Below are 288358 nucleotides of genomic sequence, written 5' to 3' on the forward strand. Positions count from 1 at the left end.
GAGGTCAATGGAGGTGAATCAGGTGGAGGCAACGCCACCACACTTCCATCGTCTGGCGCCGACATTCTGGCGCGCCCCTCGGTTTTCACTCAATATTCCTCTCGATGCTGTGGCCCTCTGGGAACTTCCGGTTCCGGCCTCACACGCAGGACGAAGGGCGGGGCTTCTGCTTTGCGCGCTTTCTGGGGAAGATGGTGTTTTATGCGCGAAAAGATGGCGGAATTGGCAGGAACAGGATCTTGACGTGCAGTTTTGGTTTTCAAGGCACATGTCACCCAGGTATGTGGGTCCTGCTCGTATCGTGTTCGTGACGCCAGGTAATTTGGAGGCGTGCCGCCCCCGCGTCAGCAGCCGGACTGCTCGGATCCAGATTCGCGGTTGCTCGACGGGCATCCCGACCAGGGGTCGTGCGGCCACTCCAGTTAAGGGGATATTTACAGGGGACAGTATATTTACAGTTCGTGACGCCACCTGTGGTGTGTGGTAAGGTGGAGTACCACCGCTGCAGCTGGGGAGTATCCGGTGGCGATGTAGTGGGCAGCCAGGTGTTTAATCCCTCAACCAAAGTTCTGGACACCGCTGCTGCTGAGGGGGAGCATGTTTGGGTCCCGTTTCTGCTTGTGTTGCCTATTGATCTGTGACCTTTCCCTTGGCACCTTGTTTCTCACTGGTTGGTCCCTGTAGCTTGAAACTAATCGGGTCCCGCTCCCCAGTATGGCTAACTGAGGGAGCTTGCTCTCAGGGTTTACGCTTGGGATTTTCTGGACCGTTTGTGTGGAAAGTCCTATCCCCCTCGTTGCGCTAGTACCCCGATTTTGGAGCGGGTGGAGAACGGATCTTGATGGCTCCGTTCTTATTGGGTAAATTGTCAGGTTTCCTGAAGCTACTCCCTAACCTAGGGTCCACGTACCCCGTCGTGCCCTGGTCCCAGCCCGGTGATGGTACAGGGCCGCCGGCTGTCCTCCACGATAATGCCGTGCCCCTTGTCATGCATGGTTGTATGCATGCACTGGCCATGTCCCGCTCAGCTGCTGATGGGCCATGTATGCACGCACCGGCCATGTCCCGCTCAGCTGCTGATGGGCCATGTATGCACGCACCGGCTATGTCCCGCTCAGCTGCTGATGAGCCATGTATGCACGCACCGGCCATGTCCCGCTCAGCTGCTGATGGGTCATGTATGCACGCACCGGCCATGTCCCGCTCAGCTGCTGATGGGCCATGTATGCACGCACCGGCCATGTCCCCGCTCAGCTGCTGATGGGCCATGTATGCACGCACCGGCCATGTCCCGCTCAGCTGCTAATGGGCCATGTATGCACGCACTGGCCATGTCCCGCTCAGCTGCTGATGGGTCATGTATGCACGCACCGGCCATGTCCCGCTCAGCTGCTGATGGGCCATGTATGCACGCACCGGCCATGTCCTGCTCAGCTGCTGATGGGCCATGTATGCACGCACCGGCCATGTCCCGCTCAGCTGCTAATGGGCCATGTATGCACGCACTGGCCATGTCCCGCTCAGCTGCTGATGGGCCATGTATGCACGCACCGGCCATGTCCCGCTCAGCTGCTGATGGGCCATGTATGCACGCACCGGCCATGTCCCGCTCAGCTGCTGATGGGCCATGTATGCACGCACTGGCCATGTCCCGCTCAGCTGCTGATGGGCCATGTATGCACGCACCGGCCATGTCCCGCTCAGCTGCTGATGGGCCATGTATGCACGCACCGGCCATGTCCCGCTCAGCTGCTGATGGGCCATGTATGCACGCACCGGCCATGTCCCGCTCAGCTGCTTATGGGTCATGTATGCACACACCGGCCATGTCCCGCTCAGCTGCTGATGGGTCATGTCATGTATGCACGCACCGGCCATGTCCTGCTCAGCTGCTGATAGGTCATGTATGCACGCACCGGACATGTCCCACTCAGCTGCTGATGGGCATGTATGCACGCACCAGCCATGTCCCGCTCAGCTACTGATGGGTCATGTATGCACGCACCGGCCATGTCCCGTTCAGCTGCTGATGGGCCATGTATGCACGCACCGGCCATGTCCCGCTCAGCTGCTGATGGGCCATGTATGCACGCACCGGCCATGTCCCGCTCAGCTGCTGATGGGCCATGTATGCACGCACCGGCCATGTCCCGCTCAGCTGCTGATGGGTCAAGTATGCACGCACCGGCCATGTCCCGCTCAGCTGCTGATGGGCTATGTATGCACGCACCGGCCATGTCCCGCTCAGCTGCTGATGGGCCATGTATGCATGCACCGGCCATGTCCCCGCTCAGCTGCTGATGGGCCATGTATGCACGCACCGGCCATGTCCCCGCTCAGCTGCTGATGGGCCATGTATGCACGCACCGGCCATTTCCCGCTCAGCTGCTGATGGGTCATGTATGCACGCACCGGCCATGTCCCGCTCAGCTGCTGATGGGCCATGTATGCACGCAACGGCCATGTCCCGCTCAGCTGCTGATGGGTCATGTATGCACACACCGGCCATGTCCCGCTCAGCTGCTGATGGGCCATGTATGCACGCACCGGCCATGTCCCGCTCAGCTGCTGATGGGCCATGTATGCACGCACCGGCCATGTCCCGCTCAGCTGCTGATGGGCCATGTATGCACGCACTGGCCATGTCCCGCTCAGCTGCTGATGGGCCATGTCGTCACAGAACAACACCAACACACCCCACATCCCGGTCAGGCACACCGAAGCCAAACACAAAATCCTTGTTGCCTTCCTCCAGGGGCTGATGTCCACACCAGGAGGTGGGCCAGGCGGTTGGTCACGCCCACCGAGGAGTTCACAGTCCTAGAGGCGGGAAAAGGAAGGAGATCAGATAGAGTTTGAAGTGGAAGTGAGAGGAAGTAAAGTGGTAGTGGAGCAGTCTGAAGGCGGTCCGGGTGTGTGGCCCGGACGGAACAGCAAGGTTGGCAGATGGTGGTGACCGTCTGCAGGAGAGGCTAATTGGAGCAAACCGTATGGACCGTGGACGAGCGGTGGCCCGGCGGTACCGGATCGGAGAGTAAAGAGAAGCCAGCACGATCCGGCAGGGCTTACGGACCCCGACAAGGCTAGGAGTCGCCGTTAAATTTGTCAAGTCCGTTAGTGAAGGGAACCTCCGGGGTTTCCCAGCAGTCAAGACCCGATTGAAGGCAACCGCTCAAATCGTAGAGGGAAACACAGTCACCGCCAAGGCTACAGTTCCCAGGGCCAGAGCCTGCGGGCAAAAGGGGCTCCCTCAGCCTCCATCCAAGCTGGGGAGCGGGTTACCGGTGGGAAGCCATTGGAACCGTAACACAACACAGGTGCAGGGAAAGGCAGTCACCATCAACCTGCCTGGAGGAGAAACGCCGCAGCTGTCTGTGGGACCCGTCCATCCAGCCGTTTGTTTTACCGGAGACTTTGCATTCGTCATTGGCTGAGTGAGTACTGCCCCCGCGACCCTGCACCTCACCAGGCACCGTAACCCGCCTGTCATCCATCCCTACCTCCCTCACCGGGCCCGGGACAACCAACCCCACGGAGGGGAGAACCAACATCCAAGCTGCTCCCTGTCATCGCTCCCGGGATCCCCGTCCAGAGCAGCGGTGGTGTCACCAATCTCACCACAACCGTGGGTGGCGTCACGGACAATATCCCTAAACCCAAACCACCCCCCTTTTCACTCATGGGCGAGGAACGCCGCTTGAGTCCCCGGGATCCGGCCCACCGCTCGAGCCACCACCGAGCAGCAGCCGGACCCGAGCAGTGGGTGAGCGCAGCGTCCCCTCCTCCGCCCGCGACAACTTGGCGTCACGAACAGGATCTTACCGCTCTCCCGTCTGGTAGAGGTGCGCCTTGTGACCGAGGTGTCCGGCCGAAAATTTGGAGAAGCCGCCATTTTGGGCGCGAAAAGTCCCCACTCGAGCGTCTCCTCGAGCAGTGGAGGCACAAAAATCAAAACCCCGCCCCTGTAGAGGAGGAGCCGGAAAAAGACTAAGGGGGACGGAAACAAGATGTCTGCGCCCGACGAAGCCGCTGGAGGAGCGGCGGTCGCAGTGGCACCCGCGGATGGGAATGGGCCCGCCCAGGTCCCAGCCGCACTGGCGGGAGGTGCCGTGGCCCCATCTCTCGCTCAGGTGATGTCGTTCTCCTTGCCCTATGTGCCCAGAGCTACCTGGCTGCCGCAGTACGATGGGAAACCTGATGCGTTGAAGGTCTTCCGGAAGAAGCTTAGCCCGCTACTGGAATTGTACCCCCTAACTGATAACCAACGTGCAGCGGTAGTGCTGGGGCATCTCACCGGCGCGGCTGAGCAGGAGGCGGAGACCTGGGCCGAGGGGGACCGGTCCTCTGTAGCCACCATCTTTGAGAAGCTACAGACTGCCTTTGAGACCCGTACCGAAGCCGATGCAGTTTTACCAATGCCGGCAACGGCCCGCGGATAGCATTCGGGACTACGCCTTGTGTCTGCAAACCGCCCTCCGCACACTGAAGCGGGTAGACCCCATCAACGATGCGGACAGCAACAAAATGCTAGTGGAACAGTTTGTACAGGGGATGAGGTCCTTGGAGGACCGCAAACAACTTCGGCTCTGGGCCCTGGAACACCCAGATGTGGGCTTTGCCGTGTTAAAGGAACGGGCCATTAAAGCTCTGCAGCCTCCAGCGTCAGACGTCCCGGAGGCAGCCCCATGGCCGGCTGAGACGGCTCCCGTCGTGGTGGCCCCTGTCCTCCCAACACCTCCGATACCTGCAACCCCAAGCGGCATGATGGAGGAACTGGCTGCCCAAGTCCGCCGCATGGATGGGGACTGTGACGACATGGACTCTCATGGGTTAAAAGTTTCTTAGAATTCAGCCAGACAGGATGATAGATTGCTTATAGATGGGGGAGAAGTCCCTCATTGTTTTTACAAGACTCTTGTTGACTCAATGTAATTGTGTTGGCCACTGAAAGCCAGACGTATTCTTCTCCAGACTTTTTCAGTAATCATTGTATTGTAGTTGTGAATTGATAATGTAATTACCTTAGTAGCCATTGTCTAGTCGGTGACTTGCTGACTCCATGTTGTCACGCTCCCCGGGTCCTTGGCTCCCCTCCCCGGGTCCTCTCCTCCGCTCCCCGGGTCCTCAGCCCCGCTCCCCGGCTCACCTGCCACGCTCCCCGGGTCCTTGGCTCCGGTGCCCGTCCTTCCCAGGCCCCCTGGTCTCCGATCGCGCCGCCCGACGGCTTCCCAGGCCCTGGCCGGCTCCCCTGCGTCCTCTTCTCAGCCTCCTTCCCTGGCTTCTGGCACCCGGGCTGCGCGCATGCGCATTAGGGCGCGCGCGCGGTCACTGACCCTTTCTTAAAGGGCCAGCGTCCATTAACAGGAAATGAGGCTAAACAGGTACAGGGTATAAAGGGGTGTATTGTCCAAGAGGGCGGGGCCTGATCTTCGTGTTTTCCAAGCTAGGAGTCAGGTCTCCTTGTGTCTTCGTGCCATACTCACGTATCTCTCTTCTAGAGCTGATCCTGCCTCGCCATCCGGTCCTGCTGAATCCCGAACCCCGCACGCTGTCCGTCTGCCATCTGACAGTCCGTACCATCTCGGATCCCTGCGGTGACCCGTCATCTCGCTCCAAAGGTTCCGGACCCCGCCTGACATCACCTCGGCTTCCGAACCTGAGCTACGTCACCCGGACTACCATCTGTGACTCCGTGGTCCCAGGGACTTCTTCGTTACACTCACTGGCACGGACTGTTCTACTGCCCATAGTGCTTCAGCTACCGGACTCCTTACCACCATCTTAGAGTTCGGCCCAGTGGATCCACCTCCTGGGTCTGCCCGACCGCCTGGCCCTGACAGTAAGATCAGGCCATGGATCCCGCTGCAGCACTAGCAGCCTTGCAAGAGGAACTCCAACGCCAGCGTGAAGTCCAGACCCGCATGCTGAACTTTATGACTTCCGTGGACACCCGCCTGACCACGCTACAAGCGGCAGTCACGTCTTCGACATCCCAAGCCGCCACTAGTCAAGCCACGTCCCCCGCTCCCGTGGCTGCTTCTTCGGATGCTTCCAGACTGCGTTTGGCCTCACCACCCCGGTACGCCGGAGATCCCAAGTCCTGCAGGGGGTTTATAAACCAATGCTCCCTCCATTTCACGCAGCTGCCACATCTGTTTGCCTCCGACCAAGCCAAGGTCGCCTTCATCATGTCTCACCTGGAGGGCGAGGCACTGGCGTGGATGAACCCGTTGTGGGAGAAGGAGGACCCTATGACCAAGGATCTTCAAGAGTTCCTGCAGGCCTTTCGCAGCACCTTTGACGAGCCGGGACGCGCCTCTGCGTCTGCTTCATCCCTCCTCCGCTTACGTCAAGGAACACTGACGGTGGGCCAATACGCCATCCGTTTCCGCACTTTGGCTTCAGAACTCGGGTGGAATAATGAGGCCCTAACAGCCGCCTTCTGGGAAGGACTCTCGAGTCGCATCAAAGATGAGTTGGCGGGTCGTGACGTGCCCTCCACCCTAGATGCCCTGATTGCCCTAGCAACTCGAGAGGACATTCGTTTTCAGGAGCGCTCCAAAGAGCTGTCTCGTGAGAGACGTCCGGTACGGCATTCCTCTCCTCCACAGAAGCCCTCCGTATCTCAGTCATCAACAGCTGGGATTCCCGTCCACGAGCCCATGCAGATCGACCGAGTACGACAGTCTGAACAACGTCGAGCAGAGCGGCTCGCCAAGGGTCTCTGCTTTTACTGCGGAGAGGACACACACCTCCTACGCTCCTGTCCGGAAAGGCCGGGAAACTCCAAAGCCTAGGGTTGGTAGGAGAGGCCACCCTAGGTGCTGGGACTCTCTCAGACCCGGTTATGTGGACTGTGCAAGTGTCAACGGGAGAGACGCGCTTCACGGCTGAGGCATACCTCGACTCTGGAGCAGCAGGCAATTTCATCCAGCAGGCCACGGTGGACAAGTACCAGCTGCCTGTTACTCCACTCGAGAAGCCCCTAGTGATTGCCTCTGTGGATGGGAGACCCCTCTCTGATACCATCTCCTGGGTCACCAGTCCGGTCGAACTGCGTATCGGTGCCCTGCACACCGAGAACATCGCTCTCTACGTCCTTCCACACATGTCCCATCAAATCCTGCTGGGACTTCCCTGGTTGCGGACACACGAACCATCAGTCAGCTGGGGTACTGGCGAAATCACCCGATGGGGTCCTGCTTGTCATGAGAAGTGTCTGAAGTCCATACAACCCATCCGACGACCTCCGGTTCCAGAGAACCTACCGGAACTGCCTTCGGCCTATTGGTCCTTCGCAGACGTTTTTGACAAGAAGGAGTCTGAGGTACTTCCGCCACACCGTCCCTACGATTGTGCCATCGACCTGCTCCCAGGAACAACACCGCCTCGAGGACGGATATATCCGTTGTCTCCAGCCGAAACCAGGGCCATGTCTACCTACATCACAGAAAGCCTGGCAAAGGGATTCATCCGGAGATCCTCCTCGCCTGCGGGAGCAGGCTTCTTCTTCGTTAAGAAGAAAGAGGGTGACCTACGCCCATGCATCGACTACCGGGGTCTGAATCAGATCACCGTAAAAAACAAGTACCCTCTGCCGCTCATCCCCGAATTGTTCGACCGGCTCAGAGGAGCCCGTGTGTTCACCAAGCTGGATCTTCGGGGTGCCTACAACCTAGTTCGTATCCGCTCTGGGGACGAATGGAAGACCGCGTTTAATACTCGCGATGGGCATTATGAATACTGCGTGATGCCCTTCGGCCTGTGTAACGCACCAGCAGTCTTCCAAGAATTGGTGAACGACATATTCCGGGACCTCCTCTACATCTGTGTAGTAGTTTATCTGGATGACATCCTTATCTTCTCTCCGGACCTCCAGACCCACAGAGAGAACGTACAGCTGGTTCTACAAAGACTGAGAGAGAATCGTCTCTACGCCAAATACGAGAAGTGTGTCTTTGAGCAGTCTTCTCTCCCTTTCCTGGGATACATCATCTCGGGCACTGGACTGCAGATGGATCCAAAGAAGGTCTCCTCCATACTCAACTGGCCTCCCCCTTCTGGACTGAAGGCAATCCAACGGTTCCTGGGATTCGCCAACTACTACCGCCAGTTTATCCCTCACTTCTCTGCCCTGACTGCTCCTCTCTCCGCTTTGACCAAAAAGGAGGCTAATCCAAAGGACTGGTCACCTGCGGCCGACGCCGCGTTTTGCTCACTGAAGCGAGCATTTGCCTCCGCTCCTGTACTCCACCGTCCGGAGTTAAACCGCCAGTTCACCTTGGAGGTGGATGCCTCCTCCTCGGGAGCCGGAGCAGTGCTCATGCAGAAGTCCTCCTCCGGCAAGATGGTGACGTGCGGTTTCTTCTCCAAGAGCTTCTCAGCGCCTGAACGTAATTACACCATCGGTGACCGAGAACTATTGGCGGTCAAACTGGCTCTGGAGGAGTGGCGCTACCTCCTGGAAGGAGCAGTGTACCCCGTGATTATCTACACGGACCACAAGAACCTGGAATACCTGCGGTCCGCTCAGCGACTGAACCCACGGCAAGCCAGGTGGTCCCTATTCTTTGCCAGGTTTGACTTCCAGCTCCATTTCCGACCCGCGGACAAGAATGTACGCGCTGATGCCTTGTCTAGGTCTTTCATGCCCATGGAGCAGGAGGAAGAGACTACCCAACCCATCATCTCTCCTAGCAAGATCATTTCGGTGGCCCCTGTCACCCTGGCCCAGATACCGCCCGGGAAGACCTATGTCTCTGAGACTGACAGGCAAAAAGTGTTACACTGGGGTCATGCCTCAAAAACAGCCGGTCATGCAGGCCAGAAGAGAACATGGGGTGCGATTGTACGCCATTACTGGTGGCCATCCCTTCGCACGGACGTCGCTGCTTTTGTCTCTGCCTGCTCCTCTTGTGCCAGAAACAAGACGCCCAAACACCTGCCCTATGGCCGTCTTCTGCCTCTGCCTATACCCTCAGTTCCGTGGCAACACATAGCGATGGATTTTATTACGGACTTGCCATTATCCTCTGGACACACAGTCATATGGGTCGTGGTGGACCGGTTCTCCAAAATGGCTCACTTCATCCCCATGGCTGGACTGCCCTCTGCTCAGGAACTCGCGGAAGCCTATATACATCACATCTTCCGCTTGCATGGCTTTCCATCCCACATCGTGTCCGACAGAGGAACTCAGTTCACCTCCCGCTTCTGGAGGGCGCTCTGCAAACATCTGGGAGTAACTCTGGACTTTTCTTCCGCATACCATCCTCAGTCTAATGGCCAAGTGGAGAGGGTCAATCAAATCTTGACATCCTTCTTACGTCACTATGTCAACGCCCATCACGACGACTGGTCCACGCTTCTGCCTTGGGCTGAATTCTCACATAACCACCACATCAGTGAGTCGTCCTCCAAATCTCCCTTCCATGTCGTTTACGGACTTCAGCCCTCCGTTCCATTGCCTATATCCCCTTCTTCGGATGTCCCTGCGGCTGATACTGTAGCCCGTGACTTCGCTACCATTTGGGACTCTGTCAAGGCGTCCCTTGGACGCGCTTCCCGGCGGATGAAGAAACACGCTGACAAGAGGCGTCTGGACCCTCCGTGTTTCTCTCCTGGTGACCTGGTCTGGCTTGCTTCCCAGTACATCCGATTGAAGATACCTTCCTACAAGCTGGGCCCTCGCTACATCGGGCCGTTTAAGGTCCTCTGCAAGATCAATGAGGTCTCCTACAAGCTACAGCTCCCGGCCACGATGAGGATACCCAACTCATTCCACGTCTCCCTGCTCAAGCCGGTTGTCCTTGGTCCCTTCTCCGCTGCTGCCAGTCCGGCTCCTCCACCTATTGCCGATGACGACATCTATGCGGTAAGGGATATCGTGGCCATGAAGACCGTACGAGGTCGACAGTTCTTCCTGGTGGACTGGGAGGGGTATGGTCCTGAGGATAGGTCCTGGGAGCCCAGGGAGAACGTGGGCACTCCTCTGATCCGTGCCTTCATGTCCCGGTTGCGGGGAGGGGGGCGTGGGGGGGGGGGTACTGTCACGCTCCCCGGGTCCTTGGCTCCCCTCCCCGGGTCCTCTCCTCCGCTCCCCGGGTCCTCAGCCCCGCTCCCCGGCTCACCTGCCACGCTCCCCGGGTCCTTGGCTCCGGTGCCCGTCCTTCCCAGGCCCCCTGGTCTCCGATCGCGCTGCCCGACGGCTTCCCAGGCCCTGGCCGGCTCCCCTGCGTCCTCTTCTCAGCCTCCTTCCCTGGCTTCTGGCACCCGGGCTGCGCGCATGCGCATTAGGGCGCGCGCGCGGTCACTGACCCTTTCTTAAAGGGCCAGCGTCCATTAACAGGAAATGAGGCTAAACAGGTACAGGGTATAAAGGGGTGTATTGTCCAAGAGGGCGGGGCCTGATCTTCGCGTTTTCCAAGCTAGGAGTCAGGTCTCCTTGTGTCTTCGTGCCATACTCACGTATCTCTCTTCTAGAGCTGATCCTGCCTCGCCATCCGGTCCTGCTGAATCCCGAACCCCGCACGCTGTCCGTCTGCCATCTGACAGTCCGTACCATCTCGGATCCCTGCGGTGACCCGTCATCTCGCTCCAAAGGTTCCGGACCCCGCCTGACATCACCTCGGCTTCCGAACCTGAGCTACGTCACCCGGACTACCATCTGTGACTCCGTGGTCCCAGGGACTTCTTCGTTACACTCACTGGCACGGACTGTTCTACTGCCCATAGTGCTTCAGCTACCGGACTCCTTACCACCATCTTAGAGTTCGGCCCAGTGGATCCACCTCCTGGGTCTGCCCGACCGCCTGGCCCTGATACATGTAGATATACTGAGTCTTTCTATGCACATCATTTAAATGAACATTATCCATGCAGCTTGAAATTCATCCAATGGGAGAAGCAATCTTGTCCAACCAATCGATGAGGACACAGTGTATCCTAAGGGAAAGTTATGGCTATAAAAGGGACTTCTTTAAGCCACCAGGGTTGATGAAGGTTGATGGATGCTGATGGATCCAGTCTAAGCTCTTTGGAGCTGACTAGAGGATCAGGATATCTTATGGCTTCAATCTAGGGATTCCGTTTCCGGTTGGAGACCATATCCACAGCCTAGGGATTTCGACTCCGGCTGCCAGGATTGTAACATCATACCAGGACTACCTAAGGAGGACACTCAGGTTGGGACAGTTCAGTCACCTGTTACAGACTTTGCAGACCTCAGACAGCTTCCTAAATCTGGCATTATTCCTTTCTCGGTGGGTGCCCGCCAAAAGCGGGGTGCTGCTGGATTGGAGTGAATAGCCCTGGAACCTGTGAGGCATGGACATTCTAAATCCCTGGTGAGCCAGCGGAAGGGTGAGACTCTGTTGCCTGTTAAATTTGTGTTTTTTTCTGGTTATGTTATGTGCCGTTAATTGTTTGGGGATCCAATAAAGTCTAATTATTGTGGTTCCCTCACCCTGTGTTGTCTGAGTAGTGTTACGCCCACGGTTAAGGAGGCCGGCGTTCAGTTGGGATGAGCCCTGAGCCACGCTGTCTTTCTAAAGGCGGTGGGTTTTAGTGGCGAGAGCACCCACTGAGCCCCGTGTCTCCACAATTGGTGGCAGCAGTGGGATACTACTCAGCCTGGTTTACCCAGGGAAGCTGCAGCGGACTGGTGTTTTCGGACACCGTCCAGGGCTCAACAACCAGGGAGGCACATAAGCATACCCAGCAGGCCATAGGGGAGGCATTCAGGTTTCGGACGCTGCCATGTCCAACCCTACCAGCTCAGCCATGGGACAAGGACAAGAGAGGAGTTACGACCGCAGTAAATGGATGCTACAGGATTACAGGATCTGTGCCAGAGGCGAAAGATTATCTACTGGAACGCTGAGACTCGGTCAGCCTTGATCCAGAAATTAGTCCGTTGGGATGCCCAGAATGATGCAGAGGACGATGAGGATCCCGCCGATATTGACCCAGAGGATTTAAACTATGTGCCACATCATGGATCTAGTGACAATCGGGAATCAACTTTGTCCAAAATGGCCCAAGCCACAGCGTTGTTGGATGCATTGGGGCCTAGATCCTCAAGAGAAGAGAGGGCTTATGTTCTGGAATATGTTTATGGGTTTCCAGCTGCAGTACTGCTAACACCAGCCGGTCGAGAAGGATGGTCCCGCTACCCAGCAGAAGCTGCGCCAAAACAAAGGACTACAAACAGGGCCTGTGACTCGCCCAATCTATGGCGCTGTTATACATGTGGGCGCAATGGACATATAGATAAAGATTGTCTCCAAAACCGAGGCCGCATGCTTGGAGCCCGTCTGCCACTCCAACCAGTCAACATATGCTGAGATGAACCAACGAGACCTGAGGAATGCTACTCCCAAGAAACACCAATAGCTGAGGAAGTGGTTTATCCAGTCCACACCCTACGGCAGGCCGGACACCGTACACCAGCCAACCTACATCCCCACATCCAGACGGTCAAGGTCGGTGATATACAGGCTCAAGGACTTCGAGACATTGGATCTTCCGTCACTCTGGTAAGCCCAGTTATTGTTTCTCCAGAAGACCCTGCACCGGATTCCCAATTATCCATCTCCCTGGCTGAGGGCCAGCGCTCAGACGTCCCTCTGGCATGTGTGCAGTTGGACCTAAAAACCGACCAGGGAGAGGTCGAGGTGGAGCTTGTGGATAGCCTCCCCACACCTGGTATTTTGGGGACCATCCAGGAAGTGATCGATGTGGGGATTGTGAACAGCCTCCCCATACCTGTCATTGTGGAGACTAATCAGAGCAAGGCTGATGTGGAGCTTATGGACACCGTCCCCACACCAGTTACTTTGGGGTCTGACCAGGAAGAGGTCCATATGGAGTTTATGGACAGCCTCCCCACACCTGTTGTTTCGGGGACTAGCCAGGATGAAGTTGAAGTGGAGTTCATAGATGGCCCCACCAAGCCTGTTGTTTCGGATACCACTCAAAGGGAAGTGAAAGTGGGGCTTGTGAATTACCTGCTCACACCAGTCATTTTGGAGAATGACCTAGGACAATTACTATCCAGTCAGTTTGAAGAAGCCATCACCCACCTCCAAGCCAAGCAGGACCCTGATGTGGATCTTTCTAACATCTTTTCCAGGGATGGTTTGCATTCCCGGTCTCCATCATCCACTTCTGAGCCAAGAACCGTGAGTAAGGGCGGCTTTGCACGTTGCGACATTGCACGTGCGATGTCGATGGGGTAAAATCGAAAGTGACGCACATCCGGCGTCGCAGTCGATATCGCAACGTGTAAATCCATTTTGATACGATGAACGAGCGCAAAAGTGTCGTTATCGTATCATCGCTGCAGCCTCCGACATTTCCATAATGCCGATGGTGCGACAGGTACGATGTTGTTCCTCGCTCCTGCGGCAGCGCACATCGCTGTGTGTAAAGCCGCAGGAGCGAGGAACATCACCTTACCTGCCTCCCGGCTGCAATGAGAGGGACGGAGGTGGGCGGGATGTTTACATCCTGCTCATCTCCGCCCCTCCACTTCAATTGGCCGCCTGCCGTGTGACGTCGCTGTGACGCCGCATGACCCGCCCCCTTAGGAAGGAGGCGGGTCGCCGGCCAGAGGGACGTCGCACGGCAGGTATGTGCGTGTGAAACTGCCGTAGCGATAATAATCGCTACGGCAGCTTTCACTAGCTATTGCACGTGCGATGGGGGCGGGACTATCACTGCAGCATCGGTAACACATTGTTACCGATGTCGCAGCGTGCAAAGCCCGCCTAAGCCTAACCACACTGTGGCTATTGACTGGGGCAGGATTGATAGTGGGAGATTTGTGCAGGCCCAACTCATGGACCCCACCTTAGTGCTTGTCCACAATATGGCTGCTCAACTTGGGGGAGGTAATCAGGGGGAGGTGTATAGATGCAAGCCTCTGTTGCTGACCTCACCATTAAAAAGGACAATGCCGTCAAGAGGAGAAGGGTGATCGGAAACCTATCATGTCTGGCTAATATTAAGAAGGGGGAGGAATGTGACGACATGGACTCTCATGGGTTAAAGTTTCTTAAAATTCAGCCAGACAGGATGATAGATTGCTTATAGACGGGGGAGAAGTCCCTCATTGTTTTTACAAGACTCTTGTTGACTCAATGTAATTGTGTTGGCCACTGAAAGCCAGACGTATTGTTCTCCAGACTTTTTCAGTAATCATTGTATTGTAGTTGTGAATTGATAATGTAATTACCTTAGTAGCCATTGTCTAGTCGGTGACTTGCCGACTCCATGTAGATATACTGAGTCTTTCTATGCACATCATTTAAATGAACATTATCCATGCAGCTTGAAATTCATCCAATGGGAGAAGCAATCTTATCCAACCAATCGATGAGGACGCAGTGTATCCTAAGGGAAAGTTATGGCTATAAAAGGGACTTCTTTAAGCCACCAGGGTTGATGAAGGTTGATGGATGCTGATGGATCCAGTCTAAGCTCTTTGGAGCTGACTAGAGGATCAGGATATCTTATGGCTTCAATCTAGGGATTCCGGTTCCGGTTGGAGACCATATCCACAGCCTAGGGATTTCGACTCTGGCTGCCAGGATTGTAACATCATACCAGGACTACCTAAGGAGGACACTCAGGTTGGGACAGTTCAGTCACCTGTTACCGACTTTGCAGACCTCACACAGCTTCCTAAATCTGGCATTATTCCTTTCTCGGTGGGTGCCCGCCAAAAGCGGGGTGCTCCTGGATTGGAGTGAATAGCCCTGGAACCTGTGAGGCATGGACATTCTAAATCCCTGGTGAGCCAGCGGAAGGGTGAGACTCTGTTGCCTGTTACATTTGTGTGTTTTGCTGGTTATGTGTTATGTGCCGTTAATTGTTTGGGGATCCAATAAAGTCTAATTATTGTGGTTCCCTCACCCTGTGTTGTCTGAGTAGTGTTACGCCCACGGTTAAGGAGGCCGGCGTTCAGTTGGGATGAGCCTTGAGCCACGCTGTCTTTCTAAAGGCGGTGGGTTTTAGTGGACGAGAGCACCCACTGAGCCCCGTGTCTCCACAGGGACCTTGCCAAGTTCATAGTATCATAGTATCATAGTTTTTAAGGTTGAAGGGAGACTCTAAGTCCATCTAGTTCAACCCGTAGCCTAACATGTTGATCCAGAGGAAGGCAAAAAAACCCCAATGTGGCAAACAAGTTCCAATGGGGAAAAAATTTCCTTCCTGACTCCACATCCGGCAATCAGACCAGTTCCCTGGATCAATACCCTGTCATAACATCTAATATACATAACTGGTAATATTACATTTTTCAAGAAAGGCGTCCAGGCTCTGCTTAAATGTTAGTAGTGAATCACTCATTACAACATCATGCGGCAGAGAGTTCCATAGTCTCACTGCTCGTACAGTAAAGAATCCTCGTCTGTGATTATGATTAAACCTTTTTTCCTCAAGACGTAGCGGATGCCCCCGTGTTCCAGTCGCAGGCCTAGGTGTAAAAAGATCTTTGGAAAGGTCTCTGTACTGTCCCCTCATATATTTATACATTGTGATTAGATCCCCCCTAAGCCTTCGTTTTTCCTGTCTTGGTATTGCAGCCCCCCCATTCCTCTAATAATCTTGGTGGTCTTCTCTGCACCCTCTCCAGTTCAGCTATGTCCTTCTTATATATCGGTGAGCAGAATTGTACACAGTATATAAGTGCGGTCGCACTAGTGACTTGTACAGAGGTAGAACTATATTTTTTCATGAACACTTCTACCTCTTTTAATACATCCCATTATTTTATTAGCCCTGGCAGCAGCTGCCTGACACTGGCCACTAAAGTGAAGTTTACCATCCACCCATACACCCAAGTCTTCTCTGTGTCTGTTTTACCCAGTGTTCTACAATTAAGTACATAATCATAAATGTTATTTCCTCTACCCAAATGCATGACCTTACATTTATCTACATTACACTTCAATTGCCACTTCTCAGCCCAATCCTCCAATTTACATAAATCTCCCTGTAATATAAAATTATCCTCCTCTGTATTGATTACCCTGCAGAGTTTAGTATCATCTGCAAATATTGAAATTCTACTCCGCATGCCCCCAACAAGGTCATTTATAAATATGTTTAAAAGAAGCGGGCCCAATACTGACCCCTGTGGTAGCCCACTATGAACTGAGACCCAGTCCGAGTACGTACCATTAATAACCACCCTTTGTTTCCTATCACTTAGCCAGTTTTTAACCCAGTTACACATTTTCCCCTATCCCCATTATTCTCATTTTATGTAGCAACCTTTTGTGTGGCACCGTATCAAAAGCTTTTGAAAAGTCCATATACACAACATCCACTGCATTTCCCTGCTCCAGGCTTGAACTTACCTATTCATAGAAGCTGATCAGTTTGACAGGATCGATCCCTCATAAACCCATGTTGATCTCTGTCATAAGGTTATTTTTCTTGAGATACTCCAGTATAGCATCTCTCAAGAAACCCTCAAGGATTTTACCAACCGTAGAGGTTAAACTTACCGGCCTATAATTTCCTGGCTCAGTTTTTATCCCCTTTTTGAATATTGGCACCACATTTGCTATGCGCCAGTCCTGCGGTACCGACCCTGTTATTAAGGAATCTGAGAAGATTAAAAATAATGGTCTATCTATCACAGAACTCAGTTCCTGTAGTACTCTGGGGTGTAGCCATCCGGGCCCGGAGATTTGTCGACCTTAGTGATTTCGAGGCGGCGGCGTACTTCCTGCTGGGTTAAGCAGGTAATATTCAAGGGTGAATTTATGGCATCACTGGTCATGTCATCTGCCATGGCATTTTCTTGTATAAAAACCGTAGAAAAAAAGTCATTCAGCAGGTTGGCTTTACCCTCATCCCCTTCCACCATTTCACCAAGGCTATTTTTAAGGGGGCCAACACTATCGCTTTTCAGTTTTTTACTGTTTATGTAGTTAAAGAATATTTTAGGATTATTTTTACTTTCTCTCGCAATGAGTCTCTCTGTCTCAAACTTAGCTAACTTAATTTGCTTTTTACATATTTTATTTAATTTTCTATAATTATATAATGCCTCATCACTACCTACCCTCTTTAATTCTTTTAAGGCTTTCTGTTTTTCTTTTATTGCTTCCCTTACAGCTCTATTTAGCCATAGGGGTTTCCTCCTATTTCTAGAATGTTTGTTCCCATATGGTATATTTTCTGCACAAGCCCTATTCAGGATGCTCATAAAAGTCTCCCATTTGCTTTGTGTACTTTTATTACTTAGTACATCATCCCAGTTTATTGCACTAAGATCATCTCTCAACCGTTTAAAATTTGCTTTCCTGAAGTTTAGTGTCCTTGTAGCCCCTCTACTATACATCTTACTAAAGAATACATGAAAACTTATTATTTTGTGATCACTATTCCCCAAGTAACCCCCAACTTGTATATTTGATATGCGGTCTGGCTTATTGGTTAGTACAAGGTCTAGTAGTGCTCCCCCTCTTGTTCCTTGATCCTTGCCGCACTCCAGCCTCCGACCAGGTCCCAGCCCCCGGCGAAGATGCAGCTCGCCGACAGCTCCGAGGACGTTCCCTGGATGCAGCGGAGAAGGGCCAATGACCCACGGTATGGACCCCCGATTTGTTACAGGTGCAGCAAGCCCGGCCACTACTCCTGACGGTGTCCGTTAAACGAGCAACCCCTGGGGCCACGGGCCAATCCTCAGGAGTAGAACCCCATTGCCCCCCAGACTGGCGGGACCGGTACATCGGAGCCCGACCCATCATCCCCGTGGCAGTGTACGGTATCCCGCTGATGGCTCTCCTGGACACTGGATCACAGGTAACCACCATACCATACACACTGTATCAACGGTATTGGGGAAAAGACGAACTAGCCCCCCCAGACGCCAGTATGACACTGATTGCCGCTGATGGACTCCCATTGACCCAGGTAAGGTACAAACAAGTGGCCATGACCGTGGGATGAGCTGAACTGCAGCACCAGGGAATGATTGTGATAATGAATGAATCCAGTGAGCATAACCCGAAGATAGTGCTAGGGACCAATGTTAGTGTCCAATGACCAATGTTAGGGACCACTGCTAGGGAGTATGCATGAGTGACGTGCTGACCCTATTGCAGCAGCTGTCCGCCACAGCGGCGGGGAGCCGACAGAGAGCTGTGCAGCGTGAGATCTGGGCCCTGATGTATCGCCAGCATGTGAACTTGACAGGAGGGGAGATTGGAGGAGTGAGTGATGGATGCAGCCCCTTTGATTGTGCCTCCCAGGAGTGAGATGATGATTTGGTGTAGGGCAGCGGTAGGGCCCTAGGGGCGTGACTACCCCGCCATGATAGAGCCCATGCCCTCCGAACACTGGCCCACAGTAATGGCCGCCCGAGGGGTGGTAGACGTAAAGAAGGGGAGAGTGCCCGTGAGGGTGCTGAACTGCGGGGAAGAAGAGGTCAGGCTTCCCCGGTATGCTACCCTTGCCAAGTTGCTCACTCTAGATCCCCACACCATCCACGAGGCCGTTTCCCCAATCTCACCGCCTACTGCCAGCACTCACCCAGCCCAGGGGAAGTTAGACGAGTGGTGCCGAGAGCTACACGTGGGCACTGACGATACCCCTACACATCACAAAGAAGGGGTATACCGGGTGGTACAGGAGTATGAGCGAGTTTTTAGCAAACATCCTCTATATTTTGGGCAGTTTAAAGGGGTCCAACACCACATCCCCGCCAGCGAACACCCCCCTGTTAAAGAAAGGTACAGGCCTATTCCCCCTGCACGCTACCAATGTGCCAAGGTCATGTTGAGGAACATGAAGGAGGCAGGGGTTATTAGGGACAGTTGTAGTCCCTGGGCCGCCCCGTTGGTGCTGGTTAAGAAGGACGGCACCATGCGGATGTGTGTGGATTACCGGAAGATTAACCAGATAACGCACAAGGACGCTTACCCTCTGCCCCGCATTGAAGAGTCCCTGGCTGCGTTGAGAACCGCTAATTACTTTTCCACCCTCGACCTCACCAGCGGGTACTGGCAGGTGGCTGTGGCCCCAGAAGACCGAGAGAAGACTGCATTCGCCACTCCTATGGGACTCTGCGAGTTCAACAGCATGCCGTTCGGGCTGTGCAATGCCCCCGGGACCTTCCAACGGCTGATGGAATGCTGTCTGGGACACCTAAATTTCGAGACCGTCTTGCTGTACTTGGATGATGTGATTGTGTACTCACAAACATATGAAGCCCACCTGGAGCACCTAGCCGAGGTGTTCGCGTCCCTTGCTAAGTATGGGATGAATTTGAAGCCCTCCAAGTGTCATCTGCTGAAGCCCAAAGTGCAGTACCTTGGACACGTGGTGGGTGCGGAGGGTGTCGCCCCTGACCCCGAGAAAATCACCGCCATCCAGGACTGGCCGAGGCCGACCACGGTGAGGGAAGTGAGGCAGTTCCTGGGCCTGGTGGGGTACTACCGCCGCTTCATTAAGGGGTACACGAAGATGGCTGCCCCCATGCAAGACCTCCTCGTGGGACAGACCAAAGGTGGTAGACCCCTAGGAGCCCCACTGATTTGGGAAGAAAGGCATGAGGAATCCTTCCACCAGCTGAGAGCAGCCCTGACCAGAGAGGAAATCCTAGCGTACCCTGATTACAGCCACCCCTTCATCCTCTACACCGATGCCAGCAATGTAGGCTTGGGGGCAGTCCTATCCCAGGTCCAAGACGGGAAGGAGAAGGTGATTGCTTATGCTAGCCGAAAGCTCCGACCGACTGAGAGGAACCCTGAGAACTACAGCTCTTTCAAGCTTGAGTTCCTGGCACTGGTGTGGGCTATCACCGAGCGGTTTCGCCATTACTTAGAAGCGGCTAAATTCACCGCTTTCACGGACAATAACCTGCTGACCCACCTGGACACAGCCAAGCTGGGCGCGTTGGAGCAGCGGTGGGTGGCCAGGCTAGCCAACTACGATTTCACCATCAAGTACAGGGCCGGCCGTGCCAACGTTAATGCCGATGCACTCTCTCAGATGCCCCACCTGTCGGAAGAGGGGCCCGATGATGATGACCTCGAAGAGATTGAGTTACCTGCATTTCACCGGCCGTCCACCGAGAAGGTGCATGTCCATCAACAACGGGTGAACCTGGACCCGCTGCCCAGTGAGGAGTGGCAGGAAGCTCAGGACCAGGCACCCGTTGTCCGCCTGGTCAAGACCCTGGTGGAACAGGGCGCTGCTGGGATAGACCCTGCCGCCCCTGCCGAAGCCCAACGCCTGTGGCGAGAACGGACCCGGCTGTATCTACACCAGGGGAAGTTGTATCATGAGCTGATTAATCCGAAGACCCATGAGCAGATCCGCCAGCTGGTGATTCCCGAAAGCTAACGTGCCCACCGTCCTGCAAGCGTACCATGATGGTGCTGGACACTTCGGATGGAAGAAGCTGGAGATGCTGTTGAGAGAGCGGTTCTATTGGAGTGGGATGCAGGAGTCTGTGGAGGCCTGGTGCCGAGAATGTGGCCCTTGCGCGCTGAGAAGGAAAGACGAGGCCAGCCAGAAGGCACCCCTACACCCGATCATAACGCATCAGCCGCTGGTGCTGGTTGCCCTGGACCATGTAAAGCTCACCCCCAGCCGAAGTGGGTACACCTACGCTCTAACCATTGTGGACCACTACTCAAGGTTCATGGTGGTTGTCCCAGTCAAAGACCTAACTGGCCGTACCGCCGCTAGAGCGTTCCAGGCTTATTTCTGCTGACCACATGGGTACCCTGAGAAGGTGCTTACCGATCAAAGTCCGGCCTTTGAAGCGGAGGTATTCCAAGAATTCTGCCAGTTGTACGACTGCAAGAAAATCCGGACCACGGCTTACCATGCCCAAACCAACGGCATGTGTGAAAAGATGAACCACCTGGTCCTGGGCCTCCTTAAGACGTTGCCGCTGGAAGAGCGGAACCTGTGGCCGGAGAAGCTACCTGACTTGGTCGATATGTATAACAACATCCCTTCCAGCTTGACGAAATGCACTCCAGCATACCTGATGATGACTCGCCCCGGCAGGCTACCAGTGGATTTAGAAATGGGGTTGGAAGCCCCGGAAGCGCTCCCTTCGACAGCTGAATGGGACACTCGGTGGAGGGTGCAGTACCGACAGATCCAGGAATATGTTGAAAAGAACTTGTGTCGGAGTCGGGGACAACAGGAGCAGCGCTTCAACAAGAAGGCGTCTGCTGGTCCCTTCCAGCCTGGAGATGTAGTGCTGAAGCGAAAAAGGAGGACCCACAAGCTGGATGATCAATGGGAACAAACCCCGTATGTAATACAGCCCACAGGATGGGAGAATGGGAAGGCTTACCAGATCAGCCGTGACCAAGGAGGAACTCTGGCCACGGTTTCCCGGGACCATCTAAAGAGGTGCCCCCCCGCGTTGAGGGTAGCGGCTGAAACTCCAGTTCCCAGACCGGCGGAGAAAGAAAATGAGGTGATCCATACTATGCTGGGTGATTTCCCGGCAGACTGGCCTACGCAGAACGGTGCGGTGATTCTTCCAGTGATACTGTTCCCACAACCCGTGGATGAGGAAGTAATGGAAGTGATCAACCATGAGCCAGTGCCCAGGGATGAACCTGTACCCAGCTCCCCTACGCCTCCGCCTGTCCCATATGATAGCAGGGAGGAGGAACTGGTTGTTCCCCCTGCCCCATCGCCTGTTACCACTGATACCGGGCCCCGAAGGTCCACTCGTCCCAACCTAGGTAGACCCCCACTTAGATACAGGGAAACTACTCTTTAGAGGGGGGGCTTTGTGTGTTGAGAGTACCGTTTGGAAGTTTGAGAATGATAAGTGCAAATGATCAACCGAAAGTTTACCTGATTAACAACCGTGATTGAACCGGTCGTTGCCGGCAACTGTTGTCCCCGTGGGGACTGTCTGCAATCCTTGCGTAAGGAACTGCTTACGGACAAGCCCGAGAACTTGCAGGGCAACCACGAACTAGTGGAATGTAAATAAAAATGTTGTTGGCTTGAAACCGTGACTGCCTCCGGAGAGGCTGATTTGGAGGATGGGCCTGGAGGAAAGTGATGGCCCAGGCCCGCCACTACCGTAACCGGTGGCGATCCTCCGGGGGTTCAGGGGTCCCCATGGACGCGGGTCCCCTGAAAGGGACAGAACCCGCTCGGGCAACTTGGTGCTGGACTGGGGTCAAGGTGTGCTGCCCATTTGCTTAGGGGCAGCATCAGGGCCAGGTTGCTTGGGTGGGAGAAGAGCGGAAGCCGTAACCTTATTTATTAAACATGTTGGTAACGTTTAAGAAATGTGCCTCCCGATGTGGGAAGATTGAAAAATGCTTGTTTTACATGTTTACCGTTTTTTACTCTTTTGCAGTTAAAATAAAACCGGTGATGGACGGGCAGCCCGCGGACGGTCTGCATTTTACTAAGGGGGAATGTGATGTGGCGCCCTGGACAAGCCAGGTCGTCACAGAACTACACCAACACACCGCACATTCCGGTTAGGCACACCGAAGCCAAACACAAAATCCTTGTTGCCTTCCTCCAGGGGCTGATGTCCACACCAGGAGGTGGGCCAGGCGGTTGGTCACGCCCACCGAGGAGTTCACAGTCCTAGAGGCGGGAAAAGGAAGGAGATCAGATAGAGTTTGAAGTGGAAGTGAGAGGAATTAAAGTGGTAGTGGAGCAGTCTGAAGGCGGTCCGGGTGTGTGGCCCGGACGGAACAGCAAGGTTGGCAGACGGTGGTGACCGTCTGCAGGAGAGGCTAATTGGAGCAAACCGTATGGACCGTGGACGGGCGGTGGCCCGGCGGTACCGGATCGGAGAGTAAAGAGAAGCCAGCACGATCCGGCAGGGCTTACGGACCCCGACAAGGCTAAGAGTCGCCATTAAATTTGTCAAGTCCGTTAGCGAAGGGAACCTCCGGGGTTTCCCAGCAGTCAAGACCCGATTGAAGGCAACCGCTCAAACCGTAGAGGGAAACACAGTCACCACCAAGGCTACAGTTCCCAGGGCCAGAGCCTGCGGGCAAAAGGGGCTCCCTCAGCCTCCATCCAAGCTGGGGAGCGGGTTACCGGTGGGAAGCCATTGGAACCGTAACACAACACAGGTGCAGGGAAAGGCAGTCACCATCAACCTGCCGGGAGGAGAAACACCGCAGCCGTCTGTGGGACCCGTCAAAGAAGCCGTTTGTTTTACCGGAGACTTTGCATTCATCATTGGCTGAGTGAGTACCACCGTGCCGTGCGGCACAGCGCTGCCCCCGCGACCCTGCACCTCACCAGGCCCCGTAACCCGCCTGTCATCCATCCCTACCTCCCTCACCGGGCCCGGGACAACCAACGCCCTACCCACGGAGGGGAGAACCAAGCTGCTCCCTGTCATCGCTCCCGGGATCCCCGTCCAGAGCAGCGGTGGTGTCACCAATCTCACCACAACCGTGGGTGGTGTCACGGACAATATCCCTAAACCCAAACCACCCCCCATTCACTCATGGGCGAGGAACGCCGCTCGAGTCCCCGGGATCCGGCCCACCGCTCGAGCCACCACCGAGCAGCAGCCGCAGCAGTCGGACCCGAGCAGTGGGTGAGCGCAGCGTCCCCTCCTCCGCCCGCGACATATGCACGCACTGGCCATGTCCTGCTCAGCTGCTGATGGGCCATGTATGCACGCACCGGCCATGTCCCGCTCAGCTGCTGATGGGCCATGTATGCACGCACCGGCCATGTCCCGCTCAGCTGCTGATGGGCCATGCATGCACGCACCGGCCATGTCCCGCTCAGCTGCTGATGGGCCATGTATGCACGCACCGGCCATGTCCCGCTCAGCTGCTGATGGGCCATGTATGCACGCACCGGTCATGTCCCGCTCAGCTGCTGATGGGCTATGTATGCACGCACCGGCCATGTCCCGCTCAGCTGCTGATGGGCCATGTATGCACACACCGGCCATGTCCCGCTCAGCTGCTGATGGGCCATGTATGTACGCACCGGCCATGTCCCGCTCAGCTGCTGATGGGCCATGTATGCACGCACCGGCCATGTCCCGCTCAGTTGCTGATGGGCTATGTATGCACGCACCGGCCATGTCCCGCTCAGCTGCTGATGGGCCATGTATGCACGCATCGGCCATGTCCCGCTCAGCTGCTGATGGGCCATGTATGCACGCACCGGCCATGTCCCGCTCAGCTGCTGATGGGCCATGTATGCACGCACCGGCCATGTCCCGCTCAGCTGCTGATGGGCCATGTATGCACGCACCGGCCATGTCCCACTCAGCTGCTGATGGGCCATGTATGCACGCACCGGCCATGTCCCGCTCAGCTGCTGATGGGCCATGTATGCACGCACCGGCCATGTCCCGCTCAGCTGCTGATGGGCCATGTATGCACGCACCGGCCGTGTCCCGCCCAGCTGCTGATGGGCAATGTATGCACGCACCGGCCGTGTCCCGCTCAGCTGCTGATGGGCCATGTATGCACGCACCGGCCATGTCCCGCTCAGCTGCTGATGGGCCATGTATGCACGCACCGGCCATGTCCCGCTCAGCTGCTGATGGGCCATGTATGCACGCACCGGTCATGTCCCGCTCAGCTGCTGATGGGCCATGTATGCACGCACCGGCCATGTCCCGCCCAGCTGCTGATGGGCCATGTATGCACGCACCGGTCATGTCCCCATATGACGCCACCAGCGCCATGATCCCGCCTGGACCCCTCACATAGTTTGTTCTCAGAAAATCCCAACGGATCGATTTCCAGGATCATTTTCCTTCTTCCATTGAAAAAGGGAAAAAAATAACCAACCAACCATACCGTCACCAAAATTTGTCATTTTATTTCAGTCCAAGATCCCAAAAACAGAAGAAAATGAAAAAAAAGAAAAAAAAAAAAGTGCCAGTAGTTAACCAATTCAGCGCCAGGACCTAGAAAGGCAATAAGGCATCTCCTGTGCCTTCATGTCATGTATATTTACACACGTACGCTGATATGCGGCCGTGTGCGCCATTGTACCCGCTCACTGTACAATGCCACAGACGGCGATATCCAGAGACACGTATATATAGCGTGTGTCCATATACACATGCTGTGCAGATATACTTTATTGATATTTATAGACTCCATATGTCCCTTATATAACAATCTATATGATATAAATCTTCCGGTCAGTGGGGGTAGGGGCTTCTCTGGTGCGCCGTTCCGGACAGCAGCCTCATACATTGTCTTCTCCTCAGCCTTCTGCCTCCATGGCTGGAGCTTACAGCAGGATTCCTACAGGTTACAGCAGCCCCCCGCCACACCGGGACCCCCGGATACTCATCATTTCTCCTCTGAAACCATCACTGCAGAGAACATGGTGGTCAATGGTGACGGACAAGTATGGAGGACCATCCGCCGGCCACGAGCACACACCGGCTGAATCCATGTCACTCCTCGGGTATTAACACCCGGGGTCATTGGATAAGATGATGGGGATTTTATATGGTGGAAATCTATGAAGACCATGGGACTTCTGTCAGTCAGGAGTGAAGGAGGATGGAGGAATCGAGCCCTAAACAAATAGGTGTAATGGCTGCACTGTCAGGATCTCAGTGAGTCCCACCAAGACGTCTCCGGGCAACTGCTCCTCTTACATCAGGTCCACGTCCTCTCTTAATGGGATATGTATTACAATGGCCCAGAGACCTGCCGTAAATATCCGGACCCGGCCACACACAACTGATGGGATTGGGCTACCTGAGTGTGGCGGCTCCTGCCTCTCTCCTTACGGCCTGATCCCATCGGACATAACCTGTTGCCATAGCAGCATAATAAGAATTCTATAGCTCCTTTACAGCTTATTCCACCATCTCCACAAAACACGCCCAACGGAGCAGAGCATGCAAGTGTTTAGAGGGGTCACCAGTAATAGAATGATGCCACCCCTTCACCCCCAAAAAGTTTGTATGTCTAATATGTGTATGGGCAACTAATTAGAATATTATCCAAATGGGAGAGGGATTCCCGAACTTATCATTTATGCCCAATGCACACTGGATAGCTATCGATCAGCCAACAGCTATGTCTTCAGACTCGTACACAGGAAGACTCGGCTTTACCGACTGCTCTTCTGTTCTGCTTCAGAGCTTTGGCCAGACACCTCTGTCCCCCTGTCTCTTCTGACCACTCAAGACTCCTCTGTGCCCTCCAGACTCTTCTGCCTCCTCTTTTCTGCCCCTTTCTGTCTCCTCTATCCCCTCCTGACTCATCTGTCCTCCTCTGCTCTCTCCTGTCTTATCTGTCCTCTTCTTGTCTCCTTTGATCTCTCCTGTCTCCTGTTCTCTTGTTTCCTCTGCTCTCTCCTGTCTCCGCTGTCCTCTTGTTCCTCTGCTCTCTCCTGTCTCTTGTTTCTTCTGTCCACTCCTATCTCCTCCCTCCTCCCCTTGTTTCCTCTGCCGTCTCCTGTCTCCTCTGTCCTCCTCTTGTCTCTTCTATCCCCTCCTGTCTCCTCTGTCCTCCTCTTGTCTCTTCTATCCCCTCATGTCTCCTCTGTTTCCGCCTGTCTTTGATTCTCCTCTGTTCTGCCCCTTGCTATCTCCTCTGATCCCTCCTGTCTCCACTGTCCTCCTCTTGTCTACTTTGATCTCTCCTGTTCTCCTCGTCTCCTCTGCCCTCTCCTGTCTCCTTTGTCCTCATCTATCTGTCTCATCTATCCCCTCCTTTCTCCTCTGTCCTTCTCTTGTCTCCTCTGCCCTCTCTTGTCTCCTCTGCCCTCTCCTGTCTCCTCTGTCCTCATCTTGTCTCATCTATCCCCTCCTGTCTCCTCTGTCTTCCTTTTGTTTCCTCTGCCATCTCCTGTCTCCTCTGGTCTCATCTATCCCCTCCTGTCTCCTCTGTCCTCCTCTTGTCTCATATATCCCGTCCTTTCTCCTCTGTCCTTCTCTTGTCTCCTCTGCCCTCTCTTGTCTCCTCTGCCCTCTCCTATCTTCTCTGTCCTCATCTTGTCTCAACTATCCCCTCCTGTCTCCTCTGTCTTCCTTTTGTTTCCTCTGCCATCTCCTGTCTCCTCTGGTCTCATCTATCCCCTCCTGTCTCCTCTGTCCTCCTCTTGTCTCATATATCCCGTCCTTTCTCCTCTGTTCTTCTCTTGTCTCCTCTGCCCTCTCCTGTCTCCTCTGTCTTCCTTTTGTTTCCTCTGCCATCTCCTGTCTCCTCTGGTCTCATCTATCCCCTCCTGTCTCCTCTGTCCTCCTCTTGTCTCATATATCCCGTCCTTTCTCCTCTGTCCTTCTCTTGTCTCCTCTGCCCTCTCCTGTCTCCTCTGCCCTCTCCTTGTCTCATATATCCCCTCCTGTCTCCTCTGTCCTCCTCTAGTCTAATCTATCCCCTCTTGTCTCCTCTGCCCTCCCCTGGTGAAGGTTTATCTCTCGGAGAACACATTGATCACACATCAGATATCCGCCATGCTAGATCCTTCTTTCTCCCAGCATTATCTGTCGGGGAGATGCAGGAAGCCCCCATTAGCTTGTCGGCCCACCATGGCTATATTGACGGATTTGGCTGCTGTGGTCTCATCTGATGAGCTGCTGATGCTGTAACTTGTAGGAATCCTGGGGATCTCTTCTTCAAGGCAAAGGCATCTGACAATTTCATTTACAGAAATCTTTCTATGACCCTGCAGCTACCAACAGTGGATCACAGGATCACTCTGAATCTCGTCCTCTAGGATCTTCTGATCACTGCCTGCCGCCATCTCCCATCTCGGCTTCGTACTCATCATGTCAGACCCTCATCCCCAAAGGGAACGTTAGATCTCAATGTGCTTCTGGTAACAAACCTGTAGATGTGGAGGAAGAACGGGTGGAGAGGAGGACGGAGAGGATCAGGGGCTGCAGCTTGTCAAGGAAGATTGAAAATTAAAGAAGGGAGTGATCAGAGAGAAATCTGAGCAAAGAACTGTAGACGATCATGAGAAATATCCCATCAGAATAAAAGAGAAGGAATGGTCGCATGAGAACCCCTCTCTTATTTTGGCACTCACAATACCCTTCCCCTCTTGTTTCTACCCAGGCACCTGGGACTATGGCAGTGGAGAGGCAGAAGAGTTCGAAACCTTTGAGACATCCCCAATTACTGACGAGCCGGCCCACCCAGTCTGAGAGGAGGAAGGGATCATTGGCACTGTGTGTTTTTAGGAGGAAGGGGCTTCAGTTTAGGCTGTCATGCATTCACCCCTCCCGGATACATTCACCCCTGCCCTCTTCTCTTCTGGATGGTGATTTCGGCTGTTGGGGAGCAGTTTAGTCCTTGAAGATTCGGTGCATTAAACACACCAGACTACGGGATCTGCGATGCCCAAACCCAGAGCAGCGTCCCCATCAGATGAACGTCGTCCTGGAATAAAAACAATAAAGCCGGAGTAGAAGCGAGTCACTGGAGGGTGCAGGCCTAATCACGTAGACCGCCGATCCCTCCGTAGCCGATCCCCCCATCCCTTTCTAAAAAGAGAAGCGGGGGGTATAATTTATTTGATGAAAACACTTTTATCTTCCCCTACAATCCCATTAAATATCTGCCCCTTTGTTTGACCCTGTTTCCCCCATGACGTTGGCAGAGATTCCAGTTCAGGCTTCATGGACCTGATGCTTGATCACTGGGAGCAGTTTTTATAGCCTGAGGTGGGCAAAGAGGGGCATGGGGAGCGTGGGTAGTTCGCTTTAGCTCCCTCGTTATAAACAAGTCATTGTATCTACCCCATCCCCTGCCATAAGGCAAAATCCAGCTCAGGCTTAGTAGGCCCAGAAAGCCAGTGTAGCTGTTCAAGAAGGGGCGATGGGGCAGCGTGTGGGTGGAGGAGAAACGCCTAGCACCACTATACCCTTGTGGTCGAATGCGGGTGAGGAAGGGTATTGTTGTGGGCAGTGGTGGGGAATGTATTGAAAGGGTGTAATGAGGGTAGCCCTGAAATGGTACTTGGAGCCATAACAGAGGCTGGAGGTGGAGGTGGTGGAGGGAGTGGAGCGTCCTCAGGGGCTCTTCTCAGTGCCAGCGTATAGTCGGGAGGACACGCTGGCCGCAGTATATCATGTGGCCTTAGTGGTTCCAGATCTGGAGCCCCACCAGCTCTTTTGATCTGGAGGGACATAAGCTCTTCTTCTGGTCCGTGGTGTGCCAGGTCATTGCCAGGGGCACCTCCTCGCCCAGGACTGTGTCTCCGCTGCCGCAGTTCATGGCGTCTATCTCTTTTGTAGTAAAGAGCAGCAAATGCCAGGATGTTGAGAAACAGAAGTGAAGCCCCCACAGCTACTGTCACGCTGAGCTCTGTGGAGTAGTCACGGGAGTCGCCGGGGAAGGGAGAATATCGAGGCCGTTCCACCATCTCATCATCATCCCCATCGGGAGGAAGCGTGGAGTGTGGGCGTCGTGTGGTACTGCCGCTGTTGGTCCTGGTGCCCGGTGTCCAGCGGGGGCTATATGGGGGTAATCTGGTGGTGGTAGACGGGTGCTGCACTGTATTGAGGTTGTGCAGGTGAGGGACTAATTCCAACCAGAAGGCCACCTTGTTGGCACGATAGTTGTCCTTCACGCGAGGCTTCAGACCAATATGTAGATACTGCTTCTCCTTCGGGTTAAACTTGGTCCATACAACCTCTTCAAACCGGTTGGGCTTGGTGTGAATGAACTTGGTATCTTGGGGAACGGGCTGGTTCGGATCCCTACAAGGAAAATGCAGATGTTAAAAAAGGATAAGAAAGTGGCAATAGTTATAAACATCCAGACGTAACTTGGTAATGGTCTGATATCTGATGGGACCATCAAGAGTCAAAGCACAACCACTATAGGTGACTATTCAGACAGGTTATCCTGCCATAGAAAAGCGCCAAAAGGTGGAGGACAAAGGCAATGGTGGAGGACAAAGGCAATGTTGGCATACACCACATGCATGGTAGAGGCATAATGACATGACGGTATTAAACCATAGGTACACTAGATTACACAGATGTGAAGGGACAGATGAATTGCTGTTGATGCCCGACTAGAAGGTTCCAGAGTAGCAGATAAAGGAATGGAGGAATTGTAAATCTCACCCAGTTTTAGCAAAGTTGGTCCAGTAGGTCATGACCACAGCACTCAGCATCACATCATTTTTAGAGAAATTGCACGGAAAAAGGTCAGTGGCTCCCACCATGGGAACACCAAATACATAGGGCACTTCATCTCCATGGGCTGCCTCTCCCCATTCAGGTCTTCCTTCAGCCTGGCATCGGTGGTAGAAGGCATAGAAGTAAACGGGCGACTCGTACTCTGCATGGAATCGAGCCGTTGCCACAGCTGGTGCCACCCATTGATGGTCCGTAAACAAAGCCAGCAGGGTCTTTCTTCTCATGTCACCATTATCCCGGTCTGCCCAGTCTGTGTACATGAACTTGATGGTCTCACGTAGAACATCTTTTCCTTCTGGATAGCCATAGAGATTGTCCACAAAATTGGACACGGTAAAATCAAAGTAGCTGGCGGATATGCCATCCTCACTTTCCAGAGTGTCTTCCACAAACTTCAGACCCTCGCCCTGGTTCACCCCCATCAAGATGTCATAGTTCAGGAACTCGCCCTGTTCCATTAGAATCTCTGGGTCATCGGGGACCACGTCGCCATCCACGACAGGTCCAAAAGCGATGTGGTATCTGGCAGGCTGGATATCCTGGTCCACCAGGTCTCGGTGGGGCTTTCTTCGAAGGCAGCTCACCATCTCTGCGTTGTCGGTGTAATCACAGCCCACTTTGGCAGCCAGAAGACGGGTGTACTTCAGAGGCTCGTAGTTCACAGACCAGCTCGAGATTGCAGTCCCACTTTGTGCAATGGCTTTCTGGAAAAGTCCTGAAGGAAGGACAAAAAGAAAATTAATGTGACAGACAGAGGACAATGCCTATGAGGTGCTAGAGAATGGACATGTCCTGGGACGGGTGGGAAGGAATACATCAGGAATATGGGGAATCAAAGTCACAACCTTCACTACTGAAGTCCGATATCGATAGGGATGTGGCCTGGGATTTTTTTTTTTTTACCACCAATGAGCGACCGTTTGTCGGCCCACCTCTATCCTACATGTCTGGGGGCCTTTAGCCCGACCTTAGGGACCTTAGTGGTGGCCATTAAGTGACAGATGAACAAATACATGGAAGCTGATCAGTTTAGAGAGGTCGATGGCACTGTGCGATTGTCAGTAGCCGTCCTGTGCGCGAGGCTCGTCAGTGTCCTCCCCAGCGTGCGTCCTGCCTATGTGAGCGTTTCGCTGCTTGTTCAGGTGTTTAGGGGCTTTATTACACAGGACTATACTGAGTGATTCCAGTGTATAGCACCAGCGATCTGATGTGGTCTAAAAAATACAAGTAAATAATAAAAAAGTCTAATGGTGTCGTAACTAGTGATGGGTGATCCCGAACTGTAAAGATCAGAGATCGTACCGATCACATAGTGATCGTGTACACGATCCCGATCACGAGCTTTCCTGGGAAGCTCATGTTACAGATCGGGTCCAGGGGGTGTACAAAAAGCACATTAATAATAATAATAATAATAATGTTTATTTCTATAGCGCCAACATATTCCGCAGCGCTTTACAATTATTAAAAAACATTATGATCATACTTACAGGTCCTGCGACGCGTCCTGCAGACTTTGTCTCCCGAGCGCTTCTGCTTCTGTGTCCGATCATTGCTGTGCCCCCTAGTAAGCACCACTGCTTAAAGGACCTTCCATGACGTCATAGCCATGTGACCAGTCAGGTGTGAATGTTGTACAGACATTGGCTTACAGACTGGTCACATGACTATGACATCATCGAAGGTCCTGTTAACTAAACCTTGACTGTCACTGTGCGAGTGTCGCATCGCATCACGGCGCACAATTTCCCCACAGGAGTGGGTCGGCTGCATGTATTTCCATGTAGCTGATGCGCTCCTGTCCTGAGAGCGTTAGGCCGTGCGGGGTGATGCAATGTGAAACACAAGTACACTCATCCCCTCACTGTCACACTGCTTCTTGCTTTGTATGGAGCGATGTAGCAGAGCTCACAATGCTCTCTCTGCTTCTCACTGTTCATAGACTGTGTCGGTGCACAGTGATGAAGTAGAGTTGACATTGCTCTCCCTGTGAATTACGTCGGACTACGGATTGTTTTTATAACAAAAATGGAGTCTCTAAATTTTTTTTTGGTTTTATTTCTCATAAAAGTTTTTTTCTATGTGTTGTGTTTTTTTACTGTTTACCAGAAATTCATGGTGGCCATGGCTAATTTGGCGTGACACCATGAATTTCGGGCTTAGTACCATCTGAGAATACAAAGCTCGTATTAACCCCTTTATTACCCAGCGTGCCATTGCCACCAGAGCCACTGGTCGAGCCGGGTAAAACGCCTGGAAATGGCGCTAATAAACAATGCGCCATTTCCAGGGGCTGCTGCGGGCTGCCGAGAATCCCAGCCCCCAGCTGCCTGGCTATACCTGACTGGCCATCAAAATACGGCGGGAGCACACACATTTTTTTGTAATTATTTTTTAAAATAATTAAAAAAAATAATAATGGGCTTCCCTGTATTTTGATTGTCAGCCAAGGTAAAGCCAGGCAGATGAGGGTGGCAGCCTGTAGCCGTCCACTTTATATGCGCTGATAATACCACTGAGCGCTACGTCATTTTTTAAAATTATTTATTTTTATACAACAATATATTCTGTACATTATGTATACATATATATGTGTATTGTAACGTTGCGCCCTGCAACGTGGGGGTTTCACTCGCTTGCAGCGGTGTGAGGTAGCTTCAGCAACACACGTACACAGTCTCTTCATAGAAATTCTGGCAGTTTATTTAAAACACTCAGCATAAACTGCCCTCAAACATAAACAATAAGTCCATAATGGAAGTTTAGCAACTTCCCCACTCTCTGGCTCCTGCCAGCGTACAACTCTAGCCAAGGTTCCTTCCAGCACCCAGGGCCCTCTGCAGACCCCTGTCTGTCTCTCCTCCTGGAGAGATTCGGCACTACAGCCCTGGCCTGGCTGCACTCACCTCAGACTCAATATCAGAGCCTTGTGTTCAGCCTCCATGCAGGCTGAAACACCCAAAGCTCTTGGCTCTGCTCTCACTTGTTTCCAGCACACACACTGGACATCTAGAGCCAGTCTCTCTCTAGACTGCCCTAGACACACTTCTTCCAGGTTCAGAGACAGGATTGCTTTAACCCCTGGAGCCACACCCACAGGTGGTAAGGAGTGTGTAATCAGCATCACACACCCTTCCATGGCTCTGCATGTAATGCAATCCTGTGGAACCACAGGTCCCAGCCAGCTTCACATTGCAGAGCACCCACGCTTCTGCAAAACATACCGGCCCTTTGTAATACAGCCGGTTGATACCTCACATACCCTCCCCCTCTGTTCAAACCCGTAGGGGAGAACACTTGCCAATGACCTGGGGCCGCGAGACAGGGCATCCCCGCTGCCATGCCCCACCAGTTGAGAGGGCCGTCCAAGAGCAGTAGTCCCTGAGGCATCGCCCGACACTGTCACCAAACCCTGTCTGGTCAACCTAGGGTTAAAGGACGTCCCATTTCCAGACCGTTCTCTCCCTGACCCCCTCCCAGGGTCACCGTAGTAGAGAGACATGTCCCCAGTCAAACCTACAGTCTTGTCCGAACCTAGGCTTTCTCGAGTACCCCCAAGGCTACTGTCGGGAACTCTAAGCTCATAGCGGCCACTATCTACAGTACATCGTAGGTTACCACTCTGTCGGCGATTCCTTTTATCGCGCGTCTGAACTACTGGACCGACACGCCATCTTCGCCTTCTTTCCCCTGAACAACGGGTGGAAGACGGCTGCTGTCCCCCACACAGTTGGCGAAGCTGCTCCTTAATTTTCAGGTTGTCTTGCCACAACCGCTCCATGTCACGTACATGGTGTACCCGATATTCAATAAGGCTTCGAATGTTTCCAAGACTCTCTACAGTCCCGACACAGACGAACGGAACCATACCAGCTACCCTGGGTATCTTGCTCTCATTAGCAGCAGGGATTCTTAATCTCACCAATCCCGACTTATTCACCATGTCTTGCATGACTCGTCCGTTTTTTCCAATGACTCTCCCCACCAGAGCCTGGGGTACTTGGACGATATCTTTCGCCAGACTCTGCGCTTTCCTTTTATACTCTAGCTGTCTAGTGGCTTCTTCCTTTTGCAGTTGGACCTGCCTCTTCATACGAACACATCTGAAGTGCATGTCCTTTAGAATAGCCACCCGCTGCCCAGTAATTTCACTGGTGGACAATATCACTAACTGTTCAGCCTCTGGGGTACAGTAGACCTCACACGCTTCCACAGATCTCTTAAATTCGTCATGCATGCACTCGGTGGCACACGCTTCTCTTAAGTCCTTAGGTATATCCACCATGCACTTGACTACAGAAGTCTCATTCATCCCTGCCACATGCTTGTCAAGTTTAGCTTCCAGAGTCAGCTCTCTTTGGGCCTCCCCTGCTTCAACATGTTTGGTCAGGATTGACACTCGCTGCTCCATCTGCTCCAAGGCTCCCTGGGACTTGGACTGGTACTCTGCCAAGCGACTTCGGAGCTCAGCCACTTCTTTCTCCAGCTCCCTTACTCGACTCTCAGTAGCCTGCCTAAGAAGTATCTCTTGTTGCAGATGGTCTTTGCTCATCCTCTTGAATGAGTCTTCACTTGCGGACCTCTCTGGTCTACGACACACTATTTCTGAGGCTTCTTCCATCTCAGCTTCAGAACGTTTAGGTTTCAGGCTCTTAGCTGAGCCAATCTTCTTGTCTGCGATCTTGGTCTTACCCACTGAGTCAGTCAGGCTCTCAGCTTCTGATGAGACCTCATGTCCAGACTTCACCTCTTCCTCAGAGGCTCTTTCCGCTTTTATAGCACCTGCTGTGTCTTGGGACTTCACTGCATTCCCTCCAACTTCCACTTGGGTCTCTGCAGTGTCACCCTCTGCCTTCTCTTGGGCATTTACAGCATCGCCTTCTACCAGGGTGTTACGCCCTTCAGCACGGTACTCTGTTCTTCTTAGAACCTTGGCACCATTTATCACTTCACCACTGGGTAGCTTACCAGTCTGCTCAGCATGACCTTTGTGGATTTGTACTCCACCAACACTGCCCTGGATTCCTTCTCCTATATTGTTCTGTAGGATGTCATCTCGTACAGCGCTATCATCCAACAGACCTCCAGCTTCATGCATGGAAATTATAGGAGACACCGCCATTACGTCTTTGGTCAGTTCCTCCCCTGCAATTTCACCCTGCTGGTTTCTGTCGTGACAATGTGTCAGTTCAGTCTTTGATTCCTCTTTCTTTTGCAGGATATCACTGTCTGACTCTTCCGTAGCAGGTGTTACTAGCACCATGTTTTCATTAACCAGGCATATCACTTTCTCTGCACCCTCAGACGGCCTACACTGTGCCCCCTCACGGCGCTTATTACGTCTTCGGGAGGAAGTTTTGCCCTTCTCGCCCATCTGTACCACACTGTACTCGTTTGTCACCTTACTAGAGTCAGTGTCTTTACTGGAGTCATCATCACTCCCCCTGGCATCCTGGACTATCATGTCCCCACTTAACCAGATATCTGCCTCCCTTTCTGGAGCTACCCCGTTTTTAACGGTCACACTATCGGTTATTCCCTTAGTCCTTATGACACTAAGTTGGGTCCGTCCATCATTTTCTTTGGTCACCCCTAACTTAGGACAGTCAATTTTAGGAGGTGCTATCTCCTCCTTACCACACATAACTGCACAACAAGGACCCCTTTTCACCTCCCAATGTGGTGGGGTTTCCTTTGGGCTGTTCCGGCTCTTACACAAGCAACCGTATACGTCCCCCTGCTTCCACAAGTGCACAAATAATTTAGAGTCCCAACCTATAATAATTGGGTGCAGTAAATCTGAGACTACAGCAACATCATGAGAACCACTGTCCCAGGCTGTCTTAATGACCACTCTGGAGACCGGGTATTCTGTCTCATTACTGTGGGTGCAGCCGACGTGGATCTTCCTTCCAGGAATCAAGTGGACATCAGAGGTGGCCCTCACCAGGGTCACCAAGCTCCTTGAGTCTACGACTCCTGTTACAGATTCCCCATCCACTTCCACGGAACACAGACGTGGCTTCTCGTCGGATGGGTGGTCTATATTGCAAACAGGACACTTAAGGCATGAACACTGTTGTCCCTGGCTACAGTCCATCTGCACCACTTCACCCTTGGATTTGGGATGCTCCGCTCTCTTTTGGGGGACCACCGCTTTCTGGGACTCCACCCCCTTATGGGCAACCACCCCTTTATGGGACTCCACCCCCTTATGGGCAACCACCCCTTTATGGGCCTCCACCCCCTTATGGGCAACTATTCCCTTCTGGGACTCCGCCCCCTTTTGCGGTTTCCATGCAATGTCCTTAGCCCCCAGTTCACACCGTTTGCCCTTGTCTCCCTGGGCACCCAGTGTCCATACTGGCCCCTGAAGGGAACGCTCAAACTGGTCCATGGCTGTGACATCGCTACACACCGACAGCTCCTGCTGTCCCCGGACCAGGAACTGGTACAGCTCCTCCACAATGTCCGCAGGGACCATTCCCTCTTTTTGGCTTTCAGCCCCCACTGCTGTCACTGGACCTCCAGGCACATGCTGTTGGTGCTGCTGGCTCTGCAGCAGCTGGTTCAGGAGCTCCTCCATGCTGTAACGAAAAAGAGGCACAGGAGGGGCGCTCCAATGGGTAATACCCGGTGGTCAAAGACAGGGGGGGTTAGAGAACCACTAACCTTTCCGGGTTGTACCGCCCGTACAACCAGGATCTCCAGCCTGTGGTGTATCACTGCTCACCAAGCAGGGCCTTGCAATTCGGGCTGGCCTGGAACCTCCAGTCGCTGGACTCTCGCCACTGCAGCACGGGTCCCCAACGACCTGCTGATTCACCACCAGGTGCTTGAGAGCGCTGTCCCTGTTCGTGGACACGCCGATCCACCGCCAGCTGCTTGAGTGCGCAGACAATTTTCGTGGACCCGCCGATCCACCGCAAACCGCTTCAAAAAATTTTCGTGGACCCGCCGATCCACCGCAAGCAGTCCGTATCCACAGGAATATGTCCTAGGCCGTTGCCCCTAGCAACCAGGCTGCGTTGCCCCTAGCAACCAGACCGCATGCCCGCATTCTCCACCATATGTAACGTTGCGCCCTGCAACGTGGGGGTTTCACTCGCTTGCAGCGGTGTGAGGTAGCTTCAGCAACACACGTACACAGTCTCTTCATAGAAATTCTGGCAGTTTATTTAAAACACTCAGCATAAACTGCCCTCAAACATAAACAATAAGTCCATAATGGAAGTTTAGCAACTTCCCCACTCTCTGGCTCCTGCCAGCATACAACTCTAGCCAAGGTTCCTTCCAGCACCCAGGGCCCTCTGCAGACCCCTGTCTGTCTCTCCTCCTGGAGAGATTCGGCCCTACAGCCCTGGCCTGGCCGCACTCACCTCAGACTCAATATCAGAGCCTTGTGTTCAGCCTCCGCACAGGCTGATACACCCAGAGCTCCCGGCTCTGCTCTCACTTGTTTCCAGCACACACACTGGACATCTAGAGCCAGTCTCTCTCTAGACTGCCCTAGACACACTTCTTCCAGGTTCAGAGACAGGATTGCTTTAACCCCTGGAGCCGCACCCACAGGTGGTAAGGAGTGTGTAATCAGCATCACACACCCTTCCATGGCTCTGCATGTAATGCAATCCTGTGGAACCACAGGTCCCAGCCAGCTTCACATTGCAGAGCACCCACGCTTCTGCAAAACATACCGGCCCTTTGTAATACAGCCGGTTGATACCTCACAGTATATATACAGTATATATACACATATATATCATATATATATATATATATATGTACATATATACATATCTCTGGTAAAATAAAAAATAAATACAACATTTTTTGCTTGGAAATTCGGAGACGTTGTCAGTAGTTTATAGCATAAAATAACTATTATATTGTGTACATTATATATATATATATATATATATATATATATATATATATAGTGCACAATATATAGTTGTATAAAAAATGTAAAAAAATTACATCGCGCTCCACAGTATTTTTGATTCTCAGCCCAGATAAAGCGGACGGCGACGGGCTGCCACCCCTATCTGCCTGGCTTTACCTTGGCTGGCAATCAAAATACAGGGAAGCCCATTTTTTTTTTTAATTATTTAAAAAAATAATTAAAAAAAAAATGTGTGGGCTCCCGCCGTATTTTAATCGCCAGTCAGGTAATGCCAGGCAGCTGGGGGCTGGGATTCTCGGCAGCCCACAGCAGCCCCTGGAAATGGCGAATTGTTTCTTAGCACCATTTTCAGGCGCTTTACCCGGCTCGTCCAGGTGGCTCTGGCACACGGGTTAATACCAATTTTGTATTCTCAGCTGGTACTAAGCTCAAAATTCATGGTGTCACACCAAATTAGACATGGCCATCATGAATTTCTAATAAACAGTAAAAAAAACCCACAGCACATAGAATTTTTTTTTATTAGAAATAAAACAAAAAAAAATGTAGAGACTCCATCTGTATTAGAAAAAAATCCTTAGTCCGACGTAATCCACAGGGAGAGCAATGTCAGCTCTGCTTTATCTCTCTGTACAGAGCGAGAAACAGGCTGACAGTGAGGAGATGATTCAGTTAACAGGATCTTCGATGTCATAGCCATGTGACCAGTCTGTAAGCCAATGTCTGTACAACAGTCACACCAGACTGGTCACAGGGCTATGACGTCACGGAAGGTCCTTCTAACCTGGGGCCACAGCAATGATCGGAGGCGGAAGCAGAAGCAGCGGAAGACAGAGTCTGCAAGAAATGTCGCGGGACATGTAAGTATAATGACAATGTTCTTTATTTTACAGCCCCCCCACCCCATCCCATAACTGTAAAGCACGAGTTTGGTGACCGGACGCAAGTTCGCGTTATCTCGATCCCGATCTTTACAAAACGATCGGGCGAGGCACCCGATCCCGACCATCGGGGGGATCACCCATCACTAGTCATAACACCTGGAGAATCGCTGTCAAGTTATTATTAACATGCAATGAACACTGGAAAAACGAAACCTGAAAACTATGGCGTCAACGCGTTCTTCAGCGTTTCATCACACTGGGATCTATTTTCCAATTTTATAGGCGATTATATGATAAAATGAATGATGCAATATAAAACAGCAAATAAAATCCCTGGTATGGCGATAAATATCACGTATGGAAGAAGAAGAGGAAAGACACTAATGCGCTCTCCAGTCCTCAGACGCCTCTGGAGAGAATAAGACCATTGTCCATTTCAATGTATTATGCCAGATTCTCCTCTACCCAACAAGATCCATCAGAGGAGGCGGTGGACACATAGACTGCCGTCCTCTCCACCGATGGCTGTGACTGCGGCTTTACTACTCAAGTATGGTGGCTTCAATCCGTAAGCACAAACTCAATACAGGCCCCATACAGGCCCCATACAGGCTCCATACAGGCAACATACAGGCTCCATACAGGCTCCATACAAGTTCCATAAAGGCCCCATACAGGCTCCATACAGGCCCCATACAGGCTCCATACAGGCTCTATACAGGCCCCATACAAGCTCCATACAGGCTCCATACAAGTTCCATAAAGGCCCCATACAGGCTCCATACAGACCCCATACAGGCTCCATACAGGCCCCATACAGGCTCCATACAGGCCCCATACAAGCTCCATACAGGCTCCATACAGGCCCCATACAGGCGCCATACAGGCTCCATACAAGTTCCATACAGGCTCCATACAGGCCCCATACAGGCTCCATACAGGCTCCATACAGGCCCCATACAGGCTCCATACAGGCTCCATACAGGCCCCATACAGGCTCCATACAGGCTCCATACAGGCCCCATACAGGCTCCATACAGGCCCCATACAGGCCCCATACAGGCCCCATACAGGCTCCATGCAGGCCCCATGCAGGCCCCATACAGGCCCCATACAGGCTCCATACAAGTTCCATACAGGCCCCATACAGGCTACATACAAGCTCCATACAGACCCCATACAGGCTCCATACAGGCTCCATACAGGCCCCATACAGGCTCCATACAGGCCCCATACAGGCCCCATACAGGCTCCATACAGGCTCCATACAGGCTCCATACAGGCCCCATACAGGCTCCATACAGGCCCCATACAGGCTCCATACAGGCCCCATACAGGCCCCATGCAGGCCCCATACAGGCCACATACAGGCTCCATACAAGTTCCATACAGGCCCCATACAGGCTCCATACAAGCCCCATACAGGCTCCATACAGGCCCCATACAGGCTCCATACAAGCCCCATACAGGCTCCATACAAGTTCCATACAGGCTCCATACAAGCTCCATACAGACGCCATACAGGCTTCATACAGGCCCCATATAGGCTCCATACAGGCTCCATACAGGCCCCATACAGGCTCCATACAGGCTCCATACAGGCTCCATACAGGCTCCATACAGGCCCCATACAGGCCCCATACAGGCTCCATACAGGCCCCATACAGGCTCCATACAAGCCCCATACAGGCTCCATACAGGCCCCATACAGGCTCCATACAAGCCCCATACAGGCTCCATACAGGCCCCGTACAGGCTCCATACAGGCTCCATACAGGCTCCATACAGACTCCATACAAGCCCCATACAGGCTCCATACAGGCTCCATACAGGCCTCATACAGGCCCCATACAAGCTCCATACAGGCTCCATACAGACCCCATACAGGCCCCATACAATCTCCATACAGGCCCGATACAGGCCCCATATAGGCTCCATACAGGCTCCATACAGGCCCCATACAGTCTCCATACAGGCTCCATATAGACCTCATACAGGCTCCATACAGGCTCCATACAAGCCCCATACAGGCCCCATACAGGCTCCATACAAGCCCCATACAGGCTCCATACAGTCTCCATACAGGCTCCATACAGGCCCCATACAGGCTCCATACAGGCTCCATACAGACTCCATACAGGCTCCATACACACTCCATACAGGCTCCATACAAGCCCCATACAGGCTCCATACAGGCCCCATACAGGCTCCATACAGGCTCAATACAGACTCCATACAGGCCCCATACAGGATCCATACAGGCTTCATACAGGCTCGATACAGGCTCCATACAGGCCCCATACAGACTCCATACAAGCCCCATACAGGCTCCATACAGACTCCATACAGACTCCATACAGGCTCAATACAGGCCCCATACAGGCCCCATACAGGCCCCATACAGGCTCCATACAGGCCCCATACAGGCCCCATACAGGCTCCATACAAGCCCCATACAGGCTCCATACAAGCCCCATACAGGCTCCATACAGGCCCCATACAGGCCCCATACAGGCCCAATACAGGCCCCATACAGACTCCATACAGACTCCATACAGGCTCAATACAGGCCCCATACAGGCCCCATACAGGCTCCATACAGGCCTCATACAGGCTCCATACAAGCCCCATACAGGCTCCATACAAGCCCCATACAGGCTCCATACAAGCCCCATACAGGCTCCATACAGGCCCCGTACAGGCTCCATACAGGCCCCATACAGGCTCCATACAAGCTCCATACAGGCTCCATACAGGCCTCATACAGGCCCCATACAAGCTCCATAAAGACCCCATACAGGCACCATACAGGCCCCATACAGGCCCCATACAGTCTCCATACAGGCTCCATACAGGCCCGATACAGGCCCCATATAGGCTCCATACAGGCTCCATACAAGCCCCATACAGGCTCCATATAGACCTCATACAGGCCCCATACAGGCTCCATACAGACCCCCCATACAGGCTCCATACAGGCTCCATACAAGCCCCATACAGGCTCCATACAGGCCCCATACAGGCCCCATACAGGCTCCATACAAGCCCCATACAGGCTCCATACAGACTCCATACAGACTCAATACACACTCGATACAAGCTCCATACAGGCTCCATACAGACTCCATACAGGCTCCATACACACTCGATACAGGCTCCATACAGGCTCCATACAGGCTCCATACAGACTCCATACAGGCTCCATACACACTCCATACAGGCTCCATACAAGCCCCATACAGGCTCCATACAGGCCCCATACAGGCTCCATACAGACTCCATACAGGCTCCATACAGGATCCATACAGGATCCATACAGGCTTCATACAGGCTCCATACAGGCCCCATACAGGCTCAATACAGGCCCCATACAGGCCCCATATAGGCCCCATACAGGCTCCATACAGGCCCCATACAGGCCCCATACAGGCTCCATACAAGCCCCATACAGGCTCCAAACAAGCCCCATACAGGCTCCATACAGACCCCATACAGGCTCCATACAAGCCCCGTACAGGCTCCATACAGGCCCCGTACAGGCTCCATACAGGCCCCATACAGGAACCATACAAGCCCCATACAGGCTCCATACAGGCTCCATACAGGCCTCATACAGGCCCCATACAAGCTCCATACAGACCCCATACAGGCTCCATACAGGCCCCATACAGGCCCCATCCAGTCTCCATACAGGCTCCATACAGGCCCCATATAGTCTCCATACAGGCTCCATACAGGCCCGATACAGGCCCCATCCAGGCTCCATACAAGCCCCATACAGTCTCCATACAGGCTCCATATAGACCTCATACAGGCTCCATACAGGCCCCATACAGGCCCCATACAGACACCATACAGACCCCATACAGGTTCCATACAGGCTCCATACAAGCCCCATACAGGCTCCATACAGGCCCCATACAGGCTCCATACAGGCCCCATACAGGCTCCATACAGGCTCCATACAGGCTCCATACACACTCGATACAGGCTCCATACAGGCTCCATACAGGCCCCATACAGGCTCCATACAGACTCCATACAGGCTCCATACACACTCCATACAGGCTCCATACAAGCCCCATACAGGCTCCATACAGGCCCCATACAGGCTCCATACAGGCTCAATACAGACTCCATACAGGCCCCATACAGGCTCCATACAGGCCCCAAACAGGATCCATACAGGCTTCATACAGGCTCGATACAGGCTCCATACAGGCCCCATACAGACTCCATACAAGCCCCATACAGGCTCCATACAGACTCCATACAGGCTCCATACAGGCTCCATACAGGCCCCATACAGGATCCATACAGGCTCCATACAGACTCCATATAGGCTGCATACAGGCTTCATACAGGCTCCATACAGACTCCATACAGGCTCCATGCAGGCCCCATACAGGCTCCATACAGAATTCATACAGGCTCCATACAGGCTTCATACAGGCTTCATAAAGGCCCCATACAGGCTCCATACAGGCTCCATACAGACCCCATACAGGCTCCATACAGGCCCCATACAGGCTCCATACAGGCCCCATACAGGCCCCATACAGGCTCCATACAGGCTCCATACAAGCCCCACACAGGCTCCATACAGACCCCATACAGGCCCCATACAGGCTCCATACAGGCTCCATACAGGCCCCATACAGGCTCCATACAGGCCCCATACAGGCTCCATACAGGCTCCATACAGGCTCCATACAGGCCCCATACAGGATCCATACAGGCTCCATACAGACTTCATATAGGCTGCATACAGGCTTCATACAGGCTCCATACAGGCTCCATACAGGCCCCATACAGACCCCATACAGGCTCCATACAGGCCCCATACAGGCTCCATACAGGCCCCATACAGGCCCCATACAGGCTCCATACAGGCTCCATACAAGCCCCACACAGGCTCCATACAGACCCCATACAGGCCCCATACAGGCTCCATACAGGCTCCATACAGGCCCCATACAGGCTCCATACAGGCCCCATACAGGCTCCATACAGGCCCCATACAGGCTCCAAACAGGCCCCATACAGGCTCCATACAGGCCCCATACAGGCTCCATACAGGCCCCATACAGGCCCCATACAGGCCCCATACAGGCTCCATACAGGCTCCATACAGGCTCCATACAGGCCCCATACAGGCCCCATACAGGCCCCATACAGGCCCCATACAGGCTCCATACAAGCCCCATACAGGCTCCATACAGGCCCCATACAGGCTCCATACAAGCCCCATACAGGCTCCATACAGGCCCCATACAGTCTCCATACAGGCTCCATACAGGCCCGATACAGGCCCCATACAGGCCCCATACAGGCCCCATACAGGCTCCATACAAGCCCCATACAGGCTCCATACAGGCCCCATACAGGCTCCATACAAGCCCCATACAAGCTCCATACAGTCCCCATACAGTCTCCATACAGGCTCCATACAGGCCCGATACAGGCCCCATAGAGGCTCCATACAGGCTCCATACAGGCCTCATACAGGCTCCATACAGGCCCCATACAAGCTCCATACAGGCCCCATACAGACCCCATACAGGCCCCATACAGGCCCCATACAGGCCCCATACATGCCCCATACAGTCTCCATACAGGTTCCATATAGACCTCATACAGGCCCCATACAGGCCACATACAGGCTCCATACAGACCCCACACAGGCTCCATACAGGCCCCATACAGTCTCCATACAGGCTCCATACAGGCCCGATACAGGCCCATATAAACTCCATACAGGCTCCATACAAGCCCCATAAAGTCTCCATACAGGCTCCATATAGACCTCATACAGGCCCCATACAAGCCCCATACAGTCTCCATACAGGCTCCATATAGACCTCATACAGGCTCCATACAGGCTCTATACAGGCCCCATACAGGCCCCATACAAGCCCCCATACAGGCTCCATACAGACTCCATACAGACTCCATACAGGCTCCATACAGGCCCCATACAGGCTCAATACAGGCTCCATACAAACTCCATACAGGCTTCATACACACTCCATACAGGCTCCATACAGACTCCATACAGGCTCCATACACACTCCATACAGGCTCCATACAAGCCCCATACAGGCTCCATACAAACTCCATACAGGCTCCATACAGGCTCTATACAGGCCCCATACAGGCTCCATACAAGCCCCATACAGGCTCCATACAAGCCCCATACAGGCTCCATACAGGATCCATACAGGCCCCATACAGGCTCCATACAGGCTCCATACAGGCCTCATACAGGCCCCATACAAGCTCCATACAGGCTCCCTACAGACCCCATACAGTCTCCATACAGGCTCCATACAGGCCCGATACAGGCCCCATATAAGCTCCATACAGGCCACATACAGGCTCCATACAAGCCCCATACAGTCTCCATACAGGCTCCATATAGACCTCATACAGGCCCCATACAGGCTCCATACAGACCCCATACAGGCTCCATGCAGGCTCCATACAAGCCCCATACAGGCTCCATACAGGCCCCATACAGGCCCCATACAAGCCCCATACAGGCTCTATACAGACTCCATACAGACTCCATACACACTCGATACAGGCTCCATACAGGCTCCATAAAGGCCCCATACAGGCTCCATACAGGCTCCATACAGGCCCCATACAGGCTCCATACAGGCTCCATACAGGCCCCATACAGGCTCCATACAGGCTCCATACAGGCTCCATACAGGCCCCATACAGGCTCCATACAGGCTCCATACACACACCATACAGGCTCCATACAAGCCCCATACAGGCTCCATACAGGCCCCATACAGGCTCCATACAGGCTCAATACAGACTCCATACAGGCCCCATACAGGCTCCATACAGGCCCCATACAGGATCCATACAGGCTTCATGCAGGCTCCATACAGGCCCCATACAGACTCCATACAAGCCCCATACAGGCTCCATACAGGCCCCATACAGGCTCCATACAGGCCCCATACAGGCCCCATACAGGCCCCATACAGGCTCCATACAGGCCCCATACAGGCCCCATACAGGCTCCATACAAGCCCAATACAGGCTCCATACAAGCCCCATACAAGCTCCATACAGGCCCCATACAGGCTCCATACAGGCCCCATACAGGCTCCATACAAGCCCCATACAGGCTCCATACAAGCCCCGTACAGCCTCCATACAGGCCCCATACAGGCTCCATACAAGCCCCATACAGGCTCCATACAGGCTCCATAAAGGCCTCATACAGGCTCAATACAGACTCCATACAGGCCCCATACAGGCTCCATACAGGCCCCAAACAGGATCCATACAGGCTTCATACAGGCTCGATACAGGCTCCATACAGGCCCCATACAGACTCCATACAAGCCCCATACAGGCTCCATACAGACTCCATACAGGCTCCATACAGGCTCCATACAGGCCCCATACAGGATCCATACAGGCTCCATACAGACTCCATATAGGCTGCATACAGGCTTCATACAGGCTCCATACAGACTCCATACAGGCTCCATGCAGGCCCCATACAGGCTCCATACAGAATTCATACAGGCTCCATACAGGCTTCATACAGGCTTCATAAAGGCCCCATACAGGCTCCATACAGGCTCCATACAGACCCCATACAGGCTCCATACAGGCCCCATACAGGCTCCATACAGGCCCCATACAGGCCCCATACAGGCTCCATACAGGCTCCATACAAGCCCCACACAGGCTCCATACAGACCCCATACAGGCCCCATACAGGCTCCATACAGGCTCCATACAGGCCCCATACAGGCTCCATACAGGCCCCATACAGGCTCCATACAGGCTCCATACAGGCTCCATACAGGCCCCATACAGGATCCATACAGGCTCCATACAGACTTCATATAGGCTGCATACAGGCTTCATACAGGCTCCATACAGGCTCCATACAGGCCCCATACAGACCCCATACAGGCTCCATACAGGCCCCATACAGGCTCCATACAGGCCCCATACAGGCCCCATACAGGCTCCATACAGGCTCCATACAAGCCCCACACAGGCTCCATACAGACCCCATACAGGCCCCATACAGGCTCCATACAGGCTCCATACAGGCCCCATACAGGCTCCATACAGGCCCCATACAGGCTCCATACAGGCCCCATACAGGCTCCAAACAGGCCCCATACAGGCTCCATACAGGCCCCATACAGGCTCCATACAGGCCCCATACAGGCCCCATACAGGCCCCATACAGGCTCCATACAGGCTCCATACAGGCTCCATACAGGCCCCATACAGGCCCCATACAGGCCCCATACAGGCCCCATACAGGCTCCATACAAGCCCCATACAGGCTCCATACAGGCCCCATACAGGCTCCATACAAGCCCCATACAGGCTCCATACAGGCCCCATACAGTCTCCATACAGGCTCCATACAGGCCCGATACAGGCCCCATACAGGCCCCATACAGGCCCCATACAGGCTCCATACAAGCCCCATACAGGCTCCATACAGGCCCCATACAGGCTCCATACAAGCCCCATACAAGCTCCATACAGTCCCCATACAGTCTCCATACAGGCTCCATACAGGCCCGATACAGGCCCCATAGAGGCTCCATACAGGCTCCATACAGGCCTCATACAGGCTCCATACAGGCCCCATACAAGCTCCATACAGGCCCCATACAGACCCCATACAGGCCCCATACAGGCCCCATACAGGCCCCATACATGCCCCATACAGTCTCCATACAGGTTCCATATAGACCTCATACAGGCCCCATACAGGCCACATACAGGCTCCATACAGACCCCACACAGGCTCCATACAGGCCCCATACAGTCTCCATACAGGCTCCATACAGGCCCGATACAGGCCCATATAAACTCCATACAGGCTCCATACAAGCCCCATAAAGTCTCCATACAGGCTCCATATAGACCTCATACAGGCCCCATACAAGCCCCATACAGTCTCCATACAGGCTCCATATAGACCTCATACAGGCTCCATACAGGCTCTATACAGGCCCCATACAGGCCCCATACAAGCCCCCATACAGGCTCCATACAGACTCCATACAGACTCCATACAGGCTCCATACAGGCCCCATACAGGCTCAATACAGGCTCCATACAAACTCCATACAGGCTTCATACACACTCCATACAGGCTCCATACAGACTCCATACAGGCTCCATACACACTCCATACAGGCTCCATACAAGCCCCATACAGGCTCCATACAAACTCCATACAGGCTCCATACAGGCTCTATACAGGCCCCATACAGGCTCCATACAAGCCCCATACAGGCTCCATACAAGCCCCATACAGGCTCCATACAGGATCCATACAGGCCCCATACAGGCTCCATACAGGCTCCATACAGGCCTCATACAGGCCCCATACAAGCTCCATACAGGCTCCCTACAGACCCCATACAGTCTCCATACAGGCTCCATACAGGCCCGATACAGGCCCCATATAAGCTCCATACAGGCCACATACAGGCTCCATACAAGCCCCATACAGTCTCCATACAGGCTCCATATAGACCTCATACAGGCCCCATACAGGCTCCATACAGACCCCATACAGGCTCCATGCAGGCTCCATACAAGCCCCATACAGGCTCCATACAGGCCCCATACAGGCCCCATACAAGCCCCATACAGGCTCTATACAGACTCCATACAGACTCCATACACACTCGATACAGGCTCCATACAGGCTCCATAAAGGCCCCATACAGGCTCCATACAGGCTCCATACAGGCCCCATACAGGCTCCATACAGGCTCCATACAGGCCCCATACAGGCTCCATACAGGCTCCATACAGGCTCCATACAGGCCCCATACAGGCTCCATACAGGCTCCATACACACACCATACAGGCTCCATACAAGCCCCATACAGGCTCCATACAGGCCCCATACAGGCTCCATACAGGCTCAATACAGACTCCATACAGGCCCCATACAGGCTCCATACAGGCCCCATACAGGATCCATACAGGCTTCATGCAGGCTCCATACAGGCCCCATACAGACTCCATACAAGCCCCATACAGGCTCCATACAGGCCCCATACAGGCTCCATACAGGCCCCATACAGGCCCCATACAGGCCCCATACAGGCTCCATACAGGCCCCATACAGGCCCCATACAGGCTCCATACAAGCCCAATACAGGCTCCATACAAGCCCCATACAAGCTCCATACAGGCCCCATACAGGCTCCATACAGGCCCCATACAGGCTCCATACAAGCCCCATACAGGCTCCATACAAGCCCCGTACAGCCTCCATACAGGCCCCATACAGGCTCCATACAAGCCCCATACAGGCTCCATACAGGCTCCATAAAGGCCTCATACAGGCCCCATACAAGCTCCATACAGGCTCCATACAGACCCCATACAGGCTCCATACAGGCCCCATACAGGCCCCGTACAGGCTCCATACAGGCCCCATACAGGCTCCATACAAGCCCCATAAAGGCTCCATACAGGCTCCATACAGGCCTCATACAGACCCCATAGAAGCTCCATACAGGCTCCATACAGACCCCACACAGGCCCCATACAGTCTCCATACAGGCTCCATACAGGCCCGATACAGGCCCCATATAAGCTCCATACAGGCCCCATACAGGCTCCATACAAGCCCCATACAGTCTCCATACAGGCTCTATATAGAACTCATAAAGGCCCCATACAGGCCACATACAGGCTCCATACAGACCCCATAAAGGCTCCATACAAGCCCCATACAGGCTCCATACAGGCCCCATATAGGCTCCATACAAGCCCCATACAGGCTCCATACAGAATCCATACAGACTCCATACAGGCTCCATACAGGCCCCATACAGACTCCATACAGGCTCCATACACACTCGATACAGGCTCCATACAGGCCCCATACAGGCTCCATACAGGCGCCATACAGGCTCCATACAAGCTCCATACAGACCCCATACAGGCTCCATACAGGCCCCATACAGGCTCCATACAGGCCCCATACAGGCTCCATACAGGCCCCATACAGGCCCCATACAGGCTCCATACAGGCCCCATACAGGCTCCATACAGGCTCCATACAGGCTCCATACAGGCCCCATACAGGCTCCATACAGGCCCCATACAGGCCCCATACAGGCCCCATACAGGCTCCATACAGGCCCCATGCAGGCCCCATACAGGCCCCATACAGGCTCCATACAAGTTCCATACAGGCCCCATACAGGCTACATACAAGCTCCATACAGACCCCATACAGGCTCCATACAGGCTCCATACAGGCCCCATACAGGCTCCATACAGGCCCCATACAGGCCCCATACAGGCTCCATACAGGCTCCATACAGGCTCCATACAGGCCCCATACAGGCTCCATACAGGCCCCATACAGGCTCCATACAGGCCCCATACAGGCCCCATGCAGGCCCCATACAGGCCACATACAGGCTCCATACAAGTTCCATACAGGCCCCATACAGGCTCCATACAAGCCCCATACAGGCTCCATACAGGCCCCATACAGGCTCCATACAAGCCCCATACAGGCTCCATACAAGTTCCATACAGGCTCCATACAAGCTCCATACAGACGCCATACAGGCTCCATACAGGCCCCATACAGGCTTCATACAGGCCCCATATAGGCTCCATACAGGCTCCATACAGGCTCCATACAGGCCCCATACAGGCTCCATACAGGCTCCATACAGGCTCCATACAGGCCCCATACAGGCCCCATACAGGCTCCATACAGGCCCCATACAGGCTCCATACAAGCCCCATACAGGCTCCATACAGGCCCCATACAGGCTCCATACAAGCCCCATACAGGCTCCATACAGGCCCCGTACAGGCTCCATACAGGCTCCATACAGGCTCCATACAGACTCCATACAAGCCCCATACAGGCTCCATACAGGCTCCATACAGGCCTCATACAGGCCCCATACAAGCTCCATACAGGCTCCATACAGACCCCATACAGGCCCCATACAATCTCCATACAGGCCCGATACAGGCCCCATATAGGCTCCATACAGGCTCCATACAGGCCCCATACAGTCTCCATACAGGCTCCATATAGACCTCATACAGGCCCCATACAGGCTCCATACAGACCCCATACAGGCTCCATACAGGCTCCATACAAGCCCCATACAGGCCCCATACAAGCCCCATACAGGCTCCATACAGACTCCATACAGGCTCCATACAGGCCCCATACAGGCTCCATACAGGCTCCATACAGACTCCATACAGGCTCCATACACACTCGATACAGGCTCCATACAGTCTCCATACAGGCCCCATACAGGCTCCATACAGACTCCATACAGACTCCATACAGGCTCCATACACACTCCATACAGGCTCCATACAAGCCCCATACAGGCTCCATACAGGCCCCATACAGGCTCCATACAGGCTCAATACAGACTCCATACAGGCCCCATACAGGCCCCATACAGGATCCACACAGGCTTCATACAGGTTCGATACAGGCTCCATACAGGCCCCATACAGGCTCCATACAGGCTCCATACAGACTCCATACAGGCTCAATACAGGCCCCATACAGGCCCCATACAGGCCCCATACAGGCTCCATACAGGCCCCATACAGGCCCCATACAGGCTCCATACAAGCCCCATACAGGCTTCATACAAGCCCCATACAGGCTCCATACAGGCCCCATACAGGCCCCATACAGGCCCAATACAGGCCTCATACAGACTCCATACAGACTCCATACAGACTCCATACAGGCTCAATACAGGCCCCATACAGGCCCCATACAGGCTCCATACAGGCCTCATACAGGCTCCATACAAGCCCCATACAGGCTCCATACAAGCCCCATACAGGCTCCATACAGGCCCCGTACAGGCTCCATACAGGCCCCATTCAGGCTCCATACAAGCTCCATACAGGCTCCATACAGGCCTCATACAGGCCCCATACAAGCTCCATACAGACCCCATACAGGCACCATACAGGCCCCATACAGGCCCCATACAGTCTCCATACAGGCTCCATACAGGCCCCATACAGGCTCCATACAAGCCCCATACAGGCTCCATACAGACTCCATACAGACTCAATACACACTCGATACAAGCTCCATACAGGCTCCATACAGACTCCATACAGGCTCCATACACACTCGATACAGGCTCCATACAGGCCCCATACAGGCCCCATACAGGATCCATACAGGCTTCATACAGGCTCGATACAGGCTCCATACAGGCCCCATACAGACTCCATACAAGCCCCATACAGGCTCCATACAGACTCCATACAGACTCCATACAGGCTCAATACAGGCCCCATACAGGCCCCATACAGGCCCCATACAGGCTCCATACAGGCCCCATACAGGCTCCATACAAGCCCCATACAGGCTCCATACAAGCCCCATACAGGCTCCATACAGGCCCCATACAGGCCCCATACAGGCCCAATACAGGCCCCATACAGACTCCATACAGACTCCATACAGACTCCATACAGGCTCAATACAGGCCCCATACAGGCCCCATACAGGCTCCATACAGGCCTCATACAGGCTCCATACAAGCCCCATACAGGCTCCATACAAGCCCCATACAGGCTCCATACAGGCCCCATACAGGCTCCATACAGGCTCAATACAGACTCCATACAGGCCCCATACAGGCCCCATACAGGATCCATACAGGCTTCATACAGGCTCGATACAGGCTCCATACAGGCCCCATACAGACTCCATACAAGCCCCATACAGGCTCCATACAGACTCCATACAGACTCCATACAGGCTCAATACAGGCCCCATACAGGCCCCATACAGGCCCCATACAGGCTCCATACAGGCCCCATACAGGCCCCATACAGGCTCCATACAAGCCCCATACAGGCTCCATACAAGCCCCATACAGGCTCCATACAGGCCCCATACAGGCCCCATACAGGCCCAATACAGGCCCCATACAGACTCCATACAGACTCCATACAGGCTCCATACAAGCCCCATACAGGCTCCATACAAGCCCCATACAGGCTCCATACAGGCCCCGTACAGGCTCCATACAGGCCCCATACAGGCTCCATACAAGCCCCATACAGGCTCCATACAGGCCCCATACAGGCCCCATACAGGCCCCATACAGGCCCCATACAGGCTCCATACAGGCCTCATACAGGCTCCATACAAGCCCCATACAGGCTCCATACAAGCCCCATACAGGCTCCATACAGGCCCCGTACAGGCTCCATACAGGCCCCATACAGGCTCCATACAAGCTCCATACAGGCTCCATACAGGCCTCATACAGGCCCCATACAAGCTCCATACAGACCCCATACAGGCACCATACAGGCCCCATACAGGCCCCATACAGTCTCCATACAGGCTCCATACAGGCCCCATACAGGCTCCATACAAGCCCCATACAGGCTCCATACAGACTCCATACAGACTCAATACACACTCGATACAAGCTCCATACAGGCTCCATACAGACTCCATACAGGCTCCATACACACTCGATACAGGCTCCATACAGGCTCCATACAGGCTCCATACAGACTCCATACAGGCTCCATACACACTCCATACAGGCTCCATACAAGCCCCATACAGGCTCCATACAGGCCCCATACAGGCTCCATACAGACTCCATACAGGCTCCATACAGGATCCATACAGGATCCATACAGGCTTCATACAGGCTCCATACAGGCCCCATACAGGCTCAATACAGGCCCCATACAGGCCCCATATAGGCCCCATACAGGCTCCATACAGGCCCCATACAGGCCCCATACAGGCTCCATACAAGCCCCATACAGGCTCCAAACAAGCCCCATACAGGCTCCATACAGACCCCATACAGGCTCCATACAAGCCCCGTACAGGCTCCATACAGGCCCCGTACAGGCTCCATACAGGCCCCATACAGGCTCCATACAAGCCCCATACAGGCTCCATACAGGCCTCATACAGGCCCCATACAAGCTCCATACAGACCCCATACAGGCTCCATACAGGCCCCATACAGGCCCCATCCAGTCTCCATACAGGCTCCATACAGGCCCCATATAGTCTCCATACAGGCTCCATACAGGCCCGATACAGGCCCCATCCAGGCTCCATACAAGCCCCATACAGTCTCCATACAGGCTCCATATAGACCTCATACAGGCTCCATACAGGCCCCATACAGGCCCCATACAGACACCATACAGACCCCATACAGGTTCCATACAGGCTCCATACAAGCCCCATACAGGCTCCATACAGGCCCCATACAGGCTCCATACAGGCTCCATACAGGCTCCATACACACTCGATACAGGCTCCATACAGGCTCCATACAGGCCCCATACAGGCTCCATACAGACTCCATACAGGCTCCATACACACTCCATACAGGCTCCATACAAGCCCCATACAGGCTCCATACAGGCCCCATACAGGCTCCATACAGGCCCCAAACAGGATCCATACAGGCTTCATACAGGCTCGATACAGGCTCCATACAGGCCCCATACAGACTCCATACAAGCCCCATACAGGCTCCATACAGACTCCATACAGGCTCCATACAGGCTCCATACAGGCCCCATACAGGATCCATACAGGCTCCATACAGACTCCATATAGGCTGCATACAGGCTTCATACAGGCTCCATACAGACTCCATACAGGCTCCATGCAGGCCCCATACAGGCTCCATACAGAATTCATACAGGCTCCATACAGGCTTCATACAGGCTTCATAAAGGCCCCATACAGGCTCCATACAGGCTCCATACAGACCCCATACAGGCTCCATACAGGCCCCATACAGGCTCCATACAGGCCCCATACAAGCCCCATACAGGCTCCATACAGGCTCCATACAAGCCCCACACAGGCTCCATACAGACCCCATACAGGCTCCATACAGGCCCCATACAGGCTCCATACAGGCCCCATACAGGCTCCATACAGGCTCCATACAGGCCCCATACAGGATCCATACAGGCTCCATACAGACTCCATATAGGCTGCATACAGGCTTCATACAGGCTCCATACAGGCTCCATACAGGCCCCATACAGACCCCATACAGGCTCCATACAGGCCCCATACAGGCTCCATACAGGCCCCATACAGGCCCCATACAGGCTCCATACAGGCTCCATACAAGCCCCACACAGGCTCCATACAGACCCCATACAGGCTCCATACAGGCTCCATACAGGCTCCATACAGGCCCCATACAGGCTCCATACAGGCCCCATACAGGCTCCATACAGGCCCCATACAGGCTCCAAACAGGCCCCATACAGGCTCCATACAGGCCCCATACAGGCTCCATACAGGCCCCATACAGGCCCCATACAGGCCCCATACAGGCCCCATACAGGCTCCATACAGGCTCCATACAGGCCCCATACAGGCCCCATACAGGCCCCATACAGGCTCCATACAAGCCCCATACAGGCTCCATACAGGCCCCATACAGGCTCCATACAAGCCCCATACAGGCTCCATACAGGCCCCATACAGGCTCCATACAGGCTCCATACAAGCCCCATACAGGCTCCATACAGGCTCCATACAGGCCTCATACAGGCCCCATACAAGCCCCATACAAGCTCCATACAGTCCCCATACAGTCTCCATACAGGCTCCATACAGGCCCGATACAGGCCCCATAGAGGCTCCATACAGGCTCCATACAGGCCCCATACAAGCTCCATACAGGCCCCATACAGACCCCATACAGGCCCCATACAGGCCCCATACAGGCCCCATACATGCCCCATACAGTCTCCATACAGGTTCCATATAGACCTCATACAGGCCCCATACAGGCCACATACAGGCTCCATACAGACCCCACACAGGCTCCATACAGGCCCCATACAGTCTCCATACAGGCTCCATACAGGCCCGATACAGGCCCATATAAACTCCATACAGGCTCCATACAAGCCCCATACAGTCTCCATACAGGCTCCATATAGACCTCATACAGGCCCCATACAAGCCCCATACAGTCTCCATACAGGCTTCATATAGACCTCATACAGGCTCCATACAGGCTCCATACAGGCCCCATACAGGCCCCATACAAGCGCCCATACAGGCTCCATACAGACTCCATACAGACTCCATACAGGCTCCATACAGGCCCCATACAGGCTCAATACAGGCTCCATACAAACTCCATAGAGGCTTCATACACACTCCATACAGGCTCCATACAGACTCCATACAGGCTCCATACACACTCCATACAGGCTCCATACAAGCCCCATACAGGCTCCATACAAACTCCATACAGGCTCCATACAGGCTCCATACAGGCCCCATACAGGCTCCATACAAGCCCCATACAGGCTCCATACAAGCCCCATACAGGCTCCATACAGGCTCCATACAAGCCCCATACATGCTCCATACAGGCCCCGTACAGGCTCCATACAGGCCCCATACAGGATCCATACAAGCCCCATACAGGCTCCATACAGGCTCCATACAGGCCTCATACAGGCCCCATACAAGCTACATACAGGCTCCCTACAGACCCCATACAGTCTCCATACAGGCTCCATACAGGCCCGATACAGGCCCCATATAAGCTCCATACAGGCCACATACAGGCTCCATACAAGCCCCATACAGTCTCCATACAGGCTCCATATAGACCTCATACAGGCCCCATACAGGCTCCATACAGACCCCATACAGGCTCCATGCAGGCTCCATACAAGCCCCATACAGGCTCCATACAGGCCCCATACAGGCCCCATACAAGCCCCATACAGGCTCTATACAGACTCCATACAGACTCCATACACACTCGATACAGGCTCCATACAGGCTCCATAAAGGCCCCATACAGGCTCCATACAGGCTCCATACAGGCCCCATACAGGCTCCATACAGGCTACATACAGGCCCCATACAGGCTCCATACAGGCTCCATACAGGCTCCATACAGGCCCCATACAGGCTCCATACAGACTCCATACAGGCTCCATACACACACCATACAGGCTCCATACAAGCCCCATACAGGCTCCATACAGGCCCCATAAAGGCTCCATACAGGCTCAATACAGACTCCATACAGGCCCCATACAGGCTCCATACAGGCCCCATACAGGATCCATACAGGCTTCATGCAGGCTCCATACAGGCCCCATACAGACTCCATACAAGCCCCATACAGGCTCCATACAGGCTCCATACAGGCTCCATACAGGCCCCATACAGGCCCCATACAGGCCCCATACAGGCCCAATACAGGCTCCATACAGGCCCCATACAGGCCCCATACAGGCTCCATACAAGCCCCATACAGGCTCCATACAAGCCCCATACAAGCTCCATACAGGCCCCATACAGGCTCCATACAGGCCCCATACAGGCTCCATACAAGCCCCATACAGGCTCCATACAGGCCCCGTACAGCCTCCATACAGGCCCCATACAGGCTCCATACAAGCCCCATACAGGCTCCATACAGGCTCCATACAGGCCTCATACAGGCCCCATACAAGCTCCATACAGGCTCCATACAGACCCCATACAGGCTCCATACAGGCCCCATACAGGCCCCGTACAGGCTCCATACAGGCCCCATACAGGCTCCATACAAGCCCCATAAAGGCTCCATACAGGCTCCATACAGGCCTCATACAGACCCCATAGAAGCTCCATACAGGCTCCATACAGACCCCACACAGGCCCCATACAGTCTCCATACAGGCTCCATACAGGCCCGATACAGGCCCCATATAAGCTCCATACAGGCCCCATACAGGCTCCATACAAGCCCCATACAGTCTCCATACAGGCTCTATATAGAACTCATAAAGGCCCCATACAGGCCACATACAGGCTCCATACAGACCCCATAAAGGCTCCATACAAGCCCCATACAGGCTCCATACAGGCCCCATATAGGCTCCATACAAGCCCCATACAGGCTCCATACAGAATCCATACAGACTCCATACAGGCTCCATACAGGCCCCATACAGACTCCATACAGGCTCCATACACACTCGATACAGGCTCCATACAGGCTCCATACAGGCTCCATACAGGCTCCATAAAGGCTCCATACACACTCCATACAGGCTCCATACAAGCCCCATACAGGCTCAATACAGGCCCCATACAGGCTCCATACAGGCTCAATACAGACTCCATACAGGCCCCATACAGGCTCCATACAGGCCGCATACAGGATCCATACAGGCTTCATACAGGCTCGATACAGGCTCCATACAGGCCCCATACAGGCTCCATACAGACTCCATACAGGCTCCATACAGGCCCCATACAGGTTCCATACAGACCCCATACAGGCCCCATACACGCCCCATACAGGCTCCATACAGGCCCCATACAGGCCCCAAACAGGCTCCATACAAGCCCCATACAGGCTCCATACAAGCCCCATACAGGCTCCATACAGGCTCCATATAAGCCCCGTACAGGCTCCATACAGGCCCCGTACAGGCTCCATACAGGCCCCATACAGGCTCCATACAGGCCCCATACAGGCTCCATACAGGCTCCATACAGGCCTCATACAGGCCCCATACAAGCTCCATACAGGCTCCATACAGACCCCATACCGGCTCCATACAGGCCCCATACAGGCTCCATACAGGCCCCATACAGGCCCCATATAGGCTCCATACAGGCTCCATACAGGCCCGATACAGGCCTCATATAGGCTCCATACAGGCTCCATACAGGCTCCATACAAGCCCCATACAGTCTCCATACAGGCTCCATATAGACCTCATACAGGCCCCATACAGGCCCCATACAGGCTCCATACAGACTCCATACAGGCTCCATACAAGCCCCATACATGCTCCATACAGGCCCCAAACAGGCCCAATACAGGCTCCAAACAGGCCCCATACAGGCTCCATACAGGCCCCGTACAGGCTCCATACAGGCCCCATACAGGCTCCATACAAGCCCCATACAGGCTCCATACAGGCTCCATACAGGCCTCATACAGGCCCCATACAGGCCCCATACAGTCTCCATACAGGCTCCATACAGGCCCGATACAGGCCCCATACAAGCCCCATACAGTCTCCATACAGGCTCCATATAGACCTCATACAGGCCCCATACAGGCCCCATACAAGCCCCATACAGTCTCCATACAGGCTCCATACAGACCCCATGCAGGCTCCATACAGGCCCCATACAGGACCCATACAGTCTCCATACAAGCTCCATACAGGCCCGATACAGGCCCCATATAGGCTCCATACAGGCTCCATACAGGCCCGATACAGGCCCCATATAGGCTCCATACAGGCTCCATACATGCCCCATACAGTCTCCATACAGGCTCCATATAGACCTCATACAGGCCCCATACAGGCCCCATACAGGCTCCATACAGACCCCATACAGGCTCCATACAGGCTCCATACAGGCTCCATACAAGCCCCATACAGGCTCCATACAGGCCCCATACAGGCCGCATACAGGCTCCATACAAGCCCCATACAGGCTCCATACAGACTCCATACAGGCTCCATACAGGCCCCATACAGGCTCCATACAGGCTCCATACAGACTCCATACAGGCTCTATACACACTCGATACAGGCTCCATACAGGCCCCATACAGGCCCCATACAGGATCCATACAAGCCCCATACAGGCTCCATACAGACTCCATACAGACTCCATACAGACTCCATACAGGCTCCATACAGGCCCCATACAGGCTCCATACAGGCTCCATACAGACTCCATACAGGCTCCATACACACTCGATACAGGCTCCATACAGGCTCCATACAGGCCCCATACAGGCTCCATACAGACTCCATACAGGCTCCATACAGGCTCCATACAGGCTCCATACACACTCCATACAGGCTCCATACAAGCCCCATACAGGTTCCATACAGGCCCCATACAGGCTCAATACAGACTCCATACAGGCTCCATACAGGCCCCATACAGGCTCCATACAGACCCCATACAGGCCCCATACACGCCCCATACAGGCTCCATACAGGCCCCATACAGGCCCCAAACAGGCTCCATACAAGCCCCATACAGGCTCCATACAAGCCCCATACAGGCTCCATACAGGCTCCATATAAGCCCCGTACAGGCTCCATACAGGCCCCGTACAGGCTCCATACAGGCCCCATACAGGCTCCATACAGGCCCCATACAGGCTCCATACAGGCTCCATACAGGCCTCATACAGGCCCCATACAAGCTCCATACAGGCTCCATACAGACCCCATACCGGCTCCATACAGGCCCCATACAGGCTCCATACAGGCCCCATACAGGCCCCATATAGGCTCCATACAGGCTCCATACAGGCCCGATACAGGCCTCATATAGGCTCCATACAGGCTCCATACAGGCTCCATACAAGCCCCATACAGTCTCCATACAGGCTCCATATAGACCTCATACAGGCCCCATACAGGCCCCATACAGGCTCCATACAGACCCCATACAGGCTCCATACAAGCCCCATACATGCTCCATACAGGCCCCAAACAGGCCCCATACAGGCTCCAAACAGGCCCCATACAGGCTCCATACAGGCCCCGTACAGGCTCCATACAGGCCCCATACAGGCTCCATACAAGCCCCATACAGGCTCCATACAGGCTCCATACAGGCCTCATACAGGCCCCATACAAGCTCCATACAGGCTCCATACAGACCCCATACAGGCTCCATACAGGCCCCATACAGTCTCCATACAGGCTCCATACAGGCCCGATACAGGCCCCATACAAGCCCCATACAGTCTCCATACAGGCTCCATATAGACCTCATACAGGCCCCATACAGGCCCCATACAAGCCCCATACAGTCTCCATACAGGCTCCATACAGACCCCATGCAGGCTCCATACAGGCCCCATACAGGACCCATACAGTCTCCATACAAGCTCCATACAGGCCCGATACAGGCCCCATATAGGCTCCATACAGGCTCCATACAGGCCCGATACAGGCCCCATATAGGCTCCATACAGGCTCCATACATGCCCCATACAGTCTCCATACAGGCTCCATATAGACCTCATACAGGCCCCATACAGGCCCCATACAGGCTCCATACAGACCCCATACAGGCTCCATACAGGCTCCATACAGGCTCCATACAAGCCCCATACAGGCTCCATACAGGCCCCATACAGGCCGCATACAGGCTCCATACAAGCCCCATACAGGCTCCATACAGACTCCATACAGGCTCCATACAGGCCCCATACAGGCTCCATACAGGCTCCATAGAGACTCCATACAGGCTCTATACACACTCGATACAGGCTCCATACAGGCCCCATACAGGCCCCATACAGGATCCATACAAGCCCCATACAGGCTCCATACAGACTCCATACAGACTCCATACAGACTCCATACAGGCTCCATACAGGCCCCATACAGGCTCCATACAGGCTCCATACAGACTCCATACAGGCTCCATACACACTCGATACAGGCTCCATACAGGCTCCATACAGGCCCCATACAGGCTCCATACAGACTCCATACAGGCTCCATACAGGCTCCATACACACTCCATACAGGCTCCATACAAGCCCCATACAGGCTCCATACAGGCCCCATACAGGCTCAATACAGACTCCATACAGGCCCCATACAGGCCCCATACAGGATCCATACAGGCTTCATACAAGCCCCATACAGGCTCCATACAGGCCCCATACAGGCTCCATACAAGCCCCATACAGGTTCCATACAGGCCCCGTACAGGCTCCATACAGGCCCCATACAGGCTCCATACAAGCCCCATACAGGCCCCATACAGGCTCCATACAGGCCTCATACAGGCCCCATATAAGCTCCATACAGGCTCCATACAGACCCCATACAGGCTCCATACAGGCCCCATACAGTCTCCATACAGGCCCGATACAGGCCCCATATAGGCTCCATACAGGCTCCATACAGGCCCCATACAGGCTCCATACAAGCCCCACACAGTCTCCATATAGACCTCATACAGGCCCCATACAGGCCCCATACAGGCTCCATACAGACCCCAAACAGGCTCCATACAGGCTCCATACAAGCCCCATACAGGCTCCATACAGGCCCCATACAGGCTCCATACAAGCCCCATACAGGCTCCATACAGACTCCATACAGACTCCATACAGACTCCATACAGGCTCCATACAGGCCCCATACAGGCTCCATACAGGCTCCATACAGACTCCATACAGGCTCCATACACACTCGATACAGGCTCCATACAGGCTCCATACAGGCCCCATACAGGCTCCATACAGACTCCATACACGCTCCATACACACTCCATACAGGCTCCATACAAGCCCCGTACAGGCTCCATACAGGCCCCATACAGGCTCCATACAGGCCCCATACAGGATCCATACAGGCTTCATACAGGCTCGATACAGGCTCCATACAGGCCCCATACAGACTCCATACAAGCCCCATACAGGCTCCATACAGACTCCTTATAGGCTCCATACAGGCCCCATACAGGTTCCATACAGGCCCCATACAGGCTCCATACAGGCCCCATACAGGCCCCATACAGGCTCCACACAAGCCCCATACAGGCTCCATACAAGCCCCATACAGGCTCCATACAGGCCCCATACAGGCTCCATACAAGCCCCATACAGGCTCCATACAGGCTCCGTACAGGCTCCATACACGCCCCATACAGGCTCCATACAAGCCCCATACAGGCTCCATACAGGCTCCATACAGGCCTCATACAGGCCCCATACAAGCTCCATACAGGCTCCATACAGACCCCATGCAGGCTCCATACAGGCCCCATACAGGCCCCATACAGTCTCCATACAAGCTCCATACAGGCCCGATACAGGCCCCATATAGGCTCCATACAGGCTCCATACATGCCCCATACAAGCCCCATACAGGCTCCATACAGGCCCAATACAGGCCCCATACAGGCTCCATACAAGCCCCATACAGGCTCCATACAGACTCCATACAGGCTCCATACAGGCCCCATACAGGTTCCATACAGGCTCCATACAGGCTCCATACAGGCCTCATACAGGCCCCATACAAGCTCCATACAGGCTCCATACAGACCCCATGCAGGCTCCATACAGGCCCCATACAGGCCCCATACAGTCTCCATACAAGCTCCATACAGGCCCCATACAGGCTCCATACAGACCCCATACAGGCTCCATACAGGCTCCATACAAGCCCCATACAGGCTCCATACAGGCCCAATACAGGCCCCATACAGGCTCCATACAAGCCCCATACAGGCTCCATACAGACTCCATACAGGCTCCATACAGGCCCCATACAGGTTCCATACAGGCTCCATACAGACTCCATACAGGCTCCATACACACTCGATACAGGCTCCATACAGGCTCCATACAGGCTCCATACAGGCCCCATACAGGCTCCATACAGACTCCATACAGGCTCCATACACACTCCATACAGGCTCCATACAAGCCCCATACAGGCTCCATACAGGCCCCATACAGGCTCCATACAGGCTCAATACAGACTCCATACAGGCCCCATACAGGCTCCATATAGGCCCCATACAGGATCCATACAGGCTTCATACAGGCTCGATACAGGCTCCATACAGGCCCCATACAGACTCCATACAAGCCCCATACAGGCTCCATACAGGCTCCATACAGGCCCCATACAGGCTCCATACAGGCCCCATACAGGCTCCATACAGACTCCATACAGGCTTCATACAGGCTTCATACAGGCTCCATACAGACTCCATACAGGCTCCATACAGGCCCCATACAGGCCCCATACAGGCTCCATACAAGCCCCATACAGGCTCCATACAGGCTCCATACAGGCTCCATATAAGCCCCGTACTGGCTCCATACAGGCCCCGTACAGGTTCCATACAGGCCCCATACAGGCTCCATACAAGCCCCATACAGGCTCCATACAGGCCTCATACAGGCCCCATACAAGCTCCATACAGGCTCCATACAGACCCCATACCGGCTCCATACAGGCCCCATACAGGCTCCATACAGGCCCCATACAGGCCCGATACAGGCCCCATATAGGCTCCATACAGGCTCCATACAGGCCCGATACAGGCCCCATATAGGCTCCATACAGGCTCCATACAAGCCCCATACAGTCTCCATACAGGCTCCATATAGACCTCATACAGGCCCCATACAGTCCCCATACAGGCTCCATACAGACCCCATACAGGCTCCATACAAGCCCAATACAGGCTCCATACAGGCCCCAAAAAGGCCCCATACAGGCTCCATACAGGCCCCATACAGGCTCCATACAGGCCCCGTACAGGCTCCATACATGCCCCATACAGGCTCCATACAAGCCCCATACAGGCTCCATACAGGCTCCATAAAGGCCTCATACAGGCCCCATACAAGCTCCATACAGGCCCCATATAGTCTCCATACAGGCTCCATATAGACCTCATACAGGCCCCATACAGGCCCCATACAAGCCCCATACAGTCTCCATACAGGCTCCATATAGACCTCATACAAGCTCCATACAGGCTCCATACAGGCCCCATAACGGCCCCATACAGGCTCCATACAAGCCCCATACAGGCTCCATACAGACTCCATACAGACTCCATACAGACTCCATACAGGCTCCATACAGGCCCCATACAGGCTCCATACAGGCTCCATACAGACTCCATACAGGCTCCATACACACTCGATGCAGGCTCCATACAGGCTCCATACAGGCCCCATACAGGCTCCATACAGACTCCATATAGGCTCCATACAGGCTCCATACACACTCCATACAGGCTCCATACAAGCCCCATACAGGCTCCATACAGGCCCCATACAGGCTCAATACAGACTCCATACAGGCCCCATACAGGCTCCATACAGGCCCCATACAGGCTCCATACAGGCCCCATACAGGCTCAATACAGACTCCATACAGGCCCCATACAGGCTCCATACAGGCCCCATACAGGCTCCATACAGTCCCCATACAGGCTCCATACAAGCCCCATACAGGTTCCATACAGGTCCCGTACAGGCTCCATACAGGCCCCATACAGGCTCCATACAAGCCCCATACAGGCTCCATACAGGCTCCATACAGGCCTCATACAGGCCCCATATAAGCTCCATACAGGCTCCATACAGACCCCATACAGGCTCCATACAGGCCCCATACAGTCTCCATACAGGCCCGATACAGGCCCCATATAGGCTCCATACAGGGTCCATACAGGCCCCATACAGGCTCCATACAAGCCCCATACAGTCTCCATATAGACCTCATACAGGCCCCATACAGGCTCCATACAGACCCCATACAGGCTCCATACAGGCTCCATACAAGCCCCATACAGGCTCAATACAGGCCCCATACAGGCTCCATACAAGCCCCATACAGGCTCCATACAGACTCCATACAGACTCCATACAGGCTCCATATTGGCCCCATACAGGCTCCATACAGGCTCCATACAGACTCCATACAGGCTCCATACACACTCGATACAGGCTCCATACAGGCTCCATACAGGCCCCATACAGGCTCCATACAGGCTCCATACACACTCCATACAGGCTCCATACAAGCCCCGTACAGGCTCCATACAGGCCCCATACAGGCTCCATACAGGCCCCATACAGGATCCATACAGGCTTCATACAGGCTCAATACAGCCTCCATACAGGCCCCATACAGACTCCATACAAGCCCCATACAGGCTCCATACAGACTCCATATAGGCTCCATACAGGCCCCATACAGGCTCCGTACAGGCCCCATACAGGCCCCATACAGGCCCCATACAGGCTCCATACAGACCCCATACAGGCTCCATACAGTCTCCATACAGGCTCCATACAAGCCCCATACAGGCTCCATACAGGCCCCATACAGGCCGCATACAGGCTCCATACAAGCCCCATACAGGCTCCATACAGACTCCATACAGGCTCCATATAGACCTCATACAGGCCCCATACAGGCCCCATACAAGCCCCATACAGTCTCCATACAGGCTCCATATAGACCTCATACAAGCTCCATACAGGCTCCATACAGGCCCCATAACGGCCCCATACAGGCTCCATACAAGCCCCATACAGGCTCCATACAGACTCCATACAGACTCCATACAGGCTCCATACAGGCCCCATACAGGCTCCATACAGGCCCCGTACAGGCTCCATACATGCCCCATACAGGCTCCATACAAGCCCCATACAGGCTCCATACAGGCTCCATAAAGGCCTCATACAGGCCCCATACAAGCTCCATACAGGCCCCATATAGTCTCCATACAGGCTCCATATAGACCTCATACAGGCCCCATACAGGCCCCATACAAGCCCCATACAGTCTCCATACAGGCTCCATATAGACCTCATACAAGCTCCATACAGGCTCCATACAGGCCCCATAACGGCCCCATACAGGCTCCATACAAGCCCCATACAGGCTCCATACAGACTCCATACAGACTCCATACAGACTCCATACAGGCTCCATACAGGCCCCATACAGGCTCCATACAGGCTCCATACAGACTCCATACAGGCTCCATACACACTCGATGCAGGCTCCATACAGGCTCCATACAGGCCCCATACAGGCTCCATACAGACTCCATATAGGCTCCATACAGGCTCCATACACACTCCATACAGGCTCCATACAAGCCCCATACAGGCTCCATACAGGCCCCATACAGGCTCAATACAGACTCCATACAGGCCCCATACAGGCTCCATACAGGCCCCATACAGGCTCCATACAGGCCCCATACAGGCTCAATACAGACTCCATACAGGCCCCATACAGGCTCCATACAGGCCCCATACAGGCTCCATACAGTCCCCATACAGGCTCCATACAAGCCCCATACAGGTTCCATACAGGTCCCGTACAGGCTCCATACAGGCCCCATACAGGCTCCATACAAGCCCCATACAGGCTCCATACAGGCTCCATACAGGCCTCATACAGGCCCCATATAAGCTCCATACAGGCTCCATACAGACCCCATACAGGCTCCATACAGGCCCCATACAGTCTCCATACAGGCCCGATACAGGCCCCATATAGGCTCCATACAGGGTCCATACAGGCCCCATACAGGCTCCATACAAGCCCCATACAGTCTCCATATAGACCTCATACAGGCCCCATACAGGCTCCATACAGACCCCATACAGGCTCCATACAGGCTCCATACAAGCCCCATACAGGCTCAATACAGGCCCCATACAGGCTCCATACAAGCCCCATACAGGCTCCATACAGACTCCATACAGACTCCATACAGGCTCCATATTGGCCCCATACAGGCTCCATACAGGCTCCATACAGACTCCATACAGGCTCCATACACACTCGATACAGGCTCCATACAGGCTCCATACAGGCCCCATACAGGCTCCATACAGGCTCCATACACACTCCATACAGGCTCCATACAAGCCCCGTACAGGCTCCATACAGGCCCCATACAGGCTCCATACAGGCCCCATACAGGATCCATACAGGCTTCATACAGGCTCAATACAGCCTCCATACAGGCCCCATACAGACTCCATACAAGCCCCATACAGGCTCCATACAGACTCCATATAGGCTCCATACAGGCCCCATACAGGCTCCGTACAGGCCCCATACAGGCCCCATACAGGCCCCATACAGGCTCCATACAGACCCCATACAGGCTCCATACAGTCTCCATACAGGCTCCATACAAGCCCCATACAGGCTCCATACAGGCCCCATACAGGCCGCATACAGGCTCCATACAAGCCCCATACAGGCTCCATACAGACTCCATACAGGCTCCATACAGGCCCCATACAGGCTCCATACAGGCTCCATACAGACTCCATACAGGCTCTATACACACTCGATACAGGCTCCATACAGGCCCCATACAGGCCCCATACAGGATCCATACAAGCCCCATACAGGCTCCATACAGACTCCATACAGACTCCATACAGACTCCATACAGGCTCCATACAGGCCCCATACAGGCTCCATACAGGCTCCATACAGACTCCATACAGGCTCCATACACACTCGATACAGGCTCCATACAGGCTCCATACAGGCCCCATACAGGCTCCATACAGACTCCATACAGGCCCCATACAGGCCCCATACAGGATCCATACAGGCTTCATACAAGCCCCATACAGGCTCCATACAGGCCCCATACAGGCTCCATACAAGCCCCATACAGGTTCCATACAGGCCCCGTACAGGCTCCATACAGGCCCCATACAGGCTCCATACAAGCCCCATACAGGCCCCATACAGGCTCCATACAGGCCTCATACAGGCCCCATATAAGCTCCATACAGGCTCCATACAGACCCCATACAGGCTCCATACAGGCCCCATACAGTCTCCATACAGGCCCGATACAGGCCCCATATAGGCTCCATACAGGCTCCATACAGGCCCCATACAGGCTCCATACAAGCCCCACACAGTCTCCATATAGACCTCATACAGGCCCCATACAGGCCCCATACAGGCTCCATACAGACCCCATACAGGCTCCATACAGGCTCCATACAAGCCCCATACAGGCTCCATACAGGCCCCATACAGGCTCCATACAAGCCCCATACAGGCTCCATACAGACTCCATACAGACTCCATACAGGCTCCATACAGGCCCCATACAGGCTCCATACAGGCCCCATACAGACTCCATACAGGCTCCATACACACTCGATACAGGCTCCATACAGGCTCCATACAGGCCCCATACAGGCTCCATACAGACTCCATACAGGCTCCATACACACTCCATACAGGCTCCATACAAGCCCCGTACAGGCTCCATACAGGCCCCATACAGGCTCCATACAGGCCCCATACAGGATCCATACAGGCTTCATACAGGCTCGATACAGGCTCCATACAGGCCCCATACAGACTCCATACAAGCCCCATACAGGCTCCATACAGACTCCATATAGGCTCCATACAGGCCCCATACAGGTTCCATACAGGCCCCACACAGGCTCCATACAGGCCCCATACAGGCCCCATACAGGCTCCACACAAGCCCCATACAGGCTCCATACAAGCCCCATACAGGCTCTATACAGGCCCCATACAGGCTCCATACAAGCCCCATACAGGCTCCATACAGGCTCCGTACAGGCTCCATACACGCCCCATACAGGCTCCATACAAGCCCCATACAGGCTCCATACAGGCTCCATACAGGCCTCATACAGGTCCCATACAAGCTCCATACAGGCTCCATACAGACCCCATGCAGGCTCCATACAGGCCCCATACAGGCCCCATACAGTCTCCATACAAGCTCCATACAGGCCCGATACAGGCCCCATATAGGCTCCATACAGGCTCCATACATGCCCCATACAGTCTCCATACAGGCTCCATAGAGAACTCATACAGGCCCCATACAGGCCCCATACAGGCTCCATACAGACCCCATACAGGCTCCATACAGGCTCCATACAAGCCCCATACAGGCTCCATACAGGCCCCATATAGGCTCCATACAAGCCCCATACAGGCTCCATACAGACTCCATACAGGCTCCATACAGGCCCCATACAGGTTCCATACAGGCTCCATACAGACTCCATACAGGCTCCATACACACTCGATACAGGCTCCATACAGGCTCCATACAGGCTCCATACAGGCCCCATACAGGCTCCATACAGACTCCATACAGGCTCCATACACACTCCATACAGGCTCCATACAAGCCCCATACAGGCTCCATACAGGCCCCATACAGGCTCCATACAGGCTCAATACAGACTCCATACAGGCCCCATACAGGCTCCATATAGGCCCCATACAGGATCCATACAGGCTTCATACAGGCTCGATACAGGCTCCATACAGGCCCCATACAGACTCCATACAAGCCCCATACAGGCTCCATACAGGCTCCATACAGGCTCCATACAGGCCCCATACAGGCTCCATACAGGCCCCATACAGGCTCCATACAGACTCCATACAGGCTTCATACAGGCTTCATACAGGCTCCATACAGACTCCATACAGGCTCCATACAGGCCCCATACAGGCCCCATACAGGCTCCATACAAGCCCCATACAGGCTCCATACAGGCTCCATACAGGCTCCATATAAGCCCCGTACTGGCTCCATACAGGCCCCGTACAGGTTCCATACAGGCCCCATACAGGCTCCATACAAGCCCCATACAGGCTCCATACAGGCCTCATACAGGCCCCATACAAGCTCCATACAGGCTCCATACAGACCCCATACCGGCTCCATACAGGCCCCATACAGGCTCCATACAGGCCCCATACAGGCCCGATACAGGCCCCATATAGGCTCCATACAGGCTCCATACAGGCCCGATACAGGCCCCATATAGGCTCCATACAGGCTCCATACAAGCCCCATACAGTCTCCATACAGGCTCCATATAGACCTCATACAGGCCCCATACAGTCCCCATACAGGCTCCATACAGACCCCATACAGGCTCCATACAAGCCCCATACAGGCTCCATACAGGCCCCAAACAGGCCCCATACAGGCTCCATACAGGCCCCATACAGGCTCCATACAGGCCCCGTACAGGCTCCATACATGCCCCATACAGGCTCCATACAAGCCCCATACAGGCTCCATACAGGCTCCATACAGGCCTCATACAGGCCCCATACAAGCTCCATACAGGCTCCATACAGACCCCATACAGGCTCCATACAGGCCCCATACAGGCCCCATACAGGCCCGATACAGGCCCCATACAAGCCCCATATAGTCTCCATACAGGCTCCATATAGACCTCATACAGGCCCCATACAGGCCCCATACAAGCCCCATACAGTCTCCATACAGGCTCCATATAGACCTCATACAAGCTCCATACAGGCTCCATACAGGCCCCATAACGGCCCCATACAGGCTCCATACAAGCCCCATACAGGCTCCATACAGACTCCATACAGACTCCATACAGACTCCATACAGGCTCCATACAGGCCCCATACAGGCTCCATACAGGCTCCATACAGACTCCATACAGGCTCCATACACACTCGATGCAGGCTCCATACAGGCTCCATACAGGCCCCATACAGGCTCCATACAGACTCCATATAGGCTCCATACAGGCTCCATACACACTCCATACAGGCTCCATACAAGCCCCATACAGGCTCCATACAGGCCCCATACAGGCTCAATACAGACTCCATACAGGCCCCATACAGGCTCCATACAGGCCCCATACAGGCTCCATACAGGCCCCATACAGGCTCAATACAGACTCCATACAGGCCCCATACAGGCTCCATACAGGCCCCATACAGGCTCCATATAGTCCCCATACAGGCTCCATACAAGCCCCATACAGGTTCCATACAGGTCCCGTACAGGCTCCATACAGGCCCCATACAGGCTCCATACAAGCCCCATACAGGCTCCATACAGGCTCCATACAGGCCTCATACAGGCCCCATATAAGCTCCATACAGGCTCCATACAGACCCCATACAGGCTCCATACAGGCCCCATACAGTCTCCATACAGGCCCGATACAGGCCCCATATAGGCTCCATACAGGGTCCATACAGGCCCCATACAGGCTCCATACAAGACCCATACAGTCTCCATATAGACCTCATACAGGCCCCATACAGGCTCCATACAGACCCCATACAGGCTCCATACAGGCTCCATACAAGCCCCATACAGGCTCCATACAGGCCCCATACAGGCTCCATACAAGCCCCATACAGGCTCCATACAGACTCCATACAGACTCCATACAGGCTCCATATTGGCCCCATACAGGCTCCATACAGGCTCCATACAGACTCCATACAGGCTCCATACACACTCGATACAGGCTCCATACAGGCTCCATACAGGCCCCATACAGGCTCCATACAGGCTCCATACAGACTCCATACACACTCCATACAGGCTCCATACAAGCCCCGTACAGGCTCCATACAGGCCCCATACAGGCTCCATACAGGCCCCATACAGGATCCATACAGGCTTCATACAGGCTCAATACAGCCTCCATACAGGCCCCATACAGACTCCATACAAGCCCCATACAGGCTCCATACAGACTCCATATAGGCTCCATACAGGCCCCATACAGGCTCCGTACAGGACCCATACAGGCCCCATACAGGCTCCACACAAGCCCCATTCAGGCTCCATACAAGCCCCATACAGGCTCCATACAGGCCCCATACAGGCTCCATACAAGGCCCATACAGGCTCCATACAGGCCCCGTACAGGCTCCATACAGGCCCCATACAGGCTCCATACAAGCCCCATACAGGCTCCATACAGGCTCCATACAGGCCTCATACAGGCCCCATACAAGCTCCATACAGGCTCCATACAGACCCCATGCAGGCTCCATACAGGCCCCATACAGTCTCCATACAAGCTCCATACAGGCCCGATACAGGCCCCATATAGGCTCCATACAGGCTCCATACAGGCCCGATACAGGCCCCATATAGGCTCCATACAGGCTCCATACATGCCCCATACAGTCTCCATACAGGCTCCATATAGACCTCATACAGGCCCCATACAGGCCCCATACAGGCTCCATACAGACCCCATAAAGGCTCCATACAGGCTCCATACAGGCTCCATACAAGCCCCATACAGGCTCCATACAGGCCCCATACAGGCCGCATACAGGCTCCATACAAGCCCCATACAGGCTCCATACAGACTCCATACAGGCTCCATACAGGCCCCATACAGGCTCCATACAGGCGCCATACAGACTCCATACAGGCTCTATACACACTCGATACAGGCTCCATACAGGCTCCATACAGGCCCCATACAGGCTCCATACAGGCTCCATACAGGCTCCATACACACTCCATACAGGCTCCATACAAGCCCCATACAGGCTCCATACAGGCCCCATACAGGCTCCATAAAGGCTCAATACAGACTCCATACAGGCCCCATACAGGCCCCATACAGGATCCATACAGGCTTCATACAGGCTCGATACAGGCTCCATACAGGCCCCATACAGACTCCATACAAGCCCCATACAGGCTCCATACAGGCTCCATACAGGCTCCATACAGGCCCCATACAGGCTCCATACAGGCCCCATACAGGCTCCATACAGACTCCATACAGGCTCCACACAGGCCCCATACAGGCCCCATACAGGCTCCATACAGGCTTCATACAGGCCCCATACAGGCTCCATACAAGCTCCATACAGGCTCCATACAGGCCCCATACAGGCTCCATACAAGCCCCATACAGGCTCCATACAGGCCCCATACAGGCTCCATACAAGCCCCATACAGGCTCCATACAAGCTCCATACAGGCTCCATACAGACCCCATACAGGCTCCATACAGGCCCCATACAGGACCAATACAGTCTCCATACAGGCTCCATACAGGCCCGATACAGGCTCCATACAAGCCCCATACAGGCTCCATACAGGCTCCATACAGGCCTCATACAGGCTCCATACAGGCCCCATACAAGCTCCATACAGGCCCCATACAGGAACCATGCAGTCTCCATACAAGCTGCATACAGGCCCGATACAGTCCCCATATAGGCTCCATACAGGCCTCATACAGGCTCCATACAGGCCCCATACAAGCTCCATACAGGCCCCATACAGGCCCCATACAGACCCCATACAGGCCCCATACAGACCCCATACAGGCCCCATACAGGCCCCATATAGGCTCCATACAGGCCCCATACAAGGTCCATACAGGCCCCATACAGGCCCCATACAGGCCTCATAGAGTCTCCATACAGGCTCCATACAGGCCTGATACAGGCCCCATATAGGCTCCATACAGGCTCCATACAGGCCCCATACAGGCTCCATACAGGCCCCATACAAGCTCCATACAGGCCCCATACAGGCCCCATACAGACCCCATACAGGCCCCATACAGACCCCATACAGGCCCCATACAGGCCCCATACAGTCTCCATACAGACTCCATAGAGGCTCCATACAGGCCCCATACAGGCTCCATACAGGCCCCATACAGGCTCCATACAAGCCCCATACAAGCCCCATACAGGCTCCATACAGGCTCCATATAGGCCTCATACAGGCCCCATACAAGCTCCATACAGGCTCCATACAGACCCCATAAAGGCTCCATACAGGACCCATACAGTCTCCATACAGGCTCCATACAGGCCCGATACAGGCTCCATACAAGCCCCATACAGGCTCCATACAGGCCTCATACAGGCCCCATACAAGCTCCATACAGGCCCCATACAGGCTCCATACAGGCCCCATACAGGCCCCTTACAGGCTCCATACAGGCCTCATACAGGCCCCATACAGGCTCCATACAGGCTCCATACAGGCCCCTTACAGGCTCCATACAGGCCCCATACAGGCTCCATACAGGCCCCATACAGGCCCCATACAGGCTCCAAACAGGCTCCATACAGACTCCATACAGGCCCCATACAGGCTCCATACAGGCTCCATACAGGCCCCATACAGGCTCCATAGAGGCTCCATATAGGCTCCATACAGGCTCCATACAGGCCCCATACAGGCTCCATACAGGCCCCATACAGGCCCCATACAGGCCCCAAACAGGCCCCATACAGGCCCCATAAAGGCCCCATACAGGCTCCATACAGGCCCCATACAGGCCCCATACAGGCTCCATACAAGCCCCATACAGGCCCCATACATGCTCCATACAGGCTCCATACAGGCTCCATACAGGCCTCATACAAGCCCCATACAGGCTCCATACAGGCTCCATACAGACTCCATACAGGCACCATACAGGCTCCATACAAGCCCCATACAGTCTCCATACAGGCTCTATACAGGCCCCATATAGGCTTCATACAGGCCCCATACAAGCTCCATACAGGCCCCATACAGGCCCCATACAGACCCCATACAGGCCCCATACAGGCCCCATACAGGCCCCATACAGACCCCATACAGGCCCCATACAAGCTCCATACAGGCCCTATACAGGCCCCATACAGTCTCCATACAGGCCCTATACAGGCCCCATATAGGCTCCATACAGGCCCCATACAAGCTCCATACAGGCCCCATACAGGCCCCATACAGGCTCCATACAGGCCCCATACAGGCCCCATACAGGCTCCAAACAGGCTCCATACAGGCCCCATACAGGCTCCATACAGGCCCCATACAGGCCCCATACAGGCTCCATACAGGCCCCATACAGGCTCCATACAGGCCCCATACAGGCTCCATACAGGCCCGATACAAACTCCATACAGGCCCCATACAGGCTTCATACAGGCCCCATACAGGCTCCATACAGACTCCATACAGGCCCCATACAGGCTCCATACAGGCTCTATACAGGCTCCATACAGGCCCCATACAGGCTCCATACAGGCCCGATACAGGCCCCATACAGGCCCCATACAGGCTCCATACAGGCCCCATACAGGCCCCATACAGGCTCCATACAGACTCCATGCAGGCTCCATACAGGCCCCATACAGGCTCCATACAGGCTCCATACAAGCTCCATACAGGCTCCATACAGGCTCCATACAGGCCCCATACAGGCTCCATACAGGCTCCATACAGGCTCCATACAGGCCCCATACAGGCTCCATACAGGCCCCATACAGGCCCCATACAGGCTCCATACAGGCTCCATACAGGCTCCATACAGGCTTCATACAGGCCCCATACAGGCTCCATACAGGCTCCATACAGGCCCCATACAGTCTCCATACAAGCCCCATACAGGCTCCATACAGGCCTCATACAGGCCTCATACAGGCCCCATACAAGCTCCATACAGGCTCCATACAGACTCCATACAGGCTCCATACAGGCTTAATAAAGGCCCCATACAGGCCCCATACAGGCCCCATACAGGCTCCATACAGGCTCTATACAGGCTCTATACAGGCTCCATACAGGCCCCATACAGGCCCCATACAGGCTCCATACAGGCCCCATACAGGCCCCATACAGGCCCCATACAGGCTCCATACAAGCTCCATACAGGCCCGATACAGGCCCCATACAGGCCCCATACAGGCTCCATACAGGCTCCATACAGGCTTCATACAGGCTTCATACAGGCTCCATACAGGCTCCATACAGGCTCCATACAGGCCCCATACAGGCTCCATACAGGTTCCATACAGGCTCCATACAAGCTTCATACAGGCCCCATACAGGCTCCATACAGGCTTCATACAGGCCCCATACAGGCTCCATACAGGCCCCATACAGGCTTCATACAGGCTTCATACAGGCTCCATACAGACTCCATACAAGCCCCATACAGGCTTCATACAGGCTCCATACAGGCCCCATACAGGCTTCATACAGGCTCCATACAGGCTTCATACAGGCCCTATACAGGCTCCATACAGGCTCCATACAGGCCCCATACAGGCTCCATACAGGCCCCATACAAGCCCCATACAGGCCTCATACAGGCTCCATACAGACCCCATACAGGCTCCATACAGGCTCCATACAGGCTCCATACAGGCTCCATACAGACTCCATACAAGCCCCATACAGGCTCCATACAAACTCCATACAAGCCCCATACAGACTCCATACAGGCTCCATACAGGCTCCATACAGGCTCCATACAGACTCCATACAAGCCCCATACAGGCTTCACACAGGCTCCATACAGACTCCATACAAGCCCCATACAGGCTTCATACAGGCTTCATACAGGCTCCATACAAGCCCCATACAGACTCCATACAAGCCCCATACACGCTCCATACAGGCTTCATACAGGCTTCATACAGGCTCCATACAGACTCCATACAAGCTCCATACAGACTCCATACAAGCCCCATACAAGCCCCATACAGGCTCCATACAGACTCCATACAAGCACCATACAGGCTCCATACAGGCTCCATACAGACTCCATACAAGCCCCGTACAGGCTCCATACAGGTTCCATACAGGCTCCATACAGACTCCATACAAGCCCCATACAGGCTTCATACTGGCTTCATACAGGCTTCATACAGGCTCCATACAGACTCCATACAAGCCCCATACAGACTCCATACAAGCCCCATACACGCTCCATACAGGCTTCATACAGGCTTCATACAGGCTCCATACAGACTCCATACAAGCTCCATACAGACTCCATACAAGCCCCATACAGGCTCCATACAGACTCCATACAAGCCCCATACAGGCTCCATACAGACTCCATACAGGCCCCATACAGGATCCATACAGGCTTCATACAAGCCCCATACAGGCTCCATACAGGCCCCATACAGGCTCCATACAAGCCCCATACAGGTTCCATACAGGTCCCGTACAGGCTCCATACAGGCCCCATACAGGCTCAATACAAGCCCCATACAGGCTCCATACAGGCCTCATACAGGCCCCATATAAGCTCCATACAGGCTCCATACAGACCCCATACAGGCTCCATACAGGCCCCATACAGTCTCCATACAGGCCCGATACAGGCCCCATATAGGCTCCATACAGGCTCCATACAGGCCTCATACAGGCCCCATATAAGCTCCATACAGGCTCCATACAGACCCCATACAGGCTCCATACAGGCCCCATACAGGCTCCATACAAGCCCCATACAGTCTCCATATAGACCTCATACAGGCCCCATACATGCCCCATACAGGCTCCATACAGACCCCATACAGGCTCCATACAGGCTCCATACAAGCCCCATACAGGCTCCATACAGGCCCCATACAGGCCCCATACAGGCTCCATACAAGCCCCATACAGGCTCCATACAGACTCCATACAGACTCCATACAGGCTCCATATTGGCCCCATACAGGCTCCATACAGGCTCCATACAGACTCCATACAGGCTCCATACACACTCGATACAGGCTCCATACAGGCTCCATACAGGCCCCATACAGGCTCCATACAGGCCCCATACAGGCCCCATACAGGCCCCATACAGGCTCCACACAAGCCCCATACAGGCTCCACACAAGCCCCATACAGGCTCCATACAAGCCCCATACAGGCTCCATACAGGCCCCATACAGGCTCCATACAAGGCCCATACAGGCTCCATACAGGCCCCGTACAGGCTCCATACAGGCCCCATACAGGCCCCATACAGTCTCCATACAAGCTCCATACAGGCCCGATACAGGCCCCATATAGGCTCCATACAGGCTCCATACAGGCCCGATACAGGCCCCATATAGGCTCCATACAGGCTCCATACATGCCCCATACAGGCTCCATATAGACCTCATACAGGCCCCATACAGGCTCCATACAGACCCCATACAGGCTCCATACAGGCTCCATACAAGCCCCATACAGGCTCCATACAGGCCCCATACAGGCCGCATACAGGCTCCATACAAGCCCCATACAGGCTCCATACAGACTCCATACAGGCTCCATACAGGCCCCATACAGGCTCCATACAGGCTCCATACAGACTCCATACAGGCTCTATACACACTCGATACAGGCTCCATACAGGCTCCATACAGGCCCCATACAGGCTCCATACAGGCTCCATACAGGCTCCATACACACTCCATACAGGCTCCATACAAGTTCCATACAGGCTCCATACAGGCCCCATACAGGCTCCATACAGGCTCAATACAGACTCCATACAGGCCCCATACAGGCTCCATACAGGCCCCATACAGGATCCATACAGGCTTCATACAGGCTCGATACAGGCTCCATACAGGCCCCATACAGACTCCATACAAGCCCCATACAGGCTCCATACAGACTCCATACAGGCTCCATACAGGCTCCATACAGGCCCCATACAGGCTCCATACAGGCCCCATACAGACTCCATACAGGCTCCACACAGGCCCCATACAGGCCCCATACAGGCTCCATACAGGCGTCATACAGGCCCCATACAGGCTCCATACAAGCTCCATACAGGCTCCATACAGGCCCCATACAAGCTCCATACAAGCCCCATACAGGCTCCATACAGGCCCCATACAGGCTCCATACAAGCCCCATACAGGCTCCATACAAGCTCCATACAGGCTCCATACAGACCCCATACAGGCTCCATACAGGCCCCATACAGGACCCATACAGTCTCCATACAGGCTCCATACAGGCCCGATACAGGCTCCATACAAGCCCCATACAGGCTCCATACAGGCTCCATACAGGCCTCATACAGGCCCCAAACAGGCCCCATACAAGCTCCATACAGGCCCCATACAGGCCCCATGCAGTCTCCATACAAGCTGCATACAGGCCCGATACAGGCCCCATATAGGCTCCATACAGGCTCCATACAGGCCCCATACAAGCTCCATACAGGCCCCATACAGGCCCCATACAGACCCCATACAGGCCCCATACAGACCCCATACAGGCCCCATACAGGCTCCATACAGGCCCTATACAGGCCCCATATAGGCTCCATACAGGCCCCATACAAGGTCCATACAGGCCCCATACAGGCCCCATACAGGCCTCATAGAGTATCCATACAGGCTCCATACAGGCCTGATACAGGCCCCATATAGGCTCCATACAGGCTCCATACAGGCCCCATACAGGCTCCATACAGGCCCCATACAATCTCCATACAGGCCCCATACAGACCCCATACAGGCCCCATACAGACCCCATACAGGCCCCATACAGTCTCCATACAGGCTCCATAGAGGCTCCATACAGGCCCCATACAGGCTCCATACAGGCCCCATACAGGCTCCATACAAGCCCCATACAGGCTCCATACAGGCTCCATACAGGCCTCATACAGGCCCCATACAAGCTCCATACAGGCTCCATACAGACCCCATAAAGGCTCCATACAGGCCCCATACAGGACCCATACAGTCTCCATACAGGCCCGATACAGGCTCCATACAAGCCCCATACAGGCTCCATACAGGCCTCATACAGGCCCCATACAGGCCCCATACAAGCTCCATACAGGCCCCATACAGGCTCCATACAGGCCCCATACAGGCCCCTTACAGGCTCCATACAGGCCTCATACAGGCCCCATACAGGCTCCATACAGGCTCCATACAGGCCCCTTACAGGCTCCATACAGGCCCCATACAGGCTCCATACAGGCTCCATACAGGCCCCATACAGGCCCCATACAGGCCCCATACAGGCTCCAAACAGGCTCCATACAGGTTCCAAACAGGGTCCATACAGGCTCCATACAGGCCCTATACAGGCCCCATACAGGCTCCATACAGGCCCCATACAGGCTCCATACAGGCCCCATACAGGCTCCATACAGGCTCCATACAGGCCCCATACAGGCTCCATACAGGCCCCATACAGGCTCCATACAGGCCCCATACAGGCCCCATACAGGCTCCAAACAGGCTCCATACAGGCCCCATACAGGCCGCATATAGGCCCCATACAGGCTCCATACAGGCTCCATACAGGCCCCATACAGGCTCCATACAGGCCCCATAAAGGCTCCATACAGGCCCCATACAGGCTCCAAACAGGCCCCATACAGGCTCCATACAGGCCCCATACAGGCCCCATACAGGCTCCATACAGGCCCCATACAGGCTCCATACAGGCCCAATACAGGCTCCATACAGGCCCCATACAGGCCCCATACAGGCTCCATACAGGCTCCATACAGGCGCCATACAGGCTCCATACAGGCCCCATACAGGCCCCATACAGGCTCCATACAGGCCCCATACAGGCTCCATACAGGATCCATATAGGCTCCATACAGGCTCCATACAGGCCCCATACAGGCTCCATACAGGCCCCATACAGGCCCCATACAGGCTCCATACAAGCCCCATACAGGCCCCATACAGGCTCCATACAGGCTCCATACAGGCCTCATACAGGCCCCATACAGGCTCCATACAGGCTCCATACAGACTCCATACAGGCACCATACAGGCTCCATACAAGCCCCATACAGGCCCCATACAGTCTCCATACAGGCTCTATACAGGCCCCATATAGGCTTCATACAGGCCCCATACAAGCTCCATACAGGCCCCATACAGGCCCCATACAGACCCCATAGAGGCCCCATACAGACCCCATACAGGCCCCATGCAGGCCCCATACAGACCCCATACAGGCCCCATACAAGACCTATACAGGCCCCATACAGTCTCCATACAGGCCTTATACAGGCCCCATATAGGCTCCATACAGGCCCCATACAAGCTCCATACAGGCCCCATACAGGCCCCATACAGGCTCCATACAGGCTCCAAACAGGCTCCATACAGGCCCCATACAGGCTCCATACAGGCCCCATACAGGCTCCATACAGGCCCCATACAGGCCCCATACAGGCTCCATACAGGCCCGATACAGGCTCCATACAGGCCCCATAAAGGCTTCATACAGGCCCCATACAGGCTCCATACAGACTCCATACAGGCCCCATACAGGCTCCATACAGGCTCCATACAGGCTCTATACAGGCTCCATACAGGCCCCATACAGGCTCCATACAGGCCCCATAAGGCTCCATACAGGCCCGATACAGGCCCCATACAGGCTCCATACAGGCCCCATACAGGCCCCATACAGGCTCCATACAGACTCCATGCAGGCTCCATACAGGCCCCATACAGGCTCCATACAGGCTCCATACAGGCTCCATACAGGCCCCATACAGGCTCCATACAGGCTCCATACATGGCCCATACAGTCTCCATACAGGCTCCATATAGACCTCATACAGGCCCCATACAGGCCCCATACAGGCTCCATACAGACCCCATACAGGCTCCATACAGGCTCCATACAAGCCCCATACAGGCTCCATACAGGCCCCATACAGGCCGCATACAGGCTCCATACAAGCCCCATACAGGCTCCATACAGACTCCATACAGGCTCCATACAGGCCCCATACAGGCTCCATACAGGCTCCATACAGACTCCATACAGGCTCTATACACACTCGATACAGGCTCCATACAGGCTCCATACAGGCCCCATAAAGGCTCCATACAGACTCCATACAGGCTCCATACACACTCCATACAGGCTCCATACAAGCCCCATACAGGCTCCTTACAGGCCCCATACAGGCTCCATACAGGCTCCATACAGGCTCCATACAGGCCCCATACAGGCTCAATACAGACTCCATACAGGCCCCATACAGGCTCCATACAGGCCCCATACAGGATCCATACAGGCTTCATACAGGCTCGATACAGGCTCCATACAGGCTCCATACAAGCTCCATACAGGCTCAATACAGACTCCATACAGGCCCCATACAGGCTCCATACAGGCCCCATACAGGATCCATACAGGCTTCATACAGGCTCGATACAGGCTCCATACAGGCCCCATACAGACTCCATACAAGCCCCATACAGGCTCCATACAGACTCCATACAGGCTCCATACAGGCTCCATACAGGCCCCATACAGGCTCCATACAGGCCCCATACAGACTCCATACAGGCTCCACACAGGCCCCATACAGGCCCCATACAGGCTCCATACAGGCTTCATACAGGCCCCATACAGGCTCCATACAAGCTCCATACAGGCTCCATACAGGCCCCATACAAGCTCCATACAGGCTCCATACAAGCCCCATACATGCCCCATACAGGCCCCATACAGGCTCCATACAAGCCCCATACAGGCTCCATACAAGCTCCATACAGGCTCCATACAGACCCCATACAGGCTCCATACAGGCCCCATACAGGACCCATACAGTCTCCATACAGGCTCCATACAGGCCCGATACAGGCTCCATACAAGCCCCATACAGGCTCCATACAGGCTCCATACAGGCCTCATACAGGCCCCAAACAGGCCCCATACAAGCTCCATACAGGCCCCATACAGGCCCCATGCAGTCTCCATACAAGCTGCATACAGGCCCGATACAGGCCCCATATAGGCTCCATACAGGCTCCATACAGGCCCCATACAAGCTCCATACAGGCCCCATACAGGCCCCATACAAACCCCATACAGGCCCCATACAGACCCCATACAGGCCCCATACAGGCTCCATACAGGCCCTATACAGGCCCCATATAGGCTCCATACAGGCCCCATACAAGGTCCATACAGGCCCCATACAGGCCTCATAGAGTCTCCATACAGGCTCCATACAGGCCTGATACAGGCCCCATATAGGCTCCATACAGGCTCCATACAGGCCCCATACAGGCTCCATACAGGCCCCATACAATCTCCATACAGGCCCCATACAGGCCCCATACAGACCCCATACAGGCCCCATACAGACCCCATACAGGCCCCATACAGGCCCCATACAGGCCCCATACAGTCTCCATACAGGCTCCATAGAGGCTCCATACAGGTCCCATACAGGCTCCATACAGGCCCCATACAGGCTCCATACAAGCCCCATACAGGCTCCATACAGGCTCCATACAGGCCTCATACAGGCCCCATACAAGCTCCATACAGGCTCCATACAGACCCCATAAAGGCTCCATACAGGCCCCATACAGGACCCATACAGTCTCCATACAGGCCCGATACAGGCTCCATACAAGCCCCATACAGGCTCCATACAGGCCTCATACAGGCCCCATACAGGCCCCATACAAGCTCCATACAGGCCCCATACAGGCTCCATACAGGCCCCATACAGGCCCCTTAAAGGCTCCATACAGGCCTCATACAGGCCCCATACAGGCTCCATACAGGCTCCATACAGGCCCCTTACAGGCTCCATACAGGCCCCATACAGGCTCCATACAGGCCCCATACAGGCTCCAAACAGGCTCCATACAGGTTCCAAACAGGCTCCATACAGGCTCCATACAGGCCCTATACAGGCCCCATACAGGCTCCATACAGGCCCCATACAGGCTCCATACAGGCCCCATACAGGCTCCATACAGGCTCCATACAGGCCCCATACAGGCTCCATACAGGCCCCATACAGGCTCCATACAGGCCCCATACAGGCCCCATACAGGCTCCAAACAGGCTCCATACAGGCCCCATACAGGCCGCATATAGGCCCCATACAGGCTCCATACAGGCCCCATACAGGCTCCATACAGGCCCCATAAAGGCTCCATACAGGCCCCATACAGGCTCCAAACAGGCCCCATACAGGCTCCATACAGGCCCCATACAGGCCCCATACAGGCCCCATACAGGCTCCATACAGGCCCCATACAGGCTCCATACAGGCCCAATACAGGCTCCATACAGGCCCCATACAGGCCCCATACAGGCTCCATACAGGCCCCATACAGGCTCCATACAGGCTCCATACAGGCGCCATACAGGCTCCATACAGGCCCCATACAGGCTCCATACAGGCCCCATACAGGCTCCATACAGGCCCCATACAGGCTCCATACAGGCTCCATATAGGCTCCATACAGGCTCCATACAGGCCCCATACAGGCTCCATACAGGCCCCATACAGGCCCCATACAGGCCCCATACAGGCCCCATACAGGCTCCATACAAGCCCCATACAGGCCCCATACAGGCTCCATACAGGCTCCATACAGGCCTCATACAGGCCCCATACAGGCTCCATACAGGCTCCATACAGACTCCATACAGGCACTATACAGGCTCCATACAAGCCCCATACAGGCCCCATACAGTCTCCATACAGGCTCTATACAGGCCCCATATAGGCTTCATACAGGCCCCATACAAGCTCCATACAGGCCCCATACAGACCCCATAGAGGCCCCATACAGACCCCATACAGGCCCCATACAGGCCCCATACAGACCCCATACAGGCCCCATACAAGCTCCATACAGGCCCTATACAGGCCCCATAGAGTCTCCATACAGGCCTTATACAGGCCCCATATAGGCTCCATACAGGCCCCATACAAGCTCCATACAGGCCCCATACAGGCTCCATACAGGCTCCAAACAGGCTCCATACAGGCCCCATACAGGCTCCATACAGGCCCCATACAGGCCCCATACAGGCTCCATACAGGCCCGATACAGGCTCCATACAGGCCCCATAAAGGCTTCATACAGGCCCCATACAGGCTCCATACAGACTCCATACAGGCCCCATACAGGCTCCATACAGGCTCCATACAGGCTCTATACAGGCTCCATACAGGCCCCATACAGGCTCCATACAGGCCCCATAAGGCTCCATACAGGCCCGATACAGGCCCCATACAGGCTCCATACAGGCCCCATACAGGCCCCATACAGGCTCCATACAGACTCCATGCAGGCTCCATACAGGCCCCATACAGGCTCCATACAGGCTCCATACAGGCTCCATACAGGCTCCATACAGGCCCCATACAGGCTCCATACAGGCTCCATACAGGCCCCATACAGGCTCCATACAGGCCCCATACAGGCCCCATACAGGCTCCATACAGGCTCCATACAGGCTCCATACAGGCTTCATACAGGCCCCATACAGGCTCCATACAGGCTCCATACAGGCCCCATACAGTCTCCATACAAGCCCCATACAGGCTCCATACAGGCCTCATACAGGCCTCATACAGGCCCCATACAAGCTCCATACAGGCTCCATACAGACCCCATACAGGCTCCATACAGGCTCCATACAGGCCTCATACAGGCTCCATACAGGCTCCATACAGGCTTCATACAGGCCCCATACAGGCTCCATACAGGCCCCATACAGGCTCCATACAGACTCCATACAGGCTTCATACAGGCCCCATACAGGCCCCATACAGGCCCCATACAGGCCCCATACAGGCTCCATACAGGCTCCATACAGGCTCTATACAGGCTCCATACAGGCTCCATACAGGCCCCATACAGGCTCCATAAAGGCCCCATACAGGCTCCATACAGGCCCCATACAGGCTCCATACAAGCTCCATACAGGCCCGATACAGGCCCCATACAGGCCCCATACAGGCTCCATACAGGCTCCATACAGGCTTCATACAGGCTTCATACAGGCCCCATACAGGCTCCATACAGGCCCCATACAGGCTTCATACAGGCTTCATACAGGCTCCATACAGACTCCATACAAGCCCCATACAGGCTTCATACAGGCTCCATACAGGCTCCATACAGGCTTCATACAGGCCCTATACAGGCTCCATACAGGCTCCATACAGGCCCCATACAGGCTCCATACAGGCTCCATACAAGCCCCATACAGGCCTCATACAGGCTCCATACAGACCCCATACAGGCTCCATACAGGCTCCATACAGGCTCCATACAGACTCCATACAAGCCCCATACAGGCTCCATACAGACTCCATACAAGCCCCATACAGACTCCATACAGGCTCCATACAGGCTCCATACAGACTCCATACAAGCCCCATACAGGCTTCATACAGGCTTCATACAGGCTCCATACAGACTCCATACAAGCCCCATACAGGCTTCATACTGGCTTCATACAGGCTTCATACAGGCTCCATACAGACTCCATACAAGCCCCATACAGACTCCATACAAGCCCCATACACGCTCCATACAGGCTTCATACAGGCTTCATACAGGCTCCATACAGACTCCATACAAGCTCCATACAGACTCCATACAAGCCCCATACAAGCCCCATACAGGCTCCATACAGACTCCATACAAGCCCCATACAGGCTCCATACAGGCTCCATACAGACTCCATACAAGCCCCATACAGGCTCCATACAGGTTCCATACAGGCTCCATACAGACTCCATACAAGCCCCATACACGCTCCATACAGGCTTCATACAGGCTTCATACAGGCTCCATACAGACTCCATACAAGCTCCATACAGACTCCATACAAGCCCCATACAAGCCCCATACAGGCTCCATACAGGCCCCATACAAGCCCCATACAAGCCCCATACAGGCTCCATACAGGCCCCATACAGACTCCATACAAGCCCCATACAAGCCCCATACAAGCTCCATACAGACTCCATACAAGCCCCATACAAGCCCCATACAGGCTCCATACAGGCTCCATAGAAGCCCCATACAGGCTTCATACAGGCTTCATACAGGCTCCATACAGACTCCATACAAGCCCCATACAGGCTTCATACTGGCTTCATACAGGCTTCATACAGGCTCCATACAGACTCCATACAAGCCCCATACAGACTCCATACAAGCCCCATACACGCTCCATACAGGCTTCATACAGGCTTCATACAGGCTCCATACAGACTCCATACAAGCTCCATACAGACTCCATACAAGCCCCATACAAGCTCCATACAGGCTCCATACAGACTCCATACAAGCCCCATACAGGCTCCATACAGGCTCCATACAGACTCTATACAAGCCCCATACAGGCTTCATACAGGCTTCATACAGACTCCATACAAGCCCCATACAAGCCCCATACAGGCTCCATACAGGCTCCATACAAGCCCCATACAGGCTTCATACAGGCTTCATACAGGCTCCATACAGACTCCATACAAGCCCCATACAGGCTTCATACAGGCTTCATACAGGCTTCATACAGGCTCCATACAGACTCCATACAAGCTCCATACAGACTCCATACAAGCCCCATACAAGCCCCATACAGGCTCCATACAGACTCCATACAAGCCCCATACAGGCTCCATACAGGCTCCATACAGACTCCATACAAGCCCCATACAGGCTTCATACAGGCTCCATACAGACTCCATACAAGCTCCATACAGACTCCATACAAGCCCCATACAAGCCCCATACAGGCTCCATACAGACTCCATACAAGCCCCATACAGGCTCCATACAGGCTCCATACAGACTCCATACAAGCCCCATACAGGCTCCATACAGGTTCCATACAGGCTCCATACAGACTCCATACAAGCCCCATACACGCTCCATACAGGCTTCATACAGGCTTCATACAGGCTCCATACAGGCCCCATACAAGCTCCATACAAGCTCCATACAGACTCCATACAAGCCCCATACAAGCTCCATACAGACTCCATACAAGCCCCATACAAGCCCCATACAGGCTCCATACAGGCCCCATACAAGCCCCATACAAGCCCCATACAGGCTCCATACAGGCCCCATACAGACTCCATACAAGCCCCATACAAGCCCCATACAAGCTCCATACAGACTCCATACAAGCCCCATACAAGCCCCATACAGGCTCCATACAGGCTCCATACAAGCCCCATACAAGCCCCATACAAGCTCCATACAGACTCCATACAAGCCCCATACAAGCCCCATACAGGCTCCATACAGGCTCCATACAGACTCCATTCAAGCTCCATACAGGCTCCATACAGACTCCATACAGACTCCATTCAAGCCCCATACAGGCTTCATACAGGCTTCATACAGGCTCCATACAGACTCTATGAGGAAAACAGTGCCTTGCAAAAGTATTCGCCCCCTTAAATTTTTCAACCTTTTCCCACATTTCAGGCTTCAAACATAAAGATAAAATGTTAATGTTCTGGTGAAGAATCTACAACAAGTGACACAATTGTGAAGATGAAGGAAATTTATTGCTTATTTTAAACTTTTGTAAAAAATAAATAACTGAAAATTGGGGCGTGCAATATTATTCATCCCCTGTAAGTGAATCCTTTGTAGCGCCCCCTTTTGCTGCGATTACAGCTGCAGTCTCTTGGGGTATGTGTCTATCAGTTTTGCACATGGAGAGGTGAAATTCTCGCCCGTTCTTCCTTTGTAAACAGCTGGAGCTGAGTGAGGTTGGGTGGAGGCGTTTGTGAACAGCAGTTTTCAGCTCTTTCCACAGGTTCTCGATTGGGTTCAGGTCTGGGCTGTGACTTGGCCATTCTAACACCTGGATATGGTTATTTGTGAACCATTCCATTGTAGATTTTGCTTTATGTTTGGGATCATTGTCTTGTTGGAAGACAAATCTCCGTCCCAGTCTCAGGTCTTTTGCAGACTCCAACAGATTTTCTTCAAGAATGGTCCTGTATTTGGCTCCATCCATCTTCCCATCAATTTTACCATCTTCCCTGTCCCTGCTGAAGAAAAGCAGGCCCAAACCATGATGCTGCTACCACCATGTTTGACAGTGGGGATGGTGTGATCAAGGTGATGAGCTGTGTTGCTTTTATCGTTTGGCATTGTGCCCAAATAGTGTGATTTTGGTTTCATCTGAGCAGAGCCCCTTCTTCCACATGTTTGGTGTCTCCAGGCGGCTTGTGGGAAACTTTAAACAACATTTTTTATTGATATCTGTGAGAAATGGCTTTCTTCTTGCCACTCTTCCATAAAGGCCAGATTTGTGCAATGTACGGCTGATTGTTGTGCTATGGACAGACTCTCCGACCTCAGCTGTAGATCTCTGCAGATCATCCAGAGGGATCCTGGGCCTCTTGGCTGCGTCTCTGATCAGTCTTCTCCTTGTGTGAGATGATAGTTTGGATGGAGGCCGGGTCTTGGTAGATTTGCAGGGGTATGATCCTCCTACCATTACAATATGATCGCTTGCACGGGGCTTCTTGAGATGTTTAAACTTGTGGAAATCTTTTTGTAACTAAATCCGGCTTTACACTTCTCCACAACAGTATCCCGGACCTGCCTGTTGTGTTCCTTGGTCTTCATGATGCTCTCTGCGCTTTACACAGAACATGAGCCTATCACAGAGCAGGGGCATTATACGGAGACTTGTTACACACAGGGGCTTATATTTATCATCATCAGTCATTTAGGACAACATTGCATCATTCACAGACCCTCAATCAACTTCTGGAGGGAGTTTCTGCACTGACAGTAAAGGGGGTGAATAATATTGCACGCCCCAATTTACAGTTATTCTTTTTTATGAAAGTTTAAAATAAGCAATAAATTTCCTTCCTCTTCACAATTGTGTCACTTGTTGTTGATTCTTCACCAGAACATTAACATTTTATCTTTATGTTTGAAGCCTGAAATGTGGGAAAAGGTTGAAAAATCCAAGGGGCTGAATACTTTCACAAGGCACTGTATGGTATATCCATAGATGCCAGTCCACCTGTCAATCATACATATTTCCACACCTCCTGACCTGCAGCAAGACTAGGTCAACCTATTCAGGATAGAAATCCAAACTCCCCATTCTGGAACAAATAGTAAGGGGGGAAATTTAATCTTTGGGAGGTAGAAGTCTCTGAGTAGAACAAGACCCACTGGTGACAAAAGTAATTCAGCTAGGGAAGTGGGTGGGTGATTGCTAGCACCAGAGAAGCCTCAAAGGGGACCTGCAGACTGACAGACACCCGGGTAAAAATGATATAGTTAGGGTGCGCGTAGCTCCCACAAATATGGCAGGTATATTTTCAGCCTCAGGATAGCGGGACGCACGTAACACATATTTGCGTTAATTATGGGATGTGCGTATCAGCCCATAATTAACACCTTCACCCTGGGCATTTTTGCGTTTTCCGTTTTTTTTTTACCCTTTCTTCCAAGAGCCATAACTTTTTTATTTTTCCGTTAATCTTACCATATGAGGGATTGTTTTTTGCGGGACGAGTTGTACTTTTAAATTCAACCATAATTTTTACCATATAGTGTACTGAAAAATAGAAAATAAATTTCAAGTGTGGAAAAACTGAAAAAAAATGCGCTTGCACAATAGTTTTTGGAATATTTTATTGACTGTGTTCACTATATGGTAAAACTGATTTGTCGCTGTGATGCCTGAGGTCGGTGCGAGTTTGTAGACACCAAAGATGTATAGGTATACTTATATCCAAGGGGTTAAAAAAATTCAGAAGCTTGTCCAAAAAAAGTGGTGCACATTTTGCACCATATTCCGAAACCTGTAGTATTCTCATTTTTCGGGATCTATGGCTCAGTGATGGCTTATTGTTTGCGTCTTGAGCTGATGTTTTTAATGGAACCATTTTTGCGCAGATGCTACGTTTTGATCGCCTGTTATTGCATTTTGTGCAAAATTTGCGGCGACGAAAAAACGTAATTTTGGCGTTTGGAATTTGTTTTGCCGCTAAGCTGTTTACCGATCAGAATAATTGATTTTATATTTTGATAGATTGGGCGTTTCTGAACACGGTGATACCAAATATGTGAATTTTTTTTAACCCTTTAATTTTCAATGGGGCAAATGGGGGGTGATTTGAACTTTTAGGTTTTTTTTTTATTTTTTAAAACTTGTATTTTAACTTTTTTTTATTCCGGCATTGAGAGAAAGTGACTCATATTAGCTACAGGCATCATCACATGACCCTGTGCTACCATGGCAACCACTGAAAGTCACGTGATCATGTCACGTGACATCCAATGCGGGCGGGTAAGTTATCGTTATGGCCGCATGCATAAACATCTCGCTGCCAGATTTTCGCTCAGAGATGTAAGGGGTTAATAGTTGCTGGTGGATCTAGTAGCAGGCACACATGTCAGCTGTTGAAATCAGCTGATATGTGTGCAGATCGCTGCAGACTACCCACAGCAGCCCGCAGGCATTAACCTCACACGATCTATGACGTGCCCAATACGTCATGGGTCGGGAAGGAGTTAATAACTAGCTGCTGGAAGGCAATAGACACATCATGTTTCCTAGCTATGGATAGATAAAATCATAATAGGAAACATGATGGTAATTTCTTCCGCATGGGAGGCTGTTGTGAATTCGTTTTCCAGTTTGGGGCTCTCTCTTGTGGTCAGTGCTGGTGGTGCAGTTGATGTGTGGAATGGAAGCGACACACCTGCAGAGGACTGGCAATCAGGGTCAGATTGAGCTATTTAACTTAGTAGCCTTCTCTTGTTTCTTGCCGGTGGTTAATTGCTCCTGTGTGTTAAGGACATTCTGTAACCAGCTCTGCTCACTTCCAGAACTCTCAGATAAATAGTCTTTGTACCTCTGCTGTTTGTTTTCCAGCTTGTGTTTTATTTCTGCTTTGATACTATGCATGATTCCTATTTTGTCTGTGTGGAGTTCATGGTGGAATGGGATCATTCCCTGCTGGGAGTGTCTGTATACTTAGCTCCATCATTCTGCAAGGTATTGTGTTTGTCATGCTTGGTATTATTCAGTCCCTCATCTGTATTAGTGTTTTTGGATCCCAGTAACATCTGAGTGCTGATACAGTGGGGGAGAGGTTGTGTGACATCAGGATTTTTCCATATCTGTAGTGCTGGTATTTATTAGGGTTTTTACGGCTGCAGATAGTTGCTCCTTCCTATCCTTTCCTGTAAAGATAGTTTAGGCCTCATCTTTGCTGAATCTGTCTTTTCTGGCTTTGTATTGTGTTTTTCTATATCACCGTTGCCTTTACATGTGGGGGCTATCTATCTATCTTTGGGGACTGCTCCGAGGCAGATTAGTTTTCTTATATTTCTATCTGTGAGATTATTTAGTTCTCCGGCTGTGTTGAGGCGTCCAGGTCATCGTAGGCTCGTCCCACGGCTACTGTTAGTTGTGTGTCAGGATTAGGTCTGCAGTCCGTTAAGGTTCCAGCCAATCTGTTACCTTTTGGGATTCCGCATTTTTTGATCCTCCTCGGTCCCTAAATCTGCAATTCCAGTATTTTCTTGAACCTGAAGACACATCCCATGTACAGCCCTGTCATAGGATACCAGGTGGGCCGTATGTGGGTGGTACATGGGTTATTAAAAACCAAAGTGGACATTTTGGAGGGGTTCTTCTCAGGAGAGGTCACGTCCAGTAAATGTGTGGGGAGTACCAAGGAAACCATTAGCTTCACAGCGCTTTCCCTGTGCCGATCCAGCACCAGGTCTAATCATAATGAAAAAGGTAATTGATTCATATGTACATCTGCTTGCACCTATATCTTACTTGTATCTGCATTTCTGACCAATATATCTGTACATGTCTTGTGTATATAGTGTATTATCTAGTGTGCCCTTAAGGTGATTAAATATATAATTTAATCTTGGGCTATTTCTTTTATCTCGATCCACGAATCTCATATCTGTGGACTCGGTTAGTATTACACGCTACCTGGGCTGGTTTCTGGCCCGATATGATCCTGATAACGGACCAGGCCTATATCTAACGAGGAACTGGTCGCAGTACTACCAAGCTGGCAGGGCCCTGCTTCATTGGGGCTAGTGAAAAGGGTCTGTCGGCCGGTCGAGGTTGTGAGTTAGTGGGGTGTTATGCCGGAGGTTGCGTGGACCACTCTGTCTCCCTCCTTGTGCCCCCTGTGCCCACGTGGACAGGGGATGTCAGTGTAACACTGCACCAAGTGGATCTTATGTACCCCTGGGGGCGTGGAGCGTCACGTGTTGGTGGAAGTGACGAGGCCAGATCGCTTGGCTGTGACGTATTAGAGACGTCATTGTGGGGCCGCGAGGTACGGTTTCGTGACAGATTGAGGAGCAGTGAGTTGATGTCTGCGTGACCCCCTGGCTGGTCATCACTGGCTCCATACAAACACCGGATAGGTTCCATACAGGCTCCGTGAAGACTCCATAAAAACTCCATGCAAGCTCCATACAGGCGCCATACAGGCTTCATATAGGCTCCATACAGGCCCCATACAGGCTCCATACAGGCCCCATACAGGCTCCATACAGGCCCCATACAGGCCCCATACAGGCCCCATACAGGCTCCATACAGGCTCCATACAGGCCCCATACAGGCTCCATACAGGCCACATACAGGCCCCATACAGGCTCCATACAGGCCCCATACAGGCCCCATACAGGCTCCATACAGGCCCCATACAGGCCCCATACAGGCCCCATACAGGCTCCATACAGGCCCCATACAGGCCCCATACAGGCTCCATACAGGCCCCATACAGGCTCCATACAGGCCCCATACAGGCCCCATACAGGCTCCATACAGGCTCCATACAGGCCCCATACAGGCTCCATACAAGCTCCATACAGGCCCCATACAGGCTCCATACAGGCTCCGTGAAGACTCCATAAAAACTCCATGCAAGCTCCATACAGGCTCCATACAGGCTCCATACAGGCCCCATACAGGCTCCATACAGGCCCCATACAGGCCCCATACAGGCTCCATACAGGCTCCATACAGGCCCCATACAGGCTCCATACAGGCCCCATACAGGCCCCATACAGGCACCATACAGGCCCCATACAGGCTCCATACAGGCTCCATACAGGCCCCATACAGGCCCCATACAGGCCCCATACAGGCTCCATACAGGCCCCATACAGGCCCCATACAGACTCCATACAGGCCCCATACAGGCCCCATACAGGCCCCATACAAGCCCCATACAGGCCCCATACAGGCTCCATACAGGCCCCATACAGGCCCCATACAGACTCCATACAGGCTCCATACAGGCTCCATACAGGCCCCATACAGGCCCCATACAGGCCCCATACAAGCCCCATACAGGCTCCATACAGGCTCCATACAGGCCCCATACAGGCCCCATACAGGCCCCATACAAGCCCCATACAGGCCCCATACAGGCTCCATACAGGCCCCATACAGGCCCCATACAGACTCCATACAGGCTCCATACAGGCTCCATACAGGCCCCATACAGGCCCCATACAGGCCCCATACATATGGAACCTCTCCATATTGAGTGGAAGAAGAACTGGTGATTTAGGGGTCCAGATTTCATATAGTTCATATAAAGTTGAAACCAGAAGTTTCCCTCCGCTCTCTATACAGACACATCTGCAGGTTTTCCCTCCGCTCTCTATACAGACACATCTGCAGGTTTTTCCCTGCACTCTCTATACAGACAGATCTGCAGGTTTTCCCCTCCGCTCTCTATACAGACAGATCTGCAGGTTTTTCCCTCCGCTTTCTATACAGACAGATCTGCAGGTTTTTCCCTCCGCTCTCTATACAGACACATCTGCAGGTTTTCCCCTCCATTCTCTATACAGACACATCTGCAGGTTTTTCCCTGTGCTCTCTATACAGACACATCTGCAGGTTTTCCCCTCCGCTCTCTATACAGACAGATCTGCAGGTTTTTCCCTCCGCTCTCTATACAGACACATCTGCAGGTTTTCCCTCCGCTCTCTATACAGACACATCTGCAGATTTTTTCCCTCCACTCTCTATACAGACACATCTGCAGGTTTTTCCCTCCGCTCTCTATACAGACACATCTGCAGGTTTTTCCCTCCGCTCTATATACAGACACATCTGCAGATTTTTCCCTCCGCTCTCTATACAGACACATCTACAGGTTTTTCCCTCCGCTCTCTATACAGACACATCTACAGGTTTTTCCTTCGCTCTCTATACAGACACATCTGCAGGTTTTCCCCTCCGCTCTCTATACAGACACATCTGCAGGTTTTCCCCTCCGCTCTCTATACAGACACATCTGCAGGTTTTTCCCTCCGCTCTCTATACAGACACATCTACAGGTTTTTCCTTCGCTCTCTATACAGACACATCTGCAGGTTTTCCCCTCCACTCTCTATACAGACACATCTGCATGTTTTCTCACCGCTCTCTATACAGACACATCTGCAGGTTTTCCCTGCGCTCTCTATACAGACAGATCTGCAGGTTTTTCCCTCCGCTCTCTATACAGACACATCTGTAGGTTTTTCCCTCCGCTCTCTATACAGACACATCTGCAGGTTTTTCCCTCCGCTCTCTATACAGACAGATCTGCAGGTTTTTCCCTCCGCTCTCTATACAGACACATGTGCAGGTTTTTCCCTGCACTCTCTATACAGACACATCTGCAGGTTTTTCCCTCCGCTCTCTATACAGGCACATCTGCAGGTTTTTCTCTCCGCTCTCTATACAGACATATCTGCAGGTTTTTCCCTCCGCTCTCTATACAGACACATCTGCAGGTTTTTCCCTCCGCTCTCTATACAGACAGATCTGCAGGTTTTTCCCTCCGCTCTCTATACAGACACATCTGCAGGTTTTCCCTCCGCTCTCTATACAGACACATCTGCAGGTTTTTCCCTCCGCTCTCTATACAGACAGATCTGCAGGTTTTTCCCTCCGCTCTCTATACAGACACATGTGCAGGTTTTTCCCTGCACTCTCTATACAGACACATCTGCAGGTTTTTCCCTCCGCTCTCTATACAGGCACATCTGCAGGTTTTTCTCTCCGCTCTCTATACAGACATATCTGCAGGTTTTTCCCTCCGCTCTCTATACAGACACATCTGCAGGTTTTTCCCTCCGCTCTCTATACAGACAGATCTGCAGGTTTTTCCCTCCGCTCTCTATACAGACACATCTGCAGGTTTTCCCTCCGTTCTCTATACAGACACATCTGCAGGTTTTCCCCTCCACTCTCTATACAGACACATCTGCAGTTTTTTTCCCTCCGCTCTCTATACAGACACATCTGCAGGTTTTTCCCTGCGCTCTCTATACAGACAGATCTGCAGGTTTTTCCCTGCGCTCTCTATACAGACACATCTGCAGGTTTTTCCCTCCGCTCTCTATACAGACACATCTGCAGGTTTTCCCTCCGTTCTCTATACAGACACATCTGCAGGTTTTCCCCTCCACTCTCTATACAGACACATCTGCAGGTTTTCCCTCCGCTCTCTATACAGACACATCTGCAGATTTTTTCCCTCCACTCTCTATACAGACACATCTGCAGGTTTTTCCCTCCGCTCTCTATACAGACACATCTGCAGGTTTTTCCCTCCGCTCTATATACAGACACATCTGCAGATTTTTCCCTCCGCTCTCTATACAGACACATCTGCAGGTTTTTCCCTCTGCTCTCTATACAGACACATCTACAGGTTTTCCTCCGCTCTCTATACAGACACATCTGCAGGTTTTCCCCTCCACTCTCTATACAGACACATCTGCAGGTTTCTCCCTCCGCTCTCTATACAGACACATCTGCAGGTTTTTCCCTCCGCTCTCTATACAGACAGATCTGCAGGTTTTTCCCTCCGCTCTCTATACAGACACATGTGCAGGTTTTTCCCTGCACTCTCTATACAGACACATCTGCAGGTTTTTCTCTCCGCTCTCTATACAGACATATCTGCAGGTTTTTCCCTCCGCTCTCTATACAGACAGATCTGCAGGTTTTTCCCTCTGCTCTCTATACAGACACATCTGCAGGTTTTCCCTCCGTTCTCTATACAGACACATCTGCAGGTTTTCCCCTCCACTCTCTATACAGACACATCTGCATGTTTTCCCTCCGCTCTCTATACAGACACATCTGCAGTTTTTTCCCTCCGCTCTCTATACAGACACATCTGCAGGTTTTTCCCTGCGCTCTCTATACAGACAGATCTGCAGGTTTTTCCCTCCGCTCTCTATACAGACACATCTGCAGGTTTTTCCCTCCGCTCTCTATACAGACACATCTGCAGGTTTTTCCCTGCACTCTCTATACAGACACATCTGCAGGTTTTTCCCTGCACTCTCTATACAGACACATCTGCAGGTTTTTCCCTCCGCTCTCTATACAGACACATCTGCAGGTTTTTCCCTCCGTTCTCTATACAGACACATCTGCAGATTTTTCCCTCCGCTCTCTATACAGACACATCTGCAGGTTTTTCCCTCCGCTCTCTATACAGACACATCTACATGTTTTTCCTCCGCTCTCTATACAGACACATCTGCAGGTTTTCCCCTCCACTCTCTATACAGACACATCTGCATGTTTTCTCTCCTCTCTCTATACAGACACATGTGCAGGTTTTTCCCTGCACTCTCTATACAGACACATCTGCAGGTTTTTCCCTCCGCTCTCTATACAGACACATCTGCAGGTTTTTCCCTCCGCTCTCTATACAGACAGATCTGCAGGTTTTTCCCTCCGCTCTCTATACAGACACATCTGCAGGTTTTTCCCTTTGCTCTCTATACAGACACATCTGCAGGTTTTTCTCTTTACTCACTATAAAGTCACATCTGCAGATCTGTCTGTATAGAGAGCAGAGGGAAAAACCTGCAGATGTGTCTATATACAGAGTAGATTGAAACTTCTGGTGTTGCTGCATTTGATGTCCATGTGCTATAGAGGTTGGGGGTGTCCGCACTGTTGGGGTGCGGAGTAGTCGGCATGCTGCAGCTCATCGTCACTGATCACTTTGTCAGCTGGTGGAGCAGACCGCCATCGAGGGTGCTTGGCCGCTTATTGAAATGACAATAGGATCAGACAAATCAGTGATCTTCTAATATTACCCATGTGTCCTCCTCCTGCTGGAATGGTGCCAGACCCAGACTTGGGTTTCGCCGCTAGCCTTCATCAGGGGGCGTCACACCTGATAAATGGTCCACCAGCCAATCAGTGAATAGGAAATAATTACACCCATTCGGACAGAATATGTAAATCATGTGAGCACATGGAATTGACATTAGGTGGTGGACAAATGCAGTGGCGTGAATAAGTGTTTGCCCCCTCGTGATTTCTTATTGTTTTGTTTCTCGCACTTATATGTTTCAGATCATAAAATAAGTGTAAATATTACACAGATAACACAAGTAACACAAGATGCAGATTATAAATGAAGGACTTTATTATTAAGGGAAAATAAACCCAAACCTCCGGGCCCCGAGTGAAGGTGATTTCCCTATAACTGCTGGGGCCGCTCTTAGCAGCAACAACTGCAATCCAGCGTTAGCGATAACCGGCAATGAGTCTTTTAGCTCTGGAGGAATTTTGGCCGCTCATCTTTGCAGAATTGTTGTAATTCAGCCCCTTGGGAGGGTTTCCGCCTTCTTAAGGTCCGTTCACGGCATCTCAATCGGATTAAGGTCAGGACTTTGACCAGGCCACTCCAAAGTCTCCATTTTGTCTTTCTTAAGCCATTCAGTGGTGGACACACATCAAGTCTTCCAGGTCCTGAAGCAGCAAAACAGCCCCCGACCTTCACACTGCCACCACCATACTTTACTGTGGGTATGAAATGCTGTTACTTCTACACGGATGTAATGGGATATTCACCTTCCATAAAGTTTAGCTTTTGTCTCCTCAGTCCAAAGAGTATTCTCCAAAAAGTCTTGGGGAACATCAAGATGTTTTCTGGCAAAACTGAGACGATCCTTTATGTTCTTTTTGCTCAGTGGTTTTCGTCATGGAGCTCTGCCATGTCGGCCATTTTTGCCCGTCTCTTTTTTATGGTGGAGTCATGACCACTGACCTTAGCTGAGGCAAGCGAGGCCTTCGGTTCTTTGGATGTTGTTGTGGGGTATTTTGTGACCTCTTTGATGAGTTGTTGCTGCACTCTTGGGGTAATTTTGGTTGGTCGGCCACTGCTGGGAAGGGTCACCTCTCTTCCATGTTTTTATCATTTGTGGATAATGGCCCTCACTGTGGTTCGCTGGATGTGAAAGCTTTAGAAATGACTTTAGAACCATTTCCAAACAATAGATCTCAATTGCTTTGCATCTAATTTGCTCCTGAATCTCCGTGAATCGCGGCATAATGTTTAGCTTTTGAGGATCTTTTGGTCTACACCACTTTGTCAGGCAGGTCCTATTTAAGTGATTTCTTGATTGAGAACAGATGTGGCAGTAATCAGGCCGGGGTGCGGCAAAGGGAAATTGAACTCAGTTAATATATGTTTTAAGGGCAGGGGGGCAATCACTTTTGCACACAGGGCCCTGATTTTGTTTTTCCCTTAATATTAAAGACCTTCATTTATAAACTGAATATTTTTGTGTTATTTTATTTACATTTATTTGATGATCTGAAATAGTTAAGTGTGAGACACATAGAAAAGCATAAGAAATCACGAAGGGGGCAAACACTTTTTCACACCATTGTATATAAAGCATATACAATCAGTGTGTATATATGGCTATTTATGTTAATATCTGCACAATAATAAATATAAAATACATAAGTAAAAAATATTAAATAATAAATGAAGAAATAAATGATGAGGGTGATGAATTATTAAACATGTGACATGTTCATATGTAGGTCGATGTGTGACGGAAGAACAGGAGAAACATTATCAATAGTGATGGGTGATCCCGACCTGTAAAGATCGGTGATTGTACCGGTCACATAGTGATCATGTACACGATCCTGATCATGAGCTTTCCTGAGAAGCTCATGTTACAGATCGGGTCAGGGGCTGTAAAAAAAGCGATGTAGCAGAGCTGCAGTGGCTCTCTCTGCTCTTTACTACTGTGTCTGTACAGAGCGATGTAGCAGAGCTGCAGTGGCTCTCTCTCTGCTTTTCACTACTGTGTCTGTACAGAGCGATGTAGCAGAGCTGCAGTGGCTCTCTCTGCTTTTCACTACTGTGTCTGTACAGAGCGATGTAGCAGAGCTGCAGTGGCTCTCTCTGCTTTTCACTACTGTGTCTGTACAGAGCGATGAAGCAGAGCTGACATTACTGTAACTGTGGATTACGTTGGACTAAGGATTTTTTAAAATAAAGATGGAGTCCCTAAATGTTTTTTTTGTTTTATTTCTAATAAAAAAAAATTTCTCTGTGTTGTGTTTTTTTTTACTGTTTACTAGAAATTCATGGTGGCCATATCTAATTTGGCGTGACACCCTGAATTTCGGGCTTAGTACCATCTGAGAGTACAAAGCTGGTATTAACCCCTTTATTACCCAGCGTGCCACCGCCACCAGGGCCACTGAATGAGCCAGGTAAAGCATCTGGAAATGGTGCTAAAAAACAATGCGGAGAATCCCAGCCCCCAGCTGCCTGGCTTTACCTTGGCTGGCAATCAAAATACAGGGAAGCCCATTCATTTTTTTTTATTTTAAAAAAAATGAAAAAAAAAATGCGTGGGCTTCCGCTATATTTTGATCACCAGTCAGGTATAGCCAGGCAGCTGGGGGCTGGGATTCTCGGCAGCCCGCAGCAGCCCCTGGAAATGGCACATTTTTTCTTAGCACCATTTCTAAGCACTTTACCCGTCTCAACCAGTGGCTCTGGTGACGATGGCACGCTGGGTAATAAAGGGGTTAATACCAGCCTTGTATTCTCAGAGGATACTAAGCCCGAAATTCATGGTGTCACGCCAAATTAGACATGGCCACCATGAATTTATAGTAAACAATAAAAAAACACAGAGACATTTTTTTTTTTATTAGAAATAAAAAAAAACAAAAACATTTACAGACTCCATCTTTATTATAAAAACAATCCTTAGTCCGACATAATTCACAGTTACAGTAATGTCAGCTCTGCTTCATCACTCTGTGCACAGACAGTCTATACAAAGTGAGAGTCAGAGAGCATTGTCAGCTCTGCTACATCGCTCTGTACAGAGCGAGAAGCAGGCTGACAGAGACGGTATGACTTGAGATGTCTCGCATTGCATCACCCCGCACGGCCTGACAATCTCCGGACAGGAGTGCCTCAGCTGCATGGAAATATATGCAGCTGACCCGCTCCTGTGGGGAAATTGTGCGCCGTAATGCGACATTTGCACAGTGACAGTCAAAGTTCAGTTAAAAGGACCTTCGATGACGTCATAGTCATGTGACCAGTCTGTAAGCCAATGTCTGTACAACATTCACACCAGACTGGTCACATGGCTATGACGTCATTGAAGGTCCTGTAAGTTAGTGCTGGTTACCGGCGGCACAGCAATGATCGGACTCAGAAGCAGAAGCGGCTGGGAGACAGAGTCTGCAGGACGCGTCGTGGGACATGTAAGTATAATGATAATGTTTATTATTAACTATATTCTTCATTTTACAGCTCCCCCGCCCCATCCCATAACAGTAAAGCCCGAGATTGGTGATCGGACACAAGATCATGTTATCTCGATTCCAATCTCGATCTTTACAAAATGATCGGGCGAGGCTCCCGATCCCGAACATCGAGGGGATCGCCCTCTACTAATTATCAACAATTAGATCCCAAGTATAAGGTGGATATATGTATATTATAGTACAAGCACAGTCCGGGTAACACATAGAGGTATCCATTAATGCATGAGTTATCAAGGAGGACGCTTATGGTGGCTCCCGGAAAAGCTCGGTGAACAGTGAATATTGTATATATATTTAGAATTAGGTGTATTGGAATCGGAAAGGAATAGGTCCCTCTCCCACAGCTCCTGGAATAGGTTAGAGTACGAGGGGCACAAGAGAACGGATCATCTTACCTACAAGACACCTATTACATAAAATGTATGGCCTACACATAGAGGAAAATACGCTACTTGTAACTATGCAGAGTCACTATTCACAAACATAAAGCTTCAGACTTTGGGCTACCTCATTTTTTTGCATGAACAACGGTGACACAAATCATGTGGAGTTAATTTTACAACTATTGCAGTTTGTAATGTCACACAACTTTTTTGGAGTCAATGGATCCTTCTATGTGTAATTCCGGGGTACCGCAATGGGGACGGCATCTACCCCTTCTTACGCCTTACGCCAACCTGTTCCTGGAGCAAGGGGCGAGGGATCTATTCCTTTGCAATTCCAATGCGTTAATGGACTGTGTGATATATTTGGGCATTTTCTTCATTTGGCAAGGCACTCCACATGTGCTCAAGTCTTTCAGTGATTATCCTGAATGTGAATGGTTTCAACATTTATCTCACATTCAGATACAAGCTTTTTTGGATGTAACTATGAAGCGTGATTCCTCTCATTGTCTACAGACGGACATGTATAGTAAGGAGAGCACGGTGAATTAATTTTACATGCCTTTACGCGCCATTATACATTTTGCACCATCTTCAAAGGTTTCCATCAATACCTATGGGACAATTTCTGCTCATGAGAAGAATCTGCTCCACTGATGCCGATTCTGAGAAACGGGCTGGTGAGTTAAGCAAATGCTTTCACGACCATGGATACAGCTATAGGGCCATTAATAAAGCTTACTACAGTGCAGTTAATGTGAATCGCTGGCAGTTACTATATTCCACCACCAAGTGCTGCTAAAACAACAAGGAGAGATGTACTACCATCAGCCATGCACATGTATAAGATACAGGGAGCAGGAGGAGACCTGGTCAGGAGAAGGTCCGAGGTCAGAAGCCAGGAGGTAACGACAAAGTCAGGGGGGGCGGGCAGAGCAGAGCCAACTACAGTCCAGGGTCGAGACGCCAAGATCAGATAACTGTACACAAACGGGAGCCAAGAGCACTTACTGTGGAACCAGGAAATACGACTGGCGATGTCTCTATTCCTGCAGCCTCTGTCGCTCTGTTTGTGGACCAGGTTTTATATTTTTTCTCCTTATGGATCGGTATGTATTCCCTGTGTACATTTACCTCTTCAGTATATATGTGACCAGTTCCCTTCTCTGTAATTCACGCACTGATACACCAAATTGTGGATATAACCAATATGAACGGTTCACCGCAATTCTCCGGGAGCCACCATGAGTGTCCGCCTTCTCGGTGACGCGAGCGTTAATGGATAGCCTCTGTGTGTTATCCGGACTGTGCTTGTACTATACATATATCCATCGTATACTTGGGATCATGGTGGATAACGGTTCTCCTGTTCTTCCGTCACACGATACACAATCACTTACACATATTAACACGTCACGTAATCCGTCACCATCGTTATTCATTTCATCTTCATTTATTATTTACTTATGTATTTTATATTTATTATCGTGCATATAGTAACACAATTACCATATACACTGACATTTTCACATAATGTATACATTAGTTTTTGGTGAAAGCTATATATGTTTGTCTACCATCATAATTAAAATATATGTATATTGCATGTGTTCACATGATGTATATATTGTCAGAATGGGTGTAATTATTTCCTTTTCACCAATTGGCTGGTAGACCATTTATCAGGTGTGACGCCCCCAGATGAAGGCTAGTGGCGAAACCTGAGTCTGGCTCTAGCCCTTTTCCGGCAGGAGTAGGACAACATGGATAACATTAGAAAATCAATTGTTTTGTCTGATCCTATTGTCATTCTTTTGTTGTTCTCCCTTGTTCAGTGCCTCATGTGAATGGTTTTCTTTTGCTATGCCTCTAGGCTGGAGAGTTTTGGTCAGTTTTTGTGCTTTCAGTGATTTATATCATTGTATTCTGTGTCCCTACACATGTCCTGCTATCGCCTCCTTGTCACATCCCCACCAGAGTCCGCTCCAGCGATTTCTGCTTCGGTCACCAGGCGCCACCGTATTCCCACCATGGACTGTGCTGGTGATAGGAGTCAGTGCCAGTGCCTCAGGTGGGCGCAGGCTCCGCTCATCCACTAAGTTGGGTTTCCCTGCGATCTACAGTACCACTGGCTGACTGTAGGTGGCGTATGTCTTCCAGCTGAAGTTACCATCATTCAGCTACAACCAATGGGAAGACACCACTCCCTTCATATTCCCCCTCCTGTCTGCTGACCACTGACAGCGATAGTTTTGTATTCTTGCTTTCTGGTTCCCGCTCTGTTCTGAATAGTGATCCCTGTGTTTTGACCTCTGCCTGTTCTCTGACTATCCTCCTGCTGCCGTATTTGTACTTTGCTAACAGTTCCGGTTTTGACCTCTGCCTGGTTTCCTGACTACGTCCTTGTCTGCCGATTTTGTCCCTGTTCTGTATCTCTTGGTTTGACCCTGCCTGACTACTACTCTCCTCTGGACTGCAGTCTTCCACAGGTAGCGATCTCCGGGGCCCTGTGTAATTCCAAATTCTTGTATAGGGGGTAAAAGGTTTCAAGGTTCTGGGGGTCCTGCTTTGTGAGCGGCTTTCCTCTGGCCTGTCTGTGACAGCCCGTCTGAGTCTGTGGATCCAGGCAGGAGTTACACTAGAATGGTAAATAGGATGAATCTATAAGGCCACATGGCTTCATCATAACTTGGGAAGGGAAAAAGAGCTAGCACTCTAAACTGCATCTGCCCACTGTTCAGCTACGATGGGTTATCTGATGGAGAGCAGACAGAGTCTGAACAAAAGGCTCGGAGGTGACACTTTCACCCCTGTGTGGAGAACTCTTCTCCTGTTCAAAAGACCCATAGTAGACAGGAGGGCACCGGATTCCAGATGTAAATATTTGGGTTTTGTGTAACAGGCGTAGGTCCTGTAGTTATGAGAGACACATTTTCAACATCATGATCCTGAGGGGAATGAAATTCATATTCTTGAATGTCAGTGCGATGTGCACATCAGTCCCGAATATTGGCCAGATGGATGACATTGTATATGCCGTATTTTCAATCAATTGAAAGCTAAAATCATGATAGGAAATATGGCATTCATTTCTTCCTTCTGGGACCTTCAGGGGAGCAGATATCTTGAATATTGGGGATTCCATAATTTTTGAGAGCCGCATCCTATGACCAGCTCCATCTGAGGTCACCAAGGGGAGGTATGTGTGAGTGACTGATAACTAATAAGTGCAGATTCTGCATTATAATGATCGCTCAGTGCTGGAATATGCAGCTCACAGTAGGATTGTTCTATTTTTTCCAATTGGAGAGATTAACTCATTACAACATTAGTGTACTTTTGTTTTGTTTATTCCTTTTATGTTATTGTATATACTGTATTGTTTTATCCACTTTGTTATATTTTAGAATATTTTTGCAAGCACTGCCTACTTTTCATATTAAACATATAATATTTAATAGCTTTGTTCCTCTTGCTCTAAAAAACGCATCTCTGAAGCCTTGTGAGGCCAAACGTTACCAGTAATGCGCATCCAATTGGCCTGCATGAACAACTAGTGGTGGCAGCTGGTTTTCTTGGGTTACTGTGGAGCCTGGCCGTGACCGTACCGAAGTGCATATATACTGTATATATATTCCATACATTGGAATCGGGTGTATATACTATACACTCACTGTGAGTTCAACAGTATTTGGCCCAGCAGCCAACGCCTCGTCCTTCAGTCGTCAATCAATTGTGTTTTGTCCTGACGATATGAGGTAGCAGAGTGCAATTTGTGGCAAGTTCGTGGCATCGGTGGGATATCTGTGTGATCCGGTGAGATATCTATGTGATCTCCTTGGCTAGACTCTGACAAATTGGTGGGAGAGGAGAGATCTCTGCGTGATCTCCCCAGCTGTCCCCTGACAATTGGTGGCAGTGGCTGGATGCCACTGACTGTCCCCTGACACTGCACCACCTCCACTGCATGGATGGACTGAAACCCTGTGCGTGCGCAGAACATCCTTTCTTTGGGCATTGGCCTGAGCGATGTTCTGCACTGGAATGTGTCGATCGACGCCTGCGCAGAGGAGCCAGCGCAGTCCTTCAATGCAGTGAGCGGCAGAGTCGGGGTATTGCTGACACAAATGACAATGTTACACTTTTGAGGCTAGTGCTGACCTTCAGAGTGGTGGGAGAGGATGAGAAGGCTGACACACGAGGCTCCAGCTCCTGACCCAAAGATGGTGATTCTCTCAGGATCTCCTCCAAAATGGCCAATGTTTTCCTCCAGCCACCGCAAGGCCTGAATCTGGTCCAGAAGGCCGTAATTACCTTTGGCTGCCGGGTCTCCTGTACTTAAAAAGCCTAAGAGATAACGAAGAGATCAGAGTAAGTCATCACCCCCTTACATGCACCGGTCACATTAATCATTGGGGCTGAAAGGGTCTACATTCTGCAGGAAATGGTCCTGATAGCGAGAGGGGGCGACACTGCTCCCAGGTATTGCCCAGAGGATGGGGCACAAGGGGACCTAAGAGGAAGCAGAAGCTGTGCCATATCTCCATCACTGGGCTCCCACCCAGACACACGGCACGATGGTGCTAGGACAAGAAGGTGAACACCAGAGAAGTAGACCCCGAATATGGAAGAATCGGGAAGACCTCCAGAACAGTGACGTACCGAGAACTCCCAGTCTGTAGTTCATAGTGACCACAATCACATTGCCGTAGGCGGCAAGGACACTACCGTCAAACATGTTCCCCGTCCCCTCCATGTAGGATCCGCCATGGATGAACATCATTACCGGCTTCTTCCCACTGTCCCGAATATCTGCAAAGTACAGACAAAAAGAGGTCAAAAGGTGGTCAGCAAGTCAGCATCAGTCTAACTCCATGGTAATCTGCTAATCCCTACACAGAGATCCATAGAAATCGACTAATCCCATACAGAGATCCATAGTAATCTACTAATCCCATACAGAGATCTATAAGAATCTACTATCCCTACACAGAGAACCATAGTAATGTACTATTCCTACACAGAGATCCATAGTAATCTACTAATCCCATACAGAGATCCATAGTAATCTACTAATCCCTACACAGATATCCATAGTAAACTACTAAACCCATAGAGAGATTCATAGTAATCTACTAATCCTTACACAGAGATCCATAGTAATCTATTAATCCCTACACAGAGTGGATCTCTGTTTAGAGTTTAGTATATTACTATGGATCCCTAAGTGCGGGTAGTAGATTACAATGGATTAGTAATCTACTATCCATGCACAGCCTTTGGTCTGCCTCTGGGGTTTTTTCCCCTATGTTCTAGCTGTGGAGCCTTTTCCCCATGGTCTTTCTGTAGGGCCTCTCCCTCTTGTTCTAACTGTAAGGCCTTTCCCCCCATGTTCTAGCTCTTGGGCCTATTCTCCCATGGTCTGCCTGTATGCACTTTCGCCCCATGTTCTATCTGTCGGACCTTTATCCCTATGTTCTAGCAGTGGATCCTTTTCCCCATGGTCTGTTGGGTCTTTTCCTCTATGTTTTAGCTGTGCGGCTTTTTCTCCCATGATCTTCCTGTAGGGCGTTTTTCCCCATGTTCTAGCTGTAGGGCCTTTCCTCATGTTCTAGCTGTGGGGCCTTTTCCGCTATGGTTTGGCTGTAGTATCGTTTCTCCATGATTTGGCTGTTGGGCTTGTTCTCCTATGGACTGTCTGTAGGGCCTTTTCCCCATGGTCTGGCTGTAGGACCTTTTCCCCTATGTTCTAGCAGTGGATCCTTTTCCCCATGGTCTGTTGGGCCTTTTCCCCTATGTTTTAGCTGTGCGGCTTTTTCTCCCATGATCTTCCTGTAGGGCCTTTTCCTCATGTTCTAGCTGTAGGGCCTTTTCCTCATGTTCTAGCTGTGGGGCCTTTTCTGCTATGGTTTGGCTGTAGTATCATTTCTCCATGATTTGGCTGTTGGGCTTTTTCTCCTATGGACTGTCTGTAAGGCCTTTTCCCCATGGTCTGGCTGTAGGACCTTTTCCCCTATGTTCTAGCTGTGGGGCCTTTTTTCTATGGTTTGGCTATGGGCGCCTGTTCTTGTTTTTGTTTTTTTCTAGCTGTAGGGCTTTTTCCTTATGTTTTATGGATCCTTTTCCCCTATAGTATGGCTGTAGTATCTTTTCTCCATGGTTTGGCTCTTGGGCCTTTTCACCAATGGTCTGGCTGTGCAGCCTTTTTCCCTGTGGTCTGGTAGTTGGACCTTTTACCTCATGGTTTGGCTCTAGGGCATTTTACCCCATGGTTTGGCTGTAAGGCTTTTTCTCTAATGTTCTAGCGGTGGGTCCTTTTCCCATGGTCTCGCTATATGGCATTTTTCCTATGGTCTGGCTGTAGGGCTTTTTCCTCTATGGTCCTGCTGTAGGGCCTTTTCCTCCAAGGTGTGGCTGTAGGGCCTTCTCCCCTATGTTCCAGCTATAGGGCCTATGGACTAGCTATGGGGTCATTCCTCTGATGGTCTGCTGTAGGGCCTTTTCCCCACTGGTTTGCTTTAGGGCCTTTTCTCCACGTTTTAACTGTGGGGCCTTTTCCCCGATGATCTGGATCTAAGGCCTTATTTTCCCTATTTTCTGGCTGAGGGGTATTTTACCCATGTTCTAGCTGTAGGGCCTTTTCCCCTATGTTTTAACCGGTGGGCCTTTTCTCTCTATGTTCTACCTGTGGGGCTTATGCCCCATGGTGTCCTTGGCCTTTTTCCCTATCTGTTCTGGCTGTAAAGCCTTTTCCCCAATGATCCAGCTGTAGGCCTTTTACCCCATGTTCTAGCTGCCTGGCCTTTTATCCTATGTTCTGGCTGCAAAGCCTTTTCTCTTATGGTCTGGCTGTAGGGCCTTCCCCCTTATGTTCTAGCTGTGGGGTCTTTTGCCCATGTTTTTGGGCCTTTTCCCCATGGTCTGTCTGTGGGGCCTTTTCCCCATGGTCTGTCTGTGGAGCCTTTTCCCTTATATTTTAGCTGTGAGGTTTCCCCTATAGTCTGTCTGTAGGGCCTTTTCCCTTTGGTTTGGCTGCAGGGCCTTTGCCCCATGTTCTAGCTGTGGGGCATTTTCCCCATGATATTCTTGCTTTTGGGCCTTTCTTCCCTATAGTCTGGCTGTAGGCCTTTTTCATCATGATCTGGCTACAGATCTTATAGCTGTAGGGCCTTTTTCCCCATGTTCTAGATGTTTTCTCCTATGGTCTGGCTGCAGGGCCTTTTCCCCTTGGCCTGGCTTCAGGGCCTTTTCCCCTTGGTCTGGCTTTAGGTCCTTTCTCCCATGGTCTTCCTGTAGGGCCTTTTCCCCATGGTCTGCCTGTAGGGCCTTTTCCCCATGGTCTGGCTGCAGGGCCTTTTCTCCATGGTCTGACTGCAGGGCCTTTTCCCCATGGTCCTGCTGTAGGGCCTTTTCCCTTATGTTCTAGCTGTAGGGCTGTCATCCTATGTTCTAGCTTTAGGGACTTTTTCCTCTTGTTCTAGCTGTAAGGCCTTTCCCCCCATGTACTAACTGTGGAGGCTTTCCCTTTGGTCTTTCTGTAGGGCCTTTTCCCCATGTTCTAGTTGTAGGCCCTTTTCTCCTATGGTCTGGTTGTAGAGCCTTTTTCACTTGGTCTTTCTGTAGGGCCTTTTCCCCCATGTTCAAGCTGTAGGGCCCTTTCCTCCATTGTCTGATTGTAGGGTCTTTCCCCATTAGTCTTTCTGTAGGACCTTTTCCCTTATGTTCTAGTTGTAGGGCCTTTCCCCCTATGTTCTAGCTGTAGGGCCTTTTCCCTCTTGTTCTAGCTGTAGGGCCTTTTCCCCCTTGTTCTAGCTGTAGGGCCTTTTCCCCCATGTACTAGCTGTGGAGACTTTTCCCTTTGGTCTTTCTGCAGGGCCTTTTCCCCATGTTCTAGTTGTAGGGCATTTTCTCCTATGCTCTGGTTGCAGAGCCTTTTTCCCTTGGTCTTTCAGTAGGGCCTTTTCCCCTATGGTCTGGTTGTGGGGCCTTTTACCCTTGGTCTGGCTGTAGAGCCTTTTCCCCATGGTCTAGCTGTAGGGCCTTTTCCCCATGGTCTAGCTGCATGGCCTTTCCCCCTTGTTCTAGTTGTAGAGCCTTCCCACCCTGTCTGATTGTAGGGCCTTTTTCCCTTGGTCTTTCTGTAGGGCCTTTTGCCCCTTGATCTAGTTGTAGGACCTTTTCCCCCACTGTCTGATTGTAGTGCCTTTTTCTCCTATGGTCTGGTTGTAGGGCCTTTTCCCCCATGTTCTAGGTGTCGGGCCTTTCCCCCCCCATGTTCTAGCTGTAGGGCCTTTTCACCCATTGTCTGGTTGTAGGGCCTTTTCCCCTTGGTCTTTCTGTAGGGCCTTTTCCCTTATGTTCTAGCTGTAGGGACTTTTCCCTCTTGTTCTAGCTGTAGGGCCTTTCCCCCTATGTTCTAGCTGTAGGGACTTTTCCCTCTTGTTCTAGCTGTAGGGCCTTTTCCCCCTTGTTCTAGCTGTAGGGCCTTTCCGCCCATGTACAAACTGTGGAGGCTTTCCCTTTGGTCTTTCTGTAGGGCCTTTTCCTCATGTTCTAGCTGTAGGGCCTTTTCCCCCTTGTTCTAGCTGTAGGACCTTTCCGCCCATGTACTAACTGTGGAGGCTTTCCCTTTTGTCTTTCTGTAGGGCCTTTTCCTCATGTTCTAGCTGTAGGGCCTTTTCCTCCATTGTCTGATTGTAGGACCTTTTTCCCTTGGTCTTTCTGTAGGACCTTTTCCATTATGTTCTAGTTGTAGGGCCTTTCCTCCTATGTTCTAGCTGTAGGGCATTTCCCCCCTTGTTTTAGCTGTGGAGACTTTTCCCTTTGGTCTTTCTGTAGGGCTTTTCCCCATGTTCTAGTTGTAGGGCCTTTTCTCCTATGCTCTGGTTGTAGAGCCTTTTTCCCTTGGTCTTTCAGTAGGGCCTTTTCCCCATGTTCTAGTTGTAGGGCCTTTTCTTCTATGGTCTGATTGTAGGGCCTTTCCTCCTATGTTCTAGCTGTAGGGCCTTTTCCCCCATGTACTAGCTGTGGAGACTTTTCCCTTTGGTCTTTCTGTAGGGCCTTTTCCCCATGTTCTAGCTGTAGGGCCTTTTCCTCCATTGTCTGATTGTAGGGCCTTTTTTCTTTGGTCTTTCTGTAGGACCTTTTCCCTTATGTTCTAGTTGTAGGGCTTTTCCCCCATGTACTAGCTGTGGAGACTTTTCCCTTTGGTCTTTCTGTAGGGCCTTTTCCCCATGTTCTAGCTGTAGGGCCTTTTCCTCAATTGTCTGATTGTAGGGCCTTTTTCCTTTGGTCTTTCTGTAGGACCTTTTCCCTTATGTTCTAGCTGTAGGGCCTTTTCCCCCATGTACTAGCTGTGGAGACTTTTCCCTTTGGTCTTTCTGTAGGGCCTTTTCCCCATGTTCTAGCTGTAGGGCCTTTTCCTCAATTCTCTGATTGTAGGGCCTTTTTCCTTTGGTCTTTCTGTAGGACCTTTTCCCTTATGTTCTAGCTGTAGGGCCTTTTCCTCAATTGTCTGATTGTAGGGCCTTTTTCCTTTGGTCTTTCTGTAGGACCTTTTCCCCTATGTTCTAGCTGTAGGGCCTGTTCCCTCTTGTTCTAGCTGTAGGGCCTTTTCCCCCTTTTTCTAGCTGTGGGGCCTTTCCCCTCATGTACTACCTGTGGAGACTTTTCCCTTTGGTCTTTCTGTAGGGCCTTTTCCCCATGTTCTAGTTCTAGGGCCTTTTCTCCTATGGCCTGGTTGTAAGGGCCTTTTCCCCATGGTCTAGCTGTGGGGTATTTTCCCCCCTTTCTGATTGTAAGGCCTTTTTCACTTGGTCTATCTGTAGGGCCTTTTCTCCCATGTTCTAGCTGTAGGGCTTTTCCCCCCATTGTCTGATTGTAGGGCCTTTTTCCCTTGGTGTTTCTGTAGGGCCTTTTCTCAAATGTTCTAGCTGTAGGGCCTTTTCCCCCACTGTCTGGTTGTAAGGCCTTTTTCCCTTGGTCTATCTGTAGGGTCTTTTTCTCCTGGTTCTAGCTATAGGGCCTTTTCTCCCATGTTCTATCTGTAGGGCCTTTTCCCCCATTGTCTGATTGTAGGGCCTTTTTCCCTTGGTGTTTCTGTAGGGCCTTTTCTCCCAACACTCCCATGTCATAGCTGTAGGGCCTTTTCCCTCACTGTCTGATTGTAGGACTATTTTCCTTTGGTTTTTCTGTAGGGCCTTTTCTCCCATGTTCTAGCTGTAGGGCCTTTTCCCCCACTGTCTGATTGTAGGACCATTTTCCCTTGGTCTTTCTGTAGGGCCTTTTCCTCCATGTTCTAGCTGTAGGGCCTTTCCCCTCATGTTCTAGCTGTGGGACATTTTAGCCTATGGTCTGGCTGTAGCTCTGGTCATCTGGTCTTCACCTTCTGTGGTTGAGCCTTCATTGACCATCATCGCAGTGGACTGCACAGGTGTTTGAAACGTTCCAGTTCCCTTATTATCATGGCTTGCATATCTCCATATTGCCTCCATTTTCTGCAGAGCATGCCTCTGTGTTCAGCCTTCTCTCACCCAATGTAATGCAGTGTGTTGCTTCTTACAGCTCCGCCTGAAGAGCATTTCTCTGGGCTTGAAAGAGAATGAGAAGCGGAAGATGTTCTTTTAACCCATTCTCAGCCATCGGCCTGAAATGTTCTGCTCCTTTTTCCATGGTAACTGAGGTCTAATTAATCATGCTGTAATTTGAGAGGATTAATTAGTCAGAAGCCTTAACGAGGAAGGGGGGGGGGCAGCAGCTGTCACTCCTGCAAGCCTCACTCCTCATTATCATCATCATCACAGTCTTCTCCACTTTCTCTTCCTTCCTTTTCACTCTCTTTAATCCCATCGCTTTTATCTTATTTCTTATGTGTCATTGTGTCTGTCGCTCAAAGCACAGCTCCAGGTCTGACCACCTTCTGTCCAGAAAAGTCTCCCATTAAAAAGTCACTGGCTCTGATCTGCTCCATATTTATCTTTAAAGTGTGGATCTCAGAATTCTTCTCCAAGACCACAGTGAGGAACAACACCAACGACAAGTAGTCGACACTCAAGGGCAAATACGTTGTGTCCTAGCATCTGATGATAGTTCTGCTCCATCACCGAAATCAGGCGTCTCCTTTCATATCGAACCATTGTCCCAGTTGTGGAGCAACAAAATGAAACATGAATGATTTCCATTGCGGAGTAGGACACCACAGGACAGGGCACGGAACATTCATGGATATCTGGGAGTGTTGAGATATCGGGAAACCAGAGATCATCAAGGTCACTTACACCAAGTACAATCCATGAGAATCCAGGAGTGACGCAAAATGAGGGTCGGTAATAAGATCCATTGTCGTCTACCAGACCATCCGCAGGATCCGACCCATTGTCCTAATACGGCCGACCGTCACTGGACACCTCCTTCTGTGGATACAGCTGACCCAAGAGTGTCCTACAACGGGACCAAGTGTCTCCACTGTGAGCTGCAGCTCCTGCTCGGCACTGACCTCACCATACATCTCAGAGAGCTTGTGACTCCATACTCCATTGGTTCAGGATGTTCTCCATCCGGCCATACTGTCAGATTTGCTCCAAGGTTTTCTCCTTGCCGAACTTCAACCAATAATATTAGTCTTAGTCCCAAAGCTGTTTTTTATTTCTTCACCTCAAATTAGAACTGCTCACTGTTCGTACTCCGCTCTTCAGCCACTGAAGACGTCCATTGTCTACACACACATCCTATGTCATAATGCGGAATCTCATAGCTCCACACTTCAAGGCGTCCACCACTCACCTACTACAACTCCACCACTAATCTGCCTCAGCTCCACCACCCACCTATCCCAACTCCACCACACCTGCCTGAGCTCCACCACTCACCTACTACAACTCCACCACTTACCTACCTCAGCTCCACCACTCACCTATCTCAGCTCCACAACTCACCTACTACAACTCCATCACTCACCTAGCTCAGCTGCACCACTCATCTATCTCAGCTCCTCAACTACTACAACTCCATCACTCACCTACCTCAGCTGCACCACTCACATACCTAGGTTCCACCCCTCACCGACGTCAGCTCTATCACTCACCTAAGTTCCACCACTCACCGACGTTAGCTCTAACACTCACCTAAGACAACTCCACCACTCACCTACTTTAGCTCCACCACTCACCTACCTCAGCTCCTCCACTCACCTACCTCAGCTACACCACTAACCTACCACAACTCCCCCACTCGGTTACCTCAGCTGCAATACCGCTCTGCCATTCATCGAGCTCAGCTCCTCTATTCATCTGCCTGAGATTCTGCAGTCTTCTATCTCATCTCCCCAACATCTTCTGACACCTCACCTCAGCTCCACCACCCACCTACCATAACTCCACCATTTATGTCCCTATATCAGAGCTGCTTTTGATCTCACACTACCGCTCCGCCATCATGGAGCTCAGCTGCTCTGTTTATCTAAATGAGCTTCTGTCCCCCCACCTCAGCTCCACCACTCACCTACCATAACGCTATTCATCTCCCCATATCAAAGCTATTTTTGATCTCACTCCACCACTCCTCTATTCATCGAGTTCAGCTCCTCTGCTTATCTGCCTGAGCTTCTCCAGTCTTCTATGTCATCTTTCCAACGTCTTCTGCGCCCACACCTCACCAAAACTCCACCACTCACGTATATAAGCTCCACCATTCATCTCCCTATATCAGAGCTATTTTTGAGCTCACACCACCGTTCCACCATCATTGAGCTCAGCTTATGTATTTATGAGCCTCTGCAGCTTTCTATCTCATCTCCCCAACATCTTCTGTCCCCCCACCTCAGCTCCACCATTCACCTTCCTCAGCTCCACCATTCACCTTCCTCAGCTCCACCATTCACCTTCCTCAGCTCCACCACTCACCTACCACAACTATTCATCTCCCCATATCAAAGCTATTTTTATCTCACATCACCACTCCTCCATTCATCAAGTTTAGCTCCTCTGCTTATCTACCTGAGCTTCTCCAGTCTCCTATGTCATCTCCCAACATATTCTGCCCCCCACCTCAGCTCCACCACTCACATACCTAAACTCCACTATTCACCTTCCACAACTCCACCACTCACTTACCTCAGTTCCACCACTCACCTACTATAACTCATTTATCTCCTTACATCAAAGCTTTTTTCTATCTCACACCACCGTTGCGCCATTCATTGAGCTCAGCTCCTCTGCTCATCTACCTGAGCTTCTTCAGTCTTCTATCTCATCTTACCAATGTCTTCTGCCTCCCCACTTCAGCTCCAACAGTCCCATACCTAAGCTCCACCATTCATCTCCATATATCAGAGCTATTTTTCATCTCACACCACCGCTTTGCCATTCATTGAGCTTTGCTCTTTTGCTCATCTACCTGAGTTTCTGCAGTCTTCTATCTCATCTTCTCAATGTCTTCTGCTCCCCACCTCAGCTACACCACTCACTAACTTCAGCTCCACCGCTCACCTTCCTGAGCTCCACCACTCACCTACCACAATGCCACCATTCATCTCCCTATATCAGAGCTATTTTTGGTCTCACACCACCGCTCTGCCATTTATCGAGCTCAGCTTCTCTGCTCATCTACCTGAGCTTCTCCAGCGTTCTGTCTCATCTCCCCAATGTCTTCTGGCCCCCTACCTCAGTTCCAGCAGTCACATACCTAAGCTCCACTATTCATCTCCATATATCAGAGCTATTTTTGATCTCACACCACCGCTCCACCATTCATTGAGCTTCGCTCCTCTGCTGATCTGCCTGAGCTTCTCCAGTCTTCTGTCTCATCTCCCCAATGTCTTCTGCCCCCCCCCACCTCAGCTCCAACATTCACCAGCCTTCTCTCAAGCCTATCCCTTGCTCTTTGCCCCTCATGCACCTGCTATTGATTGTCCTATAAGTTGGTTCATTTTTTTGACATATAGAAGTTCGTTGGTGTGAACCAGCTCACCTTAATGTAGCTCTGACAAAGAATGTCTGCGAGGGTTTGAATCATGCTGCTTGGGATCACAATATGGATTCATTGTTTTAACCATTTTTGGATAAAAGTGGAATTTTAAGGAGCTGGAAACTTTTACATTTTTCTGTCTTCATATCCTGAAGTCTACAGCAGGTCGATCGTAGACTCGTCGCTCCACACAGGCCGTGCCTAGCAAAGCTTGAGAGGGATCAGCCGTAAAACGTATCCTGTGTGGTCACATACCTCATGGTTAAAGAACATGAAAACTGTAGGTGGAAGATCGATGGTCAATTGGAGATGACCGTGTAATGGAATTGTAAGGAGCGCTGATCGGCAGGTCTTCTACCATGGATCGGCGCTCAGTAATCTGTAGGACAGAACCATATAAGAGGTCTTCTAATCGTCCACCAACCCTGAACGTCCCGCACTGCTCCTCCACCTGATCTCATCTACCTTCTGCAGTGACCCTGTGGTGTAACCTCCAGGAGAAGTGGCCGCCATCCTCTGTCTCCTTTGTCGGGCTGGCTCGGCTTCTGTACTCTCCATAACCACATCACTTCTGCTCCCTAATGGAGCTGCACTCAGGCTTTATTCGCACCTGAATTTCAGTGACTGGCGGATGATACCCGGAAGATGTCTTAAATTATGGTGATAGTGAATAGTCTTGAGGTTAATGGAAAGCTCCACACACCGCTGTCCGGTTATATGACGATACTCAGTACAGTCTGGCTCAGACCAGCGACATAACTGAGGCTCGTCCCACGGAGTTGCCGGATTTTGGCGGGGTTGTTGGAGACTTTAGGCAATGGATGGACTTAAGCAGTCGCACTCTGCAGCCGACGCGTTCGGACCTCATAGGAGGATGAGTCAACTCATGAGCAAATAAGAGACATTTGTGCATAGAACGTTAACCCCTCTCTCCCCGCTCACACGTACACAGCACGGCACAGCATCCTCCAGCAATACACAGACAGAGGCTAATTCATCAAGAAAAGTGAAACAACATGCAAAATGCCCCAAAAAAAGAAGGAAGAAAAATTGAATCAAGAAAAGACTGTGAGATCTACCTTCATCTGCAGTGTGCTGAGACTTTCTGGAGTCCTCCCGAGATTTGGAAAGGGGACCTGGAGGTCAAGGCGAAAAAAATATATATATAAAAAAAGAAAAAAAAAAGAAAAAATATAATAAGAAAAAAAGAAAAGAAAAAAAGATGAAAAAAAAGAAAAAGATAAAAAAATAACCGAGGGAGAGAGAGAAAGGGGGAAAGAGAGAAAGAAAAAAAATAGGTTCAAGAAAAGATCACCAAAAACATTTCTTTTCAACATCTGCTCTAATTACCAAAAACAAAAAGCAAGTGTATAGGGTACAATGACAGCGGGAGGGGAAGCTGAGGGGCGACGTCCTGGAGAAGCTGAGGGGGCGACGTCCTGGAGAAGCTAAGGGCCAACCAAAACGCAAAAAACCTCAGTCACTGAGGAGATCAGAAAAAGAGCAAAGACGTCACAAACACGAGTCTGTGCCCTCACGTCCCCCACCACTCCGGCTCACTGTCTGGAAGAACTCCTCCCACTACTGTGCAGAACTCCTCCTACTTCTGTGCTGAACTCCTCCCACTACTGTGCAAAACTCCTCCCACTACTGTGCAGAACTCCTCCCACTACTGTGCAGAACTCCTCCCACTGCTGTGCAGAACTCCTCCCACTGCTGTGCAGAACTCCTCCTACTACTGTGCAGAACTCCTCCCACTGCTGTGCAGAACTCCTCCTACTACTGTGCAGAACTCCTCCTACTTCTGTGCAGAAATCCTCCCACTGCTGTGCAGAACTCCTCCTAATTCTGTGCTGAACTCCTCCCACTACTGTGCTGAACTCCTCCCACTACTGTGCAGAACTCCTCCTACTTCTGTGCTGAACTCCTCCTACTACTGTGCTGAACTCCTCCCACTACTGTGCTGAACTCCTCCTACTTCTGTGCTGAACTCCTCCCACTACTGTGCAGAACTCCTCCCACTACTGTGAAAAACTCCTCCTCCTACTGTGCAGAACTCCTACTACTACTATACCCAGCTCCTCCTACTACTGTGCTGAACTCCTCCTACTACTGTGCAGAACTCCTCCTACTACTGTGCAGAACTCCTCCCACTTCTGTGCTGGACTCCTCCCACTACTGTGCAGAACTCCTACTTCTGTGCCGAACTGCTCATACTACTATCCACAACTCCTCCCACTACTGTGCAGAACTCCTCCCACAACTGTGCACAATTCCTACTACTAATGAGCACAGCTCCTCCTACTGTGCAGTACTCTTACTACTACTGTGCTGAACTCCTCTCACTACTGTGCATCCTCCTACTACTGTGCAGAACTCCTCCCACTGCTGTGCAGAACTCCTCCTACTACTGTGCAGAACTCCTACTACTACTGTGCTGAACTCCTCCCCCTACTGTGCAGAACTCCTCCCACTACTGTGCACAACTCCTCCCACTGCTGTGCAGAACTCCTCCTACTTCTCTGCTGAACTCCTCCCACTGCTGTGCAGAACTCCTCCTACTACTGTGTAGAATTCCTCCTACTACTGTGCACAACTCCTCCCACTACTGTGCAGAACTCCTCCCACTACTATGCACAACTCCTCCCACTACTGTGCAGAACTCCTCCCACTGCTGTGCAGAACTTCTCCTACTTCTCTGCTGAACTCCTCCCACTACTGTGCTTAACTCCTCCCACTACTGTGCTAAACTCCTCCCACTACTGTGCTAAACTCCTCCCACTACTGTGCTGAACTCCTCCCACTACTGTGCAGAATTCCTCCTACTACTGTGGAAAACTCCTCCTACTACTGTGCAGAACTCCTCCTACTTCTGTGCTGATCTCCTCCCACTACTGTGCTGAACTCCTACGACTACTGTGCTGAACTCCTCCCACTACTGTGCTGAACTCCTCCCACTACTGTGCAGAATTCCTCCTACTACTGTGCAGAACTCCTACTACTGTGCAGAACTCCTCCCACTGCTGTGCATAACTCCTCCTACTACTGTGCAGAACTCCTCCTACTACTGTGCAGAATTCCTCCTACTACTGTGCAGAACTCCTCCTACTACTGTGCAGAATTCCTTCTACTACTGTGCAGAACTCCTCCTACTACTGTGCAGAACTCCTCCTACTACTGTGCAGAATTCCTCCTACTACTGTGCAGAACTCCTCCTACTACTGTGCAGAATTCCTCCTACTACTGTGCAGAACTCCTCCTACTTCTGTGCTGATCTCCTCCCACTGCTGTGCTGAACTCCTCCCACTACTGTGCTAAACTCCTCCCACTACTGTGCAGAATTCCTCCTACTACTGTGCAGAACTTCTCCTACTACTGTGCAGAATTCCTTCTACTACTGTGCAGAATTCCTCCTACTACTGTGCACAATTCCTCCTACTACTGAGCACAGCTCCTCCTACTACTGTGCAGTACTCTTACTACTACTGTGCTGAACTCCTCTCACTACTGTGCACAACTCCTCCTACTACTGTGCAGAACTCCTCCCACTGCTGTGCAGAACTCCTCCTACTTCTCTTCTGAACTCCTCCCACTGCTGTACACAACTCCTACTACTGTGCAGAATTCCTCTTACTACTGTGCACAACTCCTCCCACTACTGTGCACAACTCCTCCCACTACTATGCACAACTCCTCCCACTGCTGCAGAACTCCTACTTCTCTGCTGAACTCCTCCCACTACTGTGCTGAACTCCTCCCACTACTGTGCTGAACTCCTCCCACTACTGTGCAGAATTCCTCCCACTACTGTGCATAACTCCTCCCATTACTGTGCAGAACTCCTCCCGTTACTGTTCAGAACTCCTCCCATTACTGTGCAGAACTCCTCCCATTACTGTGCAGAACTCCTCCCATTACTGTTCAGAACTCCTCCCATTACTGTGCAGAACTCCTCCCATTACTGTGCAGAACTCATCCCACTACTATGCACAACTCCTCCCACTACTGTGCAGAACTCCTCCCACTGCTGTGCAGAACTCCTCCCACTGCTGTGCAGAACTCCTCCCACTACTGTGCTGAACTCCTCCCACTACTGTGCTGAACTCCTCCCACTACTGTGCTGAACTCCTCCCACTACTGTGCAGAATTCCTCCTACTACTGTGCAGAACTCCTACTACTGTGCAGAACTCCTACTACTGTGCAGAACTCCTCCTACTTCTGTGCTGATCTCCTCCCACTACTGTGCTGAACTCCTCCCACTACTGTGCTCAACTCCTCCCCCTACTGTGCTGAACTCCTCCCACTACTGTGCAGAATTCCTCCTACTGTGCAGAACTCCTCCTACTACTGTGCAGAACTCCTCCCACTACTGTACAGAACTCCTCCTACTACTGTGCAGAACTTCTCCCACTACTGAGAACTCCTCCCACTACTGTGCAGAACTCCTCCTATTACTGTGCAGAACTCCTCCTACTACTGTGCAGAATTCCTCCTACTACTGTGCAGAACTCCTCCTACTTCTGTGCTGATCTCCTTTCACTACTGTGCTGAACTCCTCCCACTACTGTGCTGAACTCCTCCCATTACTGTGCAGAATTCCTCCTACTACTGTGCAGAACTCCTCCTACTACTGTGCAGAATTCCTCCTACTACTGTGCAGAATTCCTCCTACTACTGTGCAGAACTCCTCCTACTTCTGTGCTGATCTCCTTCCACTGCTGTGCAGAATTCCTCCTACTACTGTGCAGAACTCCTCCCACTGCTGTACAGAACTCCTCCTACTACTGTGCAGAACTCCTACTACTACTGTGCTGAACTCCTCCCACTACTGTGCAGCACTCCTCCCACTACTGTGCACAACTCCTCCCACTGCTGTGCAGAACTGCTCCTACTTCTCTGCTGAACTCCTCCCACTGCTGTGCAGAACTCCTCTTACTACTGTGCAGAATTCCTCCTACTACTGTGCACAACTCCTCCCACTACTGTGCACAACCCCTCCCACTACTGTGCAGAACCCCTCCCACTGCTGTGCAGAACTCTTCCCACTACTGTGCTGAAATCCTCCCACTACTGTGCTGAACTCCTCCCACTACTGTGCTGAACTCCTCCCACTACTGAGCAGAATTCCTCCTACTACTATGCAGAACTCCTCCTACTTCTGTGCTGATCTCCTCCCACTACTGTGCAGAACTCCTCCTACTTCTGTGCTGATCTACTCCCACTACTGTGCAGAACTCCTCCTACTTCTGTGCTGAACTCCTCCCACTACTGTGCAGAATTCCTACTACTACTGTGCTGAACTCCTCCCACTACTGTGCAGCACTCCTCCCACTACTGTGCACAACTCCTCCCACTGCTGTACAGAACTCCTCCTACTACTGTGCAGAACTCCTACTACTACTGTGCTGAACTCCTCCCACTACTGTGCAGCACTCCTCCCACTACTGTGCACAACTCCTCCCACTGCTGTGCAGAACTGCTCCTACTTCTCTGCTGAACTCCTCCCACTGCTGTGCAGAACTCCTCTTACTACTGTGCAGAATTCCTCCTACTACTGTGCACAACTCCTCCCACTACTGTGCACAACCCCTCCCACTACTGTGCAGAACCCCTCCCACTGCTGTGCAGAACTCTTCCCACTACTGTGCTGAAATCCTCCCACTACTGTGCTGAACTCCTCCCACTACTGTGCTGAACTCCTTCCACTACTGGGCAGAATTCCTCCTACTACTATGCAGAACTCCTCCTACTTCTGTGCTGATCTCCTCCCACTACTGTGCAGAACTCCTCCTACTTCTGTGCTGATCTACTCCCACTACTGTGCAGAACTCCTCCTACTTCTGTGCTGAACTCCTCCCACTACTGTGCAGAATTCCTCCTACTAGTGTGCAGAACTCCTACTACTGTGCTGAACTCCTCCCACTACTGTGCAGAACTCCTCCCACTACTGTGCACAACTCCTCCCACTGCTGTGCAGAACTCCTCCTACTACTGTGCAGAACTTCTCCCACTACTGTGCAGAATTCCTCCTACTACTGTTCAGAACTCCTCCCACTGCTGTGCAGAACTCCTCCTACTACTGTGCAGAACTTCTCCCACTACTGTGCAGAATTCCTCCTACTACTGTGCAGAACTCCTCCTACTACTGTGTAGAATTCCTCCTATTACTGTGCAGAACTCCTCCTACTTCTGTGCTGATCTCCTCCCACTACTGTGCTGAACTCCTCCCACTACTGTGCTGAACTCCTCCCACTACTGTTCAGAATTCCTCCTACTACTGTGCAGAATTTTTACTACTGTGCAGAACTCCTCCCACTGCTGTGCAGAACTTCTCCCACTACTGAGAACTCCTCCCACTACTGTGCAGAATTCCTCCTACTACTGTGCAGAACTCCTCCTACTACTGTGCAGAACTCCTCCCACTGCTGTGCAGAACTTCTCCCACTACTGAGAAGAACTCCTACTACTACTCTGCAGAACTCCTCCTACTACTGTGAAGAACTCCTCCCACTGCTGTGCAGAACTCCCACTACTTAGAAGAACTCCTACTACTACTGTGCAGAATTCCTCCTACTACTGTGTAGAACTCCTCCCATTACTGTGCAGAACTCCTCCCACTACTGTGCAGAACTCCTCCCATTACTGTGAAAAACTCCTCTCATTACTGTGCAGAACTCCTCCCATTACTGTGCAGAACTCCTCCCATTACTGTTCAGAACTCCTTCCATTACTGTGCAGAACTCCTGCCATTACTGTGCAGAACTCCTCCCATTACTGTGCAGAACTCCTCCCATTACTGTTCAGAACTCCTCCCATTACTGTGCAGATTTCCTTTCATTACTGTGCAGAACTCCTCCCATTACTGTGCAGAACTCCTCCCATTACTGTGCAGACCTCCTCCTCTTACAGCAAAAAGCTCCTCCCACTACTATCCATAACTACTCCTACAACTGTCCATAACCCCACTCATTACTGTGCAGAACTCCTACTACTACAGCTCATAACTCCTCCCATTAGTGTGAAGAACTCCCCCTACTATAGTCCATAACTCCTCCTATTAATCTGTATATCCCCTCACATAACTCCTCCTATTACTCTATCTAACCCCTCCCATAACTCCTCCTATTATTCTATGTAACCCCTCCCATAACTGCACCCATTGTTCCATATTACTCCTCCTACAACGCCGCCCATTATTCTATGTAACCCCCCTTCCATAACTCTTGCTATTATACTATATAACCCCCTCTCATAAGTCATACCATTATACTATGTAACCCTCTTCCATAACTCCGCCCATTATACTATGTAACCCCTACCATAACTCCGGCTATTATTCTATGTAACCAATCCCATAACTCAGCTCGTTATTCTATGTAACCCCTCTCATTACTCCCCCCATTGTTCTATGTAACCCCTCTCATTACCCCACCTATTATTTTATGTAACCCCCTCCCATAACTCTGGCCATTACACTATGTAACCCCTCACATAACTCCACCCATTATACCATGTAACCCCTCCCATTACCACACCCATTATTCTATGTGACCCCTTCTATAACGCCGCCCATTATTCTATGAAACCCCTCTCATTACTCCACCCATTATTCTGTGTAACCCCTCCCATAACTCTGTCCATTACACTATGTAACCCCTCACATAACTCCACCTATTATACCATGTAACCCCTCCCATTACCGAACCCATTATTCTATGTGACCCCTCCTATAACTCCGCCCATTATTCTATGTAACCCCTCTCATTACCCCACCTATTATTTTATGTAACCCCTCCCATAACTCTGTCCATTACACTATGTAACCCCTCACATAACTCCACCCATTATACCATGTAACCCCTCCCATTACCACACCCATTATTCTATGTGACCCCTTCTATAACGCCGCCCATTATTCTATGTAACCCCTCTCATTACCCCACCTATTATTTTATGTAACCCCTCCCATAACTCTGTCCATTACACTATGTAACCCCTCACATAACTCCACCTATTATACCATGTAACCCCTCCCATTACCGAACCCATTATTCTATGTGACCCCTCCTATAACTCCGCCCATTATTCTATGAAACCCCTCTCATTACTCCACCCATTATTCTGTGTAACCCCTTCCATAACTCTGCCCATTACACTATGTACGGTAACCCCTCCCATTACTCCACCCATTATTCTATGTAACCCTCCCATAACTCCGCCCATGATAATATGTAACCCCTCCCATTACTCCGCCCATTATACTATGTAACCCCCTCCCATAACTCCACCCATTATTCTATGTAACCCCCTCCCATAACTCCACCCATAATACTATGTAACCCTTCCCATTACTCCGCCCATTATTCTATGTAACCCCCTCCCATAACTCAACCCATTATACTATGTAACCCCTCCCATTACTCCGCCTATTATTCTATGTAACCCCCTCCCATAACTCCTGATATCTCCGCCTTATGACCCTATGTAACTTCTTGCTTATGTTCGGTCACTCCCCCTATAGCTCTATAGGTCACATGTCGGGTGCAGACGTGGACGTTGTATTTTGGGCAGGTACGGTTTGTGTTACCACCTGTATCTAGGCCATATTTATGAAATACTGCTTTTTGGCGCCGGTCACTTCTGGCAGAGTTCCTGACGCGTGGGCCTGATTTCTACTCCCGGGGATGGCCGGCCTCCCGCATCAGGTCAGAGCGGTTGCACCTGTTGAGTGGTTGTGTTCGGTGTAGCACCTGAACCATTAGTGTCTGTGCGACATATTGCGCCATTTCTAATGTGACATTTGTGATCTGCATCATCAGGGGACCTGAGCACGGATCATTGACTGAACCGTCATTCTTCCCAGGGTATTCTGGGATCTGAGATGTGGGGTCCACGTCCGCACTTACCTTCACCTGTTCTCTGGACCTTTAGTCTTCCTCCACCTACCACCTGTCTCCATCTTACACCAGATTCTGGCCTGAACTCCGACATCTCCCCTCTGCCCCCTCATCCCTGATGTCCACCATACTCAACGTCTCCCTGACTCTCTGAGTTACGTCATCCACTCGGGTACTGCTCTTCACGTCCTCGGTCCTGTGTCTAACTATGTCACCCACCCTGATCATTCCTCGCGTCCCTTAACAGTCTCATCAGATCCATTCTCCTTCTGACACCCTTTGCACCAGACGTTTCACCTTTCTTCCTGCACTTGTCTCCTATCCTTGATTTTGGCAGACACTTGAGTCGTACCTCTAGGATGTAAGATTGTTCTTCATCAGAATACAAGAATCCCATAAATCTCTCAGATGCTGTCTCGTAGAGGCCTCACAAGGAGTGACTGGCTCTTGGCCAGGACCAGGGATAATACCCAAGTCAGGACCTCAGGTACATGTTTGTGGGTGTTTGCCCCTTATAGTACAGTGCTTGACTTCATAGTCTCAGCACCACTCTTTGCCTATGAGTGTCCATCATGAAGCTCTCTACCCTCTACACTTCTCAGCCTCGTCAAGAAAACGGCTACATCTTGGCATTTCTCTCATATTTCTTAACTTTGAGCCCCTTCCAAGCCATCATCTTAGCAGTGCATTTATTTGTCCTCCCCAAGAAGTTCGAGATTAAGCCCAAAGCATGGTCAGGAGGATACATCAATGGCCTTCATCATTACTACTCATACTTCTTCAATACAACTCCACTTTTGCCAAACAGTTTTAGTGTAAAACAGCCCAGATAAGGGAATTGTCCTGCCTGGTGACTGGTGCTGAGGATGAGGGGCACTGACTATGTGGCACATTCATTATGTATGATCTCCTGCCCCTGCCTACCAAAATGTGAAATTCCGAAGAAAAGAGCAATGTAAATCCCCTCAGTATTCAATGACTGCCGTCTCATCCATCCTCCGTATTCGGTGACTGCCGTCTCATCCATCCTCCGTATTCGGTGACTGCCCATCGCCTCCATCCTCAGTATTCGGTGATAGCGCATTACTCCATCCTCAGTATTCAGTGACCGCCCATCCTCTTCATCCTTAGTATTCGGTGAACGCCTGTTGCCTCCAATCTCAATATTTGGTGACTGCTCTTTGTCTCTTTCCTCAATATTCGCTGATTGCTTGTTGCCCCATCACTTCTTATTGTCACTTGTATGCAGATTATAGATGAGCTAGGCAGGAGGTTGTTCCAAACATCTTGGAGAACTGACCCCAGATCTTCTGGATATGAGGCTTGTGTGATGATCACGGTTCTGTGGGGTCAAAGCAGGCAGATGCTTATCCACCATGTGATACCATCAGAAGGTGTCAGATTGGCTTTGAATTTGTTTTGCAGCAGGACGACCTCCAACATCCAGCCAATGTCATTAAGAACAAGAAGTCCTGGAGGTTATGACTTGGCCACAAAGAGCCCTATTCTCATATCATCCCGTCTGTCTATGATCAACAGACAGGAGAATCCGCACAATCTTCATACACAGAAGTTCTGGGGTCAATTTTCCAAGATGTTTGTAACAACCTCCAGCCGAGCTTCTCCATAACCTGGGTAAGAGTGATGGAGGTGATAGGTGATCACCAAATACTGAGAATGGGTGGTCACAAATGTTAAGGAGGGAGGTGAAGGGCGGTCACTGAATACTGAGGATGGAGTCGACGAGTGGTCACCGAATAGTAAAGATGGATGTGAAGGGCGGTTAACGATTACTGGGGATGCAGGTGACGGGAGGTCACTGATTTCAGAGGACGTCGCCAACGAGCGATCACTGAATACTGAGGACAGAGGCAAAGGGCGTATACTGAGGATGGAGGTGACGAATGGTCACCAAATACTGAGGATGGAGGTGGCGGGCAGTTACCAAATACTGAGGACAGATGCGAAGGGTGGTCACTGGATACTGAGCAAGAGGAGACGGCGATCACCGAATACCAAGGACAGACACAACGAGCAGTCACCGAATACTGAGAACAGAGGCGACAGGCGTTCACCTGATGCTGAGGACAAAGACGATGGGTGGTCACCAAATACTGAGGACAGCAGATGTTTGGAACAACCTCCAGCCAAGCTCTTCCATAAGCTGGGTATAAGTGATGTAGGGGACAAGAGGTCACCAAGTACTAAGGAAGGAGGAGATGTATGGTCACCGAATAGTGAGGATGGAGGTGACAGGTGGTCACAAAATATGGAGGATGGAGGCAAAGAGCGATTATTGAATACTGAGGATGGAGGAGATAGGTGATCACCAAATACTAAAGATAGAGGCGATGGGTGGTCACCAAATACTGAGGATGGAGGCGAAGGGTGGTCAAAGAATATTGAAGGTAGAGGCGATGGGTGGTCACCAAATACTGAAGATAGAGGCGATGGGTGGTCACAGAATACTGAGGACGGAGGAGATGGGCCGTCACTGAATCCTGAGAGGATTTACACTTCTCTTTTCTTTAATCACTTTGCATTTTGTTAACTAATACAATATAAACTGATTACTGTTTGTTTTTCTTACTTTGCAGTATTATTTCCACTCCTGCCTAAAACTTTTGCACAGTGGTATATGTCCACATTTGACATTTGCATCCCAGCTCAAAAACTGTAAGCTGCTGTGTAAAATGTGCAGAAAAACTGAATGTGATGATCTGGGAACCTCTTCTCACCGTATTATTCCCACAGAACAGATCGGACATTGGCCATTTTTTCCTTTTCGTTCAATAAATAACCTAATTTAGAAAGTGATGGTGGGGACACATCTCAGAAGAGTTGGGATGGCATTAAGAAATGGCTATAAGTGGTACTAATGAAAACCAGCTGGAGTATTATAGTTCAATTAAGTCACAAAACTGTATAGGGAGCATGTTAGAGAGGCAGAGTCTCTAAAGCAAATATGGTCAGAGGTCATCGATGTGTGAACAACTGCAGCTAAAAATTGGTGTGAGAGTTTCAGAAAAGTGTTCCTGATCATAAAATTGCAAAGATTTTATCTATCCACCATCTACAAGACATATCATAATCAATATTCAGAGATTCTGGAGAAATCCATGTGCACAAGGGCCAAGGCTGGTGGTTAGTATTGGATGCTCAAGATCTCCGGCCCTCAGACGGTGCTGCAGTAATAACAGACACACATCACTGCAAGGGCTCAGTAATAATTCAGAGATCACTGACCATGATCAAAGGTCACTGAGCAGTCTGCAAATGTAAGAAAAAGCTCCATCATGAAATAGAAGAAGATCAGCACAATCCTGAAACACTGTCTTCTTAGGGACAAAGATCATTTATAAGGGACGGAGGCAAAATGGAAAACTATTCTGTGGTTCGATAAATTAGATTGTGACTTTCTTTAATGAAACCCAAAATGATGCGGACTATGGAGGTGAGGGACCATCCAGCTTGTTATCGAGGAGATGGACCATCCAGCCTGTTATTAAGGAGAGGGACCATCCAGCTTGTTATCGAGGAGATGGACCATCCAGCCTGTTATCATGGAGAAGGACCATCCAACCTGTTATTAAGGAGAGGGACCATCCAGCTTGTTATCTAGGAGGGGGACCATCCAGCCTGTTATTAAGGAGAAGGACCATCTAGCTTGCAATCTAGGAAAGGGACTATCCAGAAAAGGGACCATGCAGTTCTGTATCTCTTCTCATAAGGGGGGGTATTAGTTGTTATGGTAGGGGCTGGTTACACATGAAGATGCCATTAATGCTCAGCGTTATATGGAGGGGTTAGAATAACATATGCTCCAGCAACACAATGTCTATTTCACCAAAGTCTATGTATATTTCAGCAGGACACTAGTAAATTCCATATTGCATCCACCCCACAGCATGGGGCCATAGAAGAAGAGTTTGGGGCATAAACAGGGGCCTGCAGTCTGGATCTTTACTAATAGAAAATATTTGGTGCATTATGAAATGAAAAATCTGGCAAAACATACCCCAAACTGTAGAGCAGTGAAAATCCAACATCACACAAGAAGGGAGCAATGTTCCTGTTCCAAAACTCCTGCAATTGTCTCCTCACCTCTCCAACATTAGCAGACTGTTTTTAAATGAAGAGAATCGTTGCACAATAGAGGACATGGCCATGGCAAAATATTGATGAAGGCCCCTGCACAATGAAGGATATGGCAGGGCACAGTGGCGGACACGGCCAGGGCACAATAATGGACACAGCCCCAGCACAATGAAAGATACGGCCTGGGCACGATTGTGGACACTTCCCAGCATAATGCTGGACACGGCCTGGGCACAATGGTGGACAATTCCCAGCATAACGGTGGACACGGCCTGGGCACAATGGTGGACAATTCCCAGCATAACGGTGGACACAGCCTGGGCACAATGGTGGACAATTCCCAGCATAATGGTGGACACGGCCTCATCACAATATTGGACACGGCACCGGCACAATGGTGGATATGAACCCAGCATAACTCTTCTGAGATGTGTCGCCGCCATCAATTTCGAAATAAGGCAATTTAACAAATGAAACAGAAAAATGTCCGACATTCACCTTCAGATCTGTTCTCCGTTCTGCTGCAGATAAAATATGGCGGGAAGAGGTTTCGAAATCATTGCATTCTGGTTTGCTCTACATCTGAAAAAAAACACCTATATATCTACATTGACAACTGTCCACATTAATATCTACGTCCACACTGACATCTAGACAATCACTGGCATCAATTTCTACCTTGACATCTACATTGTCCATCACATCCAGGGTTACATCGATATTGGCATCTATGTCAACACTGACATTTAGACAATCACTGGCATCAATTTCTACCTTGACATCTACATTGTCCATCACACCCAGGGTTACATCGATATTGGCATCTATGTCCACACTGACATCTAGACCATCACTGGCATCAATTTCTACCTTGACATCTACATTGTCCATCACATCCAGGGTTACATTGATATTGGCATCTATGTCAACACTGACATCTAGACCATCACTGGCATCAATTTCTACCTTGACATCTACATTGTCCATCACATCCAGGGTTACATCGATATTGGCATCTATGTCCACACTGACATCTAGACAATCACTGGCATCAATTTCTACCTTGACATCTACATTGTCCATCACATCCAGGGTTACATCGATATTGGCATCTATGTCAACACTGACATCTAGACCATCACTGGCATCAATTTCTACCTTGACATCTACATTGTCCATCACATCCAGGGTTACATCGATATTGGCATCTATGTCCACATTGACATCTAGACCATCACTGGCATCAATTTCTACCTTGACATCTACATTGTCCATCACATCCAGAGTTACATCGATATTGGCATCTATGTCCACACTGACATCTAGACAATCACTGGCATCAATTTCTACCTTGACATCTACATTGTCCATCACATCCAGGGTTACATCGATATTGCCATCTATGTCCACACTGACATCTAGACAATCACTGGCATCAATTTCTACCTTGACATCTACATTGTCCATCACATCCAGGGTTACATCGATATTGGCATCTATGTCTACACTGACATGTAGACAATCACTGGCATCAATTTCTACCTTGACATCTACATTGTCCATCACATCCAGGGTTACATCGATATTGGCATCTATGTCCACACTGACATCTAGACCATCACTGGCATCAATTTCTACTTTGACATCTACATTGTCCATCACATCCAGGGTTACATCGATATTGGCATCTTTGTCCACACTGACATCTAGACAGACAGTGACAATTACTGATTGATAACTACGACTACATCTACTTTCTCTTCTACATCTACACTCACATCGCATGGAGATCATGCCAACATCTACACGTACAACCGTCAGGCAGCACAAGGCCGGGATGTGTAATAATGGGGGGATGACCACTGCTCATCCGCAGTCACGTTCACCTCTAGTTACATGAACAGAATTCCTACAACTCTGGTGTTCCCTATAAGACTTTTATTTTAGTGTCTCACACCCATACTCTCCACGAAGAATAGGAGATGTCACCCCTGGAATAACATTGCTACCGTCACAGCATTCTGCAATGTCTGATGAAAGGTTCTGACCCAAAACGATACCAACAACTAATACAGATATATAGGGAGTTTTATACTGATCTGAAATATAAAACGTGTGAGGCAAAACCAGAATTGTTGGAGCGCTGTTCATTCTACAAGAAAACTACGTAGACATCTGTATTGACACTGACAAAAAAGACTACACTGACAGCGCTATTTACAATGTCTTCCAGAGTTACATTATGTCTACATCTAAATACACATCTATATCAAAATGATCATCTACATGCACACTGAAATCTTCAATGCTGAGATCTACATCCACATGGACACCTTCATCTACAATCACATCTACGTCCACATGGACACCTTCATCTACAATCACATCTACATCCACATGGACACCTTCATCTACAATCACATCTACGTCCACATGGACACCTTCATCTACAATCACATCTACGTCCACATGGACACCTTCATCTACAATCACATCTACGTCCACATGGACACCTTCATCTACAATCACATCTACATCCACATGGACACCTTCATCTACAATCACATCTACCTCCACATGGACACCTTCATCTACAATCACATCTACGTCCACATGGACACCTTCATCTACAATCACATCTACATCCACATGGACACCTTCATCTACAATCACATCTACGTCCACATGGACACCTTCATCTACAATCACATCTACGTCCACATGGACACCTTCATCTACAATCACATCTACGTCCACATGGACACCTTCATCTACAATCACATCTACATCCACATGGACACCTTCATCTACAATCACATCTACCTCCACATGGACACCTTCATCTACAATCACATCTACGTCCACATGGACACCTTCATCTACAATCACATCTACATCCACATGGACACCTTCATCTACAATCACATCTACGTCCACATGGACACCTTCATCTACAATCACATCTACGTCCACATGGACACCTTCATCTACAATCACATCTACGTCCACATGGACACCTTCATCTACAATCACATCTACCTCCACATGGACATCTTCATCTACAATCACATCTACATCCACATGGACATCTTCATCTACAATCACATCTACATCCACATGGACACCTTCATCTACAATCACATCTACATCCACATGGACACCTTCATCTACAATCACATGTACGTCCACATGGACACCTTCATCTACAATCACATGTACGTCCACATGGACACCTTCATCTACAATCACATCTACATCCACATGGACACCTTCATCTACAATCACATCTACATCCACATGGACACCTTCATCTACAATCACATGTACGTCCACATGGACACCTTCATCTACAATCACATCTACATCCACATGGACATCTTCATCTACAATCACATCTACATCCACATGGACATCTTCATCTACAATCACATCTACATCCACATGGACACCTTCATCTACAATCACATCTACATCCACATGGACACCTTCATCTACAATCACATGTACGTCCACATGGACACCTTCATCTACAATCACATCTACATCCACATGGACACCTTCATCTACATCACATCTACGTCCACATGGACACCTTCATCTACAATCACATCTACGTCCACATGGACATCTTCATCTACAATCACATCTACATCCACATGGACATCTTCATCTACAATCACATCTACGTCCACATGGACACCTTCATCTACATCACATCTACGTCCACATGGACATCTTCATCTACAATCACATCTACATCCACATGGACATCTTCATCTACAATCACATCTACTTCCACATGGACATCTTCATCTACATCACATCTAAGTCCACATGGACATCTTCATCTACAATCACATCTACATCCACATGGACACCTTCATCTACAATCATATCTACATCCACATGGACACCTTCATCTACAATCACATCTACATCCACATGGACACCTTCATCTACAATCACATCTACATCCACATGGACACCTTCATCTACAATCACATCTACATCCACATGGACATCTTCATCTACAATCACATCTACATCCACATGGACACCTTCATCTACAATCACATCTACATCCACATGGACATCTTCATCTACAATCACATCTACATCCACATGGACATCTTCATCTACAATCACATCTACATCCACATGGACACCTTCATCTACAATCACATCTACGTCCACATGGACACCTTCATCTACAATCACATCTACGTCCACATGGACATCTTCATCTACAATCACATCTACATCCACATGGACATCTTCATCTACAATCACATCTACATCCACATGGACACCTTCATCTACATCACATCTACGTCCACATGGACATCTTCATCTACAATCACATCTACATCCACATGGACATCTTCATCTACAATCACATCTACATCCACATGGACACCTTCATCTACAATCACATCTACATCCACATGGACACCTTCATCTACAATCACATCTACATCCACATGGACACCTTCATCTACATCACATCTACGTCCACATGGACATCTTCATCTACAATCACATCTACATCCACATGGACACCTTCATCTACAATCACATCTACATCCACATGTACACCTTCATCTACAATCACATGTACGTCCACATGGACGCCTTCATCTACAATCACATCTACATCCACATGGACATCTTCATCTACAATCACATCTACATCCACATGGACACCTTCATCTACAATCACATCTACGTCCACATGGACACCTTCATCTACAATCACATCTACGTCCACATGGACATCTTCATCTACAATCACATCTACATCCACATGGACATCTTCATCTACAATCACATCTACATCCACATGGACACCTTCATCTTCATCACATCTACGTCCACATGGACATCTTCATCTACAATCACATCTACATCCACATGGACATCTTCATCTACAATCACATCTACATCCACATGGACATCTTCATCTACATCACATCTACGTCCACATGGACATCTTCATCTACAATCACATCTACATCCACATGGACACCTTCATCTACAATCATATCTACATCCACATGGACACCTTCATCTACAATCACATCTACATCCACATGGACACCTTCATCTACAATCACATCTACATCCACATGGACACCTTCATCTACAATCACATCTACATCCACATGGACATCTTCATCTACAATCACATCTACATCCACATGGACACCTTCATCTACAATCACATCTACATCCACATGGACATCTTCATCTACAATCACATCTACATCCACATGGACATCTTCATCTACAATCACATCTACATCCACATGGACACCTTCATCTACAATCACATCTACATCCACATGGACATCTTCATCTACAATCACATCTACGTCCACATGGACACCTTCATCTACAATCACATCTACGTCCACATGGACATCTTCATCTACAATCACATCTACATCCACATGGACATCTTCATCTACAATCACATCTACATCCACATGGACACCTTCATCTACATCACATCTACGTCCACATGGACATCTTCATCTACAATCACATCTACATCCACATGGACATCTTCATCTACAATCACATCTACATCCACATGGACACCTTCATCTACATCACATCTACGTCCACATGGACATCTTCATCTACAATCACATCTACATCCACATGGACACCTTCATCTACAATCACATCTACATCCACATGGACACCTTCATCTACAATCACATCTACATCCACATGGACACCTTCATCTACAATCACATCTACATCCACATGGACATCTTCATCTACAATCACATCTACATCCACATGGACATCTTCATCTACAATCACATCTACATCCACATGGACACCTTCATCTACATCATATCTACGTCCACATGGACATCTTCATCTACAATCACATCTATATCCACATGGACATCTTCATCTACAATCACATCTACATCCACATGGACACCTTCATCTACATCACATCTACATCCACATGGACACCTTCATCTACATCACATCTACGTCCACATGGACATCTTCATCTACAATCACATCTACATCCACATGGACATCTTCATCTACAATCACATCTACATCCACATGGACACCTTCATCTACATCACATCTACGTCCACATGGACATCTTCATCTACAATCACATCTACATCCACATGGACACCTTCATCTACAATCACATCTACATCCACATGGACACCTTCATCTACAATCACATCTACGTCCACATGGACACCTTCATCTACAATCACATCTACGTCCACATGGACATCTTCATCTACAATCACATCTACATCCACATGGACATCTTCATCTACAATCACATCTACATCCACATGGACACCTTCATCTACATCACATCTACGTCCACATGGACATCTTCATCTACAATCACATCTACATCCACATGGACATCTTCATCTACAATCACATCTACATCCACATGGACACCTTCATCTACATCACATCTACGTCCACATGGACACCTTCATCTACAATCGCATCTACATCCACATGGACACCTTCATCTACAATCACATCTACATCCACATGGACACCTTCATCTACAATCACATCTACGTTCACATGGACACCTTCATCCACAATCACATCTATACCCACATGGACACCTTCATCTACAATCACATCTACATCCATATGGACACCTTCATCTACAATCACATCTACATCCACATGGACACCTTCATCTACAATCACATCTACATCCACATGGACACCTTCATCTACAATCACATCTACATCCACATGGACACCTTCATCTACAATCACATCTACGTCCACATGAACATCACAATCTACTGTAACTTTTACGTTCACATGGACATCTCCATCTACGATCAAATCCACATGAACATCTTCATCTACAATCTCATCTATGTCCACAGGCACATCGCCAGCTCTGATTACATCTGCGCCCACTTGGACTCTTCATCTACAATCACATACAGTCATATGATAAAGTTTGTGCACCCCTATTAATGTTAACCTTTTTTCTTTATAACAACTTGGGTTTTTGGTATTTCAGTGTCATATATCTAATAACTGATGGACTGAGTAATATTTCTGGATTGAAATGAGGTTTATTGCACTAACAGTAAATGTGCAATCCGCATTTAAACAAAATTTGACCGGTGCAAAAGTATGGGCACCCCAACATAAAAGTGACATTAATATTTTGTAGATCCTCCTTTTGCAGAAATCACAGTCTCTAGTGGCTTCCTGTAGCTTTTAATGAGTTCCTGGATCCTGGATGAAGGTAGATTTGACCATTCCTGTTTACAAAACAATTCCAGTTCAGTTAAGTTTGATGGTCGCCGAGCATGGACAGCCCGCTTCAAATCATCCCACAGATGTTCAATGATATCCAGGTCTGGGGACTGGGATGGCCATTCCAGAACATTGTAGTTGTTCCTCTGCATGAATGCCTGAGTAGATTTGTAGCGGTGTTTTGGATCATTGTCCTGCTGAAATATCCATCCCGTGTAACTTCAACTTCGTCACTGATTCTTGCACATTATTGTCAAGAATCTGCTGATACTGAGTTGAATCCATGCGACCCTCAACTTTAACAAGATTCCCGGTGCCGGCATTGGCCACACAGCCCCAAAGCATGATGGAACCTCCACCAAATTTTACTGTGGGTAGCAAGTGCTTTTCTTGGAATGCCGTGTTTTTTCCCTCCATGCATAACGCCTTTTTGTATGACCAAACAACTCAATCTTTGTTTCATCAGTCCACAGGACCTTCTTCCAAAATGTAACTGGCTTGTCCAAATGTGCTTTTGCATACCTCAGGCGACTCTGTTTGTGGCATTAGGGTTAGACTTGACTGTTCTCACCATTCTTCTTCTCTGCCTTTCTGATATTTTTCTTGGCCTGCCGTTTCTGGGCTTAACAAGAACTGTACGTGTGTTCTTCCATTTCCTTACTATGTTCCTCACAGTGGAAATTGACAGGTTAAATCTCTGAGACAACTTTTTGTACCTTCCCCTGAACAACTATGCTGAATAATCTTTGTTTTCAGATCATTTGAGAGTTGTTTTGAGGATCCCATGATGCCACTCTTCATAGGAGATTCAAATAGGAGAACAACTTGCAAGTGGCCAGCTTAAATACCTTTTCTCATGATTGGATACACCTGCCTATGAAGTTCAAAGCTCAATGAGGTTACAAAACCAATTTAGTGCTTCAGTAAGTCAGTAACAAGTAGTTAGGAGGGTTCAAATCAAGAAATTGATAAGGGTGCCCATACTTTTGCACCGGTCAAATTTAGTTTAAATGCAGATTGCACATTTTCTGTTAGTACAATAAACCTTATTTCAATCCAGAAATATTACTCAGTCCATCAGTTATTAGATATATGACACTGAAATAGCAAAAACCCAAATTGTTATAAAGAAAAAAGGTTAACATTAATAGGGGTGCCGAAACTTTTTCATATGACTGTATACATCCACATGGACATCTTCATCTGGAATTACGTTTACATTCACATGGGCATCTTCATCTAAAATCACATCTATACTCACAGGGACATCTCTATCTCTAATCACATATAATTCCACAAGGGCATCTTCATCTACAAAAACATTTATGTCCACATGGACATCTCGATCTCTGAACACATATACATCCATATGGACACCTTCATCTACGATCACATCTATAGCCACATGGACACCTTCATCTACAATCACATCTATACCCACATGGACATCTTAATCTACAATCACATCTATGTCCACACAGACATCAGTATTTACAATCACATCTTCGTCTACATGGACATCTCAACCTACAATCACAACTATGTCCACATGAACATCTTCTAATACAATAAAATGCACATCCATATGAACATCTTCATCTACAGTCACATTTACGTCCACATGTACGTCTCAACCTAAAATCACATCTACGTCCACATGGACATCTTCATCTACAACACATCTATGTCCACATGGATATCTTCATTTAAAATCACATCTGTGTCCACATGGACATCTCCCTCTACAATTACATCTACATCCACATGAATATCTCCATCTACAAACACATCTACGTCCACATGGACACCTTCATCAACAATCACATCTACGTCAACATGTACATCTTCATTTACAAGGACATCTAGGATCACATGGACATTTATATCTACAATGATATCTACATCCACATGGACATCTTCATCAACAATCACATTTACGTCCACAGAGACATCTCCCTCTACAAACACATCTATGATCTTCATCTATAATCTCATTTATGTCCACATGGATATGTTGATCGACAATCACATCTATACCCACATGGACATCTCCATCTCTGATCACATATACATCCATATGGACATCTTCATCTACGATCACTTCTACGACGTCCACATGGATATCTTTATCTACAATCACATCTACATCCACATGGACACCTTCATCTACATCACATCTACATCCACATGGACACCTTCATCTACAATCACATCTACATCTACATGTACATTACTTCTTTATTAACAAATACATCTACGTCCACATGGACATCTCCTTCGACATTCACATCTATGTCCATATGGATCTCTTCATCTACTGTCAGATCAACATGAACATCTTTGTCTATGATTATATCCAGGTCCACATGGACATCTCCATACACAATCATATCTACGTCCACATGGACATCTTCATCACATCTGCATGGACATCTCCATATACAATCATATCTACGTCCACATGGACATCTTCATCACATCTGCATGGACATCTCCATATACAATCATATCTACGTCCACATGGACAGCTCTATCTATAATCACATCAACGTTTACATGGACAACTTCATCTATGATCACATCTAGGTCCACATGGACATCTCCATATACAATCACATCTAGGTCCACATGGACATCTTGATCACATCTGCATCTACATGGACATCGCCATATACAATAATATCTACGTCCACATGGACAGCTCCATCTATAATCACATCTACGTTTCATGGACATCTTCATCTATGATCACATCTACGTCCACATGGACATCTTCATTTAAAAGCACATCTACGTTCATATGGACATCTCCATTTATGATCACAACTTTGTCAAAATACATTTGTATCTACAATCACATCTACAAGCACATGATCATCTTTGTTAACAATGACATCTAAGTTCACATGCACATCTTCATCTATGATTCCATCTATGTCCACATGGACATCTTCATCTACAATCACAACTACATGCATATGGACATCTTCATGAACAATCACATCTACGTCTACATGGACATCTCCAATTACGTCTACATGAACATTTTACACCCTATTGTTTATTTGTTATGTATTTCACCATAAAGATTATATGTTTTACCTCCAATCTTGGTTCATATTTCTGTGAATTGGTCTTAGCTACAATTACATGTACATCCACATGGACATCTCAACCTACATTCACATCACATGGACATCTCCATCTATAATCACATCTACGACCACATGGACATCTCCACTTACATTCTCGTCTACATCCAGATGAACATCTTCATCACCAATCATATCTACATGCACATAGACATCTTCATATACAATCTCATAGTCCACATGGACATCTGCATCTACAATTACATCTATGCCCACATGGACATCTTTATCTAGAATCAAATCCCCATCCACCTTGACATTTTCATGTGCAATCACATCTACATCCATATGAACATCTGCATCTGCAATCGCATCTACGCCCACATGGACATCTTCATCCACATGGACATCTCGACCTACAATAACATCTTCGTCCACAAGGACATGTCCATTGACTTTCAAATCTATGTATATATGGACATCTCCATCTACAATCAGATCTACATCCACATGGACATCTTCATTAACAATCACACCTACGTTCATGTACATCTACAACATCTACATGGAGATTCCAACTTACTTTCACATCTACATCCACATGAACATCTTAATCTACACACAACTACGTCCACATGAGCAGCTCCATATACGATCACATCTATGAACACATGGACATCTTCTTCTATAATAACATCTATGTCAAGTTGGATAGCTCCATCTAAGATCATCCACATTGACATCTTCATCTACACACAACGACGTCTACATGGGCACCTCCATCCACGATCACACGTATGAACACATGGACATCTTCTTCTATAATAACATCTATGTCAAGTTGGATAGCTCCATCTAAGATCATCCACATTGACATCTTCATCTACACACAACTACGTCTACATGGGCACCTCCATCCACGATCACACGTATGAACACAGGACATCTTCTTCTATAATAACATCTATGTCAAGTTGGATAGCTCCATCTAAGATCATCCACATTGACATCTTCATCTACACACAACTACGTCTACATGGGCACCTCCATCCACGATCACACGTATGAACACAGGACATCTTCTTCTATAATAACATCTATGTCAAGTTGGATAGCACCATCTAAGATCATCCACATTGACATCTTCATCTACTATTACATCTACATCCATTTAGACATCCTCATCTACAATTACATCTATGTTCACATGGACATCCTCATTTACAATCAAATGTACATCCCCATGAACATCTCCATCTACCATTACATCTACGTCGACATGGACTTTCTTCGTCTACAATAACATCTAGAATCACAAGGACATCTTCATCTATGATCACTAATATGTCTACATGGGAATTTTTTCATCTGTGATCAAATCTACATCCATATAGACATCTCCATTTGCTATCTCATCTATGTGCACATGGTCAACTCCATCTACGAATACATTTATGTCTATATGGACATTTTCATCTATAATCACATCTACATCCACATGAACATCTCCATCTACCATTACATCTGAGTCAACATGGACTTTCTTCATCTACAATCACATCTAAGTCAATATGGACATCTTCATCCATGATCACATCTATACAGTCATATGAAAAAGTTTGTGCACCCCTATTAATGTTAACCTTATTTCTTTATAACAATTTGGGTTTTTGCTATTTCAGTTTCATGTATCTAATAACTGATGGACTGAGTAATATTTCTGGATTGAAATGAGGTTTATTGTACTAACAGTAAATGTGCAATCCGCATTTAAACAAAATTTGACTGGTGCAAAAGTATGGGCACCTCAACATAAAAGTGACATTAATATTTTGTAGATCCTCCTTTTGCAGAAATCACAGCCTCTAGTCGCTTCCTGTAGCTTTTAATGAGTTCCTGGATCCTGGATGAAGGTAGATTTGACCATTCCTGTTTACAAAACAATTCCAGTTCAGTTAAGTTTGATGGTCGCCGAGCATGGACAGCCGCTTCACATCATCCCACAGATGTTCAATGATATTCAGGTCTGGGGACTGGGATGGCCATTCCAGAACATTGTAATTGTTCCTCTGCATGAATGCCTGAGTAGATTTGGAGCGGTGTTTTGGATCATTGTCTTGCTGAAATATCCATCCCCTGCGTAACTTCAACTTCGTCACTGATTCTTGCACATTATTGTCAAGAATCTGCTGATACTGAGTTGAATCCATGCGACCCTCAACTTTAACAAGATTCCCGGTGCCGGCATTGGCCACACAGCCCCAAAGCATGATGGAACCTCCACCAAATGTTACTGTGGGTAGCAAGTGCTTTTCTTGGAATGCCGTGTTTTTTTGCCTCCATGCATAACGCCTTTTTGTATGACCAAACAACTCAATCTTTGTTTCATCAGTCCACAGGACCTTCTTCCAAAATGTAACTGGCTTGTCCAAATGTGCTTTTGCATACCTCAGGCGACTCTGTTTGTGGCGTGCTTGCAGAAACGGCTTCTTTCGCATCACTCTCCCATACAGCTGCTCCTTGTGCAACGTGCGCTGTATTGTTGACCGATGCACAGTGACACCATCTGCAGCAAGATGATGCTGCAGGTCTTTGGAGGTGGTCTGTGGATTGTCCTTGACTCTTCTCACCATTCTTCTTCTCTGCCTTTCTGATATTTTTCTTGGCCTGCCACTTCTGGGCTTCACAAGAACTGTACCTGTGTTCTTCCATTTCCTTACTATGTTCCTCACAGTGGAAACTGACAGTTTAAATCTCTGAGACAACTCTTTGTATCCTTCCCCTGAACAACTATGTTGAATAATCTTTGTTTTCAGATCATTTGAGAGTTGTTTTGAGGAGCCCATGATGCCACTCTTCATAGGAGATTCAAATAGGAGAACAACTTGCAAGTGGCCACCTTAAATACCTTTTCTCATGATTGGATACACCTGCCTATGAAGTTCAAAGCTCAATGAGGCTACAAAACCAATTTAGTGCTTCTGTAAGTCAGTAAAAAGTAGTTAGGAGTGTTCAAATCAAGAAATTGATAAGGGTGCCCATACTTTTGCACCGGTCACATTTAGTTTAAATGCGGATTGCACATTTTCTGTTAGTACAATAAACCTCATTTCAATCCAGAAATATTACTCAGTCCATCAGTTATTAGATATATGAAACTGAAATAGCAAAAACCCAAATTGTTATACAGAAAAAAGGTTAACATTAATAGGGGTGCCCAAACTTTTTCATATGACTGTATATGCAGTGGGTATGGAAAGTATTCAGACCCCTTTACATTTTTCCCTCTTTGTTTCATTGCAGCCATTTGATACATTTGTCCTCATTAATGTACACTCCACACCCCCTCCCCCATCTTGACAGAAAAAAAACAGAAATCTAGAAATTTTTGCTAATTTTTTAAACAAGAAAAACTGAGATATTACATGGTCATAAGTATTCAGCCCCTTTGCTCAGTATATCCCATGGTCATAAGTATTCACACCCCTTTGCTCAGTATTGAGTAGAGGCACCCTCTCTTTTGAGCTAGTGCAGCCATGAGTCTTCTTGGGATCCTGGATTTGGGGATCCTCGGCCATTCTTCCTTGCAGATGCTCTCCAGTTCCTTCAGGTTGGTGAACGTTGGTGGACGCCATTTTCAGGTCTCTCCAGAGATGCTCAATTGGATTTAGGTCAGGGCTCTGGCTGGGCCGGTCAAGAATGGTCACAGAGTTGTTCTGAAGCCGCTCCTTTGTTATTTTAGCTGTGTGCTTAGGGTCATTCTCTTGTTGGAAGGGGAACCTTCGGCCAAGTCTGAGGTCCAGAGCATCTGGAAGAGGTTTTCTTCCAGGATCTCTCTGTACTTAGCCGCATTCATCTTTTCTTCAATTGCAGCCAGTCGTCCTGCCCCTGTCCCCATAGCATGATGCTGCCACCACCATGTTTCACTGTGGGGATTGTATTGGGCAGGTGATGAGCAGTGCCTGGTTTTCTCCACACATACCGCTTACAATTATCACCAGAAAGTTCTGTCTTCGTCTCATCAGACCAGAGAATCTTATTTCTCATAGTCTGGGAGTCCTTCATGTGTTTTTTTGCAAACTCTATGTGGCTTTCATATGTCTTGCACTGAGGAGAGGCTTCCGTCGAGTCACTCTGTTATAAAGGCTGGACTGGTGGAGGCTGCAGTGATAGGTGACTTTGTGGTCTTTCTCCCATCTCCCTACTGCATCTCTGGAGCTCAGCCGCAGTGATCTTGGGGTTCTTCTTTACCTCTCACCAAGGCTCTTCTCCCACGATTGCTCAGTTTGGCTGGACGACTAGGTCTAGGAAGACTTCTGGTGGTCCAACACTTCTTCCATTTAAGGATTATGGAGGCCACTGCGCTCTTAGGAACCTTGAGGACTGCAGAAATTCTCTTGTAACCCTGGCTAGATCTGTGCCTTGCCACAATTCTGTCTCTGAGCTCCTTGGGCAGTTCCTTTGACCTCATGATCCTCATTTGGTGTGACCTGCAGTGTGAGCTGTGAGGTCTTATATAGACAGGTGTGCGCCTTTCCAAATCACGTCCTATCAGTGTAATTACACACAGCTGGACTCCAATGAAGGAGGAGGAAATGGCCAGCATGGGACTTACATATGAGTGTCTGAGCAAAGGGGCTGAATACTTATGACCATGTGTTATACTAGGCAAAGGGACTGAATACTTATCACCATGTGTTATACTGAGCAAAGGGGCTGAATACTTATGACCATGTGTTATACTGAGCAAAGGGACTGAATACTTATCACCATGTGTTATACTGAGCAAAGGGACTGAATACTTATCACTATGTGTTATACTGAGCAAAGGGGCTGAATACTTATGACCATGTGTTATACTGAGCAAAGGGGCTGAATACTTATCACCATAGGATATTTCAGTTTTTCTTGTTTAATAAATTAGCAAAAATTTCTACTTTTCTGTTAAGATGGGGGATGGGTGCAGAGTGCACATTAATGAGAATCTACCAAATGGCTTCAATTAAACAAACAGTGAAAAATGTAAAGGGGTCTGAATACTTTACGTACCCACTGTACATGGACATGTACATGGTGTACAGTCATATCAACATCAACGTGGAAATCTGATTGACGATCACATCTACATCCACTTGGGCATCTCCATCTACGATTACTTCTATGTCCACATGGACATCTTCATTTAAGTCCACATGGCCATCTACAAACACATCTACATCCACATGGACATCTCCATCTGAAAACTCATGTATATTCATATCGACATCTTCATCTACGATCACTTCTATATGTCCACATGATCATACCTACGATATGGACATCTCCCTTCACGATCACATCTATATGTACATGAACGTCTCCATCGACAGTCACATTTACATGGAAATCTTGATACACAATCACATCTACATCCACATGGACATCTCCATCTATAATCACATCTACGTCCACATGGACATCTCCATCTATAATCACATCTACATCCACATGGACATCTCCATCTATAATCACATCTAAATCCACATGGACATCTCCATCTATAATCACATCTACGCCCACATGGACACCTTCATCTACAATCACATCTACATCCACATGGACATCTCCATCTATAATCACATCTACATCCACATGGACATCTCCATCTATAATCACATCTACATCCACATGGACACCTTCATCTACAATCACATCTACATCCACATGGACATCTCCATCTATAATCACATCTAAATCCACATGGACATCTCCATCTATAATCACATCTACGTCCACATGGACACCTTCATCTACAATCACATCTACATCCACATGGACATCTCCATCTATAATCACATCTACATCCACATGGACATCTCCATCTATAATCACATCTACATCCACATGGACACCTTCATCTACAATCACATCTACATCCACATGGACATCTCCATCTATAATCACATCTACATCCACATGGACATCTCCATCTATAATCACATCTACATCCACATGGACATGTTCATCTATAATCACATCTACGTCCACATGGACATCTCCATCTATAATCACATCTACATCCACATGGACATGTTCATCTATAATCACATCTACGTCCACATGGACATGTTCATTTACAATCACATATACACCCACATGAACATCATCTACGATTACATCTATGTCCACATGGACATCTTCATCTACAATCACATCTATGTCCACATGGACTTTGGTCACCTACAATCACATCTAGATTCACGTGGGCATCTTTATCTATAATTACTTTTACATCCAGATGGACATTTTTTCATCTATGATCTACATTAATTTGGACATTTTTATCCACTTTCACATCTACATCTATATGGACATTTCCATCCACAATCATATCTACATCCATGAGGAGCCACATTGGTATCTCCCTTTACAATGAGATCTATGTCCACTTGAACATCTTCATCTTCATCTACAATCATGTCTACGTCCACTTGAACATCTTCATCTACAATCATGTCTACGTCCACTTGAACATCTTCATCTACAATCATGTCTACGTCCATTTGAACATCTTCATCTACAATCATGTCTACGTCCATTTGGACATCTTCATCTACAATCATGTCTACGTCCATTTGGACATCTTCATCTACAATCATGTTTACGTCCACTTGGACATCTTCATCTACAATCATGTCTACGGCCCTTGGACATCTTCATCTATAATCATGTCTACGTCCACATGCACATCTTCATCTACAATCATGTCTACGTCCACATGCACATCTTCATCTACAATCATGTCTACGTCCATTTGGACATCTTCATCTATAATCATGTCTACGGGCACATGCACATCTTCATCTACAATCATGTCTACGTCCACATAGACATTTCCATCTATGATCATATCTGTGTTCAAATGGACATTTCTATCGATAATTACATCTATGTCCACGAGGACATCTTCAGCTGCAATTACATCTACATTCAGATAGACATCTTCATCTACATTCACATCCACGTATACATGGACATCTTCATCTACTGTGACATATACGTCTATTTTGACATCTCCAATTACATCTATATGGACATCTGTGTATACAATTATATCTACGTCCACATGGCCATCAGCACTCTTGACTTTTGGTTCCAGAGGTAGATACCTTTTGTAGAAGTCGTCTGTGTGTCTATAACTGATGTGAACACCCCTCTGGTAAATAGAGCCTCATGTACTGTTATCTGTACCTCTGTGTAGTCCCACCAGATATATACTGTATATGTCTATAAGAACGCTCTAAGCTTTATATGGTCTTAGTTTGGCCTTTTTAACCTTGCACTTCAGTTTTAATCTTCTTCCACCTTTCATTTACCAGGTGCATGAGTACTGGTCTTCACCTCTTATGTTTTATGTCTATCCACTATCCACCCAGGACCCTATAGATCTATTTGAGACCGGTATTGTGACAATCAAACAATATCTGGTCCACAACAAGTGTATGGTGTGCACTGGAGGAGGGGATATTGTTGTCTTGTGGTGGACCATGTCCTTTACCTTTGGAGATACCACCCTTCCTGCCATCGGTCAGATAAATACAGAATGTGAGATGCTCAGCCTGGACCCCTGGAGAGAAGCTTGGCCTTAATCTAGGCCCCTTCGCCTTTCGGCACGGTGTCTGGTGCGGCCATTGGCACTTCCTGGAGGAGAAGGACCACTTTCTCAATAAGTCAACATTTGGGAGCACCGGTAGTAGGTAAGTTCTCCTGTGTGACCGCGTGATCAGTGAAATTACTGTAAGACTTCAGTACACAAACTCCACAAATGAAAACAAAAAAGTATGAAAAAAAGGAAGAAGACATGAATCCCCTCTCTCTCTCCCTTCGTAAGAGAATTTACTTCCAACTGAAAACTAAATGAACCACCAAAAATGGGCAGAAAAAAAGTCATGAATCAGGAAGAAAAAAATGTAAAGACAATAAGAAAAAAAGTGTTTTAGAGGAAAAAGAAAAAATATTCTACTTTCCTCGAAGATTAAATAAAAAAAAGAGAAAAACAAAAGCAAAAGGAGATAAAAAAATATAAAATTTAATGATGTGAAGGCAAAAAAAAGTGCTTCACAAACAAAGAAGGGGCGCTCTAGGGGCCTCAGCCATCGTCATGGCCAATACCTCTGCTACCAGTGCATGAGCGAAGGACGGAGGAGCACAGGAGAGGAGTCGTGTGCCGGAGGCAGCGGAGCAGTCGTGGGCGCGTCGTTACCTCTGTCATGTGAGCACATGTGTATGTGGCTCTTGGAACAGGTCTTGGTCCTAAGGTTCCACTCGTTCAGCCTCTCCCCTCCGTCAGTCACGCAAACTCAGCTGACAGTGGCGGGTTTATATATTTAGACTGTGAAAACGTCATAATAATGTAGGGTGTGAGGAACCAAGACCGGGTGTTAATTGGGAAGAACGTGCTAATTATCTAGAGAAAGCTTAACCCTCTGGAGACTTGAATGTTCCTAGTTGTGTCCCCGATCCTGACCGGATATCTTCCTGGAGGAGAAGTCATCTACCTGGCCCCAAATAAACATCACCAGACAGAGAGGGTCAGTTTAGCGATTTACCCCCCGGAGAGTGTGTCTCAGGACCGATTCCTGTAAGCACCAATACATGGCAAATCATTGCCCATAATGGGCTCAGGAGAAGATGGGAAGTATGGGCAGATGTCTGGAGACATCACCTGGGCAGGAGATGACGCCGCCCGTCACTAGCACTGGATCCCTGGATAATCGGACACAGGGTACACGTCAACCCCCTGCAGGGTCTGATAATAACGCAAAATTTCAGGTCAATTAAAGTCGGACCAGTAATGAGCAGATGACATGGACTAAATCCTTCAGCCGTGGTCAGAAGATGTCGTGGGTCGTGTTTAACCCTCTATTCTGAGTTCACGTGGTAACACTTAGTAATGGGCGCCATAAGGACATGTTCACACACGATGCGCACCAGACATATTTACTGCAGTGTCAGCCTGGGACGTCTGTCGTGGATGTGCATTCACAACGCCGAGCCCACCCCATGTGCTAACAAACCCTCACAATGGATTTCCCACAGCACAAGCACAGAATGAGAACGGTCATACCGAAAAATCCTGACCGCGTGAATGCTACCTGAGAACACCAAGATGGCCAATAAATCTGCTTATCCTGCAAGGTACATACCCTGCTGCTGCCCTCCACTGCCGCTCCAGGTACATACCCTGCTGCTGCCCTCCACTGCCACTCCAGGTACATACCCTGCTGCTGCCCTCCACTGCCGCTCCAGGTACATACCCTGCTGCTGCCCTCCACTGCCGCTACAAGTACATACCCTGCTGCTGCCCTCCACTGCTGCTACAAGTACATACCCTGCTGCTGCCCTCCACTGCCGCTCCAGGTACATACCCTGCTGCTGCCCTCCACTGCCGCTCCAGGTACATACCCTGCTGCTGCCCTCCACTGCCACTCCAGGTACATACCCTGCTGCTGCCCTCCACTGCCGCTCCAGGTACATACGCTACTGCTGCCCTCCACTGCCGCTCCAGGTACATACCCTGCTGCTGCCCTCCACTGCTGCTACAAGTACATACCCTGCTGCTGCCCTCCACTGCCGCTCCAGGTACATACCCTGCTGCTGCCCTCCACTGCCGCTCCAGGTACATACCCTGCTGCTGCCCTCCACTGCCGCTCCAGGTACATACCCTGCTGCTGCCCTCCACTGCCGCTACAAGTACATACCCTGCTGCTGCCCTCCACTGCTGCTACAAGTACATACCCTGCTGCTGCCCTCCACTGCCGCTCCAGGTACATACCCTGCTGCTGCCCTCCACTGCCGCTCCAGGTACATACCCTGCTGCTGCCCTCCACTGCCACTCCAAGTACATACCCTGCTGCTGCCCTCCACTGCCGCTCCAGGTACATACCCTGCTGCTGCCCTCCACTGCCGCTCCAGGTACATACCCTGCTGCTGCCCTCCACTGCCGCTCCAGGTACATACCCTGCTGCTGCCCTCCACTGCCGCTCCAGGTACATACCCTGCTGCTGCCCTCCACTGCTGCTACAAGTACATACCCTGCTGCTGCCCTCCACTGCCGCTCCAGGTACATACCCTGCTGCTGCCCTCCACTGCCGCTCCAGGTACATACCCTGCTGCTGCCCTCCACTGCTGCTACAAGTACATACCCTGCTGCTGCCCTCCACTGCCGCTCCAGGTACATACCCTGCTGCTGCCCTCCACTGCCGCTCCAGGTACATACCCTGCTGCTGCCCTCCACTGCTGCTACAAGTACATACCCTGCTGCTGCCCTCCACTGCCGCTCCAGGTACATACCCTGCTGCTGCCCTCCACTGCCGCTCCAGGTACATACCCTGCTGCTGCCCTCCACTGCCACTCCAGGTACATACCCTGCTGCTGCCCTCCACTGCCGCTCCAGGTACATACGCTACTGCTGCCCTCCACTGCCGCTCCAGGTACATACCCTGCTGCTGCCCTCCACTGGCACTCCAGGTACATACCCTGCTGCTGCCTTCCACTACCGCTCCAGGTACATACCCCGTTGCTGACCTCCACTGCCGCTCCAGGTACATACCCTGCTGCTGCCCTCCACTGCCACTCCAGGTACATACGCTGCTGCTGCCCTCCACTGCCACTCCAGGTACATACCCTGCTGCTGCCCTCCACTGCCGCTCCAGGTACATACACTACTGCTGCCCTCCACTGCCGCTCCAGGTACATACGCTGCTGCTGCCCTCCACTGGCACTCCAGGTACATACCCTGCTGCTGCCTTCCACTACCGCTCCAGGTACATACCCCGTTGCTGACCTCCACTGCCGCTCCAGGTACATACCCTGCTGCTGCCCTCCACTGCCACTCCAGGTACATACCCTGCTGCTGCCCTCCACTGCCACTCCAGGTACATACCCTGCTGCTGCCCTCCACTGCCACTCCAGGTACATACCCTGCTGCTGCCCTCCACTGCCACTCCAGGTACATACCCTGCTGCTGCCCTCCACTGCCACTCCAGGTACATACCCTGCTGCTGCCCTCCACTGCCGCTCCAGGTACATACTCTGCTGCTGCCCTCCACTGCCACTCCAGGTACATACCCTGCTGCTGCCCTCCACTGCCACTCCAGGTACATACCCTGCTGCTGCCCTCCACTGCCGCTCCAGGTACATACCCTGCTGCTGCCCTCCACTGCCGCTCCAGGTACATACCCTGCTGCTGCCCTCCACTGCCACTCCAGGTACATACCCTGCTGCTGTCCTCCACTGCCGCTCCAGGTACATACCCTGCTGCTGCCCTCCACTGCCGCTCCAGGTACATACCCTGCTGCTGCCCTCTACTGCCACTCCAGGTACATACCCTGCTGCTGCCCTCCACTGCCACTCCAGGTACATACCCTGCTGCTGCCCTCCACTGCCGCTCCAGGTACATACCCTGCTGCTGCCCTCCACTGCCGCTCCAGGTACATACCCTGCTGCTGCAATCCACTGCCACTCCAGGTACATACCCTGCTGTTGTCCTCTACTGCTGATCTCCCATTCACCAGCTGCTGTCCTCCCAGTCCCCAGCTGCTGCCCTTCCTGCATCAGCTGCTGCTCTCCCAGTGTCCAGCTGCTGCTCTCCCAATCCTCGACTGCTGCTTTCCCAGTCCTCCATTGCCACTCTCCCAGTCCCCAGCTGCAGCCCTTCCAGTTCTCCACTACTGCCCTTCCAGTCCTCAGCTACTGCTCTCCCAGTGTTCAACTGCTGTCCTCCCAGTCCTCCACTGCCATTCTCCCAGTCCTCCGTTGCTGCTCTCCCAGTCCCCAGCTGCTGTCCTCACAGTCCTCCACTGCCATTCTCCCAGTCCTCCGTTGCTGCTCTCCCAGTCCCCAGCTGCTGTCCTCTCAGTCCTCCACTGCCATTCTCCCAGTCCACAGCTGCTGCCCTTCTAGTTCTCTACTGTTGCTCTTCCAGTGTCCAGCCCCTGTCCTCTCAGTCCTCCACTGCCATTGTGGCGCCCCAGCGGTCTGGTTGCAGCAGTGTTGCCCTCCTCAAAAGGGTTAATGCTGAGCCTGGAGGTAGCTGGGGAAATCCATTGGCCAGTAAGTACTAACATTCAACACAATTTCTCTCCCAGGCCAGCAGAGGGAGCTCTAAACCTGGAGTTCCAGGGAGCCTTCCTTAAGCCCTGACCTGGGGGAGGAGTCAGTTAGTCTGTGAGGAGAGTTCAGAGAGACAAGGACTCGAGTAGTGTGGTGCGTGAGCTGGGAGCTGAGCCGGATTGCTCGGCCCAGGAAAACACATCCACAGAGAGGCAAAAAGGAGGAGAACATTGGGGTGGAGCGCAGCCAGCTCACCCCGACGTCATAGCTAAAGAAAGTGAATATCGGAGTTCAGGGCCACTCGAGTACTCGAGTACCGGTGGTCGCATCCGGAGGACAAGAGGACTGCAGGTCTCTGTCCACCCCGCACCCGGAGGTGCAGCTGCAAAGCCAGGACTAGGAACCCTGATAGACAGCACGGCACCTGTGACAGTCCACGCAGCCCACCATACGGGGAAGGTAATAAATTACCTCAGAGCAGCAGAACGGGTCTCAGCATACTGAAACAGAGGGACCCCGTTTACACATACAGAGCGTAGGGAGCAGGCCTCATTACTCACCTGGCCAGTGTGAGACCCCCGCCTGCTTCCAGGCCACCGGACCACCGTACCACCTGTAACAGGCTCCCGGGACTTCACTGGTTGTTAAGAACAAGTAAAGTAGAAGGTAAAGAGAATCAAAGTCTGTCTGTTCCTTTCCACTGCCCTGTCGGTCCTGCACCTCGTTAACAAACACCATAGACTTTACCAAGCACCAAAGGTTGCCCCGGGATACCCGCTCTACCTGTGGAGAGCAAGAAACACCTCAGCTGCCATAACACCAGCCCCGGAGGTACCTGCGGCGCCATAGCCGCAAATTACCACAGATGGCGTCACGAATGTTATACAGTCAGGGCCAGAAATATTTGGACAGTGACACAAGTTTTGTTATTTTAGCTGTTTAGAAAAACATGTTCAGAAATACAATTCTATATATAATATGGGCTGAAAGTGCACACTCCCAGCTGCAATATGAGAGTTTTCCCATCCAAATCGGAGAAAGGGTTTAGGAATCATAGCTCTGTAATGCATAGCCTCCTCTTTTTCAAGGGACCAAAAGTAATTGGACAAGGGACTCTAAGGGCTGCAATTAACTCTGAAGGCGTATCCCTCGTTAACCTGTAATCAATGAAGTAGGTAAAAGGTCTGGGGTTGATTACAGGTGTGTGGTTTTGCATTTGGAAGTTGTTGCTGTGACCAGACAACATGGGGTCTAAGGAACTCTCAATTGAGGTGAAGCAGAACATCCTGAGGCTGATAAAAAAGAAAAAATCCATCAGAGAGATAGCAGACATGCTTGGAGTAGCAAAATCAACAGTCGGGTACATTCTGAGAAAAAAGGAATTGACTGGTGAGCTTGGGAACTCAAAAAGGCCTGGGCGTCCACGGATGACAACAGTGGTGGATGATCGCCGCATACTTTCTTTGGTGAAGAAGAACCCGTTCACAACATCAACTGAAGTCCAGAACACTCTCAGTGAAGTAGGTGTATCTGTCTCTAAGTCAACAGTAAAGAGAAGACTCCATGAAAGTAAATACAAAGGGTTCACATCTAGATGCAAACCATTCATCAATTCCAAAAATAGACAGGCCAGAGTTACATTTGCTGAAAAACACCTCATGAAGCCAGCTCAGTTCTGGAAAAGTATTCTATGGACAGATGAGACCAAGATCAACCTGTACCAGAATGATGGGAAGAAAAAAGACTGGAGAAGAAAGGGAATGGCACATGATCCAAGGCACACCACATCCTCTGTAAAACATGGTGGAGGCAACGCGATGGCATGGGCATGCATGGCTTTCAATGGCACTGGGTCACTTGTGTTTATTGATGACATAACAGCAGACAAGAGTAGCCGGATGAATTCTGAAGTGTACCGGGATATACTTTCAGCCCAGATTCAGCCAAATGCCGCAAAGTTGATCGGACGGCGCTTCATAGTACAGATGGACAATGACCCCAAGCATACAGCCAAAGCTACCCAGGAGTTCATGAGTGCAAAAAAGTGGAACATTCTGCAATGGCCAAGTCAATCACCAGATCTTAACCCAATTGAGCATGAATTTCACTTGCTCAAATCCAGACTTAAGACGGAAAGACCCACAAACAAGCAAGACCTGAAGGCTGCGGCTGTAAAGGCCTGGCAAAACATTAAGAAGGAGGAAACCCAGCGTTTGGTGATGTCCATGGGTTCCAGACTTAAGGCAGTGATTGCCTCCAAAGGATTCGCAACAAAATATTGAAAATAAAAATATTTTGTTTGGGTTTGGTTTATTTGTCCAATTACTTTTGACCTCCTAAAATGTGGAGTGTTTGTAAAGAAATGTGACAATTCCTACAATTTCTATCAGATATTTTTGTTCAAACCTTCAAATTAAACGTTACAATCTGCACTTGAATTCTGTTGTAGAGGTTTCATTTCAAATCCAATGTGGTGGCATGCAGAGCCCAACTCGCCAAAATTGTGTCACTGGCCAAAGATTTCTGGACCTAACTGTATAAACTTTATCATCATCTCCCCAATACCGCCATTTTAATTGACTCCACCAGGGTCACGGAATCGGGCCCCGCCACCGCTGACTACCCCAGACTAGTCCGGCCCGACACCGAGTCACCTAAGGCCCTGGGGCGGGCGAGTCATCTTTTGGCGTCACGAACAGGGTATGAACAAGACCCGTTAACACGGGTGATGTGTGCCTTAAGGAACTGTGTTTAATAGACTGTTTATTCGTGTGGAAAAAGCCGCCGCCATTAAAACTGCCGGGCGCAGGAAGAAAGGGGGCGCGCCAGAAGAAGAGCGTGAAGAAAGCCCGCCATCAGAGCGACGGTTCGTTAACCCTGCGCGACCTGGAAGAGGGGTGTAAAAAGAAGCGGAGCCTGGTAAGGTTCACTAAGGGGGAAGAATGTCCGACGCAGGGGAGGAGCAGGTGGCTGCTGTAGCCCAGGACACTGCGGCACCGGCCAATGTAATCCCCGTCGCCGTCGCCCCAGCTCCTGCTGCAGCGCCCGTAATGACGCTCACAATGCCATACTGTGGCGCCCTGGTCAAGCCAGGGGCCACAGAGAACAACACACCCCACACTCCCAGCAGGCACACCAAAGTCAAACACAAAACCCTTGTTGCCTTCCTCCAGGGGCTGATGTCCACACCAGGGGGTGGGCCAGGCGGTTGGTCCCGCCCACCGAGGAGTTCACAGTCCTGGAGGCGGGAAAAGTAAACAGTTTAGTTTTGGAGAGGAGTGAGGACAGTTGGAGAAGTGAAAATGGAAGGAGGAAAGTAGTAAAGGAGCAGACAGAAGTTGGTCCGGGTGTGCGGCCCGGACAGATCAGCAAGGTTGGCAGACGGTGGTGACCGTCTGCAGGAGTGGCCGATTGGAGTCTAACGTAAGGACCGTGGACGGGCGGTGGCCTTGCGGTACCGGACTGGTACGCGAAGAGAAGCCAGCACCATCTGGCAGGGGCTTACGGACCCCGGCAAGGCTAGGAGTCGCCGTGAATTTGCCAAATTCGTTAGTGAAGGGAACCTCCTGGGTTTCCCAACAGCCAAGTCCCGACAGAAGGCAACAGTCCAACCAAGTGAGGGAGACACCGCCACCGCCAAGGCAACCGTTTCTCAGGGCCAGCGCCTGCGGGCAAAAGGGTCTCCTCCGGCCTATATCCAAGCCGGGGAGCGGTTTACCGGTGGGAACCCATTGGAACCATCTACCGTATCTATGTGCAGGGAAAGGAAGTCACCATCAACCTGCCGGGAGAAAACAACACCACAGCCGTCTGTGGGACCCGTCCATCCAGCCGTGTGTTTTACCGAGAACTGTGTCCTCATCATTGGCTGAGTGAGTACCACTGTGCCGTGCGGCACAGCGCTGCCCCTGCGACACTGCACCCCGCCAGGCCCCGTAGCCTGCCTGCCATCCATTCTTACCCCATCACCGGGCCCCGGGACAACCAACCCCCTACCCACGGAGGGGAGAACTAACAACAAAGCTGCTCCCTGTCACCGCTCCCGGGATCCCCGTCCAGAGCAGCGGTGGTGTCACCAATATCACCACAACGGTGGCGTCACGGACAATAATCAAAACCCCCACAATCAAAATCCCCTTTTCACTCACGGGCAAGGAACGCCGCTCGAGTCCCTGGGATCCGGCCCACCGCTCGAGCCACTGAGCAGCAGCAGCCGCAGCAGCAGCGGCAGCCGGACCCGAGCAGTGGGAGAGCGCAGCATCCCCTCCTCCGCCCGCGACAGTACTACCTCCCGGGAGCAGAATGGCTGCCGCAGTACTCCGGGGAGTCACATACCCTGAGCGACTTCAGAGAAAGGCTGCACAGCTTGTTTAAAGTGTATCCTCTAACTGAAGGCCAGAAGGTGGGCATATTAATGGGGCAGCTAGCCGGCGCGGCCCAGCGTGAAGTAAAGTCCTGGCCTGATACAGATAAAGGGACAGTAACACAGATACTAGCCAAGTTTAAGAGTACTTTTGACACCCGCACCGCAGCAGAAATAAAGATGAGATTCTTTGGGTGTAAGCAGCGGGCCACAGACAGCATAAGGGACTATGCCTTAAACTTGCAGGAGGCCCTGAAAGCAATGAAACAGGTGGACCCAGAGAGTGTACGTGAAGAAGACAAACTCCTAACTGAGCAGTTCATAGAGGGGCTCCTGTGAGATGCCCACAGGACCCAGCTGCGTATCATGGTCCTGCAGAACCCTGCTCTGGACTGTGCAAGGTTTAAGGACCACGCCATTCGGGTGCTAAGAGAATCTACACCGAATGACCCAGTACCCCTCCGGCCCCTTGCTATCACGTACCCAGAGGAAGTGCCTGCAACACGAGCCGCCGCAGGGGCTGAGGCACAGACCCTGGATAAAGATCCCGCTGCGGAGCTGAGACAACAGGTCCAGGAACTCACCAAGACTGTAGCTGCCCTTGCCAAAACCGTGCAGTCTCTACAAGTGACCCCACCGCCGGCGAGAATCGAGTTGGCCTCCAGCCCAGATGACGTCCCGTGGATGCGACAGAGGAGGATTCCGCCGACCCGAGAAAAAGACACAGACCGGTATGATTCAGCTGGACAACCGATCTGCCGCCGCTGCAGCCAGGCGGGCCACTATGCAAGGCACTGTCCTTTAAACGGGCTGAACCTGGGGTCAGGAGCCAACCCCCAGGTGTAAGAAACCCCGGCTCGACTTCCTGGCGCAACAAGTATGTGGGAGGACGCCCGGTCCTTCCTATTGTGCTGGATGGGATCCCGTTGACTGCCCTCTTGGACACGGGGTCCCATGTAACGACCATACCTTATATACTGTACAAAAGATACTGGTCCGAGTCAGCCATTACCCGTGGCCCAGATGATGATTTAACGATTGTGGCCAGTAATGGTCAGCCCGTGCCTCAAATTGGGTACAAAGAAGTAACCATTAAAGTGGGGCGGGTAGAATTGCCATCTCAGGGGAATATAATTGTGGATGTTGAGCGCAAAGAATCTAACCCACTGCTAACAATCGGTACTAATGTAATGGAAAATTGTTGAGGTGATAATTTTGTTGCAACAGGCGGCTGAAACTGCCAGCTCCGGGCAGCAGCGTGCCCTACAGAGGGAGATCAGAGCCCTGATGAGGAGGCAGCAGGTAGAGCTGGCCGGAGGAGAAATTGGCAGTGTGAGGGTAAGTGACCCCCTCCCCATTGCAATCCCCCCAAGAAGTGAAATGCTGATATGGTGTCGGGCAGCAATAGGCCTTAAGGGTCAAGATTACCAGGCCCTGGTGGAACCTGTGTATTCAGAAAGTAGGCCTGGAGTCCTGATAGCCAGAGGGGTAGCAGACGTCCGCAAGGGGAGAGTGCCCGTCTGTGTCCTGAATTGTGGGGAGCAGGAAGCCAAATTGGCCCGGTACGCCACGGTAGCTAAGCTGTACACTGTCAGTAACAATACCATAAGGACCATGGAACCCTTGATCCCGTCCGACCAGGTGGAAGACAATGGCTCCAAGGGACAGCTGGAGGACTGGTGCCAAAGATTACATGTGGGCACCAGCTCCAACCCTTCACACCAAAAGCATGGGGTGTGCCAAAGAGATGTTACGGGAAATGAAGGAGGCTGGGGTGATCAGAGATAGTTGTAGCCCCTGGGCAGCTCCACTAGTGCTCGTAAAGAAAAAAGATGGTACAATGAGAATGTGCGTAGATTACAGACAAATTAACCGCATTACACATAAAGATGCTTATCCACTACCCAGAATAGAAGAGTCACTAACAGCCTTAAAATCAGCTAACTATTTCTCCACCTTGGATCTCACCAGTGGGTATTGGCAGGTTCCCGTGGCAGAGGCGGACAAGGAGAAGACTGCATTCACGACACCAATGGGCCTCTGCGAGTTCAACTGTATGCCATTCGGGCTCTGCAACGCACCAGGAACATTTCAAAGATTGATGGAGTGCTGCTTGGGCCACCACAACTTTGCAACCGTGCTATTGTACCTGGATGACATCATAGTCTACTCGAAAACCTATGAAGACCACCTGAGGCACTTGGCAGAAGTGTTTGAGTCCTTGTCCGAGTATGGCCTGAAGATAAAGCCGTCAAATTGTCACCTCTTGAAGCCAAAGGTACAGTACCTGGGTCATGTAGTCAGCGCAGAAGGTGTGGCACCTGATCCAGAGAAAGTCACAGTAATCAAGGACTGGCCAAGACCCACCACGATAAAGGAGGTGCGGCAGTTCCTTGGGCTGGTGGGCTACTACCGAAGGTTCATTGACGGTTTCACGAAAATAGCAGCGCCTCTTCAAGATCTCCTGGTGGGTCAGCCGAAGAAGGCTAAGAAGCAAAGTCCTTCATTCGAATGGAGCAGTCAAGTGGAAACATCCTTTGTCCGGTTGAAGATGGCTCTCACTGGAGAAGAAATTCTGGCCTACCCTGACTACGGCCAACCGTTTGTACTATACACAGATGCCAGCAACGTGGGATTGGGAGCAGTTCTGTCCCAGGTACAGGGAGGCAAAGAGAAAGTGATAGCTTATGCCAGTAGGAAGCTTCGGCCCACAGAAAGGAATCCAGAAAACTACAGTTCCTTTAAGCTGGAGTTCCTCGCTATTGTCTGGGCAGTGACTGAACGCTTCAAGCATCTGGCGTCGGCCAAAGTTTACCATCTTCACGGACAACAATCCGTTGACCCACCTGGCAACAGCCAAGCTAGGTGCGCTAGAACAGCAATGGATGGCTCGACTGTCCAACTTTGACTTTACCATCAAGTACCGGGCTGGCCGAAAGAATAACAATGCTGATGCGCTGTCCAGAATGCCTCACTTACTCGAGTCTGGAGCAGACCTGGATGAACTAGAAGAGAAAGAGTTACCGGCTTTCCATCACCAAGGTGTCTCCCAGTGTGAGCATGCTGTAATAGAGAAGCGCTCGAGCCAGCACGAGGTCTCGGTCAACCCATTACTCCACCATAAATGGGAAGAAACACAGATCGGTGACCCGGCCGTCCGATTAGTCAAAGAAAAGCTAGCACAAGCTGAGACCCATCTTGGTCCAGGTGCTCGTGCTCCACAAGAAGCCCAACAGCTGTGGAAGGAGAGGGGACGACTGTTTCTCTACAAGGGCAAGTTATGCAAAAGATACATTAACTGGCGAACCAATGAACTAGTCTGGCAGATAGTGGTTCCACAGAGGGATGCCCCTATGGTCCTAGCCGCTTACTACGATAAAGCAGGACACTTCGGGTGGAAGAAGTTGGAGGTCCTACTCCGTGATCGGTTCTACTGGGTACACATGGGAAAGGCCATCGAGAAGTGATGCCGAGACTGTGGTCCATGTAACCTGAGGCGAAAAGATGATACTAGCCAGAGGTCGCCCTTGCAGCCAATTATCACGAAGCAGCCCCTTGAATTAGTGGCCATGGACCACGTAAAGTTAACACCAAGCCGGACAGGCTATGTCTATGCCCTCACCATTGTGGACCATTACTCTCGCTATCTGGTAGTAGTGCCTGTGAAAGATCAGACCGCCCGGACATCCGCCAAGGCATTTCAAGCATACTTTTGTCGACCCCACGGCTATCCGGAAAGGGTACTGACTGATCAGGGCCCTGCATTCGAAGCAGAAGTGTTCCAAGAGTTCTGTAACATGTACGGCTGTAAGAAAATCAGAACAACACCGTACCACCCCCAAACCAATGGATTGTGCGAGAAGATGAACCATGTGGTTATTGATATGCTCAAGACTCTACCTCTGGAGGAAAGAAACCAATGGCCAGAGAAGTTACCAGATCTAGTGGACATGTACAATCATATTCCTGTAAACTCCACCAACTGCAGCCCTGCTTACCTGATGCGAGCCAGACCTGGCAAGTTACCTGTAGACTTCGACATGGGAACTGTGTCCCCTGAAGCAGTCCAACAGAAAGGAGATTGGGATACAGAGCGACAACGGCAGTACCGCAGAGTTCAGGAATGCGTAGAAAAGAGCCTGTTCCAAGCAAGAACGAGACAAGAACAGAACTACAATCAAACAGCCCCAGCAACTCCTTTAGCACCTGGAGAACAGGCCCTCAAGAAAAAGCGGAGGATGCACAAATTAGATGACCAGTGGGAGAATGAACCCTACACCATTATTCCCTCCAACTTTGACAATAGCAAGGTGTGTCTAATAAGTAAAGATGGAGGCAAAACATACAGTCATATGAAAAAGTTTGTGCACCCCTATTAATGTTAACCTTTTTTCTTTATAACAATTTGGGTTTTTGCTATTTCAGTGTCATATATCTAATAACTGATGGACTGAGGAATATTTCTGGATTGAAATAAGGTTTATTGTACTAACAGAAAATGTGAAATCTGCATTTAAACAAAATTTGACCGGTGCAAAAGTATGGGCACCTCAACATAAAAGTGCCATTAATATTTTGTAGATCAGGGGTGGGGAACCTTTTTACTGCCGGGGGCCATTTGGAATTTCCTACTAACCTTTGGGGGCCGCACAACATTATCAACCTGAAAAATAACCCTGCTATATTTGGTCAAACGATTAACTCACCCCTATTGTGGTGGCCGGAGCTGCTTCTCTTTGGTGCGATTGTAATGTTCGGTGATATTGATCATCTTGTTTCTCACAGCTGCTTTTCCAGGTTTGTCTCTGTCTGGAGATGCTGGGGGCATACACATCACAGGAGGGGCCAGGGCGCATAAATTACAGGAGACACTGGGAGTACACATCACAGGAGGGGCTGGGGCATATACATCACAGGAGGGGCTGGGGCATATACATCACAGGAGGGGCTGGGGCATATACATCACAGGAGGGGCTGGGGCATATACATCACAGGAGGGGCTGAGGCATATACATCACAGAAGGGGCTGGGGCATATACATCACAGGAGGGGCTGAGGCATATACATCACAGGAGGGGCTGGGGCATATACATCACAGGAGGGGCTGGGGCATATACATCACAGGAGGAGCTGGGGCATATACATCACAGGAGGGGCTGGGGCATATACATCAGTAGGGGGCATGGACAGCCCTGGCGGTGGCACAGACATGACTGGGGACACGCACAGCACTGGTTGGCAGCACGCACTGCACTGGGTGGCAGCACGCACTGCACTGGGTGGCAGCACGCACTGCACTGGGTGGCAGCACGGACTGCACTGGGTGGCAGCATTAGGGAGACAGACAGGTCTGGGGGAACATAGACATCAATAGGAGAGCACGGACTGGGGAGCATAGAAAGCAGTGGGAGGGTACAGACAGCAGTAGCGAGTTAAGAGCACTGAGGGGTGGCACACAGCACTGGGGAGCATGGACAGCATAAGGGGGACACAGGCAGCACTCACCGTGGCATGGACAGCACTGGTGGCAGCATGGACAGCATTAGGTGGTGCGGACAGCACTGGTGGGGGGGCATAGACATCACCCAGGGGGTACAGACAGCACTAGGGGGGGCACGGACAGCAGTGAGGGGTTACACCGCGCTGAGGGGGTACACAGCACTGGGGTGTACACAGCATTAGGGGGTACACACAGCACTAGGGGGTACACACAGCACCTGGGGGTACACAGCACTGGGGGGTATACACTGTACTAGGAGGTACACAGCATGAGGGGGTACACACAGCACGAGGGGGTACACAGCACGAGGGGGTACACAGCACGAGGGGGTACACAGCACGAGGGGGTACACACAGCATTAAGGGGTACACAGCATTAGGGGGTACACACAGCATTAAGGGGTACACACAGCATTAGGGGGTACTCACTGTACTAGGGGGTACTCGCTGCACTAGGTGGTACACACTGCACTAGGGGGGCACATAGCACGAGGGGGTACACACAGCACTGGGGTGTACACAGCACTAGGGGGTACACACAGCACTAGGGGGTACACACAGCACCTGGGGGTACACAGCACTGGGGGGTACACACTGTACTAGGAGGTACACAGCATGAGGGGGTACACACAGCACGAGGGGGTACACACAGTACGAGGGGGTACACACAGCACGAGGGGGTACACAGCACGAGGGGGTACACAGCACGAGGGGGTACACAGCATGAGGGGGTACACAGCATGAGGGGGTACACACAGCATTAAGGGGTACACACAGCATTAAGGGGTACACACAGCATTAGGGGGTACACACAGCATTAGGGGGTACTCACTGTACTAGGGGGTACACACTGTATTAGGGGGTACACACTGCACTAGGGGGTACATACAGCACAAGGGGGTACACACAGCATTGGGGGGTACATACAGCACGAGGGGGTACACAGCACGAGGGGGTACACACAGCATTGGGGGGTACATACAGCATTGGGGGGTACACACAGTACGAGGGTGTACACAGCACTGAGCGGGGGGGGGGGCAGCGATGGGTTGAGTACTCGCAGTGAGGGGGAGGGAGAGTCACACACACACACACAGCACAGTTTCAGGAGGCTGGTAAACCTGCTGCAGCTCTTCTGTGTGACTTTATCGCAGCTTGCTGCTTACCCGCCCACCAGAGCACACAGGCCGGGGATAAGCCTAGAATGTATGGGCTGCAGTCAGGTCCTGGAAGTCAGGATCTGGAGAGAGCCCGTACATTCTAGCATCTACCCACAGGGCATCAGGCTGTGGGATTTAAAGGGCCGGCAGCCGGGAAAAGCGCGGCTGCCACCAAAGCACAATGGTCCCCGGGAATGTGCCCGGGGGCCGCATAAAAAGTCGTCACGGGCCGTATACGGCCCGCGGGCCGGAGGTTCCCCACCCCTGTTGTAGATCCTCCTTTTGCAATAATCACAGCCTTTAGTCGCTTCCTGTAGCTGTTAATGAGTTCCTGGATCCTGGATGAAGGTATTTTTGACCATTCCTGTTTACAAAACAATTCCAGTTCAGTTAAGTTTGATGGTCGCCGAGCATGGACAGCCGCTTCACATCATCCCACAGATGTTCAATGATATTCAGGTCTGGGGACTGGGATGGCCATTCCAGAACATTGTAATTGTTCCTCTGCATGAATGCCTGAGTAGATTTTGGAGCGGTGTTTTGGATCATTGTCTTGCTGAAATATCCATCCCCTGCGTAACTTCAACTTCGTCACTGATTCTTGCACATTATTGTCAAGAATCTGCTGATACTGAGTTGAATCCATGCGACCCTCAACTTTAACAAGATTCCCGGTGCTGGCATTGGCTACACAGCCCCAAAGCATGATGGAACCTCCACCAAATGTTACTGTGGGTAGCAAGTGCTTTTCTTGGAATGCCGTGTTTTTTTGCCTCCATGCATAATGCCTTTTTGTATGACCAAACAACTCAATCTTTGTTTCATCAGTCCACAGGACTTTCTTCCAAAATGTAACTGGCTTGTGCAAATGTGCTTTTGCATACCTCAGGCGACTCTGTTTGTGGCGTGCTTGCAGAAACGGCTTCTTTCGCATCACTCTCCCATACAGCTTCTCCTTGTGCAACGTGCGCTGTATTGTTGACCGATGCACATTGACACCATCTGCAGCAAGATGATGCTGCAGGTCTTTGGAGGTGGTCTGTGGATTGTCCTTGACTGTTCTCACCATTCTTCTTCTCTGCCTTTCTGATATTTTTCTTGGACTGCCACTTCTGGGCTTAACAAGAACTGTACCTGTGTTCTTCCATTTCCTTACTATGTTACTCACAGTGGAAACTGACAGGTTAAATCTCTGAGACAACTTTTTGTACCTTCCCCTGAACAACTATGTTGAATAATCTTTGTTTTCAGATCATTTGAGAGTTGTTTTGAGGAGCCCATGATGCCACTCTTCATAGGAGATTCAAATAGGAGAACAACTTGCAAGTGGCCACCTTAAATACCTTTTCTCATGATTGGATACACCTGCCTATGAAGTTCAAAGCTCAATGAGGTTACAAAACCAATTTAGTGCTTTAGTAAGTCAGTAACAAGTAGTTAGGAGTGTTTAAATCAAGAAATTGATAAGGGTGCCCATACTTTTGCACCGGTCAAATTTTGTTTAAATGCGGATTGCACATTTTCTGTTAGTACAATAAACCTCATTTCAATCCAGAAATATTACTCAGTCCATCAGTTATTAGATATATGAAACTGAAACAGCAAAAACCCAAATTGTTATAAAGAAAAAAGGGTAACATTAATAAGGGTGCCCAAACTTTTTCATATGACTGTATCAAGCAGTTTCCAGAGATCGTCTGAAAGTATGCCCTGAACGTAAGACCAAAGAAGAAGTTCAAGAAAGTCCCCAACTTCAAGGCAAAGAAGAAGAAATGATCCAAACAGTACTTGGAAAATTCCCCAAAACATGGACCCAAATAAATAAGGCTATAGTGGTACCAGTATTGACATTCCCGCAAGAGGTCATACCAGCAACAGAAGGGGTTCCAAATCCACCTGAAGACGATGCTGCATTAGAAAAGGAACCGCAGAATCAACTGCCTGCCAGTGGTGAACCTGTCGTACCCTTGGCGAATCTAAGACCCCGTAGGCAGCAATCACGCATACCTATCAGGGTTAGGCCTACCAGGAACACTGAGGTAGCAGACACTCCAAGTAGTCAGGAACAAACACCAGTACTACGCAGGTCCCAACGTAGCACCCGGGGACAGCCCCCTCCAAGGTATAGAAAATAGAATACCAATCAGAGTGTAAATAGTTATTTGAAGTGTCTTGTATATAATGCTTTTGTTTTAGGTGATTAAGTATATGGACAACTGGGTCACTGGACTATGGGTGGCCAAAACTTTAATTGTTTATAGTTAGCACCAGTGTGCTTCGCACCCCCCAGAAGAAAAACCCGTCCGGCGTACATAGAATGGGGGCATCGATGATCTGACGCACGCCCGGAGCCTACGCTGGGGGTTTTATCGCGGCGGGTCCCCCATGGAGCAGTGTAATGGACACCCGGCAGGGAGCCACACTAGACTCAGAATAGTTGTTCTTTAATTTTTGTAACGTTTAAGACATGTACCTCCCAAAAAGGGATGAAATGTTCTAATATGTCTTTGTTTATGTTTCTTCAGTCCGGGAGTACTGATTTTAACTAAGGGGGAGTGTGGCGCCCCAGCATCTGGTTGCCACAACAGTGTTGCCCCTCCAAGGGGTTAATGCTGAGCCTGGAGGTAATTGGGGAAATCTATTGGCCAGTAAGTACCAACATTCATCACCGTTTCTCCCTCAGGCCAGCAGAAGGAGCTCTAAACCTGGAGTTCCATGGAGCACTTCCTTAAGCTCTGACCTGAGGGAGGAGTTAGGTAGTCTGTGAGGGAAGTTCAAGGAGAGAGGATCTGAGTAGTACGGTCTTGTGAGCTGGGGTGTGGAGCTAGGCTAGCTCAACCCAGGAAAGCAGGAGCCGTAGCGAGGCACGTAGAGAAGACGCTAGAGGAGGACGGGTCAGAACCTGTTCGCCTCAGAAGAGCACGCAACAAAACATCAGACGTCGGAGTCTGTGGTTGCCAGGGTGTAAAACCCTTCCCCGGTAGCTGAATCCGACGGGCAGGAGGGCTGCAGGTCCCCTGGCCCCATAAAGAACCCGAAGGTCCAGCTGCATCACAGGGGCCCGGTGTGGACTCCAGCAGAGAAGCACCAGAGAGGGCCTGCGCAGCCTACCATACGGGGAAAGGGACGTACCACAAGTCCCAGCAGCAAGAGGGCCACTGCTAAACCAAGATTGCAGGGTCCTGCAGAAGCAGAGAAAGAGCAGGGAGTAGGCCTCATTACTCGACTGGCCAAGGAGATCACCCCAGGTACTTCCAGGCCGACCGGATCACCTTTACCACCTGTGACGGTCTCCCAGGACTAAGCTGTTGCCAAGTAAAAGAAAAGAAGGTAAAGAGACTGTTGTTTCTGTCGGTTCTTTACACTACCTGATTGGCCCTGCACCGCCCCCCCACCATTGCATAGACTTTCATAAGCACCAACGGTTGCCCCGGGGTACCGCTCCACCTGTGGGGAGCAGAACCATCCCAGCTGCCATTACATCAGCCCCGGAGGCCCTGTCCAGCAGCGGCGGCTCCATAGCCGCAATCCACAGGTGGCGTCACGAAACTTCCATAAACTTAATTATAATCACCATCCCCACAGTCGTCATATTAGTTGACCCCGCCAGGGTCACGGAGCCGAGCCCTGCCACCGCTGACTACCCCCGGACTAGTCCGGCCCGGCACCGGGCGTCCCAGAGCCCTGGGGTGGGCGAGTCACTAGCGGTGTTGTAGCGTGTAAAGCACCCTTTAGTCTGCTCGTCTCCTTTCCTGGTGGGGAGCTGCTGCTGACACCGTAGATTTTTGTTTTGAACAGTATACAGTGATGTACGGCTGCAGGCGCTGATCTTGGGATTTGTTGGTTGTGGTTATTGTATTAGCTGTGTGTTTCAGTATTGTATTTAGCTTGTATATAAGAATATAGATATGGGTGTAGCTGATAGGGTGGGTGGTGGGAAAAGTGGGGAGAGGGGGTTCATCTTGTGGGACTCTGGGACATTGGGGTGTTTGGGTGAAAAATTGACATTGCCTGATCTTGACTATAACATGGACTGAAGCATTAGACGCAGGACCAGCTCTCAGGTCAGCGTGGGAGTTGGGACCGGTGGGTTTCAATGTGTGGTGGTTAGTTTATAGTATAGTTTAGTTCGGTATATAAGTCTTGATGTGACTAGAGGTGTCACGCCAGGAACAATGGGATCCACAGTGAGCAGCGCAAAATAGCAGGAATACCAGGGTATGGTCACGCCAGGAGGAAGTGAGGACCACCAGAGAGCGACGCAACACAAAGTGTGCACCGGGGAAAGGATACAAGGGTAGGCCCTCATGCTAGACAGAGGGGATCGAGGTCACCTCCTAACACTCACCTGAGGATGATCCCTACACTCCCTAACGTCCCCAGATGGGTACTTTCCCCCTTAAGGGCCATTTACACGCTGCGACATCGCTAACGACATATCGTCGGGGTCACGATGTTTGTGACGCACATCCGGCGCCGTTAGCGAGATCGCAGCGTGTGACAGGCAGGAGCGACCTTAAACGATCGCAAAAACGGCAAAAATCGTTTGTCTGAGAGAGGTCGTTTATTTATGAAAAATCGTGTCTGGTCAGTAACGATGTTGTTCCTCGTTCCTGCGGCACCATACATCGCTATGTGTGACACCGCAGGAGCGAGGAACATCTCCTTACCTGCGTCCACCGGCAATGTGGAAGGAAGGAGGTGGGCGGGATGTTCCGGCCGCTCATCTCCGCCCCTCCTCTGCTATTGGACAGCTGACGTGTGACGCCGCTCGAACTGCCCCCTTAGAAAGGAGGTGGATTGCCGGCCAGAGCGACATCGCAGGGAAGGTAAGTCCGTGTGACGGGTGTTAGCAATGTTGTGCGCCACGGGCAGCGATTTGCCCGTGATGCACAACCGACGGGGGCGGGTACGATCGCTAGCGATATCGGTACCGATATCGCAGCGTGTAAAGTACCCTTTACGCTGATCACGTGTTTTGGTCCTCGCTGACCCTGACCTCAACCTGACTAAGGAAAGCAAGCGAGACGCTAGTCTTGCTACTACAATAACACAACACGAGGAAGGTAAGACAACTGGGTGGGGAAAGATACAACAAAAGGTAGTCCTTGGTTTCTTCCATAGGAAACTTTGCAACTGCAATTGTAAGAACACCACAGCTATGCAGTGACGAGTTCCTTCAATATGGTCAGCATAAGGATGAGCTATAGCCGGCATAGGGAGGAGGAAGAGCGGATATTTATAGCAGAAGGGAATGGCTGAAACTGGGGTTACAACTACCTGTTACAGCACTGCCGAATAGAAATTAACCTTAACCCCTTCAGTACCAGATGAAATTAAATACTCTCCAACTCAGGGTAAACGACGAGTGGGCACTAAGGCAGACCTGCAATCCACAATACGCTGTGACCTTCTGTTCCCAGATGCTTCCGGCATCACATTAGGCCATGACACACATGTGACAACACCCCCCTTCTATGAGGGGCCTCCGGACCCTAAGGACCAGGTTTGTCTAGATGAGATGCATGGAAGGAATGCACCAAGCTTTGGCATTAACTTCTGATGCTGGTACCCACATCCTTTCCTCTATACCATAACCCTTCCAGTGTACCAGACGTTGTAAAGAGCGGCAAACAGAACATGAATCCACTTTTTTTGCCACCTGAAACTCTTAAGTAATCATCAACAATAACTAGACGTGGCTGTAAGGGCGACAGGTCTAGACGCAACACACTTCTTGAGAATTGACCTGTGAAATTCATTATGGATTTTAAGTGCTTGTAGTAGCTCAAGACGAAAAGTCAACGGATTAATAACGGCGATTAATCTAGGAGTTAGTTTCCAAGTAGGAATCTTCAACTTAATATTTCTGGTGGATAACCACACAGTCATTTACACACAGGCCCGGACCTGACGAATGTCTTTTATCATGCGTTTCCATCTGTCCCCCATAACCTTTAGGTTGTTTTGTACCCTGTGCCATACAGAAAAGAGCGACAAAGAAAAAAGTTCCTCCTCCGAAACCCTGGAAGAATCATCTCTACTGAAAGTCCAGAACTGAGTGTGAAAGCCGTAAGCATCAAAAAATGGTGACCTACCAGTGGACTCATCGCAACAATTGTCTAACACAAACTCAGCCATGGGTAAGATGTCCAATCTTCCTCATTATCAGACACAAAATACCTAAGGTAGGTTTCTAGACTTGAGTCAGACGTTCCGTCTGAGGATGGAACACTGAAGAAAAGGAAAGATGTATCTCCAGACCAGAACAAAATGCCTTCTAAAATTTAGACACAAACTGGGTCCCTCGACCTAACTCTACATCGGAAGGAACCCATGAAGGTTCACGATCTCAGTGACAAACACTTGAGCTAAAGTTTTAGATTTAGGGAGAGTGGATAAAGCAATGAAGTGCGCCATTTTACTAAACCTATTGAAGTGCCGGCATCCCTGCACTGCTCTGTCTCTTCCCAGAGGGGACGCTGATTCACTCATCGTCGCAGTCGAGCCGCACTGAACTGCCTTACTTCTCCATAGTCCTCCTTGTCTGAGTATCCTACCTCCTGCTCCCGGGGTCTGCACATAGGTCCTCAGGGAATGGGCTTAGGGCATGCACACTCTCACCTGCCCTGCTTTTAATGGAACGGCGTGCTATTTGCCGGTAGTACCTATCAGCCTATCACTGAGAGGCACTAGGTACTGAAGGTCAGTAATAAAATTCATGGATAAATGTTTCCATGGTCTGTCAGGTATAACCAATGGTAGGAGAGACCCAGACAGATGAGTTTGCAAGGTCTTAGAATGCACAGAAATATTGCAGGTAGACACAAAATCGAACCCATCCTGAAGCAAACTTGGCCACCAGAACCGGCAAGAAAGGTTGTCCAATGTCGCTTTACTACCTAGATGACCTGCAAGAGCCATATTAAGATGCTCCCCTAAAATTTAGAGGAGGGAATGCAAAGGCACAAACAATTTCCCTGAAGTATAAGCAGCAGGAGCGTACCCTTGACCCTTCAACACTTCCACCTCAAGACCAGAGCACACGCACACAGTGGAGATGGTTGAGAGTACTGATTTCTCCTTACAGAAATCACTCTTCTCAATAATCTTCCTGGTCTGCCAATCAACCATCAGATTGTGCCTAACCAGGCAGGGAAGACTCAGTACTAAATGTGCAGTGAGGCCTTCAAGAACATGAAAAAACATAAGTTCATTGTGAAGGACCCCTATGTAAAGGTTCAAGTTTTACACAGGTCACGTCAAACGCCCCTGTCCGAGAGGCGCAGAGTTGATAGCAAATAGGGGGATAGGTTTCACCAGAATACTACGAGACCATGAGTCTGGGCAAATCGAGCCTCCACCACATTGGCCCCTGCTCCACTATCCAAAAGAACAGACGTAATCTCAGTTTTCATATTTATAACAACCTCTGCAGGTAGGACAAACGGAGATGCACATGGGGAGGAGGTATATACTGCCAGGCTGTAATCCGCCACATAGCCTAGGGTAAGAGGTTTTTCAGATACACTATTTTTCAGTTTAAGCATTGAAGGACAGGCACCATTGGAATGCCCCTTTTGTCCGCAAAAGAAACATGTCCCATCATTTGGAGACCCAAGGCCGAGGAGAACCCCCCCCTCCCTAACTGCATGGGTTCATCCAGAGTATTCACCCCCCGGGAAATCTACAGAAAAAGAGCTCAACACAGGTCTATTCCTGAGGTGTCTATCAGTCTAAAGCCATAGTGGCCTCCAAAGACTCCTGCGCTTTGTACTTTGCCAGGGCAATTTTTAGACAGGCCCTGACAACAATGGCTTCTGAGGATGAGGTCATTCCACCTGGTGTCAGTGACCCATCTGCAGAACTGTGAATAAAACTTCTCTGCTGACTGACCCCCTGCCGAAGCCTACGTAGCCTGGACCCAGTAAGGGAGGCTCGGTCAGGGTCATCATAAATAAGAACCGGGGCCACAAAAACTCATCTACCGACCGAAGAGACAGAGAATCGGAAAGCGAAGGGAGAACGTAGAGGACTGAGGACCCCCGAGCAGGAGTGAGACAACAATCCCCACCCGCTGTTCATCACTCTCTGAGGAGCGAGGCCGCAGCTTTAAATACAGTTTTCAAGCCTCCATGAAAACCACAAATGTATCCCTCCCCCCAGAAAATGTGTCCGGGAGGGCTGCCTTGGGTTCTGGTCCGGTCTGGCGGTGAGACCAGCAGACCCGCAATCTTCTGCAGCTCCTGCAAAACCTGTGACTACAACTCCGTCACTTCCTGAGATGACCTCTGCTTCTGATGTGTAGGAGCCGCCACTGGATTCATATTGAAATCCTAAAAAAAGTATTATTTTTTTTAAGGCCAGTTATAATGTCACGATGTGAGTACAGGTGTCACGCCCAGTGCGCGGGAACATGAGCGTAATGTCACATTGGGGGAGGGGAGAACCCCCGGAGAGCGATGTAACACAAAGGGTACACCAGGGAAATGATACAACGGTAGGAAATGCACTCCCTACCGTTCCCAGACGGGTCCTACCCCATTCGCCGATCACGTGCCTTGGCCCTCGCTGACCCTGAACTCACCCTGACTAGTGAAGGCCAGCGAGACGCTATTCTTGCTATTACAATAAGCCAACAAGAAGAAAGGTAAGACAAACGGATGGGAAAAGACACAACAAAAAGCTCTCCTATGCGTCTTCCGTAGGAAACTTCTCAGCTGCAATAGTGCAGAGACAAGCTCCTTCAACATGGACAGCATAGGTACAGTTAGGTCCAGAAATATTTGGACAGTGACACAAGTTTTGTTATTTTAGCTGTTTACAAAAACATGTTCAGAAATACAATTAAATATATAATATGGGCTGAAAGTGCACACTCCCAGCTGCAATATGAGAGTTTTCACATCCAAATCGGAGAAAGGGTTTAGGAATCATAGCTCTGTAATGCATAGCCTCCTCTTTTTCAAGGGACCAAAAGTAATTGGACAAGGGACTCTAAGGGCTGCAATTAACTCTGAAGGCGTCTCCCTCGTTAACCTGTAATCAATGAAGTAGTTAAAAGGTCTGGGGTTGATTACAGGTGTGTGGTTTTGCATTTGGAAGCTGTTGCTGTGACCAGACAACATGCGGTCTAAGGAACTCTCAATTGAGGTGAAGCAGAACATCCTGAGGCTGAAAAAAAAGAAAAAATCCATCAGAGAGATAGCAGACATGCTTGGAGTAGCAAAAACAAACGGTCGGGTACATTCTGAGAAAAAAGGAATTGACTGGTGAGCTTGGAAACTCAAAAAGGCCTGGGCGTCCACAGATGACAATGGTTTGGTGATGTCCATGGGTTCCAGACTTAAGGCAGTGATTGCCTCCAAAGGATTCGCAACAAAATATTGAAAATAAAAATATTTTGTTTGGGTTTGGTTTATTTGTCCAATTACTTTTGACCTCCTAAAATGTGGAGTGTTTGTAAAGAAATGTGACAATTCCTACAATTTCTATCAGATATTTTTGTTCAAACCTTCAAATTAAACGTTACAATCTGCACTTGAATTCTGTTGTAGAGGTTTCATTTCAAATCCAATGTGGTGGCATGCAGAGCCCAACTCGCCAAAATTGTGTCACTGGCCAAAGATTTCTGGACCTAACTGTATGAGCTATAGCCGGCATAGGGAGGAGTGAGGAGTGGATATATATAGCAGAAAGGAGTGGCTGCAGCTGAGGCTACATCTATATGTTCCATCATTGCAGGATAGAAAAGAGCCTTAACCCCTTCAGTACCGGATGGAATTAAATACGATCCAACTCAAGGTTATGTTCATGATCCATATTTTTATGTTTCCACTAATATTGAGATCCTTTTCATTTTTATAATATATGATCTACAGGATGTAACTCAAAATTAGTACAGTGAACAGTGTTTATATTGAATGATGAACGGAGCGTTTAATCTGTAATTTATAATGGCGTCATCACCAGGGGGCGGGGCTGACACCTTTCACACATGTATATAGGCAGGTAGTCAGAGGAGTGGGCGGGACCGTATATAAAGGGTGTGGCCTCATGTCTGATAACATGTCATTATATAAATGATGTCATCACCATGGGCGGGGCTTCATATTAGGGGTGTGGTCTCATGTCTGATCACATCATATCAGTGACATTATCACCAGGGGCGTGGCTGACACCTCTTCCACATGTATATAGGTAGGTTGTCAGCAGTAATACAGGAGTGTGCAGGGCTGTATATAAGGGGTGTGGTCTCATATCTGATCACAGTGAGTCCTGTATACTGTGGTGGTTGCACGGTTGGGGCCACACATGGTGATTCTCTCTCTCACATTAGAGGAATATACAAATGTTCCCCTGCAGCCAGTGACAGACACTTCGGGCGACGTGCAGATAATCTTCATGTATATTTGTGAGCTCAGTGTTGGGTAGTGGAGCAGTTCTGTAATCCACCAGTTGGAACCATGGATCCTAGGCTGAAGTCCTGTAGAATCAGACCAGTGACAGGAGGAGGCCTCTGTGACGGGGCTCTTCTCCCATGTCACACAATCAACAGAGTGAGAGATGGCTGTACAATCCAAAGAGCATTTATTCCAAGAAAATCAAATGGTCCATAACATAATCCACAAAACAGAGGGTAAAATTAGTCCAGTAACACAAATATAGTCCAGTAAGCAATAAATGTCCAGGTCTCTCTGAGAAGCCACAGTTTCTCCCAGAGGATCAATCCTTCTCTCTTCAAGTTCTCCAAACAGACTGCCTCATCCCACCAGGTAAGCAAAAAAGGTAGGTGGATTGTAGGCCCCCTCTCCCACACCTAGGGACAGGAACACTACAGGGGGTGATTACCTACAGACGATGCAATGTACATACAAGCAGTACAAATAATGGACAATGAACCACGCGTAAACATTAACTCACACAAAATGGTACATAACCCACAATATCCCACCATCACAACCTCTCCCTCCTTCTTAATAAGTGAGTACGCCATGAGGTCTACACAGACCTCTGGCCATCTCACATAAGCCCATGTTTCTCAGCTGTGGATAGTCCCTTGTACAGCGGTAGGGTTGGAAGGACAAGCTTCCCTTTGTGTCCTCCTTCACTCAAACTGTGTTTCCTGCACCCACAAATTGGCATTGTAGATCTCCCACATAATTTCCTAGGAGAATATCTGCAGGCAGCCGCTCATCACCCCAACCACACATTGCTTGACCCCAAAGCCAAAGTCCAGATCTACAGTCACCTTTGGGATATTCCTCCTTTGTCCTCCAGCCAATTAAATAACAATCCCTGGTCCATGATGTATCACCTCTGGCCGAACCACTCGGGGATCAGCTATTGTGAGAAATGCCCCGGAGTCACAAAATCCAATGACTCTCTGTCCATCCAGCACAACCTCCTGTAAGTGCTTACTTTGATGGTAAGAGGAACTCGGGGCTGTGGCTCGCACCCCATAAACCCCTAGTGGCCAACCATGAATGTCTGATTCATTAAGGCTGCTTTACACCATACAATCTATCGTCGGGGTCACGGTTTTTGTGACGCACATCCGGCATTGCTGGCGATACCGGCCTGTGTGACACCTCCTAGCGACGCAGTATCGCTCACAAATCGTGAGTCGTGTACTGGTCGTTAGGTTCCATAATATCGGTTCTGAAATCGGGCACCGGTTGTTCATAGTTCCCGTGGCATCACACGTCGCTCCGTGTGACACCACGGGAGCGATGAACATCGCGTACCTGCCTCCCGCGTCAGCCGCCGGCTCTATGTGGAAGGAAGGAGGTGGGTGGGATGTTTACATCCTGCTCATCTCCGCCCCTCCGCTTCTATTGGCCGGCGGCCGTGTGACGTCGCTGTGACGCCGAACGGCCCTCCCACTCCAGGAAGTGGACGTTCGCCGCCCACAGCCTGGTCGCACGAGAGGTAAGTATGTGTGACGGGGGTTACTGACTTTGTGCGCCACGAGCAGCGATTTGCCCGTGACGCAAAAAGGACGGGGGCGGGTACGATCGATTGTGAAATCGCACAATCGGTCGTACCATGTAAAGCAGCCTTTAGGCAAGTCAACTTGAAGGGGTGAGAACTCTTCCCCCTTGTATTTGGCTGTAGAGAATGAACAGGTCGATTTGGTGCAAGGTCATTCCTCAATCGACCAGCAGGGCAAGTGTTTTGCAGATGCCCCGGCTGCCCACATCGATAACATCTCCTCTGCGTCGTGCTCCTTCCAATGTGTATTCTGGAGAAGGCAGGAGGAGAACCTGGTGACAGAGGCCGGAGGCCATACACTCCAACAGGGGCATCTATGGTGCAGGGGTCAGCGGTACACTCCGGTGGAGGTGGTGATAGCTCTGCCTCAGGCGGGATGGACTACACAAGATGCACTGGACAAGGTGGAGGTGCGTGGGGTCCCTCCGAGTCCTTGCGGGACAACTGGATTGCAGATGCCCAAGTTGCCCGCACTCATAACATCTCCACTCTGTGATTCCCCCAGGGCGTGGTCGGAACTGTTGAGGCCCAGAATCATGAGCTGTGGTTGTCATCGGCCTGCAGCTGGGTGGAGGGGCAGATATAACTGGAGAGGGCCGGGGAGCAGGAGCAGGCTGTGGCTTATTGTCCAGAAGCCCCCTCCATTGCGGTCGGATAGTAAGGGCCTCATCAGCCAGGGCAGCAGCTCCATCCAAGATGCATGGTGTGTGCTCTCTGACCCATTCCCGTATTTCTGAGGGACACTTGTACAGAAATTGTTCTATAAGAAATACCTGTGTAACGTCTTCCTCAGTGAAGGCGTCTTCCACTTACAGCCATCTCCGACATGCCTGGGACATCTTATGGGCATACATCCTAAACGATCCCCCCGTGGTACATGGGAGGTCTCAGAACTGTGCCCTATGTGAGTCTGGGGTGATGGTAATCCAGGATAGTCCGCTTTACAATGTTGTAATCCCGGTTCTGCTGTGAGTCAATGGTGTGATAAGCCTCCGCCAGGCTCCGTTCAGGAATCCCACTAACAAATGCATCCAGCCAGTGTGGGGAACCTCCATCACAGCACACTGCTGCTCAAAGTCCTTGAAGAACCCCTCCACATCTCCGGAAGCCTCATCAAATGGCTTGAAGTCCACCCGGGTGATCCGTACAGGCTCCCGGATCGCTGAGTTTACACTCCAACTCACATTACTCCCTCTGCCGGACTCCATTGCTTCTTGTCTCCTCTGTGCTCGGCAAGCAGGCTCCTCCTTATATTCCTGAGATACACTGGGGCCAAGAGCCGCCATATCTTCTTCATACCAACCACTGGCTTTTTGGGTCAGGGATCCCCGTCCCCAGTGCTTGTCTGTCAGACATCTGGGAGGAGGTGGACTGGCTCACACCCACCAGTAGATCAATTAAGGTCTATTTACTCAGTCCATGGTGGTTCAGGCCCAGATCTCTGGCTTTCTCCTGTAGACTGGATGCGATCCAGTTTCTGTACTCACTCTGTGAGTGGATCTCCATTGGACTGTGCTCTGTTGATCCCACCGCTGCCACCAGTTGTGATGGGGTCCTGCTCCCATATCACACAATCAACAGAACGAGAGATGGCTGTACAATCCAAAGAGCATTTATTCTAAGCACATCAAATGGTCCATAACATAATCCACAAAACAGAGGGTAAAATTAGTCCAGTAACACAAATATAGTAATATAGTCCAGTAAGCAATAAATGTCCAGGTCTCTCTGAGAAGCCACAGGTTCTCCAAGAGGATCAATCCTTCTCTCTTCAAGTTCTCCAAACAGACTGCCTCATCCCCCTAGGTAAGCAAAAACGTTAAGTGGATTGTAGGCCCCCTCCCCCACACTTAGGGACAGAAGTGCTTCAAGGAGTTATAACCCTACAGAAAATACAATGTACACACAAGCAATACAAATAATGGACAGTGACCCCACCTAAACAATAACCCACACAAAATGGTACATAACCCACAATATCACACCATACCAGCCCCTTTATATCCCTCAGCACCCATTTCAGGGCATTGTGCTCCACAGGATTGGGGAGAGATAAACATGGCTGTTCCCTCATTGTTCACTATTTCAATTGTCTTCAAAATGACACCGTCTAGTACACCGCAGGTGGCTGATGCAATCCGAAATCAGCAGGTATTTCACATAATGGAATACAATATGAAGTGCTGGACAGTCTGACATGAAACAATGGTTCATGTCCCTTGACTTACTGGAAAAATGAATAATATGTCTGGCATGATTAAGAAGTGGCCAGATTCGTCGTCACAACGGTCACCATATACTGAGGATAAAGGCGACGGGCGGTCACCGAATACTGAGGACGGAGGCGACAAGCGGTCACCAGATACTGAGGATGGAGGTGATGGGCGATCACCAGATACTGAGGATAAAGGCAACGGGTGGTCACCGAATACTGAGGACGGCGGAGACAGGCGGTCATTGAATACTGAAAATGGAGGAAACGGACGATTATTGAATACTGAGGATGGAGGAGACAGGCAGTCACCAAATACTGAGGATGGAGGAGACGGTGGTCACCGAATACTGAGGACAGAGGCGACAAGCGTTCACCAGATACCGAGGACGGAGGTGATGGGTGATCACCAGATACTGAGGATAAAGGCAACGGGTGGTCACCGAATACTGAGGATGGAGGAGACGGGCGATCACCGAATACTGAGGGCGGCGGAGACAGGCGGTCATTGAATACTGAGGATGGAGGAAACGGGCGATTATTGAATACTGAGGATGGAGGAGACAGGCAGTCACCAAATACCAATGACGGTAGTGACAGGCAGTCATCAAACACTGGAGATGGAGGCAATGGGCAGTCACCAAACACTGACGATGGAGATGGAGAGCAGTCACCAAATACTGAGGATGGAGGCCGGGCTCAAACCTAGGGAGATGGCATGAGGGTACTGAGGACACTGCTGAGCGGATGAGGGGTTGTTGCAGGCTGGACCTGGATACACGCTATGGTTGTGGTATCTGTCATCTGGAGCAGAATATGCTGTGACAACAGACACAAAAGCTGCAGGCCAACCAAAAGTTGGGAGACAGTGGGTATCGCCTGGCATGGGAGCAGTAGAACTACCAGTCCCGGTTTGGGATGGGAGCATCTGGTTTTGGCCGTCTACCCAGAGTTCCTGTAAGACTGTGGGCGGAAGAGTAAAAATGATTGCATCAGATCACTAACCTACCTAAGTGACTAATACAACCCACGACCTCAGATCTTCACAAGTGGTGGCAGCGGTGGGATCTCCTATTTCTGGACAGTCTACCGGGGAACGTTACTGAGCGGTGACTTAGCAGAAGACATCACAGACTCCATCTATAAGAGGCTCAAGAAGGAGGCGCTGAGAGACATTCGCTCTAGCTGAGTAAGGCCAAGAACATCCACAGGAGGAGGTCGGCTCAGATGTGGAGGAGGACAGCTCCATGGAAAGGCCACAACCCAGGGCAGGTGGATACGGGTGTGCGGCACTGTACAGTATGAGATACTTACAGGTGTTGGGCAGATACGGGTGTGCGGCACCGTACAGTATGGGATACCTACAGGCGTTGGGCAGATATGTGTGTGCGGCACTGTACAGTATGAGATACCTCCAGGTGTGCGGCACCGTACAGTATGAGATACCTCCAGGTGTTGGGCAGATACGGGTGTTCGGCACTGTACAGTATGAGATATCTCCAGGTGTTGGGCAGATATGGGTGTGCGGCACCGTACAGTATGAGATATCTCCAGGTGTTGGATAGATACAGGTGTGCGGCACCGTACAGTATGAGATACCTCCAGGTGTTGGGCAGATATGGGTGTGCGGCTCTGTACAGTATGAGATATCTCCAGGTGTTGGGAAGATACGGGTGTGCGGCACTGTACAGTATGAGATACCTCCAGGTGTTGGGCAGATATGGGTGTGCGGCACCGTACAGTATGAGATACCTCCAGGTGTTGGGCAGATATGGGTGTGCGGCTCTGTACAGTATGAGATACCTCCAGGTGTTGGGAAGATACGGGTGTGCGGCACTGTACAGTATGAGATACCTCCAGGTGTTGGGCAGATATGGGTGTGCGGCACCGTACAGTATGAGATACCTCCAGGTGTTGGGCAGATATGGGTGTGCGGCACCGTACAGAATGAGATACCTCCAGGTGTTGGGAAGATACGGGTGTGCGGCACTGTACAGTATGAGATACCTCCAGGTGTTGGGCAGATATGGGTGTGCGGCACCGTACAGTATGAGATACCTCCAGGTGTTGGGCAGATACGGGTGTGCGGCACCGTACAGTATGAGATATCTCCAGGTGTTGGGTAGATACAGGTGTGCGGCACCGTACAGTATGAGATACCTCCAGGTGTTGGGCAGATATGGGTGTGCGGCTCTGTACAGTATGAGATACCTCCAGGTGTTGGGAAGATACGGGTGTGCGGCACTGTACAGTATGAGATACCTCCAGGTGTTGGGCAGATATGGGTGTGCGGCACCGTACAGTATGAGATACCTCCAGGTGTTGGGCAGATATGGGTGTGCGGCTCTGTACAGTATGAGATACCTCCAGGTGTTGGGAAGATACGGGTGTGCGGCACTGTACAGTATGAGATACCTCCAGGTGTTGGGCAGATATGGGTGTGCGGCACCGTACAGTATGAGATACCTCCAGGTGTTGGGCAGATACGGGTGTGCGGCACTGTACAGTATGAGATACCTCCAGGTGTTGGGAAGATACTGGTGTGCGGCACCGTACAGTATGAGATACCTACAGGTGTTGGGCAGATATGGGTGTGCGGCACCGTACAGTATGAGATACCTCCAGGTGTTGGGCAGATACGGGTGTGCAGCACCGTACAGTATGAGATATCTCCAGGTGTTGGGCAGATACGGGTGTGCAGCACCGTACAGTATGAGATACCTCCAGGTGTTGGGCAGATATGGGTGTGCAGCACCGTACAGTATGAGATATCTCCAGGTGTTGGGTAGATACAGGTGTGCGGCACCGTACAGTATGAGATACCTCCAGGTGTTGGGCAGATATGGGTTTGCGGCACCGTACAGTATAACATACCTCCAGGTGTTGGGCAGATACGGGTGTGCGGCACCGTACAGTATGAGATACCTCCAGGTGTTGGGCAGATACGGCTGTGCGGCACCATACAGTATGAGATACCTCCAGGTGTTGGGCAGATATGGGTGTGCGGCACTGTACAGTATGAGATACCTCCAGGTGTTGGGCAGATACAGGTGTGCGGCACTGTACAGTATGAGATACCTACAGGTGTTGGGCAGATATGGGTGTGCGGCACCGTACATTATGAGATACTTCCAGGTGTTGGGCAGATATGGGTGTGCGGCTCTGTACAGTATGAGATACCTTCAGGTGTTGGGCAGATATGGGTGTGCGGCTCTCTACAGTATGAGATACCTTCAGGTGTTGGGCAGATATGGCTGTGCGGCACCATACAGTATGAGATACCTCCAGGTGTTGGGCAGATATGGGTGTGCGGCACCGTACAGTATGAGATACCTCCAGGTGTTGGGCAGATATGGGTGTGCGGCTCTGTACAGTATGAGATACCTTCAGGTGTTGGGCAGATATGGGTGTGCGGCACCGTACAGTATGAGATACCTCCAGGTGTTGGGCAGATATGGGTGTGCGGCTCTGTACAGTATGAGATACCTTCAGGTGTTGGGCAGATATGGGTGTGCGGCACCGTAGAGTATGAGATATCTCCAGGTGTTGGGCAGATACGGGTGTGCAGCACCGTACAGTATGAGATATCTCCAGGTGTTGGGTAGATACAGGTGTGCGGCACCGTACAGTATGAGATACCTCCAGGTGTTGGGCAGATATGGGTGTGCCGCACTGTACAGTATGAGATATCTCCAGGTGTTGGGAAGATACAGGTGTGCGGCACTGTACAGTATGAGATACCTCCAGGTGTTGGGCAGATACGGGTGTGCCGCACTGTACAGTATGAGATATCTCCAGGTGTTGGGCAGATATGGGTGTGCGGCTCTGTACAGTATGAAATACCTTCAGGTGTTGGGCAGATACGGGTGTGCAGCACCGTACAGTATGAGATATCTCCAGGTGTTGGGTAGATACAGGTGTGCGGCACCGTACAGTATGAGATACTTCCAGGTGTTGGGCAGATATGGGTGTGCGGCTCTGTACAGTATGAGATACCTTCAGGTGTTGGGCAGATATGGCTGTGCGGCACCGTACAGTATGAGATATCTCCAGGTGTTGGGCAGATACGGGTGTGCAGCACCGTACAGTATGAGATACCTCCAGGTGTTGGGCAGATATGGGTGTTCGGCACTGTACAGTATGAGATATCTCCAGGTGTTGGGTAGATACAGGTGTGCGGCACCGTACAGTATGAGATACCTCCAGGTGTTGGGCAGATATGGGTGTGCGGCACCGTACAGTATGAGATATCTCCAGGTGTTGGGCAGATACGGGTGTGCGGCACCATACAGTATGAGATACCTCCAGGTGTTGGGCAGATATGGCTGTGCGGCACCGGGGGTTGCACAGTTGGGGTCACACGCGGTGATTCTCTCTTCCCTTTCTGTTGCGATCACATTAGGAGAATGTAGAAATGTTCCCCTGCAGCCAGTGACAGACACTTCGGGCGACGTGCGGATAATCCTCATGTATATTTCAGGCTGGATGTCGTCAGCATATTTGCAGATCTCATGAATTATACACCAAGCTTTATACTGGCAATACGCTGACAATGGAGGCTACAGCCGGGCCGGCACTGCCGAGGGGCGACACTACGAGAGCTGGACCCGGCCTTAGGATGGGCTGTAACACTGAGCCCAGATGTGACCCCCTATAGCGAGGTGGTGGTCTGCACGAGGGTAGGATCATGTTCATGGCACGCTCCATGCTGGTCCTGTGTGATTCTCAGGTCTATGGTGGGCTCCAGTGTGGTCTATGGCAGCAGTGGGCAATTCATCAACCAAGGGCCAAATGAGCAACTGTGATTGTGGAGCCCGAACCAATGGGAAACTGAATCCTGCTCATCATCATTGTGTTATATCATTATCACTTCATATTGAGCGACTGCGCTGCTCCTGCGGATATGTGTGACCACAGGGCGGATATGTGTGACCATAGGGCGGATATGTGTGACCATAGGGCGGATATGTGTGACCACAGGGCGGATATGTGTGACCACAGGGCGGATATGTGTGACCACAGGGCGGATATGTGTGACCACAGGGCGGATATGTGTGACCACAGGGCGGATATGTGTGACCACAGGGCGGATATGTGTGACCATAGGGCGGATATGTGTGACCACAGGGCGGATATGTGTGACCACAGGGCGGATATGTGTGACCACAGGGCGGATATGTGTGACCACAGGGCGGATATGTGTGACCACAGGGCGGATATGTGTGACCATAGGGCGGATATGTGTGACCACAGGGCGGATATGTGTGACCACAGGGCGGATATGTGTGACCATAGGGCGGATATGTGTGACCATAGGGCGGATATGTGTGACCACAGGGCGGATATGTGTGACCATAGGGCGGATATGTGTGACCACAGGGCGGATATGTGTGACCACAGGGCGGATATGTGTGACCACAGGGCGGATATGTGTGACCACAGGGCGGATATGTGTGACCACAGGGCGGATATGTGTGACCACAGGGCGGATATGTGTGACCATAGGGCGGATATCTGTGACCACAGGGCGGATATGTGTGATCACAGGGCGGATATGTGTGACCACAGGGCGGATATGTGTGACCACAGGGCGGATATGTGTGACCACAGGGCGGATATGTGTGACCACAGGGCGGATATGTGTGACCACAGGGCGGATATGTGTGACCACAGGGCGGATATGTGTGACCATAGGGCGGATATGTGTGACCACAGGGCGGATATGTGTGACCACAGGGCGGATATGTGTGATCACAGGGCAGATATGTGTGACCATAGGGCGGATATGTGTAACCACAGGGCGGATATGTGTGACCATAGGGCGGATATGTGTGACCATAGGGCGGATATGTGTGACCATAGGGCGGATATGTGTGACCACAGGGCGGACGGTATCCTGTATTCTCTCCCGAGGCACCAAATCAAAGCACAGAATCTACCGCCACCGATATTTATATATCATTTGCTCCTGATATTCAGCCCTTATACCATGATCACCAGCTGCCCGCACAGTATGATCGCCCACAGTATGATCCCCCACAGTATGATCCCCCACAGTATGATCCCCCACAGTGTGATCCCCCAACACATCCCCCACAATATGATCCCCCAAAACACATCCCCCACAGTATGATCCCCCACAGTGTGATCCCCCAACACATCCCCCACAATATGATCCCCCAAAACACATCCCCCACAGTATGATCCCCCACAGTGTGATCCCCCAACACATTCCCCCACAATATGATCCCCCAAACCCCCCCCCCACAGTGTGATCCCCCACAATACATCCCTCCACAATATGACCCCCCACAATACACCCCCCCACAGTATGATTCCTCAGAGCACATCCCCCAGAGCCCCCCACAGTATGCTCGCCAACAATACATCCTCCCCACAGTGTGAATCCTCTCAGTACACCCCCCACAGTATAATCCCCCAGAGTACATTCCCCACGGCCCCTGCAAAATATGATTCCTCAGAGTACATCCCCCACAATATAATCCCCCAAAGTGTATCCTCCCACAGTATGATCCCTCAGAGTACATCCCCTCAGTATACTGAGTACACTGTTGAGGGGATGGGGGGCTGTTGCCGGTTGGAGCCCGATACACCCAATGGTTGTGGTATCCGTTATCTAAAGGAGCATAGGCTGTGACTGAAGACTATACCAGCGGGAGACACAAAAGCTGCAGGCCAACCAAAAGTTGGGAGACAGGGGGTATCGCCTGGTATGGGGGCAGTAGAACTACCGGTCCCGGTTTGTGATGGGGGCATCTGGTTTTGGCCGTCTACCCAGAGTTGCTGTAAGACCGTAGGCGGAAGAGTAAAAATAATTGCATCAGTAACCTGCCCAGAAGACTAATACAACCCACGACCTCAGATCTTCACAAGTGGTGGCAGCGGTGGGATCTCCTATCTCTGGACAGTCTACCGGGGAACGTTACTGAGCGGTGACTTAGCAGAAGACATCACAGACTCCATCTATAAGAGGCTCAGGAAGGAGGCGCTGAGAGGTCTAGAGATCTAAAGTGATTGCTGGAGGAAAACCGGGCAACCCTAATACAACCCAAAACCTCAGATCTTCACAAGTGGTGGCAGCGGTGGGATCTCCTATCCCTGGACAGTCTACCGGGGAACGTTACTGAGCGGTGACTTAGCAGAAGACATCACAGACTCCATCTATAAGAGGCTCAGGAAGGAGGCGCTGAGAGGTCTAGAGATCTAAAGTGATTGCTGGAGGAAAACCGGGCGACCCTAATACAACCCAAAACCTCAGATCTTCACAAGTGGTGGCAGCGGAGGGATCTCCTATCCCTGGACAGTCTACCGGGGAACGTTACTGAGTGGTGACTTAGCAGAAGACATCACAGACTCCATCTATAAGAGGCTCAGGAAGGAGGCGCTGAGAGGCCTAGAGATCTAAAGTGATTGCTGGAGGAAAACCGGGCGCCCCTAATACAACCCAAAACCTCAGATCTTCACAAGTGGTGGCAGCGGTGGGATCTCCTATCTCTGGACAGTCTACCGGGGAACGTTACTGAGTGGTGACTTAGCAGAAGACATCACAGACTCCATCTATAAGAGGCTCAGGAAGGAGGCGCTGAGAGGCCTAGAGATCTAAAGTGATTGCTGGAGGAAAACCGGGCGACCCTAATACAACCCAAAACCTCAGATCTTCACAAGTGGTGGCAGCGGTGGGATCTCCTATCTCTGGACAGTCTACCGGGGAACGTTACTGAGTGGTGACTTAGCAGAAGACATCACAGACCATCTATAAGAGGCTCAAGAAGGAGGCGCTGAGAGGCCTTCGCTCTGGGAGAGATCTAGAGTGATTGCTGGAGGAAAACCGGGCGACCCTAATGCAACGCTCGGCTGAGAGGGGCCGAGACCATCCACAGGAGGAGGTCAGCTCAGATGTGGAGCAGGACAGATCCATGGAAAGGCCACAGCCCAGGACAGGTGGATACAGGTGTGCGGCACCGTACAGGATGAGATACCTACAGGTGGATACAGGTGTACGGCACCGTACAGGATGAGATACCTACAGGTGGATACAGGTGTGCGGCACCGTACAGGATGAGATACCTACAGATGTGTGGTACCGTACAGGATGAGATACCTACAGGTGGATATGGGTGTGCGGCACCGTACAGGATGAGATAGCTACAGGTGGATACGGGTGTGCGGCACCATACAGGATGAGATACCTACAGGTGTGCGGCACCGTACAGGATGAGATACCTACAGGTGGATACGGGTGTGCGGCACCGTACAGGATGAGATACCTACAGGTGTGCGGCACCGTACAGGATGGGATACCTACAGGTGGAAATGGGTGTGTGGTACCATACAGGATGAGATACCTACAGGTGGATACGGGTGTGTGGTACCATACAGGATGAGATACCTACAGGTGGATACGGGTGTGCGGTTTCATACAGGATGAGATACCTACAGGTGGATACGGGTGTGTGGTACCGTACAGGATCAGATACCTACAGGTGGATACGGGTGTGCGGCACCATACAGGATGAGATACCTACAGGTGGATACGGGTGTGCGGCACCGTACAGGATGAGATACCTACAGGTGGATACGGGTGTACGGCACCGTACAGGATGAGATACCTACAGGTGGATACGGGTGTGCGGTACTGTACAGGATGAGATACCTACAGGTGGCGGGTGGATACAGGTGTGCAGTACCGTACAGGATGAGATATCACAGTGCGGTACCATACAGGATGAGATACCTGCAGGTGGCGTGTGGATGCAGGTGTGTGGTAAAATACAGGATGAGATATCACAGTGCGGTACCATACAGGATGAGATACCTGTAGGTGGCGTGTGGATGCAGGTGTACGGTACCGTACAGGATGAGATATCACAGTGCGGTACCATACAGGATGAGATACCTGTAGGTGGCGTGTGGATGCAGGTGTACGGTACCGTACAGGATGAGATATCACAGTGCTGTACCATTCAGGATGAGATACCACAGTGCGGTACCGTACAGGATGAGATACCTGCAGGTGGATACAGGTGGGTGGTACCATACAGGATGAGATACCTGCAGGTGGATACAGGTGTGCGGTTCCGTACAGGATGAGATACTTGCAGGTGGATAAAGGTGTGTGGTACCGTACAGGATGAGGTACCACAGTGCAGTACCGTACAGGATGAGATACCTGCAGGTGGATACAGGTGGGCGGTACCGTACAGGATGAGATACCTGCAGGTGGATACAGGTGTGTGGTACTGTACAGGATGAGATACCACAGTGCGGTACCATACAGGATGAGATACCTGCAGGTGGATACAGGTGGGCGGTACCGTACAGGATGAGATACCTGCAGGTAGATACAGGTGTGCGGTTCCATACAGGATGAGATACCTGCAGGTGGATACAGGTGGGCGGTACCGTACAGGATGAGATACCTGCAGGTGGATACAGGTGTGTGGTATTGTACAGGATGAGATACCACAGTGTGGTACCATATATGATGAGATACCTGCAGGTGGATACAGGTGGGCGGTACCGTACAGGATGAGATACCTGCAGGTAGATACAGGTGTGCGGTTCCATACAGGATGAGATACCTGCAGGTAGATACAGGTGTGCAGTTCCATACAGGATGAGATACCTGCAGGTGGATACAGGTGGGCGGTACCATACAGGATGAGATACCTGCAGGTGGATACAGGTGTGTCGTACCGTACAGGATGAGATACCACAGTGCAGTACTGTACAGGATGAGATACCTGCACGTGGATACAGGTGGGCGGTACCATACAGGATGAGATACCTGCAGGTGGATACAGGTGTGTGGTACTGTACAGGATGAGATACCACAGTGCGGTACCATACAGGATGAGATACCTGCAGGTGGATACAGGTGGGCGGTACCGTACAGGATGAGATACCTGCAGGTAGATACAGGTGTGCGGTTCCATACAGGATGAGATACCTGCAGGTAGATACAGGTGTGCAGTTCCATACAGGATGAGATACCTGCAGGTGGATACAGGTGGGCGGTACCATACAGGATGAGATACCTGCAGGTAGATACAGGTGTGCGGTTCCATACAGGATGAGATACCTACAGGTGTGCGGCACCGTACAGGATGAGATACCACAGTGCGGTACCGTACAGGATGAGATACCTGCAGGTGGATACAGCTGTGCGGTACCGTACAGGATGAGATACCTGCAGCTGGCGTGTGGATACTTCTCAGGAGGCGCTTGGTGCTGCTGGTTCTGGCTTTCGCTGACGTTATGGAGTTTCCGTACGGCTGGTCAGACATATTTGGGAGCAGAGGCTTCTGGGAAATCTCTTAGGGGAACATCACACATGAATGCACTGACTACACACCACAATTAACCTTTTCTGTCCCGGATCGTCAGCAGCTGCTGGGACGTGAGGACAATGGCGGACAGTAAATTATTATTGGTGCAGTCTGGTGGAAGAAGAGTGAGGAAACATAAGTCCTGGGCCGAGAGGGGTTAACGAGGATTATCACCCCCGTCATTATACTGGACACTGAAGCATTGCCGGTTACCCCACCATCACCCCATCATCACAGGGTACACAACACCATAACTACCCTCATCATCAGAGAGGACCCTGCATGGTGGTACGAGGCACCCTCCTCTGTGTAGCAGGCTGTAGAATAGCTGCCGGGCATGTAGATGATGGGAGATATGTATCACACAGGTGGGTATCCCCTGTGATGTAATCTCGGTGCAAGCTCTAGTACACGTAGTACTAACAGAGTTCTTAGGGTGCATCAGGTTTATGAGCAGCCAGAGAGATTGGGGGTCTGGCTGCCACATACCCCCAACCATGGGTGGGTACATAATATAAAATGGAGAGCAGTTGCCTGATCGGTGGTCTGTGTGAGGAGGTGGTTACACCTCCAGTGGGAGACCTCTATACCGAAGAGGACCTTATCCCAAGGGGCGAGCCACAGACAAAACAGCCTCGTTATCTTCTGTTTGGTGCCTTTATGCCGGAGTAAGGCTAGCCTCATGTTGTCTCCTGGAGAGCGGTTTATATGGACTGAAATAAACCAGCCGGACCGATCACATCAAGAGCGTTCCTGCCGCGACCTCCACCGCCGGTGACTAGCATCATCACATATGGTGGAGAATGCGGGCAGCGCTCCCAGGGAACATGTGTGACCACTGCAGGGGGCTGCATGTCCTGGGGGAAAGCAGCCAGAAGAATGGAAACACAGTCAGACAAAATGAAGAAGCTGGTCCAGCAGCTGGTGCAGGCCAATATACAGCAACAGCAGGCCCTGCAGCAGTGACAGCATTCAACAGCTCCAGCAACAGCAGCAGGGACAGCAACATCAGAGACAGCAACAACAGCAGAGACAGCAACAGCAGCACAGGCAGCAACAGCAGAAGAGACAGCAACAGCAGGCCCTGCAGCAGTGACAGCATTCAACAGCTCCAGCAACAGCAGCAGGGACAGCAACAGCAGAAGAAGAAACAGCAACAGCAGAAGTGACAGCAACAGCAGAGACAGCAACAGCAGAAGAGACAGCAACAGCAGAAGAGACAGCAACATCAGCAGAGACAGCAACAGCAGCAGAGACAGCAACAGCAGAAGAGACAGCAACATCAGCAGAGACAGCAACAGCAGCACAGGCAGCAACAGCAACACAGACAGCAACAGCAGAAGAGACAGCAACAGAAGAAGAGACAGCAACATCAGCACAGGGACAGCAACAGCAGCAGGGACAGCAACATCAGAGACAGCAACAACAGCAGAGACAGCAACAGCAGCACAGGCAGCAACAGCAACAGAGACAGCAAAAGCAGAAGAGACAGCAACAGCAGAAGAGACAGCAACATCAGCAGAGACAGCAACAGCAGCACAGGCAGCAACAGCATTCAACAGCTCCGGCAACAGCAGCAGGGACAGCAACAGCAGAAGAGACAGCAACAGAAGAAGAGACAGCAACATCAGCACAGGGACAGCAACAGCAGCAGGGACAGCAACATCAGAGACAGCAACAACAGCAGAGACAGCAACAGCAGCACAGGCAGCAACAGCAACAGAGACAGCAACAGCATAAGAGACAGCAACAGCAGAAGAGACAGCAACATCAGCACATACAGCAACAGCAGGCCCTGCAGCAGTGACAGCATTCAACAGCTCCGGCAACAGCAGCAGGGACAGCAACAGCAGAAGAGACAGCAACAGCAGAAGAGACAGCAACAGCAGAAGAGACAGCAACAGCAGGCCCTGCAGCAGTGACAGCATTCAACAGCTCCAGCAACAGCAGCAGAGACAGCAACAGCAGAAAAAGAGACAGCAACAGCAGAAGTGACAGCAACAGCAGAGACAGCAACAGCAGAAGAGACAGCAACAGCAGACGTGACAGCAACAGCAGAGACAGCAACAGCAGAAGAGACAGGAACAGCAGGCCCTGGAGCAGTGACAGGATTCAACAGGTCCAGCAACAGCAGCAGGGACAGCAACAGCAGAAGAGACAGCAACAGCAGCAGAGACAGCAACAGCAGCAGAGATAGCAGCAGAGACAGCAACAGCAGAAGAGACAGCAACAGCAGCAGAGACAGCAACAGCAGCAGAGACAGCAACAGCAGAGACAGCAACAGCAGAGACAGCAGAAGAGACAGGAACAGCAGCAGAGACAGCAATAGCAGCACAGGCAGCAACAGCAGCAGAGACAGCAACAGCAGCAGAGATAGCAGCAGAGACAGCAACAGCAGAAGAGACAGCAACAGCAGAAGAGACAGCAACAGCAGCAGAGACAGCAACAGCAGAAGAGACAGCAACAGCAGAGACAGCAACAGCTGAGACAGCAACAGCAGAGACAGCAACTGCAGCAGAGACAGGAACAGCAGAAGAGACAGCAACAGCAGGCCCTGCAGCAGTGACAGGATTCAACAGCTCCAGCAACAGCAGAAGAGACAGCAACAGCAGAGACAGCAACAGCAGAGACAGCAACAGCAGAAGAGACAGCAACAGCAGAAAAAGAGACAGCAACAGCAGAAGAGACAGCAACAGCAGAAGAGACAGCAACAGCAGACGTGACAGCAACAGCAGAGACAGCAACAGCAGAAGAGACAGGAACAGCAGGCCCTGGAGCAGTGACAGGATTCAAAAGGTCCAGCAACAGCAGCAGGGACAGCAACAGCAGAAGAGACAGCAACAGCAGCAGAGACAGCAACAGCAGCAGAGATAGCAGCAGAGACAGCAACAGCAGAAGAGACAGCAACAGCAGCAGAGACAGCAACAGCAGCAGAGACAGCAACAGCAGAGACAGCAACAGCAGAGACAGCAGAAGAGACAGGAACAGCAGCAGAGACAGCAATAGCAGCACAGACAGCAACAGCAGCAGAGACAGCAACAGCAGCAGAGATAGCAGCAGAGACAGCAACAGCAGAAGAGACAGCAACAGCAGAAGAGACAGCAACAGCAGCAGAGACAGCAACAGCAGAAGAGACAGCAACAGCAGAGACAGCAACAGCTGAGACAGCAACAGCAGAGACAGCAACTGCAGCAGAGACAGGAACAGCAGAAGAGACAGCAACAGCAGGCCCTGCAGCAGTGACAGGATTCAACAGCTCCAGCAACAGCAGAAGAGACAGCAACAGCAGAGACAGCAACAGCAGAGACAGCAACAGCAGAAGAGACAGCAACAGCAGAAGTGACAGGAACAGCAAAAGAGACAGCAACAGCACGCCCTGCAGCAGTGACAGGATTCAACAGGTCCAGCAACAGCAGCAGAGGAAGCAGCAGAAGGTACAGCAACAGCAGAAGAGACAGCAACAGCAGCAGAGACAGGAACAGAAGAAGAGACAGCAACAGCAGCAGAGACAGCAACAGCAGCAGAGACAGAAGAGACAGCAACAGCAGAAGAGAAAGCAACAGCAGCAGAGACAGAAACAGCAGAAGAGACAGCAACAGCAGAGACCGCAACAGCAGAGACAGCAACAGCAGCAGAAACAGGAACAGCAGAAGAGACAGCAACAGCAGGCCCTGCAGCAGTGACAGGATTCAACAGCTCCAGCAACAGCAGAAGAGACAGCAACAGCAGAAGAGACACCAACAGCAGAGACAGCAACAGAAAAGAGACAGCAACAGCAGAAGTGACAGGGACAGCAGAAGAGACAGCAACAGCAGGCCCTGCAGCAGTGACAGGATTCAACAGGTCCAGCAACAGCAGCAGAGGCAGCAACAGCAGCAGAGACAGCAACAGCAGCAGAGACAGCAAAATCAGCAGAGACAGCAAAATCAGCAGAGACAGCAACAGCAGCAGAGACAGCAACAGCAGAAGAGACATCAGCAGAGACAGGAACAGCAGAAGAGACAGCAACAGCAGGGACAGCAACAGCAGCAGGGACAGCAACAGCAGAAGAGACAGCAACAGCAGAAGAGACAGCAGCAGAGACAGCAACAGCAGAGACAGCAACAGCAGAAGAGACAGCAACAGCAGGCCCTGCAGCAGTGACAGCATTTAACAGCTCCAGCAACAGCAGCAGGGACAGCAACATCAGCAGAGACAGCAACAGCAGAAGTGACAGCAACAGCAGAAGAGAAAGCAGCAGAGACTGCAACAGCAGCAGAGGCAGCAACAGCAAGTTGAGCAGCAGCCCCAGATGCATCTCCTAGCCGAGGTAACCCATGGCAGGTCGACCGTCCCACTCCTAAATACAAGGGATGACTCGCACATCCGGAAAGCAGTAAGGAGAGCATTGCAGAAGATGACCCCGGGTGGCGACATAGAGGCATTTCTAACTCTTTTTGAAAGGGTCGCTGAACAGGAGAGACTCCCGCCAGAAGAGTAGGCGCAGGTAATAGTGATAAACTTAACTGTGGAGCCACAGAAAGCCTATGTTGACTACATGAAATACTGAACTATTGGCGTGCCTGGGTGTGACAAAGACTTTCAAGGCACAACGATAACACCGCTGACAATCGTATCACCATGACAGACCCCCTAGGCACCAGATGTTCGCCTTGCTACTCCTGGTAAAATAATGATTGCAGCCAGATCCCTCTACCCCAGCGTAGATGGTAGAGCGGGTGGTAATGGACCGGTTCATCCACTCCCTTCATAGGCCAGTACAGACATGGGAGATCCCCGGAACGCCGATGATCTGGTCGGACAGGTGGAACGGTACACGGTGATAGAGGGTTCCTTGGGGAGGCAAGAGAACTTACCCTCTCCATAATAGTGTTCCCAACAGGGGCCAGATATCCAAAAGGGAGTGGGGTGTCCAAGGTTCAAAGGAGCGGCTGAGTGCCACAAGGGAATTTTTGCAACTATCACTACCTGTCATGGCGGTGCCAGGATCTGTGGAAACTACAGATTCTGGCACCCTGTCTGCAAACTTCTCTGATGTCTGTGCGCAAACTACCACAGTGGATACGGGTGTCAATCCACAGACTTAGGCAGACTAGCAACAGTTAATCTCTGCTGGGGTGCTTGTTAATCTCTTTGATCACATGCTGTGAGAGAGCCAGTCACATTCGCTCCCCTCCTATATATGCTGGCTGGACTATTCCATTAATGCCAGCTATAGCTTACCTATACTGGTCTGGGGAGGTGTTGTGATCCAGTTTTACTGGTGGTTGTTGTGTATAATTGCTGTGAGCAGTTGTGGTGTTAAGCTGTGTTGTCTTTTTGTTGCTCCCTTCCTGCTCTTGCTTTTCTCTTTATTATCTTACTGCTTATTCCTGTGAGTTTTAGTGTGTCTCAGTTTTGTTTATTTCCCACTGTCTTAATCTATGTTTCCATCACACACCTGTTCCTTCCTTCCCTGGGGGGTAACAGATTAGATCTGGTCATAATAGTAAGGAATGGGACTCCGGCATCTCCACCATCAGGGGTAACCCTGAGGTTAGGGATAGCCTAGGGTCCCCTAGTGTGAGGGACACTATAGGTGCCCCATGTTCTTCGCTATCCTGCAGTCATATTGTGAAATTGAGGTAGTGCTTGAGTCCTCAGCTGGGGATATAATTTGCAGGAGATGTAACGGCCCAGGTCATAAAGCCACCCTTTTTTTTCTGACCACTCAGCAGATGGGTAGCCTCGGTCGACAGTGTTCATATTATGTATATCCAGCCTGCAGTACGGACTATCTATCTAGCAAGGGACTGCAAGCATGTCCCGTAAAAGTAAATGGTGTGCGATGATTAGACTGTCAGACTTGGAGTTTGGTGACCCTGGTGACACTCCCTCTGCAGCTGGTCCCTGGAGAGAAGATCGGCGTCTGATGCATCCACCGGGACAATAAATGCTATCCTGTGGCAATAGTGGTCACTGAGACGCCCGAGGGGACTGAGTCCCTTTATATCTCTGCATGGTCCAGAACTTATTACACCCAATCATAATAGACCGGGACTTTGGCTTCTTCTGGGACTCGTGGAGAAGGGGGAAATGTCCACTAGATAAGAGTCAGATTGTCCCTAAAGAATCCCCACCGCAGCCGGTGTCTGGCGGTTTTCCGTTCTGTGTGATTGTGGGTGATGAAGAGGGGGTAGTGCCCCCTGATGCTGACATTCCTGAGTTAGGGATGACCGGGGAAAATACTGGGTCTGCCCAATTTAGGGACCTAACTCTAAAAAAATCGTTCAATAATGTAATTGGCGCAGCTCAAGAGCCAAGGGTTTCCATATTTCATGATGAGAGAAGACTTGTTGTACCGAGTTAACAAGGTGAGAGAAGAAATAATCGAGCAGCTATAGGTATAAGCCCTATAGGCATAGGGTGTTGGATAGCGACCCACTCACATGTATTATTAGGTGGTCATCTGGGCATAGATAAAACGAAAGAACGTGTCCTTCTGAGGTTCTATTGGCCCGAATGCCACCGAGAGGTCCTGAATTATTGTAGGTCCTGTCCCACCTGCTAGTTAACTGCTCCAATCTCAACCTTACGCAGTTCCTTAGTGTCGCTACCCATCATAGAGGTTCCGTTTCAGCGAATAGCCATGGACATGGTGGTCCTGGACTATGCGGCACAATACCCAGGAGCAGTTCCCCTAACAAACTGCTCTGTGAGAAGGATAGCCCGTGAGTTGGTCCACATTTTTGCCTGGATTTAAAAGAGATCCTGACCAACCAAGGAACCCTTTATGAGCAAAGTGATGAGGGAGTTGTGTGAGGGGCCCTCCAGGCTACACAACTGAAGACGTCGGTTTACCATCCTCAGACGGACGGTCTGGTGGAGAAATTTATTAAAACCTGAAAAAGTAGGCCTAAGAAGGTCACTGAAAAGGATGGCAAGGACTGGGACTGCCGGCTCCTGTATTTGCCGTTTTCTATCCGGGAGGTTCCACAGGCCTTGCCTCTACCGGTTTCTCCCCATTTGAACTCCTGCATGGCCGACATCCATGGGGTCTCCTAGATGTAGCGAAGGAGACCTGGGGTGCTGGGATGTTTTCAATACACCTGGATGCTGTTTGGACTGCAGGGAGCTCTGGCCACCTTTCAGAGTGGCACCCCATAATAATTATGCAGCGTTATACCTGGGCAACATTGTAATCTTCAACCCGGATTTGGGAAGTCATCTGGGAAAGGTCCACACAGTGTTTGATGCTATGAGGAAGGTGGCATTGGGAAAGAAGAGGCCAAATACATCAGCTATGTAGAGTGTAGAGGCGAAATTACACTAAAGATCAACAAGGTGGATGCGATCTACAATTGGTGGTGACCCTATCAGCCATCAGGATATCAGGACGGGATAATGCGGAGACTCTCCATAGAGAGGACGGGATAATGCGGAGACTCTCCATAGAGAGGACGGGATAATGCGGAGACTCTCCATAGAGAGGACGGGATAATGCAGAGACTCTCCATAGAGAGGACGGGATAATGTGGAGACTCTCCATAGAGAGGACAGGATAATGCGGAGACTCTCCATAGAGAGGACGGGATAATGCGGAGACTCTCCATAGAGAGGACGGAATAATGTGGATACTCTCCATAGAGAGGACAGAATAATGCAGAGACTCTCCATAGAGAGGGCGGGATAATGCGGAGACTTTCCATAGAGAGGACAGGATAATGCGGAGACTCTCCATAGAGAGGGCGGGATAATGCGGAGACTTTCCATAGAGAGGACAGAATAATGCAGAGACTCTCCATAGAGAGGGCGGGATAATGCAGAGACTCTCCATAGAGAGGACGGGATAATGCAGAGACTCTCCATAGAGAGGACGGGATAATGCAGAGACTCTCCACAGAGAGGACGGGATAATGCGGAGACTCTCCATAGAGAGGAGGGGATAATGCGGAGACTCTCCATAGAGAGGACGGAATAATGCAAAGACTCTCCATAGAGAGGACGGAATAATGCAAAGACTCTCCATAGAGAGGAGGGGATAATGCAGAGACTCTCCATAGAGAGGACGGGATAATGCGGAGACTCTCCATAGAGAGGACGGGATAATGCAGAGACTCTCCATAGAGAGGACGGGATAATACAGAGACTCTCCATAGAGAGGACGGGATAATGCAGAGACTCTCCATAGAGAGGACGGGATAATGCAGAGACTCTCCATAGAGAGGACGGGATAATGCAGAGACTCTCCACAGAGAGGACGGGATAATGCGGAGACTCTCCATAGAGAGGACAGGATAATGCGGAGACTCTCCATAGAGAGGACGGGATAATGCAGAGACTCTCCATAGAGAGGACGGGATAATGTGGAGACTCTCCATAGAGAGGACAGAATAATGCGGAGACTCTCCATAGAGAGGACAGAATAATGCGGAGACGCTCCATAGAGAGGACACGATAATGCAGAGACTCTCCATAGAGAGGACAGAATAATGCAGAGACTCTCCTTAGAGAGGACGGGATAATGCGGAGACTCTCCATAGAGAGGACGGGATAATGCAGAGACTCTCCATAGAGAGGACAGAATAATGCGGAGACGCTCCATAGAGAGGGCGGGATAATGCAGAGACTCTCCATATAGAGGACAGAATAATGCAGAGACTCTCCATAGAGAGGACAGAATAATGCGGAGACGCTCCATAGAGAGGGCGGGATAATGCAGAGACTCTCCATAGAGAGGACAGAATAATGCAGAGACTCTCCATAGAGAGGACGGGATAATGCAGAGACTCTCCATAGAGAGGACAGAATAATGCAGAGACTCTCCATAGAGAGGACAGAATAATGCGGAGACGCTCCATAGAGAGGGCGGGATAATGCAGAGACTCTCCATAGAGAGGACAGAATAATGCGGAGACTCTCCATAGAGAGGGCGGGATAATGCAGAGACTCTCCATAGAGAGGACAGAATAATGCAGAGACTCTCCATAGAGAGGACGGGATAATGCGGAGACTCTCCATAGAGAGAACGGGATAATGCAGAGACTCTCCATAGAGAGGACGGGATAATGCAGAGACTCTCCATAGAGAGGACGGGATAATGCGGAGACTCTCCATAGAGAGGACAGAATAATGCGGAGACTTTCCATAGAGAGGACGGGATAATGCAGAGACTCTCCATAGAGAGGAGGGGATAATGCGGAGACTCTCCATAGAGAGGACGGGATAATGCGGAGACTCTCCGTAGAGAGGACGGGATAATGCGGAGACTTTCCATAGAGAGGACGGGATAATGCAGAGACTCTCCATAGAGAGGACGGGATAATGCGGAGACTCTCCATAGAGAGGACGGGATAATGCAGAGACTCTCCATAGAGAGGACGGGATAATGCGGAGACTCTCCATAGAGAGGGCGGGATAATGCGGAGACTCTTCATAGAGAGGACGGGATAATGCGGAGACTCTCCATAGAGAGGACAGAATAATGCGGAGACGCTCCATAGAGAGGGCGGGATAATGCAGAGACTCTCCATAGAGAGGACAGAATAATGCAGAGACTCTCCATAGAGAGGACGGGATAATGCAGAGACTCTCCATAGAGAGGAGGGGATAATGCGGAGACTCTCCATAGAGAGGACGGGATAATGCGGAGACTCTCCGTAGAGAGGACGGGATAATGCGGAGACTTTCCATAGAGAGGACGGGATAATGCAGAGACTCTCCATAGAGAGGACGGGATAATGCGGAGACTCTCCATAGAGAGGACGGGATAATGCGGAGACTCTCCATAGAGAGGACAGGATAATGCGGAGACTCTCCATAGAGAGGACGGGATAATGCGGAGACTCTCCATAGAGAGGACAGGATAATGCAGAGACTCTCCATAGAGAGGACGGGATAATGCGGAGACTCTCCATAGAGAGGGCGGGATAATGCGGAGACTCTTCATAGAGAGGACGGGATAATGCGGAGACTCTCCATAGAGAGGACGGGATAATGCAGAAACTCTCCATAGAGAGGAGGGGATAATGCGGAGACTCTCCATAGAGAGGACGGGATAATGCGGAGACTCTCCATAGAGAGGGCGGGATAATGCGGAGACTCTTCATAGAGAGGACGGGATAATGCGGAGACTCTCCATAGAGAGGACAGAATAATGCGGAGACGCTCCATAGAGAGGGCGGGATAATGCAGAGACTCTCCATAGAGAGGACAGAATAATGCAGAGACTCTCCATAGAGAGGACGGGATAATGCAGAGACTCTCCATAGAGAGGACAGAATAATGCAGAGACTCTCCATAGAGAGGACAGAATAATGCGGAGACGCTCCATAGAGAGGGCGGGATAATGCAGAGACTCTCCATAGAGAGAACAGAATAATGCAGAGACTCTCCATAGAGAGGACGGGATAATGCAGAGACTCTCCATAGAGAGGACAGAATAATGCGGAGACTCTCCATAGAGAGGACGGGATAATGCGGAGACTCTCCATAGAGAGGACGGGATAATGCGGAGACTCTCCACAGAGAGGACAGAATAATGCAGAGACTCTCCATAGAGAGGACGGGATAATGCGGAGACTCTCTATAAAGAGGACGGGATAATGCGGAGACTCTCCATAGAGAGGACAGAATAATGCGGAGACTCTCCATAGAGAGGACGGGATAATGCAGAGACTCTCCATAGAGAGGACGGGATAATGCGGAGACTCTCCATAGAGAGGACAGAATAATGCGGAGACTCTCCATAGAGAGGAAGGGATAATGCGGAGACTCTCCATAGAGAGGGAGCGGATAATGCGGAGACTCTCCATAGAGAGGAGGGGATAATGCAGAGACTCTTCATAGAGAGGACGGGATAATGCAGAGACTCTCCATAGAGAGGACGGGATAATGCAGAGACTCTCTATAGAGAGGACGGGATAATGCGGAGACTCTCCATAGAGAGGGAGCGGATAATGCGGAGACTCTCCATAGAGAGGAGGGGATAATGCAGAGACTCTCCATAGAGAGGACGGGATAATGCAGAGACTCTCCATAGAAAGGACGGGATAATGCAGAGACTCTCTATAGAGAGGACGGGATAATGCGGAGACTCTCCATAGAGAGGACAGAATAATGCGGAGACTCTCCATAGAGAGGACAGAATAATGCGGAGACTCTCCATAGAGAGGACGGGATAATGCGGAGACTCTCCATAGAGAGGACAGAATAATGCGGAAACTCTCCATAGAGAGGACAGAATAATGCAGAGACTCTCCATAGAGAGGACGGGATAATGCGGAGACTCTCCATAGAGAGGACGGGATAATGCAGAGACTCTCCATAGAGAGGACGGGATAATGCAGAGACTCTCCATAGAGAGGACGGAATAATGCAGAGACTCTCCATAGAGAGGACGGGATAATGCAGAGACTCTCCATAGAGAGGACGGGATAATGCAGAGACTCTCCATAGAGAGGACAGAATAATGCGGAGACGCTCCATAGAGAGGGCGGGATAATGCGGAGACTCTCCATAGAGAGGACAGAATAATGCGGAGACGCTCCATAGAGAGGGCGGGATAATGCAGAGACTCTCCATAGAGAGGACGGGATAATGCAGAGACTCTCCATAGAGAGGACAGAATAATGCAGAGACTCTCCATAGAGAGGACAGAATAATGCGGAGACGCTCCATAGAGAGGGCGGGATAATGCGGAGACTCTCCATAGAGAGGGCGGGATAATGCGGAGACTCTCCATAGAGAGGACGGGATAATGTGGAGACTCTCCATAGAGAGGACAGAATAATGCAGAGACTCTCCATAGAGAGGACAGAATAATGCAGAGACTCTCCATAGAGAGGACAGAATAATGCGGAGACTCTCCATAGAGAGGACGGGATAATGCGGAGACTCTCCATAGAGAGGGCGGGATAATGCGGAGACTCTCCATAGAGAGGACGGGATAATGCGGAGACTCTCCATAGAGAGGGCGGGATAATGCAGAGACTCTCCATAGAGAGGACGGGATAATGCGGAGACTCTCCATAGAGAGGACGGGATAATGCGGAGACTCCCCATAGAGAGGACGGGATAATGCGGAGACTCTTCATAGAGAGGACGGGATAATGCAGAGACTCTCCATAGAGAGGACAGGATAATGCGGAGACTCTCCATAGAGAGGACGGGATAATGCGGAGACTCTCCATAGAGAGGACGGGATAATGCAGAGACTCTCCATAGAGAGGACAGAATAATGCAGAGACTCTCCATAAAGAGGACGAGATAATGTGAAGACTCTCCATAGAGAGGACGGGATAATGCGGAGACTCTCCAAAGAGGAGGACAGGATAATGCGGAGAATCTCCATAGAGAGGACAGGATAACGCAGAGACTCTCCATAGAGAGGACGGGCCACAGGTGTCATCTACGTATCTGATCACACCACCAGGGACAGGCGCCATCTACGTATCTGATCACACCACCCGGGACAGGCGCCATCTACGTATCTGACCACCACACCAGGCACAGGTGTCATCTACGTATCTTACAACACCACCAGGTAGCGGCGTCATCTACGTATCTGACCACCCCGTCAGGCACAGGCGTCATCTACGTACCTGACCAACCTTCCAGGCACAGGCGTCATCTAAGTATCTGACCACACCACCAGGCACAGGCATCATCTATGTATCTGACCAACCTTCCAGGCACAGGCGTCATCTATGTACCTGACCACCCCACCAGGCACAGGCGTCATCTAAGTATCTGACCACCCCACCAGGCACAGGCATCATCTATGTATCTGACCACCCCACCAGGCACAGGCATCATCTATGTACCTGACCACTCCACCAGCCACAGGCGTCATCTATGTATCTGACAACACCACCAGCCACAGGCGTCATGTACGTATCTGAGCACTCCACCCGGGACAGCTGTACAGCTATTAAGATTGGCGCTGTCACCGTCTGATTAACCCATTATAGGTTAACTCCTTAATGCTCCCATGATGAATGGTGTATAAGAAACGCGTCGGGAGAAGGGAGAAGGAGACTCTGGGAGAGGACAGTGAGTCCATTCATAAGGGGTCCTAGACCTGTTTGATGAGGGTCTCTTGGACTACGCCGAATATGAGGACACACTGACCGTCTGGGAAACAAGACACCAGGAATTGGGTGAGATTGTTCCCTTTCAGACAATACCAGGTTAACAACTCGAAACTATGCATTCCTGGATATTGTTTATTTTTTCTAACCGGATGTGAGGAACATTATCTTTGTGACCGAACGTATGTGGGTAATATGGTCACTAAGAAAGCTACCTCCTATTAGCAACTGGAGGATACTAATGGATGTGATTAACACCACTGCCGTTTTTTTGAATAGAGTTTGAGTGAGTAGTTGTGTGAAAAATCTTGACCATCTCGGTTGAATATATACATATATCTGCCAGCACCAATTGTTATTGAGGTGTTTTTGCATTTTCACAGGGTTTGCTGGTCCCCCCCATTGTATTGGAGGATTTTTAGCAATTGATTTAATCCCTGATTTTTTATGCATAGGCAAGGTGATCCTTCCCTATTTTTAGAGGAACTAATAAAAGTTATATTTTAGGTATTATTGCTGTATTTCAGGTCCTTCTAATTTATATACCACACCAGTGGCTGCATTATATACGTACTTGACCACCCCACCAAGCACAGGCGTCATCTGCGTATCTGACCACCCCATCTCCCCATCAGGCACAGGTGTCAGCTACGTACCTTACCACACCACGAGAAAAAGGTGTCATCTACGTATCTGACCACTCCACCAGGCACAAGCGTCATCTATGAATCTGACCACACCACAAGCAACAGGCGTCATCTACATATCTGACCACACCACCAGCCACAGGCGTCATCTATGTATCTGACCACACAACAAGCCACAGACGTCATCTACATATCTGACCACACCACCAGCTACAGGCGTCATCTACGTGCCTGACCACCCCACCAGGCACAGGCGTCATCTACGTATCTGACCACCCCACCAGGCACAAGCGTCATCTACGTACATGACCACCCCAGCAGGCACAGGTATCAGCTACGTATCTGACCACCCCACCAGGCACGACCGTCATCTACGTATCTGACCACCCCACCAGGCACAGGCGTCATCTACGTATCTGACCAACCCACCAGGCACAGGCGTCATCTACGTACATGACCACCCCAGCAGGCAGAGGTGTCAGCTACGTATCTGACCACCCCACCAGGCACAGGCATCATCTATGTACCTGACCACCCCACCAGGCACAGGTGTCAGCTACGTACCTTACCACACCACCAGAAAAAGTCGTCATCTATGTATCTGACCATTCCACCAGGCACAGGCATTAAATACATATCTGACCACCCCACCAGGCACAAGCGTCATCTATGAATCTGACCACACCACAAGCAACAGGCGTCATCTACATATCTGACCACACCACCAGCCACAGGCGTCATCTATGTATCTGACCACACAACAAGCCACAGACGTCATCTACATATCTGACCACCAGGCAGAGGTGTCAGCTACGTACCTTACCACACCACCAGAAAAAGGTGTCATCTATGTATCTGACCACTCCACCAGGCACAGGCGTCATCTACGTATCTGACCACACCACCAGCCACAGGTATCATCTATGTATCAGATCACACCACCAGCCACAGGCGTCATCTACGTACAGTACAGACCAAAAGTTTGGACACACCTTCTCATCTCTAGAACAACTATTAAGAGGAGACATTGTGCAGCAGGCCTTCATGGTAAAATAGCTGCTAGGAAACCACTGCTAAGGAAAGGCAACAAGCAGAAGAGACTTGTTTGGGTTAAAGAACACAAGGAATGGACATTAGACCAGTGGAAATCTGTGCTTTGGTCTGATGAGTCCAAATTTGAGATCTTTGGATCCATCCACCGTGTCTTTGTAGAAAAGATGAACGGATGGACTCTACATTCCTGGTTCCCACAGTGAAGCATGGAGGAGGAGGTGTGATGGTGTGGGAGGGCTTTGCTGGTGACACTGTTGAGGATTTATTCAAAATTGAAGGCATACAGAACCAGCATGGCTACCACAGCATCTTGCAGCGGCGTGCTATTCCATCCGGGTTGCGTTTAGTTGGACCATCATTTTTTTTTCAACAGGACAATGACCCCAAACACCCCTCCAGGCTGTGTAAGGGCTATGTGACTAAGAAGGAGAGTGATGGGGTGCTACACCAGATGACCTGGCCTCCACAGTCACCAGACCTGAACTCAATCAAGATGGTTTGGGGTGAGCTGGACCGCAGCGTGAAGGCAAAAGGGCCAACAAGTGCTAAGCATCTCTGGAACAGCTTCAAGTCTGTTGGAAAACCATTTCCAGTGACTACCTCTTGAAGCTCATCAAGAGAATGCCAAGAGTGTGCAAAGCAGTAATCAAAGCAAAAGGTGGCTACTTTGAAGAACCTAGAATATAAGACATATTGTCAGTTGTGTCACACTTTTTTGTTAAGTATTTTATTCCACATGTGATAATTCAGAGTTTTGATGCCTTCAATGTGACTCTACAATTTTTAGAGTCATGAAAATAAAGAAAACTCTTTGAATGAGGTGTTTCCAAACGTTTGGTCTGTACTGTATCTGACCACACCACCAGCCACAGGCGTCATCTATGTATCTGACCACACCACCCGGGACAGGCATCATCTACGTAGCTGACCACCCCACCAGGGACAGGCGTCATCTACGTACCTGACCACACCACCAGGCACAGGCGTCATCTACGTATCTCACCACCCCACCAGGCACAGGCGTCATATACGTACCTGACCACCCCACCAAATACAGGAGTCATCTCCGTACCTGACTACCCCACCAGGCACAGGCGTTATCTACATATCTGACCACCCCACCAGGCACAGGCGTCATCTACTTATCTGACCACCCCACAAGGCACAGGCATCATCTACGTATCTGATCACCCCACCAGGCACAGGCGTCATCTACGTATCTGACCAACCCACCAGGCACAAGCGTCATCTACGTATCTGACCACACCACCAGAAAAAGTCGTCATCTATGTATCTGACCACTCCACCAGGCACAGGCATCATCTACGTATCTGACCACCCCACCAGGCACAGGCGTCATCTACCTATCTGACCACCCCACCAGGCACAGGCATCATCTACGTACCTGACTACCTCACCAGGCACAGGCGTCATCTACGTATCTGACCAACCCACCAGGCACAGGCGTCATCTACGTATCTGACCACACCACCTGGGACAGGTGTCATCTACGTAGCTGACCACCCCACCAGGCACAGGCGTCATCTACATATCTGACCACCCCACCAGGCACAGGCGTCATCTACTTATCTGACTACCCCACCAGTCACAGGCTTCATCTACGTACATGACCACCCCAGCAGGCAGAGGTGTCAGCTACGTATCTTACCACACCACCAGGCACAGGCATCATCTATGTATCTGACCACCCCACCAGGCACAGGCTTCATCTATGTACCTGACCACCCCACCAGGCACAGGTGTCAGCTACATACCTTACCACACCACCAGAAAAAGTCGTCATCTATGTATCTGACAACTCCACCAGGCACAGGCGTCATCTACGTATCTGACCACCCCACCAGGCACAGGCATCATCTACGTACCTGACCACCCCACCAGGCACAAGCGTGATCTACGTATCTGACCAACCCACCTGGCACAAACGTCATCTACGTATCTGACCACCCCACCACGCACAGGCGTCATCTACGTACCTGACCACTCCACCAGGCAGAGGTGTCAAATACGTATCTTACCACACCACCAGGCACAGGCATCATCTATGTATCTGACCACCCCACCAGGCACAGACGTCATCTATGTACCTGACCACCACACCAGGCACAAGTGTCAGCTACGTACCTTACCACACCACCAGAAAAAGGCGTCATCTATGTATCTGACCACTCCACCAGGCACAAGCGTCATCTACGTATCTGACCACACCACCAGCCACAGGCGTCATCTACGTATCTGACCACCCCACCAGGCACAGGTGTCAGCTGCGTACTTTACCACACCACCAGGCACAGGCGTCATCTACGTATCTGACCACTCCACCAGGCACAAGCATCCTCTACGTATCTGACCACCCCACCAGGCACAGGCGTCCTCTACGTATCTGACCGCACCACCAGGCAAAGGTGTCATAACGCTGGACGAGGGACCAGGGGCCTCAGTGCTGGTCTCTGATGAAAGTCAATTCATGCTGAGCAGAAATGATGGTCGCCATTGATGGAGACATGAAAGAGAGCGCTGTGCACCAGCCACTGTGGTCACCAGACGAGTCTTTGGTGGTGGTGGTGTTACAGTGTGGGTCGGTGTGTGTGGCCAGTACAGAATGGCCCTACACTGTGTGACTACAGTGACAGCCCCTAATGCTGGAATAACATCATTAATCCAGTGATTGTGCCTCTGCAGGAACAGCACATGCCTCTGCAGACAGTAATTCCCCTGGTGACCAGCAGGAGGCGCCATTCTCAGCAGGAACTGATGCTCAATGTCACATGACAAGTTACTGAGACACTGACATTTTATTGGGGGGGTGGAGAACGGGAGGGGTGGAGGACGGGAGGGGTGTACCCACCAATGGTGTCAACTTTTTTTTCCAATTGTTTGAGATGAGAATCCCCATTGCTGCTTCCTCTCAATGCCGACTGTCCTGATAAAATATCTCTGGAGCGGGAACATTTTACAGAAATGTCACCGGAAGCCAAATATCCCGAACTGTGTATGAAAAGTGTATATATGTATATAATGTACTGGGGCAGTATATATGTATATAGTGTACTGGTGCTGTATATAAGTATACAGTGTACTGGTTCTGTATATATGTATATACTGTACTGGTGCTGTATATATGTATACAGTGTACTGGTGCTGTATATATGTATATAGTGTACTGGTGCTGTATATATGTATATAGTGTACTGGTGCTGTATATATGTATATAGTGTACTGGTGCTGTATATATGTATATAATGTACTGGTGCTGTATATATGTATATAATGTACTGGTGCTGTATATATGTATATAATGTACTGGTGCTGTATATATGTATATAATGTACTGGTGCTGTATATATGTATACAGTGTACTGGTGCTGTATATATGTATATAATGTACTGGTGCTGTATATATGTATATAATGTACTGGTGCTGTATATATGTATATAATGTACTGGTGCTGTATATATGTATATAATGTACTGGTGCTGTATATATGTATATAATGTACTGGTGCTGTATATATGTATATACTGTACTGGTGCTGTATATATGTATACAGTGTACCGGTGCTGTATATATGTATATAGTGTACTGGTGCTGTATATATGTATATAATATACTGGTTCTGTATATATGTATACAGTGTACTGGTGCTGTATATATGTATATAATGTACTGGTGCTGTATATATGTATATACTGTACTGGTGCTGTATATATGTATACAGTGTACCGGTGCTGTATATATGTATATAGTGTACTGGTGCTGTATATATGTATATAATGTACTGGTGCTGTATATATGTATACAGTGTACTGGTGCTGTATATATGTATATAATGTACTGGTGCTGTATATATGTATATAATGTACTGGTGCTGTATATATGTATACAGTGTACTGGTGCTGTATATATGTATATAATGTACTGGTGCTGTATATATGTATATAATGTACTGGTGCTGTATATATGTATACAGTGTACTGGTGCTGTATATATGTATATAATGTACTGGTGCTGTATATATGTATACAGTCATATGAAAAAGTTTATTAATGTTAGCCTTATTTCTTTATAACAATTTGGGTTTTTGCTATTTCAGTTTCATATATCTAATAACTGATGGACTGAGTAATATTTCCGGATTGAAATGAGGTTTATTGAACTAACAGAAAATGTGCAATCCGCATTTAAACAAAATTTGACTGGTGCAAAAGTATGGGCACCTCAACATAAAAGTGACATTAATATTTTGTAGATCCTCCTTTTGCAAAAATCACAGCTTCTAGTCACTTCCTGTAGCTTTTAATGAGTTCCCCGATCCTGGATGAAGGTATTTTTGACCATTCCTGTTTACAAAACAATGCAGCCAGGGAAAGACACAGAGACAGACATAGACAGAGACAGCCACAGACAGATAGAGAGACAGGGAAAGAGACAGACAGGAAAACACAGGGAAAAATACAGACAGGGAAAGAAACAGACAGAGAGACAGACAGACAGGGAAAGAGACAGAGAAAGCCAGTGAAAGAGACAGACAGACAGGGAAAGAGACAGTCAGGGAAAGAGACAGAAAGACACAGACATGGAAACAGACAGACAGGCAGGGGAAAAGACAGACAGAGACAAAAAACAGAGACAGACACAGATAGAGAGACAGGGAAGGAGACAGACAGGGAAACACAGGGAAAGAGACAGACAGGGAAACAGAGAGACAGCCAGAGAAAGAGACTGAGACAGCCAGGGAAAGAGACAGACAGACACAGACAGAGAAAGAGACAGACAGCCAGGGAAAGAGACAGACAGAGAGGAACTGAGACACAGATACAGACAGAGACAAAGAGACAGACGCAAACAGAGAGAGACAGACAGACAGACAGGGAAAGAGACAGAGACAGACAGGGAAAGAGACAGACAGAGAGGAACAGAGACACAGATACAGACAGAGACAAAGAGACAGACACAGGGAAAGAGACAGACAGGGAAAGAGACAGAGACAGACAGGGAAAGAGACAGACAGAGAGGAACAGAGACACAGATACAGACAGAGACAGACAGGGAAAGAGACAGAGGTAGACAGGGAAAGAGATAGACAGGGAAAGAGACAAAAAGACAGAGAGGAACAGAGACAAACAGAGACAGACAGACAAAGAGACAGACAGACAAAGAAAAACAAGGAAAGAGACAGACAGACAGGGAAAGAGACAGACAGGGAAAAAGACAGAGAGGAATAGAGACAAGAAGAGACAAAGAGAAAGACAGACAGAAAAACAGGGAAAGAGACAGACAGACAGGGAAAGAGACAGACAGACAGGGAAAGAGACAGACAAAGAGATAGACACAGACACAGACAGAGAGAGCTAGCTGAGGGAAAAATCAGCAGACGTGTCTTTATAGAGAGCAGAGCGTAAAATCTGCAGACGTGTCTTTATAGAGAGCGAAGGGAAAAACCTGCAGCTGTGTCTGTATAGAGAGCGGAGGGAAAAACCTGCAGGTATGTCTGTATAGAGAGTTGAGGGGAAAACCTGCAGATGTTTCTGTATAGAGAGAGGAGGGAAACGTCTGGTTTCAGCTGTACATACCGGCGCTGTATATATAATGCACAACGGTCTGTATACAGTATATCAGAGTCTGGGGGTGCATATAATATTCCAGCACATGGACTGATGTGACATACACTGCACCCCCCTCCTGATAACGCTGGATGTTTCGGGGGCGACTGCTGATCCTCACAGAAAATATTGATCCGTATAATGAGTGATTATCCGTCCACAGCCCCTAATGCTCCAGATCAATAGGATCAGCGCTGATGTATCTCTATGAATATATTAATGTGGGGGGGGGCGGCTGAAAGGGACCACCGCTGAGGTCATCAATAAAGATGGAATCATCTGCAGAATATAACACTATATATGTCAGGAGGGGAGGGGACAGAGCAATGCTCTGCACAGAGGCCAGAGGTGGAATGATCTGCAGGCCATCACATTCTGGGTTGTAGAGGGGCAGGTCGCTTCATCTGCCGCGTTATCAGAATCCACAGTAACAACAAATTCTTACATTTCAGCAGAGAAAACCTGAAATTAAGTGAAATTGTGACACCCCAGCGGTCTGGTTGCCACAGCAGTGTTGCCCTCGTCAAAAGGGTTAATGCTGAGCCTGGAGGTAGCTGGGGAAATCCATTGGCCAGTAAGTACCATCATTCAACGCAGTTTCTCTCCCAGGCCAGCAGAGGGAGCTCTAAACCTGGAGTTCCAGGAGCCTTCCTTAAGCCCTGACCTGGGGGAGGAGTTAGTCTGTGAGGAGAGTTCAGAGAGACAAGGACTCGAGTAGTGTGGTGTGTGAGCTGGGAGCTGAGCCGGATTGCTCGGCCCAGGAAAACACATCCACAGAGAGGGAAAGATCGAGGAGAACATTGGGAGTGGAGCCCAGCCAGCTCACCCCGACGTCATAGCTAAAGAAAGTGAATACCGGAGTTCAGGGCCACTCGAGTACCGGTGGTCGCATCCGGAGGACAAGAGGACTGCAGGTCTCTGTCCACCCCACACCCGGAGGTGCAGCTGCAAAGCCAGGGCTAGGAGCCCAGATAGAAAGAACGGCACCTGTGACAGTCCACGCAGCCCACCATACGGGAGAGGTAACAAATTACCTCAGAGCAGCAGAACGGGTCTCAGCATACTGAAACAGAGGGACCCCGTTTATTCAGACAGAGCGTAGGGAGCAGGCCTCATTACTCACCTGGCCAGTGTGAGACCCCCGCCTGCTTCCAGGCCACCGGACCGCCATTACCACCTGCAAAAAGGCTCCCAGGATGTCACTGGTTGTTAAGGACAAGTAAAGGAGAAGGTAAAAGGAAATCACTGTCTGTGTCTGTTCCTTTCCACTGCCCTGTCGGCCATGCACCTCATCCACAAACACCATAGACTTTACCAAGCACCAAAAGGTTGCCCCGGGATACCCGCTCTACCTGTGGAGAGCAAGAAACACCTCAGCTGCCATAACACCAGCCCCGGAGGTCCCTCCCAGCAGCTGCGGCGCCATAGCTGCAAATTACCACAGGTGGCGTCACGAATATTCATATAAACAGTATCATCACTTCCCCAATATCGCCACATTAACTGACTCCACCAGGGTCACGGAGTCAGGCCCCGCCACCGCTGACTACCCCAGACTAGTCCGACCCGATACCGAGTCACCTAAGGCCCTGGGGTGGGCGAGTCAAAATCCTCTCGGGGATAAGAGGGGTGAGGGGGCAGCAGAAGGGACGTCCTCCTTGAGAGGATCGGAGAAGAGAGGGGCAGCAGAAGGGATGTCCTCTGGAGAGGATCGAAGGGGAGAGGGGCAGCAGAAGGGACGTCCTCTGGAGAGGATCGGAGGGGAGAGGGGCAGCAGAAGGGACGTCATCTGGAGAGGATTGGAGGAGAGAGGGGCAGCAGAAGGGACATCCTCCGGAGAGGATCAGAGGGGAGAGGTGCAGCAGAAGGGACGTCCTTGGAGAGGATCGGATGGGAGAGGGGCAGCAGAAGGGACGTCCTCCTTGAGAGGATCGGAGGAGAGAGGGGCAGCAGAAGGGACGTCCTCTGTAGAGGATCGGAGGGGAGAGGTGCAGCAGAAGGGACGTCCTTGGAGAGGATCGGAGGGGAGAGGGGCAGCAGAAGGGACGACCTCCTTGAGAGGATCGGAGGAGAGAGTGGCAGCAGAAGGGACATCCTCTGGAGAGGATCAGAGGGGAGAGGGTCAGCAGAAAGGAAGTCTTTGGAGAGGATCGGAGGGGAGAGGGGCAGCAGAAAGGACATCCTCCGGAGAGGATCGGAGGAGAGAGGGGCAGCAGAAGGGACGTCCCCTGGAGAGGATCAGAGGGGAGAGGGGCAGCAGAAGGGACGTTCTCTGGAGAAGATGAGAGGGGAGAGGGGCAGCAGAAGGGACGTCCTTGGAGAGGATCGGAGGGGAAGGGGCAGCAGAAGGGACGTCCTCTGTAGAGAATCGGAGGGGAGAGGGGCAGCAGAAGGGACATCCTCCGGAGAGGATCGGAGGAGAGAGGGGCAGCAGAAGGGACGTCCCCTGGAGAGGATCAGAGGGGAGAGGGGCAGCAGAAGGGACGTTCTCTGGAGAAGATGAGAGGGGAGAGGGGCAGCAGAAGGGACGTCCTTGGAGAAGATCGGAGGAGAAAGGGGCAGCAGAAGGGACGTCCTCTGTAAAGGATCGGAAAGGAGAGGGGCAGCAGAAGGGACGTCCTTGGAGAGGATCGGAGGCGAGAGGGGCAGCAGAAGGGACTTCCTCCAGAGAGGATCAGCGTAGAGAGGGGCAGCAGAAGGGACGTCCTCTGGAGAGGATCAGAGGGGAGTGGGGCAGCAGAAGGGACGTCCTTGGAGAGGATTGGAGGGGAGAGGGGCAGCAGAAGGGACGTCCTTGGAGAGGATCGGATGGGAGAGGGGCAGCAGAAGGGACGTCCTCTGTAGAGGATCGGAGGGGAGAGGTGCAGCAGAAGGGACGTCCTTGGAGAGGATCGGAGGGGAGAGGGGCAGCAGAAGGGACGACCTCCTTGAGAGGATCGGAGGAGAGAGTGGCAGCAGAAGGGACATCCTCTGGAGAGGATCAGAGGGGAGAGGGTCAGCAGAAAGGACGTCTTTGGAGAGGATCGGAGGGGAGAGGGGCAGCAGAAGGGACATCCTCCGGAGAGGATCGGAGGAGAGAGGGGCAGCAGAAGGGACGTTCCCTGGAGAGGATCAGAGGGGAGAGGGGCAGCAGAAGGGACGTTCTCTGGAGAAGATGAGAGGGGAGAGGGGCAGCAGAAGGGACGTCCTTGGAGAGGATCAGAGGGGAAGGGGCAGCAGAAGGGACGTCCTCCTTGAAAGGATCGGAGGAGAAAGGGGCAGCAGAAGGGACGTCCTCTGTAGAGGATCGGAGGGGAGAGGGGCAGCAGAAGGGACGTCCTTGGAGAGGATCGGAGGCGAGAGGGGCAGCAGAAGGGACTTCCTCCAGAGAGGATCAGCGTAGAGAGGGGCAGCAGAAGGGACGTCCTCTGGAGAGGATAAGAGGGGAGTGGGGCAGCAGAAGGGACGTCCTTGGAGAGGATTGGAGGGGAGAGGGGCAGCAGAAGGGACGTCCTCTGAAGAGGATCGGAGGGGAGAGGGGCAGCAGAAGGGACGTCCATTGGAGAAGACCAGAGGGGAGAGGGGCAGCAGAAGGGACGTCCTCCCCTGAGTGGATCGGAGGGTAGATTGGGCAGCAGAAGGGACGTCTTCCCCTGAGCGGATCTAAGTGGAGAGGGGGCAGCAGAACGGACGTCCTCCAGAGAGGATCGGAGGGGAGAGGGGGCAGTAGAAGGGATGTCTTCCGGAGAGGATCAGAGGGGAGAGGGGCAGCAGAAGTGATGTCCTCCTCTGACCAGATCGGAGGGGAGAGGGGCAGCGGAAGGGACATCCTCCCCTGAGCGGATCCAAGTGGAGAGGGTGCAGCAGAAGGGATGTCCTCCAGAGAGGATCAGAGGGGGGTGGGGGCAGCAAAAGTGACGCCCTCCCCTGAGCGGATCCAAGTGGAGAGGGGGCAGCAGAAGGGATGTCCTCTAGAGAGGATCAGAGGAGGTGGGGGCAGCAGAAGTGATGTCTCCCCTGAACGGATCGGAGGGGAGAGGGGGCAGCAGAAGTGATGCCCTTCCCTGAGCGGATGGGATGGGAGATGGGGCAGCAGAAGGAACATCCTTCCCTGAGCGAATCCGAGGAGTGAAACCAGCAGAAGGGACACCATTGTCATAGTTTCTAGCTGAAAACTTGTGAAATCTAACCAGTAATTAAAACAAACCTCCCCGAGATATGGGGGAAATGCTGTGAGGAAGAAGGTGTCCAATGCAACCCAGCAAGACTCCCTGGAGCATCGTTCTGCACCAGTCTAGGAGAACAAGTCTACCTAAAGGAGAGCTGTGAACGGGGCCAATGTCTCAGACTGGCCAAGAAGAGACACTTCTCTGAGGCAAGACTCCATCCAAAGGCAAAATCTGTCGGTGGAGCCTTCATCACATGGGGATCCTCATGAGAAGGACTGCCGGAAATGCTTCAGCGACATAGAGGAAGAACGGAAAGACAATGGATGGAGACCCAAGAAACAGCGACATGACATGGTCACCAAAAATAGACCGGATGCTCTGTAACTTCTAGATCCCATAAGCCAGAATGTAGAAAGTCAAGATAAACCCTTGTGTTAAGGAGGCATCAACCACCTCTGAGGAGGCGAATGCACCTCCACCTGAAACTACAAGAACATCATTGAAAAGAATCTGCACCAAGAAAATATTCCCAACCCAACAACAAATAGATATATGGCCCTCCTAGAATTATTTATAAAGGCCCAAAGAACAGGTCTCCTCACATGACAAGCAAGGGGCAAAACTGAATACTGTAAATATGAATCTATGAGGGAGAAATCCCTGCGAACAAACCTGTGATCAGTACAGATCCCTGGTGGACAGAAGTGACCAGTGATCAGAACAGATCCCTAATGGACAGGAGAGACCTGTGATCAGGACAGATCCCAGATGGACAGAAGCGACTAGTGATCAGAACAGATCCCTGATGGACAGGAGCAACCTGTGATCAGGACAGATCCCTAATGGACAGAATTGACCCTTGATCAGGACAGATCTCTGATGGACAGAAGTGACCCATGATCAGGGCAGATCCCTGATGGATAGAAGTGACCCGTGATCAGGACAGATCCCTGATGGACAGAAGCGACCTGTGATCAAGACAGATCCCTGATGGACAGAAGTGACCTGTGATCAGAACAGATCCCTAATGGACAGGAGCAACCTGTGATCAGGACAGATCCTGGATGGACAGAAGAGACTAGTGATCAGAACAGATCCCTGATGGACAGAAGTGACCTGTGATCAGAACAGATCCCTGATGGACAGAAGCGACCTGTGATCAGAACAGATCCCTGATGCACAGAAGCAACCTGTGATCAGGACAGATCCCAGATGGACAGAAGCACCAGAGATCAGAACAGATCCCTGAAGGACAGAAGCAACCTGTGATCAGGACAGATCCCTAATGGACAGAATTGACCCTTGATCAGGACAGATCTCTGATGGACAGAAGCGACCTGTGATCAAGACAGATCCCTAATGGACAGAAGTGACCTGTGATGAGGACAGATCTCTGATGGACAGAAGTAACCCATAAACAGGACAGATACCCAATAGACAGAAGTGATCAGGAGAGATCCCTGATGAACAGAAGCAACTTGTGATCAAGACAGATTCTGATAGTCAGAAGTGATCAATTATCAGGGCAGATCCTGGATGGACAGTAGTGACCCGTGATCTGAACAGATCCCTGATGGACAGAAACAACCAGTGATCAGAACAGATCCTGGATGGACAGAAGCAACCTGTGATAAGGACAGATCCCTGACGGTTATAAGCGGCCAGTGATCAGGACACATCCCTGATGGTCAGAAACGACCAGTGATCAGGACAGATCCCAGATGGACAGAAGTGACTTGTGATCAGGACAGATCCCTGATGGTCAGAAGTGACCCGTGATCAGGACAGACCCTGATGGACAGAAGTGACCCATGAACCAAAACAGATCCCCAATGGACAGAAGTGATCAGGACAAAGCCTTGATTGTCAGAAGTGACCCGTGATTAGGAGAGATCTTTGATGGACAGAAATGACTTGTGATGTCCTTGAAGAATCTTTTCATGTGAAAAGTGACCTGTGATCACCAGTGACTGTGTATTGACATGATCTAGAAGTCTTGGAAGCATTCAGGAGATCCTGTGGGTTACATAAAGCCACCGTACGTATTGTCATTAGCCGGAGCGTTCTAGAAATTAGGTGCTTGAAGATGCTGAACCAGCAGAAGCTGTCGGCCTCCTGGACATAGCCTCCTGCCGTCCTCTTATTAGATATTAATCTATGTACAATCTCCATCTGACATGATGAACAACGCTGATACCGCATTTAAGACCCATTTGGAGTGTGATCACAGGAGGCGGTGGTAATCTATGATCTGCTGTCCTGTCATCTTGAATGAGGACTTGTGTGGGGGCCACTGACCCTGAATCAATGGCGTCCTCCACTCAGCAGAGAGTCTATGGGCCGGGGACCATGTGGGTCTTAGGAAAAGAAGATATGGAAGGATTAATTACTCATCGCAGAATATTACCAAATGAAGTGTTCGTCCCCCAGTGCCGCCGGCCTCCAGAGCAGCTGCTACAAGCGCACAGTGAGCGAGATCCCCAGGGCTTTAACTCTTCATAATTAGTCCCCGACTCATTTCCAAGCAAAATGTGGAATAAGTCTTCTCCGCACTGCAGGACTGTGACGGGTCCTGAAAACATGTTTCCAGCTGACAGAGCCATTAATGCTGCTGAATGCGGTCAGTGGACACGCAGGGCTGCGAGATGATGCCGCAGACTGGAAACATATGAGCCGGAAAGACTGAAGGACTGGCCATGTAATCCAGCAGATGAAGGGGCTAGTGGGGTCTGTCACAGCTGCTGCACAACCCCAACAGCCGCTGATGCCACAAGACGTCTTGTTGGCCATGAAGAAGAGCGTCCACATTGCTTTACATGATGTGTTCACCGGGAGTGAGCCCAGATCTGAAGGGAAACACCATGGTGGTATTATACAACATCCTAGGTGTCCAAGACAGAAGCAGAGATGGCTGCTTCAATCAGTATGACCATTGTTACAACCATTAGACGGACGGCACTACTGGCCGCCTCAGTCTACTCTTAAGATATTGGCCATTATTCAATGTGACTAATACAGCGCGCAGAGCAGGTGATGTGGAGGGTCTCACAGCCGACATCAAGGAGTGCCACCAAAATAGTTTATAGGAACCAGAGCTGCTACAGGCCACATATCTGCCCACATCGCAGCTCTCACCATCAGGAGGGGTTGTATCACCCCATCACCCTCCAGTCATTACTTATCCTGGCCCAGTGGCCAACTCCTTGGATGTCAAACTGACTACTGTAGAGACTGGACGTCCAGGAACAACCGCAGTGCTGATTATGTGGTGGCACCAGAACATCTATGGGACCACATGTTGGGTCAGGGCTGAGCAGCTGCTCACAAGCTGAAGACGACTGTATGAGGACAAACAGGGGAATGATGGACGCAGAGCCGATAGTAGTGGTGAGAGCAGAAGGGAAAGCTCCAAAACCATCACCCAGCTGACAGTAACCAGAAATCCTCTCACCAGTATAACACCTCACTGGTATACAGTTAGGTCCAGAAATATTTGGACAGTGACACAAGTTTTGTTATTTTAGCTGTTTACAAAAACATGTTCAGAAATACAATTCTATATATAATATGGGCTGAAAGTGCACACTCCCAGCTGCAATATGAGAGTTTTCACATCCAAATCGGAGAAAGGGTTTAGGAATCATAGCTCTGTAATGCATAGCCTCCTCTTTTTCAAGGGATCAAAAGTAATTGGACAAGGGACTCTAAGGGCTGCAATTAACTCTGAAGGCGTCTCCCTCGTTAACCTGTAATCAATGAAGTAGTTAAAAGGTCTGGGATTGATTACAGGTGTGTGGTTTTGCATTTGGAAGCTGTTGCTGTGACCAGACAACATGCGGTCTAAGGAACTCTCAATTGAGGTGAAGCAGAACATCCTGAGGCTGAAAAAAAAGAAAAAATCCATCAGAGAGATAGCAGACATGCTTGGAGTAGCAAAATCAACAGTCGGGTACATTCTGAGAAAAAAGAAATTGACTGGTGAGCTTGGGAACTCAAAAAGGCCTGGGCGTCCACGGATGACAACAGTGGTGGATGATCGCCGCATACTTTCTTTGGTGAAGAAGAACCCGTTCACAACATCAACTGAAGTCCAGAACACTCTCAGTGAAGTAGGTGTATGTGTCTCTAAGTCAACAGTAAAGAGAAGACTCCATGAAAGTAAATACAAAGGGTTCACATCTAGCTGCAAACCATTCATCAATTCCAAAAATAGACAGGCCAGAGTTAAATTTGCTGAAAAACACCTCATGAAGCCAGCTCAGTTCTGGAAAAGTATTCTATGGACAGATGAGACAAAGATCAACCTGTACCAGAATGATGGGAAGAAAAAAGTTTGGAGAAGAAAAGGAACGGCACATGATCCAAAGCACACCACATCCTCTGTAAAACATGGTGGAGGCAACGTGATGGCATGGGCATGCATGGCTTTCAATGGCACTGGGTCACTTGTGTTTATTGATGACATAACAGCAGACAAGAGTAGCCGGATGAATTCTGAAGTGTACCGGGATATACTTTCAGCCCAGATTCAGCCAAATGCCACAAAGTTGATCGGACGGCGCTTCATAGTACAGATGGACAATGACCCCAAGCATACAGCCAAAGCTACCCAGGAGTTCATGAGTGCAAAAAAGTGGAACATTCTGCAATGGCCAAGTCAATCACCAGATCTTAACCCAATTGAGCATGCATTTCACTTGCTGAAATCCAGACTTAAGACGGAAAGACCCACAAACAAGCAAGACCTGAAGGCTGCGGCTGTAAAGGCCTGGCAAAGCATTAAGAAGGAGGAAACCCAGCGTTTGGTGATGTCCATGGGTTCCAGACTTAAGGCAGTGATTGCCTCCAAAGGATTCGCAACAAAATATTGAAAATAAAAATATTTTGTTTGGGTTTGGTTTATTTGTCCAATTACTTTTGACCTCCTAAAATGTGGAGTGTTTGTAAAGAAATGTGACAATTCCTACAATTTCTATCAGATATTTTTGTTCAAACCTTCAAATTAAACGTTACAATCTGCACTTGAATTCTGTTGTAGAGGTTTCATTTCAAATCCAATGTGGTGGCATGCAGAGCCCAACTCGCGAAAATTGTGTCACTGTCCAAATATTTCTGGACCTAACTGTATCCACCAGCAGACCCCTCACAAGAAACCCCTCATCATCAGACCCTTACCAGTATAACTCCTCATCCGAAAAACCCGCAGGAGCAGACCTCTCACGAGTAAAACCACCAGCACATCCCTCATCAGTACAAATCTCACCCACAGAACCCTCATGAGTAGATCCCTCACCAGTGTAACCCCTCACCAGCATAACTGCCATGACTATCATGCCCCTCACCAGTATAACTCCTCACCAGTAGGTTTTGTGGGGGAGGAGACACATTTTTGGCATTCAAGGAGCCCTGTAAATTCTTTTTTAGGCTTCGGCCTTAAGGCTGCTTTACACCAGACAATCTATCGTGCGATAGATCGTCGGGGTCACAGTTTTTGTGACGCACATCCGGCATCGCTGGCGATGCCGGCCTGTGTGACACCTCCTAGCGACGCAGTATCGCTCACAAATCGTGAGTCGGGTACTGTTCGCTAGGTTCCATAATATCGTTTATTTTAGTTGATCATCGTTTCCGTGGTAACACACGCCGCTCCGTGTGACACCACGGGAACGATGAGCAGCTCACCTGCCTCCCGCAGCCGCCGCCGGCTCTATGTGGAAGGAAGGAGGTGGGCGGGATGTTTACATCCTGCTCATCTCCGCCCCTCCGCTTCTATTGGCCGGCGGCTGTGTGATGTCGCTGTGACGCCGAACGTCCCTCCCACTTCAGGAAGTGGACGTTCGCCGCCCACAGCGAGGTCGCACGAGAGGTAAGTATGTGTGACGGGGGTTACTGACTTTGTGCGACACGGGCAGCGATTTGCCCGTGACGAAAAAAGGACGGGGGCGGGTACGATCGATTGTGAAATTGCACAATCGGTCGTACCATGTAAAGCAGCCTTTACTCTGCTGGCGATGTGGAGCAGCAGGTAGGGATTGTGATCTCATTGATGCAGAGGGACCCCCAATCCTAGGCATTTTCCCTGCCACCTCGTTCTGTGTACCTCTGGTAAGTTGATGGATTTTTTTAAGGCCTTAGGTCTCATCTATGATGACCCGGCCGAGTCTACTTGGCTGAATCCAGGCTGCGTCGCCTTTAGTAGGGGGATTGGTCAGCAAAGACTTAATGTTTGGAATTTCATAGGTGGGCAACGGATACCAGATGCAACGATCCCGCTCTTAAAAGTCAATTCTGTCAGAAAGATTGCAAGATACTATGTATGAGATCCCTGAGTCCTTGGAGGCCACCATGTCCTTAGCCGTACGTGTGGACAGACACCTCCGAGATATAGTGGTAAGACCACTTTACCCGAAGAATCTATCTCAGGGCGGCACTCCATTGCCGGGGGGTCTATATAAAGGTGACCCATTTCTTGTGGGTTTGAAAGAGCCAATGCAGTTAGGGGGAGCCACCCCTTTGCATGTTTCCATTGAGATCCGTTGTAAAAAAGGAGTTTGTTTCTTTCGTGGCCAAAAAGGTCATTTTGTTGGTGTCTGCTCCCCAGTTACTAAGCAAAAAGGAACATCTGGGACTCGGCTGACCCTTGGTGGTTTGGGGGTGGACAATTTGGGTGCGTTTTTGTCTTCTACATGTAATTCTCAGTTTGACATTACTGTAGAGGTGGTGCTAGAGAGTAGGACTGAGAGAGTTTCTGTGTTTGTGGACAGTGGAGCAGGAGTCAGCATGGTGGATGCTCAGTTTATGAGAACTCATGGGATTGCTTGTAGTATGTTAACTAAACCAATCTCCATTTTCGCCAACAACTCAGCGCCGCTTACTCAGGGATGTCTGACACATATAGTACATGATATAAGACTGAGGGTAGGACCCCTGCAATTTGAAGTAATTCCCTGCTATGTCCTAAAGGGCCTTCCCACTCCCATTGTACTGGGTCTACCCTGGTTGGCGAAACATAATCCTGTGGTGGATTGGCAATCCAGGGTGAGGAGATTACTGTCTTAATAATTGCCTGAACACTTCTTTCTCTGCGGTCTCTACAAAGTCTTTACCTGCATTTTTATCTGATTTTGAAGATGTATTTTCGGAGAGGGGGTGTCAGGATTTGCCTCCCCATCATGCATATGACTGTCCCATTAATCTGCTTCCTGGAGCAAAACTACCCAAGTCCAGACTGTATAATCTTTCTGGCGAGAAAGACAAACATTGACAGATTGTATTGCTGAGAGTCTGTAGAAGGTTCATATCAGACCCTCCTCTTCGCTCGTGGCGGCAGGGTTCTTCTTAGTTAAAATAAAGATGGGGTCTTCATCCTTGTTTGGATTTTCGGGAATTGAATCAGATTACCGTATGAGACCCATATCCTCCTTCCTCTGATTCCGGATCTATTCAACCAGATTGTGGGAGCTCAATGGTTCTCCAAGTTGCACTTTAGGGGGGCTACAATCTGGTTAGAATCAGAGAAGGGGATGAATGGAAAACGGCTTTCAATACACCTGAGGGGCATTGTGAAAGTCTGGTGATGCCATCTGGTCTCACTAATGGCCCTGTATTTTCACCATTTGGTGGGCAGGTTTGTGGTGGTTTATTTGTACGATATCTTGATCTTCGCACCCAATATAGAGAGACATCAGATACATGTGAAACAGGTATTACAGATTTTAAGAGATAACAAACTCTATGCCAAACTGGAGAAGTATTTTTTCGCTGTCCAAGAGGTGCAATTTTTGTCATGTTTGGGTTTTAAGATGGATCCAAAAAAGGTCCATACCATGGTTGACTGGGATCGTCCAGAGAACCTGATGGTGTTTCAGCGCTTTCTATGATTTACCAACTTTAACGGGAAATGTATTCAGAATTATTCAGTAATTGTAAAACCTCTCACTGACATGACTAAAAGGGCTTCGGATTTCTCTAACTGGTCGGACTCCGCCCAGCAGGCTTTTTTCTCTTCAAGGAGATATTTTGCCAAGCACCTATACTCATCCAGCCTGAAGTGTTGCAGTCTTTTATCGTAGAGGTTGATGCATCTGAGGTGGGGGTGAAGGCTGTGTTGTCACAGGGTCCATCCCCTAGTAAATGGCGTCCATGTGATTTTTTTTCTAAACCATGATGTTGGCAATAGAAAACTCTTGGCAATTAAGTTGGCTTTCGAGGAATGGCGTTACTGGCTGGAGGAAGCTGTACATCCCATTACTGTGATCATAGACCATAAAAACCTGTCATATCTCGAGTCTACCAACCCTGTCAATCCCAGGCAGGCTAGATGGTCTTTAATTTTTACTAGGTTTAATTTTACTGTCACTTACAATCCATGGGTTAAAAACATCAAAGCAGATGCATTATCCGAAAGCTTCCCTAGTGGAAGTGATCATGAGAACCCAGTCCCCATTTTACAAAAGGGGGTGGTTGTCTCGGCCTTGTGCCCAGACCTGAAATGGGAGGGGTTGGAGGCTAAGGGGGAGCCTAATTTGCGCCGTAAAATAATTAGGGAACATTACAATACCATTCTTACTGGTCATCAGGGTAGTAAAGCAACCTTGGACTTCCTTTCTCGTCATTTTTGGTGGCCGAGGTTGCATCAGGATGTGGTCGACTATGTGTCTGCTTGCAGTACTCGTCTGTCTGGATCTTTCTTACCATTGGCTATCCCTAGAAGACCATGGACGCATTTGTCAATGAATTTCATTACCAACGTACCTTCGGCAGCAGTGAAGACGGTGGTTTTAGTAGTTGTAGATGTGTTCAGTAAGATGATACATTTCATCACATTACTGGCACTAACGAATACCAAGACCCTGGTTCAGGTTATCATCAATGAAATTGTGAGGCTTCACAGGATTCCTTTTGATTTGGTTTTCGACCGCGGAATCCAGTTTGTTTCCAAATTTTGGGGAGCGTTTTGTGCTTGTCTGGTGGTGCAATTGGATTTCTCTTCTGCCTTCCACCGTCAGTCAAATGGGAAGACCAAACGTGTAAATCAAAATTTGGAAACTTACCTTATGTGTTTTGTCTCAGAGAACAAGGAGGATTGGAAATCTTATTTACCATTGACCGAATTTGCTATGCAAAATAGTCACCAGGAGTCTACTAGCAAGTCCCCGTTTGGTGCATAGTGTTCATCTGCAATTTGGTACCTTTTCAGGTAGGGTGGATTCGGGAGTTTCTGAGGAGGAGCGTTTTGCCTCATCTCTCTCTTCTGCATGGCAAGGAGTTCAGAATAATTTGAAGCTGATGGGATATAGATATTATCGTATGGCTGACAAGAAACGTTTGTCAGGTCCGCACCTAAGTGTGAATGACTTTGTGGTAGTCTCCCAGGAATATTAAGTTGAAAGTTCCTTCGTGGAAGCTAAGTCCTAGGTTTATTGGTCCCTAGAAAGTAGGCCGTCATTAACCCAGTAGCATTTTGTCTGGAATTACCTCAGGCTCTTAGGATCCACAATGAGTTCCACAGGGCACTGCTCAAAAGGTATGTGGAACCTTTGGAGCCATCCCCCTTGCCACCTGCTCCAATTATGGTTGATGGTAATTTGGAATTTCAAATAGCAAAGATTTTCTCACTTTCTATGTCGATCCCTTCAACTATTGGTGCACCGGAGGGGTTATGGACCCTAGGGGAGGATCCCAGAATCGGATGTGAATGCTACAAGGTTGGTTTGTTCGTTTCATGCATTCCATTCGGATAAACCTGGTCCTGAGACAATTCGTAAAAGGGGGATACTATCATGAGTATTTCACGCCAGACAAACAAACCTGTGATGCCTGGTTGCAGAAGGTCGCTGCGATTGGCTACACAAACTGCTCCTTGATATTCCATTCTTTCCTCCTTGGTGTGAATGGAGTTCTATGTATTTTGTCTGCTAAGATTAACTCTCTCCCTTTTGGACCCTGCAGATATCTTGGCAGTTCAGCTGCAGGTCTGAATGTCTTCGCCTTGTGTCTACATATCTCTCTCTGCATTCCCCTTTGGTTTGTTGCCGGTGATAGTTATTTCTAAGCTGTCCAGATTGTAAGCAGTTGGCTTGAAATCTCCTGTGGAAACTCATTGTTGAGAGTTGCTGTCTTTCTCCCAAAGTCATTTTGGAAATAAGTGTCAGTTTTGCATTCCATTGTTTGTCTCCCTTGTGTGTTCTTTAGGATTTAGGGGGGTCGACTTGTGCTCATTCCACCCAGTCACTACCTATTTCAGTGCCAGCTAGGGCCTAGGTATCCTGATCAGTGCATAGTTGTGGAACCTGTCTAGGGATGTCAGAAGAGCCAGGGGTCAGAGTAAGGCTTTCTCCAGGGGTCTCCATCTTCCCTTTCTCTAGTGTCAGGGGTTCCCTCTTGCATTCTCCTTTGCCATTTGTTTGGTGTTTTCCCATACCAAGCGTTACAATAACCCCCACCAGCAGATCCCACATCAGAATAACCCCCACCAGCAAATCCCACATCAGAATAACCCCCACCAGCAGATCCCTTACCAATATAACCCCTCATTTTCTGCAAGACCTCGCATACTGTACGGTCACTTTGGCTGGCAGGTGGTGCCAAGCAGCTTCTGTCAGGAGAGCCATCTGATGCTGATGCTGCCACTGCAGACTGGTCTGGACCATTTGCCTAACAAGCACCTCTATGCTTTCAGACTGTGTTTGCAATGCTGTAGCTGACTTTACCCTGGACATTCAGTCTTTGCACTGTAATCTATTGTGCTCTTTGAGACTTCATACCCGCATTCTCCACCAATTGTAGGGTTCCCTCTCTCTGGTAGTCACTTGGAAACAAGGGCACAAGGCTTTATATCAAAACAGCACATAGTCCATCATAAACTCTACAGCTCCATAACAAAAAAACAGCCTTTCTTCAGTATCAATGGATAAGATAAACTGTCCTTTCCACAGGTATAATGAAGCAAGGTAGATGTGGCAGCCACGCCACACTCGTATAGGCAGAAGCAGTTGTATTACACGTGTTCTGTGGTCCAGCCCTTCTCCGTACAGAGCAGACTCTCCGGCAGCTCTGCCGTCTCTAGTCTGCACACATTCAACTCTGCTGAGCGGACCCTGTAAGCCCCTGACTGATTCATAGGGTCCACTTTTCTCAGCCAAAACCCAGCTGTGAACAGGTAATTGAAATGGTTTATCTGATAACGAGCCACACAGAGTGTGAACAAAAGGTTCGGAGGTGACACTTCTCACCCCTGTGCGAATAACCCTTTCACTGTTCAAAGGACAGACTGTAGACAGGAAGGCACCAAAGTCCAGTTATTATTATTAGGGTTTTCATGATGGGCACAGGTCCTATAGTTATGAGAGACACGTATTTTACAACGTGATCCCAAGTTGAATGAGTTATTGTACGGTGGCGCGGCCTGTGGATCAGCGCCAAATTAATACTGGCCCGATGGATGGGGTTGTGTTATGAACTGGTAACCATGGACAATCATAAAAAAAAATCCCATTAATCAGGAAAAAGAAAACCACAAGAGTAGTTGGAAACTGAGCTGACCGCAATCCCCTATTTATCGGACAACACTAGAAGTAGCAGTGGAATGTTCCTAACACACCTAGACACCTCGCCACTGCCGGAGAAATTTGCTACACCTCAAAGATAGAAATGCGTTATCCTAACTTGCCTCGGAGCAGTCCCCAAAGAAATAGCAAGCCCCCAACATGCAACAACGGTGATGTAAGAAATCACAATACACAGATAGAAAATATAGATCAGAAGGTGAGGCCCAACTTGGTATATACAACAGGACAGGAAAGATAACTGATTGCGGCCAGCAAAAAAACCTGCAAAAAATACCAAACTCCTGATAGAAAAAAAATACTAAGACCACTGGGTCTTCCCCCACTATATCAGGTACACTTGTGCCAGACACTTTAAACAGAACTGCAAAGATAATGGGAAGAAACAAAATCACAGAACAAATAATATTCTAAAGTGCAAATAATCCAAACATGAACAGGGAGCAATCTCCCGTTCTTGCTGGAGGAACTGCCTTGCTCACAAAAGCAGAGAGACAGATCCTCACAAACAAGAAGCCAAAACACCGAACAAAATGGAATAAGCAGAAACACTCTTAAGTACAATTTCAGCAATTAAACACAGAAACTAGTAAACATATCTGGAGTAGATTCAGGCACAGAATAAATGGGAGAAACTGAAGAGAAAACTCCCAGCCATCTTCAGAAGCAGCAGGAAACATCTATCACCGTCGGCCGCCAGGCAGAAACTGCTCTCCTAAATACACTAGGCTGATCTGCAATAGGACTTCCTAGATTCCTAATTAATTCCAACAACTGTTTGAGTCACAGATTCAGACTCAGCTTCATTACCATTCCTGGCCACAAGAGGGAGCTCCACACCAGCACCTACCCAGATGACATTCACAATAGTGTTGTTTATGCTATGTTTTCTATCAGTGGAAGGCTAAAATCATTATAGAAAATACAGCATTATTTTCCGTCTGGGACTTCAAGGGGATGCAGATAGCCTGCAGATTGGGATCCCATAATTTTTGGACCCATACTACATCCCAATGACCAGCCCCATCTGAGGTCACCAAGGAGAAATAAGTGGGAGTGACTTATATCTAATAAATACAGAGCCTATATTATAATGATTGGTTAGTGCTGGAAGATACACTTCTCAGTAGTATTGTTCCATATTTCATTCCGAGTGATTACCTTAAAAAAATAACTGCATCATCCCTGTGACCACAAGTCTACTACTTTTCTTTTGCTTCTCCCTTTTTTTTCTGTGACTGTCTATACTGTATTGTTTTGTTCCCTCTGTATATATTTTGTATAGTTTTAAAAACACTCCCTACTTTTCGGATTAAATATATAAAATGTAATAGCTTCGTTCCACTTGCTCTATAAACTACATCCTTGAAGCCGTGTGAGGCCAAACATTACCAGTAGTATTGGGCGTCCAATCTGCCTGTATAAACGACTGGAGGCAACTAGTTTTCTTGGGTTATTATGGAGCTTGGCGGTGACCGTATTGAAGTATTTAAAAGAAACCAGAAGTTTCCATCCACTTTCTAGAAAGATATATCTGCAGGTTTTTCTCACTATAAGGTTCTTCTCACATGAAATCAGAATAAACCTGTAATGCTGTGTCCCTTCACTTCTTGCTCTTCTGCAGGGATGCTCTCAGACTTACCGCCGCAGTTGGGTCCTTCCATGCTGCCCGGCGTCCCTGCCTCTCCTCCACATGGGATTCTCTTCATCCCATCCCCTGGAGTCTGTGCGCCTGTCACAGGATCTTCGGGAGCACTGATAAGGAGTGTGCACATTCCGCTGCCCCTCTCTTGAAAGGCCAGTGCACCACTCTTAGGAAGTGCGGGGCACTGGGTATTTAAGGCAAGCTCCCACTAGGGGAGGTGCCTGTTCAACACCATCAGTCAGGTCACCCTGTCCATCCCATCTGGTCCTTTCCTACCAGGCTACCAGCCGATCCTGACCGTACCTGGCTACCACCTGCCTGTTGGCACATGATTCCAGTCCTGCCCTGCCCATACCTGGCTACCATCACACCCTGCCTGTTGGCACCTGGCTCCAGTCCTGCCCCGCCCGTACCTGCCACCTTTCCGTTCTGCCTGTTGGTACTAGTGACTTTGCCTGTCCGTCCTGGCCTTCTGGTGCAAGAGACTCTGCCTGTTTGCCCTGGCCCTGCCATCTGCCTTGCTAGTGACTTTGGTTGTCCGTCCTGCCCTGTTGGTGCTAGAGACTCTGCCTGTCCATCCAGCCTGTGTTGTCTGCCTGAGCCCTGTCTGCTTCTATGTCCGCCCCTGTCCTGGGAGTTAGGTCCCACAGTCCCAGTCCCAGTCCTCTAAGGTAGGCTCGGGGTCACTCTGTGGTCCAGTGGGTTCACTTCTAACTCACCGCACCACCATCCCTGGTGACAAGCGTTACAAAACCCTTCACGTTTTAGGTCAGTTAGGAACCAAAATTATTTCTATTTGCCAAATGCCAGAATAATGAGAGAGAGAGAATGTTTTCAGACATTTTTATTCCTCTCTGCACAGAGATGTTTCCTCCATGTTATTAGTATTTGGTGGCATTGCCCTTACACTGTGTGACTTGGGGGAAACGTTTTGGATCGTTCCACAAGCTTCTCACAATAGTTGGTGGAATTTGGGCCGATTCCTCCTGACAGATCTGGTGTAGCGGAGCCATGTTTGGAGGTCACCGCTCACACCAGCCTTTTCAGCTTTGCCCACACATTTCCAAAAGGATTGAGATCAGAGCTTTGTGATGGCCACTCCAAAACATTTTTACTTTGTCATCCTTAAGCCACTTTGTAACCAGTTTGGCAGTAGCTTCGGGTCATTGTCCATTTGGAAGACCCATTTCCACCCAAGCTTTAAGTTCCTGGCTGATGTCTTCAGATGTTCTTCAGTATTGCCACATAATCCTCTTTCCTCATGATTTCATGTATTTTGTGAACTCACCAGTCCCTCCTGCAGCAAAACACCCCCACAACATGATGCTGCCACCCCCGTGTGTCACAGTTGGGATGGTGGTCTTAGGCTTCAAAGCTTATCCCTTTTTCCTCCAAATGTAACGATGGTCATTATGGCCAAACAGTTCAATTGTAGTTTTGTCAGACCACAGGACGTCTCCACATATTAAGGTCTTTGTTCCTGTTGCATTTACAAACATTAATCTGTTTTTTTTCTGTTTCTTTTGGAGTAATGGCTTCTTCCTGGCAGAGTGGTCTTTCAGCCCATGATGGTAGAGTGCTCGTTTCACTGTGGATAATGACACAATCTTACCAGCTTCCGCCAGCATCTTCACAAGGTCTTAAGCTTTTGTTCTTGGGTTGATATGCACATGTCCGACCAAAGCACATTCATCTCTGATAAACAGAGCCCATCTCCTTCCTGATCGGTGTGATGGCTGGACATTCCCATCTTGTGTGTACTTGCATATAATTGTTTATACAGATGAATGAAGCATCTTCAGGAATCTGGAAATTGCACCCAAGGATGAACCAGACTTGTGCAAGTCCACAATTCTCTTCCTGAGATCTGGACTAATTTCTTTGGACTTTCCCATGATGCTACACAGAGAATCAGTGTGTTTCAGGTGTGCATTACAATACATCTACAGATGTGGCTGTAATTAACTCAGATGTTGCAAAAAAACCTATCGGAAGCTTCCAAAGACATGACATCATCATATGGGTGGTCCTATATTGTTTAAAGGCACAGTACTCTTAGTGTATGGAAACTTTCACTGTGCAGAAAGTAATAAAAATGCCTTAAAACATTCTCTCGCTCTCATTATTCTGGCATTTGGCAAATAGAAATAATTTTGGTTCCCAATTGACCGAAAACGGGAGAAAAACCTGCAGATGTGTCTGTATAGAAAGGGAGGGAAAAACCTGCAGATGTGTCTGTATAGCGAGTGTAGGGAAACACCTGCAGATGTGTCTTTATAGAGAGCAGAGGGACATTTGGTGGCAGCGGTGGGATATCTGTGTGATCTCCTCGGCTGTCCCCTGACATCTGGTGGCAGTGGTGGGGTATCTGTGTGATCTCCTCGGCTGTCCCCTGACATTTGGTGGCAGAGGTAAGATATCTGTGTGATCTCCTCGGCTGTCCCCTGACATTTGGTGGCAGTGGTGGGGTATCTGTGTGATCTCCCCAGCTGTCCCCTGACATTTGGTGGCAGTGGTGGGATATCTGTGTGATCTCCTCGGCTGTCCCCTGACATCTGGTGGCAGTGGTGGGATATCTGTGTGATCTCCTCGGCTGTCCCCTGACATCTGGTGGCAGTGGTGGGGTATCTGTGTGATCTCCTCGGCTGTCCCCTGACATTTGGTGGCAGTGGTGGGATATCTGTGTGATCTCCTCGGCTGTCTCCTGACATTTGGTGGCAGTGGTGGGATATCTGTGTGATCTCCTCGGCTGTCTCCTGACATTTGGTGGCAGTGGTGGGGTATCTGTGTGATCTCCTCGGCTGTCCCCTGACATTTGGCAGCGGTGGGATATCTGTGTGATCTCCCCGGCTGTCCCCTGACATCTGGTGGCAGTGGTGGGGTATCTGTGTGATCTCCTCGGCTGTCCCCTGACATTTGGTGGCAGTGGTGGGATATCTGTGTGATCTCCTCGGCTGTCTCCTGACATTTGGTGGCAGTGGTGGGATATCTGTGTGATCTCCTCGGCTGTCTCCTGACATTTGGTGGCAGTGGTGGGATATCTGTGTGATCTCCCCGGCTGTCTCCTGACATCTGGTGGCAGCGGTGGGATATCTGTGTGATCTCCTCGGCTGTCTCCTGACATCTGGTGGCAGCGGTGGGATATCTGTGTGATCTCCTCGGCTGTCCCCTGACATCTGGTGGCAGCGGTGGGGTATCTGTGTGATCTCCTCGGCTGTCCCCTGACATCTGGTGGCAGCGGTGGGGTATCTGTGTGATCTCCTCGGCTGTCCCCTGACATCTGGTGGCAGCGGTGGGGTATCTGTGTGATCTCCTCGGCTGTCTCCTGACATTTGGTGGCAGTGGTGGGATATCTGTGTGATCTCCTCGGCTGTCTCCTGACATTTGGTGGCAGTGGTGGGGTATCTGTGTGATCTCCTCGGCTGTCCCCTGACATTTGGCAGCGGTGGGATATCTGTGTGATCTCCCCGGCTGTCCCCTGACATCTGGTGGCAGTGGTGGGGTATCTGTGTGATCTCCTCGGCTGTCCCCTGACATTTGGTGGCAGTGGTGGGATATCTGTGTGATCTCCTCGGCTGTCTCCTGACATTTGGTGGCAGTGGTGGGATATCTGTGTGATCTCCTCGGCTGTCTCCTGACATTTGGTGGCAGTGGTGGGATATCTGTGTGATCTCCCCGGCTGTCTCCTGACATCTGGTGGCAGCGGTGGGATATCTGTGTGATCTCCTCGGCTGTCTCCTGACATCTGGTGGCAGCGGTGGGATATCTGTGTGATCTCCTCGGCTGTCCCCTGACATCTGGTGACAGCGGTGGGGTATCTGTGTGATCTCCTCGGCTGTCCCCTGACATCTGGTGGCAGCGGTGGGGTATCTGTGTGATCTCCTCGGCTGTCCCCTGACATCTGGTGGCAGCGGTGGGGTATCTGTGTGATCTCCTCGGCTGTCCCCTGACATCTGATGGCAGCGGTGGGGTATCTGTGTGATCTCCCCGGCTGTCCCCTGACATCTGGTGGCAGTGGTGGGATATCTGTGTGATCTCACCGGCTGTCCCCTGACATCTGGTGGCAGTGGCGGGGTATCTGTATGATCTCCCCGGCTGTCCCCTGACATCTGGTGGCAGTGGTGGGATATCTGTGTGATCTCACCGGCTGTCCCCTGACATCTGGTGGCAGTGGCGGGGTATCTGTATGATCTCCCCGGCTGTCCCCTGACATCTGGTGGCAGTGGTGGGATATCTGTGTGATCTCCCCGGCTGTCCCCTGACATCTGGTGGCAGTGGTGGGATATCTGTGTGATCTCCCCGGCTGTCCCCTGACATCTGATGGCAGCGGTGTAATTAGAGCATTAGTGATCTGGTTTGAGCAATCATTCCTGTCATTAATAACCCTGGGAGGAATCTGTGCAGAGTTGATGATGGAGCTCTGTGTATAATATACTTGGAACATTACATGTAGCAGTTACATACAGTACCTCCCCCCGCTCTTATTTGCTATTCTATCCTGTGCGGAGTGGCAGGCCCAGCGATGAATGGGGAGCGGCAGGCCAAGCGGAGGCTGGAGAGAGACAGGCCTAGCGGAGACTGCGGAGTGACAGACTCAGCTGAGACTGCCAAGTGACAGGCCCAGAGGAGGCTGCAGAGTGGCAGGCGCAGCACGGACGCTGCAGAGCGACAGGCTCCACCTTTAATCCCCGTTGTGAGCATTTTGTGTGGTAGACTTGGACGGGGACTCGGACATGTTCTGAGGGGATTTGGAGAGACCTGCAGACAATACCAGTTGCCTGATGATCAGTGGACTCAATACTTCACCCCAGGGCTGTGAGGTAATGCTCTGTAGGTGTTCACCGCTCACCGTCGAGACCAAGATGGAGACTATGAGGCCATCAAACACGCCAAACAACCCCAGAGGTGTACCGCAAAAGATTACAGTCCCTCCAGCGTGGCCCTAACCACAGCTATGGTGATGTGGTGGTCTGGCTTAGAACCAACTTGGAGTAGGGGGTCCAGGGACTATCGATTACCACCTTTGAGGAATTTAAAAATCTGATGGTGAAGGACCATCTTTGTCCTATGGAGGTGCGACAGTTCATGATGGACGGGGAACCTAAGGAGGACGTCTAGGAAGCACAAATTGTCGATACCGAAGTGGCCAACCATACACCTGAGGTGCGGACGTTGGAAAGAGGGTAATCTCACAACCACCACTAATGCCCCTGCCAGCTAATCTTCTGGAGTCTCACCCTATTGTCCAGCACCCGGCCTGCATCTGACACCCAAGCATCACCCACCCGGAGAGGCAGAAGAAGAACCTCATAGCCGAGGCCCAAGGGCCTACTGCAGCAGTTCCTTTATGGGTGGGAGCTTGGGAAGGCTTGTGAAAACTTACAACCGGTTACTGTAGACGACGGCGTCACTGTGGGGCTGAAGGACACCGGGGCAGAATGAACCCTGGAACGCCATGAATCTGTGATCCCTGAAGATCTTATCCGTGGGAAGACTCTCAATGTCTCTGAGATTAGGGGTGTTCACTGACGTTTACCATGGCCCAGATTTTCCTAAAATGGCATGCTGGGATGGGATTGAGGGAATTTGGGGGGAGGGGATGGGATGTGAGAACCTCCCCACAAATGTGCTATTGGGCATAGATCTGGGATGGTTGATCGCTCTATACGTTCCTGACAATGATCCCGATCTGACAGGTGATATACAGTGCCTTATGAAAGTATTCAGCCCCTTGAATTTTCAATCTTTTCCCACATTTCAGGCTTCAAACATAAAGATAAAATGTTAATGTTCTGGTGAAGAATCTACAATAAGTGACACAATTGTGAAGAGGAAGGAAATTTATTGCTTATTTTAAACTTTTATAAAAAATAAATAACTGTAAATTGTGGCGTGCAATATTATTCATCCCCTGTAAGTGAATCCTTTGTAGCGCCCCCTTTTGCTGCGATTACAGCTGCAGTCTCTTGGGGTATGTGTCTATCAGTTTTGCACATGGAGAGGTGAAATTCTCGCCCATTCTTCCTTTGTAAACAGCTGGAGCTGAGTGAGGTTGGATGGAGGCGTTTGTGAACAGCAGTTTTTAGCTCTTTCCACAGATTCTCGATTGGGTTCAGGTCTGGACTGTGACTTGGCCATTCTAACACCTGGATACGGTTATTTGTGACCATTCCATTGTAGAGTTTGCTTTATGTTTGGGATCATTGTCTTGTTGAAAGACAAATCTCCGTCCCAGTCTCAGGTCTTTTGCAGGCTCCAACAGGTTTTCTTTAAGAATGGTCCTGTATTTGGCTCCATCCATCTACCCATCAATTTTAACCATCTTCCCTGTCCCTGCTGAAGAAAAGTAGGCCCAAACCATGATGCTGCCTCCACCATGTTTGACAGTGGGGATGGTGTGTTCAGGGTGATGAGCTGTGTGGCTGTTACATATCGTTTGGCATTGTGCCCACATAGTTTGATTTTGGTTTCATCTGAGCAGAGCACCTTCTTCCACATGTTTGGTGTCTCCAGGCGGCTTGTGGCAAACTGTAAACAACACTTTTTATGGATATCTTTGAGAAATGGCTTTCTTCTTGCCACTCTTCCATAAAGGCCAGATTTGTGCAGTGTAGACTGATTGTTGTCCTATGGACAGACTCTCCCACCTCAGCTGTAGATCTCTGCAGATCATCCAGAGTGATCATGGGCCTCTTGGCTGCGTCTCTGATCAGTCTTCTCCTTGTGTGAGAGGACAGTTTGGATGGGCGGCCGGGTCTTGGTAGATTTGCAGTGGTATGATGATCCTTCCATTACAATATGATCGCTTGCACAGGGCTTCTTGGGATGTTTAAAGTTGTGGAAATCTTTTTGTAACCAAATCCGGCTTTAAACTTCTCTACAACAGTATCCTGGACCTGCCTGTTGTGTTCCTTGGTCTTCATGATGCTCTCTGCGCTTTACACAGAACATGAGACTATCACAGAGCAGGGGCATTATACGGAGACTTGATTACACACAGGGGCTTATATTTATCATCATCAGTCATTTAGGACAACATTGCATCATTCAGAGACCCTCAATCAACATCTGGAGGGAGTTTCTGCACGGAAAGTAAAGGGGATGAATAATATTGCACGAAACAATATTTAGTTTATTGTTTTTTATAAAAGTTTAAAATAAGCAATAAATTTCCTTCCTCTTCACAATTGTGTCACTTGTTGTTGATTCTTCACCAGAACATTCACATTTTATCGTTATGTTTGAAGCCTGAAATGTGGGAAAAGGGTGAAAAATTCAAGGGGCTGAATACCTTCGCAAGGCACAGTAAACTAGATATTGATGATGATGATGATGTGTCTGATGGTGCAGGGGACTCGGCCAGGTCACACTGCGGGGAAGAATACTGAGCTGACCCTCAAAGGAGTGAGTATCAGGGCTATGGGCGATGGTGACACCCACGGAGACCACGAGGAACGTGGTCACAAGTACGGTAGCCTGTCAGTGTCACGACGGACTGTGACACGGATGGTGGTAGCTGCTCCATGATTAGCGCTGATCCTGAGGCATTACGGGAAGAGGGGAAAGAATTACCCACAGCCTGTCAGGATGGTGGGAAAGTGTTATCCACAACCTGTCCGGATGAAGGGGAAGTGTTATTCCCAGCCTGTCAGGATGGTGGGAAAGTGTTATCCACAACCTGTCCGGATGAAGGGGAAGTGTTATTCCCAGCCTGTCAGGATGGTGGGAAAGTGTTATCCACAACCTGTCCGGATGAAGGGGAAGTGTTATTCCCAGCCTGTCAGGATGGTGGGAAAGTGTTATCCACAACCTGTCCGGATGAAGGGGAAGTGTTATTCCCAGCCTGTCAGGATGGTGGGAAAGTGTTATCCACAACCTGTCCGGATGAAGGGGAAGTGTTATTCCCAGCCTGTCAGGATGGTGGGAAAGTGTTATCCACAACCTGTCCGGATGAAGGGGAAGTGTTATTCCCAGCCTGTCAGGATGGTGGGAAAGTGTTATTCACAACATGTCAGGAAGAAGGGAAAATGTTATTCACAGCCTGTCAGGATGTTGGGAAAGTGTTGTTGTTGCCTGTGGTGACAGCCAATATAGCAGCTGTCATCCACAATCAGAGTCCCAGGACGCAACGTGCTGTCTTCTGAACTCTCAACCTCTAGAGGGATAACATTACCAGTTAATGACCCAGAGCAGGTCCCAGAGGGCTCGCGTTAGGTTGGGCCTTAATGTGGCTTCTGGATACCTCTAGCCAGGAGTTTCAGGTGGCACTCCATGCAGATGCCTGTCTAGAGGCATTGTGGGGACCTCGTGGAGCTGCCCACCTCAGAGTCCAAGAAGGAGAGGGTATTGTGAGACCCGGGGAGGTTGTTTCGTGAGATGGGGTTGGGAGACTATCTGTAAATCGGTCTCCCATGCCATCTCTAAGAGGTAATGTAAAAGAGGTTTAATATATAAAGCAACATAACTTCATCATAACTTGGAAAGGATACAAGAGCTAGCACTCTATTGTGGGACCACTGTTCAGCTATGAACCCCTGGTGTGAAAAAGTAATTAAACTGGGTTATCTGCTGGAGAGAAGACACAAGTCTATACAAGAGGCTCCGAGGTCCCAAATATATATCAATCAGAGGGATGGGGTTGTATGTCATGTTTCCTACCTATAGAAATCTAAAATCATGATCGGAAATACAGTATGTCACAAATATCTTTGATCTGCGACATTCGGGGGGGCAGATATCCTGAAGATCAGGGATCCCATAATTTTTGGGACCCAAGCAGCATCACCAAGAGGAAGTATGTGTGAGTGACTGGTATTTAATAAAAACACAGTCTGATTTATGGAAGATACAGAACTGCGCCACCTCTGCGCCCACAGGTCTAGAACTTTTATTTTTTTTACTCCTGTTATTTTATGTAGCTGTATGTACTGCATTGTTTTGTCCCCTCTATAATATATTTTGTATATTTTTATGAACACTGCCTACTTTGCAGATTAAATATATAAAATGTAATATATTTGTTTCTCTTGCTCTACAAACCGCATTGAGGCCAAACGCTACCAGTAACTGGCGTCCAATCAGCCGGTAAAAATGATTGGGGTGGGCAGCTGGCTTTTCTTGTTTTTATTGTGCAGCTTGATGGTGATTGTAGTAATATATATATACCGTATATATATATGCCATGCATTGGAATTGGGTGTTTATACACTATACGATCACTGTGAATGAGTCAATATTCGGCTTGATAGTGAAGCCGCCATCATTTTGCCCATTAATCGTCAGTCAATTGCGTAATTGTCCTGACGATTGAAGGCAGCGGTGCGCCGTTCATGACAATCTTGTGGCAGTGGTGGGATATCTGCAAGATCCCCCCTGCTGTCTCCATGACAACGTATACCGTCACTATGTATAGCCGTATACTCGCTGTCATGTATACACTGTATACCCTCACTATGTAGAGCCGTATACTCGCTGTCATGTATACACTGTATACCCTCACTATGTAGAGCCTTATACTCGCTGTCATGTATACACTGTATACCCTCACTATGTAGAGCCGTATACTCGCTGTCATGTATACACTGTATACCCTCACTATGTAGAGCCTTATACTCGCTGTCATGTATACACTGTATACCCTCACTATGTAGAGCCTTATACTCGCTGTCATGTATACACTGTATACCCTCACTATGTAGAGCCTTATACTCGCTGCCATGTATACACTGTATACCCTCACTATGTAGAGCCGTATACTCGCTGTCATGTATACACTGTATACCCTCACTATGTAGAGCCGTATACTCGCTGTCATGTATACACTGTATACCCTCACTATGTAGAGCCGTATACTCGCTGTCATGTATATACTACATACCCTCACTATGTAGAGTCGTATACTCGCTGTCATGTATACACTGTATACCCTCACTATGTAGAGCCTTATACTCGCTGCCATGTATACACTGTATACCCTCACTATGTAGAGCCGTATACTCGCTGTCATGTATACACTGTATACCCTCACTATGTAGAGCCGTATACTCGCTGTCATGTATATACTATATACCCTCACTATGTAGAGTCGTATACTCGCTGTCATGTATATAATGTATATCCTCTCTATGTAGAGCTGTATACCCGCTGTCATGTATATACTGTATACCCTCACTATGTAGAGCCGTATACTCGCTGTCATGTATATACTGTATACCCTCACTATGTAGAGCTGTATACCCACTGTCATGTATATACTGTATACTGTCACTATGTAGAGCCGTATACCCGCTGTCATGTATACACTGTATACCCTCACTATGTAGAGCCGTATACTCGCTGTCATGTATATACTGTATACCCTCACTATGTAGAGCCGTATACTCGCTGTCATGTATATACTACATACCCTCACTATGTAGAGTCGTATACTCGCTGTCATGTATACACTGTATACCCTCACTATGTAGAGCCGTATACTCGCTGTCATGTATACACTGTATACCCTCACTATGTAGAGCCGTATACTCGCTGTCATGTATATACTGTATACCCTCACTATGTAGAGCCGTATACTCGCTGTCATGTATATACTACATACCCTCACTATGTAGAGTCGTATACTCGCTGTCATGTATATAATGTATATCCTCTCTATGTAGAGCTGTATACCCGCTGTCATGTATATACTGTATACCCTCACTATGTAGAGCCGTATACTCGCTGTCATGTATATACTGTATACTGTCACTATGTAGAGCCGTATACTCGCTGTCATGTATATACTGTATACCCTCACTATGTAGAGCTGTATACCCACTGTCATGTATATACTGTATACTGTCACTATGTAGAGCCGTATACTCGCTGTCATGTATATACTGTATACCCTCACTATGTAGAGCCGTATACTCGCTGTCATGTATATACTGTATACTGTCACTATGTAGAGCCGTATACTCGCTGTCAAGTATATACTGTATACCCTCACTATGTAGAGCCGTATACTCGCTGTCAAGTATATACTGTATACCCTCACTATGTAGAACCGTATACTCGCTGTCATGTATATAATGTATATCCTCTCTATGTAGAGCTGTATACCCGCTGTCATGTATATACTGTATACCCTCACTATGTAGAGCCGTATACTCGCTGTCATGTATATACTGTATACTGTCACTATGTAGAGCCGTATACTCGCTGTCAATTATATACTGTATACCCTCACTATGTAGAGCTGTATACCCACTGTCATGTATATACTGTATACTGTCACTATGTAGAGCCGTATACTCGCTGTCATGTATATACTGTATACCCTCACTATGTAGAGCCGTATACTCGCTGTCATGTATATACTGTATACTGTCACTATGTAGAGCCGTATACTCGCTGTCAAGTATATACTGTATACCCTCACTATGTAGAGCTGTATACTCGCTGTCAAGTATATACTGTATACCCTCACTATGTAGAACCGTATACTCGCTGTCATGTATATAATGTATATCCTCTCTATGTAGAGCCGTATACTCGCTGTCATGTACATACTGTATACTGTCACTATGTAGAGCCGTATACTCGCTGTCATGTATATACTGTATACTGTCACTATGTAGAGCTGTATACTCGCTGTCAAGTATATACTGTATACCCTCACTATGTAGAGCCATATACCCGCTGTCATGTATATACTGTATACCCTCACTATGTAGAGCCGTATACTCGCTGTCATGTATATACTGTATATTGTCACTATGTAGAGCCGTATACTCGCTGTTATGTATATACTGTATACCCTCACTATGTAGAGCCGTATACTCGCTGTCATGTATATACTGTATATCCTCACAATGTAGAGCCGTATACTCGCTGTCATGTATATACTGTATACCCTCACTATGTAGAGCCGTATACTCGCTGTCATGTATATACTGTATACCCTCACTATGTAGAGCCGTATACCCGCTGTCATGTATACACTGTATACCCTCACTATGTACAGCAGTATACTCGCTGTCATGTATATACTGTATACCCTCACTATGTAGAGCCGTATACTCGCTGTCATGTATATACTGTATACTGTCACTATGTAGAGCCGTATACTCGCTGTCAAGTATATACTGTATACCCTCACTATGTAGAGCCGTATACTCGCTGTCATGTATATACTGTATACCCTCACTATGTAGAGCCATATACTCGCTGTCATGTATATACTGTATACCCTCACTATGTAGAGCCGTATACTCGCTGTCATGTATACACTGTATACCCTCACTATGTAGAGTCGTATACCCGCTGTCATGTATACACTGTATACCCTCACTATGTACAGCAGTATACTCGCTGTCATGTATATACTGTATACCCTCACTATGTAGAGCCGTATACTCGCTGTCATGTATATACTGTATACCCTCACTATGTAGAGCCGTATACTCGCTGTCATGTATATACTGTATACTGTCACTATGTAGAGCCGTATACTTGCTGTCAAGTATATACTGTATACCCTCACTATGTAGAGCCGTATACTCGCTGTCATGTATATACTGTATACCCTCACTATGTAGTGCCGTATACTCGCTGTCATGTACATACTGTATACTGTCACTATGTTGAGCCGTATACTCGCTGTCATGTATATACTGTATACCCTCACTATGTAGAGCCATATACTCGCTGTCATGTATATACTGTATACCCTCACTATGTAGTGCCGTATACTCGCTGTCATGTATACACTGTATAATGTCACTATGTAGAGCCGTATACTCGCTGTCATGTATATACCGTATACGGTCACTATGTAGAGCTGTATTGTCGCTGTCATGTATATACTGTATACCGTCACTATGTAGAGCCGTATACTCGCTGTCATGTATATACTGTATACTCTCACTATGTAGAGCCGTATACACGATGTCATGTATATACTATATACCCTCTCTATGTAGAGCTGTATACTCGCTGTCATGTACATACTGTATACTGTCACTATGTAGAGCCGTATACTCGCTGTCATGTATATACTGTATACTGTCACTATGTAGAGCTGTATACTCGCTGTCAAGTATATACTGTATACCCTCACAATGTAGAGCCGTATACTCGCTGTCATGTATATACTGTATACTGTCACTATGTAGAGCCGTATACTCGCTGTCATGTATATACTGTATACTCTCACTATGTAGAGCCGTATACACGATGTCATGTATATACTATATACCCTCACTATGTAGAGCCGTATACACTATGCCATGAATATACTGTATACCCTCACTATGTAGAGCTGTATACTCGCTGTCATGTATATACTATGTAGAGTATGACGTGGATACGGTGGTTGCGCTCGGTCACACACGGGAGCGGACTATTGCCTCTGCATCTCTCGTCACCCTCAGACATTACCGCTACGTATCTGACATTGGGGTCTGTATACTATCGGGGGAGGGGGGCTGTATCAGTCCGTCGTCCTCTGCACCGTGCACTCCTCTCCCCGTGTGTCTTGTGTGCGCTGCGCGTGTAACACATGTCGCCATCGCGTGCACAACACAGTTATACACAATCTCACCGTCTTCCAGGGGGACGTAGATGTTGAGATACAGACAGTCTTCGCTCTGGTTTTGTACATATCCCGCCACCACATCCATGTTCTCGGTGAACCATAAAGGCAGCATGATCCCGGGTAACATCCCGTGTAGGTTCTGAGGACACACAGGGGCAAAGGTTGTAGCGTTCCTTATCTCCGTCCAGGACGCCGGAGCCTCGGGCGGCTGGAACCTCCGTTCTCCTATCGGAGGGGTGGCATAAGGAATCCCCAAGTACTGCACCACCGGGCCCAGGATCTCGTTATTTAGATCTTTCTTCACTCCCCGAAGTTTCCCGTAGTTGGTGGTCACTACAGGGTATTTCTCGTCCACTTTCTGCCCCTCCGCAGGATACGCGGCTAGAAGCCACAGCATCAGTGGAGCTCGAAGATCTGGCGCCATGAGGGAAAATGCCGCCGGGTGATGGAGATTCTTGGGTCGGGAGAAATAAAACTTTCAGAAGAAGAAAAGAGGACCAGGTACTGATGCCGAAAGAAAAAAAACGGGCAAATAATGAAACTTAAAGAGATGATATTCACCCTGAGAGGGTCAATTGTATCAAATCTAGAAGAATCCTTAAAAAAAAAAAAAATCAGAAAAACAAAGAAAAAGTCAAATCCAATTCGCCAACAATAAAGTAAATCTGTCAGGTGACAGGGTGATGGATCCGGGTCACAACCATCGGAAATAAGCAGTGTACATGACGGCTACCTTAGATGTCCCCACTTCTAGGGGAAAAAAGTATCACCCCTCTATAGAAACAAGGTTGGTGTAGAAGAAGGAGCAGACAGAAGAGAAGAGGACATCTGTAGGATTGGAGAAGGGGCCGCCACTCTGTTACGTTCCATCTCTGACCCAGACGCAGAGCAAGGAGCTACCACCAGATCTCCTCGAGTGCCACATTGAAGAACCTGGGAAGAGACAACAGGACAACTCAATGGATCGAAACAAACTGGTCGGGAAATTTCCACCCCTGCCTGTTACTCTGCAACCTTCTCCTTGCCAGTTTCCTGCAGCCCTCCCCCTGTCTGGTACCCTTCACCCTTCGGCCAATAACCTGCCACCTTCTCCTTTTGACCTGAACCTTGCAATCTTCTCCCCTTAGCCAGTACCCTACAACCTTCTCCCCTTGCCCAGTACCCGGCGGCCTTCTTTCCTTGCCCATCACTCTGTGACCTTCTCTCCTTCCTTTGTAACCCGCGACCTTCTTGACTTGCACGATACCCTGCACCTTTCTCCCCTTGGCTGGTACCCTGCAACATTCTCCCCTTGGCCATTACTTTGCGAGATTCCCCCATTGCCTGGTAGCCAGTGCCCTTCTCTCATTGCTCGGTACTCTGTTACCTTCTAACCCTCCTTGGTAACCTGCGACCTTTTTCCTTTGGCCGGTAGTCTGCAACCTTCTCCATTTGATAAATACCCTGCGACCTTCTTCCCTTGACGATTACCCGGTGGCCTTCTCTCCTTGCCTGTTACATTCTCCCCTTCGTTGGTAACCTGCGACCATCTCCCATTGGCCGGTGGTCTCCCACCTTCTCTATGCCCGGCACCCTGCAACCATGTCCCCTTAGCCGGTACCCTGCAACCTTTTCCCCTTGGCAGATACCCTTGACCTTCTACCATTAACCGGTACCCAGCGGCGTTCTCTCCTTGCCCGGCACTTTGATACCTTCTGCCCTTCATTGGTAACCTGCGATCTCCCCTTGGCCGGTATCCTGAATCCCTCTTTTCTTTGTCTGGTACCCTGTGGCCTTCTCCCCTTGCCCTGTACCCTAAATCGTTCTTTTCTTTGCGTGGTAGCCTGCAATCTTCTCCCCTTAGCATGTACCCTGCAACCTTCTCCACTTGCCCGGTACCCTGTGTTCTTCTCCCCTTGGACGGTACCCTGCAACCTTCTCCACTAGGCCAGTACCCTGAATCCCTCTTTTCTCTGCCCAGTACCGTGTGGCCCTCCCCTTGGCCAGTAACTTGCAATCCTCTTTTCTCGGCCCGGTACCCTATGCAATTCTCCCCTTGGTCGGTGCTCTGGATCCATCTTCTCGCTGACCGATACCCTGTGGCCCTCTTGCTTTGGCTGGTAGCCTGCATCCATCTTTTCTTTGCCCAGCCTTCTCCCCTAGGCCAGTACCCTGGATTCCTCTTTTCCCTGCCCGGTACCTTTGATCTCTCTTTTCTCTGCCCGATACCCTGGATCCCTCTTTTCTCTGGACGGTACCCTTGATCCCTCTATTCTTTGCCTGGTAGATTGTGGCCTTCTCCCTTTGGCCGTTACCCTGTATCCCTCTTTTCTCTGCACGGTACCCTGTGGCCATCTCCCTTCAGCCGGTACCCTGGATCCCTCTTTTCTCCGCCCGATACCCGGGATCCCTCTTTTCTTTGCATGCTACCATGTGGCCCTCTCATGTTGCCCGCTACCCTGCATCCCTCTTCTCTTTGCCCAGTACCCTGCATCCCTCTTTTCTTTGCCTGGTACCCTGCATCTCTCTTCTCTTTGTCCGGTACCCTGCATCCTTCTTCTCCTTGCCCGGTACCCTGCATACCTCTTCTCTTTGCCCGATACCCTGCATCCATCTTCTCGTTGCCCGGTACCCTGCATCCCTCTTCTCCTTGCCCGGTACACTCCATCCCTCTTCTCCTTACCCGGTACCCTGCATCCCTCTTCTATTTGCCTGATATCCTGCATCCCTCTTCTTTTTGCCCGGTACCCTGCATCCCTCTTCTCCTTGCCCGGGCACTCCATCCCTCTTCTCCTTGCTCAGTACCCTGCATCCCTCTTCTCCTTGCTCAGTACCCTGCATCCCTCTTCTTCTTGCCCGGTACCCTGCATCCATCTTCTCCTTGCCCGGTACCCCTGCATCCCTCTGCTATTTGCCCGATACCCTGCATCCCTCTTCTCTTTGTCTGGTACTCTGCATCCTTCTCTCTTTGCCCGGTACCCTACATTCCTCTCTTTGCTCAATACCCTGCATTCCTCTTCGCCTTGCCCGGTACCCTGCATCTCTCTTCTCCTTGCTCGATACCCTGCATCCCTCTTTTCTTTGTGGCCTTCTCCCTTAGGGTTTTACCCTGTATCCATCTTTTTCCCTTCTCCCCTCGTGCTGTACCCTGCATCCCTCTTTTCTTTGCCCGGTATCCTGCATCCCTCTTTTCCCGTCTCCCCTCATTCTGTACCCTTCATCCCTCTTCTCTTTGCCCGGAATCCTGCATCCCTCTTTTCCCGTCTCCCCTCGTTCTGTACCCTGTACCCCTCTTCTCTTTGCCCGGTATCCTGCATCCCTCTTCCCCTTTCTCCCCTCGTTCTGTACCCTGCATCCCTCTTCTCTTTGCCCGGTATCCTGCATCCCTCTTTTCCCGTCTCCCCTCGTTCTGTACCCTGTACCCCTCTTCTCTTTGCCCGGTATCCTGCATCCCTCTTTTCCCGTCTCCACTCGTTTTGTACTCTGCACCCCTCTTCTCTTTGCCCGGTATCCTGCATCCCTCTTTTCCCGTCTCCCCTCATTCTGTACCCTGCACCCCTCTTCTCTTTGCCTGGTATCCTGCATCCCTCTTCCCCTTTCACCCCTCGTTCTGTACCCTGCATCCCTCTTCTCTTTGCCCGGTATCCTGCATCCCTCTTCCCCTTTCACCCCTCGTTCTGTACCCTGCATCCCTCTTCTCTTTGCCCGGTATCCTGCATCCCTCTTCCCCTTTCACCCCTCGTTCTGTACCCTGTACCACTCTTCTCTTTGCCCGGTATCCTGCATCCCTCTTCCCCTTTCACCCCTCGTTCTGTACCCTGCATCCCTCTTCTCTTTGCCTGGTATCCTGCATCCCTCTTTTCCCGTCTCCCCTCGTTCTGTACCCTGCACCCCTCTTCTCTTTGCCCGGTATCCTGCATCCCTCTTCCCCTTTCTCCCCTCGTTCTGTACCCTGCATCCCTCTTCTCTTTGCCCGGTATCCTGCATCCCTCTTCCCCTTTCACCCCTCGTTCTGTATCCTGCACCCCTCTTCTCTTTGCCTGGTATCCTGCATCCCTCTTCTCTTTGCCCGGTATCCTGCATCCCTCTTCTCTTTGCCTGGTATCCTGCATCCCTCTTCCCCTTTCACCCCTCGTTCTGTACCCTGCATCCCTCTTCTCTTTGCCTGGTATCCTGCATCCCTCTTCCCCTTTCACCCCTCGTTCTGTACCCTGCATCCCTCTTCTCTTTGCCTGGTATCCTGCATCCCTCTTTTCCCGTCTCCCCTCGTTCTGTACCCTGCACCCCTCTTCTCTTTGCCCGGTATCCTGCATCCCTCTTCCCCTTTCACCCCTCGTTCTGTACCCTGCATCCCTCTTCTCTTTGCCCGGTATCCTGCATCCCTCTTCCCCTTTCTCCCCTCGTTCTGTACCCTGCATCCCTCTTCTCTTTGCCCGGTATCCTGCATCCCTCTTTTCCCGTCTCCCCTCGTTCTGTACCCTGCATCCCTCTTCTCTTTGCCCGGTATCCTGCATCCCTCTTCCCCTTTCACCCCTCGTTCTGTACCCTGCATCCCTCTTCTCTTTGCCCGGTATCCTGCATCCCTCTTCCCCTTTCACCCCTCGTTCTGTACCCTGCATCCCTCTTCTCTTTGCCCGGTATCCTGCATCCCTCTTCCCCTTTCTCCCCTCGTTCTGTACCCTGCATCCCTCTTCTCTTTGCCCGGTATCCTGCATCCCTCTTTTCCCGTCTCCCCTCGTTCTGTACCCTGCACCCCTCTTCTCTTTGCCTGGTATCCTGCATCCCTCTTCCCCTTTCACCCCTCGTTCTGTACCCTGCATCCCTCTTCTCTTTGCCTGGTATCCTGCATCCCTCTTCCCCTTTCACCCCTCGTTCTGTACCCTGCATCCCTCTTCTCTTTGCCTGGTATCCTGCATCCCTCTTCCCCTTTCACCCCTCGTTCTGTACCCTGCATCCCTCTTCTCTTTGCCCGGTATCCTGCATCCCTCTTCCCCTTTCACCCCTCGTTCTGTACCCTGCATCCCTCTTCTCTTTGCCTGGTATCCTGCATCCCTCTCTTCCCCTTTCTCCCCTCGTTCTGTACCCTGCACCCCTCTTCTCTTTGCCTGGTATCCTGCATCCCTCTTCCCCTTTCTCCCCTCGTTCTGTACCCTGCATCCCTCTTCTCTTTGTCCGGTATCCTGCATCCCTCTTCTCTTTGCCTGGTATCCTGCATCCCTCTTCCCCTTTCACCCCTCGTTCTGTACCCTGCATCCCTATTCTCTTTGTCCGGTATCCTGCATCCCTCTTCTCTTTGCCCGGTATCCTGCATCCCTCTCTTCCCCTTTCTCCCCTCGTTCTGTACCCTGCACCCCTCTTCTCTTTGCCTGGTATCCTGCATCCCTCTTCCCCTTTCTCCCCTCGTTCTGTACCCTGCACCCCTCTTCTCTTTGCCCGGTATCCTGCATCCCTCTTCTCTTTGCCCGGTATCCTGCATCCCTATCTTCCCGTCTGCCCTCGTTCTGTACCCTGCATCCCTCTTTTCCTGTCTCCCCTCGTTCTGTACCCTGCATCCCTCTTCTCTTTGCCCAGTATCCTGCATCCCTCTCTTCCCGTCTCCCCTCGTTCTGTACCCTGCATCCCTCTTCTCTTTGCCTGGTATCCTGCATCCCTCTTTTCCCGTCTCCCCTCGTTCTGTACCCTGCACCCCTCTTCTCTTTGCCCGGTATCCTGCATCCCTCTTTTCCCGTCTCCCCTCGTTCTGTACCCTGCATCCCTCTTCTCTTTGCCCGGTATCCTGCATCCCTCTCTTCCCGTCTCCCCTCGTTCTGTACCCTGCATCCCACTTTTCCCGTCTCCCCTCGTTCTGTACCCTGCATCCCTCTTCTCTTTGCCCGGTATCCTGCATCCCTCTTCCCCTTTCTCCCCTTGTTCTGTACCCTGCATCCCTCTTCTCTTTGCCCGGTATCCTGCATCCCTCTCTTCCCGTCTCCCCTCGTTCTGTACCCTGCATCCCACTTTTCCCGTCTCCCCTCGTTCTGTACCCTGCATCCCTCTTCTCTTTGCCCGGTATCCTGCATCCCTCTTCCCCCTTCTCCTCTCGTTCTGTACCCTGCATCCCACTTTTCCCGTCTCCCCTCGTTCTGTACCCTGCATCCCTCTTCTCTTTGCCCGGTATCCTGCATCCCTCTCTTCCCGTCTCCCCTCGTTCTGTACCCTGCATCCCTCTTCTCTTTGCCTGGTATCCTGCATCCCTCTTTTCCCGTCTCCCCTCGTTCTGTACCCTGCACCCCTCTTCTCTTTGCCCGGTATCCTGCATCCCTCTTTTCCCGTCTCCCCTCGTTCTGTACCCTGCATCCCTCTTCTCTTTGCCCGGTATCCTGCATCCCTCTCTTCCCGTCTCCCCTCGTTCTGTACCCTGCATCCCACTTTTCCCGTCCCCCCTCGTTCTGTACCCTGCACCCCTCTTCTCTTTGCCTGGTATCCTGTATCCCTCTTCCCCTTTCACCCCTCGTTCTGTACCCTGCATCCCTCTTCTCTTTGCCTGGTATCCTGCATCCCTCTTCCCCTTTCACCCCTCGTTCTGTACCCTGCATCCCTCTTCTCTTTGCCTGGTATCCTGCATCCCTCTTCCCCTTTCACCCCTCGTTCTGTACCCTGCATCCCTCTTCTCTTTGCACGGTATCCTGCATCCCTCTTCCCCTTTCACCCCTCGTTCTGTACCCTGCATCCCTCTTCTCTTTGCCTGGTATCCTGCATCCCTCTCTTCCCCTTTCTCCCCTCGTTCTGTACCCTGCACCCCTCTTCTCTTTGCCTGGTATCCTGCATCCCTCTTCCCCTTTCTCCCCTCGTTCTGTACCCTGCACCCCTCTTCTCTTTGCCCGGTATCCTGCATCCCTCTTCTCTTTGCCCGGTATCCTGCATCCCTATCTTCCCGTCTCCCCTCGTTCTGTACCCTGCATCCCTCTTCTCTTTGCCCGGTATCCTGCATCCCTCTCTTCCCGTCTCCCCTCGTTCTGTACCCTGCATCCCTCTTCTCTTTGCCCGGTATCCTGCATCCCTCTCTTCCCGTCTCCCCTCGTTCTGTACCCTGCATCCCTCTTCTCTTTGCCTGGTATCCTGCATCCCTCTTTTCCCGTCTCCCCTTGTTCTGTACCCTGCACCCCTCTTCTCTTTGCCCGGTATCCTGCATCCCTCTTTTCCCGTCTCCCCTCGTTCTGTACCCTGCATCCCTCTTCTCTTTGCCCGGTATCCTGCATCCCTCTCTTCCCGTCTCCCCTCGTTCTGTACCCTGCATCCCACTTTTCCCGTCTCCCCTCGTTCTGTACCCTGCATCCCTCTTCTCTTTGCCCGGTATCCTGCATCCCTCTTCCCCTTTCTCCCCTTGTTCTGTACCCTGCATCCCTCTTCTCTTTGCCCGGTATCCTGCATCCCTCTCTTCCCGTCTCCCCTCGTTCTGTACCCTGCATCCCACTTTTCCCGTCTCCCCTCGTTCTGTACCCTGCACCCCTCTTCTCTTTGCCTGGTATCCTGCATCCCTCTTCCCCTTTCTCCCCTCGTTCTGTACCCTGCACCCCTCTTCTCTTTGCCCGGTATCCTGCATCCCTCTTCCCCCTTCTCCCCTCGTTCTGTACCCTGCACCCCTCTTCTCTTTGCCCGGTATCCTGCATCCCTCTCTTCCCGTCTCCCCTCGTTCTGTACCCTGCATCCCACTTTTCCCGTCTCCCCTCGTTCTGTACCCTGCATCCCTCTTCTCTTTGCCCGGTATCCTGCATCCCTCATCCCCCTTCTCCCCTCGTTCTGTACCCTGCATCCCACTTTTCCCGTCTCCCCTCGTTCTGTACCCTGCATCCCTCTTCTCTTTGCCCGGTATCCTGCATCCCTCTTCCCCTTTCTCCCCTTGTTCTGTACCCTGCATCCCTCTTCTCTTTGCCCGGTATCCTGCATCCCTCTCTTCCCGTCTCCCCTCGTTCTGTACCCTGCATCCCACTTTTCCCGTCTCCCCTCGTTCTGTACCCTGCATCCCTCTTCTCTTTGCCCGGTATCCTGCATCCCTCTTCCCCCTTCTCCCCTCGTTCTGTACCCTGCATCCCACTTTTCCCGTCTCCCCTCGTTCTGTACCCTGCATCCCTCTTCTCTTTGCCCGGTATCCTGCATCCCTCTTCCCCTTTCTCCCCTTGTTCTGTACCCTGCACCCCTCTTCTCTTTGCCTGGTATCCTGCATCCCTCTTCCCCCTTCTCCCCTCGTTCTGTACCCTGCACCCCTCTTCTCTTTGCCTGGTATCCTGCATCCCTCTTCCCCTTTCTCCCCTCGTTCTGTACCCTGCACCCCTCTTCTCTTTGCCCGGTATCCTGCATCCCTCTTCCCCCTTCTCCCCTCGTTCTGTACCCTGCACCCCTCTTCTCTTTGCCCGGTATCCTGCATCCCTCTCTTCCCGTCTCCCCTCGTTCTGTACCCTGCATCCCTCTCTTCCCGTCTCCCCTCGTTCTGTACCCTGCATCCCTCTTCCCCCTTCTCCCCTCGTTCTGTACCCTGCATCCCTCTTCCCCCTTCTCCCCTCGTTCTGTACCCTGCATCCCTCTTCTCTTTGCCCGGTATCCTGCATCCCTCTCTTCCCGTCTCCCCTCGTTCTGTACCCTGCATCCCTCTCTTCCCGTCTCCCCTCGTTCTGTACCCTGCATCCCTCTTCCCCCTTCTCCCCTCGTTCTGTACCCTGCATCCCTCTTCCCCCTTCTCCCCTCGTTCTGTACCCTGCATCCCTCTTCTCTTTGCCCGGTATCCTGCATCCCTCTCTTCCCGTCTCCCCTCGTTCTGTACCCTGCATCCCTCTTCCCCCTTCTCCCCTCGTTCTGTACCCTGCACCCCTCTTCTCTTTGCCCGGTATCCTGCATCCCTCTTTTCCCGTCTCCCCTCGTTCTGTACCCTGCACCCCTCTTCTCTTTGCCCGCTATCCTCTATCCCTCTTCCCCCTTCTCCCCTCGTTCTGTACCCTCTACGCTCCTCGCACCCTCCGAGATGTTTATTTCTCAATTTTCTCGCCGTATGGGCTACCCAGACATTACCCGGAGGAATCCTCAATGAGACCATTTTTATTTTTTTCTGCTCTGAAGGGATTTTTTGTAGCTGCTTCTTGTTCTCTTTAGATTGAAATCTCTGCTAGAAACATCAATATGGAAACCTCCGTCTCCGCACAATCCGCGATGAAGCTCCACATCAGCCGCCCCCTACCTAGCCGCTGGCTTGTCGTCTCCTTCCCCCTCCCCCATCGTTCTTCCTTTTCAGGCCGCTTTCCCCGATCGTAATGAACAGGATCATTTATTTAATTAAACTGTTCCTTCTGTTTATAGTTTGGAATCCGACAATTATAGTAACAAACTTATAATTAGTGAATGTGAGGGGGACTGAGGGGGATAGAGGCGAGCGGGGAGGGAGGCCGCGCGTACGGGAGGCCGGGGGACGTGTAGCCTCCAGCTCATCAGCTTCTCAGCCGAGACGACCAATCACCACTGGACCTCACATCATTTCTGACCAATCAAGAACACGTTTGCCATCAATCCTTCTTATAAATGCGGGATTATTTACACGGTTTCTTTATTGCTCCCACGGATTCCAGTTCTTTGTTTAGCAGCCGCAATATCACGACGTGTGTAAATCCCCCTAATATTGCCCTCCACATACTGACTCTAGGAAGGTCCAGACCCCTCACATTAAATGAGTGTTGGCCGAAAGAACAAGCAGTCATGTCTCCGACTTTCCATACACATGCACGCTCTGCTGGGCCGAGTGTGCATGCTCACTGCTATAGGGAAGTTCGAATAGGTGACCGGCAGCCATCACCACCCCCTCCATCGGCTCTGACGGAGGAGTAGCAGCTGCTAGACACAGAGATGGACTGGTTGGATAAAGAGAGCGATCATCCCCCCAACTGTTAGATGATGGCAGCAAAATTTGAAGGTTGGGTTCGGTCTTGTCCATGTACACGTCTTGCCAAAATCTGTACTCAAGCATGACGTGTAGCGGGGCCTGTCCTCGGCAGAAGTCATACTGGCAAGGAAATGGCCAATGGGGCCAAGAGGGATGATGTGGGCGGAAAGAGTCCTTGTAATGATGGGGGGACGATGATTATGATGATGGAGATCCCCTCAACCATTGGTGTGGATAAAAGATCTACCTATCTATGGTTGCCTCCAGAACAATAAGATTTATGAGATGACAAACCTCAGATCAAGCAGAGTCACTGTTCATGAAGGAGGAGATGACTAAAGGATATCGAATCAAAGTCAAATTCCAGTAAGATCGCGAGGAGAAGCCTGAAAGCATAGACACCACTGTGAAGAGGCGGATCAATAGAGGTCTGACCACCGACTACACCATAGTGTGGACATCGGGAGAAGAACCATCTCAATGGACACAACCAAGATCCCTGGAAACGTCATGAAGAGATACTACAGAACGAGCAACCAAGAGCTAGTACGACCCACGGCCAAGACGTGGAGAATACCAGACAACCAAAATCATGAGAAGATGTTCTGTAAGAACGGGGAGCAGCTGGGTGAGGACCTAGAAGATAACCCCAGTGCTACAATGGACCTGAGAAAAATGTCTCAGTGAGTGTAAAAGAGAAAAGGAAGGTGTGAAGCCGAAGAATGGAGAAGACCGAGAACATGAGCGCAAGGATAAAAGACTGGTGCAGCAGGAGAGAAGACCATGCCCAAGAGGGACGAAATCGTGCACAAGCGAGGGAGGGACTGGAAATACATCCCTGACCTACCTCTCCATAAACCATAGGAGACCGGTTACATACTAGAGATTATGTGTGGGGGGTATCAGGAGATTAGGGAGAGGACAGGCCATATACTGAAGATTATGTGTGGGGAGGTATCAGGAGATTAGGAGAGATGTATGGAGAGGACAGGTTATATACTGAAGATTATGTGTGGGGAGATATCAGGAGATTAGGAGAGATGTATGGAGAGGACAGGTTATATACTGGAGATTATGTGTGGGGAGGTATCCTGAGATTAGGGAGAGATGTATGGAGGGGACAGGTTATATACTGGAGATTATGTGTGGGGAGGTATCAGGAGATTAGGAGAGATGTATGGAGAGGACAGGTTATATACTGGAGATTATGTGTGGGGAGGTATCCTGAGATTAGGGAGAGATGTATGGAGGGGACAGGTTATATACTGGAGATTATGTGTGGGGAGGTATCATGAGATTAGGGAGAGATGTATGGAGGGGACAGGTTATATACTGGAGATTATGTGTGGGGAGGTATCAGGAGATTAGGGAGAGATGTATGGAGGGGACAGGTTATATACTGAGATTATGTGTGGGGAGATATCAGGAGATTAGGAGAGATGTATGGAGAGGACAGGTTATATACTGGAGATTATGTGTGGGGAGGTATCAGGAGATTAGGGAGAGATGTATGGAGAGGACAGATTATTTGCTGAAGATTATGTGTGGGGAAGTATCAGGAGATTAGGGAGAGATATATGGAGAGCATAGGCTATATACTGGAGATTACACTTCCACCATCATCACACTACTATTACCATCACCCAACAACCACTATTACAGTATCACCATCATCATCTGACCACCAGTATCACACTACTATGGCCATCATCACTGTCACCTGATCACAATCATTACACTACTAATATTATCACCCAACCACTACTGTCACCCGACCACTACTGTCACCCGACCACCACAGTCACCCGACCACCACAGTCACCCGACCACCAGTCACCCGACCACTACTGTCACCCGTCCACCACTGTCACCCGACCACTACTGTCACCCGACCACCACTGTCACCCGACCACTACTGTCACCCGTCCACCACTCTAACCCGACCACTACTGCCACCCGACCACTACTGTCACCCGACCACCACAGTCACCCGGCCACCACAGTCACCCGACCACCACTGTCACCCGACCACTACTGTCACCCGTCCACCACTGTCACCCGACCACTACTGTCACCCGACCACCACTGTCACCCGACCACTACTGTCACCTGTCCACCACTCTAATCCGACCACTACTGTCACCCGACCACCAGTCACCAGACCACTACTTTCACCCGACCACCACTGTCACCAGACCACTACTGTCACCCGACCACCACTGTCACCCGACCACTACTGTCACCCGTCCACCACTCTCACCCGACCACTACTGTCACCCGACCACCACTGTCACCAGACCACTACTTTCACCCGACCACCACAGTCACCCGACCACTACTGTGACCCAAACACCAGTCACCCGACCACCACTGTCACCCGTCCACCACTGTCACCGATCCACTACTGTCACCCGACCACTACTGTGACCTGTCCACCACTCTCACCCGACCACTACTGTCACCCGACCACCACTGTCAGCAGACCACTACTTTCACCCGACCACCACAGTCACTCGACCACTACTATGACCCAAACACCAGTCACCCGACCACCACTGTCACCCGTCCACCACTGTCACCCGTCCACTACTGTCACCCGACCACTACTGTCACCCGACCACCACTGTCACCCGACCACTACTGTCACCCGTCCACCACTCTAACCCGACCACTACTGTCACCCGACCACCACTGTCACCAGACCACTACTTTCACCCGACCACCACTGTCACCAGACCACTACTGTCACCCGACCACCACTGTCACCCGACCACTACTGTCACCCGTCCACCACTCTAACCCGACCACTACTGTCACCCGACCACCACTGTCACCAGACCACTACTTTCACCCGACCACCACTGTCACCAGACCACTACTGTCACCCGACCACCACTGTCACCCGACCACTACTGTCACCCGTCCACCACTCTCACCCGACCACTACTGTCACCCGACCACCACTGTCACCAGACCACTACTTTCACCCGACCACCACAGTCACCCGACCACTACTGTGACCCAAACACCAGTCACCCGACCACCACTGTCACCCGTCCACTACTGTCACCCGACCACTACTGTGACCCGTCCACCACTCTCACCCGACCACTACTGTCACCCGACCACCACTGTCACCAGACCACTACTTTCACCCGACCACCACAGTCACCCGACCACTACTGTGACCCAAACACCAGTCACCCGACCACCACTGTCACCCGTCCACCACTGTCACCCGTCCACTACTGTCACCCGACCACTACTGTGACCTGACCACCACTGTCACCCGACCACTACTGTCAACCGTCCACCACTGTCACCCGTCTCCCACTCTCACCCGACCACTACTGTCACCCGACCACCACTGTCACCCGACTACTACTCTCACCCGACCACTACTGTCTCCCGCCCACCGCCCTCACAGTCACCATCACTTGACCACTGATATGTCTGAGGTTCTTCTGGAGGAATCGAGTCTTATCTTTACACTAGGTGTAATAAAATCCCATTCTTCCATATACTCCTCCTTGTGACACCTCAGTCCACAGAATATGATCCCAACGTCTCAGGTGTTACGTGGATATTTTCGGTAGGGATCAGGCTACACGGCATCATGTATCACAGTAAAAGAACATCTACCACCAGTGACCAACAACATTGTGGTAAGTTGATGTCACACGTGTGCTCTGAACACGGTACACGCTCATGACCGTCACACACGGCGCGTACTGATGGCTGCAGCAAGTGAGTTATGTGCGATTTACAACCAGCCATAGAAAATTGAACGTGTTTGGAGACATTTGTCCCCCATGTTGTGGCCACAGTGGGTCACACGCGACATGCGACACTACAGGCACCATTACATGTTCCAATATGACGCTGTGACGCAGTGCAGCCCGGGCCGATGTATGAGCCAGGCCTTTATATTCTCTTTGGTCTCTGGTGGTCGTCGCTATCTTTGTCCTGTGGCTTTCTTATTCTGGACTCTTAGAAGGACTGCGGGTATTTACATGGTCATCTGGGGTCATTTGTGACCTGGAGGAGACACTGATGGTGACACTTCTATAGGGTGTACACTACGTGGAAGGATTTCTACATTTGGGAATAATATCAGTCACCGAGGTTCTCCGGAGTCCCACAAGCTCGTGAACAGCGATCAAAGGATTTACAGCTCGGATAACGACAATGAGCGTCATTTACCTCATGTACAATAATCCTCTCTACATCGCGGCATCGTGTGTGGTAATCTCTCTACATCGCGGCATCGTGTGTGGTAATCTCTCTACATCGCAGCATCGTGTGTGGTAATCTCTCTACATCGCGGCATCGTGTGTGGTAATCTCTCTACATCGCGGCATCGTGTGTGGTAATCTCTCTACATCGCAGCATCGTGTGTGGTAATCTCTCTACATCGCAGCATCGTGTGTGGTAATCTCTACATCGCGGCATCATGTGTGGTAATCTCTACATCGCAGCATCGTGTGTGGTAATCGCTTTACATCGCGGCATCGTGTGTGGTAATCTCTACATCGCGGCATCGTGGGTGGTAATCTCTCTACATCGCGGCATCGTGTGTGGTAATCTCTCTACATCGCGGCATCGTGTGTGGTAATCTCTCTACATCGCGGCATCGTGTGTGGTAATCTCTCTACATCGCAGCATCGTGTGTGGTAATCTCTCTACATCGCGACATCGTGTGTGGTAATCTCTCTACATCGCAGCATCGTGTGTGGAAATCTCTCTACATCGCGACATCGTGTGTGGTAATCTCTCTACATCGCAGCATCGTGTGTGGTAATCGCTTTACATCGCGGCATCGTGTGTGGTAATCTCTCTACATCGCGGCATCGTGTGTGGTAATCTCTCTACATCGCGGCATCGTGTGTGGTAATCTCTCTACATCACAGCATCGTGTGTGGTAATCTCTCTACATCGCGACATCGTGTGTGGTAATCTCTCTACATCGCGGCATCGTGTGGTAATCTCTCTACATCGCGGCATCGTGTGTGGTAATCTCTACATCGCGGCATCATGTGTGGTAATCTCTCTACATTGCGGCATCGTGTGTGGTAATCTCTACATCGCGGCATCATGTGTGGGATTCTCTACATTGCGGCATCGTGTGTGGTAATCACTTTACATCGCAGCATCGTGTGTGGTAATCTCTCTACATCGCGGCATCGTGTGTGGTAATCTCTCTACATCGCGGCATCGTGTGTGGTAATCTCTCTACATCGCGGCATCGTGTGTGGTAATCTCTACATCGCGGCATTGTGTGTGGTAATCTCTCTACATCGCGGCATCGTGTGTGGTAATCTCTCTACATCGCGGCATTGTGTGTGGTAATCTCTCTACATCGCGGCATCGTGTGTGGTAATCTCTCTACATCGCGGCATCGTGTGTGGTAATCTCTCTACATCGCGGTATCGTGTGTAGTAATCTCTCTACATCGCGGCATCGTGTGTGGTAATCTCTCTACATCGCGGCATCGTGTGTGGTAATCTCTCTATACATCGCGGCATCGGTGTGTGGTAATATCTTTACATCGCGGCATCGTGTGTGGTAATCTCTCTACATCGCGGCATCGTGTGTGGTAATCTCTCTACATCGCGGCATCGTGTGTGGTAATCTCTCTACATCGCGGCATTGTGTGTGGTAATCTCTCTACATCGCGGCATCGTGTGTGGTAATCTCTGTATACATCGCGGCATCGGTGTGTGGTAATCGCTTTACATCGCGGCATCGTGTGTGGTAATCTCTTTACATCGCGGCATCGTGTGTGGTAATCTCTTTACATCGCGGCATCGTGTGTGGTAATCTCTCTTTACATCGCGGCATCGTGTGTGGTAATCTCTCTACATCGCGGCATCGTGTGTGGTAATCTCTCTACATCGCGGCATCGTGTGTGGTAATCTCTCTTTACATCGCGGCATTGTGGGTGGTAATCTCTCTTTACATCACGGCATTGTGGGTGGTAATCGCTTCAGATCGCAGCGGCGTGTGTGGTAATCTCTATAGATCCTCAACATCACGTGCATGAAACCTTAGATCGTGGCATTGTGTGTGTAAATTCCTTTAGATCGCAGTGTTTTCTGAGTGAATCTCTTTAGATCACGCCATCGGGCTCTTGAATCACTTTTGATTGTGGCATCGGGAGCTTGATTCTCTTTTGATTGCGGTATTGTGTGTGTGAGTCTCTTTAGATCGCGGTATTGTGTGTGTGAATCTCTTAGATTGCGGTATTATGTGTGAATCTCTTTAGATCGCGGTATTGTGTGTGTGAATCTCTTAGATTGCGGTATTATGTGTGAATCTCTTTAGATCGCGGTATTGTGTGTGTGAATCTCTTTAGATCGCGGTATTGTGCATGTGAATCTCTTTATATCGCGGTATTGTGTTTGTGAAACTCTTTAGATCGTGGTATTGTGCGTGTGTGTGAATCTCTTTAGATCGCGGTATTGTGTGTGTGAATCTCTTTAGACCGCGGTATTGTGTGTGTATGTGAATCTCTTTAGATTGCAGTATTGTGCGTGTGAATCTCTTTAGATTGCGGGATTGTGTGTGTGAATCTCTTTAGATCGCGGTATTGTGCATGTGAATCTCTTTAGATCGCTGTATTGTGTGTGTGAATCTCTTTAGATCGCGGTATTGTGCGTGTGAATCTCTTTAGATTGCGGTATTGTGTGTGTGAATCTATTTAGATCGCGGTATTGTGTATGTGAATCTCTTTAGATCGCGGTATTGTGTATGTGAATCTCTTTAGATCGCTGTATTGTGTGTGTGAATCTCTTTAGATCGCGGTATTGTGTGTGTGAATCTCTTTAGATTGTGGTATTGTGTGTGTGAATCTCTTTAGATCGTGGTATTGTGTGTGTGAATCTCTTTAGATCGCGGTATTGTGCATGTGAATCTCTTTATATCGCGGTATTGTGTGTGAAACTCTTTAGATCGTGGTATTGTGTGTGTGAATCTCTTTAGATCGCAGTATTGTGTGTGTGTGAATCTCTTTAGATCGCGGTATTGTGTGTGTATGTGAATCTCTTTAGATTGCGGTATTGTACGTGTGAATCTCTTTAGATTGCGGAATTGTGTGTGTGAATCTCTTTAGATCGCGGTATTGTGCATATGAATCTCTTTAGATCGCTGCATTGTGTGTGTGAATCTCTTTAGATCGCGGTATTGTGCGTGTGAATCTCTTTAGATTGCGGTATTGTGTGTGTGAATCTATTTAGATCGCGGTATTGTGTATGTGAATCTCTTTAGATCGCGGTATTGTGTATGTGAATCTCTTTAGATCGCTGTATTGTGTGTGTGAATCTCTTTAGATCGAGGTATTGTGCGTGTGAATCTCTTTAGATTGCGGTATTGTGTGTGTGAATCTATTTAGATCGCGGTATTGTGTGTGTGAATCTCTTTAGATCGCTGTATTGTGTGTGTGTGAATCGCTTTAGATCGCGGTATTGTGTGTGTGAATCTATTTAGATCGCGGTATTGTGTGTGTGAATCTCTTTAGATCGCTGTATTGTGTGGGTGAATCTCTTTAGATCGCGGTATTGTGCAAGTGAATCTCTTTAGATTCCGGTATTGTGTGTGTGAATCTCTTTAGATCGTGGTATTGTGCGTGTGTGTGAATCTCTTTAGATTGCGGTATTGTGTGTGTGAATCTCTTTAAATTGCGGTTCTGTGTGTGTGTGAATCTCTTTAGATCGTGGTATTGTGTGTGTGAATACCTTTAGATCGCAGTGTGGTGTGTGTGAATCTCTTTAGATCGTGGTATTGTGTGTGTGAATTTCTTTAGATCGCGGTATTGTGCGTGTGAATCTCTTTAGATTGCGGTATTGTGTGTGTGAATCTATTTAGATCGCGGTATTGTGTATGTGAATCTCTTTAGATCGCGGTATTGTGTGTGTGAATCTCTTTAGATCGCGGTATTGTGTTTGTGAATCTCTTTAGATCGTGGTATTGTGCGTGTGTGTGAATGTCTTTAGATCGCAGTACTGTGTGTGTGAATCTCTTTAGATCGCGGTATTGTGTGTGTGTGAATCTCTTTAGATTGTGGCATTGTGTGTGTGTGAAACTCTTTAGATCGTGGTATTGTGTGTGAATCTCTTTAGATCGTGGTATTGTGTGTGTGAATCTCTTTAGATCGTGGTGTTGTGTGTGTGAATCTCTTTAGATCGTGGTGTTGTGTGTGTGAATCTCTTTAGATCGTGGTATTGTGTGTGTGAATCTCTTTAGATCGTGGTATTGTGCATGTGAATCTTTTTATATCGTGGTATTGTGTGTGTGAATCTCTTTAGATCGCGGTATTGTGTGTGTGAATCTCTTTAGATCGCGGTATTGTGTGTGTGTGTGTGAATCTCTTTAGATCGCGGTATTGTGTGTGAATCTCTTTAGATCGCGGTATTGTGTGTGTGAATCTCTTTAGATCGCGGTATTGTGTGTGTGTGTGAATCTCTTTAGATCGCGGTATTGTGCATGTGAATCTTTTTAGATTGCGGTATTGTGTGTGTGAATGTCATTAGATCGCGGTATTATGCGTGTGAATCTCTTTAGATCGTGGTATTGTGTATGTGAATCTCTTTAGATTGTGGTATTGTGTGTGTGTGAATCTCTTTAGATCGCGGTATTGTGCATGTGAATCTCTTTATATCGCGGAATTGTGTGTGTGAATCTCTTTAGATCGCGGTATTGTGTGTGTGAATCTCTTTAGATCGCGGTATTGTGTGTGTGTGTGAATCTCTTTAGATCGCGGTATTGTGTGTGAATCTCTTTAGATCATGGTATTGTGTGTGTGAATCTCTTTAGATCGCGGTATTGTGTGTGTGAATGTCTTTAGATCGTGGTATTGTGCGTGTGTGTGAATGTCTTTAGATCGCAGTACTGTGTGTGTGAATCTCTTTAGATCGCGGTATTGTGTGTGTGTGAATCTCTTTAGATCGTGGTATTGTGTGTGTGTGAATCTCTTTAGATTGTGGTATTGTGTGTGAATCTCTTTAGATCGTGGTATTGTGTGTGTGAATCTCTTTAGATCGTGGTGTTGTGTGTGTGAATCTCTTTAGATCGTGGTATTGTGTGTGTGAATCTCTTTAGATCGTGGTATTGTGCATGTGAATCTTTTTATATCGTGGTATTGTGTGTGTGAATCTCTTTAGATTGCGGTATTGTGTGTGTGAATCTCTTTAGATCACGGTATTGTGTGTGTGTGTGTGAATCTCTTTAGATCGCGGTATTGTGTGTGAATCTCTTTAGATCACGGTATTGTGTGTGTGAATCTTTTTAGATCGCGGTATTGTGTGTGTGAATGTCATTAGATCGCGGTATTATGCGTGTGAATCTCCTTAGATCGCGGTATTGTGTATGTGAATCTCTTTAGATCGCGGTATTGTGCGTGTGAATCTCTTTAGATCGCGGTATTGTGCGTGTGAATCTCTTTAGATTGTGGTATTGTGTGTGTGTGAATCTCTTTAGATCGCGGTATTGTGCATGTGAATCTCTTTATATCGCGGAATTGTGTGTGTGAATCTCTTTAGATCGCGGTATTGTGTGTGTGAATCTCTTTAGATCGCGGTATTGTGTGTGTGTGTGAATCTCTTTAGATCGCGGTATTGTGTGTGTGAATCTCTTTAGATTGCGGTATTGTGTGTGTGAATCTCTTTAGATCACGGTATTGTGTGTGAATCTCTTTAGATCGCAGTATTGTGTGTGTGAATGTCTTTAGATTGCGGTATTGTGCGTGTGAATCTCTTTAGATCGCAGTATTGTGTGTGTGAATCTCTTTAGATTGCGGTATTGTGTGTGTGAATCTATTTAGATCGCGGTATTGTGTATGTGAATCTCTTTAGATCGCGGTATTGTGTGTGTGAATCTCTTTAGATCGCGGTATTGTGTGTGTGAATCTCTTTAGATCGTGGTATTGTGCGTGTGTGTGAATCTCTTTAGATCGCGGTATTGTGTGTGTGAATCTCGTTAGATCGCGGTATTGTATGTGTGTGAGAATCTTTAGATCGTGGTATTGTGTGTGTGTGTGAATCTCTTTAGATCGCGGTATTGTGTGTGTGAATCTCTTTAGATTGTGGTATTGTGTGTGTGTGAATCTCTTCAGATCGCGGTATTGTGCATGTGAATCTCTTTATATCTCGGTATTGTGTGTGTGAATCTCTTACATCGCGGTATTGTATGTGTGAAACTCTTTAGATGGTGGTATTGTGTGTGTGAATCTCTTTAGATCGCGGTATTGTGCGTGTGAATCTCTTTAGATCACGGTATTGTGTGTGTGAATCTCTTTAGATCGCGGCATTGTGTATGTGAATCTCTTTAGATTGCGGTATTGTGCGTGTGAATCTCTTTAGATTGCGGGATTGTGTGTGTGAATCTCTTTAGATCGCGGTATTGTGCATGTGAATCTCTTTAGATCGCTGTATTGTGTGTGTGAATCTCTTTAGATCGCGGTATTGTGTGTGTGAATCTCTTTAGATTGTGGTATTGTGTGTGTGAATCTATTTAGATCGCGGTATTGTGTATGTGAATCTCTTTAGATCGCGGTATTGTGTGTGTGAATCTCTTTAGATCGCGGTATTGTGTGTGTGAATCTCTTTAGATCGTGGTATTCTGCGTGTGTGTGAATCTCTTTAGATCGCGGTATTGTGTGTGTGAATCTCTTTAGATTGCGGTTCTGTGTGTGTGTGAATCTCTTTAGATCGTGGTATTGTGTGTGTGAATACCTTTAGATCGCAGTGTGGTGTGTGTGAATCTCTTTAGATCGTGGTATTGTGTGTGTGAATACCTTTAGATCGCAGTGTGGTGCGTGTGAATCTCTTTAGATTGCGGTATTGTGTGTGTGAATCTATTTAGATCGCGGTATTGTGTATGTGAATCTCTTTAGATCGCGGTATTGTGTGTGTGAATCTCTTTAGATCGTGGTATTGTGCGTGTGTGTGAATGTCTTTAGATCGCAGTATTGTGTGTGTGAATCTCTTTAGATCGCGGTATTGTGTGTGTGTGAATCTCTTTAGATCGTGGTATTGTGTGTGTGTGTGAATCTCTTTAGATCGTGGTATTGTGTGTGAATCTCTTTAGATCGTGGTATTGTGTGTGTGAATCTCTTTAGATCGTGGTATTGTGTGTGTGAATCTTTTTATATCGTGGTATTGTGTGTGTGAATCTCTTTAGATAGCGGTATTGTGTGTGTGAATCTCTTTAGATCGTGGTATTGTGCGTGTGAATCTCTTTAGATCGCGGTATTGTGTGTGTGAATCTCTTTAGATCGCGGTATTGTGTGTATGAATCTCTTTAAATCATGTTATTGTGTGTGTGAATCTCTTTAGATTGCGGTATTGTGTATGTGAATCTCTTTAGATCGCGGTATTGTGCGTGTGAATCTCTTTAGATTGCGGTATTGTGTGTGTGAATCTATTTAGATCGCGGTAGTGTGTGTGTGTGTGAATCTCTTTAGATCGCGGTATTGTGTGTGTGAAACTCTTTAGATCGTGGTATTGTGCGTGTGTGTGAATGTCTTTAGATCGCAGTATTGTGTGTGTGAATCTCTTTAGATCGTGGTATTGTGTGTGTGTGAATCTCTTTAGATCGTGGTATTGTGTGTGTGAATCTCTTTAGATTGTGGTATTGTGTGTGTGTGAATCTCTTTAGATCGCGGTATTGTGCATGTGAATCTCTTTATATTGCGGAATTGTGTGTGTGAATCTCTTTAGATCGCGGTATTGTGTGTGTGAATCTCTTTAGATCACGGTATTGTGTGTGTGAATCTCTTTAGATCGCGGTATTGTGTGTGTGAATGTCTTTAGATCGCGGTATTGTGTGTGTGTGTGAATCTCTTTAGATCGCGGTATTGTGTGTGTGAATCTCTTTAGATCGCGGTATTGTGTGTGTGAATCTCTTTAGATCGCGGTATTGTATGTGTGGATCTATTTAGATCGCGGTATTGTGTGTGTGGATCTCTTTAGATCGCGGTATTGTGTGTGTGAATCTCTTTAGATCGTGGTATTGTGCGTGTGAATCTCTTTAGATCGCGGTATTGTGCATGTGAATCTCTTTAGATCGCGGTATTGTGCGTGTGAATCTCTTTAGATTGTGGTATTGTGTGTGTGAATCTATTTAGATCGCGGTATTGTGTGTGTGTGTGAATCTCTTTAGATCGCAGTATTGTGTGTGTGAATCTCTTTAGATCGCGGTATTGTGCATGTGAATCTCTTTATATCGCGGAATTGTGTGTGTGAATCTCTTTAGATCGCGGTATTGTGTGTGTGTGTGAATCTCTTTAGATCGCGGTATAGTGTGTGAATCTCTTTAGATCACGGTATTGTGTGTGTGAATCTCTTTAGATCGCGGTATTGTGTGTGTGAATGTCTTTAGATCGCGGTATTGTGCGTGTGAATCTCTTTAGATCGCGGTATTGTGTGTGTGTGAATCTTTTTAGATCGCGGTATTGTGTGTGTGAATGTCATTAGATCGCGGTATTATGCGTGTGAATCTCTTTAGATTGCGGTATTGTATGTGTGGATCTAGTTAGATCGCGGTATTGTGTGTGTGGATCTCTTTAGATCGCGGTATTGTGTGTGTGAATCTCTTTAGATCGCGGTATTGTGTGTGTGTGAATCTCTTTAGATCGTGGTATTGTGTGTGTGTGTGAATCTCTTTAGATCGTGGTATTGTGTGTGAATCTCTTTAGATCGTGGTATTGTGTGTGTGAATCTCTTTAGATCGTGGTATTGTGTGTGTGAATCTTTTTATATCGTGGTATTGTGTGTGTGAATCTCTTTAGATAGCGGTATTGTGTGTGTGAATCTCTTTAGATCGTGGTATTGTGCGTGTGAATCTCTTTAGATCGCGGTATTGTGTGTGTGAATCTCTTTAGATCGCGGTATTGTGTGTATGAATCTCTTTAAATCATGTTATTGTGTGTGTGAATCTCTTTAGATTGCGGTATTGTGTATGTGAATCTCTTTAGATCGCGGTATTGTGCGTGTGAATCTCTTTAGATTGCGGTATTGTGTGTGTGAATCTATTTAGATCGCGGTAGTGTGTGTGTGTGTGAATCTCTTTAGATCGCGGTATTGTGTGTGTGAAACTCTTTAGATCGTGGTATTGTGCGTGTGTGTGAATGTCTTTAGATCGCAGTATTGTGTGTGTGAATCTCTTTAGATCGTGGTATTGTGTGTGTGTGAATCTCTTTAGATCGTGGTATTGTGTGTGTGAATCTCTTTAGATTGTGGTATTGTGTGTGTGTGAATCTCTTTAGATCGCGGTATTGTGCATGTGAATCTCTTTATATTGCGGAATTGTGTGTGTGAATCTCTTTAGATCGCGGTATTGTGTGTGTGAATCTCTTTAGATCACGGTATTGTGTGTGTGTGTGAATCTCTTTAGATCGCGGTATTGTGTGTGTGAATCTCTTTAGATCGCGGTATTGTGTGTGTGAATCTCTTTAGATCGCGGTATTGTGCATGTGAATCTCTTTATATTGCGGAATTGTGTGTGTGAATCTCTTTAGATCGCGGTATTGTGTGTGTGAATGTCTTTAGATCGCGGTATTGTGTGTGTGTGTGAATCTCTTTAGATCGCGGTATTGTGTGTGTGAATCTCTTTAGATCGCGGTATTGTGTGTGTGAATCTCTTTAGATCGCGGTATTGTATGTGTGGATCTATTTAGATCGCGGTATTGTGTGTGTGGATCTCTTTAGATCGCGGTATTGTGTGTGTGAATCTCTTTAGATCGTGGTATTGTGCGTGTGAATCTCTTTAGATCGCGGTATTGTGCATGTGAATCTCTTTAGATCGCGGTATTGTGCGTGTGAATCTCTTTAGATTGTGGTATTGTGTGTGTGAATCTATTTAGATCGCGGTATTGTGTGTGTGTGTGAATCTCTTTAGATCGCAGTATTGTGTGTGTGAATCTCTTTAGATCGCGGTATTGTGCATGTGAATCTCTTTATATCGCGGAATTGTGTGTGTGAATCTCTTTAGATCGCGGTATTGTGTGTGTGAATCTCTTTAGATCGCGGTATTGTGTGTGTGTGTGAATCTCTTTAGATCGCGGTATAGTGTGTGAATCTCTTTAGATCACGGTATTGTGTGTGTGAATCTCTTTAGATCGCGGTATTGTGTGTGTGAATGTCTTTAGATCGCGGTATTGTGCGTGTGAATCTCTTTAGATCGCGGTATTGTGTGTGTGTGAATCTTTTTAGATCGCGGTATTGTGTGTGTGAATGTCATTAGATCGCGGTATTATGCGTGTGAATCTCTTTAGATTGCGGTATTGTATGTGTGGATCTAGTTAGATCGCGGTATTGTGTGTGTGGATCTCTTTAGATCGCGGTATTGTGTGTGTGAATCTCTTTAGATCGTGGTATTGTGCGTGTGAATCTCTTTAGATCGCGGTATTGTGTGTGTGAATCTCTTTAGATCGCGGTATTGTGTGTATGAATCTCTTTAAATCATGTTATTGTGTGTGTGAATCTCTTTAGATTGCGGTATTGTGTATGTGAATCTCTTTAGATCGCGGTATTGTGCGTGTGAATCTCTTTAGATTGCGGTATTGTGTGTGTGAATCTATTTAGATCGCGGTATTGTGTGTGTGTGTGAATCTCTTTAGATCGCGGTATTGTGTGTGTGAAACTCTTTAGATCGTGGTATTGTGCGTGTGTGTGAATGTCTTTAGATCGCAGTATTGTGTGTGTGAATCTCTTTAGATCGTGGTATTGTGTGTGTGTGAATCTCTTTAGATCGTGGTATTGTGTGTGTGAATCTCTTTAGATTGTGGTATTGTGTGTGTGTGAATCTCTTTAGATCGCGGTATTGTGCATGTGAATCTCTTTATATTGCGGAATTGTGTGTGTGAATCTCTTTAGATCGCGGTATTGTGTGTGTGAATCTCTTTAGATCACGGTATTGTGTGTGTGAATCTCTTTAGATCGCGGTATTGTGTGTGTGAATGTCTTTAGATCGCGGTATTGTGTGTGTGTGTGAATCTCTTTAGATCGCGGTATTGTGTGTGTGAATCTCTTTAGATCGCGGTATTGTGTGTGTGAATCTCTTTAGATCGCGGTATTGTATGTGTGGATCTATTTAGATCGCGGTATTGTGTGTGTGGATCTCTTTAGATCGCGGTATTGTGTGTGTGAATCTCTTTAGATCGTGGTATTGTGCGTGTGAATCTCTTTAGATCGCGGTATTGTGTGTGTGAATCTCTTTAGATCGCGGTATTGTGTGTATGAATCTCTTTAAATCATGTTATTGTGTGTGTGAATCTCTTTAGATTGCGGTATTGTGTATGTGAATCTCTTTAGATCGCGGTATTGTGCGTGTGAATCTCTTTAGATTGCGGTATTGTGTGTGTGAATCTATTTAGATCGCGGTATTGTGTGTGTGTGTGAATCTCTTTAGATCGCGGTATTGTGTGTGTGAAACTCTTTAGATCGTGGTATTGTGCGTGTGTGTGAATGTCTTTAGATCGCAGAATTGTGTGTGTGAATCTCTTTAGATCGTGGAATTGTGTGTGTGTGAATCTCTTTAGATCGTGGTATTGTGTGTGTGAATCTCTTTAGATTGTGGTATTGTGTGTGTGTGAATCTCTTTAGATCGCGGTATTGTGCATGTGAATCTCTTTATATTGCGGAATTGTGTGTGTGAATCTCTTTAGATCGCGGTATTGTGTGTGTGAATCTCTTTAGATCACGGTATTGTGTGTGTGAATCTCTTTAGATAGCGGTATTGTGTGTGTGAATGTCTTTAGATCGCGGTATTGTGTGTGTGTGTGAATCTCTTTAGATCGTGGTATTGTGTGTGTGAATCTCTTTAGATCGCGGTATTGTGTGTGTGAATCTCTTTAGATCGCGGTATTATGCGTGTGAATCTCTTTAGATCGCGGTATTGTGTGTGTGAATCTCTTTAGATCGCGGTATTGTGTATGTGAATCTCTTTAGATTCCGGTATTGTGCGTGTGATTCTCTTTAGATTGCGGTATTGTGTGTGTGTGAATCTCTTTAGATCGCGGTTTTGTGTGTGTGAATCTCTTTAGATCGCGGTATTGTGTATGTGAATCTCTTTAGATCGCGGTATTGTGTATGTGAATCTCTTTAGATCGCGGTATTGTGCGTGTGAATCTCTTTAGATCGCGGTATTGTGTGTGTGAATCTCTTTAAATCGCGGTATTGTGTGTGTGAATCTCTTTAGATCGCGGTATTGTGTGTGTGAATCTCTTTAGATTGCGGTATTGTGTGTGTGAATCTCTTTAGATCGCGGTATTGTGTGTGTGAATCTCTTTAGATTGCAGTAGTGTGTGTGTGAATCTCTTTAGATTGCGGTATTGTGTGTGTGAATCTCTTTAGATCGCGGTATTGTGTGTATGAATCTCTTTAAATCATGTTATTGTGTGTGTGAATCTCTTTAGATTGCGGTATTGTGTGTGTGAATCTCTTTAGATCGCGGTATTCTGTGTGTGAATCTCTTTAGATCGCGGTATTGTGTATGTGAATCTCTTTAGATTGCGGTATTGTGTGTGTGTGTGTGAATCTCTTTAGATTGAGGTATTGTGCGTGTGAATCTCTTTAGATTGCGGTATTGTGTATGTGAATCTCTTTAGATTGCGGTATTGTGTATGTGAATCTCTTTAGATCGCGGTATTGTGTGTGTGTGAATGTCTTTAGATCGCGGTATTGTGTGTGTGAATCTCTTTAGATTGCGGTATTGTGTGTGTGAATCTCTTTAGATCGCGGTATTGTGTGTATGAATCTCTTTAAATCATGTTATTGTGTGTGTGAATCTCTTTAGATTGCGGTATTGTGTGTGTGAATCTCTTTAGATCGCGGTATTCTGTGTGTGAATCTCTTTAGATCGCGGTATTGTGTGTGTGAATCTCTTTAGATCGCGGTATTGTGTGTGTGAATGTCTTTAGATCGCGGTATTGTGTGTGTGTATCTCTTTAGATCGCGGTATTGTGTGTGTGAATATCTTTAGATCGCGATATTGTGTGTGTGAATCTCTTTAGATCGCGGTATTGTGTGTGTGAATGTCTTTAGATCGCGGTATTGTGTGTGTGAATCTCTTTAGATCGCGGTATTGTGTGTGTGAATCTCTTTAGATCGCGGTATTGTGTATGTGAATCTCTTTAGATTGCGGTATTGTGTGTGTGTGAATCTCTTTAGATTGCGGTATTGTGCGTGTGAATCTCTTTAGATTGCGGTATTGTGTATGTGAATCTCTTTAGATTGCGGTATTGTGTATGTGAATCTCTTTAGATCGCAGTATTGTGTGTGTGTGTGAATCTCTTTAGATCGCGGTATTGTGCGTGTGAATCTCTTTAGATCACGGTATTGTGTGTGTGAATCTCTTTAGATTGCGGTATTGTGTGTGTGAATGTCTTTAGATCGCGGTATTGTGTGTGTGAATCTCTTTAGATCGCGGTATTGTGTGTGTGTGTGTGAATCTCTTTAGATCACGGTATTGTGTATGTGAATCTCTTTAGATCGCGGTATTGTGCGTGTGAATCTCTTAGATCGTGGTATTGTGTGTGTGAATCTCTTTAGATTGCGGTATTGTGTGTGTGAATCTCTTTAGATCGCGGTATTGTGTGTGTGAATCTCTTTAGATCGCGGTATTGTGTGTGTGAATCTCTTTAGATTGCGGTATTGTGTGTGTGAATCTCTTTAGATTGCGGTATTGTGTGTGTGAATCTCTTTAGATCGTGGAATTGTGTGTGTGTGAATCTCTTTAGATCGTGGTATTGTGTGTGTGAATCTCTTTAGTTTGTGGTATTGTGTGTGTGTGAATCTCTTTAGATCGCGGTATTGTGCATGTGAATCTCTTTATATTGCGGAATTGTGTGTGTGAATCTCTTTAGATCGCGGTATTGTGTGTGTGAATCTCTTTAGATCACGGTATTGTGTGTGTGAATCTCTTTAGATCGCGGTATTGTGTGTGTGAATGTCTTTAGATCGCGGTATTGTGTGTGTGTGTGAATCTCTTTAGATCGTGGTATTGTGTGTGTGAATCTCTTTAGATCGCGGTATTGTGTGTGTGAATCTCTTTAGATCGCGGTATTATGCGTGTGAATCTCTTTAGATCGCGGTATTGTGTGTGTGAATCTCTTTAGATCGCGGTATTGTGTATGTGAATCTCTTTAGATTCCGGTATTGTGCGTGTGATTCTCTTTAGATTGCGGTATTGTGTGTGTGTGAATCTCTTTAGATCGCGGTTTTGTGTGTGTGAATCTCTTTAGATCGCGGTATTGTGTATGTGAATCTCTTTAGATCGCGGTATTGTGTATGTGAATCTCTTTAGATCGCGGTATTGTGCGTGTGAATCTCTTTAGATCGCGGTATTGTGTGTGTGAATCTCTTTAAATCGCGGTATTGTGTGTGTGAATCTCTTTAGATCGCGGTATTGTGTGTGTGAATCTCTTTAGATTGCGGTATTGTGTGTGTGAATCTCTTTAGATCGCGGTATTGTGTGTGTGAATCTCTTTAGATTGCAGTATTGTGTGTGTGAATCTCTTTAGATTGCGGTATTGTGTGTGTGAATCTCTTTAGATCGCGGTATTGTGTGTATGAATCTCTTTAAATCATGTTATTGTGTGTGTGAATCTCTTTAGATTGCGGTATTGTGTGTGTGAATCTCTTTAGATCGCGGTATTCTGTGTGTGAATCTCTTTAGATCGCGGTATTGTGTATGTGAATCTCTTTAGATTGCGGTATTGTGTGTGTGTGTGTGAATCTCTTTAGATTGAGGTATTGTGCGTGTGAATCTCTTTAGATTGCGGTATTGTGTATGTGAATCTCTTTAGATTGCGGTATTGTGTATGTGAATCTCTTTAGATCGCGGTATTGTGTGTGTGTGAATGTCTTTAGATCGCGGTATTGTGTGTGTGAATCTCTTTAGATTGCGGTATTGTGTGTGTGAATCTCTTTAGATCGCGGTATTGTGTGTATGAATCTCTTTAAATCATGTTATTGTGTGTGTGAATCTCTTTAGATTGCGGTATTGTGTGTGTGAATCTCTTTAGATCGCGGTATTCTGTGTGTGAATCTCTTTAGATCGCGGTATTGTGTGTGTGAATCTCTTTAGATTGCGGTATTGTGTGTGTGAATGTCTTTAGATCGCGGTATTGTGTGTGTGTATCTCTTTAGATCGCGGTATTGTGTGTGTGAATATCTTTAGATCGCGATATTGTGTGTGTGAATCTCTTTAGATCGCGGTATTGTGTGTGTGAATGTCTTTAGATCGCGGTATTGTGTGTGTGAATCTCTTTAGATCGCGGTATTGTGTGTGTGAATCTCTTTAGATCGCGGTATTGTGTATGTGAATCTCTTTAGATTGCGGTATTGTGTGTGTGTGAATCTCTTTAGATTGCGGTATTGTGCGTGTGAATCTCTTTAGATTGCGGTATTGTGTATGTGAATCTCTTTAGATTGCGGTATTGTGTATGTGAATCTCTTTAGATCGCAGTATTGTGTGTGTGTGTGAATCTCTTTAGATCGCGGTATTGTGCGTGTGAATCTCTTTAGATCACGGTATTGTGTGTGTGAATCTCTTTAGATTGCGGTATTGTGTGTGTGAATGTCTTTAGATCGCGGTATTGTGTGTGTGAATCTCTTTAGATCGCGGTATTGTGTGTGTGTGTGTGAATCTCTTTAGATCACGGTATTGTGTATGTGAATCTCTTTAGATCGCGGTATTGTGCGTGTGAATCTCTTAGATCGTGGTATTGTGTGTGTGAATCTCTTTAGATTGCGGTATTGTGTGTGTGAATCTCTTTAGATCGCGGTATTGTGTGTGTGAATCTCTTTAGATCGCGGTATTGTGTGTGTGAATCTCTTTAGATTGCGGTATTGTGTGTGTGAATCTCTTTAGATTGCGGTATTGTGTGTGTGAATCTCTTTAGATTGCGGTATTGTGTATGTGAATCTCTTTAGATCGCGGTATTGTGTGTGTGAATCTCTTTAGATCACGGTATTGTGTATGTGAATCTCTTTAGATCGCTGTATTGTGTGTGTGAATCTCTTTAGATCACGGTATTGTGTATGTGAATCTCTTTAGATCGCGGTATTGTGTGTGTGAATCTCTTAGATCGTGGTATTGTGTGTGTGAATCTCTTTAGATTGCGGTATTGTGTGTGTGAATCTCTTTAGATCGTGGTATTGTGTGTGTGAATCTCTTTAGATTGCGGTATTGTGTGTGTGAATCTCTTTAGATTGCGGTATTGTGTGTGTGAATCTCTTTAGATCGCGGTATTGTGTGTGTGAATCTCTTTAGATTGCGGTATTGTGTGTGTGAATCTCTTTAGATTGCGGTATTGTGTGTGTGAATCTCTTTAGATTGCGGTATTGTGTGTGTGAATATCTTTAGATCGCGGTATTGTGTGTGTGAAACTCTTTAGATCGCGGTATTGTGTGTGTGAATCTCTTTAGATTGCGGTGTTGTGTGTGTATCTCTTTAGGCTATATGCGCACGCTGCAGTTTTTTCTGCTCACAAACTGCAACCAAAATTGCACCTTGTCACCTTGCCGCATTTTTGCCGCGTTTTTGTTAATGTGTTTTTTAAAGGAGAAACAAAATATGCCAGGATAATTGATAGATCGCTAGAATAGATAAAGAATAGATAGATAATAGGAAAGAATAGATAGAAAGAAATAACAGACGAGCTCAATAGAGGGATAGCTAGCTTTGGACAGCTGCTTTTTTAATTTTTAGGGGTAAAAAAGATAGTGTGGGGTCCCCCCCATTTTTCTTGTCCAGCACAGGAACAGCAGCAGGTTGCAACCCTCCACTGTCTGTTGTACCTTGGCTGGTCATGAAAAATAGAGGGGATCCCACACTTTTTTTTTAATTATTTGATTTATTTATTTATTTATTTTTAAATTACATGGGGTCCCCCTCATTTTTCTAAAACCAGCCAAGTTACAGCAAACGACTGGTGCCTGATATTATTAGGGTGGGAAGGGCCACCATTATTTGGCCCTTTCCAGCCTAACAATCGCAGCCCACAGCCGCCCCAGAAGTGGCGCCTTGATAAGATGCAAAAAATCTAGTGCTGGACCCAGCTTTTCCCATTGCCCTGATGCGGTGGCAATCGGGGTAAGAAGGAGTTAATAGCAGCCCACAGCTGCTACTAAACCGTATTAGTGATGGTAGTCGTCTATAAGACACCCCCATATCACTAATCTGTTAGTGAAACTAAATAAATACAAACACCAAAAAAAATCCTTTATTTGAAATAAAAGACAGAAAAGCCCCCTTTTTCACCACTTTATTAACCCCAACACACCCCTGCAGGTCCGACGTAATCCATAAGAGGTCTCATGACGCTTCCAGCTCTGCTACATCTGACGCTCACGGCGAGTGTCATAGAACACGACGGCCGGCTGTGAGCTCCACGCAGCAAGTGAAGTGAGCTGTGCGATAAACGGTGAGTTAGGTCACAGTGGGAGTTCATGTGTCCTGGAGTCCACAACTGAAGTGAGCCACAGGTGGAGGACTCATCGGAGTGACATCACTGCTGATTGTGCGGCTCACTTCAGTCGCGGCAGCCTGATTTGCGGTCACAGGTGGAGGATTCCAGCTGTGACCGGAAATTACCTGAGTGACGTAACCGCTCATTGGCTGACTCACTTCACTTGCTGCGTGGATCTCACAGCGGGCAGTCTTGTTCTATTGCGATTGCTGTGAGCGTCAGATGTAGCAGTGCTGGAAGCATCGTGTAGATTACGTCAAACCTGCAGGAGGGCTGTATGGGGGGTTAATAAAGCGATGAAAGAGGGGGCTTTTTTGTTTTTTATTTCAAATAAAGGATTTTTTAGGTGGTTGTCTTTATTTACTTCCACTTACAGGTTAGTGATGAGGGAGGGTCTCATAGACACCTACCATGGCTAATCTAGGACTTAGTAGCAGCTGTGGGCTGCCATTAACTCCTTATGACCCCAACTGCCACCGCACTAGGGCAACCGGGAAGAGCTGGATAAAGTGCCGGGACTGTCGCATGTAATGGATGTGGCAATTTCGGGTGGCTGCTGGCTGATATTTTTAGGCTGGGGAGAGCCAAATAAACCTAGGCCTCCCCAGTCGGAGAATATCAGCCCTTAGCTGTGAGGCGTTATGTTGGCTGGGAATCAAAATTGGGGGAACCAGACGCAGGTTTTTTAAAATTATTTCTTTTACTGTACGATATAGACCCGCCCACCGGCGGCTGTGATTGGTTGAAGTCCGACAGCTGTCAGTCAGCGTGGGGGTGGGTCTGACTCCAACCAATAACAGATGCCAGTGTGTGGGGGAAGCAGTGAATATGTATGAGCCTAATGAGCAGCCGACTCGGGAAGAACAAAGAGCTGCCGCGGGAGCAGTGTGAGTCGCCGGTGTTCGGTGAGTATCTAGTGCTTGGAGAGAGATAGAGACTGAGAGACACCGACACCGACATGCCAGAATCACTCCAGCATTGATTTTGTCATTCTGGAACTAAGTTGCTGAGCTGCATTTTTGTTACCAAAAGCCACGAATAAAACGTATGCAAAACGCAGACAATTTGTAACCGTGCATTTTTCATCCCCTCATTGATTTCAATGGGTGACAAAAGTTGACAAAACCGCAAGAAGGATAAACCCGCTGCTGCTGCTTTTTTGTCACAAAATTTTGTAAAAAAAAACTGCTGACAAATAAACTGCAACGAGCGCACAGCAAATCTGACTTCTCATAGACTTTGCTGGGAAGTCAAAAGGGAGAAAGGGAAACTGCCTCACAAACGCAACTGCAGCGTGCGCATATAGCCTTAGATCGTGGTATTGAGTGTGAATCTCTTTATATCGTGGTATTGAGTGTGTGAATTTCTGTAGATCGTGGTATTGTGTGTGTGAATCTCTGTAGATCGCGGTATTGTGTATGTGAATCTCTTTAGATCGTGGTATTGTGTATATGAATCTCTTAGATCGCGGTATTGTGTGTGTGTGAATCTCTTTAGATCGCGGTATTGTGTGTGTGTGAATCTCTTTAGATCGTGTTATTGTGTGTGTGTGAATCTCTTTAGATCGTGGTATTGTGTGTGTGTGAATTTCTGTAGATCGTGGTATTGAGTGTGTGAATCTCTTTAGATCGCAGTATTGTGTGTGTGTGAATCTCTTTAGATCGTGGTATTGTGCGTGTGTGTGAATCTCTTAGATCGCGGTATTGTGTGTGTGAATCTCTTTAGATCGCGGTATTGTGTGTGTGAATCTCTTTAGATCGCGGTATTGTGTGTGTGAATCTCTTTAGATCGCGGTATTGTGTGTGTGAATGTCTTTAGATCGCGGTATTGTGTGTGTGAATCTCTTTAGATCGTGGTATTGTGTGTGAGAATCTCTGTAGATCGCGGTATTGTATGTGTGTGAATCTCTGTAGATCGCGGTATTGTGTGTGTGTGTGTGAATTTCTGTAGATCACGGTATTGTGTGTGAATCTCTGTAGATCGTGGTATTGAGTGTGTGAATCTCTGTAGATCGCGGTATTGTGTGTGTGAATCTCTGTAGATCGCGGTATTGTGTGTGTGTGAATCTCTGTAGATCGCGGTACTGTGTGTGTGTGTGAATCTCTGTAGATCGCGGTATTGTGTGTGTGTGTGTGTGTGTGTGAATCTCTGTAGATCGCGGTATTGTGTGTGTGTGAATCTCTGTAGATCGCAGAATTGTGTGTGTGTGTGAATCTCTGTAGATCGCGATATTGTGTGTGTGTGAATCTCTTTAGATTGCGGTATTGTGTGTGTGAATCTCTGTAGATCGCGATATTGTGTGTGTGTGAATCTCTTTAGATTGCGGTATTGTGTGTGTGTGAATCTCTTTAGATCGCGGTATTGTGTGTGTAAATCTCTTTAGATCGTGATATTGTGTGTGTGAATCTCTTTAGATAGTGATATTGTGTGTGTGTGAATCTCTTTAGATTGCGGTATTGTGTGTGTGTGAATCTCTTTAGATCGCGGTATTGTGTGTGTGTGAATCTCTGTAGATCGCGGTATTGTGTGTTTGTGAATCTCTGTAGATCGCGGTATTGTGTGTGTGAATCTCTGTAGATCGCGGTATTGTGTGTGTGTGAATCTCTGTAGATCGCGGTATTGTGTGTGTGAATCTCTGTAGATTGTGGTATTGTGTGTGTGAATCTCTTTAGATCGCGGTATTGTGTGTGTGAATCTCTGTAGATCGCGATATTGTGTGTGTGTGAATCTCTTTAGATCGCGGTATTGTGTGTGTGAATCTCTGTAGATCGCGATATTGTGTGTGTGTGTGAATCTCTTTAGATTGCAGTATTGTGTGTCTGTGTGTGTGTGAATCTCTTTAGATCGCAGGATTGTGTGTGTGTGTGTGAATCTCTTTAGATCGCGATATTGTGTGTGTGAATCTCTTAGATCGCGGTATTGTGTGTGTGAATCTCTTTAGATCGTGGTATTGTGTATATGAATCTCTTAGATCGCGGTATTGTGTGTGTGTGAATCTCTTTAGATCGTGATATTGTGTGTGTGTGAATCTCTTTAGATCGTGGTATTGTGTGTGTGTGAATTTCTGTAGATCGTGGTATTGAGTGTGTGTGAATCTCTTTAGATCGCGGTATTGTGTGTGTGTGAATCTCTTTAGATCGTGGTATTGTGCGTGTGTGTGAATCTCTTAGATCGCGGTATTGTGTGTGTGAATCTCTTTAGATCGCGGTATTGTGTGTGTGAATCTCTTTAGATCGCGGTATTGTGTGTGTGAATGTCTTTAGATCGCGGTATTGTGTGTGTGAATCTCTTTAGATCGTGGTATTGTGTGTGAGAATCTCTGTAGATCGCGGTATTGTGTGTGTGTGTGAATCTCTGTAGATCCCGGTATTGTGTGTGTGTGTGAATCTCTGTAGATCACGGTATTGTGTGTGAATCTCTGTAGATCGTGGTATTGAGTGTGTGTGAATCTCTATAGATCGCGGTATTGTGTTTGTGAATCTCTGTAGATTGCGGTATTGTGTGTGTGAATCTCTGTAGATCGCGGTATTGTGTGTGTGTGTGTGAATCTCTGTAGATCGCGGTATTGTGTGTGTGTGTGAATCTCTGTAGATCGCGGTATTGTGTGTGTGAATCTCTGTAGATTGCAGTATTGTGTGTGTGTGAATCTCTGTAGATCGCGATATTGTGTGTGTGTGAATCTCTTTAGATTGCGGTATTGTGTGTGTGTGAATCTCTGTAGATCGCGATATTGTGTGTGTGTGTGAATCTCTTTAGATTGCGGTATTGTGTGTGTGAATCTCTGTAGATCGCGATATTGTGTGTGTGTGTGAATCTCTTTAGATTGCGGTATTGTGTGTGTGTGAATCTCTTTAGATCGCGGTATTGTGTGTGTAAATCTCTTTAGATCGTGATATTGTGTGTGTGAATCTCTTTAGATCGCAGTATGGTGTGTGTGAATCTCTTTAGATCGTGATATTGTGTGTGTGTGAATCTCTTTAGATTGCGGTATTGTGTGTGTGTGAATCTCTTTAGATCGCGGTATTGTGTGTGTGTGAATCTCTGTAGATCGCGGTATTGTGTGTTTGTGAATCTCTGTAGATCGCGGTATTGTGTGTGTGAATCTCTGTAGATCGCGGTATTGTGTGTGTGTGAATCTCTAGATCACGGTATTGTGTGTGTGAATCTCTGTAGATTGTGGTATTGTGTGTGTGAATCTCTTTAGATTGCGGTATTGTGTGTGTGTGAATCTCTTTAGATCGCGGTATTGTGTGTGTAAATCTCTTTAGATCGTGATATTGTGTGTGTAAATCTCTTTAGATCGCAGTATGGTGTGTGTGAATCTCTTTAGATCGCGATATTGTGTGTGTGTGAATCTCTTTAGATTGCGGTATTGTGTGTGTGTGAATCTCTTTAGATCGCGGTATTGTGTGTGTGTGAATCTCTGTAGATCGCGGTATTGTGTGTTTGTGAATCTCTGTAGATCGCGGTATTGTGTGTGTGAATCTCTGTAGATCGCGGTATTGTGTGTGTGTGTGAATCTCTGTAGATCGCGGTATTGTGTGTGTGAATCTCTGTAGATCGCGGTATTGTGTGTGTGAATCTCTGTAAATCGCGATATTGTGTGTGTGTGTGAATCTCTTTAGATTGCAGTATTGTGTGTGTGAATCTCTTTAGATTGCGGTATTGTGTGTGTGTGAATCTCTTTAGATCGCGGTATTGTGTGTGTAAATCTCTTTAGATCGTGATATTGTGTGTGTGAATCTCTTTAGATCGCAGTATGGTGTGTGTGAATCTCTTTAGATCGTGATATTGTGTGTGTGTGAATCTCTTTAGATTGCGGTATTGTGTGTGTGTGAATCTCTTTAGATCGCGGTATTGTGTGTGTGTGAATCTCTGTAGATCGCGGTATTGTGTGTTTGTGAATCTCTGTAGATCGCGGTATTGTGTGTGTGAATCTCTGTAGTTCGCGGTATTGTGTGTGTGTGAATCTCTGTAGATCGCGGTATTGTGTGTGTGTGAATCTCTGTAGATTGTGGTATTGTGTGTGTGAATCTCTTTAGATCGCGGTATTGTGTGTGTGAATCTCTGTAGATCGCGATAATGTGTGTGTGTGAATCTCTTTAGATTGCGGTATTGTGTGTCTGTGTGTGTGTGAATCTCTTTAGATCGCGGTATTGTGTGTGTGAATCTCTGTAGATCGCGATATTGTGTGTGTGTGTGAATCTCTTTAGATTGCGGTATTGTGTGTCTGTGTGTGTGTGAATCTCTTTAGATCGCGGTATTGTGTGTGTGTGTGTGAATCTCTATAGATCGCGATATTGTGTGTGTGAATCTCTTAGATCGCGGTATTGTGTGTGTGAATCTCTTTAGATCGTGGTATTGTGTATATGAATCTCTTAGATCGCGGTATTGTGTGTGTGTGAATCTCTTTAGATCGCGGTATTGTGTGTGTGTGAATCTCTTTAGATCGTGGTATTGTGCGTGTGTGTGAATCTCTTTAGATCGTGGTATTGTGTGTGTGTGAATTTCTGTAGATCGTGGTATTGAGTGTGTGTGAATCTCTTTAGATCGCGGTATTGTGTGTGTGTGTGAATCTCTTTAGATCGTGGTATTGTGCGTGTGTGTGAATCTCTTAGATCGCGGTATTGTGTGTGTGAATCTCTTTAGATCGCGGTATTGTGTGTGTGAATCTCTTTAGATCGCGGTATTGTGTGTGTGAATGTATTTAGATCGCGGTATTGTGTGTGTGAATCTCTTTAGATCGTGGTATTGTGTGTGAGAATCTCTGTAGATCGCGGTATTGTGTGTGTGTGTGAATCTCTGTAGATCGCGGTATTGTGTGTGTGTGTGAATCTCTGTAGATCACGGTATTGTGTGAATCTCTGTAGATCGTGGTATTGAGTGTGTGTGAATCTCTGTAGATCGCGGTATTGTGTTTGTGAATCTCTGTAGATTGCGGTATTGTGTGTGTGAATCTCTGTAGATCGCGGTATTGTGTGTGTGTGTGTGAATCTCTGTAGATCGCGGTACTGTGTGTGTGTGAATCTCTGTAGATCGCGGTATTGTGTGTGTGTGTGAATCTCTGTAGATCGCGGTATTGTGTGTGTGAATCTCTGTAGATTGCAGAATTGTGTGTGTGTGAATCTCTGTAGATTGCGGTATTGTGTGTGTGAATCTCTGTAGATCGCGATATTGTGTGTGTGTGTAAATCTCTTTAGATTGCGGTATTGTGTGTGTGAATCTCTGTAGATCGCGATATTGTGTGTGTGTGTGTGTGAATCTCTTTAGATTGCGGTATTGTGTGTGTGTGAATCTCTTTAGATCAAGGTATTGTGTGTGTAAATCTCTTTAGATCGTGATATTGTGTGTGTGAATCTCTTTAGATCGCAGTATGGTGTGTGTGAATCTCTTTAGATCGTGATATTGTGTGTGTGTGAATCTCTTTAGATTGCGGTATTGTGTGTGTGTGAATCTCTTTAGATCGCGGTATTGTGTGTGTGTGAATCTCTGTAGATCGCGGTATTGTGTGTTTGTGAATCTCTGTAGATTGCGGTATTGTGTGTGTGAATCTCTGTAGATCGCGGTATTGTGTGTGTGTGAATCTCTGTAGATCGCGGTATTGTGTGTGTGAATCTCTGTAGATTGTGGTATTGTGTGTGTGAATCTCTTTAGATTGCGGTATTGTGTGTGTGTGAATCTCTTTAGATCGCGGTATTGTGTGTGTAAATCTCTTTAGATCGTGATATTGTGTGTGTGAATCTGTTTAGATCGCAGTATGGTGTGTGTGAATCTCTTTAGATCGTGATATTGTGTGTGTGTGAATCTCTTTAGATTGCGGTATTGTGTGTGTGTGAATCTCTGTAGATCGCGGTATTGTGTGTTTGTGAATCTCTGTAGATCGCCGTATTGTGTGTGTGAATCTCTGTAGATCGCGGTATTGTGTGTTTGTGAATCTCTGTAGATCGCGGTATTGTGTGTGTGAATCTCTGTAGATTGCGGTATTGTGTGTGTGTGAATCTCTGTAGATCGCGGTATTGTGTGTTTGAATCTCTGTAGATTGTGGTATTGTGTGTGTGAATCTCTTTAGATCGCGGTATTGTGTGTGTGAATCTCTGTAGATCGCGATATTGTGTGTGTGTGAATCTCTTTAGATCGCGGTATTGTGTGTGTGAATCTCTGTAGATCGCGATATTGTGTGTGTGTGTGTGTGTGAATCTCTTTAGATTGCGGTATTGTGTGTCTGTGTGTGTGTGAATCTCTTTAGATCACGGTATTGTGTGTGTGTGTGTGTGAATCTCTGTAGATCGCGGTATTGTGTGTGTGTGTGTGTGTGTGTGTGAATCTCTGTAGATCTAGGTATTGTGTGTGTGTGTGAATCTCTTTAGATCGCGATATTGTGTGTGTGTGAATCTCTGTAGATCGCGGCTTGGTGTTTGTGAATCTCTTTAGATCGCGGCATTGTTTGTGAATCTCTTTAGATCGCGGTATTGTGTGTGTGAATCTCTTTAGATCGCGGCTTGGTGTTTGTGAATCTCTTTAGATCGCGGCATTGTTTGTGAATCTCTTTAGATAGCGGTATTGTGTGTGTGAATCTCTTTAGATCGTGGTATTGTGTGTGTGTGAATCTCTTTAGATCACGGTATTGTGTGTGTGAATCTCTTTAGATCGTGATATTGTGTGTGTGTGAATCTCTTTAGATCGCAGTATGGTGTGTGTGACTCTCTTTAGATCGTGATATTGTGTGTGTGTGAATCTCTTTAGATTGCGGTATTGTGTGTGTGTGAATCTCTTTAGATCGTGATATTGTGTGTGTGAATCTCTTTAGATCGCGGCTTGGTGTTTGTGAATCTCTTTAGATCGTGGTATTGTGTGTGTGTGTGTGTGTGTGTGAATGTCTTTAGATTGCGGTATTGTGTGTGTGTGTGAATCTCTTTAGATCGCGGTATTGTGTGTGTGTGTGAATCTCTTTAGATCGTGATATTGTGTGTGTGTGTGTGAATGTCTTTAGATCGTGATATTTTGTGTGTGTGAATCTCTTTAGATCGTGGTATTGTGTGTGTGTGAATCTCTTTAGATCGTGATATTGTGTGTGTGTGTGAATCTCTTTAGATCGTGATATTGTGTGTGTGTGAATCTCTTTAGATCGCGGTATTGTGTGTGTGTGAATCTCTTTAGATCGTGATATTGTGTGTGTGTGAATCTTTTTAGATCGTGATATTGTGTGTGTGTGAATCTCTTTAGATCGTGATATTGTGTGTGTGAATCTTTTTAGATCGTGATATTGTGTGTGTGTGTGTGTGTGTGTGAATCTCTTTAGATCGTGATATTGTGTGTGTGTGTGTGAATCTCTTTAGATCGTGATATTGTGTGTGTGTGAATCTCTTTAGATCGCGGTATTGTGTGTGTGTGTGTGAATCTCTTTAGATCGTGATATTGTGTGTGTGTGTGTGAATCTCTTTAGATCGTGATATTGTGTGTGTGTGAATCTCTTTAGATCGCGGTATTGTGTGTGTGAATCTCTTTAGATCGTGATATTGTGTGTGTGAATCTCTTTAGATCGCGGCTTGGTGTTTGTGAATCTCTTTAGATCGCGATATTGTGTGTGTGTGAATCTGTAGCGCCCCTGAAGCCATCAGGGAGCTACAAGGTTCTGCATCCTCCCCAGGATACAGGGCCCACCCCCTAGGGCCCCGGAAGACCAGTGCCGGTCACACACAAACACTTCACAAAATCCCAGTTTTCCCCAACAATCCCCCATAGAATGGTACCCAGCTAGGGTTGGACCAATGGATGGCTGCCTAGAGGTGGAGCCAGTACAGTCCACTAGCACTAGAAGTGCCAGAGAGGGGTCATTTAACATTTCTACCTTTGGAACCCAGAGTCGGGTCGAATGACCTGAAGGATTTTAGCTAATGTGATGCCCTGGACTAGCCAGGTAGTCACAGATAGAGCCCCGCACAACACCTGTCCCCTAAAAAGGTGTCATCAGCCAACCATTAAAACCTAGTCACCTCTCTCAGTGCTTGATGGACACACCAGCGGGCGGAGATAGGTGGTTGGCCATGCCCACCGAGGAGTTCTGAGGGCCTGAGGCAGGAAAACACAAGTCAGTTGGGAGTTCGGTAGTTAGTGGAGTGGTTAGTAGGAGTTTGTGGAGGAGGCAGGTTTGTGTGGCAGGTCTGCAGAGAACTGTCAGGTGCCAGGTTTGGAGCTCGGGCACCTTTGGCTAGGAGGCAAGCGGTGGCCTCAGCCTGCAGGAGCCGGGAAGACGGCTCGGTGGAACCGTGGTGGACTGGGACAGGGTAGTGGCCCGCCGGTACCAACCCGGGGAACCAACTCGGAAACCGGAGCACAAAGGGGGGTACTCAGACCCTGAAACAAGGTCCAGAAGCCACTGGACCGAGTTAATTAACTGATTGAGGTCTGGACCTTAGGTCCTTTCCCACCCAAAGTCCCGACTGAAGACAACAGCCCAACGAGCGGGATAGAAAGCCACCGCACAGGCAGAGAGATCCCACGGGCCAGCGTCTGCGGGCAAAGGGCTCTCCAGACATCCACAAAGCCGGGGAGCTGACTCCCGCCGCTGAAGCGCAGGCAGTCTACAGATACATAACACGGTGCAGGAAAAAGGCAGAGACCACCAACCAGGTGGGGGACCCGACTCAGCTGGCTGCGGGCACCGACCACCATCAACTTGTTTTACCAGAGACTTGTGTGTGTTACTAATCGTGAGTACAACAGTGCCCTCCGGCTGCGCATCTCCCTGCACCGCCCAACCACACAATACCCAACAGGACCCGGGGCCACCATCCCTGCCCACGGAGGGGTTAACATCTTGCTGCGCAACATCTCCCCCAGGTGCCCCGTAACTGCAGCGGTGGTGTCTACACCTTCACCACATCTCGTGGGTGGCGTCACGAACTTAACCATGTCTCCGGCCGTACACCTACGTCCCCTAAACCGCCAACCCCTCTTTCTGATCGAAGTGACCACGGGGCCCCCAGGTCCGGAAGCGCTTGAGCCACCCACCAGCGAGCCCGGACATGAGCGGCTTGGCTGTAACCAAGCGTGCGGCGGTACACTAACATCCTATAATCACCGTCTTTTGTTCTGTAATTAAGGCCATTTCTGTCGCACCACAGGAGGTTGTTGTTTTCCATTGAGTTTATCCATTTAGTTTCTAGTTAGTTCTATTCAGTTTATCATCAGTCATTTGACCCTCTTTCGGGACTTCAGGGAGGAGCTCGAATTTTCTAGGACTTCTAGTGCTAGTTGACCAGGTGGGAGGGATGGAATGTGGACAGTCAGACAGACAGAGTGAGAAGACGACGAAGGTGGACGTGAGGATGTGACGGGGTGTACATCAGAGCAAAGAGAGACAACAGGCCGAGGATGATCCAACAGGTTTACTAACAGGAATACAGGAACAGCACACAACAAGTCCAAATAAAACAGATTCGGGGGCACCTCCCGATAATCCAAAGTGCCAGATCACGACGTAATAGTCCTTTTCAGAGTCCCAGAAATCCCACACAATCCACTGGACGGCGAGGTCTGTCCGCAGATTCAGATCTCGCTCCCAACCTCTTCAAAACTCAGCTCCCAACTAACTGCTCTAACATGTTCTTCTCTCCTGGGATCAGTCCCTTAGGTGGGCACACCTCCCCCTGGCCATTTGATGCATGAATGGACTTTAGACTGCTGGCTCTGTTCTGTTTACCAAGTTGTAGATTGGAGAAGTCCCATGCTGAGAAGAACAATATATATATGCAACCCCCACCAAATCAATGACAATAGCTACTGCTGAAGCCTGATTGCAATATGATACAGGCTGGGGGGGTATGGTCACTTACATCCCAAGACATAGTATTACAGCAAATACAGTGAGAAGGCAAAACACATCATGACAGAGGAGACGCACTGACTTGGAGTGAGCAGTTACCTGGTGCCCAGGAGAGTAGTTGCTGGTGGAGTACGGTGGAGTACTCCTGGAACTATGCACCAACGGGGTACAGGACTCTAGGACAGGCAGAAGCTGCAAAGCGAGGGGACCATCAAGGACCTTGCTGACTTTAAAAATCCGAGACTCAGTAGCAAAGGGAGAACCGGGGACAGGACCAGAGACTCCAACCCCACAGGGTTCACGCTACCGGCATACAGACTGCAGTGGAAAACCACCGGACGGGGACCCCAGTTGCTTTACGCCACGGGGACCCACCAACCAGAGACAGGTGCAGGGGAAGAAGGCACCAGATTACTAAACTGGCACTGGGACGAAGGGAACCTGGAGGTGAAACCAGCTGGCCTCGAGTGACCAGTTACCACCAGAAAGTGAGTAAAGAACCAGTTGCACTGAACCCCTTGTGTGGACTACCTTCTTCCGACAACCGTCACATCACCTACCCTCTGGGGCCTGGCCCTGCTTGCGGAGGGTCTAACATCCAGGCTGCCATTAACATTAGCCCCAGTAGTGAACATTGTGCAGTGGTGGCTCCATCTACATAGCCGCAACACCGCAAGTGGCGTCAGGTGACACTATTGTAATCCCCTGTAAATAATCCCCAAAAGGGCCCAGGGCACAGAACCGGGCAACGGCCACCAAAGTGACATTCCCAACATATACACCGCTTGTGACCGAGTACCCCATAACCCTGGGTGACACAAATCTCTTTAGATCGCGGTATTGTGTGTGTGTGTGTGTGTGTGTGTGTGTGTGTCGCGGGCGGAGGAGGGGACGCTGCACTCTCCCACTGCTCGGGTCCGGCTGCTGCTGCTGCTGCCGCTGCTCGGTGGTGGCTCGAGCGGTTCGCTAACGGATTTGGCAAATTCACGGCGACTCCTAGCCTTGCCGGGGTCCGTAAGCCCCTGCCGGATGGTGCTGGCTTCTCTTTGCGTACCGGTCCGGTACCGCCGGGCCACCGCCCGTCCACGGTCCTTACGGTTAGCTCCAATAGGCCACTCCTGCAGACGGTCACCACCGTCTGCCAACCTTGCTGATCCGTCCGGGCCACACACCCGGACCAACTTCAGTCTGCTCTACTACTACTTTCCTTCCTTCCACTTTCACTTCCCTCACTGAACTGTCTGCTTTTCCCGCCTCCAGGACTGTGAACTCCTCGGTGGGCGGGGCCAACCGCCTGGCCCACTCCCCTGGTGCGAACATCAGCCCCTGGAGGAAGGCAACAAGGGTTTTTGTCTGACTTAGGTGTGCCTGACCGGGAGTGTGGGGTGTGTAGGTGTTGTTCTCTGTGGCCCCTGGCTTGTCCAGGGCGCCACATTCCCCCTTAGTAAAATGCAGACCGTCCGCGGGCTGCCTGTCCATCACCGGTTTTATTTTCACAACTGAAAAGATAAACGGTAAAACAGAGATTACAATTAAAATAACATCTTCCCACTTCGGGAGGTACTCTTACTTTAACGCTGCAAAACGGTTATGGCTTCCGCTCTCTCCCACCCAAGCAACCTGGCCCTGATGCTGCCCCTAAGCAAACAGGCAGCACCCCTTGACCCCAGTCCAGCACAAGCTGTCCGAGCGGGTTCTGTCCTTTTCAGGGGACCCACGTCCATGGGGAATCCTCTGAAACCCCCAGAGGTTCGCCACCGGCTCCGGTGGTGGCTGGGCCCCAGCCTGCTCCACTGCGGGCCCTTCCTCCAATCTGCCTCTCCGGAGGCGGCAACGGTGAAAGCCATAAAACAACATTTTTATTTACAAGCCACAAGTTCGTGGTTGCCTTGCTAGTTCTCAGGCTTGTCCATAAGGAGTTCCTTATGCAAAACTTGTAGACAGTCCCCACGGGGACAACGGTGCCGGCAACGACCAGTCTCAATCACGGTTTGTCAATCAGGTGAATTTCACGGTAATCATTCTTTTTCATTCACAACTTTTAAACGGTACTGTCAACACTGGTGGTCCCCACGGGACTCCGCTGCCATCACTCTGATTCTTCAGCATCGGTCGGGGGAGGGGGCGCGGTGCACACACGGGCCTCTTGGCTGCCCCTCAACTTTGCATCTAACGCAAACCACCCCCTCTCCCCACAGTGCCGGGTGTACTGTACTAGGTCCCCTGACATCAGGTTGCGGCCTGGGTGCTCCTCCGGCAGGTGGGCGTTAACATCCTGCTGGGCTCTGAAGACTTCGGCCTCCAGGCCTGGCTCATAGATAAAGCCATAGCCCCGGCGGACATCAAACCGCCTCACCTGCCCTTCATACAGGGGGCCCCGGACACGGAAGGTCGCTTGCCTGAGACTCTCCTTTTCCCGGATCGTACGGGCCACCATCTCTGCCTTCTTCTTCTCCCTTTCCACGATCTCTGGGCCCAGCGGCGTTGGCTCCCTATCCCAATACGGTGCTGCTGCGAGCTCCGGCGCACGGGTCGGGCCCCGCGAGACCTTATGGACACTGCCCACCACTGGTGATCTGGGTGGAAGGTCCCGCGGTGACTTGGCCTGGGGTGCTACTTTGCAGCGGCAACCCGGCGCAACCTCAGCCGAGGTGTGGGGGATGGGCATAGGGGTCCTCTTCCGCTGGGCTTTCGGCACGGAGCGGTCTGTCGGCTCCGGCTCGGGGGAAGTCTCTACAGGTGCCTCCAGTTCGGGCTTCGGCACCTTCCACAGTAGCCTCTCGGGTTGATCACGGGCTCCGGCTGCAGGTCGATCCGCCTGGGCGGACGTGCGGGGTTCCGCTACCGGTTGCGGGGGTAGCGGGCCTAGTGACGGGGTCGTGGCAGCTGATACGGGTAGCGGGGGAGGAAGCAGGGCGAGCGGGTTTAGACCGGGTCCCGCGGCCGCGATGACCGACCCCCTAGCGTTACCGGGGCGTGGGTCACTCACCCTCCCTTCCGAAACTTCCTCCTCGCGTCTCAACACGGTTGCTATAACCTCCGCAATGTCGGCCTCCCACTCCTCCAGGAGGAGCTGCATCTTGACCTGCAGCCGCTGTTGGAGCTGAGCTGTCCGGATCTCCACCCACGCCGCGGTTCCAGGCGCGGGGGCTACGGTGCTGCGGGACAGCATGTACATGGCTTCAGCGGCCTCTTCCAGGAACCAGCAACAAGATGGCCGCAGGGTCCTGGCGTCCCTGCTTTTATAGCGCGGGCTACATGCGGCCAGACGCCATCAGTCCCCCTTAGTCTCTTTCCGGCCTTCGCGCCTCCACTACTCAAGGAGACGCTCGAGCGGGAATTCTTCACGCCCAAGATGGCGGCTTCACAAATTTTTCGGCCAGACACCTCCGGCGGTTACACATGCGCACTTCCACCAGTTGGTAGAACGGTAAGATCCTGTTCGTGACGCCAAGTTGTCGCGGGCGGAGGAGGGGACGCTGCGCTCTCCCACTGCTCGGGTCCGGCTGCTGCCGCTGCTCGGTGGTGGCTCGAGCGGTGGGCCGGATCCCGGGGACTCGAGCGGCGTTCTTCGCCCGTGAGTGAAAAGGGGATTTGATTGGATGGATGGGGATTTGGTTATTGTCCGTGACGCCACCCACGGTTGTGTGAAGTTGGTGACACCACCGCTGCTCTGGACGGGGATCCCAGGAGCGGTGACAGGGAGCAGCTTTGATGTTAGTTCTCCCCTCCGTGGGTAGGGGGTTGGTTGTCCCGGGGCCCGGTGATGGGGTAGGGATGGATGGCAGGCGGGTTACGGGGCCTGGTGAGGGGCAGGGTCGCGGGGGCAGCGCTCTGCCGCACGGCACGGTGGTACTCACTCAGCCAATGATGAGGACACAGTTCTCGGTAAAACACACAGCTGGATGGACGGGTCCCACAGACGGCTGCGGTGTTGTTTCTCCCGGCAGGTTGATGGTGACTGCCTTTCCCTGCACCTGTGTACTGTAAACGGTTCCAATGGGTTCCCACCGGTAACCCGCTCCCCAGCTTGGATGGGTGTTGGAGGAGCCCCTTTTGCCCGCAGGCTCTGGCCCTGGGAACTTTAGCCTTGGCGGTGACTGTGTGTCCCTCTCTCGGTTGGACGGGTGCCTTCTGACGGGACTTGGCTGCTGGGAAACCCAGGAGGTTCCCTTCGCTAACGGATTTGGCAAATTCACGGCGACTCCTAGCCTTGCCGGGGTCCGTAAGCCCCTGCCGGATGGTGCTGGCTTCTCTTTGCGTACCGGTCCGGTACCGCCGGGCCACCGCCCGTCCACGGTCCTTACGGTTAGCTCCAATAGGCCACTCCTGCAGACGGTCACCACCGTCTGCCAACCTTGCTGATCCGTCCGGGCCACACACCCGGACCAACTTCAGTCTGCTCTACTACTACTTTCCTTCCTTCCACTTTCACTTCCCTCACTGAACTGTCTGCTTTTCCCGCCTCCAGGACTGTGAACTCCTCGGTGGGCGGGGCCAACCGCCTGGCCCACCCCCCTGGTGCGAACATCAGCCCCTGGAGGAAGGCAACAAGGGTTTTTGTCTGACTTAGGTGTGCCTGACCGGGAGTGTGGGGTGTGTAGGTGTTGTTCTCTGTGGCCCCAGGCTTGTCCAGGGCGCCACATTTGAATCTCTTTAGATTGCGTTATTGTGTGTGTGTGTGTGTGTGTATGTGAATCTCTTTAGATCGCGGAATGGTGTTTGTGAATTTCTTTAGATCACGGCATGGTGTGTATATCTCTTTAAATCGCGGTATAGTGTGTTTGTGTGTGAATCTCTTAGACTGCGGTATTATGTGTGAATCTCTAAAGCCCGCTTTACACGCTGCAATGTATCTTACAATGTGTCGGCGGGGTCACGTCGTAAGTGGCGCACATCCGCCATCGTAAGGTACATTGCAGTGTGTGACAGGTACGTGCGATTGCGATTGAACGGTAAAACGTTCATCGCATACACATCGTGCCTTTCTCTAGAATTGCACGTCAGATTGTTCATCTTACCCGGGGTAGCGCACATCGCAGTGTGTGACACCCCGGGAACGATGAACAGATCTTACCTGCGTCCTGCGGCTCCCGGCCCACAATGCGGAAGGAAGGAGGTGGGCGGGATGTTTACGTCCCGCTCAGCTACGCCCCTCCACTTCTATTGGCCGGCTGCCGCGTGACGTCAATGTGACGCCGAATGTCCCTCCCACTCCAGGAAGTGGACGTTCGCTGCCCACATCGAGGTGGTATGGAAGGTAAGTGCGTGTGACGGGGGTTAATCATTTGTGCGGCACATTCAACAAATTGAATGTGCCACACATACGATGGGGGCGGGTCACATCGTATACGATATCGTATGCGAAATTGCAACGTGTAAAGCAGGCTTTAGATTGCGGTATTGTGTGTGTGAATCTCTTTAGATTGCGGTATTGTGTGTGTGAATCTCTTTAGATCGCGGTATTGTGTGTGTGAATCTCTTTAGATCGCGGTATTGTGTGTGTGAATCTCTTTAGATCGCGGTATTGTGTGTGTGAGTCTCTTTAGATCACGGTATTGTGTATGTGAATCTCTTTAGATCGCGGTATTGTGTGTGTGAATCTCTTTAGATCGTGGTATTGTGTGTGTGAATCTCTTTAGATTGCGGTATTGTGTGTGTGAATCTCTTTAGATCGCGGTATTGTGTGTGTGAATCTCTTTAGATCGCGGTATTGTGTGTGTGAATCTCTTTAGATTGCGGTATTGTGTGTGTGAAACTCTTTAGATCGCGGTATTGTGTGTGTGTGTGAAACTCTTTAGATCGCGGTATTGTGTGTGTGAATCTCTTTAGATTGCGGTATTGTGTGTGTGAATCTCTTTAGATTGCGGTATTGTGCGTGTGAATCTCTTTAGATCGCGGTATTGTGTGTGTGAATCTCTTTAGATTGCGGTATTGTGTGTGTGAATCTCTTTAGATTGCGGTATTGTGTGTGTGAATCTCTTTAGATCGCGGTATTGTGTGTGTGAATCTCTTTAGATCGCGGTATTGTGTGTGTGAATCTCTTTAGATCGCGGTATTGTGTGTGTGAATCTCTTTAGATCGCGGTATTGTGTGTGTGTGAATCTCTTTAGATCGCGGTATTGTGTGTGTGAATCTCTTTAGATCGCGGTATTGTGTGTGTGTGAATCTCTTTAGATTGCGGTATTGTGTGTGTGTGTGAAACTCTTTAGATCGCGGTATTGTGTGTGTGAATCTCTTTAGATCGCGGTATTGTGTGTGTGAATCTCTTTAGATCGCGGTATTGTGTGTGTGAATCTCTTTAGATCGCGGTATTGTGTGTGTGAATCTCTTTAGATCGCGGTATTGTGTGTGTGAATCTCTTTAGATCGCGGTATTGTGTGTGTGAATCTCTTTAGATCGCGGTATTGTGTGTGTGAATCTCTTTAGATCGCGGTATTGTGTGTGTGAATCTCTTATGCCTGCTTTACACACTTCAATAAATCTTTCAATCCGTTGTCGGGGTCAGGTTGTAAGTGACGCACATCCTGCATCGTTCGTGACATATTTGCGTGTGACATCTACGTGCGATCAAGATTGAACGAAAATACGGTGATCGCGTACACGTCGTTTATTCCTCATACATTGGACGTTTTGTTGTATGAACCTAGTGAATTGTAACGTGTGACATTCCTCATACGATTTTGGTGTCTGATGCTATGTGTGCAGGTGTGCGCTCTGCACTGCAGCTTAAAAAAGCTCCGCTTCAGAGCGCAGCAGAAAAGCTGAAGCGCCTCACAATGTCTGTCATTCACTAATCTGTGTCAGTCCGTCACTATCTCTGTCCCTCTCTGTCCATGTCAGGCTATCCCCCTCTCTCATATACTCACCGATCCCTGATCCCCGATCCCCGGCACTGCACGGCATTCACACTGCTCCGGCGGCTTTTACTATTTTGAAAAAGCCGGCCGCCCATTAAACAATCTCGTATTCCCTGCTTTCCCCGCCCACCGGCGCCTATGATTGGTTACAGTGAGATGGAGGGCTATGTGGGGCACATTATTCTGTATGGAGGGCTATGTGGGGCCCATTATTCTGTATGGAGGGCTATGTGGAGCACATTATTCTGTATGGAGGGTTATGTGGAGCACATTATTCTGTATGGAGGGCTATGTGGAGCACATTATTCTGTATGGAGGGCTATGTGGGGCCCATTATTCTGTATGGAGGACTATGTGGGGCACATTATTCTGTATGGAGGGCTATGTGGAGCACATTATTCTGTATGGAGGGCTATGTGGGGCCCATTATTCTGTATGGAGGACTATGTGGAGCACATTATTCTGTATGGAGGGCTATGTGGAGCACATTATTCTGTATGGAGGGCTATGTGGAGCACATTATTCTGTATGGAGGGCTATGTGGAGCACATTATTCTGTATGGAGGGTTATGTGGAGCACATTATTCTGTATGGAGGGCTATGTGGAGCACATTATTCTGTATGGAGGGCTATGTGGGGCACATTATTCTGTATGGAGGACTATGTGGGGCACATTATTCTGTATGGAGGGCTATGTGGGGCACATTATTCTGTATGGAGGGCTATGTGGGGCACATTATTCTGTATGGAGGGCTATGTGGAGCACATTATTCTGTATGGAGGACTATGTGGAGCCATTATTCTGTATGGAGGGCTATGTGGAGCACATTATTCTGTATGGAGGGCTATGTGGAGCACATTATTCTGTATGGAGGGCTATGTGGAGCACATTATTCTGTATGGAGGGCTATGTGGAGCACATTATTCTGTATGGAGGGCTATGTGGAGCACATTATTCTGTATGGAGGGCTATGTGGAGCACATTATTCTGTATGGAGGGCTATGTGGAGCACATTATTCTGTATGGAGGGC

General features: G+C 49.7%; 1 protein-coding gene across 2 annotated transcripts; it reads right to left on the reverse strand.

Moving 5' to 3' along the window:
* Positions 1-24806: 24806 nt before the first annotated feature.
* NLGN2 (neuroligin 2) lies at positions 24807-239221 on the reverse strand. 2 transcript variants are annotated; one of them, XM_075346760.1, is made up of 6 exons: positions 238296-239221; positions 116984-117040; positions 106605-106754; positions 106104-106289; positions 30062-30851; positions 24807-29689 (listed from the first exon to the last, which is right to left on the reverse strand). In XM_075346760.1, exons 1-6 carry the CDS (start codon positions 238711-238713, stop codon positions 28846-28848), a joined length of 2445 nt encoding a protein of 814 aa, XP_075202875.1. In that variant the 5' UTR covers positions 238714-239221; the 3' UTR covers positions 24807-28845. The 2 variants fall into 2 exon arrangements, with proteins under 2 accessions (XP_075202875.1, XP_075202876.1); XM_075346761.1 differs by lacking the exon at positions 116984-117040.
* Between the last annotated feature and the right edge of the window lie 49137 nt (positions 239222-288358).

The sequence above is a fragment of the Anomaloglossus baeobatrachus genome, chromosome 4 (assembly GCF_048569485.1).
Source record: "Anomaloglossus baeobatrachus isolate aAnoBae1 chromosome 4, aAnoBae1.hap1, whole genome shotgun sequence".
NCBI classification, from domain to species: domain Eukaryota; kingdom Metazoa; phylum Chordata; class Amphibia; order Anura; family Aromobatidae; genus Anomaloglossus; species Anomaloglossus baeobatrachus.

Bases quoted from the DNA above. Each gene is read 5' to 3' on its own strand.
- NLGN2 (XM_075346760.1), bottom strand. From the start codon at position 238,713: ATGGCGCCAGATCTTCGAGCTCCACTGATGCTGTGGCTTCTAGCCGCG. The intron at 106,290-106,604 runs GTACGTCACTGT...GTTATCTCTTAG, and splicing joins CTACAGACTGGGAGTTCTCG to GCTTTTTAAGTACAGGAGAC. The intron at 30,852-106,103 runs GTCAGCACTAGC...TCCTTCCTTCAG, and splicing joins CCTCTCCCACCACTCTGAAG to GACTTTTCCAGAAAGCCATT.